At 38.4% G+C, this 211,792-nt stretch overlaps 4 protein-coding genes, 1 long non-coding RNA gene, 1 other non-coding gene and 1 pseudogene across 8 annotated transcripts; 1 reads left to right on the forward strand and 6 right to left on the reverse strand.

Moving 5' to 3' along the window:
- Positions 1-21: 21 nt before the first annotated feature.
- On the reverse strand, positions 22-12,950 carry LOC149006158 (uncharacterized). 3 transcript variants are annotated; one of them, XR_016175026.1, is made up of 6 exons: positions 12,575-12,950; positions 11,417-11,502; positions 8,520-8,627; positions 3,502-3,586; positions 3,243-3,334; positions 22-448 (listed from the first exon to the last, which is right to left on the reverse strand). It is a non-coding gene; the product is annotated as an uncharacterized LOC149006158 (long non-coding RNA). The 3 variants fall into 3 exon arrangements; XR_016175028.1 differs by lacking the exon at positions 8,520-8,627; XR_016175027.1 differs by lacking the exon at positions 3,502-3,586.
- A 9,762-nt stretch (positions 12,951-22,712) lies between these two features.
- LOC149006159 (cytochrome P450 89A2 pseudogene) lies at positions 22,713-23,701 on the forward strand (annotated as a pseudogene).
- A 5,393-nt stretch (positions 23,702-29,094) lies between these two features.
- On the reverse strand, positions 29,095-83,154 carry UBP24 (ubiquitin-specific protease 24). Its single transcript, XM_089165025.1, has 8 exons — positions 82,797-83,154; positions 82,557-82,694; positions 48,939-49,631; positions 48,587-48,774; positions 43,151-43,395; positions 42,045-42,190; positions 36,191-36,367; positions 29,095-29,525 (listed from the first exon to the last, which is right to left on the reverse strand). The coding sequence occupies exons 1-8, from the start codon at positions 82,797-82,799 to the stop codon at positions 29,325-29,327; spliced, it is 1,791 nt and encodes a 596-aa protein (XP_089021151.1). The 5' UTR covers positions 82,800-83,154; the 3' UTR covers positions 29,095-29,324.
- Positions 83,155-90,553: 7,399 nt separating this feature from the next.
- On the reverse strand, positions 90,554-155,288 carry LOC149006161 (classical AGP protein). The gene is made up of 5 exons (XM_089164646.1): positions 155,073-155,288; positions 122,461-122,572; positions 91,398-91,469; positions 91,094-91,314; positions 90,554-91,022 (listed from the first exon to the last, which is right to left on the reverse strand). Exons 1-5 carry the CDS (start codon positions 155,180-155,182, stop codon positions 90,914-90,916), a joined length of 624 nt encoding a protein of 207 aa, XP_089020772.1. The 5' UTR covers positions 155,183-155,288; the 3' UTR covers positions 90,554-90,913.
- Positions 139,145-139,251, reverse strand: LOC149006162 (small nucleolar RNA R71). The gene has a single exon (XR_016175360.1). It is a non-coding gene; the product is annotated as a small nucleolar RNA R71 (small nucleolar RNA).
- Positions 155,289-160,271: 4,983 nt separating the features above from the next.
- On the reverse strand, positions 160,272-210,901 carry FRI (FRIGIDA-like protein). Its single transcript, XM_089164551.1, has 3 exons — positions 209,736-210,901; positions 161,502-161,674; positions 160,272-161,402 (listed from the first exon to the last, which is right to left on the reverse strand). Exons 1-3 carry the CDS (start codon positions 210,673-210,675, stop codon positions 160,524-160,526), a joined length of 1,992 nt encoding a protein of 663 aa, XP_089020677.1. The 5' UTR covers positions 210,676-210,901; the 3' UTR covers positions 160,272-160,523.
- LOC149006164 (uncharacterized) lies at positions 191,161-193,482 on the reverse strand. The gene is made up of 2 exons (XM_089167456.1): positions 193,350-193,482; positions 191,161-193,257 (listed from the first exon to the last, which is right to left on the reverse strand). Exon 2 carries the CDS (start codon positions 193,093-193,095, stop codon positions 192,733-192,735), a length of 363 nt encoding a protein of 120 aa, XP_089023582.1. The 5' UTR covers positions 193,096-193,257; positions 193,350-193,482; the 3' UTR covers positions 191,161-192,732.
- Positions 210,902-211,792: the final 891 nt, after the last annotated feature.

Here is a 211,792-nt window from a genome sequence, read left to right on the forward strand (position 1 = left end):
TACTCTTTGTGTAAAATTGCAGAGTTCACCACTAAAAATCAAAACATGTTAATTAATTAACAAGAAAAAAAAGAGCATTTCATCCGCTACCCATTTCCTGATCATGATCTCTCTCTTTTTTCTCTCCACAGTAACACCCCTGCTCCTCCATTCCAATTAGCAAAACCAACGATTTAACACTCAAAAGGACATCCACTGTTTAAAATCAGAACCAAATTGAGAAAATTCGTAGAGGAATAATGGCCATTAAAATATATAGATTATTGAAAATGCTTCTAAACACTCATATTTGCAACATAAATTATAATGATAAATCCCAGTAAAAGAACCTACCTTTTGTCTCGCTTTTCCTCAAAGAAAGAAAGATTGGCAGCATTGGAGTAGAGTCGCACTAAACAACCTAAACGTTACTGTAGGTGCAGCAAATCCTTGGCAGCATCTCATTACTCTGCCTCAGATTTGGCATAAAAAAAATAGGAACACTTGAATTTATTATTTTATCAAGTAAAAACCGCAGTTAAATATTAGATAGAACGCAATGCCCATTAGCAAAAAAAAAATAATAATAATAATAATAGAAGTGTAAGGAAAATGAAAGAAGATAAGAAAGGGGGATATGACCATGGAATCACAACCAATCAACTAATGGATCACCACAATAAGGGCTGGAATGTTGTGAATCACCCAAGAACTAGAAGCCAAAAAGCCAAATCTTATTCACCATAAATCATGGACTGATAAAGAACTTTATGACTATTTAAAGAAAATTATAACTTCAATCATAATCAGTTCAAAAAATCTGGAGGTAGAAATCCTAAATCACAACCTAGGGTACTTCTACAAAGCCGGAAAACTCGTAGTATGGTGTAACTTTGAACCATAGTTCATTCAATGTTGAACCCACTTCCGTGGCTATGCTTATAACCCTCCTTGTTCTCGCACCTAATTATTTTCATGGCTTCCCAACATTCAGAGCATTAAGGCATAGTCAGAAAGTCATTTACATGGCCCACATAGGAAGGACTTCTTCTTCCATCTTTTGCCATGTCACAATTCCAACACTTGTATAGGTAGGGCACACCACAGCCTAGAACCTTTTAAATTACAGAAGCATATTCAAATATGTCAGTAATCTCCCTTCCATTTTCAGCTATCCAATTGTGTTTAACAAACTTTTTCTTGAGTATATCATTTTGAACCCCTTTTTTTCGGAAACAACAAAAAGATAGAACCCAATATCATGCCATGAGGCCCATGATCTATTCTGTTTTCCCTAAACTAGACATGTGAGCAGGGGACTACTTGCACACAAAATTTAGGCTCTTGATTGCAGCCCATAAGAGAGGGGAGGAAATTCCATTTAGGACTCCTGAGGTAGCCACATTTAGTAAATCTCAAAAAAAATTCATTACCAATTACAGTTGGAAAGTGAATCAGGCTCATCGACCAAAAGATATCCCCATCTGAAGTTTACAACAAAAAGATCACATTTAGGACTCCCTGAGGTAGCCACATCTCTTTTTTTTTTTTTTTTTTTTTTTTTTTAAACTTAACGGGACATATTGATTATCAAGATGCCACCCCTTCCCTTTAATGTTTTTCCCCCATTTACAGAAAAAACTGTTTTGTCCATACCACCATTTTTATACTCTTATTCCTAACTTCCTCCAAGAATTACATCCGTGTCACTCTCTTCAGTATTACCTTTACTTCTCCGTACTAAAAACCCCCTCTTTGATAATCAAGTGAGAACACCAAAAATACCCTCCCTTTTCCTTTATTCTTCTTTTCCTTACCAAATCTCATCCCCTCTCTTTTTTCCTTCCACTGTCTAGCTACCAACTGCATCTCCTTCCCCCTTTTTCCTCCTACTTTCTAGCTACTCCACTCCTTCCTTACCACTTCGCCTACATACACCCAACTCCTCCCACTTCTAAAGAGATTCTCTGTTGAGTTGGGCCCCTGCCTCTTTAGTTCCTCCTCTCCTTGTTGCTCCCCTCTCTTCACTTGCCTCCTATCTTTACTTTTCACTTTATTTAATTTTAAAAAACAAGACCTCGCCTCCTCATTTCCTCTCCTCTCTTTCTCTCCAACCAAAACCCTCTCTTCACATCCTCCCTAGTCCCTACCCACATATTTCCCTTCCCAATCTCACTAACTCATCCTCTCAAATCCATATCACCACCAAACCCCTCACTCTTTCTTCTTCCTAAGGAAAGTGTGGAGAGGAACAACTAAAAAGGAAGAAAGAAGAGGAAAACAACTAGCAAAGAGATAAGGTGTTCCCAACCGCTTATTTTTCATGTTTTTATCCATTTCCTCCATACCCTCAATTCCTCAGACCTCTTTAACTGCCCCAACTCAGATGCACACACACCCCACTGGTCCCAGATAGATATTTGGCACTCTTCGTTTCCATTTTTATTCCATTTTATTATATGCCTTGCCAATTAGTTGGTAATTATTATCAAAACTTTAGTATGTCTATATTAATTACTTTGAAGTGGTCTAGTAGTAATTTAAAAATTCTGGGATGGCTAACACTTTAATCCTGCAAAGAGGAGCATCATTTGTGATCCAATACCCTGATCCTATTCACAAGGCAAGGATAAGACGAAGATGATGAAATGGGTACAAATCTTCACAGGCACATCTACAGTGAAGCTTTATGAAAAGTATACCACGTTTCTCAAATGGAATAACAGTCAACAAAAGATATTCATGCTGGAACTTATCCAATAATGTAAATAGCTAGCACTATTTGTTTGATTCTGATTGCTCCATAGGTTATGTACCCTAGTGTCATACTAGTTTCATCTTTCTCTACTGACAAGACAAGATTAGCCATTGCATTGCTCCGTTCCCTACAGTAAACATGGATTGTTCTATGGAAAAATAGTCGGAAGGCCGTATTCTGCTTCTGACAGCAGTTTTGAGGAAAACTGAATGCTGATGTGGATTGTGGGTGAATTGGGTTTGTTCATTGTTTCTGCTTTCTCTTTCTCCTTTTTCCTGTGTCTCTGTCTAATCCAATAATTATAATTCATGCAACTTTTTCTTGTTGTTTACTGGTAAATAATGTTATTAGAAACCCTAAGATGTGGGAATAAATAATATTAATAGGACATTCAAGCAATAAATGGAAACACTGATTTCTTTTTTCTGTCACAGTAACTAGTAAGGCATTACCTAAAAATTTGTCACTTCATATTACAAAATAATAGGAACAGATTCGGTCATACCTAGATGACACTCCATGCTTTTCCCTTAGACCATAAGGCATTCCAATACATTTATGTAAGTAGCGAAGTTGCAAACAAGCATCTTGATCCAACTGTATTTAACCAATGTAACATGAGCGATAGCATTAAATGAATCCAATCAATAGCATGTAGAATGTTGTCCATGATGGAAAAAAGTTAGATATCACCTACACACTTATCACGAGATCTTACAGGATTTGATTCATCAGATAATTAACAAAAGATGTACCCCACTTACCTGAGGACTCATAATGAGACAGCAAGAAGCATCATTCCAACCACAAAAATTTGTTTAGTTTGACAGGACCCGTCTGCTCTAGTTTCTGTGTAGCCATAGCAGGGGTGTCAGGAGTATCCTTGGCATCAAGAGGACAGAGCTTATATGGGATAAATGGGGTAACTCAAAAGTGCAAACAAAGCAGGCAAATTAGCAGCCTTGAACCAGGTAAACCACGGGCTTGCAATTTGACCCAAGTTCCTAAGCTAACATGAGACAAAGCAGATTTTAAGCTGCAGCAGTTACGAAAAGCACACTTGAGTTTGCAGAGAAATGTGATGCATCAGACAAGAGCGATGGATAAGTAAATGAGATAATGACAGGTGATAAAATTAATATTAGGAGAACAATGACATATTTTCAGTTTCTAAAATATGATATGGATCTACTGAAATATTCAGCAACTGAAGGATTTAGATAGAGCACCCTTGACCACACTCTAGAACAGATTAAAATCACAGACAAAATGAAAAACGAGTAAGAAGGACTTTATGTTGAAGAATGCAGGAATCTTCATTAGAAACACATAAATCTAAATTTAATTTTTTATCTGAAACATGTAGGAAAGAGATGAACGAAAACGATCGTTATACCTGAAACTGGGACAGAACCAGATAGAAGCCAAGCTTCTTCAACGACGGATCACCAGATCGCTACTAGAAGAAAGGGTTAGCGACTTGATAATAAGTAAGAAGTGTCTCCAGCTCTCACCGCCGTATTTGGCATAGTCAAGGCAATAAGAGAATCGCTAGTGGTCCACCCCTAAGACAACCCCCAAAGTACGTTTCCCCAGCCACTTCACAAAATAAGACGCAATTCGATCCCCAAGCTCCGTTGTCACGAAAAGCAAAGAAAAACGATACAACAATCAGCCAGATCACCTTGCTCGTGAAAGCCGAAAACACTATCGTCCCTATAGATAATCGAGGGGAGAGACGGAAGACGACGAAGAAGAAAAAAACAAAGGAAGATCTGAAACCTTCGGATTTCCTGTTTCTGGAGATTTATATTAGGAGAAGCGATATCTTTTGGGAAAGAGAGATACACGAAGGCTATGAAGAGTGGCGAAACTAGCCATGGTGGATAGAACGAGAAAACCCTAAATGCTAAATCAGTCTATCGAACTTCGGAAAGAATAATCGAACAATGACAAGAATGGCGAAAAATACGAGAAGAAGAATAAGAGACGAAGGTGACGGATGAACCAGGAAGAGCAAAGTGAATAAAAAAAAAATAGAAAACCGCTCACTCCATCTGAAGTTCTTCGAAAACCTAGAATGGTGAATCATAAATACTGAAAACGGAAGATCATATCGGCCGGGTTTGGATCTTTCTTAAGCTTCTCAAGAATTCGAATCGTTTCAACACAGGGAAATGAAGCGGGAAAAATAACTGTTGGAATGAGGTCAAAATTGACAGACACTTATTATTTATACCCAAAAGAATACGAATCGACCGACGCGCTTATAAACCCTTGACGCTTTAATGCCGGTTGAATATATAAATAAATAAATAAATATATATATATATATATATATATATATATATATATATATATATATATATATATATATATATATCTCATATCATACTATTTTTATTATAAAAACACGAACTCAAAACTCATGCTACATTTTTACTTCCCAAAATAGTCTTCTTCACTAACTACATTGATACAATTAATTACGTCAAATTCATGGCTACATTTTTACTTCCCAAAATAGCCTTCTTCCCTAACTACATTGATAATAATTAGCAACAACTAGCGTAAGAATAAGAAGAGTTTCTCCTAAAAACTATAAAATATTAATTGAAGAAGAAGAAACTAATCAAAATCAACCAAGCATCGTTTGAATACATAAATGTAATAATGATAAAACATTAACAATTTATTCTTAATTAATATATTGAAAAAATATCTTATTCGAAATTCGAAAAAATTTATGGGGGCTATCAATCTTTTCGAGAAAAGATAATAAATAAATAACTGTTTATGGTCATCTACCTGCTATCAATTCTCTTAATCGTTTTTTCTTCAGAAAAACCTCAAGATCTTGCAATGTGGAGGAATCCAGTTATGCACACTAGAATTTCAACATCTAGGAAGGTGTTCAAATTCTGCATTAGAAGGAAAAACAAATCTTATGACTAATATAAAAACAATTACTAATAATCAAAGTACACTTAATGGTAATATAAATTGATCAGTCTATCGAACTTCGGAAAGAATAATCGAACAATGACAAGAATGGCGAAAAATACGAGAAGAAGAATAAGAGACGAAGGTGACGGATGAACCAGGAAGAGCAAAGTGAATAAAAAAAAAATAGAAAACCGCTCACTCCATCTGAAGTTCTTCGAAAACCTAGAATGGTGAATCATAAATACTGAAAACGGAAGATCATATCGGCCGGGTTTGGATCTTTCTTAAGCTTCTCAAGAATTCGAATCGTTTCAACACAGGGAAATGAAGCGGGAAAAATAACTGTTGGAATGAGGGGTCAAAAATTGTGGGACACTTATTATTTATACCCAAAAGAATACGAATCGACCGACGCGCTTATAAACCCTTGACGCTTTAATGCCGGTTGAATATATAAATAAATAAATATATATATATATATATATATATATATATATATATATATATATATATATATATATATATATATATATATCTCATATCATACTATTTTTATTATAAAAACACGAACTCAAAACTCATGCTACATTTTTACTTCCCAAAATAGTCTTCTTCACTAACTACATTGATACAATTAATTACGTCAAATTCATGGCTACATTTTTACTTCCCAAAATAGCCTTCTTCCCTAACTACATTGATAATAATTAGCAACAACTAGCGTAAGAATAAGAAGAGTTTCTCCTAAAAACTATAAAATATTAATTGAAGAAGAAGAAACTAATCAAAATCAACCAAGCATCGTTTGAATACATAAATGTAATAATGATAAAACATTAACAATTTATTCTTAATTAATATATTGAAAAAATATCTTATTCGAAATTCAAAAAAATTTATGGGGGCTATCAATCTTTTCGAGAAAAGATAATAAATAAATAACTGTTTATGGTCATCTACCTGCTATCAATTCTCTTAATCGTTTTTTCTTCAGAAAAACCTCAAGATCTTGCAATGTGGAGGAATCCAGTTATGCACACTAGAATTTCAACATCTAGGAAGGTGTTCAAATTCTGCATTAGAAGGAAAAACAAATCTTATGACTAATATAAAAACAATTACTAATAATCAAAGTACACTTAATGGTAATATAAATTGATCCTTAAAAACATTAAGCTCATTCAAATTCAACTTTGAAAATATGTTTAAAGTAAATTTTGCATAGTTCATTATATAAAATTAATATTCAAATAGATATCACCACCTGCATTTGCACGTGTAACCTTACTAGTATATATATATAAGCGGCTACATTTTTGTTCCCTTAAATACCCTTGTTCATTCAATCAATTAGACTTTTAAGTAACTATTAAATGATAAACAAACTTGTATTTTTCTCTTAAATTCATAAGTCATTAATAAATGATATATAAAACTGTAATTTTCTATTTATATGTATTAATTATTAATAGATAACATGTAATACTCATATTGTGGTTACATTTTAGTTTTCTAGAATACCCTCGAATCTTCACTAAAAGATGTGATTAATTAAGTCTAAAATTGTAATTGTAATCTATCAATTAACTTTAATTAATTATCACTGCCTTTTCTCTCCTTCTAGGGTTCATTTGAGCTCTGGTTTTCTTCAATTCGAATTCCATTCACTTGCTCGTCAAAGATGAATCGCCAATCAAGTTGATCTTCTTCGTTTCTAACATTATTCTTTAGAATCAGTTGCAAGTAAGCAGAACATAAAACAAGCACAAAGAAATCAATCCAGTTCGAAACATAACAAATCGTTTGGTTAGATCTAACTTTGAGGCAGAATTGACACCAACACTTGACTTCATGAACACCACACTAATTTTAAAATCATTTATCATTCTTTTGAATCTCAAAATCTAAAAAATCATTTGTCATTTAACTCTTTAAATCCATAATATACATTGTTCATTCCATATCGGATGGTACATGCGTATGAGAAAGGAATAATTTTCAATTCAACTCGCTGCAACTTTTAAAATTCAAAACCTAATAAAAAAAGATTAAATCTTTTTTTTTTAATTTTAGACCTACAAAAAGAATAATGAGTGAGTGTGTGTGTGCATACATACCGATTAACTGGCAACATCGCTAACACAACTGTTATCAACTGATACTCTAGAAACCTAATAGTAGTCGTCATAACGATCCCGAGGAATCAAGGAGTCAATTATTTCTGATTTCCGAACCCATTTTGACTTGAATTTTTGTATGAGTATTTCACAAGGAGCTAGTGATGTTCTCTCAGTAATCAATTAGGGAACTTACGATATACACTCTGCAACTAGCAGATGAACACTCTACGACCAAGCAATCCATCCTTCAACCAATTACAAACACATTAATGCGTCACAATACTGAATTAATTCAATATAGATGGAAAACTGAAGCATATTCAGATAAGAATTAATGGGGGTAACGAGTTCTGTTTCCAGAAGTGGGTGGCAAGAGGAAAACGATAGCGAGTAAAACGGCAGGATCTCTTCTGTTCTCATCAGTCATCATATCGTAAATAGTACCATGATAAAAAAAAATTTTAGGGGGGGTGAAGAGAACAGAAAGCGGGCGGAACCTGGAACTTAAATGCGCAGATATTGAAGAGTTGTATTTCGTGGTTGCAACTATCAAATTAAGAAACCAACGCAGAGTATAATCCACTCAAACATCACAACTAAAATAAACTCAACATCGCAACCTAGACCTACGACTTCAACCCTCGTCCTTGAATATAATTATAATTCAACGGAAGGAAAAAATATGACTGCCATTACAGAGATTTTACTCCACTAACCTCACGTACTCAGCAAACTGAGAAATGCCAAACTCAGTGGATTATGCACCAGTATGCAGCAATTATAGTTATGCAAGTACCTAGCCCTTCCAAAATTCTCATCAGTATCTGTTGTTATACAAATAAAACTCCTATAAGAACCATTTGTACTGAAACTTCCCATAGTTTAAAGCAGATGACAAGCAGTTCCATTATGAAAATAATATTTATGAACAAAAATAAGATGATTTGCTTGATAAAGCAGCTGGAGATTAATGGATGTCTTTTAACTGGCATTTAACATTTTCAGTTGATCATCTTTGCTGAAATTTATTAGTGGATTGGTGATCCTAAAATATCCAAATTTTGTGGGAACTTGGATGACAAGCATTTGGTAATGACTGTTGACATTATTTGATTTTAGATTTTTACAGATATGATTGGTATCTCTGTTCAAAACTATGTAAATATTCATTTCGACGGTTCTATTTTGTTGTTAATCATAGGTTACAAGCTGAATACATCTACGGTTCCATCCGTTGCTACTGGGTACATATTATTGTCAATAGTATATGTCATCAATTCTTTTTGATACATATGTTTTGGGATGCAAGATATATTGAACTCATTCTTGAAGTGTTATCTTGTTTTTCTCCTCTCCCCTCGACAGGACATTTTTTGTTGAAGAATTGAGCTTGTGGGTGCAAGATTGTAATTTGAAAGCAATTCACACCATTCTTGGGCAGGAGTTGAACTCTTGATTCATTAGTTAAAATCACAAGTCTTGAAAAAAAAAAAAAGAAGCAATTTCAAGGCAACACAACCAATGCTTAAGAAGGAAACCTTACAGGGATCATTGCTCGTGGTTCATGATTCATTACTTGCTGACTGAAGCATAGTTTAGAAAATGGGAAATAAGAAGATTTTGCTTGTGGCTTGGAGGAAAATCCTATACTCATTGTTTTTTTTAAATTACGGTGGTAGAGTCGTCAAGTCGATTATGGAAAATGGGGTCCCCTCACCTGGGGGAAGAATCAAATTTATCCCTCAGCCCCCCCCCCCACAGCTGGCCAATTATGAGTGCAGGTGTATTTGTGGTTGTTGCACTTGTGTTGTCCGTATTTCTTATTTTTTAGCATATATAGCTGCCTACAATCAGCCCGAGGTTCGTTCTTGAATCCCTTTTCATTTATTTGATGTTTGCAGATCCTGATTCAATTTCTTTTAGCTGTGTGGACATGTGTGCAAGCTCAGTGATCTTTGACTCTTATCAATCAGTGACTCAGCTTGGCCCCCTTTGAAGTCCAGCAACATGTTTGCACTCAAACAGGGGCAAATCTCAAAAGTCATGAATGGAGCACCTTTATATATTTGGCTGATGTGAAATCTATAAGGCTCATAGTCAAAAACCTGCAGCAGACTAGAACATCTGAGAAATCTGCAAATCTTCATATTCATTTTTACTCATGTAGCCATATGGTTACATTAACAAGCCAACCAATAGGCTGACTTGCTTTTCTTAGTTCATTTGTATTGCAACTGTTTAATTTGAATTTTTTTTCCTCTTTCACTCTGATGTAGAGTTAAGCAAACAACATTATCTGCCTTGCTATCCACCTATAGGTATTATGAATTGGTCATTGAAAAAGCAGTCTTCATTTAATGGCGTCTAGTGGCCGAGTTGAAGCTGCAAATTTTTAGATGACTTCAGAAATATTGCTTTCCCAGTTTGACATTTCTCAGATATGCTTATTTTTCTGATTCCTAAGTACCTACACCATCCCTTAGTTGCACTCAACCCTAAAAGTGACCTCAATTTAATATGATTGTGCAGTTCCCTCTATTGTACCAAGAAGGTGTGCAGAATGTCCTCTTCAGCTAGCTTCAAATATTGGGTTGGATTTTGAATGCATTTTCAAGCATTGTAATCATCTTCTTCTTTGGCAGAAAAGCTTTGGAACTCCAGGCCTTCTGTGTAGGAGGTGAGGTCGTTGGGTTAGAGATCATGAGGGGCAACCATGTACTCCCATATATAATGAGATTATTCAAAGGATCAGAAAAGAAGGGCAATATGAAGAAGATCCGGAGTACTTCCATATGGTGCAACAGAGTTTAGTCCGAAGTATAGTTGGTTTCACAACAAAAGCAGAAGCTAAAGCAAGACTCTTAAGAGCCAAGCTTCGTCACAAGATCTAATTACCCATACGATGACTTTGAACCTGTAAATATAGATTCTTTGTAATTGTTACAGGTAGCTTAGGAACTATAAATTCGGAGGATTTGTTGTTGTCTTATTCCATTCATCTGTAAGTTTCCCTTAGTAAATTTCAACTGTCCCTCCATCCTTTTTGTAGTATATTTGTACGTGACACATGAGATTAGATTATGTTTTCTCAATTCTCTGAGACTGTTGAAATTTAGAAGGCATTCAAACAATACAAAGATAAGACATGTAGCTGGAACATCTCAATGCTAAGACATTGAAAAGACAATAACATGAACATCTCAACAAATTATGCTGCTAACATTGTATGTACATGTTATCATGCACTTACGTTTATCGATTAGTTTAGTTGCGTTTGAAATACACTTCCAATTTAATCAAATTTGAAGCAATTTAGTAAAGCATTCGATGGAGGTACCTTGCCGCTCACGAATCCAATGGTATTTTTTAAACCAACGCACACCAAATGAACAAAAAAATAATTAACAAATTAAAACAGCATGGTGCCGTTTCACATGTGCACAGAAAGGCACCATGCCATTTCTTTTGTAGGTTTGTGAAACGGCATCATGCATTTTTAAATTCTAAAGGGGTCTCAAATATTTAGTGAAACGGCATCATGCCGTTTTAATTTGAGGAATCATTCCCCCAAAGAAAAAAAATATATGAGAGGAATCAGACAGAGAGATCTTACTGTTATGATGTATAGTTTATAATTCCCAAGTAGAGTTTCATTGTGAGTGCTAGCCCGCATTTGTGCTCAAGCACTCATATAATGCCCTTCAAAATTGCAAACAGGAAGCAGATTTTAAATTAAGAATGCATATCAAACATTCAAAAACTAGAATTAAGAAAGGAAATTGATGAATTTGGAACACAATATTGACTAAGGGAAGTCATAGGAGCAAAGGATGCAGCTTGGGTAGGCCTATGTCAAGAAATTAATGAATTGTGTACCATTTGAGCACTTGTCCGGCAAAGCTCAGTGCAGTTTGTTTTGAAGTAAAGCCCAAATTAAACACATATTACACAGGCCCAAAGTTAACGCTGCTAAACATACTAGTTCAATGCAAATTTCTGACACGAGAAACAGATTGAACTACCAACCACATGTATAAGACACAACAAATGAAGGGGCTGATATTGCATAAATAAATGTATTGATACCAATGTCTAATATGCCCAAAGTTACCGCTGCAGAGCATACTAGTTCAATGCAAATTTCTGACATGCGAAACAGATTGAACTACCAACCAAACATGTATAAGCCACAACAAATGAAGGGCTGATATTGCATAAATAAATGCATTGGTACCAATGTATTGGATCATTCTACCAGACAAATCAAAATTTCTTTTTTAACAAAAGAAATCAATTACAGGGTCCAGGAGGATTAATTGGTTTCATAAGTTGTTCTGAAATACACAAGAAATTCAATCTGCACAACAAGGGATAAATTTCCCATTCCACTACATTTTGTTATGCTTAGAAAAAATACCAACTTCTGAATGGTACGTTGACTGCAAGAAAAATAAATGAAAATTCGTCTTTCAAGGATTAAAAACAGGGCTGGCTTGATGGAGTTCTCTTAAGGCCAAAGAACTATGCTTAGTTAAAAAGAACTATTGGGTTTATCTTTCAGTAACTATTGCTTAGTTTTCCTACCAGTATGCTTCTCCAGTTCATATTCGATATATTCAATGTACATGAAGAAACCCAATAAGTGTAACAAGCAACAATTGCCTCCCTCCTAAAACGAGGAAATAAAGCAAACTAAACAAGAAGAGGTTTATGTTGGAAATGAAACAAGGCGAAAAAATAATTAAGGAAAGATGAACAAACAGAAACCCACAAAATGATCCGGAATCTCAGTTTTTGGGTCCTCCCATCTTCCATAAGGCGTTCCAGGAGTTGGAACTTTGATGAGATGAAGACCTTCGTTAGAACAAATCGTTGAACTCTGTGTTCGTCCTTATAGTTGCAAGAGATTCTTCTCTTCTCCTTCACGCAGCTCTCACTCTTTCGTTCGCAGATTTGAGAACCAAACACTCACCGTTCGCAGCTCTCTCTCGTTCGCTCGCAGGACGAAGCTTTGCAGAATGAAGAAGAAGAACGAAAAAGCCGGAACCGTAACCTCTCTCTTCGCAGAATGAAGAAGAACCCTAACCTCTCTCTCTCGTTCGCAAGCTGGAATGGAGAAGGGGAACGAAAATCTACCTTTCCCTCGATTTGACAATTCAAATGCCTGGTTCGGTCCACAATTTTACTTCACTTAACAACGAAAAGTTCACATGTTCGAAATCAACGGTTGTTATAATATAGGATGACGTGGCATGATCTGGGACGTACGCAGCTCAGTGCTGCGCATTTAATGCGCTCAGGTTTGACTTTGTCGTCACCGTGATAGCGAGAGTGAGAAACGGAACATGGGGGTTCCGGGTTGGATTTTAGCACCCGGTTTAGACCAGTGCTAGGAAATACGGGCACTGAGGGCCCGGTTTTTCCGCTCAGCCTTTTCACTTTTTCCATTTTGATTTTGTTTTTTTACTAATTTGCTTTACAAATTACGAGCGAAATTAAATCTGAAACCAAACACATGAAATTGGACAAACTAGGCTTCTTTCACAGGAAAGTGACTCATATGTGAAAATAACCAATTAAGGACCCGTTCGATAATAATCTAAACTTTTTTCACTTCAATCCAGTCCATCCCACCCTTTGCTTCGAGAAACAAACATAATATAGAATTACTATTTGATCAAAATTGTTTCTTGAAATATAAATTTTCATAAAATTCAACTCTTCAAAAGTCACTTAAACAAAATATTTGTATCAAATAATTTTCTAATTTCTCGAGCAATAAACATCAGAAATTGTTTTCCAATAAGTTATCAACATGATTCCATGTTGACCAAAAAAAAAAAATCAACATGATTCTATGAGATAGCTGCAATGCTGTGTGGTCACATTAGCCTTGAACTCTTTCATAGATTGTGTGGCTCGTGCACATAATTATGATATGGTGAAGAGGTAATGGCGGGCATCTCTTAATGAGAAGGTCACGAATTCAACACTCGTGATGGTATAATCCTTACCCATAATATACCATTTATAATCTTCAAAAAAAAAAAAAAGGTAGAGTATGATCTGCGTTACATAACATTGTTTTATTTAGCATAGTTTGTTTGTTGAATATGAAATGAGGTGAAAAAAATATATAAATTTTTTCATGAAATTCTATAAGAAGCTCATCTATTGATGTGATATGTTAATTTTCTCACTCTTTTCATTTTTAAAATTCTGCTAAATAAGTGAAATTGTGTAAAAAAATATAAAAAATAATAAAATAAAATCAATATTTCAATTTTTTTCACAAATTTATTTTATCATATTACATATAGATCTCATACGTGTTTTCATGTTACTTTCACAACCAAACATACCTTAAGGATAATGGAATCTCCCCCCCCCCCCTTTTTTTTTAGTTTGAAGTTAAGGTGATGGAGTAGAGTTCAGTTTTTTTTTAAGGAGGATTTTGGAGGTACCTAAGATTTGCAGGAAAGCAAACGGCTGCAAGTGTCCTTTTCTGGAAACAAAAAGCACGGCCATATATGTCTTTTTCCGGAAATAGAAAGCACGAGAGAGATAAAAATCCATATGTATATTATATTTCGATCTCACACGGAATTTAGGGTTTTGGAGTGTAGCAAAGAAATGAAAAAGCGCTATAGTCAATAACCTCAGGTCCTCTCCTCAGCTGTTTGTGTTAGATTTGCATGTAGCAGCAGCAGCAAATGCGCAAAGAGCATAAAACAACAGAGCTAAGCTGCTACGCACACACTCACCTCAGCTACAGTTGAAGATTACTTAACTTGTTTAGTGGAAATTTTGGGTGCACCAAACACTTTGCCCCTTATTGTTCGCCAGAGCTGCTCGGTGACTTGTGACGCAGGACAGACATCTGAGATAGGGATTGATGTTTACTGGGATTTAGCATCTATGTTCTATCTCTATCGTAGACTCCACTAGCTCAACTCAGCTCAACTGGGTTTCTCTTATTGAATATATGCATGCACGTGTCACCATCACTACTGTCTCTCTATTTGCTTCCACTTACAGGATGAAAATGCCGGCTTCTACAAGAACTTGCAGGTCCTTTTTTTGCTTAAATCTGTCACTTTTTTATCCGATTGACAATGAATTTTGGCTTAGATTTGGATCTTGCCATTTGCTATTTTCATGTAAAAATAAAGTCCAGTCTAGTTTATGCACATGAAGCACAAGCGAGCAAAATTTGAAGTGAGAAATATGGCATGAACCAGAGTTTTTAGATAATTAGTAGCAAATATTTGGAGTATGCAATAAATTTTTCAGTTGGGTAATTGAAGAAACCATTAAGAACCCTCAAACAAAAAGACAGAAGTTGTAAGTCCAGAAGTTTATTATATATAGATTTTTACCAAAAAAAATTCTTATATATAGATCATTCTAAGCTAATGCTAATGGTTTTCTCAATGTATGTCAAGCAAGGGGATGCAATATTGACATGCAAAACTCCAAATTTTTTTTTTTGGAGGGGGGGGGGGGGGGAAGAACATGCAAAACTCAACCTTGAGTTTTCCAACCTTTGGTCAAGGATTCAAATTTTTTAGATCAAATCAAACTTAAATTCAAAATTGGTGATCAAGTATGACTGTATGGTATGTTTTCACTCATTTATTGTTGAGTGTTTTCTCAACTATTTAACTCTGTTAGTTTTTCGTGTAAAATTTGCCATTTATCCCCACCCCAAAAAAAAAAAAAATAAATAAATAAATAAATAAAACTCAATTAATTTTATAATTTAAGCTAGATAAAAAATATACAATTTTATTTTTGCCATTTTATTTTTGGTAAACTATTTTTGCCATATCAAGGCTAGAGAAAGCTAAGGATGGTGATTTCTTTCTTTGAACTAGGACTAACTAAACCTATGAATCTATGATATCCTAGTCTCCTAGATTGAACTTAAACTGTATTGCGGATGAGTTGAGCAAAATGAACTTATGGTTAATTGGGTTTTTTAATTATTTTAATTAGTAAAAATTTCATTGAAAGAAAGGCCAAGGATTACAAGAACCTTCTATAGAGCATAACTCGAGAAAGCCATTAAGTGGCAAAGTGCCAATCTGTACTGTTTACCACAGTTATAGCCCGCCTAGCTAAAGCATGAATAACAACCATGGAAAGAAATTTCTGAATTTTCACGAAATTTCAATGCTCATGATTTCGCCCCTGGCGAAACGAAACCAGGGGCGAAACCGATATTACCAGATATCGCCGAGAAATCGGCGATATCTGGCGATATATCGCTAAATATCGCGAGATATCGCGATATTTCGCGATATTTCGGAAAAAAATATATTTTTAACTTTTTTGTGTGTGAATTTTATACTATTTCTTGCACTTTTTAGGCAATTTCTCTCGCGATTCTATCACAATCTTACCAATTTTATCACAATGATTCAAAACTCAAAAGTTAATATGCTAAATGTAATTAGGAGGAGAATCTACATAGAATAACTTATAAATAGTAAAACTTTTTATAGCAAAATCTTCACGATTAATGAGCAATTTTACCAACTATATTCTAGTGATCTAATCCTCAAAAGTCAACATGCCAAATATGGTTAGGGAAGTGTATATACATGAAATAATTTATGGAAACAATTTAAATTATGAAGAGATTTTGTAATAGAATCGTCTGTTAATCATTCCAACTATGTCCTAATGATTTAAGCCTTAGAAGGTAACACGTTAAATGTGACTAGGCAGGAGGTTTAAATGGAAATATTTATTAAGAAATAATTTAAATTATCAAAGTCAACATGCCAAATGTGATTAGGGAAGATGTATACATGAAATAATTTATGGAAACAATTTAAATTATTCATGAATCTTATAAAAGAATCTTCAGAGTGATTTGATAATCGTTCCAATTATGTTCTAATGATGTAGGCCTCATAAGGTAACATATTAAATATGACTAGGTAAGAGAATTTAAATGGAATAATTTTTAGGAAATAATTCAAATTTACCACATTTGTATAAGATTAGGATAGGCATCAAATTATCAAAATTATTGAGTAAAAAACACAAAAAAATTAAGGCGAAATTTTCTATATGGGGGGCGAAATATCGCCGAGATATCGGCGATATTTCGCCAGTTCGACCGGTTCGCTGGGTAGCGAACCGGGCGAAACTTCCGGAACTTCGTTCCTTGATAACAACATTTGCTGTTCTAATCGAAACAAAATTATTCCAAGCCAAATAAAACCTCTGATCATTCACCATACTTGCAACATTCAATAAAAAAGGACCTGTGGGTTGAGCACCCCTAAGGTGACAAGACTTTGAGCAATTGGATATGCATTGGTTAAAAAGCAATTCTTGACCCCCTTTCTGCAAGTGAGATAGGGAGTTCAACTTTAGTTTACAATATCAAATATTTCTTGAGTTTCTAACAAACACTTTATCCAATAAAATTGTATATCATTTTTTATTATGCATTGGTATCGATCAAAAAAAATATGATATCACCTAACTGTAATGTCCTATTAGGTTGGACGGGAAGAATTGAAGTGGAAACTTCTTAAAAATTACATCAATATGTATCAACATTATTCCAGGGTGGATCTTTGAGATAAAGGTAAGGGTGTCAATCTGGTTTCAAATGGGAACACCATCTCAAATAAATCACAGAAATATAAGATTATTGTCATTATTATGCTGATTATATATTGGATAAGATCTAGTTAGGGAGAGAAAGACCAGGATAGCATTCTATTGTGGGGTTGAAGCTTCCAGAGCCTCCCTAGTGTCACACATGAAACTTGAAAGGTGGACAATGTAAAACTATTGCTACAGATTAGGAGATTCAAACATTGAATAATAATCATCATGACTATCATTCTTAAATACTCATTTGGAACCAAACAAGAAAACCTTGATGATGATTTCCTCCCTTTGTGTTTACGGATCATGGTCAGCACCGCAGATTTGAGGCCGGTGTGTTCTTATCTTCCTTTGCTGCATCTGCAACCACGCGTTGCTTTTCTCTTCGGCATTTGACCGAACACCACGTGTGCCTACAACTTTTGACTCATATTACGGAAACTTTTTCCTGTTCTCGCACGTGCAGTTCATCTTTTTAAATGCAGAACTCAAATCCTTTCTCACCGGTCCGATTTTGCTTCAGGACTGTCCAGCGAACCGTCCGATTTACTACAAATAAATCGTAGCCGTTGGTCTACACATGTGTGATTTTAAGTGAGTTAAGTGATTTACCCGACCGGTTTGCTGTTTACGAACCGAATCCATTCACCGGACCAAGCAAACCAACCCATATGATTTTCAAAATCATTTGAAAACACCAAAACACAGGTGTGAACAAGATTTCTGACATCGTCTTCTTCCCTGATTTCAGAACCTCTGAAGAAGCAGTCTTGTGAAATGTAGATTCATTTCTTCGCTGTGGTCGTTTGCTTTCCTTTTCCTTATTCTTTTTTCTAGTCTTTGATGATCGGGCCTTAAGGAAGAAGGAAAATGAACTAAACTGATTTTCTGGTTTTTCTTTCTTTTCTATTTGACTATTTGAGTCTCCTCCAGATTCGCCAAGTCTCTATGTTCTCTACAAATATTTCACCTTTGAATTGTTAATTTTATTTGCCCTTGTGGTTTTCCTTATCATTTGTTCATTTTTATTTAGATAAATTGTGAAGCTGCCAGTGGAAGTCATACATATTTCTTTACTCTTCTCTGTCTTCCTCTGTATTCTGTTTCCATCTTCAAATTGCTCCTTTCAGGTTGTGTGACTGTAGATCAGAAAGGCATTCTTTGGATTTATCCTTGACCAGAAAATTCCGTCTTTCCTTTTCTTTTCTTTCTGGTTTAATATTTTGTCTGAGGCATTTAAGATCTCTTTTCGAATTTGGGAAGTGGATTTTTTTTAGATTCTCATGTCATGCTCATATGAAAAGGTATTCGGATTCCTTGCAAATGCCTGTCAGTTTGAGTCTCCTCTTATTATCAATCTCCATCTCTCTGCATTTCCTCTCAGGATTCCCTTTCCCCCTGCAACTCTGTCCTCTATATATCAACCTAATTTGGCTTAACTCATAACCTCCCCCGTTTGAATGAACGGGAGGTTGAAGAAGACAGGACGAAACTAGAAATAGAGAAAGAATCCAGTTGGGTTCCCATTGATATGTTCTGTGTTTGTCAATGATGAAGTGGGGGATGGAAATATTTTCACCGCAATCCAATTTCACTAGCTCGAATTGGCAGCTTCAAGAGAACAAGAGCACCAAATGGACACACGAAGAGAACAAGATGTTTGAGAATGCCCTGATCGATGCTATAGAGTTGCAGAGATGACCCTATCTATGAGAACATATCTTGTTTGACATATAGTTGAACATGCAAGATTCTCCTGGACATATAGCTGAAAGATTTTTGAATCTCTATGAGAATAGTCAACAAGCAACAGAAGTCAACTCTTGGAATGAAATCTCAAGAAGGGAAAATCTGTTCTAGTAGTGGACAAATTACACCACCAGAAGCTTATTCAAACTGAATGACTGTCAAAGCTGTGGATGCAACACAATGGGTCCAGGCTGCATTGGATACCGATTTATCTAGATGCTCTCTGTTTGTCAAGCAGGATAGAAAGAAGCTCTACATGATGAGAAAATTTATTGTATTGTCTTGAAAAAATCCTATTCAACCTCAAGTAAAGATGTCAATTCTAAGAGCCCTTCTTCTCAGAACAAAGCAAACCCCAGAATTCCCAGAAGCATGTCTGATTTGAACACCAAGAAGGCTTCTTCGGGAAAGCAGGTTGTGGTTCCTGGGCCAAAGAAGACAAATACAGAGAAGGGTAAATGGTCAAAAGGAAGTGACTTGAATGAGACAGCATCAATGCCAAAACAGCTGTTCTTGTATTGTGGATAGTTCCTGAAATACTTGGAAGATTCACTATGCATTGGTTTTGGACTAAAACGAGGGGAAGAAGACGATGGGATTGCGGTCCTCGTTGGACAGATTAAAAGGTTGGAACCCTAAACCCTAAACCCTAAAAACCAACCCCCAAACCCAATACCCGAAACTAGCCTAAATGAGCAAAGTACCCATTATGCCCACAAAAGACCAAAATCCCTTACAGACCAAATTACCAAAAATCCCCTCTACAACCAAAATAATCTCTGTAAACAATAAACAACAGGGATACTGAAACAACAAAACATGTAATTTATGTAGATTTCCCTAACCCAGTGCTCCAATTGTGTTTTGAGAACCTTGCTTATACTGCAGCCACACAGCTGGATAATTGCAGTAGTACATTACGTACAATATGTAAGTGCCGATAGCACTAAATTTCCTTTAATTAAAGTTTTTCTATTCACCAAAAAAAAAAAAAAAAAGGGATAATTAATATTCTTCCCCTTTACTTTGGTTTGGTTACTAGTACAAGAGATAAAGTAGTGGGTAACAATAATTATCCTAAAACAAAATATCCAAATTGTCCCTTATGACCAAACTACCCTAAATGACCAAATGCCCTATAATAAGAGTGAGGTTATTGTCCTGAGGAAACATATTGGATATCTCACCGGTACTGACACCTGAGTAGCAGAGCTCCTCAAGCCCAAAATAGAGAGCCGAAACCAAGAGTCCCAAATAACTAATAAAAGGGACCTCTCCCATGTAATCCCCATTAGGGCCACTACATACAACACCAAGACACAAGCTCAGTTCTTAGTTCTTCCCGTGATTGATCGCCACAATGGACCAACCAAAAGGAATCTTACACATTAAGGCCTCAGGTTGGGGAATTACCTTAGTGAACACCACCTGATTCCTCATGTCCCAAAGAAAATAACATGTACTAATGAAGATGAATTATCCTATTGAAAAACTTTCCTATATCATTGGAGATAAAGGGGAGAAGAGACCGAGAAAGTCTCCATGCGACAAGGCCCTTGAAGCTTAGCATGGATATACATAATCGGAAAAGAGGACAAAAATCAGGGAATAGCATTAAAAACCTGAAGATGTGAGCAAGAAAGTACAGATTTTTTCTTCCAGATAAATCAACGAACTTCAACCAGAAATCCAAACAATGGAAAGGGGATAGGGAAGAAAAAGAGAACCCAAGATATCCAAGCCTACCATACGCAACAACAAAAAAGTTGACAGACTTTTGCAGGCAGCTAAGGTCTGAAATAGGCAAAAATAACCAAGCCACCTCAAACCAACACATCGAAATAGAATACTTCATCTACAAAACCATCAACATACTCCAATCAGCCTTCTTTTCCAGGAAGGCTCAAAACAGAGATAAAGACTCAGTCAGAAATGTAATAACCTGCCACAAGTCAGTTGCTCATGTAAGAAGTTATGTAGAAGTTATGAGACACCCAGAATTGTTAGCGCACCCAGAATCCCACCAACTACTCTCTTATTCTATTAATTTTCTTCTCTTTAGAGAGTGATTTTTCTTACAAATCTTTGATGAAGGAAGATTGAAAATGATAAATAATTATTTTCTTTCATTTTCGATCAAATCACGCTGGAAAATAAATCGATCACATATCTATTTTAATGATAGATACTTTCAGAAAGAGATATAAATTCCTAGATCCATGTTGTAGTTAGTTTTTCGTTTCATCTTGGTTGGAGAGGCTTGTGTGGTGTCTCAATAATGTGCTTTAGACCTAGAATCCCCAAAAATTGAAGATGGGTGATCTAACGTCTGAATTTTGGACATGGAATTCTGCCAGAAGACGTGGCAGTTGCTTAAGGAGGTCACTTGAACCAACCGGCTCAAGCAATTGACCCAAGCGACCAGTTGGTTCACAAAGCCTATTTTGAGGTTGTTTCTGCTCAGTTTGATTCTTGAATCTAAATGTAACTTTAGAATTTACTGAGATCTACTAGAATATTTGATTGTGAGAATCTTAATCATTTATCAGTATTTTTTGGCGAAGTCAAGTAAAGACATAATTACATATTATGTTGGATTGTTTGATGTGCTAATCTGTTCATTATCCTAAGCATGTCTATAATCCTTTAATGGTGTAATTATTGTTTATGCATGCTTAATTATTTGTTGCGTCTAGAACTTCTTCGAGAGCCGGATATTGAGATGACCACCTTAAGAGCTCTCCAACCAAGTTGGAATAATTGGGATGCCTGCACACACAAAGAAAGCAAGAACGGTCCAGCCTAGTTTTGGCCGGGGAACCGCCTCCGACGCTCAAGTCAGCCTAGGCAACAATAATGGTTCTTGAGAGAGTTCTCAAGAACGTAATGAGTAAGTACTCAGATGAAAGTTCTCGTACCTTTCTCCATGTAGGAGGTGGGTTTATATAGAGGTTACCTGAAGGCGGCGATTCCTTAAGTTTCGGATCCATAGTTGAGGAGTGAGTGGAGTCTCTTTGGAATAACGGCTCCTTCTTTGTCGGACTAGATAGAGCCGTTATCTGATGACTCATCTCCCCAATTCTCGGAACGGCTCTTACTGAGTAGTTATCTGTAACTAACTCTCTTGACCTAGCCGTCTTCTTCAACGTCTCTCTTGGACTTAGTCCAAATGGGCTTCTTGAGCTTATTCCGTGCATGTTCCCTGAAGGGGTGAATATGCTTCCTCTCGAGGGGGTTTTCTGTGCTTCTCAAGGGAGAACACTATTCCTCCCGAGTCTTTAGAATAATCATGGCCCGAGGGGGTTTTCTATGCCTCTCAAGGGAGAACATTATTCCTCCCGAGTCTAGAGAATAATCATGGCCCGAGGGGGTTTTCTGTGCCTCTCAAGGGAGAACACTATTCCTCCCGAGTCTTCAGAATAATCAAGTCCCGAGTGGGTATGCGTTCGTCCCGAGGGGGGGTCCTCGAGATATATGTTCTCCACAACATTATTTATTGTGAAAAATGATAATTATTGTGATTTACTTTACTGGTTTTCATATGCATTGGGGATAAACTTGATGAGAAGGTCATTAGTGAGATCGAAGACGTAGGGAGAAAACTATTTGATCTATTTCACACCATCAATGTTCTTGAATTCTTCCCTTCATTTGGGAAATATTCTACAGAAATCGTTGGCAGCAATTGCTTGAAATGCGAAAAAGAGAGGAGTCCATCATAATCCCTCTAATAAGAGCCTGGAAAGAAGGAAAGAATCAGAACCCAGATAATGAATTCTTCGTCTCTTATGTTGATACGATGTTCAATCTTGAAATCCCAGATGATGATGATGATGGAGGAAGAGGGAAGCTTACAGAGCAAGAAATGGTGACTCTTTGCTCAGAATTTCTTAATGCAGGCACTGACACAACATCTACTGCTCTGCAATGGATCATGGCTAACCTTGTGAAGAACCAAGAAGCCCAGGAGAAGTTGTATTCTGAAATCAAAGGAGTAATTGAAGAAGCAAGAGAGATTAAAGAAGAGGATTTGATGAAGATGCCATATTTGAAGGTAGTGGTGTTGGAAGGGCTAAGGCTTCACCCACCAGTCCATATCGTGGTGCCACATTCTGTCACGGAAGATATTGTGTTTGATGGCCATATCATACCAAAAAATGCTACGGTTAATTTCATGGTAGCACAGATGGGGCGGGACCTAAAGGCTTGGAAAGATCCTATGGAGTTTAAACCTGAAAGATTCTTATTGGGTGGTCATGATCATGATGATCAACGGGTAGTGTACGATATGACAGGGAGTAGGGAGATTAAGATGATGCCGTTTGGTGTAGGGAGGAGGATTTGCCCTGGACTTTCATTAGGTGTGCTACATCTGGAATATTTTGTTGCAAATATGATTAGAGATTTCAAATGGACGGCTGTTGAGGGAGTTGGTGTTGACTTGTCAGAGAAGCAAGAATTCACGGTTCTCATGAAAAAACCATTGCAAGCTTATATATCTTCAAAGATGAATTAAGAAGATTCTCGTCGCTGTAGATTGTACATATTGCATATATTTACATATACGGAAGAAGCTTCAATCTTAAGTATTTGTTTTTGTCAACTGAGTCACTCCTGTAAGGTTCATTTATAAGTTATGTAATGTAAAACTTGTTGCTGAAGATGTGAAGTCGTTTTCAAGTTCTTTGAGCCTCTTAATATTCATGCTTATATCCCAATTCTTCTTTGTCTTGAAATAATACTATGTTAGTAAAATGCCTCGAACAAGTCAACTACGTATTTTGATCAACCCATCTAGATAGACGAGGTGAGTAGGTAACAAAAGTTTTTATTTTTTCAAGGGGAATTTCTCCTTTGAGATAATAAATGTGTGTTATTAAGTTTAGCAACACATTTGATTGATTATTCCACAATTGATGATGATTTCCTCCCCCCCCCCTCTTAAAAACCAGTAGTTTTATATATGGAGATAACTATTTATATATACAAAGGTTTCTCCTTGGTCTTGAAAAGATTTTAGCTCTTTACCTCATGCTTTATGAAGAGTAGTTCTCCTTCCTCACTAATTGAAGCAACTCCTTGGAGTTGGAATGATGATTTTCGCTATGTAACATAAAATTATTTTTTCCTTTGCTCATACCGATTTGGCATCGATCCATCTTTATTTTCTACAATGAACTTCTATTAGAGGCATAAACAATTATATTAAACAAAATAGAAATCAAGTGCTTGAAAAATATGTGCTAATATGGGAACTCTACCCATCAGAATCAAAATCCCCACCGAATTTTACAGTTTGTATCACCTTAATGCTCATTGAAAACCTAATCTACCTCCGATCTTGAAAATAATACATGCATATATTTCTGAATTTTCACAATTTTTCTGGAGTTCTCCTCCCATTTCTTCAAATGTATTTCCATCTAAATATGATAAATTATTATCACAAAAACCATGATAATTAACATCATTTCAGACATGGATGGTATTACTAAGCTTAATTTGCGAGACACTGCATGCTCAATCTCAAGACACAAATTTTGAGTTCTAAGTACTCTCTAATTCCTTGATTGTCATATGCAGCTTTAGATTTGAAAGCTCCATATGTGCATAGCATGAAATTCAACCATGGAAGTTAATTTGACTCAATTGTTTTTCCTTTTTTGTTTGAGCTTAATTAGTATTATTGCATCTCCTAGCATGTTGCATTGAGTTTCATTCCAAAACTGCACTAGACTCAAGAGTTAGTATTGGCGAGAATTTTTCTCCCAAAGGTCTTCACCCTTGTGCTGAAAATAAAGAGAGAGCCACATGGACGAATCAATCGAAACGAAAGAACTGCTTAAATTCTTACATGGAAAAAACATTCTCCGTTATTAAACATCTGAGCAATTTTGTGAATAATTAGTCTATCATATATCAAACGCTCACACTGCGTCTCTTTTTCATCTGCTCCATCGTTTTTCTGGGACTTGGATCTTTATCTCTACATGCAGTGCAGGTGGGTTTAAGCCTTCAAGAACATCAGTGTTTGTACAAACCGTGTTAACCCAGTTGGAAATTTTCAAGTCTGATGATTCCAGCACAACTTTCCATTGTATCTCTGAAACACCCAAAAGCCAATACTTCGAAATCTCCCAAGAATTGGGGATTTTAATTTGCGGCAGCCGCTGCTGCCAGCTGCCGAGGGGTAAGGATTTTGTGAACAATCTCCGGGGGTCACCGTTGAGTAGTTTCTCATGATCCCATTCGGCTGATGATTGATGAATTCCGCTACACGAATGGAAGAAGTACATTTGGAAATTCACATCTACATGAATTTTCATAATAAGCGCTCCCAAACACACCCTTATCCGAATACGTGGCTTTAACTAGCTAGAATTTGGCAGCATCCTCACCCTCCTAAGGGTGTCAATCGGTACGGTTTCGGTGCGGTACCAACTTTGAATACCGAAAATCAGAACCGTACCGTACCAAATTTAAACGGTACGGTACGGTTTCGGTATTAAATCGGTACAGAAAAACAGTTTAAACACGGTATCTAGTGTGGTACAATTTTGGTACGAATGAACTTATGCCACTTTTGTTATTAGTTCATTAAGATCCTAATGAAATTGCGATCAACCAATCGATATAATTTGAAATTAACATAGATAAAGCAAATAAATCTAATTAATAGAGACAAAACAAGTAAATCTAAGAAGAGAAGTAAATGATGAAACGAAAAATTGAAATAGCGAATTAGGGATAGGGAAAATGTTAAGTGTTTTAATTGTAAAATTACAATTTATATCTCTTAATTTGGTACGGTTTAGGTACGTACCGACGGGATGAGTACCTAAAACCGGAACCATATCGAAGAAATTCGGTTTCGGTACGGTAAGGTGCAGTTTTAGACAGCGCGATTCGGTACGGTTAAACGGTTTTAATACGCAATTGACACCCTTACCCTCCACGTACATTGCATTTCCTTTGGAAAGCCATCCAGGATAAACTACATACTATTGATCATCTAACTCAACACGGTTGTCACATACCAAATAATTGTCTATTTTGCACATCAACTTCTTCATCAATGCAACATTTTTTCATACTTTGTCCTATCATGACCTACATTTTAGATCAGCTGTGCCAAAGTGGAATACCAATTAACCTATCCACTTTCATTAAGACAAGTGTTAATCAATCTCTATTCCATCACACAACAAAATGTTCAAGTTTATCAAATTCTCATTTCTCTTTGGGCACTCTGGAGCCTCCATACTTCCAGAATTGCTCGTTACAGGATGCTACTCAATACATACGCATATCATTGCTCGAGAGTTTCATCCTCCACCCTTTACATCAAGACCTTCAAAAACACAACGTTTGATCCGCAAGGAACCACCTCAACAAGGATGGGTGAAGATCAATGTTGATGGCTCTTCTTATGTTGATTGCTACCTCTCTAGCATAGGTGGTTTAGCTCAAAACTAGGACCATCAGGTTCTTTTTCCTTTTGGGCAAGGTCAACGCACACAGGTTCTTCTGATAGCTGAAGCACTGCAATTCGCACGGCTCTCCAATGTACACAACAACTTTATCTCTCACATCATTGTAGAAACAAACAATCAAGCTCTGACGACATTTTAACTTCACGAACTCATCCTCCTTGAATGGTCACTCCTCTTGTACAAGACATTTTTCATCTTGCTGACACCTTCTCTGACTGTTAGTTTCGCCATATACTTTGTGAAGCTAATTTTGTTGTTGATGTCCTTGCTAAAATAACCTCTAAACCACATGATAGGTTCTATTATGTTAATTCTCCCTCCCCCCCCCCCCCCCCTTCCTCTCCTTTCTTGGGCCTTGCTTTTTGATAATCTCAGATGTAAAATACCTAGAGAATTAAATATTACTAAATAAATTAATATTATTTCTGACAAAAAATACAACTTCAAAGACAAGCAGCTGTCCTCAGAAAAGGGAATAAAAATACAGTTTTAAGCAGGGAACCATTTTTCGCGAAATATAGTCAAAATTCAGTGATTTCGCCCCCTGGCGAACCAAAACCAAGGGGCGAAACGAGATTGGCAAGATATCGCTGTTTTCTGTTATTTTTCGCTGTTTATTGCCGAAATCGGCGATAAACACTAAACTTCGCTGCCAACGGCGGTCTCCGACGGCGTCACCATGCTCGCAGCAACCATCTATGCATATTCCTAGAGAGAGAAAGAGAAAAGGAGAGAGAAAGCTTGCTATTGAGATACTTGAGAAAAAATATTTAGCAGTTGCAGAGAGAGAGGTTAGGGACGAAGGACGAAGAGTGGGAGAGAGAGAGTTAGAAAGGCAAAGAGTTTGATTTGAATATTATTTATTATTGCTTTTACACTGACAATTGATGTTATGTTTTGTACTTTTGTAAAAATATTTTATATTATTTCTATTACCTTTTTAAGTTTTACATTTATCATACATAGATACTCGCACCGATATTTTGCTTTTACATTAAAGTGGAAACTGCAGACATTTATGAATGTCTTTTCAGATGTTAATAATAATTTACTTTGAATAAAGCTTTTAAGGCAGCGAAATCTCACAGAAAAATCGGCGAGATTTCGCCATCTCGCCCGGTTCGCTGGGTAGCGAACTAGGCGAGATGAACGATACTTCGTTCTTTGGTTTTAAGACAAAACGTACCAATGTTCTAATTCTTAAAATCTATCCAAAATAGAAAAGTTATTAGGAAACTAATTCCATTATGTTTCATACTGTATCACTTTAGTCCTGTTCTTTGTCCATCTCGACAGCCTCATCATCATTATATGTACTATAGTCAATCATGACAATTCTATAAAATTCTTCTTTTAAGTTTTAAATGAATAAACCAATCAGCTTAATACACAAAAGTCCAAACACATCTATGCGGACGTCCGTCTAAAGTTAATTTTGTTACCCAATAATTATAATTGTGAAACATCATTTTCCCAATTATTCTATAAAATTGTTCTTTAAGTTTTAAATGGATAAACCAATCGGATTATTACACAAAACTCCAAACACATCTCATTTTGAATTCTGTTACCCTTTTTTTTGGGTAGGATTAATTATGTTACCCAATAAGTAATAAATCTTATCTCATAATCTGTGACACATCATTTTCTGAAGTAACTAAAGTTTATCGAAAAATTTTTGATGAACTACTAAAATATTAATACAGCTTGCATATATATGTGAGATCATATATGGCTTTACTTTCAAGTAAAAAGACTGTTGTCAAGCTAAAAACTATAAAGGCCAAAACCTCACCTGCCGTAGCTGCAATCACTCCCAGCACTACAGTGTTCTTTTCCAAGCTCCCCAGAAGCAGCCATCTGCCCGTGTAATCCAAGACAGTGGTGCATGAAGCAAAATCAGTGCATGAAGCAAAATCAGACCTTTTTTTTATTTCGGTAACCAAAGCAAAATGAGACCTATTCCCCTCTCTTGTTAACATCCAATATAGCTTGGTGTCACTGCTTCTCCATAACGATACATACCCAAAAGAACTGTTTTACAACATGCAATAATTCAGAAACAAAAGGTAACTCAATTACGAATCAAAAGAAAGTTCACTTACTTTTAAGGACACAAAAGCAAACAGCTGCAATATTGTCATCTCAAAGCAATTATCAATACATTGTAATGCCCACAATCCATTCTTGACAGCAACTCCACTTCCAAAACGAATCATAACCATAAAATTGTGAACGAATTTTACAGAACGACACTCGAAAATTAGAACTAGGTAAAAATTGAGCAACTTCAAGCAAAAATTTGCTCATAGTAATAATCCCATAACATGATTTGCTCAGGAAGTCGACAAAAGGTAAAAATAAAAAAATAAAATCCAGACTTCTGGGAACTATCTAAAAATATGACCAAAAAAAATAAAATAAATTAAATCTCCTCGTTGACAAGGTGGAATAATTGTTACATTTATCTATAGACTACACCCAAAGGAGCCTCGCAAGCCACTGTCCAATTTTTGTTAGCACGGTTGATGACATACAACAGCATGGACAGCATCCTGACCAAATACAGCCAACCACTCCCACCCATTTGACAACTTCACAAATATGATTACTATTCTTTACAAGGTTGGATTCAGGCTAAACCTCCTACCTACGTACATCTACTTGTTTGTAGAAGAGAACATAAGCCTGGTCGTGCAGCACCTTGCTTGTGCTCACCGCAGTGACAGATGCATCATCATACCTAAGCCATTTGCCATCAGAGTATCGGGTATCAGCAGTGTAATGCCCTTTCGAGGGCTCCCTCCCATGATGAGTGATAGTGGCAACTAGCTCATATTTTCGACCCTAGAAACACCACAATGAGATAAAGAGTAAGATGGAACTTCATTTTCCATGTGAAGTCATTAGAGTGATTAGGTGTTCACAAACATGGAAAATCATTTAAGGCAACCAAAGCGATTGGGGCTCCGCCTAGGCAATTAGACGACAAAGCGGCACCCAAAGCGGTCAAGTCAAATTTTTTCAATGCTACTAATTTTAAATTGACACATTCCTATTCATGGGGGAAATAAAAAAGCAAGTACTCAAGAATCATAATTATGAACAATTACCCAAAAAAGAACACAAAGAAAGTAGTAATTTTACATTTTACTTACCTCTATGATAGTGTGATGCCAAATAAGTGCCTTGTGCATAGTCCCTATGAAGAATTTGACCCGATTTGTTTGAAATAAACGAATAATTTTTGAATCCGAATCGAAATTGATGTCAGTTTTTTACCACTTTTCTAACCAAACACGATAAATTAATAGATGACATCATTCCAATTTCCAAATCATTATCCATTTAATGATATTCACTGCAACAAAGCAGTAACGTTTAGGTGAAAAAGCGGCTAAAAATAGCATGTCAACACAGCGCTGACAAATAAGGCAGTTTTTCAACCACCTTACAGCCTAGGCCAATGCTTTAAAGACCATGGACAAGAATAAATAAATTTGGTGACGGGCCTTCAGGCAATCAACTACAAAGAGTCAAAATATTCAACAAGAATTGTGCCTTCATGCCAATCCCATGAATGTGGTTCCTGTAGAAAGGTAGCTACTAGTTGAGCTACATGATAAATATGAACAATTTATGGTGTCAATTTTCAGGACCTAACAATGTGATTCTTTGTACACAAAAATCAACATTTGGATCTATAGTACGAAGTAAATATTTCTTCGAATCTTCAATGTATGAAAACATTAGGTTTGTGCGCTTTGCATGATCCTCCCTCTACCATGTCATCCGTTCACCCTCCCATCTCCCCATTCATGCTACTGGTGGTTCTGATCTTATGGACTTACACCTCAATCAACTCTGCAAATCTCCATCTAATGTCGCCCTTCCACATCTCTCGATGGTGTCTCTGTCTCTAATCGGTTACCTTCTCAGACCTCTGACCCTCGAGCAACCCTTTTGCGTTGCCTTCAACCTGATAACCGAGTTGGACCATCATCCGATGGTAGCTTGCATCTTTCCCCTTCTTCCCAACCTTTGACCCCCTACATTGATACCTCTTGGAACCCCACACATCCACTGCCTGCACCCATTTCATCTTTATCCCAACCCCAATTAGCCTCCTCTGGATCAAACCCTAGGTTACCTAACAACTGAGTCATGGTGGGGCCCACACCCATTTTGAAACCTAACATCTTACAACCAGCTACTTGTATTAGGCCCTGCCACCCCTCCCCCATTCCATCTAATGGGCCTCAACCTCCTTTTGGGCTAAGCCCCAATTCATTTATTCAACCCCTAGCCCATATCAGGCTCGCCTTTTTTGCGACCCACTAAGGACTTTGAATCATTTGGCTCGAACCTCCTTTTGATGCAACCCACTTGGACTGACTACCCCTTGCTCAAGCTTTTCCATTGATCCCAACATATTTGAAACTCCCTCCCCCTTGTGTGAGACTTCCCCTTTGTGATGATCGGTTGGATACTTTTGTCCCCTTTATTGCTGCCCCCACCCCTAGTAGTAGCTATAATGATGCCCCCTCCCCCAATAGCTATAATGTCAAACATTCTTATTTCAAATGTTAGGGGGCTCAACTCCCTCGCTAAACGAGCTGATGTAAAAAATACCCTTCGTGAGTCGAAGGCCTCTTTTTGTGCCCTTCTTAATAAGAACCAACACTAAGGAGGGTTTATGAAGGCTTTGGCTAAGGGTTTTAGGGTTTATAAGGCTGCTGGATTTGTTATTTCAGATCTGAAATTTTATAGGATTTCGAATTTCAGATTTGAAACTCAAATCCTAGGTTAACTAGAATTCGGCTAGACTTAAGGTTTGGAGTGGGGAAGGTATCCTGCAGTTCAGAGTTGGTTATATCTTTGTTCTGTAGTTTAGGGACTGTTTAGAGGAGGTAGGGGGACTGAGGTATGAAGGTTAGAGAATTTTCTGGAGTATATATATTCTGCAACTTCTCAAGGAACAAGATGAAGTGCAGAAAGTTTCAAAACTCAAGAAAGAAGGCTGAATGGGCAAACTAAGATTAGGACTCTGTTCTTGGCTCAAGGGCGACCAAAAGGGAAGAAATAAGGGTTCAATTGGCGTTGGGAATGTGGGTTTCCTCTTAGGGTTAGGACTGTAAACGTGGGGAAGAGGATGGGAGATGACTTCTAGGAATTAGGAAAGGGCTGGAATTTTCAGAGAACTGAATGGGAAGGGTACAAGGGTATTTGCAATGGGTACCTAAAGGGGAGGGGTTGGGATGGCTGCAGGCAGCAAGGGAAGAAGGCTGGGGTTGGGGATGGGGTTACACTTGAAAGAACTGCAAAATGCTCTCTGTAGAATGCTTGAATCACAGTTTTTCTGAAGCTTGAATGAGAAGGAGAAGAATTGAAGTTGCAGCAATTTCCAGCTGCAGGTCACCCTCCTAGGGATCCCACAATTATACTGGTCTATTCTTCACAACTCAATTCATTCAATTAATCCAATCTGAAAATAACTTACACTAGAAAGGCTATTTAGAGCCTGAAACAAAGGATTCAGACTCATATTGGATTATCCTGACTGTTAGGGTCCCATCACAACTTAACTTGGACCCCGAAAAAGGTACACAATTATTACCCAATCTCAGGCGGATCTCACGTAAGTCACCTAATGCTAATTAGACAACAAACAAACTGGACCCAAAAAGGAAAAACTCTTTTCTAATTTAAGTTATCCTTAAAGTAGGGACTTCTAAATAAGACACAATGCTTTCCTAAATTAACACAACTCTGTAAGTCTTTCCAATTGCAACTTCAAAACAAATAACATGACTCTCAAGACTTCAAAATAAACTAAATTTACTGGATTTTGGTCTTCATTATAGTTCAATCTAGGAGTAGGAATTGACCATTCTACACCTGGGATGGATTCGGCCTCCCCGACTCACAGTTGGGCTTGGGCCCTTTTCTTTCTTTTTTTTTTTTTTTTGGGGGGAGGGGGGTCCAACCCTGGATACATCAGCCCTACTTCAGACCTATGTCCGAAGTGATAATGTCCATTGGATTGCCCAATCTATTGCCCCCTTTTGGTCCTTTCTTTTTTACCCCAATGGTCAAATGGGCTCTTTGGGACCCAACAAAATTGCACGTCTCCCTCCTGGCTTCCTCCCCCCAATACATGCATTTATGCTTCTCCCCTCCCAACTTAGCTTCTCCCTTTTTCCTCACCATTGTTTACAGTTTCAACCGTGCTTCTAATCGCACCCCCCTCCCTCTCCATTGTTGGTCACATCTAGTGTATTTTTGTCCGATTCTTGCATAAGCGGGTTGGTGGGCATCCCCCGGACCCTATGGTGGTCGACGCATACAACTCTTCCGTCAACGATGCTGGTCTTACTAATCCCAGTTGGTTTAGCCACCTTCTTACGTGGTAAAACCATAGGATAGGATCTGCCCCTATTGCGTCCAAGCTCGACCGCTTATTGGCATATGACACTTGACTTTCTTGCTTTCCAGCTTCCGATGCTTCCTTCTCCCCCCACCAAGTCACTCAGACCACTCCCCTATCTTCTCCACGTCCCACACCTCTCTTCCTTTGGCCCTAAACCCTTCAAATTCTTTGACATGTGGACTGCCAACCCTCCCTTCCTTCTCACTATTAGAGAAGCATAGGATAAACTTGTCCATTGTCACTCCCGCCCTCTCATTGGCCTCGCCCAAAAGCTTCAAGCCCACCATTCCTGGAACTCCTCGTTTGGCAATATCACCACTAGGGTTTCCTCTTTTCATTTTGATCTATCGAGGGTCCAGATTTTCTCCAAGGGGATCCCCTTAACCCTTCCCTAGCGGAAAACGAGAAAGCCCTCGCCTTGAAGCTCTCCTCCCTTTTCTCCAAAGAGGAAAGTTCCCTCTGCCAAAAAGCGAGGATCAAGCTTAAGGACTCTAATATTGCCAACTTCCATCGCTCCTTAAAAGCTCGCCCTAACTTCCAACTCCATGCCCCTCCTCTTGGCCAGTAATGGCTATTGGATCTCCGACCAACCTAGCATCAAGGAGGAAGTTGCTTTCTTCTTCTCTAACCTCCTCTCTCCCCCTTCGCTCCCCCCCCCCCCCCCAAACACACCCTCAACAAATTTGTTGACCCCTCCTCCCTAGCTTCCCTCTATGCCATCCCCTATTCTGAGGAGATCCTCTTCGCCATCTGCTCCACAAGGTCAATCCTGCCCCAAGCCCCGACGGCTTTAGTATGGGTTTCTTCCTTGCCACTTGGGACTTCATTGAGGATGACCTTGTTCAAGCTATCCGAAGCTACCCCAATTCCCTTTGTAACCTCCTCTATAAATTCATCTCTAAGGCCCTAGCAAACCAGCTCAAAAAGGTCATCCCTTGTGAGTGTAACCAGTTGGCCTTCATCTAAGGTCGTAGTATTGCAGATAATATCCTCCTCTATGTAGAGATTGTAGAGGATTTGATAAAGCCACTCATGGAGGATGCCACTTTTGAAGGTGGACTTTATCAGTGAAGTTCTCTCAGCCACGGGTTTTTTGCCCTCCGTTGTCTAGTGGATCAAAATCTGCACCTCCACTCCCCACTTTTTCATTATCACTAAAGGTTACCCCGGGGGTCACTTACCTTCCCATGTTGGCATCCACCAAGGTTGACCCCCCTCCCCCTACCTTTTTTAGACTTGGCTTTGGAGGTCCTTTCCTGCATCCTTCCAATCCAAAACTGATCAGCTCCTTATTTCCCCTATCCCTAAGTGCCAATCCCTCAAGCTCACTCATCTTACCTTTGAAGATGACCTCATGATCATCTCCAAAGCCGATCACTCTTCTATCTCCTCTATCCTCTCCGCTCTCTCCCTCTTTGAATCACTTTCCGAACTTCAGGTTAACCTCGACAAGTCTACTCTCTATCTCTCGGGAGTCTCCAGGTTAGTTCGAGCTAACCTCCTACATTTCACTAGGTTTAAGCTAGGCCCCTCCCTATACACTATCTTGGCCTCCCTCTTACTCCTAATAGGCTCACTAGGCACCATTGTCTGATGCTTGACCACATCCGCAAAAAACTTCAACTTTGGGAAGGTAAGCTCCTTTTATTCATAGGTAGAGTGGTGCTCATCTAGTCGGTCCTCTAGTCTTCCTACCTCTATTGGTGTGGCATCTTCTCTATTCCCAAAGCTATCGTCCGTGCTATGGAATCCCTCTTTTACGCCTTCCTCTGGAAGGGCCAGGAGTCCTCTTGCTTCCTTCATCCCATCAGTTGGTCGAATATATGCTACCCAAAATCTGAAGGGGGCTTAGGGATTCGCCGCATCCAAGATGTCAATGTACCTTGTCTCTTGATACTCATTTGGACATGACTTTTTGGGTTAATTGGGTTTACTCTTACCTTCTCAAATCTAACTCAATATGGACCACTCTTTTACCTCCAACCCTTCCTAGGTCTAGAGGAAGCTCCTGCTTCTAAGATCACGTGCCCTTTCCGCCATCTCCATCCAAATCTATTCTAGCTCTTCCACCTCTTTTTGGCTTGATCTGTGCATTCAATGGGTATACTTTTCACTCTCCTTGGCCCCCGCACAGTTTATGAGACCTACATCCCTTAGCCCCCCTCTCCTCTTTCGTCACTAGTGGCTCCTGAGCCCCCATCCTCCACCTTAGTCTCACACAAGTCTGGGATTCCCTTCCCCCTTTTTAGATTCCCCTTGTGACCTCACTATTTGGATCCCCCTCCCTCCAAATCTTTCACCACATCCTCAGCCTGAAACCTCCTTCGTTCCCGTTCCCCTTGTCCCTTGGACCCACTTGGTCTGGTTCAACGGTCACCTCTCTCACCACTCACTCACCCTCCGTAGAGCCTTTAACCATGCTTTCCCCCCCCCACCACCGAGTCTCCTCTCATTAGCCACCATATCCCAGTTAACTCTAACTGCATCCTTTACTGGAACGATTCAAAGGACCTTGATCACCTTTTCTTCACCTGCCCCTTTTCTTAGTTCCCTTTGGGAAAAGCCCTAACCTCCATATAGCCATATTCGATACTACTTTTGGCTTTGCTCAATATTGGTCTTGGTTTTTGAGAATTTTTTTAAGATTCTCCATTTATGACCAGATTGATAAGCTAGTTTTCAGTGCCACTATCCACCACCTATGGTGGGTGTGCAACCTTAGGAGATGGACTTCCAAATCTTGATCTCTTGACATGATTTGGAACGTCATCTACTTCGATGTTTTTTTAAGGCTCATTTCCATTCCCCACCCCCCCACCCCCCGATTCTTGATACCCCAAGGAATAGGCTCATTGTTGTCTCCAAGGGTCTTCCTTCGTTGGTTCTCCCCTCTTATTTCCCCCTCTTGTACATTCTTTGCTATGTTGGTTTAATATAGTTATTTACTCATCCCAAAAAAAGATTTCTTATATACTAATTAACAACACAACCAACTTAAATGGAAGAGAACTTTTATAAAGGTTAAAAATGTCATACACATCACGAAGAACTGAAATAGCCAACAATGTAGTTAAAGACACACCTCAGAAGTTGGAGAGACAAGTAATTCACGGCCCAGGATCAGTTCAAGAGGAAAGTGCACAGGCTTATGTAGTTTGGTGCTTCCCTGGCTTCCATAGCCAAAACGCATAAGGTGCAATATCATAATCTTTGAAAGAGTCTGTATCTTCACAGATTTGCTAGCACTTACAACTCCAGCCTGCAAGTTTCGATTTGCAGATCATCAATTCATCATAAAGCCTGAGCTTACTTTTTTGTACTAACAGTTCAATAAGTGAAGAAATATTAAACGCACACATGCAAGAGTAAAAGCTGACCAAAAACATAAGAAGAATGCAGTGACTAACTTATAGCAAACGACCCCAAAGCATTCCTAAACCCTTGTTTTGTTTCGGGGCAGGCGCGGCAGGGAGGGGATCTTGGGAAAAGATTTTCAGTTGCAACTAGTGAAGTTTGTTCATGTAAAAGCCTATTTGTCTTCCCAAGAGTTAGAAACAACTTCTAACCAAACAAGTTTCAATTAGACCATGGGGGAAAAGAGAGCAAAAAAGCAGGACCATGATGACCAATTTGGTAAAGGGCAATGTTGGGACCAACACAGTCAGCCATCTAGCAAAGCGCTCAATGTACTTGCATCTTATACACAATAACCCTTCTTATGTAAAAACAAGATCTCCCCCTGGCCAAAACCCTGAATTGGGCCCCAAGGCCAAACCCCAGGTGGCACACTGGGTTGGCCGAAACCCCCTAGGGGCAATTTGGTAATTTCCCCACTTAATTAGTTAATTATTTGTATTCCAGAATTTTAATTTTTGTAAGTCCAAATCAAATTTTGTTTCCTTGTTTGAGTTGGTCAAGTAATCCTAATTAGATTTGGAGTGCCAATATGAATTTATTTTAAATTAAGGTTCCTTTTGGATAATTAGGTATTCTGTGAGGCTGTTACTTAATTAGTTGCAAGAGGGGTCCTAGTCTAGAAAGTATTCCCCAATCGAGTCAGTCTTTTTTTTGCTAATTAGAGTCTCAAGTCTTTCCCTCCACTTGTAAGGCTATAATAGCCCACCCTACTCATTGTAAGGGTACGTTGATGAGAACAAGGTTAACCCCCGCTACAATGGGGTCCAAAAACCCAGGTCAAATTGGCACATCAAAGGGCTGGCTGACCCTTATAAGGGTATTTTGGTCACTTTGACATAATTTCAGTATTATAGGTCTAGGTCCATTGAGTCTAAGATTTATTTTTATTTTATTTTATTTTTCTGTCTGTTATTTTGCAAATTATTTGAGAGTATTTGCGTACGTGAGATTCACAATAACGTTGGGATCCCACAACTCGAGTCCAGTATAATCTCATTATTTTTAGGACTCCATATATACTCTTAGAATTTGGATTGGGGCCCTCTAGAGTTAGTTATTGAGTTTTATATGTGAAAACAAAGACCCCCTGACCAAAACCCTAAGCAGGCCCCCATGCTAGCTCCAAGAAACCTCCATGAGCTTGTCGAACCCTTTATGAGGAGTATTTAAGGCATTTTAGCCCTTAATTTACCTCTGAAATTAATTTTGGAATTTTTCAGAATTTCACTGAGTCAGGTTTGGATTTGTTTGGAGAATTTTATAGTGAGTTGAACTTGTTTATGAAACAGTCTTAAGTTAGTTGTGATAAAATCAGGTTTCTTTTCTTATCTGTTAGGAGTTTTGGATGAGAGTCCAGTCCAATATGTAATGGGATCCTATCAGTAAGCAAATCTGAGGTGGAGTCAAGAGTATGTTATTTTAGGCTATAAATAGCCTCTTCTTGCATTGTGAATTTTAGTTTTGATGATTAATTGAATTGATTGAATTGAGGAACAAGGTCTCCTTATTGGGTAGGCCTTGGTTAAGTGTTTTTGTTTAAGATTTCTCATCTTCTTCAACAATCTAGCAACTTCAAGCCTTCATTAAAGCCTTCAAGACATCTTGAAGCACTCAAGGGAGCACCCCCACCCCATTCCCAGCCCTTCCTCTCTTGTCTATAACCCTCCCCCGCCTGCGCAACCTTCCCCAATCCCCTGTCCTGCTGCCGCATCCTTTCAGCAGCCTTCCCGAAGTTCCACAACTCCCTTAAACCCTTCTCCTAGCCCCCAACAACCTCCCCAACCCCTTCCCCCCACTTACCCTAGCACCCACAAGCTTCCCTCCACATCCTTCCATGCAACTTCCCTAGAATTCCCCCACCTGCAGATCCTAAACCCCAGCCCCTTAAGCCTCCCTTCCCACTACAACTAGGTCGCAATTACTCTTTGGGTATAACCTCACAGCTCCCTCTTAGTTAAACTTGTCTTTTCTTAAGTTCTAAAAAACCTGCAATTCATCTTCTTTGTGAAGAATTCTACGGAATTTTATGAGCTTCTGAAACCTGAGTTTAGGCAATTCAGATCCTCTGAAACCTCTAAACCTTTGAACCCTAGATCTGAATCACAGAAGCAGCATAGATAGGACCCAATTCTACCCCGGCCAAACCTTCCTCAACCCTAACTCAAGAATTCTGCCATTATCCCAAACCATGTTCACACTATACTGAATCTGAAAGCGTGAAAATTACTCTCTGAAACCCTAAAAATTTCATCTCTTTTTGCTGGAATTTCCTGGGCAGCCACAAATCTAAGGAGATTACAGCTTCACCTTTAACCCTTGATCTGTGGTTAAATCAGTTTTTGGGGGGGTCAAAATTAGAGTTAAAGATGAAGTCCCAATTGGAATCTATTTTAAAATAAGATTCCTTTTGGATAATTAGGTGTTACTTTCCAAGATGATTTCTTTTTATTTGTCATTGTTATTGAGTTGTAAAGGGAATCCTAGTCTATAAGGGATTCCCTAGTTGAATCAAGTTAGGCTTCCTTATTAGAGTCCTGGTCTTTTCCCTCCACCTGTTAGGCTATAAATAAGCCCACCCTACTTCACTGTAAGACGGGTTGAATTTGATGAATAAAATTATGAGTTTGGAGGCAAGATAATTCGGGGTCTTCTTGGGAGGGCAACTGAGGATTTATTGAGTGTTCTTCAATTTCAGCAATCAAACTTCAAAGAATCAAAGTCCAGCAGCACTCCTAGTCTATAAGGGATTCCCTAGTTGAATCAAGTTAGGCTTCCTTATTAGAGTCCTAGTCTTTTCCCTCCACCTGTTAGGCTATAAATAAGCCCACCCTACTTCACTGTAAGACGGGTTGAATTTGATGAATAAAATCATGAGTTTGGAGGCAAGATAATTCAGGGTCTTCTGGGGAGCGCAACTGAGGATTTATTGAGTGTTCTTCAATTTCAGCAATCAAACTTCAAAGAATCAAAGTCCAGCAGCACTCCAACCCTAACAGCAGCCTACCTTCAACTCCAAGTACACAACAACCCCAGCCCTTCCCTAGCCTTAGCCACCCTCCCAAACCCTAAAACCAAGACCATAATGACCTTGTGACCCCCCTTTCTAATTTTTCTGCAGTTTTCGGACTTCTTCCTAGACCTAAAATTCAAGGTCAGATCTACAGCAATCTAACCGTTAGATCTGTCCCAAACTTTAGGAACATCATCCCCCTACTCCTAGTGATCTTCCCTCCCAGTTTCAGCCTGATTGGACCAATCCAAACCCTAGTCCAACCATAACCTTCGTTCCACCGCAACTCCCAAACCACTCAACCAAACTCTAAACCCCTTTACAATTAGCATACCGACTCCTCCTATTCTCAATCTCAGTCCCAATCAGATCTGACAATCCCAAACCCTTTAGGACTCTTCAAACACATCCTAATCCATCTAGGACTGACCTGAACTTATTAGACTTACCCTGAAATTACACAGCCCCCTCATATGCCGAACCGAACCCAATAACAGCATCCCTTAAAGCCCTAGCCTGGAATTTCAATTATTGGATTAAACTACAGAAACCACCGAAACCATAAGACCCTCCTATTCAACCTTAAAAAACAGAAACCAAATCCTATGTTTAATTCCCAGCTCTGAAACCCAATTACAGCATACTGTTAACCCCTAAACCATAATTCCTTCAACCGTCCAGCCAGCGGAAACCTCCAAGACCAAATCCTAACCTTTGCCAACCTCAAGAGCTCTTCAATTAAGCTTCTAAAACCCTAGAAGACTGCTGGTTCACAGAAATAGATCCTGGAGTACAACCCAATTCTAGGGCAATAATCCTACAAGTCAAACTTTAGAATTGTGTTTATATCACAAGTTGAATTGAATAAAGAATCTGAATTTGAGGGAATTAGATCTTGGTCTTTGCAGGAAGGCTACAGTTGGGTTGTGTAAGTACTCTTTAACTACAGCAGCCCTACTCCCTTCCCTTTCCTCTTCTCTCACTCACAGCCATCTCTCACCCTTCCCCTTCTTGTGCAACCTCCCCAACCCTGCGACAGCTCCACCAGCCCCCTCCCACCCCCACAGTCTCCCTGCAGCAACCCTAGCCAGCACCCCCATCCTCCCCTCGACCTTGCAGCACCCCCTCCCCCTTCTTTCTCCCATTTGGCCCCCCTTCTTTCTTGCAGCAGATCTGAAACCAGAAAAAGAAAATAAAATAAAGAAAGAGGAAAGTAGAGAGAAAGATCAAGAAAGATTACCCAAGAATTCTTCAGGATCCCAAGAAACCCTCCCATACCCAATCACAGACTTCCTTGATTACCCTAGGGTAAGAATAGGTATCTCAAACCACCCTGTAGGGAATTGTTACTCCTTTGATCCATCTCAAAACCATCCCATAGGGATTTGTTAAAACCTTAAACATCCCAAAACCTACCCACAAAAAAATTTGCCCATCTCTAGCTATCTCAAACCATACCCATATAGAGCCAAATTCACCCCATCCCTTCCCTTTTCCTATCAATCTTAGGGCATCCCATACCTCTCAAAAAAACCTTAATTCTGTCCCACATTTCTCTGTTAACCAAATTCTACAACCCAGTAGGTTTTGTTAATTCCCATTCTTACCCAAAACCCAAATTTAACAATTTATCCATCCCACTCCCATACTTATTAATTACTTAAGCTGGTTCACAAGAGGATTGACTCTAGCTAACCCTATCACAAAACCCTAACCCTGGAATCTTGGTTACATCACCTTCTTATTTCATTGCTTTCTTTCAAGAGCTTTGATTCCATCAATGGGGCGACTAAAGGTTCCCCTAGAAATTCACTATTACCAAACTCCAAAATCTGGAATCCATGACACCTGGATCAGGTACAATTTGAGCCAAATTGACCTAAACTGAAGTTTTGATTCAATCAAGATCCGGAGAGTCTAACCTATTCAAGACCAAGGTTGTATTAGGCTTGGGTGTTGGCATATGAAATGGCCCATAACGGACCACCAAGAAACCTTTTATAGCAGAATGAACTGATGACGAAAACTACCTCAATAATAGATCCTATTGCTGGAGGTCATGCATTAAATGTGTGTACAAAGTTCATATAGAATTTCTCTCAGCTCTCACCCAACCCCCAATTCATGACCCAGGGACCTAGGTAATCTTTGTGTTGAGAACTAAGAAGTGTACGTCAGCTTTTCAAGCTGGCTTAGGTTGGCAATAACATCAAAGCATCCAACAAGTCAGCCAGTCCAAGCCCACTAAAAAAGGAGAATGAATGGAATGCCCATATGGCAACCGAATTTGCTTGCAGAAAGCCTGTCTAGATCATCACTCGATACAATTTACTGTATCCATATATGGAGTTTCCACCAGTCTGACTCTTGGTACCACCCAGAAGCCATAGAAACCCTTGTTTGCAGGTTAGAGTCAATTTCAAAATCAAACCATTGTTATGGTCCTATGGAACGAGCCAATATGAATGATAGACCCAGACCTAGACATAGAGGCACCAATCAGAAATACCTTTCCAGCTCCAGATGTTCGATACCCCTCAAGTGTTTCCGGGGTAGAAAACAGACGTAGTGCATCTTCTATAGTATGAACAGCTTCTGGAAAAATATCAAGATGGAGCAACAGGAATGGCTGAACAGTGGCAGAAGCCTTGTTACCTACACCAGAAACATCCCCCCCCCCCCCCCCAAAAAAAAAAAAAATGTTAGTAAGATTAAAAATATATATCACTCTATGCTCCATTTTCCTTCAGCAGTGTTCCTGATAATTAGGCTATCAATCCCAAGAATTAGGACAAATGCTTTATAGTTTTTTCTTTTTTCTGAGGGGTCGTTAGAGAATGCTTAATGAAGTGAGATTATTCCATAAACTGCCGAATAGTGGACTTTAAAGTTTATTTCCTGATCACGGAGATCTCAATTTCTATAACCATGGGGGGTTGGATCTCTATTTTTTTTTTTCTTCAAATCAAACGGGAAAATGGGGGGGAGGGAGCCCCAAATCCATGATGCTGACACAGTTCCCGAATTTCACGGTAAAACTACCTGGTTCCAGGCAGCTAGGATTCTATTTATTCAGATTGAGCTTAAATTCTTGTTTCAAATTCACTATTACATTAGATATTTTTCAATCCTCACCCCCCCCCAAAAAAAAAAAAAAAAAAAAAAGATATTTTTCAAGAGGGGACTCGTGCCAAAATCAACTAGACTAAAAGGGTCAGCCAGATTGATTCACAATTTGTAGTTAATGAGAAGGGTAAAAGGGTCATTTCATAATGCCCCTCAACAGATCTTTAATAGCACTAGCTTTGGAGGCCCTATAACTACGGTCTGGTTTTTGAGGGGGTGCCTTTTGATAACTGTGGTTTTCAAGGTGATGCATGTAAAAGACTACGTAAAGTTTACTTTTAGGCTATGAAGCATAGATTTAGATGATCATAATATCACCACCATCATTTTTTGTTAGGGAAGTCGAGACATTATTACAGTTGAGAATTGTTCAAGTTCCATGGAATGGTTAATGTTGTACAGAGAACATACTCAGGAAAGTCAGCTGAAGGAACACAAAAGATACTATTGATGATGCAGTGATGCACCTAGAAATATAAATTGGCCTACCTCTTGCTTTCACAACACTTCTCAACTGTCCCCCAAAAACAGCACTCAGTTCAGACGGAATGAAGCTCTGTGTTCTTGTAACTGCAGATTTGTTCTTTGGTCCAACAGTCTCCCAGTCATCATCTTCCGCAGCTGAAACAAATGATGATTTACCACCATTTATGTATGAAACTCCTTCAAGCTTGAGTAACTCATCATGCATTTGATCCATGACAAAACTCAGAAACTCTTGGGCATCTTCTTGTCTGGGTGTACAGAAGGATAAGAATCAATAACCAATTCTAAAATACCCGAGTACAAATTTACAATAAATTATTCTGACACAAACCAATCACAATATGTCGGATAATTTATGAACCTCCTTTCAACTGTCTAGGTGTGCAAGTGTGTTATGGTAAGTAGATGTGATAAGCCCCTTGTATCACGAGTCTACACTCGTAAGCGTGGCAAGGGGATCCACAAGATATAATCAAGAAGGGAAGGAAATGGTTGTGAGATCTTCAGATTCAGATTGCATTCAGATTGCCTTATAGGCTGAGATTTGGGGTGATTCTATTAGATTTGGGGAGATTCTATGGTGGGATATTGTAGGCAAGAAATTACTATTAATATTGGGAAGGTAGAGTACGTTTGCAAGCTTTTGAGTTATTAGGGAAATAAGGGAGAGGGTGATTGCTCTCGGGTAGCCGTAGGTACGCCTACTGCTGGTAGTGTGTTCTGTTTTGCTTCAGCATTTAATCAAAGTTCATTATTATTATTACTTCTTTGTGTCGTTCTTCCATTGATTAAGTCACTCCATTCAGGTACTTAACAAATTGGCATCAGAGCCAAACGACTCCAGGGTAATGGTAAAAAGCAGAATGGAACAAAGGGTAGAGGAATTAGAAACCATTGTTAAAGAGATTCAAGGTCAGATAGGAGCCTTAGCATATCAGATTGAAAAAGGGAACGGACCAATGACAAATTCAGAGATGAATTGAGACTCATGCTCTCCAAAGGAAAATCAGCCGATGTCCTAACAGCGGAGTTGACTGAAGAAACACCAGACCATGGTGAGAGAATGGGAGAAACCGATAAATCAAAGGAATTCTTTCCTAGGCATCTTGACATGCCAATTTTTATGGGAGACGATCCCATGGGATGGATCGCACGGGCAGAAAGATATTTTGACCTGCACAAATTAAGCGATGGAGCGAAACTTCGTACCCCAACCTTGTGCTTTGAAGGAGTTCCATTAGGGTGGATACGTTTTCGCGAGTTGCACCAACCATTACTATCTTGGAGGAGTTTGAAAGAAGCGATGATACAGCGTTTTAGTTCGGCACAGATGAAGACCCCTCAAGAAGTGTTGATCACCCACAAACAAGATGGGTTGTTCGCAGCTTACAGAGACAGATTCGAGGCGCTTACAGTGGCTGCCGACGCTGTAGAAGAAGAATGGTTAAAAGGCGTGTTTTTGGCAGGGTTAAATGAGGATGTGAGAGCTGAAGTGAGGATATTTGGACCCACTACATTGGGCCAAATAATGGATCTGGCCCAAGCAGTAGAGGCCAAGAACTTGGCTGGAAATTTTAATAAGAAGTCTACGTGGGCCCAGCCCACTCCAACAGCCCATAACTCAGCCCAACGTTATATTAACTTGGGTCCAACCAACTCAAATTCTAAAGCAACCAGCTTGAACCAAGGACTCTCCACCCCGGTTCGACCAACCCAAAAGCTTGACCTGTCATCTTCTTCCTCTCTAAATCGATCTGCAACTTCATCAACGACAGGAGCAGTCGGTCGTTCACGGGGGCTCTCCCAAGACGAAATCAATGACAAAATGGACAAGGGTGTTTGTTTTCGATGCGATGCACCTTATACCAGAGGTCATCGATGTTCTCTAAAGCAACTGAGGTTGCTGCTACTTCACGATTCCGAGGAACAAGATGTCGCAGGTATGGCAGAAATGACCGACGGGTGCAATGGAGTTGACGAAATCGACCCTGTGATCGAGACAGAGCTTTCCCACACCTCTCTGGTAGGAATCGACTCACCACACACGTTGAAGTTGAAAGGGTAGATTCACAGCTACGACGTCGTCGTGTTGGTTGACTGTGGTGCAACGCATAATTTCGTTGCGCAGGAGCTTGTAGAGCCTTTAGGGCTGGAAGTACACAAGAAGGACTTTCAGGTAACTTTGGGAGATGGAAAGGGACGGGAATGTGTCGAAATCTTTCGATCAACATGGGCGGTGAGATTTTTGTACAAAACTTTTACCCATTCCATTTGGGTAGTATTGACACTATCCTAGGTGTCGAATGGCTACAGACATTAGGGGAGGTGAGAAGCAATTGGCGGTCACGAACCATGAATTTTGAGAGGCAAGGATGACCGGTAAAATTGTGTGGAGATCCAACTTTATTGAGACTGGAGACAACAATGAAAAATGTGTTGCAGTATGTACGGGCAGGTGGCGATGGATACTGGCTGCAACCTCAAACCACAGAGAAGGAAGCTAGGGAAGGACAGGCAAATGCGGCTGTATCGCATCTGTTAGAAGAGTTTGTACAATTATTTGAAGAACCCACGGGGTTGCCACCTCAGAGACCACAGGACCACAGGATACGGTTAGCCAACGGAAGTAGACCGCCTAACATTTGGCCTTATCGCTACCCGCACTCACAGAAGAACGAGATTGAGAGGTTAGTACAGGAAATGTTGACTGCGGGAATAATACGGCCTAGTGTGAGTCCCTACTCTAGTCCGATTTTGCTCGTAAGGAAAAAGGATGGAGGATGGAGATTCTGTGAGGATTATCGGGCCTTAAATACCCTTACCATCCCTGACAAATTCCCTATTCCAGCAATCGACGAGTTGTTGGATGAGTTGGGAGGGGCCACGATATTCACCAAGCTTGATTTTAAATCCGGATATCATCAGATCAGAATGGCGGAGGAGGATGAAGAAAAGACAGCTTTTCGGACCCATAATGGGCATTATGAGTTCCTCGTAATGCCATTCGGGCTTTTGAATGCTCCAACCACGTTCCAATCACTTATGAATGAGGTATTTCGTGAACATTTACGAAAATTTATTCTAGTGTTTTTTGATGATATTCTGGTGTATAGCAGGACCATGAGGGAGCATGTGGGTCACTTACGAACTACTTTTGCGTTGCTCACACAACACAACCTTGTAGTGAACAAAAAAAAATGCATGTTTGGAGTTGCTACACTGGAGTATTTAGCGCACATTATCTCCAAAGACGGAGTCGCAGTAGATCCCTGAAAAATCAAAAGTATGGAGGAGTGGCCCCAGTCAAAGAACCTACAAGGATTTCTAGGGTTAACCGGATACTACCGCAGATATGTGAAGGATTATGGAAAGATCGCTGCCCCACTCACTAACCTGTTGAAGAAAGACGCCTTCTAGTGGAGTGAAGCAACCGCAAAGGCGTTTTAACGCTTTGAAGACAGCCATGATTACAGTTCCTGTGTTAGTTATGCCTGATTTCACAAAGGAGTTTGTTGTAGAAACTGATGCTTCCAGATTTGGGTTAGGCGCGGTTCTAATGCAAGACGGCCACCCGATTGCTTACTGGAGTCGGGTGTTATCTTCTCGCGCACAAACCAAGTCCGTGTATGAGAAAGAATTAATGGAAATAGTGCTGGCTGTCCAGAAATGGCGACACTACTTGATGGGGAGATACGGTGCTTGTCGTAGTTGACCGTCTTTCCAAGTACGCTCATTTTATTGCTCTTTCACACCCTTACTCCGCCAAGGATGTGGCTACCTTGTTCAGTAAGGAGGTTATCCGATTGCATGGGTTCCCTCGATCCATTGTCTCTGATTGGGATCGCGTTTTCCTTAGTAATTTTTGGATGGAGCTCTTCAAGTTGGCAGGCACCAACCTGAAGTTCAGTAGTGCCTACCATCCTCAAACGGATGGTCAAACGGAGGTGGTAAATCGCAGCCTTGAGGTTTACCTACGATGCTTCTGTGCTCGCCAACTAAAGGATTGGATTAATTGGCTATCGTGGGCGGAGTATTGGTACAACACGACATTTCATTCAGCCACTAAAATGACTCCTTTCCAGGTTGTGTACGGCCGTGCCCCACCTTCCCTTTTACGATGGGATGATGGTCGTTCTAAAGTTGATGAGGTTGATGTGTTCCTTCAAGAGCGGAATCGAGTGTTGGATGACCTCAAATCAAACCTACGCGTGGCCCAAGATCGAATGTGCGCTTCAGAGGATTCCAAGCACAAGGAGGTGCATTATCGAGTGCGGGATGAGGTTTTCCTTAAGCTCCAGCCTTATCGCTTCCAAAAACTTGCCGAACGGCCCAATGAAAAACTTAGCCATCGCTTCTACGGGCCATACCAGATCATTGAGCAAGCCATCGCTTCTACGGGCCGTACCAGATCATTGAGCAAGTAGGACCAGCCGCCTATCGACTACGATTACCTGCTGATTCAAGGATCCATCCGGTGTTTCACGTTTCACAATTGAAGCAAGCACTTGGGCCGCATATTACTCCACAGCCACTTCCATCATGTTTGCAGGGAAACGGAGAGTTGCAGCTCACATCAGAATCCTTGATCAGCATTCGTTTCTCTAGTCACGGGGTTTTGGAGGTTCTGATTCAGTGGAAAGGACTGCCTCCTTGTGAAAATACTTGGGAAACTTTTGATGAGATGCAGTACCAATTTCCCGACTTTCACCTCGAGGACAAGGTGAAACTGTTGGAGGGGAGTATTGATAAGCCCCTTGTATCACGAGTCTACACTCGTAAGCGTGGCAAGGGGATCCACAAGATATAATCAAGAAGGGAAGGAAATGGTTGTGAGATCTTCAGATTCAGATTGCATTCAGATTGCCTTATAGGCTGAGATTTGGGGTGATTCTAGTAGATTTGGGGAGATTCTATGGTGGGATATGGTAGGCAAGAAATTACTATTAATATTGGGAAGGTAGAGTGCGTTTGCAAGCTTTTGAGTTATCAAGGAAATAAGGGAGAGGGCGATTGCTCTCGGGTAGCAGTAGGTACGCCTACTGCTGGTAGTGTGTTCTGTTTTGCTTCAGCATTTAATCAAAGTTCATTATTATTATTATTTCTTTGTGTCGTTCTTCCATTGATTAAGTCACTCCATTTGGGTACTTAACAAGATGCTACAATTTTTTTATTCGCATCATCTACAATGTACATCCAGAAGAAAAAATGGCGAAAAAAGAGAAAGGTAGGATCTTCTCACAACAAAGATCTAAGCCCATTACTTCTTTAATGAGTGAAGGATCTAAATATCAAATTAATTAAAAAACGGAAGAATTGACCCCTCAAAGATCCGAGATACTTAAAATCCCAGAAACCAAGAAAATTATAAAAACTAATTTATTTAGCAATGAATCAGAAAAACTGAGGAATAAAAGTTAAACATGCCAGTCAAGCACAAACCTTGGCCTTCCTGATACACCATCTGGCACATCTGGTGTAAAATTTTTAAGAATGGGTTCAAACATCAAAGGACAGAAAGGTCTTCCAGTCTCAATAACAACCATATCTTTCTTCTTCAAGCTTGTATCAGAGGGCATGTCAAAGTCAGAGATGAACTCAACAAATGCACGTAATGTTGGGAAGCCCATCTGAAAGGGGATTGGATTAAGGTACATAATGAGAAACTTAGAAGCATATAAAACCACAAAAATTCTTCTGGAGCAAATAACAAATAATCATATACTTGAGTTGCATGCCTTAACAAGCACACTACAACAAATAATGGAGATTGAATAATGTATATAACAAAAACCTTAGGGATATCACGAGTTCTTAATTCCTGCAAAAGCTGAACAAAGGGCGAACAGGACAGAAGAGCCTGAAGTGTTGCATTGAGAAAGCATAGATTCCCAGAATTGATCAAACCCCGTGGCAACAAATTTCTAACAAGTGCAGTTGACCCATTAATTGCCTTCTGGACAACCTCTTTTGTAGCCAAAACTGCAGATGTGTCAACAACTGTTGTATTTGAAGTAGAGTTTGCTATGACAGGTATTTTTATATCTATTGATTTTTCACTATCAGGGCAGCAGAATATTGAACTGCTTGGCTGCTTTGGAGGCAAAAGTTCATCTTGAGATAAGTTTACACTGATTCTTTCAAGTTCTTCTATTCCATTACTCGTGGGAAAGCTACTGGAGGAACTTTGGGCACTTCCATCTTCTTTCACAATTCCTGAAACTCCTTGCGAAGCAGTATTTGTTGTCTTCAGAATGTTCACTGAATTGTCATCCATAGAAGGCTTGGATGGCTGGGAATTTGTTGACTCTTTTGCAGAAACAACCTCTCTGGGCCTACCATTGATACTACCTAAGGATTTTACAGTTTCAAAATCCAACGAACCGAATTGCAAGCCCTTATTCTCCAAAGATGCTACAGTCTTCTCTGCTGGCTGCCTTTGGAATGAGCGGACCTCATCTTCTGTGAATGAACCAAATACCAGTACCTGTTTGAAAGACAAAACAGTTAAAACACATACACCCATGCAACAGTTGTTGTGTGCCATAAACAGAGTATAGAAGAAGTGTATAATAAGACTAGTAAAATGATTTATTACCGTAGCCCATCGTGCCTCAAGAAATTCTGAGTAAAAATAACTAAATTTTCTAAAGTAATGCCTCTACGGCAATGACATGAGTGAAAACATTACTGTACGAAAGTAACCTCCCCAACAGATTTTACAGTCAGCTAGATACTAAGTCTGACACAATCATCCCAAAGAAATGGTCTTTATAAAAATAAAATCAAGACTATTGCTTGACGCAGTTGCTCTAGGCTGGCATGAGAAACATGAACTGCTTTGAATGCCTAAACTAAGAGTCTAAGACACAGTCTTAAACCAGCTTTCTGCTTTGGCAAAAGCTGGTAGCATACACAGAAAATGAAAGATTGTGCTTTTTTCTATTCCTATCGGTGGTTAGATTACAAGTGATTACTTTGGTAGTTTTCTTTTCTTAGTCTCATCTTAATTTGTTAATTTCTTCCTTACACTTGCTTCCATTCTTAGTTTGGCTTCCACTTCTACGTAAGCAGTTCTCTTTAACAAAAATAAGCTGTGATATGCTTGAAATCAGCCACTGTGACCTTGTGTGACCTTCCTTCCCTCCCTCTCATCTTCTTCTCCCAGTGATACTCTTCTTCTTTTTCCTCCTTTCACATTCTCTGAAACCTTCCCTGATCTGCTGCAAGAAACCTGTAACAGATAGATTCAAACTTTACCTGTTCCCTCTGAATTTCTAACCTTTTTCTGCTTCTACTTCCTTATTCATATTTTCATTTTGCTGAATTTTCATATATAAAGGCTGCTGGATGGTTTATTCCAATCCTTCTGCTGTTTCTACTCCTTTTTCATACTTTTTCATACACAAAAGCTGCTGGATTGGTATTGCCAGTCCGAGAATAAGAGTGACCAAACCCTCATACCACGTTTACTTGAACCTGAGACTTCAGACAACGGTAGACACACTTTTGGACACCCAGACGTAGGGAGTATCATTTCCAGGTTCTTTTCCTCCCAACAGAACCAAAACACACTTTCAAATGTGATTCTTGCTCTACATGAAGCTCTGTTACACGGTCGCCATTGAGCTCGCAGCTTTTGCTCTCAGATTGTGACTCTACAACTGAAATTTCAGATACGTCTGAACCCTTTGGAGTAAACTTCCATACCTACAACCTGGCTGCAGGACCTCCCCTGGGTTTGTTGATGACTCATGGTTGAAGACAACCTTCCTAAGGTGAGTTATTTATTCTCTTTTATTCTAGTTTCCAAATTTACAAATTGCTCTTCTCCATGCCTATCATTCCCTTTTTCCTGTACATACTTTGACTCCAAGCTTACTCTTGGACATAAAATTAAAACCCTTTCATGTCCTTTATCCTTTTATTCCTTTTTATCCTCTTAGATTCTGTCTGATTACAAGATTGCCATCTTTCCTTAAAACTTGAGAACATTTACTATTTTCCCAGTCAACTTTAAATGAGTGTTTTTTTCGCATGAATGGGCCTTTAAACAACCCTCATCAAGTTTTGGAACCCTAGATCTACATCAGATTAGTATCAGAGCCGAATTTCTGGAAATACTAGCGCAATAACAGGAGGTCATGCCCAGAACACCAAGTTGCACAAGTTATATCAGGTTTTGGCTGAGAATCAAAACAAAAATGAGGCCAAGCTTGAGGGCAAGACTTGAGAGAAATGAGGTTACACTAGAAAATTTGTGGAAGAATATCTTTCTTTTTAGAAGAGAACCAAAAAAACAAGTTGAAGCAGGATCTTCTATTTATCCCCATATTTTCATACCTTAAATGCGTCGAAGATATACCCAACGGCATGAACCAGATACAGTTATGCCTCAAACATCACAAGGCAATATTTTGATAAGGACTATCATGTTGATACCAGCACACTGAAGTTCGATAAACTATCTTCGAGGTGCTGACTTCAGGAGACAGATTAACCGCAAGTTATGAGATATATTTACAAGGCTAAAGATTGAGATTCAATTAAGTAGGCTAACACGAATTTCAGTTCCATTGACGGGGCACCAACTTATGCCAAACCACCAAAGAATATGCTTAAGGCTCCTACAATTTATACGCCTCTATTACAGATAGAAGAAAGAAGCCTCAAAGCCATAGGATGAACGATAATAAGCAAAACTCAGCAATGGCAATGACTGGTCGACGAATACTATCTGGCGAAAGGGGTAATTCAGGCAATACATATCCCAATAAGTATTTAATCAACAGAGAAGGATGCTCTTGGTGAAATTTATACCCTTGTCCCTAAGAGGATGATGAAGATAATGAAATTGAAGCTAACATTAAGTCATACACTCATACATCATTCTTAAATAGACTAGTTGATAAGCTCCCCTCTTCAGCCAAAAGAGTATTCTTTTGTACAGTGTCAGATCTACAAAAGTTCGTACAACTGTCATCTCAGGGAAATATCCATCTCATCTCTGCTGATTTTATTAGATACATTACCTCAACAAAATATAGCTTCCTCCTCCTCCCCCACCCCCAAAAAAAAAAAACGGAAGAGGAAAGGTTATGCAAGGATTTGGCCCTGTAGTTCAAGAGGACACTTCATTAGTTTGAGTGTGCTCGCAATTTGACTGTTATGGTACCAAATTAGCAGTTCGCAACATTCTTCTAAGGCGACCTAGGGAACGACAAGTCAGCACTCTCTAAGATGGTGCACAAAACACCATCAAAGTAAAGAGTATGTTTCTAATGCTGCTTCAAGCAATGAAGCATATGCTGTGGAGACAATAGTTTTCCCCTATTCCGATACAGATCACTCTCTTCTCTACTTATGGAGTTGCAGTTCAATGTCTAACTCGAGATATGTACCACCTTGTTGTTGAAATAATTAGAGACAAATCTTGTGTTCATGACATTATACGACGGAGTAAGATTCTTTAAGAAAGAAGAGCTTTGTAGTTGCTATACCTTGGCTTGATGAACGTGAACCTCTTTGGAGGCCTAAACTAAGAACCAGCCTTGAACCAGTTTCCTGGTCTGGCTAGGGATGATAGCTTTTAGAAAAAGCGGAAGATTTTATTTTATTTTATTCTATTCTTATGGTGAGCAGATTACGTAGGATTACTTTCCTAGCATCCTTTTCTTAGTCTTTGCTTAATTTGTTAATTTCTTCTTTAAACCTGTTACCATCCTTGGTGGTTTTTCAAAAAAAAAAATTTAAGAAGGGGGGGGGGAGACAAGGAGGTGGATTGTTCTCTAAATTCAATGTAACTCAATAATGAAATCAGAATGAGAAAATTGAATGAAAAAATGCTCTGTTTTGCTGGAAATGAGCCTGCATGACCTTTTGGGACACCCCCCCCCCCCCTCTCATCTTCTTCTTTCTCCTGCCACATGCTCTGACCTTCCTGTTTTGCTGCAAATAAACCAGTTACAGGCAGGCTCAGACCTTCCCATCCTTTTACTGTTTCTATTTCTCTCTTGATAATTTCCTTTTGCTGATAACCCATATGCCATATCTGTCTTTGCTGGCAGTTATTGCATGGCTGAGAAGAAAAGTGACCAAAACCATCATACCAGGTTACTTGAACCTGCAAATTCAGGTAAAAGTTGACAATCTACCAGGCACCCAAACCTTGGAGCATCACTCCAAGATTCTCTTCTTACTGGAAGAATCACAACAGACTCTGCTAGGAACCCGACTAACCTTCCCAATCACCTCCCTCCCCTACGCCAAAGCCCCCCAGATTAGCAGCTCATGGCAGCACCCTGTAGTTCTCTTCATACACCACATCAACCACTCTCTGTCACACACACATTGCAATTGGGAAGCGTAGACAGGAAATAAAATTGGAAGTTCTATAATTAATTCACTATTAAAATTGACACAACCACCCCCGATTGATGATACCCCAAGGAACAGGCTTATTGTTGTCTCCTAGGGTTTAAGCTCTTCTTTCCGGTCTTCCTCTTAAAGACCGTTTTTCTTGTTCCTCTTTCGTTAATTAAATTATTTATTCCAAAAAAAAAAAAAAAATTGACACAAGCAACTGCCATACAAGAACCACAAACGCACCCCTGAATACCCTCTCCCAGCAGCCCTAAACAAGGGCCTTCCCCTCCCGCAAAGCTAAGCTTGCCCTACACAAAAACAAAAACACTAATTCAATCACCCCACTTCTCTATTCCCCCTATTTCCCCTAATATACACCAAAAGATCCACAACCACCACCCCAAAACAAGTCCTAACCAACCCCTTTCCACCTCAGCCATACCCTCTGAGAAGATTCCCAGCAAGCAATTAGCTGCTCCCCAATGACTCCTGCATTTATGTCCCTCAGATGGTTGGGAGGAAGCAATCCCCTACAACTTGCCTCTGGGTACTCCTCCACTTTAGTGTCTTTTACAGACCTTCCCCTCGCTAACCACAAAGCTCAGTTGCAGGATCCCTGATTCAGCCACCAGCTTGCTGGCCGTAAGAACAGCTACCTGTGTTTAATAAGGCCTATTGTAACTCTACATCTGAAATTTCAGATTCATCTGAGAACTATAGAGGGAACCTGCTGGAGCTCTACTGGCCCTTAACAGAAGGTCGAAGACAGCCTTCCTAACAATACTTTATTCTCCTTTATTCTGGTTCTGATACTGTCCTCCAGCAACATAATTCTCTTTTATCCTCTAATTACTTTTAATTCCAAGTTTACCCTTAATTATTAAATCAAAACCATCTCATGCCTTCTGTTACTTTCTTCTTTTATTCCTCTTGTAAAAAATCTTTTATTCCTTTTTTCCTTTTAGATTCTGCTTGATTAACAGAAAAGCCAAGGTGAGCGAGGTTCTGCAACGACGGAGCGACTGCGAGCGAGGTTCTGCGACAGAGCGACTATGACGGAGCGTCTGCAGCAGATCTGGTCCTCCTCCATTGACGGCCTTGAGTAAGTCGAATCAGGTGATCTATAAGCGAAAGCGTCTGCGACTGCGTCAGAGTGACTGCGACGGCGACGGAGTGACTGTGTCAGAGCGACTGCAATAGATCTGGTCCTCCTCCTCTTCAGATCTCCATAGGTCTTCTTCTCCGTTTTGTAGCTCCTTTGAATCGTTGCTGCAGCTGCTGCTTCTTGGCCTGCTCCTCGTCTCTACCGTCGAAGGCTCTTTGATTCCTGAATCTCAAGCAAGCCAGAGCTCTAAAAAGTAGAAGAAGTACAAGCCGGCTGTTGATTTCTAGTTCCCGTTCAGCGTTTCTAGAGGCGGAGAGATGCCGGCGGTCCTCCTCCGTGCATCTCTCTGCCTCCTTCCCCTCTCTCTTCCTCTCTTTCTTCTCACGATTTCTCCTTGTCTGGCCTATCTGGAGGAGCGACGCTAGCAGTACTCCGCCATGCGTCTTTCAGTCTCCTCTTACTCTTCTCTCTCTTCTCTTGCTCTTCTCTTCCCTCACCTCCTCTCCACGTCTTCTCTCTTTCTCTACAGATTATGGTCGACTTCTCTAATCTGGGCTAGAAGCTCGGAGCTCCTCCCTTTTTCCTGTTTGCAGAGGTTAGGTTGAGCTTGATCTCAGATTTGAGATTAGCTCTACTCCCTCTACTTCTCCTCCTCCCTTTGCTTCTCCTCCTCTCTCTACTCTCTCATGAGGTTGGATGAACTTGTTCTCCCATCTGATTCTCCTCTTCTTCTCCTTCCGTTTCTGAAATCCAATCTCCCTCTCCACCTCCTCTCTTCCCTTCCTCTGGTGGGCTCTGTCCCCTTTTCCAAAAAAAAAAAGCGTTACTGAGTCCATTTCAGGTTCATCAGTGTTTGTTGAAGGTTCCAGTCTCTTTGGCTCCTTGGGCTTCGGGGGAAAGTCTTGAGGTGTATCTTCGCTGTTCTCTCCAAATCGGATTCAATCTATTATTCGAACTCATTTCCGCTCTCTATTTCTTCTCCTCTCCCTTTCTGTTTGAGCTCGGCTTAACATCGTTGAGGGTTTTCCTCTATGGCCTCTCCAGTGTTGGGGCCTGGGGCATATGCTTGAGAGCCTCAGTTGTTGATCTCTCCATATCAAGTTCAACCTCAATTTCAGATTCTTCATCTCTCTTGGTTTCACCATCTCTTCCCTCCCTGTTTCAGGGGTTCGCTCCAATTTGACAAGGGTTCCATTGATGGCTTCTTTGGCTTTAGGGGAAAGCCATGTGAGCTATCGTTTTTTAACACTCCAATTGGTTTCGAGTCTTAATGACTCTCTTCGTTCTTTATCTCTACCTTGTGTTGCTTAATTCCCTTGCTTCCCTTGCCGCTATGGTGCTGCTGTGTAGGTCCATGTGCGTTGTTACTTCCTATAGCTCCGTTGGATCGGGAGATTGCATCGGTTCCGCTGGGCCCCTTTTGGTCCACTTCCATGTTATTTTCTTGTCTAAGTGTATGGTTATGGATCTCTTGTGTTGTGTAACAAGCTGCTATTATTGTTGCCCTTAAATCCTTGCTTGGTTCTTTGTCTTTGTTCGACCTTGGGCCTCTTATGATTGTGCATCTAGTTTGCTTCAATTGTTGCTCTTACTAGTTGCTAGGCTCCATGCCTCCTAGGTTGCTTGTTAGTTGAGGGTTTTTTTTCTCCCTTTGTCCGGGCTTGTCACTTGCTTGTCACTTGTGCTCTTGTAAAATTTTCTCTTTGGTAATGAATTATAATCATCCAAAAAAAATAAACAGAAAAGCCATCCTAGAAGGTAGCCAAAATCACACATGCACAATACAAAGACCTTGATTACAGGAATGCCACCCCCAAAGACTTTGGTTATGTTCACGGAGAAAGTAACTCTACTAAACTTTAACTCGACATGTCCACCCGACATAATGCAAGGCTGAATACCTATATCTGCAGGAAGAAGCCAACATATGGCACAAAGGCTGGGCAGTAGCAGAAGTATTACCATATGTCTCCCCTTTTTGTAAGTCCTTAATTTTTGGTTAGGCTTGGTTCCGTGGCTTTGGCCTTGGTTCAAGTCGTCCAAATTTAAGTTATACAGGCAGAAAGTCCTCTGTTGTTATTTAATCAGTTTTTCTCCTTAAAGGCCTCCACGATTTAGCAATTTTGCTTTATGTTCAAGTCAAAAGCAGTTTTGAAGGTCTTGGTGGCTGAAGTCTAAGATCCTTGCCATGGCTATGGATTCAGCCTGCATATCCATCAAATCCACATGCTGTTTGCAAAGCCTCACAACCAAAAAGTGAAACTAACGAAAACCATACATGCCCAAAGCAGGGAATTTTTCACAGTTTACTCTAACCCAACGTCCACGGCCCAGCAGCAAGATGGTCTCTCTATGAAGATGACATACAGAGAGTAAAGCACTAACTTATTTTATACACCTTGACAAGCACATTTATGAGTGAAACCTAAGGGCATAAAGCATGCATTTTACACACCTAGAATAGAGCTACCTGAGGTTTTTTTGTTGTAGATTGCAGGTTTTGGGATCTTTTAGGGCCTAGAGGAAATCCTAGATCATCAAGTGCAGTATGTGAATTACACGTAAAGTGGTCCAATTTCTTCTTGCAATTCTGAAGAAGTCTCAATTCTAAGCAAGGTGGGCCAAAATGCAACCCTAGGCAAATCAAATCTTTCCACGAAGATCTTTGACATCAAAAGAAGTTATTATGATCAAGGGCTTAGATTCATTTGTATTTTTATTTTTGTGAGCAAGAGGAAGTGCCAAGTGTACAGGGGACCCACAAGCAGTCAAGGATTGAGATTCTCTCTCCTCATATTAGTCAATTTCCTTCCAATTCTTCCATATTATCCTAAGATTCTGTGGATCCTTTTATTTTATATCATTCTAATTAATGTATCATATTATATTAGAGTTTTCTTTCTTCCCTAAGTTCTCTTTTCTTTCTATCCATCTTCTATTTTTCCCTGATTATTATTATTATTTCAAACCCACATTGACCATTCTTTCATCCCCAACTCTCTTATCTATCACAAATCCAACACCACATCCTTATATATTTTCTTACAGTCTATCTTCCAATTATTTGCTCTCTCTTTCCTTACACTTCCTCTCACTCGTCTCTCTCTTCTCCCCAACATATTCTTTTCTTTTTTTATTTTCTTCTTCTCTTGCTAATTCTCCTCCCATTTTTTGGGCTATATTCTCTCTCTTCCTACCAGTCCTCTATGAACACCTTACCCATCTCTCACTTTAAAAAAAAGGGACTTCTCTTCAGTTTTTTCTTTGGTCTTTTGTTTCTCTACTACAATCAGCCTTTCAGTTAATTAGACATGCTATTAGGATTTAACTTGAATGTAAATTTTTTATGCAACTAATTTTGGAGTTATTTATTTTTCATTCAAGCATGTGTATTCCTTAAGATTTTGTTAGTGCAAGCTCGAAATTTCTTTCAAGTGCAGGATGTTCTTCATATAATGTCCTTCTTTGGGTCTAGCAATTTCATATCTGGTATTGTCCAGATCTGTTTTCTTGGGTTGGTAGAATTTCAATCAACCAAGTTTCTGTTATTCAAGATTAAGTAAGTAACCTTTGTTAGTCATCTTCTTCCCCACCCACCCAACCCCCACCCCCTTCTCCAAATCCCGCTTCTATTACCTATCATTCTTAACTTAGGACTGTTACTTTCAGTATTATATTATATTATATTATATTATATTATTGTTTCCCTTCCCCCTAGGGATCCTTGATTAGAGATGCCTACAGTCGTGTCACTCTTTAGTTAAGGCTATTTTATTTACTGTTCTTTTTATTATTAATTTCTTTCTGTTCTATTCATTTTATTGTTTCCCCTCCCCTAATGGATCTTAGTTAGAGATGTTAGAGATGCCTATGGTTGTGCCTCTCTCAAATTAGCGATTTATTTTATTTATTCCTGCTTCTATTTACTTTTGCATTATTTCTTTATTAAATGATGAATGGTTAGGTTAGTTTTGTTCCCAACTCCAAATTCGTTAGATGCAGCCTTCTAATATATCAGCTAGTTTTTTCCATTTAATTTTTCTCCTTTATACCCCTTCCCCCTATCTGTAGATTGTAAGCTACAGTAGAAAAGGGTCCACAATCAACTCCTTTGTTACAGTCTCCTTCCCTCGATCCTAAGTTGAAACTCTAAATCATTTTTCTTTTTCTTTTTTTTTTTTTTTTTTTTTGGGGGGGGGGGGGGGGGAAGAAGATGAATGTGTTAGCACCATTAATTTAGTCTAATTAAGTTGTATATCTCCTGAGTTCGACCCAATAGTTACACGATATCATGCGCTTGTAGTTATTTTTAAATCTCACAATCACCCCTCTTAAATATATGAGAGACTATTTATCGTAAAATAGGTAAAAACTCTACTTTAATAAAAAGACCACAACAGCCAAGCCCCAAAATATGCCCAACAAGAAAAGAAGTACCTCCAAACAGAATTGGGCATACAACCAGTCATCTCAAAAGAGCTTGAAATTCTAAATACAACCTACTGCTTACTCGGCAGTGCATTTTTCATTAATCGAAGTGGTTTAGGATCATAAAAGGGCCCCAGAACATTCTAATGGTGAATAATGTCTCACCACAACACATCCACCATTGAGTAACAGGTTCTGCAGCAGGTTAGTCGAAGGCCTCCCCTTCTTTCTCCTTTCTTGAGCCTTAAACCCTCCATCAAGCTACCCAAACCCTAAACCCAAGAAACCCTAGATCTCCTGATTTAACCATCCAGACCAGACCGGACTTCATAGACATCACAATCACATACCCAAACCCCTTGACCTTAATCCAGGATCCCTTAACATTCCAACCCTAAAATCCAGCAAGTTATTGAAATTTAAGAATCCTGAAACCCCAAAATCAATAAACATTATATATCCCAAACTACCCATCCAAACATGACCTAACTTGGAGGACATTAACTAAACCTACAGCCCTACACTCAATCCAAATTACAGCTCCATCCCATCTCTAAATATCCAATTTCCCATTTAAAGGATTTACCCAATATCACTCTAACCCATCGAAGAAGTCACTCCACAGGCCCTTTCTTGGATTAGCTCCTAACCAATTTCAACCATTGGATCCCTAAGGCTAAATCCGAACCCGACCCTGTCAAGGCTCACTATTTTGTTATTCAAGACCGACCTTGACGTTGAAAAAATTGGGTTGGGCTCAAGATGGGTTTGGGCCCGGCAAGGGCAACAAGGTTTTCTTGACACCCCTATCATGCTTCAAGTTGTAATTTGTGATGGTAATTTAAAATTTTTGTAATAGAAATATATTTTCTAGAACAAGTTTGTCAAACACCAACTTGTTCTAGAAATATTTCTAGAATACGTTCATCAAACACCCATTTGCAAACGAAGACATGGTCTTTCAACACCAAAACATATAAAAAATAGTTTTACAAAAGAATTGGTCACTCAAAACGGAAACATTACTAAATGCATACTAATAAAATGGGCAAATACATTTCATTGCACATATTTGGGAACATCTTACCCTAAAAAAACTACTAAAACAAAAAGATAGATTTTTAAATAAAGTAAAATACCCTTGATGAAAAATAAATTTTAAAAATTAAAAGATGATCGTTAATTTTTCTCTATCTTCACTTTCAAAAGACAGGTAATGTCGTCAAACTTCACATCCTCAACTTTAATAGTGTGGCCGAAGAATGGATCTTGATGTCTCCCTCTCCTCCTCCCTTCCTCCTCCTCTGGTGTTCCCTCTGCCGCTGGCATTCTCTCTGCTTCTCCTCCTCCACTGCCTCCTTCTCTACCCTAGAAATCGCTCTTCTCCTAGCCTTCTCCTCCTTCACCTGACTACTCACTATCCTTCATCCCTCCTTCTCCTTCGCTCCTTACCCCCTAGCCCATTGCCCCTCCTCTACTACAACCCTAGGCACCCTTCCCTGGAAGCTCGTCGTCATCAGCCAATTTCTTGGCCCTTGTCCTCCTACTAGTGTCATATGTGCATCCCTCTCAAAGCAATGGCATGCTCAAGGCTCTCTTGAAATTTTTGCCAGACTCTGGCATTTTCTTGTTCAAGCTCCCCTCTCCCTCCTGCAAAGCCAAGGCTCCCCCTAGTTCGTCGGTAAGACCCCTGTCTTCACCAAACCCTGGAAACCTTCAATGCCTTTTCGCAAGGATTCCTTCTGCTCCCTTCCCTTGTGGATTAACCTCCCCGGCCTCCCCCTAAAATTCTGAAGTTCCGAATGTCTTAGCCGTATTGGCTCTACCATCGGTAGTCCCCTTCGCGCTGATCCCAGACCCTCAACCTGCAAAGGCTCTCTTATGCACGTCATTGTGTGGATTTCCTTGCCGATAAGCCACTTCCCCCTTGCATCTCCATTGAGGACGACTTTGGCCTCCGCTATGATCAAATTATAGTTTATGACTGGGTTCCCATTAGATGTTCTATATGTGCCTCTTTTGGCCACGACGAAGCAAGTTGTGCTGCTGTCCCGCATATTCCGGCAAATACTTGCCCAAAATCATCTCTTCCTCTGCCGATTCTTGAAGAACATGTGTCCTCTGTTCAGCTGGGTTCTTCGCTTTCTCGTTTGGCGCCGCCGATGGAGGATTTGATGCTGCCTCCTGCAAATCCTATTGCCTCATCTAGCCTAATCATCGATAGGCTTGAAAAATGCTCGATTGATGTTGTTGCAGCTCCCTCAATTTCGTCTTCTCCATCTCAGGCTAGAAAAATTCTCCGGAGTCGCAGACGGTTGCCGAAATCGATGCTGCCTGGAGATTCACCCCTGATGTGGTCACCGCTACCCCCTAAAGACTCTTCTCTCTTGCCATTGACGTCGTCTAAATCACCTCTGCTTCCTGACTTGACTTCCTTGCTGCCTAAAAATTCTCCATTGCTCAAACTCTCTCTTCCTAATCTGGCCTCTGTTCACCCTTGCTCATCTCTCACTGCTACTGCCTCCCACCTCCATGAAAGCCCTCTCGTTTCACCACCTAAATCTCTTGGCCTCTCTCACGTTAAGACCTCAGTAAATCCATCTCCTTTTGATTCCCCAATCAATGCCAGCTTCTTTCAACCTGCAACTTCTGCTCCAACCGAAACTTCGACTAGCTCCCGCTTGCCGCCGGTGACCCATACCTATCGGAGAGGCAAATCCCAACCTAAAACTGCTTGTACAGTGACTGATCCTTGCACAGTTCAATTTGTTGAACCGTCCTCTGCAGATCTCAGCCTTCAACCTGCTGCTATATACCCTGCTGCCTCTGACGAAGCCGGGAGGCCTAACCCTTCCATTGTTGCTGAAGACCATCCTTCCATTTTCGGAAACTTCTAAGCGACGTCGCCCCTCTCCCCTGCCCCAAGACCTGCTCCCTTCCCCTTCCATGAAACCCCTTCTGCTGAAAATACTGCTTCCACAGCTCCGCCTCTCTCTCTGATCTTGCCAATCAATTCCCATAAAGTGAATAATGCTTTCCCCGATTCCCATTTTAACACCTCTTTGACCATTTTGCCCCTCCCTATTCCACCCCTATTAAACTCCACGGCCCATGGGCCTTTGCCCTTCCCCTTTGAGCTCACCTAACCACTCCTTTTTGGGCTCTATGGCACTCAGAGCTATGCCCTCCTCCCCTCATTCCACTCAGGAATCTTCCTCTTCCGAGTTTGCTTCGGATCCTCATAGTGCTGAATGCACGAGAAGTTTTTGTTCTGCTAAGAGTTTCAATCCATATAGAGATGACTTCTTAATCAACGTCAAGTCTTCTAAGGAAAAGAAAAAGAAGAACAAGAAATAATCCGCTTTCTAGTCTTTTTGGCCCATCCTTTTTGGGTCCTGCCCTTTCGCTTTTTAGTGCTATGTAATCTTGTTTTTTCCTGCCTTGTTGTAAGCGTGTCGTTTTTTAATTCAATTATATATTCATCCAAAAAAAAAAAAAGATGAACACTTTCTTTTTCATTGTTTTCATCGTCAAAGATGATAGGATAGTTTTGGGAACCGATTTCGACCACCACAAGATGATCATCATCATCATCAATGATGATGTACTTCTCCTTTGATATTCCATCATCATCTTCAAAGATGTTAATAGGATTCTTATAAGATCCCTCCTGCGTGTTGAAGCTTGAACGATGGACATCTAGCTATTAGGGACTCCTGCGCTCTACATGCTTGGCTCCTTGGTTGCTTCCTTGCTTCTTCTTAGCCATGGCAAGAAGAAAAAAATATTGCCTAACTCAAGACTTTTGAACACCAAAAAAAAAATCACAAATTTGCCTCCTTGATTGTTTAGCAAGACGTCTTTAAATCTCCATTTATAGGGAAGACTACTGATTATTATTGTGATATATATATATATATATATAAGCAAGTAGCATAGGAGTCCCCAATAGCTAGACGTCCATCATTTAAGCTTCAACGCGCATGAGATCTACTACAATCTAGTGGATCTTATAAGAATATCATTAACATCTTTGAAGATGATGATGGAATATCAAAGGAGAAGGCCATCATCATTGATGATGATGATGATCTTGTGGTCGTTGAAATCGGTTCCCAAAACAATCCTGTCATCTTTGACGATGACAACGATGAAAAATAAAGTGTTCATCTTCACACTATTAAAGTTGAGGATGTGAAGTTTGACGACATTGCTTATCCTTTGAAAGTGAAGATAGAGAAAGATTAACGATCATCTTTTAATTTTTAATATTTTTTTTTCATCATGGATTTTTTTTATTTAAAAATCTACCTTTTTGTTTTAGTAGTTTTTTTAGGGTTAGATGTTCCAAAATATCTGCAATGAAATGTACTCACCCATTTATTAGTATGCATTTAATAATGTTTACATTTTGAGTGACCAATTCTTCTGTAAAACTGTTTTTTATATGTTTTGATGTTGAAAGACCAGGTCTTTGTTTGCAAATGGGTGTTTGAAGAACTTATTCTAGAACAATATTAAAACTTGGTGTTTGACAAACTTTTTCTATAAAATATGTTTCTATTACAAAAATTTTAAATTACCATCACGAATTACAACTTAAAGCATGACTCACACAAAGATATATGAATATAAAATCATAAACACCCATGACATAAATAAAAAATTTGAATTAGAATACCATGAACAAGAAAGAATAATGATAAGGGTGTCAGGAAAACCTTGTTGCCCTAACCGGGCCTAAACCCTCCCTGAGCCCAGCCAGATCCCAACCTGATTTTTTCAACTTCAAGGGCGGTATTGGGTTACAAAATAGTGAGCCCTTACAGGGGTCAGGTTCGAATTTAGCCCTCAAGGATCCTTATGCCTAAAACAAAAATGTCAAAGCATGGCTGGTCAGTTGGTAAGATTAATAACTTTCAATGAATGGATCTGGGGTTCAATTATGCTTAGTGGAGACATTGTCATTCATTTTGTTTCTTAGGGTCAAGGTCAAGTTAATCATAAAGGGGCTCAAACTAATTAAACATCTTATATTCAATTTAATGAAGTAGATCATTAACATCCAAACGTACAATCCCATTAATCTTTATTCACCACAAACCTTGGAGCTGAGCATCTTTTAACCAGCCTAGTGGGTGAGTGTTCAATGGAAGCTGCAAGGTAGTTGGTAATGTGGGAGGTACTGACAAATGAGCAGTTGAAGAAAGTTGCAAGAGTGAAAATGAAAGATGTAGAAGGCCAGCTATCTGGGAGGGGTGTTGCACTAACAACATCAGATGCTGCTCTTGACCGATTTTGCTTCAGTCATTTCATAACCGTCCAATGCGTTCAAATAAATCATGTCCGTTGATTCCTCTATATGCACTTTAAGGGAGTTAAGTGCGGGAACTGGGCGGTTTTGCTATCGGACAAACCGAACCCAGACGAACCAACCCATACCTTTTCAAAATCGTTTGAAAACACCAAAAACAGAGAGCTTGAACGAGAACCCTCGTTTTGAAAAGTCTTCTACACTGATTTCAGAAGCTCTCATCTCAGCGTTCCTGATTTCTCTTCTATGCTGATTCCCCTAGTCGTTTCTTCCATTTGAGCTTCACAATATCAGTGCAAGTGAACCCTAATGGAGGCGGTCTTCCATTTGAGCTTTAGAACCAAAATCAGAGCTTTCATGATGGGAAGTTCTTAACTTTACAAATTGATTAGTGTTTAAGTTTGATGGTTGACAAGGAATGCCAACATTTGCCCACGGATGATTATTTGAAGAGATTACGTAGTGGGGAGTTGGATTTCGAGACTAGAAGAGAGTCGTCGATTGGATTTGAAAGGTGGGTTAGTGGGTCTCTATGAAATTATATTTCTAGCATTTATCTTCACTTTGTCTGATCGAGTTTCAAAAATGAGTGCTTTGCATTTTCCCCAGTTAAATTAGTTAGTAAGATATCTTGGGACGTTGTGTATCAATATTCCTTTCTATTTCAGTGAATGGTGATTTTTCTTTCATTTTGGCGTTTTTCTCATTCATCTCTGCTTCAAGTTTTGATTTTGATATGTCACAGCGTATTTCAAGTGCTACCCACACTAGGTTTTTAAAAAAAAATCTTGCTTGTCTTCATGCTTCTGTATGTTTTCATCTCTAACTTGTGTATCAAGCTCTTTTTTGGATTTACAATCTGGCGTATCGGTATATGAGAATCTGCATGCTTAACAGCGTGTAAGCTGAAATTTCATTGGAGAAACGTTGCTGATTTTCGTTCCTCCTTAAATAAAACCATGTCTTTTTCTAAGCATGCGATGGCTCATCCAGTTACCATTTTGAAAGGCATCCGTATCATGGGCATCTGCATGAAAAATTCTCCCTTCAAAAACAGCATAGATATCACAAGAATGTGAAGACCGAAGCTGTCACTGTTATCACAAAATTGATGTTAAGGACAATACATTTAACTTCTATTGGCTACTTACATCTATGGCTCATTATAAAGTTATAGACATGTATAGTTGTGATAAAAGTTCTTGGTCCTTCGACAATTTACTGGGAACAAATGTTCAATGTCATATATTATGGGTTGTATTTTGCATAACAGAATTGGTAGAACTCCAACCATTTCTGCAGAACAGCTGGGCTTGAACTTATTTACTTCTAATCTCATGTATCTGGTGCATTACTAATCTTCCTGTGATGAATTATAGCTGGGGAAACTAATTTATGAACTACGGAGTCTCATACAAGAGTTTGATACTAATATTCAACGAAGAATAGAACAGGGATTATTCCTCCCCCCTATTATATCCAGAAAACAATTAAGTTATCTGTTTAGCTTCTCTGTGTCTGGGTGTGCTTCATTCAGAGTCTCTAAACCATACCAAGGGGTAGTTCATTCGTTTTGTTAGAATGTCATCCAAGAATACTTAAGTTCAATGTTGATAAGAATAAGGCTTTTCTCATTGAATTTAACTTGAGCAACAATCTCTGGAACTTGAACATACAACATGCAACTTGGGCAGTCTCTAATGTGAATGAAGAGTAGAACAGGTCATCTGTGTTAAGGGGCTAAACAAGAGTCAAGGTCCAGAAAGTTTGCATTTGGTATCTGCCAACTCAGCCCTTGGTCCAACTTTAGTGTACCCTGATTTTGTTTGTTCTGGAAGCTATTATTGCGGATTTTAATGTTCCTTCTAAATCTATTTTCTGTAAATGATCACCTTCCTCATGTTCAGTTTCTTAAACAAGTCTGGGTTCCATAGGTAGATGTAATGGTGACATCTAGTACAAAGGACAGATAATCAACTGAATGATTTCTTGAACAAAAATGATAATTTCTTCTCCTTCCACTTGCATTTAAAAAGGTCACTACTTATGATATAGTGGATAATAGGTTCCTTACTGATGTGGGATGGTAAATAGTTGAATAGGATTAGAGTGGTGGATCTCAAATATCTGGGATAAGCTGTTACTCCTTTTAATAATAGCTACTCTCATAGTTTCATTCTAATGCTCTATTATTGAACTAGAGGCAAATGATTTAGGGCCATAATCTAGACTTATTTGTGTGGAAAAGACTTACTAGCTTAAGCCTCATATAGTGTGAAGTGATTTTATTAATCCTTTCCCTTCCATTTACATCCTAAAATAATAGGTATATTATCTGGTCATCTGTTGTTCGTCTTCTTTAATCTTTTTTTATTTTCGGTCAATGAGTGATCAATGTACATGGTTCCATTTGGGTTAATTGGGTCTATTCCTTCCTTCTCCGTTCAGATTCCTTTTGGGCGACCCCCATGCCCCCCAACCCTTCTTGGATCTGGAGGAAAATTCTTTTGCTTCGTCCCCGTGCTCTCTCTACTATTTCTACTTCAGTCTCCACTAGCTCCTACCTCCTTTTGGTTAGACCCATGGCATCTGATGGGCATTCTCTTTTCCCTTTTTGGCCCCCGCACAGTTTATGATACCCGTATCCCAAATCCACCCCCTCGTCTACTTTCATTTCTGATGGCTCCTAGACCCCCTCCCTATTCTCACACAGGTTTGGGATTCCCTTCCCACAATTTCTAACTCCCCCAGTGACACTACCATTTGACTTCCTTCCCCTACCAAAACCTTTACCACCTCTTCAGCCTGGAACCTTCTTCGTGCCCATAACCCAAAGCCCCCCTGGCCTCCCCTGGTTTGGTTTAAAAGACACATCCCCCGGCACTCCCTTACCCTTTGGAGAGCCCTTAACCTTGCCCTCCCCACTCAATCCTTCCTTATTGGCCGTCATATCCCTGTTAACCCAAACTGCATCCTTTGTTGGAATGACACAGAGGACCTTGACCACCTATTCTTTGTTTGCCCTTTTTCCAGATCTAGCTGGGAAAAAGCCCTATCCTATATTTGGCCCCATTCGAGGCGATCATTTGGTTTTGCTAGTGAGTGGTCTTGGATTATGAGAAACTTTCAAGGTTCTTCCATTTGCGATCAGGTTGGTAAACTCGTGTTTAGTGCCACTATCCATCATCTTTGATGGGAGCATAGTCTTCGAAGATGGACTTCCAAATCCCGCTCGAAAAATATGATTTGGAATGCCATCTATTTTGATGTTTCTTCTAGGCTTGTAACCTCCCCCATCCCCTGATTGTTGATGCCCCAAGGAACAGACTTATTGTTGTCTCCTAGGGTCTTAGCCTTTCATTCCGGTCTTCCTCTTAAAAGACCACCTTTTGTTTATTCCTCCTTTGTTAATTCAATTATTTATTCATCCAAAAAAAATATACATGGTAATTTATTTTAACTTCATTTTATGAGTCGATCATCTGTTGTTTATCTTTTTTTCCCTTTCTCTCAATGAGTGATCGTACATGGCAATTTATTCTAAGTTCATTTTGATGAGTTTCAAACCATCACTTGTAGTTGATAATTGACTCATTTTTGTGCTTGACAGGCTATTACTGTCGAGAATGGCTTGTGCTTGACAGGCTATTACTTTGATATAACTTATAGATATGATTCATCTTTTGGAATTTGAAGAACCATTTAGGAGGGAACTCAATTTAGCTTTCTAGGCTTGGCTGGTCTGGACTCGACTTTTTTAATTAGTAATCTCTTTTTACTCATATTAGATTTCCTTTTAATTGACCATTGAATCGTTTTGGTATTTAGAAGACCACTAGTTAGTTGGTCTTACTGTATTCAATTAAACATATTAAGGAGATCAATATGTGAGAATGAAATCGATTATTCTAATAACTCTTTTACTAATAGATCTGTTGCCTCTTTTAGAAGGCAAAATTACCAAAAGACGGTAGTGAGGAGTACTAGGGGTTAGGGAAGTGACCCTAAGCCCTATGGAGCCCAAAACCGTTTACATTAATTTCCCCCTTCTTGAGCATTCGTCTCCTAATGAATGTAGCTGACATGTGATTAAAATCACTCCTCAAAAGATCTTGGTATGAACTCGTCCTCGAATTTTGCAGTCATATCGGGGGAGAAACACTAGTCTTGCCGCTTGCACTATCCCAAGCGAAACTCCAGTACTATAACAATGCTAGAAAGGAAGTCTTCAAGCTTTCCCTTCAAAGAACCAAGGGGTATATTGAACTTGATATGCTCATTCTCTAAGTCGGAAGAAAATAATCAACCTCGAATTTAGCAGTGCAGTGGATGAAACATCTTTTGTGCAACAACATGAACCATTCCTAGAAAGATTTTTGGCGAACTGAGAATATGAAGAATGTAGTCTTCTCGTCTAGGGGTCTTCTCATCAAAGAAACACGGAAGCAAGTTAAGGTAAATATGCTCGAAATAAGTCATCACGCTATAATAGACATCTCTAGTGCCATCTCCAACCTTGAGATTCTTCTTGTCAAGGGTGGGTGGTACGTACTCTAGGGCTTCGAGAGCTTGTAGGGCAATGCTCTCAAAGTTTTCCTTACCTTGCATCTAATTAGGGATAGGGACCAGGATGATGTTCACTTACTTTTAGATGGTTGAGGGCAGCTGCACTTGTAGAAGATTGCTGAAATTCAAGAAGATGAACTCTTAAATCATCCATTCCCTCCCAAGGAAGCCACGACTTTGATTTTGCCAAACTTTGAAATTTTGTTCAATTCAACTCTCAATTACAGTGATTAAAGGCTTTATTTATAGCCTCCAAATAAGAAAACAGAATAGGACTAAAACTAGGAAACCTAATTAACTTCAAACTGACTTTCTAATTCTAATTAGGATTCGAACTTGACTAACAATTGCTCACATAAAAAAGGACTCCATCATAATTTACGCTAAGGCTGCGTTTGTTTGCAAAGGTGGGGTGGGGAAAAAAAACATGTGGGCCCCATGTGTACTGGGGTGAGGGAGAAGGAAAGGAAAGGAAGGGATTTTGTGGAAAAGTGTTAATTGTTTGTCCCAATTTTTACTTTTCCACAAAGTCCCACACGTTTTGTGGGGTTTTGAAAAGACTTGGGGTGGGAAAGTTGGCTTGCCACCTCACCAGACAAGTTTCCTTAAATTAAGGAAACTTGTCTCTAACTTTCCTACCCCAAGCAACCAAACAAACTACACTTTTAGGATTTGAAGGAAAAGTTTGCTTTTTTCAAGAATTTCCCCACCCCTTTTTTCCCACCCCACCTTTATTCCAGCAAACAAACGCAGCCTGAAGAAATCTATCTAGGCTTCTAAGAGATAAACGAGTCCTAACTAAATATCGACTCAAAGTAGGGGACCCAACACAACTAGAAATCACACCTAGGCAAGGACTTGACAATAACTTAAATCATACTAATCAAATGAAAAAATAAAAATAGATCTAAGGTCCAGCCAACGAACTACAATCAACGGGACCCAGACCTAGGACACCCCAAAACATGCAAAATTACCAAAACATGCTAGAGAGGGGTCCTAAGGTTTGGGGAAGTAACCTTAAGCCCTATAGGGCACCAAGACACCGATTACAATAATTTCGCCCTTCTTGAAGCATTTGTCTCCTTATGATTGTAGTTGTCATGTGATTTTACTCACTCCTCTCGTGATCTTCGGAATGAATTCATCCTCAAATTTTGAAGTCATATAGAAACACGAGTGTTTCTGCCTGCACCATCCCAAGCAAAACACCAGTAGTATAAGAATGCTAGAAAATTAGCCTTCAAGCTTTCTCTTCAAAAAAACCTACGGGTATGTTGATGTTAATATGCTCATGCTCAAAGTCGTTAGAAAAGATTTAACCTCGAATTTTGAAGTGTAGTGGAGGAAACATCTTTTGTGCAAAGGCATGAACCATTGTTAGGCAGATTTCTCGAAAAGTGAGAATGTGAAGAATAGAATCTTCAAGTTTAGGGTCTTCTCTTCAAAGAAACACGGAGGCAAGACATGGTCAATGTGCACGAAATCAGTTAGTCATGCTATCATGGACATCTCTAGTGTCATCTCCCACTTTGTGATTCTTCCTAACAAAGGTTGGTGGTACATACTCCAAGGCTTTGAGAGCTTGTAAGGCAATGCCCTCAAAGTATTCCTTACCTTGCATCTAATCAGGGATGGGGTTCTGGATGATGTTCACTTACTTCGTGATGGTTGAGGGCTTCTGCACTTGTAGAAGTACGCTGAAATTAAAGATGATGAACTCTAAATCATCCATTCCCCTTCCAAGGAAGCCACAACTTTGATTCCTCCAAACATAAAAATTTTATTCAATTCAACTTGCAATTAAAATGGTTGGAGGCTTTATTTATAGCCTCAAAATAAGAAACAAATAGGACTAAAACTAAGAAACCTAACTAACTTCAAATTAGGACTCTAACTAGACTAACAACTGCTCACATAAAAAGAACTTCATCATAACTTACTCTAAAGAAATCCATTTAGGCTTCTGAGAGTACAAATGTGTCCTAATTAAAAATTGAACCAAACTAGGAGATCCCAACACAACTAGAAATCACACCTAGATGGGCCTCAACAATAACCAACAACATATACTAATCAAATGAAAAAATAAAAATAAACCTAGGGTCCAAACAATGAACTAGCATCAATGGGACCAAGATCTAGGACACAACAAAACAGCCAAAATTTCCAAAATACGAGCTATTGAGAGGTCTGAGGGCTGGGAGATGTAACCTATACCCTGCAGAGCCCCAGGAAACAATGTAGCTTTATGTGATTTTAATCAATCCTCTAGAGATCCTCAATGTGACCTCATACTCAATTTTTTAAGTCATGTGGGTGGAGAAACACAAGAAATAACCTTAAGAGAAGTGGTGAGAAAGGATATGCATAGCTTAGATCTTTTATCTAGCATGGTGACACAGCCCAATTTATCATAGGCCCAATGGTATAATATTCATGGGCCACACATGGACTAGCCCAACTTAGAAATAACACTAATGGGCTACACTTAGCCCACATTCTAGAAGGGAGGGAGATTCTAGAGGAATCTACATCTATAAAGTATCTTGTCTCTAGAAATATCCCTAGAAATATCTAGACCCACTAGAATATTCCTAACCATTAGATTCTAGACACTTGTACAAATCACAACCATTCATTGTATCCTACCTCACCTATAAATAGGGGAGGGACTCATTTGTACAAAGCATCAAACAAGTGAGCAATACAAGTTCTCTCAAGGTTCTCTTTGAGCTCTAAGCTTTCTTCTACTCTCTCTAGCTGGGTTTTAGGCTGACTTAGTGCAAGAAAGTGCTAAGTGCCGGCACGGTTGGCTTAGTCAATAACTAAGGCCGTGACAATGGCCTCGAATAAAGCTGATTTGAAGGCACAAATCCATGAAGCCGACCCTATTAGTTGGGACAAGGCTTCTTCTTCTTGTTGTTGGGTGGAAAACACAAGTGTTGCAGTCTACACCATCCCAGGCAAAACTCCAATATTATAAGAAAGCTAGAAATGAAGTATTTAAGGTTTCTCTTCAAAGAACCCTGAGGGTATGTTGAACTTGATAAGCTCATGCTCATAGTCACTAGAAAAGATTAACCCTCGAATTTTCTAATGTAGTGGACGAAACACCATCCTATCATGGACATCTCTAATCCCGTCTCCCACCTTGAGATTCTTTTTGTCAAGGGTTGGTGGTACGTACTCTAGGGCTTCGAGAGCTTATGGGGCAATGCTTTCAAAATCTTCCTTACCTTGCATCTAATCAGGGATAGGGACTGAGATGACATTCACTTACTTTTAGATGATTGAGGGTTGCTGCAATTGTAGAAGATTGCTAAAATTGAAGAAGATGTACTCTTAAATCATTCATTCCCTTCTAAGGAAGCCAAAACTTTGATTCCACCACACACTGAAATTTTATTTAATATTCAACTTGCAATTACATCATAGTTGTCAAGGTGTCGCCTTGGCATCATGGTGGTGATAAAGGGTCTGAGGCAAGAAACGCCTTAGGTGGAGTCCATAAGGCGGTTGCCTCGGGCTCTGTGGCGTCTCTGATGCATTGCCTCGGACACACCGGACGCATTGGACCCCTAGGCGACCGCCTTTGTGGATTTTAAAAACCACCATTTTTTCATATTCCAAATCAAAGGCCAAAAATAAATTGGAAACTAGATTCTAATTGGGAATCATCTAATGGTTGAATGCTTATATAAGTGTTACATGGGATACATGGGATACATGGGATCATTTGTAACATTAAGTCATTAACCAAAAAGAAAGGGAAAAACCAAGAATTTCACTCGACTTAGTCAAGTGAAATCCCCAATTTCGAGCTCTAATCTCTCTTCCTCTCTGTGTCTCCCTCTGCTACTCTCTTCCAGACTTCCACTCGATCGACAACGACCACCAGTGACACCGGCAACAGCCAGAAACATCACCGACAACAGCCAGCGACGCTGGCAACAGCAACTTCAACATTTTACTTCTGCTTCTGCTATCGACACTTGCTACTCTCTTACTTTTGCTTCTTCTTTTTTTCCCTCATACAAAAGCCACTGTAGTTGCAGGCTTGCAGCGGCAACAACTTTCGGCAGCAGCAACCTCCAGTGGCAGCACTGACCTTCAGTACTTGTCGCTCACTTTCTTTCTCTTTCTTCTGCTTTTTTTTTCCCTAAAAAGTTTGGCAATTACAAATCCCTTTTGCGGTTGCGGGCTTGCAGCGGCTTCCGGTGATTTTGTTCACTATCTCAGGCGACGGTATGTCGCCGGCATGCTTTTTTCTTTTTTTCTTCTGTGTTTTAACAATGCTATAAGTTGCTACTCGTTGTTTAATTTCTGTTTGGAGATTATTAACTGATTAATTACTTCTCTGTGACTTGCAAATTGCAATTAAAGTTTCTGTTGTGGTTCCTGTGACATAGCTACTTCTCTGTGACTTTCACGTGGTTGGTATTCATGTACTGTTCTGTGACTTGCAAATTGCAATTAATCTCTCTCTCTCCCTTAGATTGTTCTCTTATTGGGGACTTAAAACTAGTTAGTACAATCGAGACCAGCTAATATTAGCTTAAAGCTTCTAGCCTACTGATTATTGTTGTTTATTAGCTTCAATGTATTTTTTCTATAATTTTTTCTGATTTTTCAGAATAGAAGCTTGATTATCAATTTATCATGAAGTGAGATGATTAGATGAATGCATAGGATTTTTATTATAGTGTGGTATGGTGCAAAATTAAAATTATATGGTATCATTATCAATTTTATTATTGTTTTTAATTTTGGCTGGTTATATGTGTATGTTTCATGTTTTTTATTGTAGATATTTACTAGTTATTTACAATGACCTCAAGGCCCTCAATTGATAATCCAGCGCTGCTGGCTAGTCAGCCTATTCCTAGTGGGGGTGAAGGTAATTATGATCCCTCGAAAGATCCGAAGAGAAAGGCCAAATCAAATGATCCAGGGTGGAAATATGAGTATTGGCCGGATGTTGCTGATAGGAATACAGTCAGGTGCACTTTGTGCAACAGAAACTTTAAAGGAGAAATTAGAAGATTGAAGCAACATTTAGTGGGTGGATATGGGGATGTTGTGAAGTGCACTAAGACCACTGCAGAAATTGCCCAAGAGATGAATGCAATGTTGTTACTGATTTGGATGATGAGTATGAAGACATTCAACAAGTAATTGGAGAAGAACATCATATTCCTGCCTCTACTAAAGGTGGTACATTAGATGCACTCCTGAAGAAGTTGTTGAAGAAAGGAGGGCTAAGGGTGCTACTCAAACAACAATCTTGAATAGAATGAGATCCGCCAACGAAAAGAAGCGAGTGGATAACCACATCACTGATTGGATGTATGTGTGGCATTCCATTCAATGCAGTTAAAGTTAAAAGCTTTGAGGTGATGGTCAAGTCTATTGCACAATATGGTTATGGGTATAAGCCCCCAACTTACCATGAAGTCAGGGTGCCTTTATTGAAGAGTGCAAAAGAAAGAACGACGGAGGATGTATGGATGCACACTCATGTATGATGGGTGGACTAACAAAAAGGGTAGGCACCTCATCAATTTTCTTGTCAATTGTCCAGAGGGAACATTCTTCCTTGGTTCTGTGGATGCATCTAGCCATGTGCCAAATGCAAAAATGCTCTTTCAGTTATTGGATAACAAAGTTGAAGAAATTGGGGAAGAGCATGTAATTCAAGTGGTGACTAATAATGCCTCAAATTACAAAGCAGCAGAGGCATTATTAATGGAAAAGAGGACTACATTATATTGGACTCCCTGTGCAGCCCACTGTCTTGATTTGATGCTAGAGGACATTGGGAATTTGAAACAATATAAGAAGGTGATAATTCAAGGGAAGAGAATAACCACTTTCATTTATAGGCACACAAGATTGTTGGAGGCCTTGAGACAGAAGACAAATGGCAAGGATCTTGTGAGGGCTGCAGTGACTAGGTTTGCCACTTCATTCTTGACATTGCAAAGCTTATTGAAACACAAGGATGACTTAAGCCACTTATTCATTTATGAGTGGACAAAATCCAATTTGTCCAAGATAGAAGCAGGGAAGAAAGTAGTTGAAACAACTTTTTCTACAGCATTTTAGCATGGTGTGGAGGATTGTATTAGAGCATCACAACCTCTTAAGATTGTATTGAGGATTCTGGATGCTGATGAAAGACCCGCATTGCCTGAAGTGTTTGTAGCCATGCAAGAGGCTAAGAGAAGAATAAAGGACAATTTTGGAGGCAAAGAACGACTCTGGAAGAAAGTCATACAAATAATTGATAGGCGATGGGAGTGTTAGATGGAGAGGCCTCTATATGGTGCAGCCTTATTTTTAAATCCTGGGAAGTTCTACAATTTAAATATTGTAGATGATTGTGAGTTGATCAGTTCTCTCCAAACTTCTTTCAATGAAATTGTTGGAAGACTAGTGCCTGATGCACATCTACAAGATAAGGTATTGTCCTGGGCAAGTGAATACAAGCAAGGTAGAGGTCCTTTCTCCACAGCTATGGCTATCAGATAGCGTACAACTGAGTCCTCATAAGCTTTTACTTGTATGTTTTTTTAATTTTTAGTTATACTTATTTGGTTTATAACTCTAGCTTTTATGTTAATCTATTTTTTCTTATACTATAATTACATGGTGGGACACAAATTGAGGAAATGCTTTTGAGCTTACAAGGATTGCACGGAGGATACTAGGCCTTTGTTGTTCTTCCTTTGGTTGTGAACGGAATTGGAGCACATTTGAGATTGTAAGTATTAAGTGATTCAAGTATTTAAAACACTTTTAAATTTAAATTTAGAAGAATGACTTGGGATTCTTTTCAATTGCTTATGAATTCAGATTCACACCAAGAAGAGGAATAGGCTGGAACATGAGAGGTTGAATGATCTAGTTTTTATTTACAATCGCCGTCTTCAAGAAAGGTTCAATGAAAGGCGATTAAAGAGTAGAAATTATGATCCACTACTCCTTGATGAGCTTGACTGGAGCAATAAGAGGATGGTTAATCAACATGATGATTTAGTCCATCCTAAGGGTGATATTACTTGGAGCACTGCTGATAGAGCTATAGGGGCATCTACATCATTTGAGGGCCAAAACAGACCGAGGAGATGTCAACCAAGCGAATCAACATCTGCTGGAGTTAATATATGTTACTCACGTCGCAAGTCTTTGGAGAAGGTGGTTGAGGAACATGACTCTGAGTCTGATGAAGACATGGAAGAAGTGGAAGATTTGCATGATAATGAGAACATTGTAGATGATTTTGGTTTGAGGTCTACCTCTTTGGAGCAACAACAACTTCGAGAAGATCTCCCACTTGCTACCAATTTGCTTGATGATGATTATAACTAGCTGACTTATACTTTCCTATTGGGAATTTTGGATATGGATTGTGGATTTTGTTGGGAATCTTGGATATGGATGTGCTGTTATATTTGGGATTTGGACTTTAGATTTTAGATATAAGTGGGATTGTTTGCTTAAATATTTAAAACTTTCTATTCAGATATTTGGCTATATGTTTTGTTTCATTTTCTTCTTTTACTTGTGGGGATATTTGGCTACAGCTCAACAATGTAGAAGAGGTGGAGTTGTAAATGCTGGTGGAGGTGGGGCCGGGGAGTTGTAGGTGGTGCTAGTGCTGGTGGCATTTAATGAAGGTATGTTGTCTAGTGTCTATTTGTTTTGCTCATGCATCTATGTGTTTACTATTTAGTCACATTTTATCGTATCTTGATTCTTGTTAATGATAGTATGATACTAGGAATTTATTTAGGACCTACTATGTGTGGTTGATTGATGAGACTCAAGTGGGGATTAATACAAAATTAGAATCATGGAGAGTAGCTTTGGAATCAAAAGGCTAGACAAAATATCTAGTTTGTAACCTTAGTCATAATCGGGCAGACGATGAGGTGGTGATACTTGACAATAAGGAGATTCCTCAGAGTGATTGTTTTAGGTACCTAGGTTCAATCATAAATAAAAGAGGTGATTTAGAGGATGATGTTTCCCAAAGAATTAAAATATGGTGGATGAAGTGGAGAGGTGCGTCTGAGGTCTTATGTGATTGGTGTATTCCATTAAAGCTTAAAGGAAATTTTTATAGGACCGTTGTTCGACCAGCTATGATGTACGGTGCAGAGTGTTGGGCTGTTAAAAAGAATCATATAGATAAACTAAGTGTAGTAGAAATGAGGATGCTAAGATGGATGAGTGGCAAAACGAGGATGGATAAGATAAGGAATGATCATATTAGAGTTGGTTTGGGAGTTGCTCCCATAAAGGATAAGCTTCAAGAAAGTCATTTAAGGTGGCACTGCCACGTTTAACGGAGACCTATAAATGCTCTTGTACGGAGAAGTGATATAATCCAGATTGAAGGAACTAGAAGAGCTAGGGGTAGACCTAAGATAACCTTAAGAGAAGTGGTAAGAAAGGATATGCATAGCTTAGTGCCTTGTATATAGCATGGCCTCAAACAAAACTGATTGGAAGGCAAGAATCCATGTATCCGACCCCATTTAGTTGGGACAAGGCTTGTTGTTGTTGTTATTTTTATTGTATTCAACTTGCAATTACAGTGATTGGAGGCTTTATTTATAGCCTCTAAATAAAAAATAAAATAAAAAAATAGGACTAAAACTAAGAAACTAATTAACTTTTCTAATTCTAATTAGGACTCTAACTTGACTAACAACTGCTCACAGGAAAAAAACTCCATCATAACTTGCTCTAAAGAAATCTATTTAGGCTTCTAAGAGCATAAATGAGTCCTACCTAAAGATTGACTCAAACTAGGGGATCCCAACACAACAATTAATCATTTAAATAGACATTTCACAACAATTAATCATGATGTGTTGTCTTACATTTGGACCAACTCAAATGAAATTAAAATATATTAATCATTTGGTTAGAATATTATGTATTTTCTACTTTATTTACTAGCGAAACTAACTTAACAAAGCATAAGAATTACTAGTGAAACTTGTTAGATATTGATACACAATCCATCTTCGAAATGAATTGAAAAATGTAACAAAAAATTAAAAAATGTTTTTGATAGATTTTATTCGTAAACAGGCATGTATGATATAGTCGTACTTTGAAATATTAGATGGTCATAATTGGAGTTGGGATCTTCTACCCCTCTTCAAGGTGCAAAATTTCGGGGAGTTTCGGTTAAATTTTGCCCCCCCCCCCCAAAAAACAATTTTGGGTAAAAATTTGGTGCCTAGCCTAAGCTGCTTAACTAGTAAATTATTATTATTGTAAATTCATAACTAGTAGGAGTAGATTAGGAAACATTCAAGAATGCAAGAAATATTCTACATTTCTACCATGATTCTCCATATCACCACCCTCATTACATCTTCACACCTCATCCTCCCATATCTACCGAGATTCACCAATCACCGTCCTTATCACATTATCCTTCCCCTTCATCTTTCCACATCTATCAAGATCCTCCAATCACCATCCTCATCACATAATTATCCTTTCTATTCACCATTCCTATCTTGTATTATTTTGTAATATTGTGTAAATCATAATGATTGTACATTCCTAATTAGTAGGAGTATATTAGGAAACATTCAAGAATGCAAGAAAATAGGAGAGAGAAACTCCGCGCAAAAACCTGAATAATCGCACCGAAATTCGATTATAAATAGCGATATTTCGCCGAATTTATCGCGATAAAATGAATAATCCACAATATATCGCCGATTTTTCAGCGATATTTTGCAATTCTCATTTCGGTCTCCATTTTGTTTCACTACCTACCGAACCAGCAAAATATCACCATGTTTTGACGTCATTTCGCCGATATTTCTTTCCATGGCCCTATGGGTGAGGATTGTACTCCCTAATACCTCTCCACCACAAGTTTAGGAGGACGGCCCACCTCTGAGCACTGATAAAATGAACCGTAAGTGGGCAAAAGTGGGCGCCTTCCAAAAATGAGGTGGAGGGAAGCACAATCCTCTACCTATTTGGGTTGAAGATCCGGACTATGTACTCAATAGTCGCGTATAGTACATGACTTCTCATCTTTATCTAATCGGGGAAAAACACAATTGTTTATGCCCAAAGAAAAACAAAATTGTTTATAGAAAATGTTTTACATCATCTTTCCTAATTATATCATATAATTCCAAACAGAACCTACCAGTTCGTTTGTTTGCAAGATAAAAATGGGTGGAAATAAAAAATAAGTGGGAACCACTAGTAGTTGAGTGGGGAACAGAAAAATAAAGGAAAGGATTTTGTTGAAAATTTGGTTCCCACTTTTATCATTTCCCTCCCTTCCCAACAAAGTCCCACTAAAAATGTGGAACTTTTAAAAGAGATGGGGTGGGAATAGTGGAGTGCCTCAACGATAGACAACTGCTCATTATCCCACCGCATTGAACCAAACAAATCATGTTTTGAGATTTTATTGGAAATGGTGTACTTCGCCCACCCATTTTTTTCCACCTCATTTTATCCCGTCAAGATGCATTTGTTAGACAAAATAAAATGGGGAGGGCAAAAAGGAATAGGAGAAATACAATGTTTCCAATGGAATCCCAAAATATGGTTTATTTGATTTAATGGGCTGGAAAAATGAACAGACAAGCTTCCTTAATTTTGTCTGGTGACATGGCATCCCATTTTCCTCACCCCATCTCATATACAACTTTGTCAGAAATAGAGAAAAATGATAAAAGTGGAACCCACATTTTCAATTTTTCACAAAACTCATATTTTTGTTTTCCTATTTCCCACGCCAGTACCAGTGGGTCCCACCTGTTTATTTTTTCACCCCTTTCTATCTTGCAAAAAAAATAATTGTCAAACAAACACATCCTAAGGGATATTTCAAAGGCTCAAATAAAAATCAATTATACCTTTCACTAGAATTTTTATTTTCTTTTTCTTTTCTTGGTAAATACCTTTCACAAGGATGCAGTAACAAATATAAATTCCCAAATATTTCCCAAAAAGAAAGGGAAAAGGGTTTTCTTCTTTTTGTTGTCTCTCTCCCCCCATGGCTTCCTTTCATATATCATTTTCTATCAATGCACCGTTCGCCTAGGAGGCCCCCTTCTCAACTACTACAAGGCAAAAGGGAGGATTCCTTTATTGAAAGAGTTGTAGCTTCTTTCCAAACTCGTTTCTTCTTATTTCATGTCTTATGTCGATCTCCCTCTCTTTTATCTTAATGTCAAAACTAGCTTACCAACCCTAGTTGTTCGTAGTTCCTCTAAAGGATGGCTCTTTCTCATGCTCAATCGCTAGAAAATCGAGTTTAGTTCAAAATTGATGCATTCATTGCTTTCACTATCTATACAAGATGATTCATAAGGTAATTTACTACATTCCCCTCAATGTCCTTTTTTTGCTTCCTTGAATAAGGATGTTTTCTTTTGCTTTTCTCCCTTTGGTCTTTCTTTGGGATGAATTTGAAAGTTTTGATGTCTTTATATTTGATAAATATTTTAACCATACTTCGTGTTTTTTACGTTAAACTGTTTGGCGATTCTTACTCTAAATGCTGATTAGAAAATAAATTAAAATATTCAGTTTTCTATGCTGAGTTCCTAAAGTTGATCTTGTGTCATCGAAGTTCAAGTGATTTTTGTAGACTAGAACTGGGTTTGTTTGGATTAAAAATTGATGCTAGGAAACAAATTATATTACAATAAGAGTTTTAAGTCACAACCATGTGGGCAAGCCAACAAGATAAAGCAATTAAAGATGGGGGAGTCATTGGCACTTTTAGCTGTTGCTATAAATAAGAGTTGAGATCCTTTATGAAACTTGTATGTTTCAAGATTGTGCTTATTCATTTGTTGTTCATTTGGTGAGCATCATTCTCTATACATGCTAAGTGGTTAAAAGAGGTGGAGGAGTAAACTTGGTATCCTAGAGTATTGAGCTGCATGGTTAAATATTGATATGCTACTACAAAATTGAGTTGAGTTCATTTTTTCATATCCTTCAATGACTAGATTTTTTATTTAGTGGGCATGCATTTGGAGACATTTAGAACAGAAGTTAAATACACATCCGTTATCTGGTGTCTTATTCCAATTGCATCCTAACTCAACAAGCGATTGATCGGGTCTGTTTGTTTAGCGTTTTAGTTGATTTGATGGTGATATTTGTAGTCCATTATAACCCTCCATAGACCCCGTTGTGGAGGGAACCGGTATACCAGGTACTTACTTTTTCTTAAGGATTTTAAAATTGTTTTTATGCAACCAGGATTAGCAAGTATAGGACACTCTATATTTTGGACCCAAGACAGCCCCCAAACCATGCAGCACCTAGAGCTGGCCAAAAGCCATAAGGAATATTTGGCCATTTCACCACCCCTTGTTGGGTCTAGTAGTTTTCGCATGCCGTTAGGAGTTAGAATCTGCTTTTATTTTATTAATAGAGTCAGTTGTGAGAGTCTTAATGTAATCAAGGGTCCAAGTGGAATCCAATTTCAAGTAAGATTTCTTGTTATAGTTGCTCTCTTATTTTGAAAGTTGTATTTGTTTAGGAACTTTAACTTAAGAGTCCTCCTCCTAGTTTATAAGTTATGTCTAGCTGTAATTCTAATCCAAATAGGATTTCTTTGAAGTGTACAAATAGGATTCACAAGTTAAGCCCTAGTGGGTTTCTTTGTCGAGTCCTAGTTAATTTCCTTCAATAATAAGACTATAGATAGCCCCTCATACCTTGTAACGATTCAGACTTGATTAACAAAATTTGAAACAAAGAAATTGAAGGAAGAATAGAGTCGTCGGCTCCCAAGAGGAACCCCACGGCTGAGAGTGAGTGAATGCAGTTGTCTTGATCAATCTCATATCTTCAAGCTCATGGCAACATCCCTCCATCAAGTATTCAGGTATCTCAAGTTTCCCACAAGAAGTGCAACCCCAGCCCTTCCCCTGCCCCCTTCCCCAACCCTAATACCCCTCCCTATCCCTTGCACAATTCATCCCCATTCCTCCTTCCCTACAGCAGCAACAGTACCCTCCCTTCTAAAACCCAAGATTCACAACCCTATTCAACCCTCCTTCCCCCTGTAGGATTGCACCGTTACCACAACTCGATTCCTACTTTTAGTTTCATCATTATTCCTCCATTCCATTAGTTAATAGTTTTTCAGCAATTAATCTTTTTCTTCTAGAAACCCTAAACTCTAATTTCACTTCAAAACTCGTATCTTCATAATCCGTTGACTAAACGCTAAACCCCTTCAGAAATACCTTCTCTTACAATTCCTCTACCCTCCACTTCATTCCCTAACCCTAGCCAACACCTCAAGAGTCCTAAACCAACTAGAATACCTGTTTTCTAAACCTAACCTGTTAGGATATATTCTTCAATTACAAATTACAAAATACATGAGGGGAAAAAAAAACGAATTAACTTCATTAGTTTTGTCCGACGTCTTTTTTGTTAAGTAATTTTTGAACAATTAAAACCCATGATAATCCACATAACCAAGATGTAGTGATAGAGAGAGAATCATTTCAAGATACTATGTGGAAATCCATAAACACCTAGATAAACAAAATTTGTAAATCTATAAAAGGAAAAAAGTAACACATCGGAAAAAGATCAAAAACCTCTTGTTCATGTCCATGTTGGCCTTCTTGCAGACAATGTTGGCCAATAGCCTCGCAATACCTTTGATGGACCTCAGAGCGAACAGGGCCTTGTGCTTTACGTCGACATTGGTGTCTAGGGTTTAGGGTTTTGGAAATCTTCGACAGGAGAAGAGAACATATCAGTTATCAATTGCAAACAAAAAACTTATGCATAATTCAAAGAGATAAATAAACAAATAAGATTGAATGCGTGGATACCATTTTGATGGATGAGGACTTGCAGATCAGTGGAGCAGTAGTAAGCGACTCGCGAAAAAACACAGAGAGCCAACGACCTAAACTGCTTGAAAATTGCAACTAGGGTTTTGGCGTACTTATAAGTGCAGATAAAGAGAAACTCCATTAAAAGATCCACAGATCTGCAGATGAACCATCACCAATCCAAGAATAGTAAAGAGAAATCGAAAACCAGGCGACAAGAAAGAGACAACCGCAACGAAGAACAAATGAGCTGCAAAGGTTCGATCGCCATGCCTCGAACAGAACAGAAAAGGGAAAACCGAGAAACATGACTTCAACGTCGTCGTTTTTTTCTTTTTTTTCTTTATTATTTACCGAAAAGACTGACGTCCCCCTTCTTCTTCTTTCTTCTTTTTTCTTCTTTTTTTTTTTTTTTTTTTTTTCAAATGATGCTTTATATTAACTTAAGGGGAAGATTATTACATATAGTCCAACTCCAACTCTAACCTCCCCACTACAAAACATTGGTCACTCCTAGTGCCAAGTGAATGTCAAAATAAAAATGGTTAGAAAATTATAGTGAACAAATGAGAAAAAATAAAAAATATATAATTTTTTATAAAAGAATGTGTATTGACTATTTTACCCTCATCTTACCTATAAAATTTTATATAAATATTTAGAGCCTTTTTGGTTATATGAATCCAGAGATTTAAAATCTCTGGATTCATGAATATGATAATTATACCCGTTTGGTTGTAAAAATCTCTAGATTCATGAAATCTAGAGATTCACCTTTTTACACTAAAAACGTGAATCTGTAGATTTTTGAGTAAAGGGTGAAATCCATCAATTTCAAAAAAGCTATACATTTGCCCATTCATAAAAATCACGTCGATCAAATAATTTTTTACGATGAATCAATAGATTTCATTCCACAACCAAACATCTAATTTTATAAATTATAACTCCATAGATTTGAAATCTCTAGATATTTGAAATCTCCAGACTCATGTAACCAAACAGGCCCTTACAAAATGTCAAAATTGAAGAGAATGAAATTTAACCATCCATAATAGACAAAAAATCTATTATGGATTTTGAAGGTTTTTCTATTATTCTACATAAAAACAAAATTGATAATTGATGTCAAATAATTTAAAATAATTAAAGTTCTCAAAATTGAGAATGATAATTGATACCAAAAATAGCATGATGGTGACCAAATTAAAATAAAATGAAACACTCCTGAATTAACTTAAATTTGAATAAATTTAGCTCTCCCTATTACGGGCCAAATCTGTATTGAAATGCATTCCAAATTCACTTTACATGAGAATTAAAATTGTAAATTATGGCTGAGGATGGAAACCGGTCAGATAGTCAAAAAGGTAGGTGAAGATCACTAGTTAAATAAACATTTCAACCCCCCTTTGATGATTTGAGAGCTATACATGGTCCAAGCGAGGACTAGATGAGTCGGTATTATCCAAATGCATTTTCTAGATGATTATATTGTATTAAAACCACAGTGACATCTACAAATAAGATATGTGTTTCTTGCATACGAATGGATTCCAGACACTTATCAAATACATTAATTGTGGTGTATTTTTTTTTTTTAAGGTGATTTTATTTAATATCATATCATTTCATACTATTATACCAAAGTATGTACTTCGATTTGTGACAACTTTTTTATTAGACAAAATGTTCATATTTCTTATCTATAAAAACTACCCAATAAGTTATAAATAAATAATTGAGTTTTTGTATTATCAACGATAATTCACATTAGAAGTTTGCTTAGCTACTAACTTTAACTTTTTCACCCAGTGAATCAAACAAGTTACGCTTTGGAATTTCATGAGAAAATTTACCTCTTCAAACTTTTAAGATAATTTTTTTAACATAAACAAAATTTTATACTAGTTATCATAAATAAAGAATTGAGTTTTTTGTTTAATTATCAAAGATAATTTTCTCCTTCCCTTAATTCTTTCGCTCATACCGTTATTTTCTACTTCCCACTAACCATTATTTGCAGAGCACTATAAAAAATGTCAAATTCCTTTATTTCAAAATCCGAAAAATCTAAACCCTATTTGTAAATTACTTTCTAATAATGAAATAATTATATCGAACCGGGTCTACCGTTGGTTCTGTCGTTAACTCCGGTTGACTGTGGTCTAACCAGGGTCAGGTCTATAGATCCGATCGGGATCGGTCTGGAGTTCGAATCGCATAGTTACGTAAGAAGGAAGGAACCCAGCAGGTCCGAAGATAAACGTGATCCAAAGAATTCGGGATACGTGATTGAGTCATAATTGGTAACTACCTCTAATACAAAGTGAAAGATCGTGCCAAGGAAGGTAACTGCCTTCATCTTTGAAAGAAGGGTAAAACCTAAGATCGAACAGCCACCAAGACAAAGCACAAACAAATCTAATGGTCAGGGAATAAAAGGTAAATCTCTACGAACAAAGGTGAAGGTATCTGAATCATTTCCCTTCGTGATTATATTCAATTCAAGCTCTACAGCTCACTAGAGCAGTGTGATCAGTTCCATTACTGATTTAGCCTTTGGAGGTGGCCTCTCGACACTACGATCAGGCCACATGTAACATTATTTTGTAGTTCATTCCCCAATGATGCAAGGCTGAGCAGATTTTGGACTCATGACTCTCCTATAAATCTAACTTTTTATTTTTATTTTTGTGGTAAATTCCTAAAAATCTAATTGTCTTTATAAATTATAAATACTATATTCTCCTTCCCTTGATTCTCTCCCTCATACCGTTAATAGAAAACCCCAAATTCCCTTTATTCTCTTCCTAGTACCTAAAGCTTTGATTCTAGCTCATCTTTAAGATATAACTGGTGACTTAAGATTCTTATTAGTCTCATTTAAGGACTAATCAAGAGAGATTTACCGGTGTTTCTAAACCATTTGTTGGGTAATTGTATTACAAAAAACACAATAATGGAATTGTAATACAATTGAAAGATGAAGATCAATTAGCCAATCCGGAGAGCTTGATGTTGCAATCGAACGAACCACCAACGAATGAGGTTGAGTCACACCTTGAGTGCTGTCTTTAAGGTAATTTGATGCACCATACTACCAAGGGTTCTTTACACCACCACCTCCAAGATAAAACAACCCCCAACTAGAAGACGAGATAGTTCTTCTAGTCCCTTTAAGGAGCCAGAAAAGCTACAGCATAACACCTAGACAAACTCAAATGAATAAACTTTGTAAAACAAATAATGCAAGTGTGAGAAGTGTCTCTATTACACACCACATGCAAGTAAGGGATTGGGTTTATATAGGCCTAAACCATACCTTACTCCCCTTGAGATCTTAAGGCAATGAATTGGGTCATCGAATCACAATGACTCACATCCTCACAAGGGGGGAAATCAATTATTTACTAACAGAAAATCAATGGGCTTGTCCCTTCTCCTCTTTTATATGAATTGGATTTAATCCATTCAATAATCTTAACCCCACCCATGGTAATGTAATGGCTATGAATGGGCATAAGATTTAAATAAGTATTGAAGGTCAATAGTTATAATTTGAGTAAATTTCACCTTGCAAGTAAGCCCGCTTCATCACCATGATTACGATCTTTAAGACCCATGATCAATGTCATGAAGAGCCTCATAACCAAGGTCATGAAGGACTTTCTTTACTCATGGGTGCCTCATTACCACCCTTACCTCATGGGTCACACACACTAACAAAACAATTAAAATAAAAGAAAGGGTAATTTTCATTTGGACCCCCTAAGGTCTAGTCCAGGTCACTTTTAGTCCAAAAAAAGTCTTTCTTTGCATATGGCTCCCCTGAGGTTTATAAAAATGATTAATTTTATTTTATTTTCAAGGATCTTAAGAATTTAAATTTACTAACTTATACCCCTTGATTGAAAACAATAAAATCCCATTCCCAGTACAAAAAGCATGAGAGGGACAATTAGGGTTTTAATGAAAATACCACCGGGAAATTGCTAGGTTGGGCGGCTGATGTGTTGTACTAGCGTTGGCTGAACGCTAGGTGAATTCCAATAAATTTAATATTTTGTTGGTTTTTCCTTCATATGAACCAAACCATTCTTCTTGGGTTTTGCCGATTGATCATAGGTACCGGCGGAAGGATTTAGGATTCGAGTTCCGATCATTTGCTCCTTCATTCTTCATTGCGAAACTGAATATTTCTACACCAATGGCATTCTCGTACACGCTCATCTTTACTCTCGTCTATCTATTTTTGGGACTAGGTAAGCTATGTAGATGCTTTCGCTATTTATGTTTTGAATGAATTTGTAGGTGTTCGGATATTCCCTTTCTTTTACTTGACTGGGAAGGTGAAAAAATATTCCATGTGCACTTCACGGGTTCAAACCATCTTATTCGATGCTACAACAGCTTCGCCGGAGCTAGTCTCAGATGAAGGTTATACAGTATCAACTGTTCTTGACGGCCACAAATTAAATATCAATCCATATTCAGTTTTGCCTCGACCTAGTACCAATGATCTCGTCGTCCTCGACTCCTCCGAGAATATCTTTTACACAGTCTCTTTCCCTATCTCTCAAGGTATTAAGTTGCCCCGAGCTCATAACTCAAAACCCTAATTGTCCCTCACATGCTTTCTGTAATGGGAATGAGATTTTATTGATTTTCAATCAAGGGTATAAGTTTGTAAATTTGAATTCTTAAGATGCTTGAAAATAAAATTAAAAAAATAAAATTGTAATTAAATTTTCCTTTTTAATATAAACCATTATGGCATATATGATACAATCTTGACCATTGCACCATAAGGGTATTTTGATCATCAAATTATGATTTATCCTTAAATAGTTCTTTTTAGAAACCTCAGGGGAGCCATATACAAAGGAAGATTTTTTTTGGACTAAAAGTGACCTGGACCAACTCTTAGGGGGTCCAGACGAAAATTACCCAAAAAGAAATGCAAAAACTAATTTTGAAACTTAATATAGGTTTTAAAAAAAAACCTAACACCTTTTGTAATCTATCGTTTTTGTTTTTTGAAGTTTGAGATACTGTTGTATGATCCTTTCCTTCATAGCTTTCAGTTGAAGGATGATTCCTTAGATTGAACGCTTTTTCCGTCTTTTGTTTGGATATGATGAAGTTAATCATTAATATTCTGATTTCGAAGATTAACCCTTTAACCTTGATCCTAACTTTTAGTGGGAAACAAAATGGGTAATAATAATGACTTCAAGTAGAATACCAAAAGTCATTATATATTCTGGACCTTTTTTTATTCTTCCAAATAAAAATAAGTATGAAAATAAATGCCAAACACAAAAAAAAAAAAAAGAATAAGTAAATTTATATTTGGAAACAAAATGGATAATAATAATGCCTCCAAGTAGAATCGAACCCAGCACCAAAAGTTTATTGTGAAATTTGGACTTTTATTTTACTCTTTTAAATAAAAATAAGAATGAAAATAAATACCAAATACAATGAATAAGTATGTAAAATTGAGAATGAAACGCCAAATAAGCTCTAAGACTTTTTTTTCTGTAATTCTTCTCCCTAGGCCTTTCCCCACCCTAGTATGTGTAAATTTCCTGAAGGTTTAAATTCAAATAAATGCATATTTTACCCTAAAAAATTCCCCCGTTACTAATAAAAAAATAAAATGAAAATCATACCAAAGACTAGATCACGATGCACGATAACCAATTACATTTCACATGAGTTCTCGGATTTTTAACAATTTCGTCAAAATCCGAAGTGAATGATTTTAATTGGAGCGATGATGAAACAAAAAGCATTTAGCCTAGGGTAGAACCCAATCAGGTATCTATCCATCGTTTCTTCTATTTTCTGCATTCACACCTCTAGAGTTGCAAGAGACGACAAACGCCCGCACAAGAAATCCAAGGCAGGCCATGAACCGCCCAAGAAATTCAAAGCAGGCCGTGAAGATAGAGCTCCACCAATCTCAAGGGATCTATTATTGTAAATACTAAACATATAATTCTAAAAAAGTAAAATCAAGATTTTCAATTTACACTCAAGTCCCTGTGTTTTGATTTACAACCATTGGATTCACTACTATACACGTGGCAAAATCACAGCGGCTAGCTGCAGGCAGCAGCCGCTGCTGCAAACGCGAAGCTAACATTTAAGAAGTGGAAATGGAAAGAAGACCAAGCTGGCCCTGAAAAAGTGCTATAAATGGCCATTAATATTTACTTAATGGCTAAGCAAGCAGTCACTGTTTGCATATACATATACTAAGCAGAATGGTGGATACAGTAACTAAGGCTCTTTTTGGTATCAATTATCATTGTCAATTATGAGAAATTTTCATTATTTTAAATTGTTTGGCATCTATTCTGAATTTTATTTTTATTTAAAATAATAGAAAAACCTCCCAAATCTATAATGAACTTTTTGTCCATTATGGATTATGATGAGAATTTCATTATCTTCATTTATGTAAGTTTACTTAAAGTTCTATAAGTAAGATGAGGGTAAAAAAGTCAATACACATTCTTTTATAACAACAATACTTTTTCCTTCTTTTCTCACTTGTTTACTATCATTTTTAACAATTTTTTATCTTGACACCAAACTTATTTTCCATTTCATAATTTATTTTTGATAAAATTCACCAAACCATTTTTCATTCTTGACCAAAAATGAATTCTTGTACTTATTTATTTTAAATAGGCATAATAGAGAATGAGAATTGATACCAAAAAGAGCCTAAGAAGGCTTAGATTCATTCTAAGGTGACTTTTCAGTGCTGTCAAGAATCAAAGATCAGGAGCAGTGGGTTTTTTATCAATCGTTTTTCCTCTCTCTCTCTCGCTCTCTTTGTCTTCCCCCTTGTGTTCGCTTCTCTGATGGTCTAGGAGACGACATGAAATGCCCATCCAAGAAATCCAAAGCAGACCGGGAAGCTCGAGCTCCACCGATCGCTAGGGTAGAAATATAACTTAAGATTGAATCATGCGCAATCAAATTACTCTTCAAGGAAAAACAACCAACTACAGTTCATTTTGAAGCATTGGTCTGTAGAGGAGGAAGATGTATATTAGAGAAGGTAGTTCCTCTGAAATTCCTAATTTCAGAAAAACCGATTCGAAACCCTAATAGCAAAGACCTAGGGTATGCAGCGATGATGGTGGATGGTTCCCAAAGTTAGTGGGGGCTGGTTATAGAGCTGGAAGGGGTTTGACGGCTATGGGAAAGAAATTGACATAGAAAACTGAATCGAGTTCTGGTGAATCTAAAGAATTTTTGTAAATTTGAAAAGATTAAGTAGGAATTGATCAAATAAAAAATTTTAATTTACATTCAAGTCCCCGTGTTTTGTTTTGATTTTCCATCGTTGGATTCATAGTTGGAGGTGTGGCTAAATCGCAACCGCTAACTGCAGCTGCAAATAAAAATCCCGTTCTCTCAAGTGCCTAGATGGTTGCATGACACGACTCCGTAGTGGTTTACCCAAAAAAAGTAAAAGACACAACTCCAGTCCTTGCATCCTGAATTTATCGGCCCTGCTTTTAGTTTTTTTTGTTTAACCTATCAGCTCCTTTCGGCATGTTACAATTTGCTTACCATGTTTCACTACATTCACATTGACTATTTTAAAGCCAATTCAACTATTCAAATTTGAAATAAGAAATTAGCAGGGCTATATGAATTCAGCCTTCAACCATGAATGCCCACAGTAACTTCAAACCCACCCCCACCCCCCCCCAAAAAAAAAAAAAAAAAAAAAAAAAAAAAAAAAAGAAAACAAGGACCTCCCCTTTTATATCATGTGCATAAAATATTAATGTAGTGTCCTAATGTGATGCGACCCAATCAGGAGGACAATTCGACGGGAAAGAGGGTTCTTACTACATCCCAAACAAAAAACAACCTTTGACCTCTTAGAACCAAAACAGTCCCTCCAAAACATGCAGACTGAAATCATTAGATGTGGGTAGTAGTAGTAAGCATCAATATTAACAATCACAGACAGGTCTACCACATACAGGTACGTCGCAGGATGAAATGCTCGGAAAACACAAGTTGTTCATTGTACACAGCATCCAAACACTAAACGCCATCCATCTAATACCCAATGATCATGCAAAACCTTCCGCTGGCTGAGAGTGGTATGTACGCCGCCTCAGTTGAGATTCTCGATTAGGCTGTTGCAGGAATATTCTTGTAGGATCGTTTGGATCAACATACCTGCACAGTTCAACAAGTTAACTTTTCCTTTTAACTATAATGAACAAGAAGAATACAGGCATGCAACTCACGCATGTCTCATCATTTCGTCAACTGGTGTTTGAGTTGCTTGTAAAGGATCCACTCGAGGAACTGTCTCATGACCAGACTGAGAAATGTGTTGATTATATTGTCGCACAGAAGCAATCAAATTGAAAAACAGTGGAACAAAGGTTCCACAGCCCCCTTCCTTGAAATAGATCTTGAAAGAATGAGTGGAATAGAGGGCTCTATGCTGGTCCTCTGGCACAACCTGGAATTATTGCAATTGGGACTAATATCATCAGGATTTCCAAATTATAATTAATGTTCAACTTCTCCTTCTCACATACTTACCGGCTCCACAAGTCCCGATATATTGTTGCAGAAGAATATTGGCTGGTTAAATTTTTCAGCATGCACATAAAGCTGCAAAGAAAGGCGTAATGAATCAAGAGAGCTGCTTATATAATTGAAGTTAAATGTACTCATTGACCTTCCAAATACTTACCACCAGACATTATAAGGTGTTGAGAGCTAGATCTATATTAAAAGAGACAAGCAATGCAAATGTAAAGGAAGGTGTGCCAATGCAGATCTGTTCTAGTGGTTAAAACCAACACCTTTTAGTGAAGAGGTCGTGGGTTCGAATCTCAATGCGGCATAATAATAGCCCCATCCCCCAGCTTAATAAAGCCCCCTTGTACCAAAAACAGAAAAGAAAAAAGGGTAAGGTGTAAAGGATCAACAGAGCTCTGCTTATATAGTTGGAGTTAAATGGACTCATTAACCTTCCAAATACTTACAGCCAGACATTATAAGGTGTTGAGAGCTAGGTCTAATTAGCAGATACGAGCACTGCAAATGTAAGGCTAAAAAGGACAACCACATAAACTGCTTTAAATGATTTAAGTGAAAGGCAACTTTAGAGCCTTACCCTAACTAAACAGGGTTGGCTACATCTCTCCTTGGGCCCGCAATCAATTGTATTCTCCGTCATACTTGATACAAGGCCTAAGTTATGCATGTCTTCTCACCTAATGTCATATGCCTTGCTGTTGGTTCTTTTAGTTCCTTCAATATGAATCAGATTACACTTCCATACTGGAGCATCCAAAGGCTTCCATTGAACATGGTCATGACACGTTAAACAACTTTCTCATAGCTTATCATGTATAATAGCTATTTTCAAACCAGCTCCAATATGATTGATTCTTAACTTGTTTTTTTTTCTACTTTTGCCACTCATCCATCTCAACATCCTCATCTCCACTACATTGAGTTTATCAATGGGATGATTCTTAACTGCCTAACATCATCACCAGTCATATTACTGTTCTAGATTAGCTTCTTATAATTTTTAGAGGATTATTCTCTGTGAAATATCATCTTCTATGTCACCCTTATTTATGATTGAACTAACATATCTAAAATATTCACCTTACAGAATAAAGCATCTTGCTGTTGTTATCAAGGAGTTATGGGATTTCCTGACTTTAGGTTAATAAATCCGGGTTTCTAGCAAGGAGTGGTGGAATCATTGTGATATAAAACTCAGATCATGCTAGGGTTTGGATCAAGTGTTCTAGGTGTAGGCTGTGGTGTATGAAGTTAGGGCCAATTTAATCGACACTGATGAGATATAAGGCTTCTCGACAGAAAGAAGGATCAGAACAGGGGATTGGGGATCAGGGATCAAAATAGAAAATAAAATAGAGGAGGGGAATGGGGAACTGGACTCAAGCTTACCTCAAAGGAGGGGCCCTGTATTCAATTGTGGAGGAGCTGGAATGTAATTCAAAGGCTGAATGCTCAACCATAGCAGGATCAAGGCTTTTCTCACCAAGAACCCTAATAATCCCTTTGGATGAACTCATCGAAGCAAACAACTAATCTGTACCTTGATCAGTTAATTCTCTAAGAGAGTAGAAACAGCTGATATTTGATTCCGACTCAGTGTGTATTCTTCCCTCTCGAAGAGGGAGATATATATAAGATTACAACTTAAGTCCTAAAGAAATTAGGATTTAAAAAACTTAATTAACTCAGGACAAATACTAGGGTTCAATTAGGACTCCAAACACACTGATCAGCCTAATCATAGTCTGCTACACCACTGAATAAAACTGTAATAAAGGACTTCCATAAAAAAAATGAGAAAAGACCTAAAGGGCAATTATGCCCAGGAATTAAGGTTGGGTAGAATTACACAATTGCCACTATCCAACTGGAATTACAAGAATGCTCTAAAGAAAAAGAAAAAAGAAAAAAAAAACCAAGTATAAAATACGATTAGACTAACAAGGTACTGCTGGGCAGCAACTTGGGCTTCCTCTTGGAGATGCAGGTCCATCAACTACAAAAATCAACAGTGTCATATATAAGGGTAGACTTGTAAATGGATAACTGAAATCCGCCTCTGAATCCGGTTTTTTCCTTGACGGAAAATATCCGTATCTGTCCAATAACCAAATGGATTTGGATTCGGATATTTAATGGATCGGATAATATTTTATCCAGTTAGAATAAAATATCTCAAGCCTCATCTACCAGCAGCAGAAAAACCAAACTCTTGGCTAAACAGGTTATGCTCAAAGCCCAAATTGCGGCTCTTGATGAAGAAGACAAAGAAAGAAGAATATGACCAATCCATCAGTGATTCTTTGATGCACCATTGCCACATTGGACAACATGCTCAGGATCCACTGGATGAAGATGAAGATGATCTTCTCGCCGAGTCTGTCGCTTTGTCCCCCTTTGTTTGTGTTATTAGCAAACGCGGGCGAGGACGCGGACGTCCTAAGAATACTACCAATGTCACCGGCAAAGGCAAAAGGTCTTCTGCCAATTAGCCAATCCTTCTAGTTCCCAGGATGCGAAGTTGGGAAACCGTTAGCCATAACGGCATCAAAGAATGGTCCTTAAGCCGTGACGGTAATATCGGCACCCTTTTACCCAGGGTAAAATATGGGTTACCGTTACTATTCCGGCCCTGAATAGTCTGATGTGTCCTGTCAGTAAAAGGGCAACCGGTTCATCATTTTGGTTTAAGAATGGTCCAGCCAATATACGGCTTGGTCAAATATGATAAAAAAAACCAGCCAAAACCCGACTCAGCCAAATTGGGTTAATCATTTTGAACCGGACCAATAGGGAAAACAGTGTCTATGACACATGGAATGCCCTGGAATGGTTCATCATCTATCATTTCTACATCCAACGATGCAAGATAAAGATCTACATCCAATAGTGCAAAGCAAATCATCAAATCAAGGCAACATCAAGGGTCAAGAGTCAAGCTTCCAATCGGACGGACAAGGTTAAAAGGAATCTTATCCCCACCAACCTTATCTTATCCTTATCCTTGAAGATTGCTACCAAATCTCAAAGAAATAATCATAGCCATCAATCAAGATTTCGGGGAATCCAACGGATGTCCTTCTTCTTTAAGGACCCTCCTTCTATAAATTGAAGAGTGTTCTCAAAGGAGAGGAGGTTGGTTTCTTTGCAAGAATAGAGAGCTCAGAGGAGTGCTCCTCTAGGATTAGGTGATTTCATCCCTTCCCCTCTCTGTATCATCTTGTATTATGTTTGTAACAATGCTGTCTTGCATCTCCGATGCTTTGTAACAACGTCTTTCACCACGAAAGATCCTATTCTTACCCTGGTATTTTTTTTTCTTTTTTAAATATAATATATTAGCCCTGGTTAATAGGTTTAACCACCATTTAATTAATCCCTTGATGGATTATTTACTTAAAAAAAAAATCTCAATCGATCTTTCTTCTTGTTTAGGTAATTGAGTTGAATATTGGGTTTACGGTTTACAACAAAACCTTATCCTTCTTCAACTGTGGGAAAAACTGAAGCCGTACTTCAGTATTTCCCCTCGACCAACGGCAAGCAACAATTAGTCTTTTTGTTTTCTTCTATCTATTTATTCTAGATTCAACACTTGAAGTCATGGCAAAAGATCTTGACGATTTTTTTTCTTCTAGGTTATTCTTGGCAACTATTATGTGGTTGCTTGGGACGTAGTGGAAGAACTTGAAATCAAAGAGTCAAAAGGTGTAGTGTACTTGAATCCCCAATTCCATTTCAAAAGGTGTTGTGTACTTTTATATTTAGTTTGAAAGTTGAAACCCCATTTCAAGACTTTTCCTTGGAGTCCCCACCAGATATCATAGGTGGGTAGATTTCCATAAAAACCCATTTAAGACAAAGTTTACTTCGAGAGAGCCATTTGCTTGTTTTATTTATTTATTTCTTGCTGTTCGAGGCACTTTTTTTTTCTTTTCTTTTTCCCCCCCTTTTTCTTCTTCTCTTACTGTACGAGACACACAGTAAAATATGTTTCACTCTAGAAGAAAATTACCACATCAGACCCATTTGCTCTTAGACTGTCTGCAACTAGAACCTAGTCTTCTAGAAGACCTTACCAGGGTTTTTCCATATTAAGCAAACTAACCATTCGATAATTCCAAATTCTCACCATATATTCCCAAAGCTCCAATTTCGGCCTAGTCTGATGGCTAGATTTTATAATATATGTTTGCCCTCTTCATTCAATCTCACTCTCCATTAAAGCCGTGACCTGCAAAACTGTAAACCTGATTTTGTTTCTTGATCTGATTAACATACTGAAACCAAATTATGGTTTAGGTAAAACTGGTGACTTATGACCATTTTCTAAACCCTAACCAATCCCTGAAATTATTGTATTATCTTCAATCCTATTTCTACAAAAGCTACTTCATTACTAATTTACTACACAAGTAACCACCTGATTGGACTGAGATTTTCAGTATGGTTTCCTACTTTCCTCCCCCCAAGATCCACACTCAATGTTAACTCTAGACCCATCTATCCTACTGTCCATTATTACAAATCACCCTAATCTGATCCTATCATTTAAATACTGATTTTGGTTTTGTAACTGATTTAAATTCACAAACCAGTGCCCTACTGTCCATTATTACAAATCACCCTAATCTGATCCTATCATTTAAATACTGATTTTGGTTTTGTAACTGATTTAAATTCACAAACCAGTGCTGCATTAGAGACAAAATGAAAATATGACGTATAAAAAAAAATTCTGTCCTACTGAAGTAATGCAACTGTTCCAGCCAACGAGAACAAAAACCACATGGAAAATGACCTTGGACCAGTGCTGCATTAGAGACAATGAAAAGATGACGTATAAAAAAAAATTCTGTCCTACTGGAGTAATGCAACTGTTCCAGCCAACAAGAACAAAAGCCACATGGAAAATGACCAAATCCAAGGTTCATGCAATTTCAGTACCACTTTTGAGAGATTAAAAAGTTGTATATATCATAAGCAATTCTTTGTGATTGAAAATTATGATCCTCTTACAGGCAACATGAACAGAAAGCACACAGAAAATGATGATTCAAGATTCATCTGATATCAAGAACCACTATCTGCAGCTAATATCAACTGTTATGTCTTTAGTTTATTTCTACTTGTTAGTTTGTAGGTCAGCTAGTTTCTAGTAGTTCTCTACTTTTATTTTTAATGGACCTCTAATATTGTGGCACTGTAATTGATTATCATAGAAGGCAAGGTAGGGGAAGGACAATCACATGGACTGTTTCTCTAACTAGCAAAAAGTCTCTTCAAGTTTTCTTCTTTTCTTCTTGATCCCTATAATTTGGCCTTACTCTGAAAATGTTTAATTTTCTGTTATATTTTCGTTATCTTGGGATCTTTCGTGGGAGACTAATGTTTTGAATCCTTCCGCATTACCCAATGTAAAGTGTAGAGATAGATGACCTTTGGTGGATTATCCAGAACAAGCATCAAGATCTGAAAAAATTGGCCATATTTGAAATATAATAATGTTCATTTCCATTTTTATTCCCATATGAACATCATCATTTCCATTGTCATGAATTTCACCAATATGTAGAATTGCTTAAAAAGATTTTGCTATGTGTCTGATTTCATTGGACGTTTCTTGCAAAAATCTACTTGCAGAGGCTTGTTATTTTTTCTTCCTGTTTTTGGTGGAATCCAAGGTTGATTTGCATTCAATCCTATGTGGCTTGATTTAATACTCAAACCATAACCATAATCTTTAGAATGTTAATGCTTCCTTGTTTGAGAGTTCCGCTTTTTATTTATTGATTTCGTTTTATAATTGATTCACCATTTCAAAAACTCTAACTAAGATGATTGACAAAGATAAATTCTTCTTTTCTAATTATATTGTACCTACTCTCTTTAACTTCAAATTGCTCTTTACATTTTATTTATTTATTGTTTAGAAATTTATCTATTTACACGCATATAAATCTACAGTAACATGTATTTTTTTTAGTTCCACGTATTTATGAATGCAAACATATTTTTTAGCACATTAGCACTTATACATGAAATTTTTTATGTGTGTTTTATATATTTGTGAATGTAGATTGTTAATTGTTAATTGTACACTAGACATGGCCGATCTTCACTATAGTTCAGTTGCTGCATCAACTAGTACTCCTAGCAATGTTATAGCTGCCTCTAATACTAATGATAAGGAGATTGAAGATGTGAGTACACAAAAAGATAGTGAAGAAGGGAATATTGGTAGTTGAGTGGATATACCCAAACCTAAACGTCGCAAAACTACATCTCTAGTTTGGAATGACTTTGATAAGGTTATCCATGATGACAACAAGGTGACAACCACATGCAAACATTATGGAAGAGTCTTCCATGGTGCAAGTGCCTTGAGGACACCACACTTAAGTAGCCATAAGAAGACTTGTAGTAAGAAGTTCACTACTCCTATTGGTCAACAACTTCTCTCGATCACAAAAAATAGTATTAAGCCTTGTAAGGTGGGAAACTACAAGTATGATGTTGATCATACACAATTTTTTTTTGCTAAGATGGCTGTCAAGCATGCTTATACATTCACCATGGTTAGTTTGTATTATATTCAAAAAGTTTAAGAAAGATGTGTTGGCTCTCTATGATGGAGAAAGAGAAAAGTTATATAAGGAGTTAGATAAGTTGGCTTGTAATGTTAGTTTCACCACTAATTTGTGGACATCAGTACATTGGCTATTGTATTTTAACACGTCATTAAATAGATGATGTGTGAAACTTGCACAAGAAGATCATTTATTACCAGATGCTTCTAGCACCCCATACTAGTGAAGTTATTAGTAAGCATGTAAAAGCTCAATTACTAAATTGGAATCTTGACAAGAAAATATATTCAATTGCAGTGGACAATGCTTCATCAAATCATGCCATGATAAACCATCTAAGGGCCAGTTTGGTTATCTGGATCCAGAGATTTCAAATCTTTGGATTCATGAATCGGAGATTTATATCTGTTTGGTTGTAAAACATCCTTGGATTCATGAAATCCAGGGATTTAATTTTTTTGCCTAAAAATGTGAATTAAGCATTGGTGAAATTCATGGATTCCACCATAACTCCATAAGTATAAAATTGATTAAATTTATGGATTCATGTGGAGTAACCAATGAAACTCTATGAACTTTGATAGATTTGAGGCTAACCAAATAGTTAATTTTTTGAACCATAAATTCGTATATTTGAAATCCCATTTTATTTCAAATCTCTGGATTCATGTAACCAATCAGGCCCTAAAAGAATGGCTTAGTCAAAAAGGAGCATTGATGAGAAATCAAGAGATTTTCCATGCGTGGTGTTATGTGCATATAATAAATTTCATTATTCAAAATGGATTGGTGGAGCTTAGAGATGAGTTGGTAAAGATCCGACACATGGTCAAATGGATAAATGCAGCACTGTCGAGATCTCAAAAATGAAAATATGCTTTGTCCTAGTGCAAGTTGGTTGACAAAAAGAGTGTCTCTTTGAATGTCCCAACAAGGTGGAATTCCACCTATGAAATGCTCCATAATGCTTTAGTGGTGAAACTAACATTTGAACGTCTGGTAGAATTAGATAACAACTTCAAATGTTTGCTAATTAAGGAAGAGTGGGAGAAATGTCAAAGAATTAAGACATGTCTAGAAGTTTTCTATGATGTAACTCTACATATGTCAGCTTGCAAATATCCTACAACCAAATTTTACTTTAAAGATGTATGTAATGTTTTTTCAAGGATACATGAATGGGAAAAAAAAGAAGAAAATGATTGCATTAGGTCTATGGCAATTGCTACGAAAATCAAGTTGAAAAGTATTGGAAAAATACTATATTGTTTATGGCATTTGAAGCTATTTTTAATCTTCATTAGTAGATGAAATTAATTAGGTTTTGGATGTGTAAAGTTTGTGGGAATGTTGATGCTGAAAATTATGTCTCATAGCTTAGATTTGATGTGGCTGATCTTTATGCTGAGTATGCAAGCGAGTACGATAGTTCAAGTGAACACACTATTGAGGATGTCTTTGAAAATTATATTAGAAAAGAATCCGATGGAAGTTTTAGGATTGAAAAAAAGAATTACAATGATGATTTCCATTTTTTTAGTACAAAAGAAAGATGATTTCATCCAGTCCTCGAAATTTGATTCAAATCAATATTTGGATGATGATTTATTTTCTTATGTTGAGGATGATTCTTGTTTTTGATATTTTGCATTGGTGGAAAGTCAATGGCCTCAAGTTTTCGACCCTCTCTAGAATGTCTCATAATATCTTAGCAGTTCCAGCTTCAAGCCTTTAACAGTTGCTTTTGAATCTACCTTTAGTATTGGAGGTAGATACATCACTAAAGCTCGCTCACTCTTACTCCCTGATGTTATTGAAGCTTTGAATGCTTGAGAGATTGGTAGCCTAAAGTTAACTTTGGTAAGTAATTATAAAGATATAACTTTAGATAATCTCTTTTTTATAATGTTCATGGTGTAACTTGCAAATATTATTATTTCTTACTAATTTGGATATTTCTATTATGTTGTATGGATCATATTCAATTGTGGATGAATGAACATAATTGTCAAATGCTAATGACATGGATAGTTGGATATTTATAAGGTAGACATTTTCTATGTTAATTTTTATTAATTGTAATTCCATTCAATAATTGCTATGGTCTCTCATCAATTTTCATTCTAGTTCTTATATTTCAATTTTTTTTTTTAAATGTTTCCTTATAGGATATTCTCAATATTCAAATGGCTATGGGTACTTGCAACAGGTTATGGTTTGCGGGACTAAAGTATGTGTACTACAATGCTAATACAAAACCTCCGACCATCCCTGATAACCAAGCTTAAAGCGCCACTTATTAATCAACCCCTGGTCGTTGACCACCCATGTTGTTTTCTTCGCTTGGTTGGTGTTCCATTTTGTTGTTTGAGACTATGCCGCTGGGTCGTGAACAAGAGCTGAAACACGTTCAAGCTCAAAGCTTCATCAAACTTTTCTAAAATGCTAAAATATTGGAACCAAAACTCTTCAACAAAATATTACTTTTTTTTTTACCATTATTATTATGAATAAACATACACTCTAGTTAAATAAAGTGAAATTTGTAATGGTCTAAAGAAAAGAAAGGATTATGCTGATTTTTCTTTAACAGACTTGATGTAGCTTTATCTTACTCGTGGGCTCTCCCTCTTCTTCTTGATTTTCATTCCCGTTCCCCTTCTTTTCCTTTGTAAGATATTATTCTTATATACCCCACTCTCCATCTTTATTGCTTTTCTTTCTTTAACATAACAATAAACATGATGGAAATTCTTAAGCATTTTGCATCCTCCAAAACTGGTTCCTTCCACCTATTGTATGTTGTAGTTATTTTTTTGTTGGATGTCACTGTTCAGCATGAATGTTGGCTCCTTTTACTACCGTTGCTTAATCTTGCAATTTTCAGATTATTGAAACTTCTTACATAACACTTTTAAAACTGCTTGCTATGTTACTTAACTAGTTACATATAAACATGTCCAACCTTGAATTTATGCTGTTCATTGTCTTAGAAGTCTTCTTTTATCATGTATTTTTGTTATGGAATTGTGGATTTGATTGCACCATTGAATTAAATGCTTGAAACTGCTGGTTGTGTTAAGCTGATGCAACAATATCATTTTGGTTTAGTCAAAATTCTGATTTGTACAACTAAGGAACCTAAACATACTAGGACTAAATAGGTTCTCTCTAATTACTTTACCTTGGATAAGATATCTATCTCTTTGGACATCTTACCTAACTCTTCACTGGTTGTGGTACGTATCCAAAACATGGAGAATTACAAGGCAGGTGGGCTTTTTTGCTTTTCCAGAATGGGACAAGCCGTGGCCATTTCACTTGATCCCTAGTCTTTTTTGGATTTGATCTAACTTTTATGACATGTCATGATCTAGTTCTATATGTTTTGTATCAACTTAAAATAGCATTGGATAGTTGTTTATACCTTTTGTTTCTATCATCAGAAAAAAAATCACCCATCATAATACAAAAAATTACAATATGTGATTTTGTAACAGGTTATGACTTTTATGGATGATATTGTAATTGTAATGGATTGGATTTAAACGATCAAGGGTGGTTTTGTGGCAGGTTATGGATGATACAGTTTATTGGTTTGAACTTTTTTGAATTATGAAGGGTGATTTTTGTAATAGGTTATGGTTTTTATGGATGATAATGTGATTGTAATAGATATATCAATCTATGGCTGATTTGTGATAGGTTTTTATGATGCATATAGATGATATAGTGTCAAGTTACTTTGGAATAAGATTATTGGTTGTGGTCAGAGGGTGTATTGATTTGAATTTTTTAAACTAAGGAAAAAATAATTTGTTAGAGTATACCCACCAAGGTCAATTTATGAAAAAACCATTAGAATCATGGTGGAAGATCTCGCGAGATATCTTGTTTTTTCAAATAGGCGAGACAAGATGGAGGTCGAGAACAGAGTTGGGATATCTCGCCGTATCTCACCCTGAATCTCATTGGAACTCTCAATTTTTGTTTTTTTTGTGTGGATTTCAACTGGATTTTCACTTGTAACTACTCTTAGCACATCAACATCGAAGGAAGATCAAACATTCTTTGATTGCCTAATGAACTTATGACTTAATGACTTATTTAGAACTTCTAATGGTTGTATAATTTCATTATTCTATTCTTGAAAATTGAGATTGTGATACTCATATAGATGGAATTTTGATAACATTTAGGTTACTTGATGCATTTGATACACTTGCTTTTCATTTATATGCCTTAAAGGTTCTATATTACATGTTGTATAACCTTTGCATTCCCTAATCCTACAGCATTTTGATTTCACACTATGGGTAGACTTAGAAATCATACTTAGGGTTGTTTTCTAACAAATCCAAGGCCACCAATGTGTTTAAAAGGCTTTAAATAGGCTAAATACCAAGTTTCAACCCAATTGAGACCCTAAAACCCACCCAGATGAGCCATCGAGTTGACACAAAAAAATTTTATATTTCGATTGAGATCTTGCCGAGATGGTCGAGATCTTAGTTTTTGAAGGTGGCGAGATCTCGCTCGAGAGCGAGATCTTCTACCATGATTAGAATAAACATTTTTTTCTTGTAAAACAGGCTGATAATTGGATTTGGAAACCGGAAATTGGAAATCGGATAATGACAATTGGCAACCAATAATCGGATAGTTTATTGGATCAGATAATTATTGGATATCCGATAGAGCTTCGGATTCAAATTTGGATACCTTATGAAAATATCAGCCGGATATCGGATCGAATTCAGATAAGGCCAACTACATCAGCTTCTAGGGATAGTAGGTTTTTTTTAATCCAACCATTCTAGTGGACTGGTCGAGGCCAGCAGCTATGAATACCCTGTGCTGGTTGTGCGAAGGCAGCAGATCGGGATCGAAGAGCGGTTGTTTAGCAGAGGTATGAGCCCGACATCCCAAACTCTTCCTTTCGGAGTCCAGCATACAAATTTTCTTATTGGATTTGGATAGTGGTGTATTTAAGCTGAATGCGATCCGTTTACATGTCTATATAAGGGTGTGGTGGCTTTGGAAGAAAAACCATTAAGCACTTACACCGTAGGTATGAATGAGTTGTATCAATTCTAAGATAACCATGTGGGGGACAAGGACAAGTGGCAGCGCCCTATTTGGGAGCTACCACTCCCATGTTGTGCATAGGGATTAGGCAAAAGGGGCGGGGGAGAAGTTCGTAGGGCAAAGGGACAAGTGGTGCTTGTAGGGGAGAGAAGAGCTCTCAGTCGGGGCAATTAGAGTTTGTATTCAGGTTGGGAGAAGCCTTGTAACTGCATTTTCTGGTTATCAATTGCAGTGTTTAAGTTATTGAGCCATTTGCAGTCTTCTTAAGCTTGTTTTACCTTTCAATTGCGGACTGAGTGTGATTGTGTGATGTGGTGACATCGTGTGCTCCAGGAATCTATCATTGAGAATACAGGTCTGCCAAGAGCTGATTTAGGGTCCAAGCAAGGAACGTGCTGGGTTCTTATCAACTGGTATGAGCACTGGTATCGATTCCAGGGAATGGTCAGGAGTAGATTAGAGAATTAAGTATAGGATCTTGACTTGAACTAAGACAGCTCCAAGGACAGGTACTGGCTCTGCATTCCAAGCTGGGCTTGTTGATTCAACACATGGAGAAAGAAAAGAAAAACAACCATGAGTATAGGGAGGAAATATGAACATTACCTTTTGTGTGGCAAGGCTGTGGATTCGCAAGGATGGAGCAATACGTCCACCTTTACAGAATCGTTGGTGAGGAGATGCTCAGAGTAGTGGCAATTTGCTTTGATGGACCAGCGTTGGGGTGGTTGAGGTTTAAGGAGTTGTAAGAACAAATACCATCGTGAGAGGGTTAACCATGGTGCTATAGGTTTGCTCTTCACAGTTAAAGATGCCCAAGAAGCCCTCATCAGTCTTAGGCAAACTAGCACACTAGCAAAATACCGTAAGCAACTTTACACCCTTGTTCCTATCACCGAACTCTAGAAGCTTGGTTTAGAGAAGCTTTCATGTCAAGTCTCATTGAGGATGTGATGGCTGAAATACAGCTCTTTGCACCAAAGGGTCTGCCCAGGACATGGATCTAGCCCAATCTATTGAAGCGAAAAATTGGGCCTTTTGCGGCACCCAAAAGCTCATAGGTACCCATCCCATAGCAATCAGACCAAGTGGAGCCCAACGTCACTTTACTATAGGGATGACCAGCCCAAATGGGCCAAAAACAAATACCAAAATAATGGCCCAGCTCCTGGAACCGGGTCCATCCCAACTGATACGGGCCAGGTGAACCAACCTACTGCGAACCCCCCAGTTCCGTTGTGGTCGCTTGGCGGGAATGGTGGTGGTTGTCGCTCTTATTGGCTCATGACAAATCAAATTAGAAGCCAAGATGGGGGCTTATGTTTCTTTTGCAATGCACCATATTCCAAGACACATCAGTGTCCGTACAAGCAACTTAAGGTCCTGTTGTCACATGAGGAGGAGGATCCAACAGCTATGGTGGGGGATGGGAGGTTCATAACATTGGCTATGCTGGCTGAATGATCGACTTCACCTTGAGGGCAAGGTGAAACAAAAGGAGGTAAGTGTTAGGACAATAGTTCGTTGGTGGGGGGGGGGGGGGGTACACATGGATGACTTGTAGGGAATCAATCCCCAAATAATGAGCGAGGACAAGGATAGGTGGCTGCATCCTATTGGGGAGCAGCCACTCCATGTTGGCCTATTAGGATTTGTTGGGGATTATAGGGGCTATATTAGTGTGTTTAGGAACCGACAAAGAGGGGAAGAATCTTGGATCAAGATGCAATTATGAGGCCAACTTAAAAAATATCTTAGAAATAAAAGAAGCCAATTTTGATCAACAGCTGAGGTTAGTTAGAATTTTATTTTATTATATTTTTGTTGAAAAAAAAAATAGTGTATGTATGGGATCCACAAGTAGTCAAAGATTAGGATCCACCATTACCGCTTCTGTCTCCCCCTCTATATTCTTAACTTGGGATTTTTTTTTCAGCATTTATTTATTGTTTCCTTTCCTCTTGGGTCCTTATCAAAGATGAGTACAATTGTGCCTCTCTTTGGTCAAGGTTTCCTTTTTATTTGTTCTGTTATTTACTTTTTGCATTTTTTTTAATATCCGTTCCCCTAATCATTGGACTATAAGCTACGACAAGGGGTCCACAATCAATGTCTCCTTAGTTGCACTCCCCTTCCCTCGATCCAAGAGTGACACTTGTATCACCTCCCTTTTCTTTATTTATTTTTCTATTGTGATCACTTTTATTCTTGCCTTTATTTATTTATGCATTTTCTTTTATTAGATGATGAATGGTTATGTTATGTCTATTTTTATTTTTATTCTTCTCAATTCGACTGCGTTAAATGCATGTGCTAGGACCGTTAATTTAGTTTAAGTAATTAAATAAAAAGTTTAAATATTCTCATTCTTGCACTACCATTAAGAGAATTAAAATTAAGTGGTATATCTACTTGAGACCAACATGTTTGCCATACGATATCGTGCACTAGTGGTTACTTTTATTTCACGAACAAGTTTTTGGTGTCGTTGCTGGGGAGGTATTAATCCATATATATAATCCAAAGATATTATTCTTAACTAGAGTATAAACAAAAATGAAATAGACCCCACTTTGTTGTAGAATCCTTATGATTCGATTGTAGGTGGCTCTAAAGACTATATGGATTCCCTTGCCCTCAACCTATTCGGCGCTAAGCTATACGGCAACTTTACTGCTTAGGAATCATTGTTTTAATCTTTGTGGTGGGGAAATTTAATACTTACTCTCGTTTTGTTTTTATTTTCCCCTTTCTTCTTTAGTTACTTCATTCGAGAATAAAATTAAAATTTGAAAAAATGCAAATCATTGTAAGAGCCTTAAATTGCATTAGGTGATTAGTGTATACAAGTCTGAACTCGTGATTCCACCAATCGACTTGTCAGAGTATCTACCTCAACCATGGGTGGCACACCTTCATCTAGGACTTTAAGGATAGGTTCTACCTTGCTAGGACAGCACAACCCTCGTGCATAAGCTTACCTGCAGCCTAGGGGAATAACTATGAACTTAAATATCAATTCAATATTGTGTTACCCCACTTTCATGGGTTGTCCTCAGAAGATGCATATTTGTTCTTGAAAGAATTTGAAGGGGGTATGTATATTCGTCAAGATACAACAACTCAATGATGATGCCGTTAAACTTAGACGTATTCCTTTCTCACTCAAGGATGGAGCAAAGAAGTGGCTATATGGACTACCAACCAATTCTATCACCACTTGGAGCTGGTTTACAGTAGCATTCCTTCAGAAGTTTTTTCCATTGCATAAAACAAGTAAAATTAGAAGGATATTATGTAGTTTAGACAACAGCCAAGGTCATTTTTTAAACTCATGGAGAGGTTTCAAGGTCTATTCCAAGGATTTACCCATCACAGAATCAAAAAATGACAGCTTGGCCAAATAATTTATGAGAGGATTGATTCCACACCAAACAAATGTTAAATGTGTGTTTTAGGTTTTACTGCTTATGAGGATGAAAATGAAGCTTGGGATTTTTCAGTTGACCTAGCTAAAAAGACAAGGGAGTGGGAGTCCACTCGAGAATGAAAGCGCAATAGGAGGTAGAGTTTACTATGTTGATCGAATTATAGCTAAAGAAGCTTTGATAGCCTCATTAAGAGGATGGAATCCATTATTCTTAAAACACCAAACCTAGTCCACCAAGTCAATCATCAAGTTGCTATGCACAATAGGTGTCACTCACTTGGTCACATTATGGAGGAACGCCCCAACACTTTAGCGAGCAACACCACAAATGAAAATGTAAGTGCACTTTATTAGAATAATCCATATAATGATACTTACAATCCAGGCTGGAGAAATCATCCTAATTTTTCTTAGAACCAAGGGAACCATAGAAGCCTCTTCAATTTCCAAAATCAAGGGCAACCTAGCACCCAAAGGCCTAAATTTGCACCTATTTTTCCTAGGCCTAATTTAGGTCCTCAAGCCAATTTTGCTAGGTCACCTCTCTAAGCACCTTACCAACAATATCCTGCTTTTATAAATACCGGAGAAGCAGCTAGAATTAGTGAGCTAGAAAAGAGTATGGCCCTTCTCATGACAAGTTAAAATAACGTAGAAAGACAACTCATCCAGCTTGTCAAAATTTTGCATGAAAAGGAAAAAGGAAAAAGGAAAATTGCCTAGTCAATCGGAGCCTAATCCTGGACATCAAATGTTGGCTCAACAAAGACTTCCTACCCCTTAACTTAATGTTGTGCAAAGTCAACAACCACAAGGGCCTTCCAAAGAGTGCAAAGCAGTGTATGCTTTACGTAATGGCAAAGAGTATCTTCAGGTTAGTACTCCTAAACTTTCACCATCTGACTCTCCCACTGTTGAGGCAACTATTGTGCCTCCCATTCAAGGTTCGTTTGATGGATCTAAAGTAAATCTAGATGATTTAGATGAAGAGACCCAAACTGATTCTCTTGAAAAAGAAAAGACTACTGATAGAGTTTATATTCCACCTGCCCTTTATCCAAACTGTCTGGTTAATAAGAAGAATGTTTCTATGGAGCAAATTTTAGATGTCTTCAAAAAGGCAGAAGTGAACATCTCTCTTTTGAATGCCATATACCGGACCCCTGCCTAAGCAAAAGTTTTGAAAGATTTATGCACTTGTAGAAGAATCACTAGTGATCCCAAAAAGGCGCTCTTGGTAGGTAACATCAGTTACATAATTACTCAACTTGTAACAACCAAGTAAAAGGATCTAGGGAGCCCTACCATAGCCTGTGTTATAGGCACTACCTACTGTTGGTTGAGTTCTACTAGGAGTTCAACTCTATTAGAGTTTTTGTTTATGTAATTTTCTGTTCTTGCTACCCAAGTAAGGGCATTTATGCGATAGTGTTCTTTCCACTTTATTATAAATAGAGGGCTTAAGATCACACTAGGTCTTGCCCTTACTATACACCTCTCGAGGGGGAGAGTCCTAGAGGAGAGGTATTCTTTCCAACTCTACATCTTCCAATCACACACAAAGACTCCCACACACCACCACAACACAACTTAAGAGTCCAAGAAGAGTTTTTTAACTGGGGGATACTTCGGCAAGTATACCTGAGGACTCTAATTCTCCCCCTTTGTTTTCTAAACCATCTGAAGAACCTGGTCAGAGGGAGACCACTCCAATGAGGCACACTATTGAGGTCTTTCTAAATAGATTGACTAGAATAAGGAGGTGTAGATTTACCATAGGAAGAATTACAACTGCCCAAAGCAGTGGAGAAAGGTGACACATTACCACTTCAGTCTCCTGCTTTAGAATCAGATCTACTCTTCCCACTAAGGTATCTTCTTCTGATCTTCCTCTTACCGTGCTTTTATATCCTCTCTATCATTTATATCTGTTCTTAAAAGTTGGCAAGAAACCTATGCTGATAAGAGATGGAAGGCAACTATGCTAGAGGAAATGAAGAAAAATGATACTTGGGAGATGGTTACACTTCTTACAAAAAAAAACTTGTGGGCTACAAATAGGTGTTTGTGGTTAAATAGAATATGGATGGATCAGTCAACAGGTTGAAGGCTAAACTAGTTGCAAAGGGGTTTACCTAGACCTATGGGATTGATTATCATGAAACTTTGCTTTGTTGCGAAATTGAACACTGTCAGAGTTCTGTTGTTTGTAGCTGTGAACAAAAACTAGAACTTGCACCAACTAGACGTAAAGAATGTCTTCTTACATGGAAAGTTAGAGAAATAAGTCTATATGGAAATCCACATGATTTCTTCGATGACAATATTTTAGGGAAAGTTTGTCGGTTAAAGAGGTCAATTTATGGGTTAAAACAATCTCTTAGATGCTGGTTAGGATGCTTCCTAAAGGCAATAACTTCTATTGGGTACAAGCAAAGCAATGTTGATCATACACTGTTTGTCAAGAAGTCAGGTACTAATATCACACTTCTCATTGTTTATGTGGACGATATTGTCACCATAAGGAATGATGGTGAGGAAATTTAAAGGTTGAAGGACTTTCTTGGCAGAAAGTTTGAGATAAAAGATTTAGGGAAGTTATAGTACTTCTGAGGGATTGAGGTGGCTCAATCAAAAAAGGGTATATTCCTATTCCAAAGAAAGTATGTCCTAGATTTATTATCAGAAGTGGGAATGTAAGGGTGTAAAGCAGTTGATACCCCTATTGAAGCTGGAGCTAAACTTAAGGAAAAAGAGGGAGAATCAATAAACAAAGGAAGATATCAAAGGCTGGTAGGGAAGCTTATTTACTTGTCCCATACTAGGCCAAACATCGCTTATGCTGTGGGGATAGTGAGCCAGTTCATGCATGATCCATATTTAGCTCATATGAAGGTTGTTATCAGAATACTGCAATATTTGAAGAGGACTCCTGGAAAAGGAATACTTTTGTCTCCCATTGATAATCTAAGAGTAGAAGCATACATTGTTGCAGACTAGGTTGGATCTCCTGACAGGAAGTCAATTTCAGGTTACTGTACTTTTGTTGGAGGTAATCTAGTTACTTGGAGAAGTAAGAAACAAAATGTGGTAGCTTTATCCAGTACCGAAGTTGAATATAGAGCTATGGCTCGTGGAGTTTGTGAGCTACTATGATTGAAAGGCTTGCTAGAAAATATTGGAGTTCAAATTCCAAACCCTATGATGCTATATTGTAACAAGGTTGCCATTAGTATTGCCAATAAACCTGTGCAATGTGATTGAACTAAACACATTGAAATTGACAAGTTTTTTGTCAAAGGAAAGCTTGAACAAGGGCTGATCTACATGCCTTTTGTGAGGTATGTCGACCAAGTGGCAGATATTTTCACTACGGGTTTAAAGGAAGGAGATTCCCTTCCTATTATAGGCAAGTTGGGCATGACTAATATCTATGCCTCAACTTGAGGGGGAGTATTGTGGTTGAGTTTTACTAAAAGTTCAACTCTATTAGAGTTTTTGTTCATATGATTTTCTATTTATTATTGCCCAAGTAAGGGTATTTATGTAATAATGTTCTTTCCACTTTATTATAAATAGAGGGCTTAAGATCACATTGATCAATTCAAGCCGTCCTACCATAATCGATAGTCTCAACACCTACATTGAGTGTGCTTTACTTGATTTTGGTGAAGGATGAATCTTTTGCCTTACCATGTCTATAAGCAACTAGGTTTGGGAGAATTGAAAAAACTAGAAATACTCTTCAATTGGCAGATAGGTTAATTAAGATTCCTAGAGGGATGGTTGAGGATGTTTTACTTAAGGTGAGAGAATTTATTTTCCAGTTGATTTCATGATGTTAAATACTAAAGTTTTCTCAATTGAGTATGAAACCCTAATAATTCTAAGAAGACCATTCTCGACTACCAGTAATTCATTAATCAATTGTCGAAATGGCCTCTTACGATTATCTTTAGGAAATCAAAATGTGGAGTTTAACATGAGCAACCACACATGGAAGAAGAGATCAATATGTTTGAGGATTTTATTTTTTATTTTTCACATGATTTAGTTACTAATTTTGATATTGATTTTGATTCGGGATGCCAAAAATTTATGGATATGTTGGATGATGATAGTGAAACTTTCTTTTCTGAAGTCTTAAGTCTTCACACTCCTTTAGAGCCTATTGAACCCCTATCCATCTCCATTCCTAAGGCATCAATCATTGAATCCCCTAAGCTAGAATTGAAGGAGTTGCCTTTTAATTTGAATTATGCTTTCTTAGGACAAGATATTACTCTTCCTGTCATTATTGCCTCTGATTTAAATTTTGATCAAGAGGAAGAGTTGATCACACTGTTGAAAGAGAATAAAGAAGCATTAAGTTGGTCTATATCAAAGGTATAAGACCTTCCATTGTACAACTTCATATTCACCTTATGGAAGATGCCAAACCTTTTAGAGAACCTCAATGCAAGGCTAATCCTATGATGCAAAAACAATTTAGAAAGAGATCATTAAGTGTTTGGATTATGGTATCATTTATCTATCTTTGATAGCCAATGGGTAAGTCATGTTCAAGTAGTTCCAAAGAAGTCTGGGGTTACTGTAGTCCAAAATTCTGCTAATGAGTTGGTTCCTAGCCATGTTCAAACTGAATGGCAAGTATGCATTGATTATAGGAAATTGAATGCCACAACTCGGAAGGACCATTCACTTTACCTTTTATTGACTAAATGCTTAAGAGGTTAGCTCGCTGTGAATGCTATTGGTTTTTTTTTTTTTTTTTTTTTTTTTTTTTTTTTTTTTAAATAAATTTTTTTTAGTTATTCTGGTTATAATTAAATCCCTATTGCATTAGAGGACTAGCACAAAACAACCTTCATATGCCTCTATGGAACTTTTGCTTTTCATCATATGCCTTTTGGTTTATGTAATGCACCTGCAGCATTTCAAAGGTGTCTGATGAGTATTTTCTCAGATATAGTGGAAGTTTTCATCGAGGTCTTTATGGATAATTTTTTTGTTCATAAGTTTTTCTAATTCTGACTGCCTTCATTGAGGTACTTTATGAATTGTGGAGATGTAGAGAAAAGAATTTGGCTCTTAATTGGGAGAAACGTCATTTTATGGTGAAAGAAAATTGTTCTTGGTCATGTGATTTCTAAAGATGGGATTAAAGTAGATAAAGCCAAGGGGTGGACCTTATTGCTAATTTACCACCACCTGCCCCCCCCCCCCAAAAAAAAAAAGAAACTGTTAAAGGTGTTAAAAGTTTTCTTAGGTCATGCTGGCCATTACCGCTGTTTCATTAAGGGTTTTAGTCAAATTGCAAGACCTCTCACCCAATTATTATCGGAAGACCAAACTTTTGTCTTCTCTAAAGAGTGTTTGGAGAGTTTTGAACATTTGAAAAGAGCATTGACTAATGCTCCTGTCATTCAAGCCCCTGTTTGGACTGAACATTTTGAATTGATGTGTGATTTTGCCATTGGGGTTGTTTGAGGGCAAAGAATACAAGTAGTTACCCCATCTCATATATTATGCAAGTAGGACTCTAAATGATGCACAGCTTAATTACACTACCCACTAAAAAGGAAATCTTAACTATTGTTTTTGCTCTAGAGAAGTTCCAGTCCTAATTGGTTGGATCTCATGTGATTGTCTATATAGATCATTCGGCCATTCAGTATCTTGTTCAACAAAAAGATGCCAAAGCTTGTCTCATTAGATGGGTTTTACCTTTGTAAGAATTTGATCTTGAAATTAGGGATAAAAAAGGAAGTGAAAATCTTATTGCTGACCACTTGTCTAGGCTTTCTAATTCAACAATTGATTTATCCCCACTGAATGAGAATTTTCCTGATGAGCAATTATTGGCAGTGAATAGTGGTTTGCTGATATTGTGAACTACATGGTTACAGATGCAACTCCTGCCCATTGGTCCACCCAAGATAAGTATAAATTCCATTCACAAGTGAAATATTTCTTTTGGGATGACCTTTAGCTATTCAAAATCTCTCCTGACCAAATCATACAATGATGTGTGCCAGATCTTAAACAACACTCTATTCTTTCCTTTGCCATGATCAAGCTTATGGAGGCCATTTAGGACCCACCAAGCTGCAGCCAAAGTTTTGCAATGTGGATTTTATTGGCCTAACTTGTTCAAAGACGCTTTAATTAATAAGGCATGCTCTTCTTGTCAATCTCTTGGGAAACTAAATAAAAGAAATATGATGATTCTTAATCCAATTCTAGTGGTTGAGATTTTTGATGTTTGGGGAATAGATTTCATGGGCCCTTCCTAAAGTCTTTTGGAAATGAGTACATTCTGTTAGTGGTGGATTATGTGTCTAGATGGATTGAAGCCCGTGTTTGTAAGACCAATGACCATAAGGTGGTCATCCAATTTTTAAGAGAGAATATCTTCTCCCAATTTGGTATGCCTAGGGTTATCATTAGCGATAGGGGAAAACATTTTTGCAATCGACCTTTTGAGGCCTTAGTAAAAAAGTATGACATCTACCATAAGTTAGCTACCCCTTACCACCTGATAACTCTATGAAATAGAGTTAAGATTGGTAACTTTATACTTGAGATGGCTTGACTTAGGAGTATTTTATCTTTGTTTTAGTGTTAGTATTCATTAGATGTTGTTTTATTGAGTCTTAACATGTTGGATCTTGTATAGGTCATTATTGTCACTCTTACATGAACTTCCCTTCAGTTTAATGGATGAATTTGATTAATACTCTTTCTCTTGAAAAATGTAGGTGAAGATCCATAATAGAAGAAGAATCTGCATGTCCTCTAACTTTACTGTAGAGTTTGCTACAGCAATACGGAGCAGAATATTCTTAGATCCAATTCAAGTGGAAATGGCAAAAAATGGCTAACTTAATGGACTTTCTTCTTGTCATTCCATGAAAGATCTCAGCCGTTAATATCAAAAGAAAATGTTCTAATCCTACAAGCCACTTTTAACCTAGCACTTTTGGAGGAAAAGAGGAAAAGAGGAAAAGAGGAAAGGAGGAGGCAAAGAGAGAGGGGAGATTGTAAGACACGGCTAAGGAAAGAGCAACACACGGCTAAGGGAATAGAGGAACGGCTGAAGCAAGGAGAAGAAGAACTAGAGCTGGAATCATTGCGGAAGCAAGGAAAGCTGCTGGAGAAGAAGGCTGGAGCTCTTGTGGAAGCATTGAAGCTTTAATTTCTTTTCATTTTTATAAACTTATTTTCTCATCTTCTAGCTTAATGTTAACTATAACTACCACTGTGTTTTTAATGTCTGTTATGGGCTAAACTTGTGTTGTGTTGGGATGATAGTAGTACCTAAACCTGAATTTTGAGATGTAACTATCATGTGTTCTTTAGTTTTACTACAATACAACCTTTTGTCAATGAATTCAACATGATATATATTGATTAATTTCGGTTCTTGAATGATCTTTCATGAACGAATGCTATGATTGAGTTAATTGGAAAGTTAATGCAGCCTAGATGCTTGTTGAATTGTGTGAGTTAGCATAATCTTTAATTAGTTTGTGTTAATTAGTAGGTTGGGTAGGAATACCCAATTACCTCACATGGCCATGATTGGGATTGGGTTTAAATTGCATTCATATTTCAATTCTTCATAGGAATATGCAGATGTTGATTTAGGATGCTAGCTTATGTGTATTGGAAAATACCATATTGCCATTCATTCCAGGTTCTTGATATATTTTGGGGTTGTAGTATTACTTTAATATTTGCATTATACAATTCAGGGGAGGGGAAACTTGATTCCCAACACTATTTTCACTCACTAAGTTCCCTCTATTTGCTTAATCTCCATTTTAGTTCTTTAGTTTAATTACCTGTTATTTGATATTTTGATTATTTAGTTAGTCAATTACAAATCAATCTTGTTAATCTTGTTTAATTCAGTTTTACTTTTACATTGAAAGTTAAAGATAGAATTCTCCGTGGGATCGATACTCTACTTATCATTTATTACTTGATTGCGACATGTGCACTTGCGTAACATCTTGGTACACAAGCAACACCACTCAAGCTAGTGGACAAGTAACAGTTTTTAATACACAAAGTCACAAACCAAGCAGAATTTAGGGAAAACTTTGAATCCCAATCGCAAGGATTGGTCCAATAATTTGATAGATGCATTTTGAGCTTACCGGACTGCATATAAGATCATATTTAGTTAATCTCCTTATTGTTCCGCGTATGATAAAGCTTGTCATCTTCTAGTTGAGATGGAACACTGTGCTTTTTGGGCCGTAAGAAAGCTTAACTTTGATTTGTCTAAAGCTCAAACTCATAGAGAACTCCAACTATCTGAGGTGGAAGAATTAAGGAATGATGCTTATGACAATGCTAAATTTTCTAAAGAAAAGACTAAGGCTTTCCATGATAAGCACACCTTTGGGAAATCTTTCACACCCTGGGAAAAAGTTCTGCTTCGCAATTATACATTGCATTTGTTTCCAGGAAAGCTTCGCTCCGCTTGGGAGGGTCCTTATATTGTGCATGTTGAATACCCCTATGGTGCTGTGGAGATTATGAATCCTTCCACTATAGTAACTTTAAGGTAAATGAGCATAGATTGAAGCCATTCCTTGATATGCCAAGTGTTGATAATATAGAGGTCATGGATCTCCATGAGCCTATTTACATTGATGACTGAAAGGTATAACCCTCCTTCGCCTTGTCCTTGTTTTCTTTTCTTTTCACGCATACATTGAGGACACTGCATTAATCAATTGTGTGTGTGTGTGGAGGGGGGGGAATCAAGCTCCTTTGTAGATTTTGATTTTGGCTTTTGGCTAGTGTATATACCCTTTCTATTGCTATGATGTCTAATAATGGAAGTGATTTTGGTAGCCATTGAGAACACATAAAAACCCTGTTGAGAGGAAGGTAACTGGTATGTATCTTGAGATGGGACTTCCCTTAGAAAAATAAGAGGCACTTAAAGTGTTGGACCATCTATGGGTCTTGTGGGTCCTTGCTCCTTTGGTTAGGAGTTGAGACCATTTTTTGTATAGCATGACACACAAAAAAATATAAAAATAATAAAAATAAAAAAGACAGTAAAAAGTAAAAATTGAATTCCTTGGAACTAGACAAGGCACTTCGACTCAGGAATCGAGGTGACTTGATCAAAACTCTTAGGAAGGAGATTATTGAAAAGAACTCTAGCGTCATTGTCTATGTAGGCATATGCACAAAAGCAAAGTTACAAAGTAACTAGGGTTTCTGATGTTTGAACCACCATGTCATTCAAGCTAACCGTAGTGGAGTAGAGCGGAGTTCACTCTCAAAAAGGAGAGAAAAATAAATAAATAAATAAATGTGAGTGTCACCAGTGCCTCGATGAGAATGGTTAGTTAAAAATACTTCAAAACCTTAGTACTTGGTCCCTTACTCTATAAGTGGTTTTGCCTAAAGGAGATATGTACTTGAAAGATATAAGGTGAGTCACTGATTAAGAAGTGTGCTTAGTCTCAATAGTCAATGTGGAATTATAAAGTTCAAGTGTGGGGGACTTAAATCAATGGTGAGGAGAATTGTTACAACTATTGATTGTGTATATATGCTTCCCAATTGTTAGAGTTAGAATTTGCATTATTTTTATTTTGAACTGAACTAGAATTTTGGTTGTATATTCACTATAAACACCCACGAGACAGATCTCGTCCTCTAGGGATAACCTAGTGGTTTAAAGGCTGTTACACATGCTAAGTGTAACCATGACTCCTACGAAAACAAATTAGCATTTTATTTTGTTAAATTAGTTTCATTCTAGCATTTGTCTTTTTCTTTATTTTCGCTTGAGGACAAGCTTAGAATAAGTGTGAGGGAATTCCTAGGGCATAAAGCATGAATTTTACACACTTAAAAGTGCAGCATTTGGTTTTTTGTTGATTCCGTAGATTTTAGAATGTTTTAGGAGCTAAGCAAATATTTGGAGTTTTGGGTATGAAACATGCAATTCTACACTTAACGAGGTCATATTCAAATTCTCAAGTGCAAAAAGGGCCCGATTTGGAGCATAATGAGCCACGAGTGAATTGAGATGTGATTATGGGTCAACTCCAAGAATATCTTAGAAATAAAAGAAGCCGATTTTGATCTATGGCTGAGATTACTTAGAATTTTATTTTTGTTGAAAAAGAAAAATATTAGTATATGTATGGGACTCACAAGTAGTCAATGATTAGGGATCTTCCAATTTTTTCATATATTTTCTAGAATATTTTATTTTATTAGATTTTATTTCCTTCCTTAATTATTTTTCTCTCTCCCCACCCACTTTCTATTTTTTCCCCTTTTTTTTAATCTCACACTAACACATATATTTTCATTAATGGAAGAAACAAGTGTTTCCACGACTCTACCACCTCGTCAATTCTGTTCCACTTAATCCCCCTTTCATGACCTTATATCTTTCCGGGCTAAGGAATGGGAAATCTTTCTCCTGTTACATGAATCAAATGTCTCATTATCAAACAATCACTTATTCACAAACCTCGTGTGGGGCTAATAGTTTTCATTTCCCATCTCATGGAAAACCCTTTTCGCTCTGCTTAGCCCTGTACCCCTATAGGGGTATTTTAATGATAGGTTCTATAGGAACTGGACGATCCTATTTGGTCAAATACCTAGCGATACTTTTTCTCTCTCTCTCTCTCTTTCCTCACTCTTCTTCTCCAGGTTTCTACAATACTATATTTTTTATTGTTTTTTCTCTCTATATTCCCACTTTTTTTAATTACCTTTTTTTGTTTCCTTTTTTATCTCACACTAACTCATTCTTTCCTTTTATATATATATATAATTTTTTTTCTCTTTCCTCCCTCTTTCTTCTCCACATTCCTACAATACTATCTTCTCTCTCTCTCTCTCTCTCTCTCTCTCTCTCTCTCTCTTATATATATATATATATATATATATATATATATATATTCCATTCTCAAACGATTTCTTTCTCTTTATTTATTTATTTTTTCTATTCTTTCTATTCCCCCTTTTTCTTTCTCTATTTAGTTACTCTATTTTCTATTCTTTCATTTAACTTTAAACAATTATTATTATTATTTTCTTTCCTTATTTATAATCCCTTCACCAACTTCCATAATTACTCCTCTCTTTCTAGAGTTAGGTTACGCTTTCTTTTCTCTTTAATTTATTTAGGCTTTTGTGGTTCTTTGAATGCTTGGTGGGTTCTACTTTTTTTATTCAATGTTTACGTCTAATTTTTTTAATGTAATGCAATAGTTATTCAAGTTGTTTAGTTTCCTTTCTGCAAGTGTATTCTCTTTATTTCAATCAATGTAAATTCAAGTTCAAATTCAGGTTCAAGTTCAAGTTTCAAAAATCTCTGGGTTTGACAATTGCAAATTTGGATTGCCCAAGATCTGGTTGAATTTTGAATCGATCAAGGATTCTTTTTTGTTATTCAAGATTCAAAGATGCAAGTAACTTTCGTCATCAATCTTCTCCCACCTCCATTCCTGCTTCTGTCTCCCCTTCTATATTCTTAACTTAGGATTTATTTTCAGCATTTATTTACTGTTTCCCTTTCCTGGTGGGTCCTTATCAAAGATGCGTAAAGTCGTGCCCTCTCTTTGGTTAAGGTTCTCTTTTTATTTATTACTCTTTTATTTGTTCTATTATTTACTTTCTGCATTTTTTTCTTTTACATCCGTTCCCCGATCAGTGGACTATAAGCTACGGCACAACAAAGTCACCTTAGTTGCACTCCCCTTCCCTCGATCCAGAGCTGACACTCGAATCACCTTCCTTTTCTTTATTTATTTTTCTATTCTAATCAATTTTTATTCCTGTCATTATTTATTTATGCATTTTCTTCTATTAGATGATGAATGGTCAGATAATGTCTATTTTTATTCTTCTAACTCACGTTACCGTTAAGAGGATTAAAATTAAGTGGAATATCACCTTGAGATCGACCCATTAGCTACACAATATCATGCGCTTGTGGTTACTTTTATTTCATGAACAAGCTATTTGCAATTTTCTTCAAGCTTTGTTTACCTTCCTGTTGTAGTGTGTGTGTGGCGTGATGATATCGTGTGTTGCACAGATTTATCATCGAGAATATAGGGCTGCGAAGAGCTGATTCAGCGATGTAAATAGGACTCTCCCCCTTGCCGAAACTCTAATTTGGACCCAAAACCTAACCCAAGTGGCACAATTAGTGGGCTCGCCGAACCCTAGTAGGGGCATAATGGTCATTTTCCACTTATTTTGTTAATTATTTTATTCCAGTAATTTTTGTGATCCAAATCTGATTTTGCTTCTTTATTTGAGTTAGTTTAATGAGTCCTAGTTAGAGTTGGAGTGGCATTTGGAATCTATTTTAAATTGAGATTCCTTTTGGATAATTAGCTACTTTTATGCAAGTTAGTTTCTCTTATTTGCAGTTGTTATTAAATTGGTTTGTAAAACATATCCTAGTGTATAAAGGATTCCCTAGTAAAGTTTTATTTCCTAGTTAGTCTTAGTCTTACCTTCCAAATGTAAGGTTATATATAGCCCATCATTCTCATTGTAAAGATAAGTTAAATTGAATACAAGAATCTGGATTTGAGGAAATTGAGTCATGGCCTTTCTTGGAAGGGTCACAGCAGGTTTATAGATCATTTTCTTCGAGTCCTTGCAGCAGTACAACAACAGATAGCAGCCCACAACCATAACCAGTAAGTCCAGCCCCCATCCCCTCCTTCCTCACCTGCAACCCTCCCCTCACCGTCCTTTCTTGCATAAGCTTCCCCAGCCCACCCCCATCCCTGTGACAGCCCCAAAACCTGTCCCCCACTCCTGCGGCAACCCCTAGGACGCGCCCCCACCCTTCCCATACCCTACAGGATTCCTTCCCCTCCTTTTTCTACCTTTTAGTCCCCTATTTCCCCCTCTTAGTTCTTGCGGCAGATCTGAAAAAGAAAGAAAGAAGAAAAGAGAGATCAAGAAAGAGCCCAAGAGCTTACCGAGATCCGTAAAAACCTTCCCAAGAACCATTCCTACACCTAAAGAATCAACCTATAACATCCCCAAACCCTTCCAAACCGCTATCCGCCACCTTTCTTTCAGCCCCATGGTGATTTTGGGTATCTCAAAACCATCCCATAGGAATTTAAAAAAAAAAAAAAAAAACCCTAATTCATCTCAAAACCAACCCATATCAACTTAGTTAAATCCTAAGTTGTTTCTAGGATCTTCCCAGACCCAAACCATTCCATATCTTCTCAACAAAACCTTAAACCCATCCCACTCTTTACTCAAAAACTTCCCAATCTTAACCATCCCATCTAGGTTTATTAAAGTCTCCCATTCCCCGGTTTGATAATTACTTCGCTGCTTTACAAAAGGAAAGGATTCTGGGCTAATCCTAATTCTAGGGAAACAATCACAAAACCTAACCCTAGATCATTCAGGGTTCGATCTAGGAAGGTGCTGGGTTCTAATCAGAATCAAGTGGATGGAGGAAAGGCATTGAGACAGTATACCATTCCAGCAAGGTCATTGATGCAAAGTATTTCATTCCACATTTGAGAATAGTGTCTGAAAAATGTTAACTAAACTTAGGGACATTTTAAGGAAACCAGTTAAGAGGGAAAAGGCATAACAATGCGAATCAAGTGAGAACACCAAGGGATTGCTTGTACTAATTGGACCAGTTACAAGAGCACGGGCCAAGACATGTAAATAAACAATTAATGGGTTCATTTAGAAAATCAAATCCGATTCAAGTTGAAGATGTTGGGCCCAACAATTACCAAACATACTTAATTTAATTCAAGTCAATGATGGGGCTCCTCAAGAATAATGTTGAAGATTAAGATAAGTTGTTGTAGAGGACATGAATAAAGTCAAGTCATCACTGTTTTGGTCAGGACAAGTCGCTCCTTTCTGTTTAAAATTTGGCCATTATTCAACCGTTATTTTTTTTATCACTATTATTATTATTATGGGTAATTTTCATCTGCACCCCCTGAGGTTCGATCCCTGTCATTTTTAGTCCAAACATATGGACATTTTGCATCTGCCTCCCTTGAGGTTTCCAAAAGATAAATTAAGGACAAATTATGATTTTTATGACCAAAATACCCTTACATCTATTCTACCACAAGATTTGCATCATGTACTTACAATTAAATCCAACGGTGAAAATCAAAAGAGGGAAATATTTCAGTATAAAAAAAAAAAGAAACGAGAGATTTTCTACTTGGACGAAGCAATCGTGAAAGAAGAGACGGAGAGTTGCAGGAATTGATTCTAGGTTTGGCACGCCTATGTCATCCAGATGCAGTTGCGTTCGACCAGAAAGGAACATCTGCGGATGAATTCATGAAGATCCACGCTGCCTATTCAACACTCGCCGATCCTCAGAAGCACAACAATTACGACCGAGATCTCGATCTAATCAGCCGGCGACGATTTTATAGATCTTCTTCATCTACGGCATCTGATTATGCGGCATCAGCAGCGTGTTCGATGTCTGGATATTCTTGTTGTACTTGCCGGAATTGGGAAACCGATCAGTGCTGGTAAAAAGGGTTTTGGTTCCTATAATAGCCGTTGTGCTGGTAAGAGAAAACAGAGTATCCACGCCAAGAAAAAGCATGTACATAGGGTGATATTCCCTTCAAAGGCAAATTGGGATTTTGAATGTGGCGCCTTGGTTTGGAAAATTGGAGGCCGGAACGGCAATTAGGGTTCAGAATTCAGGCATGGCTATTCAACATCAAGGACGCCAACGAGAATACCCTTTTTCTGTCAAAGCAATGCAAAGATTATTAGAAATTTGAAGTTCCTGACAACTCAAATAAAAATTCATTGTTATCAACCCTGGGTTTCGACAACTCAAATAGTGGCGAATGTCTGGTTTATCTTCGTGATCACCACTTCCCTCACAACTGATTCCAGGTTTGGGCAACTGAAGGAGTAGAAGTTCTACAGCAGCTGTGCTTCTCCCTTCCCCATCATCACCACCACCAGCCGCCATCCTCCTCTTCCTACCCTCGCCCTCTCCATCATTATTCATAAATTTTCAAGATGCAAATACCCACGCTTTTGATTTTCACCGTTAAATTTAATTGTGAAAGACATATGATACAAATCTTATGGCAGAATAGAGTTGAGGGTATTTTGGTCATGAAAATCACAATTTGTCCTTAATTAAACTTATTAAATACCTCAGGGGAGGCAGATGCAAAGTGTCCATTTATTTGGACTAAAAATGACATAGATCAAACCTCAGGGGGTCCAGATGAAAATTTATTTATTTTTTTGTGACAATTTAGTCTACGAATAGAGGCCTTAAGCTCACTATTGTAAAACAAGTATGATGATAATAAATGGTGAAATGTTTCCTCTGAAGTTCTTTTAAAAGAATTTCTTTCTATGAACTTATCAAGTCTTTGACTTGTGGTGTCCTCTCCCCATGCCCTTGATTCATGACCCTTTATAGTCACTGGGTTAAGGCTCCCTCTTGTTATACTGTTGGTTCATGTTTCTTATAAACATCGGGTCACAGTCCATTGATTTTAAATTTGTATCTTTAACTTTCCTAGACAATATTCCAAATTATTGTTGTGGGGTCTCAACAATATTCCATATAATAATATCAAGTTCTAGTGTAACGACTGTTGCACTAAACCTGAATGAAGAATTCTCAAAGTCTATCTAAAGAACACTGGATATGAGATTATGGATAATATTGAATACCTCTTTGTTATCCAAATAAGAGATATTAATATATGTACAGTAGATTAGATGTGTACACAACTAAACAGCCACATTAAGAAATGTCACAGAAGCAGTAAAGGAAACATTCTTACCATCGGGCAACTTTGCAGGAACTACTACGTTACCAGGAAGAAAAGGGAGGCGCGGGGAGGATTGAAGTTGCAGACAAAAGTCAGAGAAATTTACATACCAGTGGCATATCAAAAGCAGTGAAGCCTCCAACAGGTTTATTTGAAACAAAGACCATGCGCACATTTGACAAATAGATTGTCCCCTTGGCATTCACTTTACCCCCGTGAGTTCTGAAGACAACACAAATACAAGGACAACTTGGTGTTACACAAAGGAGGGTAGTAAAATATACCACAAGCACCCCCCCCAAAAAAAAAACCACAAAAAAAAGAAAAAAGAGAGGATAAAACACTGTACTTTGACATAATCAAGCTACATATAAAAGCATGGTCTGAGAAAATTTTCAAGGAAACCATCAGCTAGAAAATGATACTAAATTATTTGTTCTGGTAGTTCCTTCCAAACATAATGCAACATAAATTAGGCTTTTTCCCCACTAGATGAGGTCTGCTATGTTCAACTCCTTATTAACTTATTATTACGACAACAACATGCCTTTTCCCATCTAAACAGGGTCAGCTACATGAATCCTGGTCTTCCAATCAGCTCTATTTGAGGCCATACTAGATGTAAGACCTAAGCTATACATATCCTCTCTAACCACTTTGCTTAAGGTTATCTTAGGTCTGCCCCTAATTCCTTCGATCTAGATTAAATTGCTTCTCCACACAAGGGCATATAAAGGCCTCCCTTGAATGTGCCTTTGCCACCTTAAGCAACTTTATCGTAGCTTATCATTTATTGAAGCTCCTCCTAATCCAGATCTAATATCATCATTTCTTATCCTTCCTAGTTTCAAACCCACTGGGGAATGAATCTTTTTAATGGGCATCCATAGCAGATCAAGCAGACGAAGAAAGCCTTTCTTTTAGGCTAGGGTAGGGGAAAAGAAGTTCCATAAGGCCCTTCTGTTGACCATCTTCCAAAGTGAAAAAGAATCTAAAGATAAAGGCTGTAGGAGCGGACTGCTCTACATTCAGCCACACCATAGTGACCCCCGAAGCGCTATGGACGGGACGAAATCCGTTTGCCACTCATCCATCTTAGCATCTTCATTTATATGTTACACTGAGTCTATATAATGCTTCTTAACAGCCCAACACTCCACACCATACATCATAGCTGGTCATACGACAGTCCTATAGAATTTTCCTTTGAGCCATAAATGAATACATCAATCACCTAAGAACCTGGGCACACCTGTCCAATTCACCCATCCTATTTTAATTCTTTGGGAAACATCATCCTCTATATCACATTTTAATTTATGATTAAACCAAGGTATCTAAAATGATCGCTCATGTGGAATCTCCTTCTCATTAAGTCTCACCACTTGATCATCTGTCCGATCACGATCAAAGTTACACACTAGATATTTTGTCTTTGTTCTACTTAGTTTAAAGCCTTTCCATTCCAAAGTTGTTCTCCATGATTCTAATTTGGTATTAATTCCTACCTGTCTCATCCACCAAAACAACATCAATAAAAAGCATATAAATGGCAACATTTCATTAGTTGGATGAGGGAGGGACCAAAACAACAACCCAGGCTTGTATCACCTTGACACCACTCGACTCAACTCAATCTCATCCAAATGGCATCCATACACGGATCCTTTTGTCCAGATAGCTCTATCCAAATTCATAGTTGTTGCTAGTCCTAAGTAATCTATGTATTTCCTCACCACCTCTAGACATTTTAGGCCTATCCAATGGAGGGTCAGTTAGAAGGAGGTCCAGACGAAATCTTAATCATGGTGGCGGATCTTGCGAGATATCTCGCTATTTTGAGATAGTGAGACGAGATCTAAGAGATGGGAGATCTCGCCATATCTCGCCGAGATCTCGCCTCTCTCTTGCTGCAACCAACAAAACTTGCTAGAATCTTGATTTTTGGCCGGAATTTGTTGGGGATTCAATTTCTAAGCATCTTTAAGACATCTACAACATCAGATTATCATCATTCAAACCTATTTCAACTAGATCTTCAACAAAAGTAAGATTTTCCCCCAAATTTGAATTTTTTCAAATAGAATGTTCTACAATGGATGTGTGAGTCTAGTGTAAATATATGTTGATCCACAAGCTTTGATCTACACTTTCATGGAAACCAATTTAATGTGACATTTAAACCAATATGACATACTACAGTGATGAGTTGACTTAGGAGTCATATGTGGCTACCGTTCAAGAATCGGTTGATGCGAACGTTGAGTGATACTCTTGCTATCTTGTAGTCTTGTAATCTTATTACTCACATACTCTTGTGATTGTGAACTTATGGATTATGATTTATGACTTACTAGAATTCGAAAACTCCTTATGGTTGTAAAATTTTGAAGATGAGTAAGTTCTTTGATAGTATGATGTGTAATGTATTTGATACTTTATAGTTGATAACATGAATTACATGATATCTCTACATTACATGTTGTCTAACCTTGCATTTCATAGCATTTCGGTTTTACACATAGGGTCGACTTAGAAGACATACTTAGGGTTATTTTCTCACAAATCTAAGGCCACCAATGTGTTCAAAAGGCCTTAAATAGGCTAAATACCAAATTTCAGCCCAACCGAGGCCCTAAAACCCACCGAGATTACGCCAAAATTTTGGTAGATCTCAACCGAGATCTCGCCATCTCGGTCGAGATCTCTCTATTTTGGAGTGGCAAGATCTCGCTCGAGAGCGAGATCTCCCACCATGATCTTAATTGCTGGGAAAGGATATCACATAAGAGGCAAGGAAGAAGAAGAAGATGGTTACAACCACTTCCTAGTAAACCAGTTGAGCACTGCAAGCAGTCTCCTTGAGGAAGAATGTACCAGACCAGCTCTCATGTACCTGTTTTCTTTACAAATTTACTTAAACTGAACTCCCTTACTCTTCCCACAATGAGGGTCCAAATAAATGGATAAATGGCATACAGATCATAAAAGAAAAAGGAATTAAAGACTCCTAATAAATTAGATTTGTCTTATCTTATGAAAATGAACAACTAACATGACCTCCAAATCGAGGGCCAGTCTTCAGGATCACTTCTAGTGAACCAGCAGCAAAATTGGGGTTCTACAAACCCTACAGTTATGGTGTAGGGCTGCCAGGATTGGGTCCAGGGCTTAGGATTAGGGTAAACAGGGTCCAGGTGTGCCTTAGGAGCCAGGGTTTATTGAATTTCAAATCCGAACTTTTCTGTAATATAAATTCAGAATTGGAACTTCAAGTTCAGGGTTTGGGAGAAACTAGGGTTTGTAGTTTTTAGGGTTTCCAGGTGGTGGCTAGGGTTGGGGGACTGAAGGTAAAGCAAGAGGCGGGGGTGATGATTCCAAGAGGAAATTGGATTCTGGTAAAGGGTTGGAAAGATCTAAGTGAAAGAAGGCTAGGGTTTCTAGGGTTGGGAAGAAGGTAAAATGCAGAATTTTAGGGTTTTGGGTGGAAGGAATGGCACTAAGGTTTGGGTCGAAGGAAAAGGGAGGGAAGAGCGTATTGAATCCTAGATGGGATGGAATGCGGATGAGTGGTTGGTTCAATCTAAGGTTTAGGTTTTGGGGCAAAAAGATATGGCTTCCGCAAGAGAGGAAAAAGAGGGAAAGGGGAAAAAAGGGGGCTGGGATGGGGCTTGGGTTTGGGGGATAGGAGGGGAAATGGAGGAATTAGGGTTATGGGGAGGAGTAGGGCTGCCACAGGATAGGGAAGGAGAGAACAGGGCTGCAGTGGGGCAGGGGATTGGGGATTACAAGAACGAGGGCTAGGGGAGGGGTGAGGGGTTGCCGTGCTTGTAGTGGGAAGAGAGATTGAAGAAGAGGGCTGCAAAGGAGGAGAAAGAATAGAAAGAGAAGGGGTAGGGGTAGGGGCTTTAAGTACTTGTAGGGGGAAGAGAGATTGAAGAACTTCAGCAAACCAGAAATCACAAGCAGCCGAGGCTTCCTCCTTGGAAACCCTGCGACTCCAGTCAATTCTCCTTCACCAAAAACTTTATTCAATTAATCATAGGGTAATTTTCATTTGGACCCCCTAAGGTTTGATCCAAGTCAATTTTAAACCAAAAAAAAATTCACAACTTGCATCTGCTTCCCAAAAAAAAAACCAATTGAAGACAAATAGTCACTATTTAACTCCCTGGTTTTCATTCACAACCGTTGGCTTAGTTTTTGCACACATGTCATGATCCTGATGACTGTGGTAAAAGGGTATTTTGGTCCTAAAACTGACTATTTGTCCTCAAATGGTTTTTTGAAAACCACAGAGTAGGCAGATGCAAGTTGTCATTTTTTTGGGGTTAAAAATGACTTGAATCAAACCTCAGGGGGTCCAAGTGAAATAACCCTTAATCATAATCTGCATGTTTACAAGTAGAGGGCTATATTTATAGCCTTATGAGGGAACAACAATAGGACTAAATTAGGACTCAACATAAGAAAGCAAATGAAACTAGGACTTCGACTTGACTTATAATCTGATATTACTAAGGACTCTTACTTATCATACAATGATTCAAATTATATAACATAAGTAGGACTCATTTCCTAGTAGAACTTGGACTACAACTAAAGGAATCCATCTCTAAGTAGAACTTCTAACTTGACAAGGACTCTTTCATATCTTTATCAAAACTAAATCAAATACTGAAACAAAACTAGAGTTGGACTCCTACTACGGTCGAGTCATTCTCATCCGCTCTGTTCTACAGTCTACCTATCTTTATTGGTGTGGAATCTTCTCCATTCCCAAATCCACACAATGGAATCCTTATTTTGTGCCTTCCTTTGTTCATCCACCCGGTCAATTGGTCTTCCATCTGTCGCCCTACCTCCGAGGATGGCCCGAGAATCTGCCAGATCTCTGATGTTAACTTGGCTTGCCTTCTCAAACTTATCTGAAAAATTGCCTTAAAGCATGACTCTATTTGGGTTATGTGGGCCTATTCTTCCCTTCTCCGGTCGGATTCCTTCTGGACTGTTCCTATGCCTACCAACCCATCTTGGGTCTGGAGGAAAATCCTATTACTCCGTCCTCATGCCATCTCCGCCATCTCTATCTCCATCTATACTGGCTCCTCCACCTCCTTTTCGCTAGACCCATGGCATCCAATGGGCAGTCTCTATAACCACTTTGGTCCCACATTGTCTATGATACTCGCATTTCCAAATCCACCCCCTTTGTCAGCCTTCATCTCATATGGATCTTGGATCCCTTCCCCCCGCCCATTCTCTCACAGGTTTGGGAATCTCTCCCCCCCTCTTTCTAACTCCTCTTGTGACCTTACCATTTGGCTCCCCTCCCACATCAAACCCTTCACCACCTCATCCAGGGGGCGGACCTATGAAGGGGCCGGAGGGGGCCATGGCCCCCCCCGGATTTTTTAAAATTTTATCCATATTCCCCTAATTCCTTTAATTTTTTTTGGTTTTTTCTCTTCTCACATGTGAAATGTCACTATTTGGCCCCCCCCCAATATTGTGAACAATTTTAAAAAGTAAAATGATGGGTATAAATGTCATTCCTAATAAAAAACTAATCTATCAATCCCTATTTATTCTCCCCTCTCTTCTCTCTCATTTTTTATTCCTATTTATTCTCTTCTCTATAAACGTGGGTTAAAGGAAATTTTTGAAAAAATAAATCTTATTAGGTATTTAAAATTCAAAATGTTATTTCTAATTAAAAACTAACTCTTCAATCCCTATTTATTCTCTTATCTCCTCTCCTCTATCCTCTTTTTTTCCTATTTATTCTCTTCCCCTTCTATAAGCGTGGCTTAAGAAAATTTGAAAAAAAATCTACTCCACAATTAAGTTTCTTTCTCTTTCTCAATTTATTCATTGTTTATTTTTTTTCTCTTTTCTTTTGTTATTCTTTTTAATTTGATTTTATGTTCTATGTTTATTTATTTCTTCTGCAATTTTTGTTATTTGATTTTGTATTGTGAATAAAATGTCTATACTTAGTAGGTAACTAACTACCATTGATTTGCATTTCTTACCTAAAAATTTTTTTGATTTGCATTTAACTTTTTAGGGTTGAAGTCATGTGTATATTTTTTTATATTGTTGCTTTAATTTTACCTATATTTTGTCGAAAAAAAAAATATCATTATTAATAATTTATCATTTTTTTTTCAAATGTGTGGGCCCCACAAAATATATGTGGGTCTATTCTTTAATTTAATAAAATAATTTAGCGGTGGGACTCCAAATAGGAAGGTTACTGGCTTTCATTCTTCGGCCCCCCCCACTATTGCATCCTGGGTCCGCCACTGACCTCATCGGCTTGGAACCTCCTCAGATCCCACAACCCCAAACCCCCTGGACCCCATTGGTTTGGTTCAAAGGCTACATTTCCCGCCACTCCCTTGGAGAGCCCTAAACCTTGCCCTCCCCACCCAATCTTTCCTTTCTGACCGCCACATCCCTATTAACCCAAATTCCATCCTCTGCTGGTCCGGTGTGGAAAACCTTGAGCACCTATTCTTTTCTTGTCCTTTCTCCAGATCCATCTAGGGAAAAGCCCTTACCTCCATATGGCCCCATTCGAGGCATTCATACGGTTTTGATTGAGATTGGTCTTGGATTTTGAGGAACTTTGTAGGTTCTTCCATCTGCAATCGGATTGGTAAGCTAGTGTTTTGTGCCTTGGTCCAACACCTTTGGTGGGAGCGCAATCTTCGAAGATGGACTTCCAAATCTCACTCTATAGACAGGATTTGGAATGCTATCTATTTTGATGTTTCTTCGAGACTATTAGCTATTCCCCACCCTCTGTTGATGATACCCCAAGGAACAGGCTTATTATTGTCTCTTGGGGTCTTAGTTCCTCTTTCCGGTGTTCTCCTTAAAGACCTTGTTCTCTTGTTCCCTTTTCTTTAATATAATTATTTATTCAGTCAAAAAAAAACATGCTGAATCCAACTAACCCTAGTTAGACTTAACTAGAACAGTCCAAATTTACCAAATTGCCCTTTATGCAAAATTTCCTTGAGAGCTGTAGGGCATTGGGGTGCCACCCTAGGCCTTGTTTCAGCCCTTGGAGTGGCCCTAGGTCTGGTTCACATCAACAAGAAAAGACAACTCTCCCTTCCATTCATGCAATGTGGACCCTCATACAATCTAATTGCTAAAAGAGTTGAAGAAATCCTGATTTAAGTTTGAAGGACACAACATTAGTTTTATTTATACTAATACCTTAACAAATCAAATCTTTCCAGTGTGAGAATCTTACAAGAAAATATAAAATATCCTAGCACACCTACCCTTAATAAGGAAACCCAAAAAAAGAAAAGTAAATCTACTAATACCCATATCTAACACCTAATTCTCTCATACAACACACCCCCTCAAGTTGGAGCATAAATATTTATCATGCCCAACTTGCCAACGATATAACCGAATATCTTCGCTAAGCTCTTTAACTTGTAAGCACATCAGCCTGCTGATTGTCTCAGGTAACAAAGGTACTATGAATCAATCTAGCCTCGATCTTTTCTTTGATAAAATGTCTGTCAGTCTCCACATGTTTGGTCCTGTCACGCTATACTAGATTGTGAGCTATGTTGATTGTTGACTTAGTATCTGAGTACAACTGTATAGGAACACCTCTGAAATCTGACCCAATCTCCTGAAGCAGCCCCTTCAACCATTGTACGTCATAAATGCCTTGAGAAATTGCCCTAAATTCAGCCTCAGCACTAGATCTGCAACCACAGCCGGTTTCTTGCTCCGCTAAGTCACCAAGTGACCTCATACATACCAACAATACCCAGAGGTAGATCTTATATCATTCGGACCAATCTACATATGTATATGCCTCAATCTTCAAATGTCCACGAGTTGAAATCAATTCCTTTTCCTGGAGTGGCCTTCAAGTACCTCAAGATACGATATACTCCAAGTGTGAGTAGTAGGGATCATACATACACTAGCTAACAAGACTGACTGCAAATGTGATGCCTGGTCTGGTATGAGATAGATAGATCAACTTCTCCACCACCTTTTGATACCTCATCTTGTGAACCAGTTTTGTGTAAGTTAGGTTCAACAGGAGTTTTAGCAGGCTTACATCGTAACATCCTAGTTTCCTCAAGTAGATCCAGAGTATACTTCCTCTGAGAGAGGGACACCACTAGCTGAATATATCAACTCCAGACCTAGGAAATATCTAAGCTTTCCCATATCTTTAATCTCAAATTCAGTTCCCAAAAAGGTCTCGAAAGCTAAAATTTCATCCTCACTGCTGCATATGATCACAATATCATCCAGATTCATGTAACTAACACTAATTAGAGCAAGAATGGAAGCAGAACTTTAGGGTTTCAGGATCTGGGACCTTTTAACTAAGTTTAGGAACTTCTGATTTCTGTTCTGGTTCCCTATTTACTGCCAGAGCTGAGAACTGAATGGGGTGGGAGGGGTTCCTAAAGGTCTGAAACAGCAAAGGGAGGGGTTACCAGGGCTTGCAGGGATGAGGGGGTATGGTGCTACTGTTATGCGCAGAAGCTGGGAGGAGCTAGAGTAGGGGTGCCATGGCCTAGGGAAGGTGGGAAAGGGGTGGGGGACACTTCTGTACTTACATGTAAACAATAACAGCTTGTTAGACTATGTTTGAATGCTTTGAGGAGAAAAAGAAAGTTAAAATTGCAGAAAACTGTCTCAAACCCAGCCACAGGCTACCCATCCCGGGATCCCACGACTTCTCTCAAGTCCATTCTTCAAGTCATAACTTTATTCATCAAATCAATCTGAAAAAATACAACCGTTGACTAGGCAATATATAGCACAAACTGACTCAACTTAAGGATTCCTAACTAATAGGGATCGAACCACCTCATAACTTGGACTTTAAGCTAACAAATACTTGCTAAATAAGGACTCAACTACTAATTTCAGAATATAACCAACTCTAAGAGATAAAGTCCCTTAGATAAAGACCTTATCCCAACCAACAAACAACTATATCATAACCATCCAACCGACTGACTGACTTCATCTAAAACTCTTGAATAAAAATTGAAAAAAAGAGAGCAGATCCCTGACCCTGGGATCGTTGGTGGGGGGGGGGAATGAGACCCATATTCAGCACCAAAAGGGCAGGGGGAAATTACCAAAATACCCTGACTTCATCTAAAACTCTCAAATAACAATTGAAAAAAAGAGAGTAGATCCCTGACCCTGGGATCGTGGGGGGGGGGGGGGAACGAGACCCATATTCAGCACCAAAAGGGAAGAGGAAAATTACCAAAGTACCCCCAGCGTAGTTTGGCCAATTTTAGGAAGCTTCTTGGGTCTGGATTTTTGCGCCCAATTTTTGGGGTTTCCTGAAAACATTCATCTCTTGATGAATGTGCTTATCATGTGATATAGAATAAAATTACCAAAGTACCCCTAGGGTAGTTCAGCCACCTTTAGGAAGCTTTTTTGTGACACCCAGCCCAAATCTAGCCCGAAAACCCGATCTGTTTTGGGTGAAGTCGGGTTTTGTTTAATGTTGACTTTGAAGTTTGACCGTGATTTCAGTTTTACTATCTTTGAAAATCTTAGGAAGATGTCTTTGTGGGCCATCTCAGTAGAGGATATGGTGTTTGACCCAAAACCCACGGATATTGATGATGGTGTTTCCTTATGGGAATCTTATTTGATTTGGTGTTGAACTATTTATTTGTTAAGAAGAACTTGGTTGATGGACCTAAAGCTTAGTTGGACCTAGTTTGAAGACATCCCTCCATACTAGGTAAGTAGTATGATGTGTTGAAAGAAGCCCATCCAAAAATATTGAAGTTAGGCCCATTAAATCCCTATTTTTGAACAAGTTGTCCAGGCAGTGGCATTTTGGTAAATATCTGTTTTGAAGGTTTTCAAAAGCTTTATTTCTTTTAATTTCGTGGTAAACTATTCCCATTATGTTTCTAAACCTCTAGATAGTGTGGGATCGATCTTTGAACTTCCTCTTTGGCAACCAATCAACCAACAGGGTCAGTTTGGTCAGTTTGGTGAAACCCTAGTAACTCTTGAACTCTTTGTGCTATTTAAAAGGGGGAACTCCATGTATTTCACTCTCAATCTGTTTCTAAGCCTTGGGAGAACGTGGGAAGATCCCTAGAACCTCTCCTTCGAAGCCAAGGAAGATCCTCAAGTATCTGTTCAGGTTTCTTCAGCGGTTTCTCTTCTAAAAGGTTGGTATTCAATTCGCTTCTTCTTTAATTCATTCTTTCTTCTCTACTTCTGATTTTCTGATCATGAGAAGGGTATTACACTACTGTAATGACCTCTTCTTTAATTCTTTTAGCCCTAAAGTGAATTCCACAATTCACTCTATGTTCTTGAAAGCCATATAGCGATGATCCTTGAATTTGATTCCACCAAAGCTCTTGATGATACTTTCCCTGAATTTTCTACCCATGTTTATTATTGTGGGGAAGGTCTCATATTATTACCATGACCTTCCCTTGTGTCCTCATGATTGAGGAGTTGATCCCTGATATTCCCTTGGACCTTTGGAAACCAAAAGGGAGAGATTTTGAGGGGAAATTCTTGGGTAACTCTCATGAGAGGGTAACCAATTGGCAACCCTTTTATTTTCTATTAATTCTTTGGACTCTCCCCAAAACCTTTCTTGATTGTAAATTCTTTGCCCTAAGGGTGAATCTTTATTCTCCCTAGTCTTTTCGTGGGATACACGGATTCTTGTTAGTAAATCCCTAATTGTATGATTTGAATTTATTTCCCTTCACTTTAATTGAGAACCTTATTTTCTCTCATTAGTAGACCCTTCCTAATTCCATTCTTTATTTTGAAATACTAATGAGATATGCCTTTATCTATCTTGGGTTGTTTTTGTGAGAATTATTTATGGGTAACTCTCAGGGGAGGTAACCAACTCTCATGAGAGCTAACCATATCTGAGACCCTATTGTTCTTTTATTTGTTGGAAACTCCCCAACACTTTTTCAGATTGTGCATTCTTTGTTTCTCTTTCCCATGGGTGAATCTTGATTCTTTGTTTCTCTTTCCCTTGGGTGATATTTGTGTTAATCTAAACTTGATCATCTATGTTTTCTTGTTTTATTGGCTATCAATTTATTTCCCTTCATCCGGTGCTCTCAACCTTTTCATTGGGAGCCAAAAAAGGGTGAAATCCTAACCTCTTGGATCAAACCAAGAACCCTTAGTTTGATCTTGTTAACAGCCAATCAATGTGTTTTCTTTACTAAAATTGTAACCTATCATTCTCTAATTCTTTATCCTTGACACACTATATTTTCTTCATGATCCATGTTTAACCTAATTAGGATTTCTAATTATTCTTTCTTCGTTCTTGTTCTTGTTTGAGATCAGGAAAAAGATGATGCATTCTTGCAACCATCTATTCCATGATCTAATTCTATTCTTTGAGATCTTAATCATCATCATGATCTTAACCCTAGCTAATAGATTCTTGAAACCTTAACCCTAACCCTTGAATGATCTTTCTGGAAACCTCTTGTAACCTTCCATGTGAGGGAAACCTCATGGGTAATGTTTCTGTTAACATAAACTAGATTTCCTATGATTTCTTGTTATTTTCTTGATAACAATCATTCCCTCTCTTTTCGTGATCATAACCTTTTCATGAGCCATATGTTATGATGAAACCCTAACCTCTTTGTTACAAACCTATTATGATTGATTTTTCGGACTATGATCTCCCCCATGTCTTCATTTGGGTTAGGTTGTACTTGGTCTTCAACCCCATGAGCAAAGCACCCTTGTATAGCAATATACATGGGGGCGGTTGCTAGTGGCGGTTGATTAAACCAAGCGACTGCCTTAAGCGACCGCCCGGTTCTGTTTGCGGGAAAATGCCCTCTTTTGCCCCCTGTTCGTTATAAATAGCATCCCTCGCCCTATTAACGCATTATTATGTTCGGGATTGCTATTTTGGGCGATTAGGCGGCAGTGGAATCGTGCAGGATTCAGGTCTGAAGTGTTGTTAATGATATGAAACCTTTTCTCTTCTATTCTTGGTGATTCTGATTAAGGTAATGAATCTCCATCTGCAATTCTCTTCTTTTTAACCTCTAATTGATATGAACCCATCTCCTTTTTGTTAGTGGTTACCCAATTGATTTGTTGTACTCCCTTTCCAATGTTCTTGATGAGATCCTGTCCATAAACGAATCCCTGCATTTGTTAATGGATAGATCCAGTCAAGGGAAGAGTTTCTGGGTAATCCATTTATGATGTTTGTTAGTTTTCCCTTCACCTATTGTCTCTAGGAGTGTTAGATTCGAGACTTTGGCCATGATCACTCGAAATCCGGATTGAAAACGGATGATCAGAAGCCTGAGTTTCGGATTGAAACTCTCTATTTTTGGGGCGGTCACTAGTGGCGGTCGCTCAACCTAAGCGACCGGCTCAAGCGACCGGCCGGTTTCCAGTGTCTGTGTAAGTTTGATTTTGGATTTGTTTTGACTCTTGACTCTTATATATTCTTGTAACCCTATGCCTAGGTGTTCTCTGTTTCAAGTAAAAGTCTTATAATAGTTTCTGGAATTCAAGTTAGAGGAATTTTACATAATTACAAGTAAGGACATGCATTCTTATTTATATGCAATTACATATACATAATGATTCTGTTGTTCTATTTACTATTCTTTGATCATGTAACATGCTGTAATTGTATAAAGCATGTGAATCTTATTGTACACTTGCTGTTTGTGGTATTCCTTGATGTACTTCATCTTTCATGATATTGCACAACTGTTCATGGTATGATAAAGAGTGATTGTAGTGTAGTTGTGATGGAAGGGGTATTCCATTGGGATATCTTGGCTTGGGATATCAGAAGGCTGTGGAATGGGACACATGCCTGCTGATGTCTCCAGCACTATCATGAATACTTGATGACATACTTAGGGAGTCTAGAATTGCATGGCTAGGTACCCCACATGCTATTACCCTTTCGGCAGGGGAATTGAAGCCGGGTGACCCGTGACAATGGTGACGTGACTATGTTTCATCCAACAGCGGTAACCAGTCCGTGCGGAGACTCAGTGGTCCACTATTGGTCATGTAATGGTAGGGTTGCATATGTTAGGGTTGGGCTCATGGACGTCCTAGGAACGGACCGGGTGTCGTGAGGAGTCATGAGAGCATCCGCCCCAATAATATGTGGATGACCATAGGGTTAAGGAGTGGAGTCCAACAGAGGTAGCCAGTCCGTGAGGATTCTTACTCCTAGGTTGCGAAGGATACTGAACCGAGTTGGTTGGTGCCATAGGGGAAGTATCTGGACTTCATATAGTATGTTACCATTATGACCTTGCATTGGATTAGAAACCCCGACATGCGCCAAGTACTCATTGCCAATGGTCGTGGTGAGAGAGTGTTGACTTAACCCCCAGCCATGGTTTGAGAGCCAGGTGTGGACTTACCCCTTTGCCCAGGATCCCTACAGAGGTAACCAGTCCTTGCCGGATCAGAGTGATGAGACTTACCTAGAGGAGGGCTGGTGTATATCTTAAAGCATGTCAGCCATTAGAGACTTGCATAGTTAAATCTTAGTAGCATTCATATTTCTGCATATCATCCATATCATTTCATATGTGCATTCGTGGATTGTATTGACATATATCTGAGAATTGCTTGTTCCTTACTGAGTTCGTTGGAACTCATTCCTTTCATTGTATGTATTATATAAACTGTACAGATGGTTGCACAATGTCGGAATTGGAGATGATTCATATGAAAGAGCCTTCTCGTATGAAGCTGATGTGAGACAGACAGTGGTACATGAACTTGCAGAGCATGAAGCCTCTTGAAGATGCGTGTGCGCACTTTTAGCACCATTGATGGCCGACGAAGGCAGATTCCCAGGATTTTGATGATCGTGTGGAGAAAGATTGGAGGACATCTTTATTTGCTAAGTTAGAAATCTAGTTTTTAGATTTATAAAAGAAAACCAGAAAGAAGATTATTTAGTTATTTATTTTGCTTCCGCTGAACTCGATATTTCTTTTGATTCTTGATTTTCCCTCTTTCGTTCGTTTTTGGTTATTTATTGGAGTATTTGGACTCTTGTAACCTTTTTATTGATTATTGCACTATTCTTGCTCTTGATTATCTGTATTTGTATTTATTATTATTGATAGACTAAAACCATGGATCCTGTGACGGTTCGCACCCACGGGTTGTCGGGCGGTTAACCGGGCCCGGCGGGCGGGGTGTGACATTTTTGGCTCTGGATTTTTGTGCCCAATTTTTAGGGTTTTTTGAAAACATTCATCTCCTAATGAATGTGCATGTCATATGCTTCAGGGTCAATCCTCTAGAGAGCTTACATGTGGACCCGTCCTCCCATCTTGTAGTGGAAAGTAGTAGGTTTGTTGTTGCTTGCACCTTTCTTTGATAGAACCTTGGTGAAATTGGATTGGTGGTAATGTAATCCTTAATCATAAGTGCTAGGATCCCTCCGAGGGAGGATGGAATCGATACCCTTCCCTTTCGGGTCATCATGTGTCACCACCTTTATCATGACTATAGTTATCACCCTTAGAATGTCTATAGTATCTTCTCCCAGAAAGAAATTGAGACCCAAAGGAGGGCCAGCTTAGCATGGAATTGGTGCTGAAACAAACATGATGTTTGTGGGCAGCAGTTTGGGAAACTCTGGTGTAGTGGTGCCTCATCGATGGGAACTTCTTCTCCTAGGATAGTCATATCAATATCTTCTAGCACCTTTCCGGAGGAAGCTTTTGGATTGGTGAAGAGGGTTCACCATTGATAAACATGCATCTATCATTATTTATTTGATTTAATTTCTCATAATTAATTAATTAGAAGAGAGTTAATTGAGTATCTTTGTGTCTTTTTCAAGAATAAAGTGATTTTGGTTATTATAGATAATATGGAGCAAAGTTGACAAATATATTAGATATTGGAGGATTTTAATCAAAATAAAATCATAGGATTCAATCTTGCTGCCCAAGAAATCATGAATGTTGAGATCCAATTTAATTAATGCAAGGAGAGCACGAATCTTAGCCAAATTGCAAACAAGTGGAGGTCCAAGGAACAAAATTGGTAACAAGATCTAAAATTCGTGCAAACAGACCCACCTTGAGTATTTGGGCAAAACTCTCTGGTCAAAACTCGGATTGAGGTGATTCAAGATGCTATAGAAAACGAAAAAATCTCCAACTTTCTAGTTTTGAGTTACCCTAGAATCCGAACAAATAAGGGTCGAATTAATGGGTAAAGAAGATGAGTTCATAGTGTGGGATATATAAAAAAGAGGAGTCCACCACATATAGAGAAGAAGACGGCGAAGACGGATCTTGGCTTTCATCTCTCTCTCTCTCTCTCTCTCTCTCTCTCTCTCTCTTGTGCAAGAAGAAGACCACAACCGTCTCTCTAAATTCCATTATTATTTGTTTTATGAGATTTGTTATAACAAGTAACTAGTTCTTTTTCTTTGGGATGTAGATGAACCATTCCTTATTTCATTAATTTGAAAGTTCTATGCCTTCTAGTTGATGCTTTTAATTGTGTTTGAGTATGGTTAAATTCTATAGCTAAACAAACTAAGCATGCCAAGCTTCAGCAAAGGACGATAGTCTTGCAAAGATAGGGCATATCTAGGAAAGACCATCTTTTGTTTTGAAGCGTAAAGTTATATTGGTTACTGAAAAGCATTGGGGATTCGAAATCCCAAAGATCCTCACTTATTCATAGTTAATTCCTTTGTCCTTTTTTTTAAGCAAAATAAAAACAATTCAGATTTACCTTAAATTAGGTTTTGTTGAATTCAATCTTAGTAACTTAGCTTTTAGTTCCCTATAGTTCGACCCCATACTTTCTGCTAGCTAGATTAGTATAGGGTTTCATTTTTGATTGGTTACCGACAAAATCAAATTTTGGTGCCGTTGCCGAGTAACCGAAGCACGGTTGCTAGGATTGATTTTTGTCAATTAGGCATAATTTTTAGAGTAACTTTAGTGTTTTTAATTTCAATTTTTTTTTACTTATTTAACTTATATCTTTTTCCTTTGTTTTGTAGGTAATTGCAATAGTAGAGATGTGATAATTAGTTTAGGTTGTTATCTTTTATTTCTTAGATATAATTTTGCATTTGATTTGGTTGTTCAGGTTAATTTTTAAAAATCCCCATCCCTCCGATCCCAAATGTGTAATTTTTGTTCGGAAGATAACGTGGATTGCACTTCATGTACGTCCTAAACTCTCTTTGCTGTAGTTATTTTCTTCTATTTTATTTATTTAACTTTTTTTTTTCTGTGTGTACATGGTCGTCGATCCCTAAACCCTAAGTTGACCTCTCTTGACTTAAAGAGTTAGAACGGACCTTGGCCAACCTTAGAAGGCAAAGAACCATGGCAAACAATGAGCCTCCACTGAGGCCCTTGAGTGACGATTTCATTCCTACGACATATACTCCAATTTCTTGTATTTAGTTGCCTGACATAAAGGCAGCTCAATATGAGATCAAGTCTAAGGTGATTCAAATGCTACCATCTATTTATAGACTTCCAAATGAAGAGCCTTATAAGCACTTAGATGAGTTTTTAGAGGTGTCCTCCACGGTTAAAATTCTAAATCTCTCAATCGATGCTTTAAGGCTACTTATTTTCCCATTCTCCCTAAAAAAATAAAGCTAAGCATTGGCTTCATTCCTTGGGCAATGTTAAAATTTCTAGTTGGACAGAAATGCAACAAGAGTTCCTTAAAAAATTATTTCCCATTAGTCATACCAATAACCTTAGGAGAGCAATAACAAGTTTTTCCCAACAAGAAGGAGAACAATTTCATGAAGCATGCGAAAGACTTGAAGAATTACTTACGAAGTGCCCCCACCATGCAATTCCTAAACGGCAACTGGTTTAGTGCTTTAATGATGGTCTTAGGGACCAACATAGGCAAATGGTTGATTCTTCTTGTGGTGGGACTTTCATGCACAAGAATGAGGATGAGACATGGGAACTTTTTGAGACCCTTAGTGAAAACTCTCAACACCATACTTTAACAACTAAAACTGAGATTCCATCCACCGGTCAACCAAAGAGGAGCAGTCTTTATGAGATCAATCCTACCATTGAGAAGAGCACTAAGGTTGACTTGTTATCTAAGAAATTAGACTATCTCTTGTTATTAGGACAACAAACCCCATCTCTGGTTCCTATAAGTTTCTCTCCACCTAATCAAACTAAAGCTTGTGCGTTATATTCTAGCCTTTCCCACAATGTCATTGATTGCTATTTGGTTGCACAATACCCAGAATTTGTTTAGAAGCATGCACATTTGGCTCAAGTAGCCTCTAGACTAGGCAATAACCATATTCCAATACCCACAACCTAGGATAGAAAAACCACCCTAATTTTACATGGCGAAACTCAATGCCCAATCTCTCTAATCCACTACCTTTTAGGCCACCTCCATTTAATGCACAACCTAATGCCTACAAGAGTGGGCAACTATCAGCTCACCAACCCTCACATAATTCATCATTTGAAGATAAGGTACTAAAGGCACTTAGTGTACTAAAGTAAAACACTCAATTGTTACATTCTCATTCTCAGTCCATTAACAAATTGGAAACCCAACTTGGTCAACTAGCTGATGTCATTAGTAGGAGGGAGACTGGCCAGTTACCTAGTTAGCCAATAAGTAACCTTAATACTCAAATTGGGTATGGGAAGGAACAAGTCCAAGCAGTTTCTGTTGTGACACGTAGTGGGAAGGAATATTATTCACCTTTGCCCATTCCTAAGCCACTGCCCGTTGATATTGAGAGTTGAGAAGAGGTTGATTCGACCCACAAGAATGGTGAAGATGCACACAAGCCTAGTAAAGAGACACTACATGTGAGTGTTCCTTATCAACTTCCTCATAAGGGGTTGCACATCCTGATTATGGAGGGTCCTACTCCTCATTCTTACACTCCAAAAGCCCCCTTCCCTGAAGCTCTTGAATCCCCAATTCCAAATTCTAGAAAGAATGCTAAGATGCAAGAGATGATTGACTTATTCTAACAAATTCATATCAATCTCCCACTATTAAATGCTATCAAGCAAGTTCCAGCTTATGTTAAGTTCATAAAAGATTTATGCACCCAAAAGTGTAAGTTAAGAACTCAAGACTCCTAAAAATGTGCACCTAACTAAATAGGTCAGCTCGGTAATTTCCAACCAACTGCCCCTAAACTCAAAGATCCAGGTACACATTTAATTCATGCGTCATTGGAGATCTATCCATAAGTAAAGTATTACTTGATTTGGGAGCCAGTGGGGTTCAGTTTACAATAGATTTGGTCTAGGAGATTTGAAGCCCACTAATGTGATTCTACAATTAGTAGACCGTTCAATTAAATGACCCCGTGGGCTACTTGAAGATGTTTTGGTAAAGGTTGAGGATCTATATTTTCTTGTAGATTTTCTAATCCTAGATATGGACAATCCAGCTACCAATAAGTTACCACCAACTATTCTTGGATAGCCCTTTTTAGCCACTGCGAATGCTTGCATCAATTGTAAATCGAGTTTCATGGACATATCATTTGGCAATAAGAAACTTATAGTCAACATCTTCAATGCATCCTTAAGGCTAAATAGGGATGAAGAGTGCTTTGCGATTAACCTTATTAATGAGGTGGTGGTTGATTATACTTCAAACATGCTTATTGATGATCCCTTACAACATTACTTGACATTTGGGAATTTGACATGGATATTGAGGAAGTCAACACATTGTTGGATTCTTCCACTCCTTTGGAGCAGCCATCATTTACAATTAGATTTGAGCCTCTACCTCCATTGGTTGCATCTCCCCAACCCTCATCCCTCATATTTACCCCTAAGTTGGACCTTAAACCTCTCCCTTCCAACATAAAGTATGCATTCTTAGGGAAAAATGAATCCTCGCCTGTTATTATTTCTTTTGATCTATCACCTAGGCAAGAAGACCACTTTTAGGATCGCCTTTTGAATTCAAGGCAGCCATTGGCTGGTCCTTAGCTGATCTTGAGGGCATAAACCCTTCTATATGTATGCATAGGATATATTGTGAGGATGCAGCGAAATCCCGTAGGGATCCTCAACATTGTTTGAATCCTAACATGAGAGAGGTAGTAAAAAATTAGGTGATTAAGTGGTTAGATGCCACAATTATCTACCCAATCTCTGATAATGAATGGGTCAGTCCTACCTAGGTTGTCCCTAAGAAATCTGGCATTACTGTGGTTCCAAATGACAACGGTGGCCTCGTCCTAACTCATACCATTATAGGTTGGCGTGTCTACATCGATTACCGGAAGTTGAACAAAGTCACCAAAAAGGATAACTTCCCCTTGCCATTTGTTGATAAGATTCTACAGAGAGTAGCAAGGCAAAACCACTATTGTTTTCTCGACAGCTACTCTGGTTAAAACCAAGTTCCCATATGCCCTAGTGACCAAGAGAAAACAACCTTGCCACTTTGGTACATTTGCATTTAGACGCATGCCTTTTGGATGATGTAATGCTCCAACCACCTTTCAAGGCACATGATGGCCATCTTTTCTAATATGGTTAGCCACTCCTTAGAGGTTTTTGGATCATCCTTTGATGAGTGTTTCAGCCGCTTATCACAAGTTCTTAAAAGATGTGTGGAGACCAACCTTGTTTTAAGTTGGGAGAAGAGCCATTTTATAGTTCAGGAATGAATTGTCCTTGGTCACGTCTGCACGTGGTATTGAGGTTGATCCGGCCCAGGTTGATGTTGTTGTCAAACTACCCCATCCCACTTCTGTTGGGCAGGTCCGATCATTCTTAGGCCATGCTGGATTCTATAGGCGTCTCATTAAGAACTTCAGCTTGATTTCTAGACCCTTATGCAATTTACTTGCAAAGGATGCCCTTTTTATCTTTGATGAGAAATGCCTTCATGCTTTCCATACCCTTCAAGATTTATTGTCTAAAGCACGTATCTTGAAATCATCTAACTGGTATCTCCCTTCCGAGATTATGTGAGATGCTTCTGATTTTGCTCTTGGTGCTATTTTGGGTCAAAAGGTAGATGAGAAGCTGATTGTTATTTACTATGCTAGTAAGACCCTCTCAGATGCTCAGATGCATTATACAACTACTGAGAAGGAATTACTAGCAGTGGTTTTTGCCCTCGATAAGTTACATTCATATCTTTTGGGCTCGAAGGTGATTATCTATTCAAATCATACAGCCCTTCGGCACCTTCTCTCTAAGCCTGATGCCAAGCCTAGGCTCATCCACGGGATTCTACTCCTTTAGGCGTTTGACCTGGAGATTAGAGATAAGAAAGGCTCAAAGAATGTTGTAGCAGACTATTTATCTCAGATTCCTGTTGATTTTATTCCCTTTAAGTTAATTAGTGAGACATTTCCTGATGAGCAATTATTAGTTATATCCTCTATGTCCACTCCTTGGTATGCTCATATTGTTAATTATTTTGTTATGGGGAGGATTCCTTTTGATTGGGATAAGGCTGCTAGGGACCGCTTCTTCTCCTCACTTAAGTACTATTATAGGGAAGATCCTGAGCTCTTTTGTTATTGTTCAGACCACGTCATTCGTCATTGTGTCCCTGAGAGTGAAATTCAGAATATTTTATCCTTTTGTCATACTCTCGCCTGTGGGGAAAACTCTACTGGTAATAAGATTGCAAGCAAAGGTGTAGGGTTTGGTTTTTTTTTTTTTTTGTTGCCTACATTGGTCAAAGATGCCCATTCTTTTTGTAGAGTGCGTCTTAGATGCCAACAGGTTGGCAATATTTCCTGCAGAGACATAATGCCCCTTAGCCCTATTATTGTTGTTGAAATTTTTTATGTATAGGGTATTAATTTCATGGGACCTTTTCCTAAATCATTTGGTAATGAATACATATTTGTAGTAGTTGACTATGTCTCTAAATGGGTAAAAGCTAAAGCTACTAGGTGGGTTGGAGCTTTGTTGAAAAAAATACTCCATTACCCATAAGATTGCCACTTCCTACCATCCTCACACATCTAGTCAATTGGAGGTTCTAATCGTGAGATCAAGTGCATCTTAGAAAAGACCATTAGACTCGACCACAAGGATTGGTCTATTAGATTAGAGGATGCATTATCGGCTTATTGGACTGCTTATAAAATTCATATTGGTATATCACCATACCGTTTAGTCTTCGGTAAAGCTTGTCATCTTCCTGTTGAGTTAGAGCATAGGGCATTTTAGGCGATTAAGACATTTAATTTTGATATGTCTAACGCTAGTTCTACTCACTGTCTTCAATTATCTGAATTAGAAGAATTGCGTAATGATGCTTAGGATAATTCGTGCATTTATAAGGACCGAGCCAAAGCTTTTCATGACAAACATATTGCTCAAAACTCCTTTATGCCTAATCAGCAATTGTGGTTGCTTAATTAAATTGCGCTTATTTCCTAGTAAGCTTCAATCTCAATGGGATGGTCCTCATGTGGTTGTTAAAGTATTTCCCCATGGCGCAGTAGAGATCCGTAACCCACTAAATGGGCAAATCTTTAAGGTTAATGGCCAACGACTAAAGCCCTATATTGATGGCCTTGTTGATGGCTAACTAATTGAGGAGTTGGACCTAGAAGACTTGCCTCAACACTCTTCCTGAATCTCTCACTGAGTCTGGCCAAAGACTCTAAACTTAACGCTTTATGGGGGGCAACCCATTTGTTTAGATGTTATTTCTTGTTCTTTTTCTTTTGTAAGGTTTTAATGTTGCGTGCTCTATCACGATTTCAAACATCGAGTACACTATTTCCTCTATTTTCCTATCTTATGTTATTCTTTTCTTTGATGTGTTGCATACACTAAGGTCACTGCATAATTTAGGTGTGGGGGTGTCAACTTGAGTAAAACTCGTTAATAGTTGGTAGCCCTGGTAGACCATCACAAAGATAAAAAGTGCCCAATTTTTTCTGGCTTTGGTAAGATAAATGTTTTAATTCCTTCCTTGGATACGAAATGAGAGTTTACGGGTTTTAGAAATCCCATCTGATGTGATGAGCACCCTCTTGAGAAAATAGTAATGGGTCTTACATTTTGTGACTGAGGTTGAATCGGAATATAGAAACTCCAGGTATTCCGAAATGTTTGACCATCTAGTTGTCTCGTATTGCCTTATGCTTATGGTGACAAGTTGAGACTGACTTTAGACTGCTAAATATGAACTGAATTGAAGTATAATGTGGGGAAAAAAACTGCTAAAGTTTAAAGTTTAGACCTCCTTCTGAGTAATAGGGTCTTAGTGTCATCAACATCATGCCTCACGTCAAACAGTTAGGGTGTCTTTGGTCCAATCTTGCCTGTAGCCTAGTTGGCTTGAGTAAGTAAGTTCGAGGGGTGTTCTACACCTAGTCCCTTAAGGCCATCTGGATTGAGAGCAGCTGACCCAACACTCACTACATGAGCCATCTAGAAAGCTTAAGAGGCAAGCCATTGCACAGACTAGAAATGTGTGCATTAAAGAAATAAGTGAATTAATATGCTTATAAATGTGAAACGTCTAAGAAGGTTAATATTGCTTAAATCCTGAGTTCTTGGTATTGCTTGATACCTAGATTAGTCTTATTTGAGGGTGAACTGGTGGTCTAAGATAAGAGGAGACTTCTTAATTGAATTGTTTACCTAGAGCTAGACTCAAGAGGGGGAGTAAAGAGCTTAAGTGTGGGGGTGCCTATATTCCCTTCAATTTTTAATGGAGTGTCTTTGTCTTAGAATCTATCTTTTTACTCTTACTATTGCCAAAACGATTAGAAAAGCACTTAAGAATTTTGTGAATATTCTCTGCAAACACTCATAAGACACAACTCGTCCACTAAGGTAACCTAGGGATTTAAAGGCTTGTTGCACATGCTAAGTGCAACCGTGATTCCTACGAAAGTGAGTTAGGCTTTTATTTATTTATTTATTTTTAGTATTGCTTTTATTGTTTGATTTGTTTCATTTTGCTCAAGGACTAGCAAACATTTAAGTGAGAGGGTATTTGATAAACATGCATTTATCGCTATTTATTTGATTTAATTTATCATAATTAATTAATTAGAAGAGTTTCAATTGAGTATCTTTGTGTCTTTCTCAAGAATAAGGTGATTTTGGTTAATACAGATAATATGGAGCAAAGTTGACATATATATTAGATATTTAAGGATTTTAATCAAAATAAAATCATAGGATTCAATCTTGCTGCCCAAGAAATCATGAATGTTGAGATCAATTTAATTAATGCAAGGAGAGCGCGAATCTTAGCCAAATTGCAAACAAGTGGAGGTCCAAGGAACAAAATTGGTAACAAGATCTGAAAATCATGCAAATAGACCCACCTTGAGTATTTTGGGTAAAACTCTCTGGTCTAAACTCGAATTGAGGTGATTCAAGATGCCATATAAAGATAACGAGAAAATCTACAACTTTCTAGTTTTGAGTTTTCCCATAATCTGAACGAATAAGGGTCAAATTAATGGGTAAAGAGGATGAATTCATAGTGTGCGAAATATATAAAAAGGAGGAGTCAGCCACAAATAGAGGAGAAGACGAAGAACACAGATCTTGGCTTTCATCTCTCTCTCTCATTGCATAAGAAAAAGACCACAACCCACTCTCTAAATTCCATTATTATTTGTTTAATGAGCTTTGTTATAATGAGTAACTAGTTCCTTTTTCTGTGGGATGTAAATGAATCATTGCTTATTTCATTAATTTGATATTTCTATGCCTTCTAGTTGATGCTTTTAATTGCGTTTTGAGTCTCGCAGAAGATGTTCTATAGCTAAGCAAACTAAGCGTGCCAAACTTCGGAGAAGGACGATAGTCTTGCAAAGATCATGGTAGGAGATCTCGCTCTCGAGAGAGATCTCGCCACCTTGAAAAAGAGAGATCTCGACCATCTCGGTGAGATCTCGGTCGAGATATACAATTTTTTGGCGTCAACTCGGTGGCCCATCTCGGTGGGTTTTAGGGTCCCAATTGGGTTGAAACTTGGTATTTAGCTTATTTAAGGCCTTTTGAACACGTTGGTGGCCTTGGATTTGTCAAAAACAACTCTATGTATGATTTCTAAGTCTAACCCTAGTGTGAAACCGAAATGTAGTAGGATTAGGGAATGCAATGTTATACAACATGTAATATAGAACCTTTAAAGCATATAAATGAAAAGCAAGAATATCAAATGCATCAACTAACTTAAATGTTATTAAAATTCCATCCATATGAGTATCACAATCTCAATTTTCAAGAATAAAATAATTATACAACCATTAGAAGTTCTATATAAGTCATTAAATCATAAATTCATAAGACAAGTAGAGAATGATTGATCTTCCTTGTTGTAGATGTGCTAAGAGTAGTTGCAAGTGAAAATTCAGCCAAAATCCACAAAAAAAGGCAAAAATTAAGAGTTCCAGCGAGATCCAGGGCGAGATATAGCGAGATATGGCGAGATATAGCGAGATATGGCGAGATATGGCGAGATATGGCGAGATCTCGAGCGAGATATCCCAACTCGCAGATCTCGACCTCCATCTCGTCTCGCCAATGTGAAAAAACGAGATATCTCGCGAGATCTCGGCGAGATCTCGCGAGATCTCCCACCATGGCAAAGATAAGGCATATCTAGGAAAGACTATCTTTTGTTTTGAAACGTAGAGTTATATCGGTTGGTGAAAAGCATTGGGGATTCAAAATCCCAAAGATCCTCACTTATTCATAGTTAAAGTTTTTGCATTAATTAATAGTTTAATTTCGAATAAAAACAAATCAGATTTACTTTAAATTAGGTTTTGTTGAATTCAATCATAGTAACTTAGCCTTTTAGTTCCTGTAGCTCGATCCCATACTTTCTGCTAGCTAGATTAGTATAGGATTTTACTTTTGATTGGTTAGCAACACGATCAACCATCTAGTTGTGGGGCCTTGGCCTTGAAGCTAGCGGTGGTGTCTTGGTTGTTCTCTTGACTGGGTCCTTCAGATTCAGGATCTGATCCACCAAGTGTAGTGTTTTGGTATTGGAGTCCTCCTGACTTGTTTTGAGGGCCTGCTTCTTCCTAATTACTGCTAGGTCCAAGGGTAAGAATACAATTCTCAAGCCTTTGTGTAGAACTTACACTTGTTTTCTCTCCCTATGATAATTACATTGTTATCATACAACCAGCATCTCCCTAAAATAATGTTAAAATCCCATGGGTACTACATCACACCATATCTCCTCTGAGTAAGAATGGAGACTGATGGGAACTTGGCACCTATGAGTGACTTCTAATGCTTCACTGTTTACAAGGGAGACTCTGGGGGGTTGGGGATGCCTCTCAATTTTAAAATCAGCCCTCTTTTCAAATTCTTCAAACACCAAAGCTTTCTGCTCACCTGTTTCGACTCTACTGTAGAAGGGGTAACTTCTATTCCAATCTTCTTCTTCTTAGTCTGCTTCAAAGACTTTTAAGATGGCATTGATGGAGGGGCTACCACAGGATTCTTCGAATTCAGTTTCTTCCTTGCAGCAATACATTGAATCTCCCATGGTGCTGACTGCTGCTGGTTCATGTAGCTCTGATACCACTTATGTAACCCTGGGCCTGGATCAGATTTCCAGGATCTTCTTAGATGGGAACCAGCACCAATTAGGGCCTGACTGGTAGTGTTATTTTAGGGTTTCAGGATTTGGGATCTTTCAATTAAGTGCAGGAACTTCTGATTTTTGTTCTGGTTCCCTATTTACTGCCAGAACTGAGAACTGAATGGGGTGTGAGGGGTTCCTACAGGTCAGAAACAGCAAGGGGAGGGGTTACTAGGGCTTGCGGGGGTGATGGGATGGTGCTACTGTTATGCGCAGAAGCTGGGGATGGGCTGTGGTTGGGGTGCGATGGCTTACGGAAGGTGGGAAAGGGGTGGGAACAGAAGTTCTGTACTTGTAAATTGTAACAGCTTGTTAGACTGTGCTTGAATGCTTGGAGGAGAAGGAAGTAAAGTTAAAATTGCAGAAAACTATCTCGAACCTAGCCGCAGGTCACCCATCTCAGGATCCTATGACTTCTCTCAAGTCCAATCTTCAAATCATAACTTTATTCAACAAATTAATATGAAAACTACAACCATTAAATAACCTTTGAAACCCAAACTGACTCAACTAAGGATTCTCTAACTGTAGAGATCCAACTACTACATAACTTGGACTTTAAGCTAACAAATACTTGCTAAATAAGGACTCAATTACTAATTTCAGAATAAAACTAATTTTAAGCAATAAAGTCCATTAGATAAGGACCCTTATTCCAACCAACTAACAACCTTATCGTAGCCAACAACCAACTAACCGACTTCAGCTAAAACTCTTAAATAACTCACAATTGCAACCCCCCCCCACAAATAGATCCCTCAGGGGTAGGTCAGCCAGCTCTAGGAAGCTTCTTGGGTCTAGACTTTTGGGCCCACTTTTTTTTTTTTTTTTTTTTTTTTTTGGGGGGGGGGGGTTCCAACCCAGGTTACATCACACATACACTAGAAGTACAGTAGTGTAGGAACCATCTCTTTTAATGAACAAAATGTGGTCTACATTAATCTGTTTGTAGCCTTTTGAGATCATAGCCTTATGAAACCTCCCAAACCACACTCTCAAAGATTGCTTCAGCCCATATAATGCCCTCTTCAACTTGCATACTTCCCTAAGTCTCAACAGTAGAATATCCAGGTGGCACATCCGTGTACACCTACTCTTGGATTTCTCCATGTAGAAAAGCATTATTAACATCTAACTGTTGGAGGAGCCACCACAAGCCGAACTATGTTCATTTTCGCAATAGGGGCAAATGTCTCTTGGTAGTCAATCCCATTATCTAAGTAAATCCTTTGGCCACCAATCTTACCTTGTAGTTCTCAACAGTCCCATCTACCTTGTGTTTGATAACGAACATCCATTTGCACCCAACAGTCCGCTTTCCTATAGGTACAGTCACCAATTTCCACGTTTTGTTTTTTCTCCAAAGCTCGCATATCCTCATCCATTGCTTCCTTCCAATTTTAATGAGATACTGCTTTACGCCAACTGTTAGGAACATAAGACAAAGGGTAAGCAAAATTTGAAACTCTAGGGATAGAGACTGATATATAACATAATTGAAAATAGGATGTTGGGTGCAAGTTTGTGGCTGCTTTCTCAATGCAATGGATAGGTACAAAGTGTGGTCAAAAAAAGGATCAGAAGCTCACCCTCAACGATAGGCTCATCTGGAACTTGTACTTCAAGACTAGAAGTTGAAGCTTCGAATTGGCTTGAGATAGAAGGGGGTTCTCACTGCTTTCTTTAATAAGTCTTCAAAAGTCTTTGCTTACCCCGCATATCATCGACCATTTGTTCTTGTCCGGTCATTCCATCTTACAAAGCAGGACCATCAGTAGGAATCTTGGGAGAAATATCCAAAGGAGGAACAAGAACCGGAACCTCTTCATTAATACTCTCCCCTTGAAGAGGTGTAAGGGAAAAGGAAGGAACTTGTTTGTAGAACGCAACATCCATAAAGACAAAGAAACAACGAGAACCAGGATACTAACACTTATAACCCTTTTGTATATGAGGATAAGCTAGGATGCACTGTAACCCACATGGATCCAACTTACCATGAACATGGTGGTTTCGGGCAAAGAAAACACAACCAAAAACCTTCGGTGGGACGGTAAAGGCTATTATCTCTAAAAGAACCTCAAGGAACAACGCTGGTCCAAGACTTGGGAAGGCATTTGGTTAATCAAATAAGCTACAGTAAGATCTGCATCACCCCAAAACCGAGGCACATGCATAGTAAACATTAGGGAATAGGCCACCTCAAGTAAATGTCTATTCTTGCGCCTCACAACTCCATTTTGAGGTACAGTGTCAATGCAACAAGGTTGGTTTATAATGCCATGGTTAACTAGGTAAATTGGGAATGCACTACCCAAGTAATAAGTCTTATTATCCGTACGAAGGATTTTGACTGTGGCCCCAAATTGTGTCCTAACCATCTTTTGGAAAATTTGGAAGCATTGAAAAACATCACTTCTCTGGTGAAGTAAGTAGACCCATGTGGTCCTAGTGCAAGAACCAATGAATGTTACAGACCATCTACGACCAGACAAAGATACAGTACGAGAAGGAACAATACTACGACGATCTGAAACAAGGTAAACATGTCTAGTATGTTCAGCTAAAATGCAAGCCTCACAATAGAAGTCATTTAAATATATCATTTAACTAAACTAGGAAACAATTTAGACAAAATAAATAAATGAATGTGGCCCAAACGATGATAAGACTACAATAAGGTAAGAAGTGCGGCAAAAGTGGAACTAGAGGCTAAAAAAAAAGCTGATGGAGACCCATTTAACATGTAGAGCCCCCCTTTTTGTCTACCACTACCAATCGTACGCCCCATTTTCAAATCCTTAAACACACAATGAGAAAGAAAAATTTTATTTTGCAATTCATGTCACAAGCAAGGCTACTGATTGACAAAAAGTTAGTCGAAAACTTAGGAACACACAAAACAAAAGATCAGGTAAGAGACAGGGAACAGGTAATAAATCCCTTCCCAAAGATAGGAGATAGATATCCATTAACCGTTCGAATAACATGGGTCAAAGGAACAGATGAATAAGTGTGAAACAAGGAAGATGAACCAGTTATGGGATAAATAAAATTAACACTAAGACAACCAAAAATTCTTACAGAAGACCGTGATCAGCAAAGGAAACAATGGCAAAGGCCACACTAAGAAGCAAGTAAAGTATGGCCATCAATTGACAAGGGTGTTGGAGCTTGTTCGAGGAAAGAGGCGTTAAGTACTCCAGTGTCAAAATTGGCTTGGTGTGCAGATGCTTGATTGCTACCCGTATTTCTATTCCTACCTCCACAGGAATTTGTGAGATGTACATGCAACTTCTAACACTTGTCTTTGTATGAAACTCTTTTCCATAGTACTCGCACTTTAATAGGGTACAAGAATCACCAGAATTGACTTATTGTTGCCAGAGCCAGCCACTGAAGCAGACCTATCAGATGTCAGAATATGTACCATAGTTGTCAAACGGTTGTCCTTAGTGTCAACCATAGCTTGCTCCAAAGAACAAAAAGGTCCTCAGAAAGAATATGTGCTCAAATCTGATCATACTCAATAGCCCTCCCAAAAAATCATACACTCAAAGCTAGTCTTCCGGTCTTCCCACTTCGAAAGGCCAGTAACATCCGCAGCAGAGGACAAAAATGGCCATAGAAGTCAAGATTTGATAATAGCCTCAAAGAGTGTTGTACACCTGAGATAAGGTAAGCTCCTTCTGTTGCAACTGAAGAATTTTCCTTCTGATCTCAAAGCACTGTGCACCATTCCCAACCTTAGAATAAGTCTTTTTAGCAACCTTCCACTTCTAGCAGCATCAGGAGGAGAAGGTAACTTTCTGCAATACTTGGTTTAATGGAATTAAGGAAAAATACCATAAACACACATTCATCAGTCTCCACTTGTCTTGAGCAAAATCAAGAGAAGAAGGTTTGTCAGAAACTCCATGAAGATGGCAAGTCAGATCATGAGCACCCATCGCAAGGGAAACAGATCAAGACCCACGAATATACTTGGTCCCGTTAAGCTTCACAATGGTCATCTGGAAGGGGGGGAAATCACGATCCCGAGAAACAGATGAAACAGGAGGATCCTCAATACTAGAAGAGGCAAGGGTAACTGGATCAGCCATCACAAGAATAAAAAAGAGGCTTATGAACTAAAGAAAAATGGGTTAGGTAAGAGAAAAGTGTTCACTACCACAAACAAGGAATAAAAGGTTGTTTTAGGTTAAAAAAAAATTGGAAGGTCATGGAAGGGTGGCGATATCCTTGGGAAGAATCACAAGGCCTACTTATAAGCCTAGGACCAATCGCGTGGGGTTAGGTTGGTTGGATAGGACTCGCAACAACGCTAGGAGAGTCGCAGGAGGGAGGCAACACTCCTAAAGGCTGCTGTCATGATCTTAAGTGTTTGTTACGAACGCAATAGTCCTGGTGAGGTCACGGAGTTGTAGCGATGCTCCAAGGGTCTCTTGCTAGGTTTGAGAAGAATTTTTGGAGCTGCGATGGTCAAAAAAGGGTTGTTAGGCCAGGGCAATAGTGATAAGGAGGTCTCAAGTCGCAGGCGATGGTTTTTCTCAGTTACAACTGTTGTTGATGATGATTGTTGTAACTTGTAATGGAGGAAGAAGAAACAAGGTAGCAGCAGCATCATTGGAGGGTTTTTCAGGTTTCAGATTTCTTATCATGGGAAAGAAGAAAAAAAAGAGAGAAAAAAATGTTTGATGGTGGCAAAAGGGTGTTGTGATGCTGGCGGAAGGGTGGTAGTAAGGTTCAGAGAAGCCTTGTGATGGTGGTTTTTTTTTCCCCTTCTCTCTCTCTCTCTCTCTTCCCTCTATGGTTAAAACAAGCAGGAAGGTGGGTGGTGCTCTGCGATTGAGAGAAAAGATGAGAAAAAGGAGGCGGTGGTGATGGTGCTCAATGATGGATCAAAGTTGGCTCTGCCACTATGTCGAAAGAGTTGAAGAAATGTTGACTTGTGTCTAAAGGACACAACAGGAACTTTATTTAATTATACTAATACCTTACCCATAGTTGTCAAAGTGTCCGCCTAGGCGACCCCCGTGCCCGTCAACAACAGAATGTGAAGCATGAGCAATATTCAACATCAAGAATCAATGAATCAGTAAATGCCTAGGTGAATGCTTTGACAACTATGGTTTGATGAGATAAACTTATGTTTATATATTTTTTTTAATAAATTTTCATAATTATGATTCTCGAATGCTTGTTTTTTTGGGATGAATGTGACTATTCAACATTCGTTTAGCTAATTATGGAAAGTAATTGTATTGAAAAGTAGTTGAATTGAAATTTTGTTGACCCAACCGCTTTGATCGCCTTATTGTTGCCTAGGCACCGTTTTATTGCCTACTCGCCTAGGCGGAGCCCCAATCGTTTTGATCGCCTTGACAACCATGACCTTACCAAATACAAAACAAATCAAATCTTCCCAATGTGGGAATTTCCTAAGCAAATATAAAAGATCCTAACAAGATCTTGGCATATCTAGCCACAATAAGGAAACCCAAAAAAGGAAAGTAAATCTACTAACACCCGAATCTGTCTTACAACACTAATTCTAAACAAAGACACAAAATGTCCCAAGTACCATAATTCATGTATGGGACAACTAAGTACGGGAAATTTCGTACTCAACTCGTGTAGCCATGTTTAAGTGCACTAAGTTAGTGGACTGCAAGGGAACGCACCCAGCCAAGTCCCAACCATACATATAAACCCTAGGTTGTTTACTCCCGTCACAGCCTAACAGCTTGCTGAAAAATTGATCATGACATCCCAAAACAAAATGGGCTGATAAAAGACACCAAAACTACCCTAAGTGTTCTATTTAACAGACAAAAACTATACCTGAATTTGAATAACTCAATGGCATTAGGACAAACTCTATAATCTCCAACAGTAGACCTTAAGTATGACCCAACAGCTCCTTCTTCTTTACCATACAGTTTCTTGGCTTCAGCCTTTACCCTTTTAGCTCTCTAGCATAAGTTCGCTTGGCTTAACAGCCACCTTCCCCCACCACAGCTATACAGCTTGGAGAGCTCTCTTATATTGTCCCCCTATAGTCGTTCCTTCTCCATAGACAAGCACCAGTGTGCCCCACCAGTTTGAACCAGCTACAAAAGTCGCCAACTCATTTTTTAAATCTCTCAGAGAGTATTGCTGAAGAATTGTCATTTGTTTTATGAAGACCGTAAGATTGCATCTCTACTCATCCCTTTACCAAATCCTTAAAAGCTCCCTTACGTCTATTATCAATCTCTTTGTGCACATTTCCAAAATTTTTGGTCCTAGAATGTTTCAAATGGGTTTAAATGCCTAAGAAGGTGCAACGCAAGCATTGTTTCAAATTGGTCTAAATACCTAAGAAGGTGCAATGCAAGCATAAAGAAGCAAAATCCTTCAGAAATATAAGTAAGAAAAGAAAATAATGTGCTGGTGTGACTACTCTCACAATGAGGAGAAAAGCTTTCAACTCCAATTTTAACAAGTTTTAGAAGTTGCTAACTAATCTTGCCTACATAGAGTGCGTAGTGTAATTATGATTATTAATTCACGAAAATTTTTAATATTGCATCAACCTTCTAATGTTTCTAACAAATCCTCATGCTCTATAGACTGCAAATGCCCCTGCATATCAGTTATCTTCACTCTATTCTCATTTTCTGATAACGATTCATCTAAATCCTGTATAGGTGCAATATGAACTACGGTTCGTCTATTATTTATCAAATGCAACGTAGATAGTGTCTTACTCCACTAAAATCATGCCAACTACCAGTTCAAAATTTGCTCGACAGCAGAAATATTCCAGATAAACGAACCATCCTTTTTTTATGGAGTCACGACCTAGCACCGTGCTTGATGCCCATATCAAGCACCAAGAAGCTTATTATTTTTATTATTATTATTATCATTATTATTATTATTATGAAGCATTTCAAATCAATAAAATTTCGAAAGGTTATAGGCCATGTGTGGAAGCCATTGGTTGTAATCAACATAAGCCATTGACGAAATTTATAAACACAGAGAAGGGAATAGGAGCGCTAACCCGGAGATCTTATCGATTTCAAATTCAACCCCGTCTCGAGCCAAAACAAATATCTCGTTAACGAAAGGAACCGGCATCCCGTTTGGGAAAAGCTGGGGATTGACCGCCATGAGTGATTAACCTGCAACACCGGAGAAAGAGATTTTCTTTTGAAAAACTTAGGGTTTATTTCTTTTTCCGCGATAAGACAAACCAAATTTTAATCACGTCTAAATGTCTAATAAACACTATATATATTTCCTCGATTTTTTTTTTCTTTTTTCTGTGGTTAAAATATTTCTTCCAAATGAAGTTTCGAGTACAGCTTAGAGTTAGACAGTTAGACTGCCGATTAGCTTCTCGAATATTCAACTTCCCGTGTCTCTTTCTCAGTTCAAGGCTTGAAGCAAGCATTATAAATAATTCGAGGGTTAAAAATAAATAAGGGACACGTGGAGCATTCAAATCATTTTGGTTGTATTTATCCCTTCACTCCCTAAAAAAATAAATAAATATTTATGGTTGTTTGGCCTTATGTTTTTTGGAGAAAATTTTAAGAGACATCCGAACGTAAACATTAGAAGATATTTGACAATTGGTAGAGACACCTAAAAATATGTCTTAAATTTGCACAACCATATACTCTATTGGCAAACTAGTTAAATTAACTCATCAACTCACCGTGTCAAATGATTTTGAAGGAAAATAAATCTCATGCTAAATGGCATAAAGACCGAGACATAAAATTTTCGAGTTTTTTTCCCATTTTATTGAAATCCGAAGAGTGAGAAATTGAGTCTCCACTATTAAAAATTAAGTGGGCAAATAGATCACCAATTAAGAATGTACTTGTAAATGCATTCAACGACAATCACAAGCAAGCTAAGTTTTTTTTTGTTTTTTTTCCTTTGTTTCTTTTTTGGGTGGTGGGTGGTTTTTTGTGGTGGGTAATTCCTGGTAATGTGACGAAAAAAGATGGGTGAAGATATTATTTTTTCACACACCTAAATAGCTATTTAAGAATAGGATATGGGGTAAAAATCTAATGGGTTATTATAGTCATTTCATGTCTGACTTTGATACAATGTAACTTTAATGACTAAAGGGACCCACTTAATTTTAGGCCCTACTAACACAATGTAAAATTTTCAATTCTCTATTAAACGAAGAAAAGGGCATTTTGGTCACAAAATTAATTATTTGTCTTTAATTAGGCTTTTTGGATACCACATGAGAGGCAAATGCAAGATGTCAATCTTCTTGTGTTAAAAATGACTTGAATACTCTTAATAAAGTCAAGGTACATTTTCTCAAAAAACAGGATCATTGCCTATGATTATTTTGGCAATTTTATGCGTTAACGGGTAATTTTGTCATACTATGAGTTTCATTTTAAGTTTTACTAATTATGCACTAATGGGGACCAAAATCCTAATTTTAGCCTTAACATGAGGACTGGAAGGTAAAATTTTCTTCACTTTTTTTTCCAGGGATAATAAATGTAATTGATTATAAACCCAGGGTCTATATGTAATTTATATATGAAATCATCTGTGTTGGAAAAATAGTGACATGAAGTAATAATTGAGAGATTCAATACTATGGGTCAGAACACCTCAAAAGGCATAACATAGGGTTAACAGCACGGTTTAGGGGTGTCAATTTGCAGCCCGAACCGTTAAAACCAAACCGAACCGACCCGTTATAGCCCGAATCGGCCCGAATAGAACCTTAATGGGCTGTGTTTGGGCTGAGGGTGGCAGAGCCCGCACCAACCCGACCCAAACCGCAACCCATTTTAACCCGTTTTACAACCCATTATATAATGTAATATTAAATATTGTTTGAATCATTATATTATCACTAAGTAGTTGGCATAAACTATCTGAAAAATTGAATATTAATTCAAATATCAAATAGTCATTCTATTACTTATAAGAGATAATTAGAAGGATTAAACATGAATGTCCAATTGAATGCACAAAGTTTGTTTAAATTAAATAAATATTTATCAAGTATGAGAATGTTGATTAAGTATGATTATATTTATCAAGAGGTATTTCTTTTGCATATCAACTAAATATCAACCCAAAAAAGAGACATATTTCATAGGAGGGGGAAAAAATTAACATTCTCACAAAACAAGAACCCAATTTCAAGACAATCAATTATAGCACAAATTAGAGTTTAAAATGGTTTTTTGTTTGAAGATTTGTTTCAAGACTATTCGGTGGAGCCTAAGGAATGAGCTTGCAGTTTTTATGTTACTACTTATTATTTGAGGTATTGATTTCTATAAGGTGGGTGGTATTTTTATAACATGGAATGACTTTTCATTTTAATAAAATTGATCAATAGCAATTTTGTTTTCCATAGAATTTTGGCTCTTGTTATAGGATGCTTGACTATTTATTTTTATTCTTTTTCTTGCATATCATAAATTATTAGCTCAAACCGTTAATCAACCTGAGTATAGACCGTTAGTCCAAACTGTTAGTTAGCCCGAACCCAAACCGCACCAAATCGAAACCAGTCCGAAACCATTATTTTGCTAACAGCCGTGTTTGAGAGAGCATTTTTGAGCCCGAAACCGCCCAAACCACACCGTTGACATCCCTACCATGGTTCGAGGACTTGTGAGATCTCACAAAGATCATTTCAGCTGAGATCTTGTTTGTGCAAAACAAGATGATCCTAGAAAAATACAAAATCTCGATTCAGGATCTTCTATCTCGAAAGATCTTGTTTCAACCTAGTTCGAAAAATATCACATCTCGATCGAGATCTCAGCTTGTCTCGATTTGTCTCAACATTCATTTTGCCTTCGCTAGTTGTAATGTTTTGGCCAAAGTTTTTGCCAAAATTTTCATCAATTCTCTAACTAGGCTACGCTAAAAAACTATTTAGCCTTCTTACAACAATCATCTACAATTTTTGAAGCCAATCTTGAAGCAAGGAGAGTGTTTTTCCCAAACTTCAATTTTTTCAAACCTATGATCTACACTAGTGAGAGTGGCGTTGGTGGCGTTGGTGCTATTGCTAGTGCTGGTGGAGGGGTTGCTTAGTCAATGATTTTACTCATATACTCTAGCAATGTAACTTATGTACTCCAATGTTGTAATGTGAAATTGTGAACATTTGAACATATTTAATATATTATTCAACTCTAGACCTTTATGTTTTCATTAATATCAAGTAATGGTTATCTATTTCATGTTTTATAAGACTCCATGTTCACTTCTTTAACATATAGATTTCAAAGTCAGGGTTGTATTGAAACTTATATATATACACTTGTTTTTTCACAAATCTAAAACCACTACCATGTTTAGAAGAGCTAAAATAGGTTAAATATCAATTTCCAACCCAAACTGAATCCTAATACCCACCAAGATGGGCCTTTGATTTGGGTTGAGTTGACTGAAAGTGTTTACCAAATCTCAGCAGAGATCTCACAAGATCTGCGATTTTTGAGCGACCAAGATCCTTGTCAAGATTGAGAACTCAAACCTTGGTCAACACTTAACCAACAACAATATGATACTGCAATTACCTCATAAAATATTAAGCTGAACAGTCATGAAGTTGTCAGCTTAAACCCTAGGGTAGGGGTGTCAACGGTGCGGTTTGGAGCGGTTTCGGGCTGAAAAACCCCCAGCCCAAACCAGCCCATTTAAAAGATAACGGTTTCGGTGCGGTTTTGGTTCGGGTTGACTAATGGTTTGGTCTAATGGTTTGGATTCGATTAGGTTAACAGTTTGGATTCGGTTAGGCTAACGGTTTGGACTAAATTAAAAATTAATATTGAAATTTATTTTTATTTTTTCCTCAACTCCAAATCCTAATTTCTCACACACAAAACTACAAAAGATAGAGGATGAAGACTCCAAGTAGATCCAACAAAAAATGACGGCATTAGCTTGATCCAAACCACCCTCCACCCTCCAAAAATAAAGAATTTAAATTTTTAAATCATGTGTAGACGGTGAAACAGCGTTAACGATTAAGATTAAAACTTAAGAGTTATCAATTAAGACTTTTAAATTTTAAAATTTTAAAATAATAAAACTAAATGAAATTTGAAAATTAAAAAGTTAACGATTAAGATTAAGACTTAAGAGTTATCAATTAAGACTTTTAAATTTTAAAATAATAAAACTAAATGAAATTTGAAAATTAAAAAGTTAACGATTAAGATTAAGACTTAAGAGTTATCAATTAAGACTTTTAAATTTTAAAATAATAAAAACTAAATGAAATTTGAAAATAAAGAAGTTAAAACTTAAAACTTAAACCGTTAAACTGGTAACACTCAACTCTCAACTACTCAAACTCGAGTCTCAACATCTCAAACACCGAAATTCATGGATCATTAATTACATTTAAACAATACCAAAAAAAAAAAATTAATTACATATAATATTTTAATTTTATTTATGTAAAAAAATAACGGGCTGACGGGCCCGCATACGGGCTGGGCTGGGCCAGCCCGAAACCGTTCGGGCTGAGGACCCTCAGCCCAATTACGGCTCATTAAGGATCAGTTCGGGCCGGTTCGCTATAATGGGTTGGTTCAGTCCGGTTTTAACGGTATGGGTTGAAAATTGACACCCCTACCCGAGGGATAGGGTTCACGTAAATGGGATATACCCCCCTCCCTGAAGGGCCTGAACCCTAAAACCAGATACGTTAAGGAGTACCACTTCAGTATGAAGAGCACTAAGGCGACGGGTGCAGCATTGATCTATCAGCGTTTGGTGAAGTAAGCCGAAGAGTACTGATAAAGGATGCAGCAATGGATCTATCGGCAAAGTACGCTGAAGAGTATCAATAACGGATGCAGCAATGGATCTATCTGGGTTTAGTGAAGTAAGCTGGTAGAGGAACGTCATTCAGTTACAATGGCTAAACCAAAGCCAATTTGAAGGGATGGCCTCATCTATTTTCCAAAGTCCTTGTGTGATCAATTGGCAGATCATGCAGCATTCCATCTTGGAAACAGACGTTCATCTAGTCTAGTCTGTAGACTAAACTTTTCTCTGTTGAGTCTCATCACTTCACAAAAATAATTATTCAGTGTTGTAACCCGAGGTTTCAAAAACAAACTAATAAATGTAGGCAGCCATAGCAACCCCATATTAACTATAAATCCAACGATTTACTGCTGCTCCCCCCCCCCCCCCCCAAAAAAAAAAAAAAAAAAAAAGAAAAAAAAGAAGAAGAAAAGAAAAAGAGAAGAAGAAAAAAGAAAAAAAAGAAAAAAGAAAAAAAGGGGCAGGTGTAAGTTAATGTCTTTTATCCTAACAATTACATCCATAGATTTAAAAGCATGGACCTTCAGTGTTGAGACCGAACCTTGGCTCAATTAGTAGCCTAAAGCATTTGATTTCTAAGTCCTTGCTTCCGCTACCAACAAATAAAGCAGAGAAAACATAAGAGGACCCATCAAACATATTAGAGATGTGAATTCCATCAATGCGGGAATGATGGGTGATGAACATGCATGGAAGAAGGTAAGGTGTTACCCGTGTAAGAGCCACCATGATAATACGTATCACCTTCCAAAACTGTATCTGCAAATCGATAAAGATTTGATCCTGTATTCTGCCTCATGACAGTAGGGTTTTGGGTAGTTGGCAGCCCTAGAAAACCTTGTTCCAGATAAGGCTGCAGCCCAAAGGAGCCATTCCCACTAGAAGCTGGATCATGAATACTGTTCTTGAAGGCTTCATCCCCATACCATCCAGACGGCCCAACATCATTAGCTGTCATTTGCCCAACTCCATCTCCCCCAACTAGAGCATTACCAATTCCAGAAAATGACCTGGACGACCAAACACCACTCCTTCCTGTTGCCCCAGTTCCATTAGCTGTTACAGTAGCAAGTCCACTGCCAGTTCCTGACATAGTGCTGAGATCATTTCCTGTTGTATCTTGTACTGCAGAAGTAGCCACTAACGAGACGCCTGAGTATCCACGGAGCAGACTGGGGAATCCACTGGCAAAAATGTTCTTAATAGACAATCCATCATTTGAGCTGCTTCCCACAATCCTTTGATCTTGTGGTGCCAAGATAGCAGGAATTTCCTGAGGCAAAATACTGGTGCTAGGCCAAGGAAGTTTCACTTCATGGGTTCTCATCTTTTTAGAAGATTCAATCTCACCAGCTTTCCTCTTCAAACTTGCTTTTTCTTCTATTTTCTTTTCTAAATCTGCAATCTCTTTCTCCAGGTTGGTTATTTTGTCATTAACATGCCATCCTGCAAGAACCTTCAAAGGATCCATCTTGTGTTCCTCCAGACACTTAATTAACGATTTCATGGCAGCAAGTTTCCTTTCATTAGCTTCCTTCTGTGACAGAATGTCAGCATTACTAGATCAACCATACAAACCCATGTAGACATGTTGTGTGTGTCGGTGTGTATGTGAGAGTGAGAGTGAGAGAGATACCAGTGGAGCAGGGGAACCTTGTGCTTCTCTCCTCGTTCTTTTCCAGATTTCTTTGATTTCACGCAAAAATGATGCAATAATTTTTTGAGTTAACTTATCCTCAACCAGAAAAGTACAAGCAACATCAATGGCTTCAATATGCTTTCTGTTCTTCTCCATTCCTTGAATGATATCTGTGACAGTACGGAAAGTTTGAGATGAGATTCACTAAGACACTTCAGTTAGAAATGTCCATGTTCCAGTTTTCTAATAACACTGAAAGTAATATGAACTAGATGTGACATCAACATATGCTAATACCATAAGTTCATGGATTCTTAAATAGCATAACCATGAACAAAGCAAACCTGGAAATATAGCTTCAGTAAACTTTACCTACGTGAACAGTGAGGGGGTACAAGACACCAAGGGGCAGGAAATATATTTACTCAAGGTGGCTTGATTTTGCATAAAGGGGTACAAGACACCAAGGGGCAGGAAATATTTTTACTCAAGGTGGCTTGATTTTGCATAAATTGAAATCAAAATGACATCTAAAATTTCAGTGTAGTTAAATAAACATACACTGAAAATTTTAGATGTAAGACTGTAACATCTATGAATAAACTCCATCAATAACTCATCAACCTGTCTATTCAATTCTCCATGCTGGTAGGACTAAGCCAATAAGCAGGCAGATTAGGTAGAACCAAAATAGGAACTAAATCAATAGTGTCATTTTATCAGGCAACGTCTCCAGTACCACATCTGCCAAATTGGACAGAACTATTTAATGGGCTATGGAAGCTGCACTTCTAGCCTTGGAACTTCTTCTCTAGTGACTAAGGCAAAAATCAGAAGTGTTTCATTGCTGGATTTCTCGAATTTCTTATAAGGCCAGCACCACTCATAGCTAGTCCCATTTACATTTATTCACAATGAATGTCGTTGGCACTTGGCACATTTCAGTAGTAAATGGAAACACAAGTCTGTTCTGTATAATGCTCCACTCTTACAAAATCTGGGCCCCAAAAATACCGAACCTGAATTTTGTTCACCGGTGAAGGATCTGAGCTGAACCTTCCAACTGCAGAGGACAATGAGGCTGCTTCTTTGGAGCGAAAGGTCGAGGGTGAAACTCAACCTGAGAGTGACCATCCTCTTGAGGTTTGTAGGATAGCACTGCAGAAGAGCTATGCATTTGCTGAGAACAGTGACCATCCTCTTGAGGTTTGTAGGATGGCACTGCAGAAGAGCTATGCATTTGCTGAGAATAGTGACTACATTTTCAAGCAGTTGATTAAATGTAACCAATGATATTTTGGTCCTAAATAGTGAATTTTAGATTTCCCTGTTATCTAATCGTGAAAACTAATGAACTTCATCTATGTGAAATGCTGATTCTAAGGTTCAGGATGTAAAAGCAATTGTCTGAAACACAAGGTATTATCATTGGATTGTTAGATAACACAGGTGGTGGCTAAGTATTTACTCTTAATTAAACTATTTAGCACTTACACTATACACTACTTTACAACATCTTTTGGGCTCCATAGAATATGACCACATAATCCAAGAGGCAAGAGGACCAACACTGAGATGTCTATCAATCCTATATATCATTTAAAAGGGAAATAGTCCAATATGATACTGGATCTGCATCAATTGATCTCTTTTTTCTCTGTACATGTACATCGTCTTTTCAACCCGCGTGTCTATGATTAAAGCGTTGGACTTGAGGCTGAATTTGGTACATGTCATCTTCAGTAGGGATACTGCCCCCATACCAAGTGACTTGACGCTCTTCCACTGGCTGCAACCACTACTGATAGTTCGTTGGCCGTTGCTCAGCAAGCATAGCTTTCCACAAAGCAGTTAAAGTATTCAAATTAGTCTGTGTAGCTTCCTGCTCAGCTTGTAGTTGCTGAAGAATCTAAATAACTCGTCCCACAAAAATATGGTTGCTACTGGCAAAGGATCTAAATATTGGTTAGTGGGATAGAAATTTCGACCATCCAGGTCAAAACCTGGGAAGTTCCCTAGGTAATCTCAACCCTTTGTTTAGTTGTTGTTTTCATGGTTTTTATTTTATTTTAATTTGGTTTTTTGCACACGTATTTAAAGTATAAAGAACACAATGGCGTAGGTATTTTGCTTTTAAAAAAAAAATGAAGAGCTAGCATTCAAGTGGTAGTATACTTGATAGGTTCTCACAAATACAAAGACTTGTAAAATTGAGCAAATTGTATTGCAAACTTAAAATGTTTAATACAAAATTACAAATAAAAGAAATTCCCAACTGATATCTTTCACTCAACTCCAAGTTAACTTCCTCGGTGGATCCATCACTTGAGATGCGTGGTACTGGTAAAAGAGATCTAATCACTGCTCTGTATACCAGACAAAAACATCCCATCTCAGTTTTAATTACGGGCTCTTGCCCTGCCCAATAGCGAGGACTTTCGTGAAAATCCCAATTATGCAGCAAGCCAGACAAGCTGCCTCCGCCATGAACGCAACTAGAGCCTTTCCAAAACCCAAAACATTATATAATGGTTAATGCTTTGCAGAAGAAAGAATTCATGATTTATTTTTGAATCAGTCCTTTACACCAATGTACATTCAACTCACCCTATTGTGATAGTCTTGGAATACTTGCTTAGGTAGTCCAACACTGTCCTTCTAAAGATGGCATCACCAGCATAATCCCAGCCTAGGGAATGAGCCATCGAGGAATGGACTGTAACCCAATGATGATAGTTGAACTGGCCCAATCAGGTTTGATGGATTTTCAAATATAGAGTCCACAAATGATGCACCTGATCCATCCCCATACCCATATGCAGACATACTACTGGAATCAACAGATGACCCCCCCCCCCACACCCATATCCAGCAAATCCACCATATGCTCCACCATATCCATAACCCCCATATGGTGTGGATTGTAGCTCTCCATGCCATTGTCCTGGGATTAGGAATCGATGAATGATGATGGTCTCCAGTATCCAGCAGCCACTACCTCTAGGCTCATCCAACCTCATGGATCCCATTGAGCCTGCATAGTTCCATATTCATCTGAGGCTGAGACCCATATGACATGTCATCCTTTGTCCATGGTTTTGTATCCGATGGATGTAGGTACGTGCCCATTAACTCTATCTTGCGTCGCATGCTTGACTGAGACTTCCTGACTAACCTCATCGCAGCTAGTACTTCCTCACATTGAGAACTCAACCCACTTCTGGGCTCAGCTGATGCTTAACCACCACTAACACCATCATCATGATCATCATCACCACCACCACCACCACCACCACCATCACCCATGTCCCCAGTAGGTGGCCAAGTGGAATCATCATCTGTGTCAAACCATTGTAACTCATCTTCAATATTTAGATGCACCGGGGTGTGGCACAAATGGATGGGCAGGCCGTGTATGCATTCTCCCCTACGGCCAAAAAGTATCCACATTAAGGCCCATCTCTACAATAAACCTATTGGGCCAATCTCCTTCCTCGCTCACCTCTGTCCCTCACCCACTCAAATAAGGGAGTCGACTTCCACCTCAAAGATGGCAGCCAACTCGATCTCGGCATTATCACGTTCCATCCCTCGTTTAATTTGCTCCTCTCTCAGTCTCATATTGTAGTGCACATAAACAAGGTTATAGTTGCTTGACGCAAGCAATTCTACCAACAAAAGTGAATGAGATTGAAAGCACTCCAGCTACATTCACACCCAGTGGCAGAACACATCCGTGAGAGCACTTTACGTGCAATCACTGCCAAGTTGGGTGAGTCAGCCCCATATGGCAGCCAACACTTAACTGCAACAAACATATAGAATGCAATCAGTAGGGTTATACATAATTATAAGAGTAAAACTAAAAAAAAAAGTATATCTAGTGATTTGGATGAACCCGCACTAGTGGTTTCACAGGCCAATATTGCCATTAAGCGACCGAAACTCCCAATGGCATCCCTAAACGATTTCATGTACAATAAATCACAAATAGGTTAGAAGTAATTGACCTAAGTTAGTGAGAACTAGTGTTCGCACAATCTCACCTTCGAATTGATGATTGTTTATTGATAAGGATCTAGTTCAAACCTCTCCACTATAGTATGGAGTGCATTTATGAGATCTTTACTCATCCTAAGTTGATGCTTACAGTGGTACTTAGGATTTAGAAAATATGCTAACAAGCAAGCCGCGCGTGACACGCCCTATAGTTTTTCAGCTGGCTTAAAAAAGCCATAGCGCGCTAGCAGAGGCTGAAAAGCTGAAGTGCGCTCAAGCAACGAAAACGGAAGCCAGACGTCTATAGATGTCACACCCTTTCGACTACAGCCCTGTAAGAGAGCCTAAGACCCGTAATAACCCAAAGGTTGACCAGCCACAAAACTCACCAGGCAACAGCGCCTTACCAAAGGCTTCCATACCCAGAATGAGTTGAGACCCAAGGTACTATTACCAACACACGAGGCAAACGTTGAGCCAAATCTCTATTTGAATGTATATAAGGAATAAGAAGAAATAATGAGAAACACAAGAAGATAATAATACCAAGTATAAACTCCCTAGCCATAAATAGTGGATGCTACAACTGCCTCTCCCATCTTTCTTGAATAATGCCGAGAAAATTTCTTATTACCTTTTGGGTAGACCGTTTGAACCTGATGCTTCACTATATCAACTCCAATCCATATGTGCGGTAAAGTTGGCTTTCATTGTTGATTTACCAACCTTAGAACAGTTACCATAGGGTCAAGAACCTATACTACTGTCCTCAAACTATCTAGCCGCCTCACTAGATATGTTGGATTGTGTTGCTCTTCCTTTTGAAGAACCCTCCCAGTTGAACCACTCTTCTGATGCAAACATAGACTTGAGGCCTGCCTTCTTGATTTAGTTGGTTGGGAACCTTGTAATCCCTGGCCTAACCAAGTCACTACCACACCTTGTTCTCATCATGTTCAATGCAAAACCATGGTTGTAGATGAAGGCGCTAACTTGTCGTGCCTAGTCCATAATTCCTTTCACAATCCTTAGTTGACCTATGACCTTTAGCATCAGGTTAATGCAATGTGTAGCACAACGAGTTCAAAAGGGCTCATACTTGGGAGTTTTCATCATCTTCATCCTAGCCTTCTTGAAGTTGGACCTATTATCAATAACAATCTATGCCAAATTATCTACCCCAACCTCTCACACCACATCCTTTAGCAGCATTTAGATGTATTTTGCATCATTTTACGCCTTAGATGCATCCGCTGATTTAACGAATGCTGTCCTCTCATCACAATTTAACCCAATGTTGATGATGGACTATCTAGTGGAACCAATCAAACCATCACATATCACTCTCATCCCATAATGCCTCCACAAGCTTAAGATTGTTATTATATGTCTTCAAGTCTTCCTTTTGTCATGGCAAGTATACACTAGATTTTATATAGGGTTGGCCCCTGCTCTCCACTCCCAACTTTGCTAATCTTGTCAAATATGGCATTATAGTAGGACCCTTGGGCTGCATTTGCTGGAATGTTGTGGTAGAATGCTCATTTGAGAAAGCAAGCCCCAGTTCCTCCTTCACATTGGTCCATATATGTTTCAGCTACTTCTTATCGTTCTTCATCCTCTTAAAAAATGCAAGATTTGTGTGGAGAATCTATATATATGGATCGATGGGTGTTACAAATGAAGCTTGGGACCATAGGGGGCCAAGGGACTAGGATGGGATTTGACTCTCCCTTGACACTCTGGCTCCTCCTCATAGGAAGGCATTTGCCTTCCTAAAACTCCCGCTCTCTAGAGGACCCTTCTTGTTTGGCCCTTTGTTTCCTCCCGATCTCGTCAAGCCTCTGTTGCTCTCTACTCATCGTCATGGCTCTTCTCATTTGTGTTTCCTCTCCTAACTCAAAGCCCATACTCTCCTGGCTCCTTCGGATTGAAATCCTGTTCTTATGGATCTGGAAGTCATTTAGGCAAACATCCCTCCTGCTATCTCCGCTTCTCCTTCCCCTTTTCTTTTCCACCCCACATATGTTGCGTCATTGCCGCTTTAATCTCAATAGTAACTTTGTGGCATTCAGTCAAGCATAACTGCCAAGGTGTTGCCTAGGCATCCTGGCCCTTATTTGGGTCAAGGCAACGTGGTCTCGCGTTGTTGCCTAAGCGACACTTAGGAATCTTGCTTGGTGTCACCTTGGTTTTCATTGTCCTCTTTGCCTCACCTTGCCTTGTCACCTTCAAAACTGTGATCAAATGATGTTCCAATCCCTTCCAACTAGAAGCCACTTTAATCTAGTTGCTCCACCTCCTCTAATCTGTCTCTTGTAATAGTTACATTTAGACCTTCTTCCTATCTGCGGTCAATGGCCTCTGTGCAACCAAGCAATGTCTCCCATCTTTCAAATACAACAACCAATGTGCCTGACCCAAGTAAAAGACATTAAGTATCTTCAAAAGCATTACAAAGACTCTAACAATAAGCCTTAAACAAAAATAAAACATATACTGAATTACTCCAGAAGATTAGAAAATTTTGGCTTTTTAAAGATATTTATAATTATTATATTCTTTAGTAATTACATTATTTGTAAGTTTAGTTACATATGATAATCATCATTATAAAAACTTTTCCAACAATACTTGTAATAATATTCTCTTGCTTTTACGTATGAAAAAAAGAAATAATTAGTACTTTTTATATTTTAAATAATTTTATAATATATTTAATAGTTATTAAACAATTAAAATAAATAATCATCAAACAAAATACCATCACAACGTAAATTTAGTGATGGTGTCCCACACATCATGTATGCATACTAATTCTTCTCAAAATACTAATTGTGTATTAATCTCAAAGCAATCCAACATCATGTAATCCATCAATGAAGAAAAAATCTAAAATTTGGGAGTTTGTTCAAAACCTTGCTTTGAATATTCAAAAATCTCCAAAGGAACAAAAATGGAGGTGATGGAATCCAAAGGAGTTGTAGATTTTGAGTGAAAATGAGGTTTAAAGAGCTAAAAATTACAAAAGAATTTATAAAAAAAAAATGGCAAGTAAGGGTCAAAATCTCATTGGTGGTATTAGCAAAACTCGAATGACATTGGGGATTTAAAGGGTGGGTGGACCGGTCTGGTCAAAATTTCAATCGAGACAGGTCAGAAGGAAAAAAAAATCGCCTTAAGAGTTTCTTCCCGAGTCACTCAAAGACTGAAATTTCAACGAAATTTTGGACTATGCTACTGGCAACAACGACCTCTATGTTCATCCATGTTTTGATACCGATTGATGTAGTCCTCAGTTGACAAGAGATTGACTAGGAGCCAATAACCAGGATCTAATCTTAACGAGGTAGTTTGAGTCGTAAAATTAGGGTTATAGGTAAAAATCAGGTTTTAAAATATTGGTTATGATAGGCAAGTGTGGGGTAGTTTATTAATAAAGATGCAACTCCTCCTCTAGTTTTCTTTTGTTTCGGCCATTAGTATTTTGGTCACGACTTTCATGGGAAAGCTTGGTCAATATACTCTTCTTCACTGGGGTACGTGAGTTCTTCTCAATATTTGTCTTTGGATTCATCCATAGCTTTGGCTACAACTCATCCGTAGCTTTGATACCACTTGATGTAAACCCCAAATTGATGGCCAGTCTTTAGGATCACTTGGATTGAATTCGGTAGTGATTATGGTTGCTAAAAGTCAATTGTTAGGGCTTCTTAGGGCAATTCACAGATGAACGACAGCTAATTAGGGTTGATATACGCTTAAGCTATATAGGAAAGAAACTCCTAAACCCTGTGACTAGGGTTTCTAAGGTTTAGGGGTGGTGTTTATTCGATTGGTTCTCCAATCCTCTTTCCTCGGAGAAAGACGATCAAACAACTCCCAATCATGGTCCTTGCGGATCGGATCATCCATATAGGATACAAAAAGAAACTCCAGATATTTGATATCTTTCTCTTTGAATGAGATCTCAATTCCAAGTTTCATTTACCTGTTTTCATCAGGCTTCCTACTTCACGATCGTATCTCCCCTATCTGCTAGGAAGTACGGGTCCCGGTCCCCCTTAGACGTAAAGGGCATCTCTACTAGTGTGAAATTTTCTCTCTTCCTAAATCCTCTATCCATTCCATGGAATCCCTCTTCTGGGCATTCCTCTGGAAAGGCCAAGAGTCCACCCATTTCCTCCACCCTATCAGCTGGTCTGATACCTGCCGTCCGACCTTTGAAGGAGGCCTTGGCATCTGCCGCATCATGGATGTCAACATAGCCTACCTTTTGAAACTCATCTAGAAAATTGCTCCAAAACAAGACTCCATCTAAGTTTCCTAGGTCTACTTCTACCTTCCTAAATAGGACTCCATCTGGACTTCTCCTACCCCCTCTAACCCCTCATAGATCGGGAGAAAGCTCATCCTTCTCCGTCCTAGGGCCTTGCCGGCTCTCTCTGTCCTAGTATCTTTAGGATCCTCCACCTCTTTCTGGCTTGATCTGTGGCATCCGATGGGCATTTTGTATTGTCTTCTCGGTCCCCACTCAATCTATGATACCCGCATCCCTAGAGCCGCCCTCCTTCCTTCACTCATCTCCCATGGTTCTTGGTCCCCCTCCCCCCACCCAAACTTCATACATGTCTGGGATTCCCTCCCTCCCCTCTCGCCCTTTACTTCTGACCTCACCATTTCTTTAGCCATCTCCTCTATTTGGCCTTGGTCAAGGTATCCTCTTGGTTTTGCTAGTGATTGGAATTGGATCTTGAGAATCTTTTCGGATTCCTCTATTTGCGACCAAGTAGGTAAGGTAGTCTTTGGAGCTACCATCCACGACTTGTGTTGGGAGCACAACCTCAAGAGATGTACCTCCAAATCTCACCCCTTAGACTTGATTTGGAAGGCCATCTGTTTTGATGTTTCTTCTAGGTTCTCGTCTCTTCCCCACCCCCCAATGACTGATTCCCCAAGGACTAGGCTTATTTTTAGATCCTAGGGGCTCTCTGCTACATTTGTATCATCTTCTTGATCGGCTTCCCCCCATTTCCTATTTTTGTATCCTTTTGTCGTTGTTTAATATATTATTTATTCACTCAAAAAAAGAGGTTAAGGGGTGAATATAGGGTTGAGGGGAATGTTGTTTAGGTTCGGCCAGAGGTTTTTAGTAAGGTATTTGATTGAAAATTGATTCTGAATTTATTGTTTATCAATTTCAGATTCACTATAGGGTTTGGGTTTTGAGGGAAACAAAGGAGATGAGGATCTAGGGTTCAGATTAGGGTTGGGGCTGCTATTAGGGTTGAAGGTTAAGGATGGAATGGGGTGATGTCTTGGGATCGGATTTGGAGAGGGAATAGGGAGATACAGGTTTTTGGGGGATTGGGGGAGCGTTTCAAGGTGCTGCAAGAAAAGAGCGGAAGAATGGGAGAGAAGAGGGGATAGGAGATAGAGGGACGGGGTGATGGCTTACTTGGTTGTTAGTGCTGTAAATCGACAATTGCTGAAGAACGCTCAAACAAGGTGCCATAGGGTTTCATCCAACTTGAAAAGCCTACATGACTCCATCACACTCTGTTGGATGCAAACTCTCGTCTCAATTTTTATTAATCATCAATACGTGAATTGTTTACAAGCCTAGGCCTCGAATTTACAGACTGAGATACGGAAACCTGCTTCGACTCAACAAAAAGAGAGAGTCCTAACTGAAATAAACTAACAATTAAAAGGAGTTTCTATTTAAGATAGGAGTCTTGCTTAGACAGGGACTGTTACCTGGTTAGTCATGAAATGACTCAAAAACATAAACAAAAATAGATATGGACTCCCCAGAATTATTCTTTATTCACCAGACTCACTAGGACTCAAAAAGGCAAGGCTAGATTCAGCCTTCCTGGGGGACCGCAGGAAAAAGGCCGCTGCCCTAGGTCTTCTTTTGGCCTTTCTTGGGATGATCCTGGCTGGTTAAATAACTTCCGCTCACATGATAGGTAAGTCGTTATTATTTACTTCTTTTTCTGCATCCCAATGGTTCTTCCACTACCATCTTAGGAACTGGTAAAGTATCCCCACTCCTCTTACCCTCTCCTCTGTTTTGCATCTTGATCAGTTTCTAAACAATCTGTTATCCTGTTAGCCAACTAACCAAATACTTAAAACTATTCAGTAATCAAATATTGCCTCTGCATGCTCCCCTTTTCAGTGGCATTCTAGATTAGGACATTTATCTCTTCTTCATTTGCAGTTGTTATTTCCTTTAAAATCTGTCTAGACCTGTCCGTGAGGCATGTCAGTCAGGAAAACACTATTGTGTTCCTTATCCTGCTCATTCTGTTAATCATACTTTTTTCTTTATTTGAGTTAATTCATTCAAATATTTGTGGCCCTTGTCCTGTCACTAATAGGCATAGTTTTCAGTATTTTGTTAACTTCATTGATGATTGCTCTCACATTTCACATGGCTGTATTTGTTGAAGGACAACTGAACTTTTGCTTAATTTCATAGATTTATTTATTATAAATTTATTAGTGAAATAAAAACTCAATTTTCTTTGCCTATTAAAGTGTTTTGATCTGACAATTCATTGCAATGTGTTCAACATGATAATTCTAAATTTTATAATAAAAAGGGAATAATCATCAAACTAGCTGTACCTGTACTCAATAACAAAATGGAGTTGTTGAACAGAAAAACCACCACTTTTGTTGAAGTAAACCCGGGCTGTACTGTTCAACTGCATGGTTTTCTAACCGCCTGATATCTCCTTAATAGGAAGCCCTCAACTGTACTCTCCAATAAAACCCTTTTTCCATTGTTTGTACTGCCTTATTGCCATTCCTTTACAGCCTTTAGCTTTCAGTAGTGTGTTTTGCCAATAATTTACATCTAGTGCCTGACAAACTTTCTCTATGTTCCACAGTGTGTTCTTAACTCTTGAACTCAAGGATTACTGATTTAATCATTCTATCACCCACGAAAAACTTATCAGTGTTGATGTAATGTTCTTTGAGGACATAGCCTATTTTCTTCCATCACAGTATTCTCCTGATCCCCTTCTGCCCCCAAACCCCCAATCCAGTCTTTAATCCATATTCCATACCCCATACCCTCTATAGGTATATGTGCGACGACATGCAATAGACACAACTACTACTCCAATTACAGCTCCTCCGCCACCACCCTCTGACCAATCGCCCTCAACTGAAGCTCCTGCCTTGATGCCTCAGGATGACTTACCTGTAGCTCTTCATAAAGGTACACGTTCCTGCACATTGCGCTCTAATGTGTTTAACCTACTTATTTCTTTAACTCTCCTTCCCAAACAAGTGCATAATCTTGCAACCTCCCTTTCCACAACTACTATCCCTCACCATCACTTTGTGGCTCTTTGACACCTTGACTGCAAGGCTGCCCCGGATATGGAAATGGAAATTTTAAGCTCAGACATCACATGGAGTTTAGTTGATTTACCCCCTGATAAATATGTGGTTAAGCATTGTTGGGTGCTTAATATCAAGTATCATTCTAAAGGATCCATTCAGCAGCTCAAAGCCCGATTGGTTGCCCAGTGATCTACTCAGACTCATAGAGTTGATTATTTTGAGATTTCTCTACTATGAACATGCTGAACTCTTTTATCTCATCATCTCTGTTGCAGTTAACTTAGTTTGGCCTTTAACTTGATACTGAAGTGCTTTTCTATATGATGACCTTCATGAGGAGGTCTACAAGGAGCAACCTCCAGCATATGTTGATCAGGGGGAGAATCAACACCGGTTATGCAAACTGCATAAAGCTTTATGTGACCTCAAACATTCTCCAAAGGCATGGTTTGAGAAATTCAGTACTACTGCCACTACTTACGGAGTTATGGTTCCATCAGTGTGTTACTCTTAACCACTCAAAATTTATCCTTCCTAAAGGGGACAATGTGGTTATCATGGTTGTGTACGTGGATGACATAATTATTTCTGGAAATGACAAGGCTGGGATTGAAGGGGTGAAAGCTAAACTACAGACACATGTCAAACTAAGGACCTAGTGGATCTTCAATATTTTCTTGGCTAGGTGGTTTGCAGCCAAAAAAGAATTAATCAATCTCTATAGAAGTATATGTTTTGGATCTTCTAATAGATACAGGAATGCTTGGGGCAAAACTAGTGGATATTCCATTTGATCCATTTAAAAAAATCTAGGGTTAAGGATGGTGATTTAATTTATAATGTTCATCAGTATAGGAGTTCAATTGGGAAGCTAATCTACAGACCGAGTATCACTTTTATCGTAAGCCAATTTTTTAGTCCCCTAGAAAGGCTCATTTGGATGTTTGCAATTCATGTTCTTAGATATCTCAAGGGTGCTCCAAGCAATGGACTAATTTATCGTCTCGATATGCATATAGATCTAGTGGCTTTTCCTCATGCAGATTGGGCAGGCTCTGCAAATGATCAATGATCTATTACAAGGTATTACATCTTTGTCGGAGGAAGCCTAGTCACATGCCGGAGAAAAAAGCAGACTACCATTGCAAGGTCTAATGTTAAAGCTGAGTACAGATTCATGGCCCAAACTGCTACTAAACTCATGTGACTTAAATCATTACTTCCTGAGTTGGGATTTTATATAGATTCTCAAATGAAAATGTGCACTGCCACTTCATCACAGATGTTGTGATTAAAATGCTAACTGTCACTCCCGATGTGTCATCTGACCAGCTAGCATATATGTTTACCAAGAGGCTGTTTGCTCCAAGTTTTTTGTTCTAATTGTACCAAACTAAGCATGGGTGATGAAAATGATAGTTGTCACTCCCTATGTGTCCTCATCTGACCACCTAGCATGTATGTTTACCAAGTAGCTGGTTGCTCCAAGTTTTTATTCTAAATGTAACAAGCTAAGAACGGGTGATTTACATGCTCAAGCTTGAGGGGGAGTGATAAAGCTATTAATGACACTAGGGGCATCAATGATTTTCTCCTGCATTTTTCTTGCAATACTGCGCAAGCTTATTAGGGCTGAGCTATGCTTCTATTCAGTTCGAAGCATAATAAATTAGAGGTCCTGCAATAAGGAGAATAATCACCCTAAGCGCAACCTCTCTCTTCTGGCTGCAATACTGCTCTGTTCTTCTTCTTAGATTCTCCCTTATCCTGCCAGTTATGGGTGAGTGATATCTAACAGTAAATATTGGGAATAAAAGAAGGGATAATTATTGTTGCCCCCTTGTACAGTTGTACCATAGCCTAATTAATACTTTATCCCTTACACTTTTTGAAAATACTAATACAACCTTAGACTTTGCCTGTAATTACTAATGTCCCCCTACTGTTAAGTTCCGCTAGTTTAGTGATGACAAAGCATCTATGATTTATCTAAAAATCCAAATATAACCCTAAGGTTTTATATTACTTACTTACACTTTATATTAAATTACATGATTACCCTTAATAATTATGAAAAAATTAACCCTAATTAAACAATCTTCTTCTCTAATCAAAATAAAGAGGGGGGGGGGGGCGGGGAGAGAAATTCTGATTTCTTCTTTAACCTGCCAAAACAGAAAAAAATGAAACCCATAGTTCTTCCTCTTCCTCTCAATGACATTGAACCCAATTCCTTCCCTTCCCTCTTCCTAGACGAAACTCAAAAACGAGATTATAAATATAAGGTAATTAAAAATTACCATTTTTCTTATTTTTAGCGTTTATCATTTACTTTTCAACTTGCTGCTTCTTCTTCTTTTTTTTTTCCTTTTCTTTTGGTATTATTTACTTTCCAATTTGACATTCAATATTAGGAAGTTTCTACTTCAAATAGATTTTATTTGCTTACTTTATAATTTGACATTATCAATTTTAGGGAGTTCCTATATCGATCATTTTTTTTAGGGAATCCAAAGTGACATGAATACAAGTGTAAAATTGGTATTTCATATAGTTTTTTTATAAATGAGGATAATATTGTTTTTGGGTTTCTTAATTCTACAAGGGAAAAATAGACATTAAACATCCAATTGTAACGGTCTCTTAACACCATTAGAGCTAAGGGGGGCAATAGAAATTTCATAAAGATAGGGTCCCTTAGCAACTAAGCTATAGTATGGGGGCAATAGTAATTATCCCATTATTAAAATTAAAAAAAAATAACAAAAAATAAAAAAAAGGAAAGCAAGATTTCTGCTCTTTCCTTCGTATACGAAGCAGGATTGAGAGGCCAGCCAGGTTGATCAGGGAATGGAAAGGGGGGAGGGGGGAAGATTATGTGCATGGTTGCGCAAGTTTGATAATAAGTGGAAAAAATACAACCATGGAAGAGAGGGTTTTAGAAAACCAAACAAATGGAAAGGGATGTTATCATCTCTATTACCAAACAGTCAAGCCAGCAGTTTATTGGGCTCCTAGGCAATGGGTTGTGTTGAGTAACTTGGACCACAAGTCTGGAATGCTCTCCCTCCTATCCACAATCTTCCCCGTGACACTACCATTTGGACCCCATCGCCCTCAAAATCTTTTACCACCTCTTCCGCCTGGAACTTCATCCGCTCCCCTCATCCCCCTGTCCCCTGATCCCGCTTGGTTTGGTTCAAAGGTCTCATTCCCCGTCATCCCTCACCCTCTGGAGAGCCCTCAACCTTGCTCTCCCCACCCAAGCTTTCCTCATTAGCCGCCACATTGCCGCCAACCCCAGTTGTGCCCTATATGGGAATGGTTCAGAGGACATTGACCATCTGTTTTTCACCTGCCCTTTTTCCCGTCCCCTTTGGGACAGAGCCTTTGCTTCCATTTGGCCCCGCTCGAGGCGCTCACATGGGTTTGCTAGGTCTTGGACCTTGAGGAATTTTGCTGGAAATTCTATTTGCAATCGCATTAGCAAGCTTGTCTTTGGTGCCTCCATCCATCACATTTGGTGGGAGCGTAACCTTAGAAGATGGACTCCCAAATCTCGATCCCTTGACTTGATTTGGAAAGCCATCTACTCTAATGTTTCCTCTAGATTGCATTCTCTTCCCCACCCGCCGATCGTTGACAGCCCCAGAAATAGGTTGATTGTTAGTTTCTGGGATCTTAGCTGCTCTCTCTCTTGAGCTTGTGCTCCTTCTCCTCACCCCCCCCCCTCTCTCCTTCTTCTCTCTTGTATTTTCCCTTGTTGGTCGTTTGCTGTTCCTTTAATATATTATTTATTCATCCAAAAAAAAATATATTTACTTTCCTAGACAACTTAGGACTATAAACTACAATATAAATAAGCATTACAAGTGAAGGAGAGAACACGTCTTCTCTCTTCTTCGCCCCCCCTCTCTCTCTCTACCCCCCCTCTCTCCTCTCTCTCGTTTCTAGTTAGGGTTCCTCCTTTAAGGCCACAACATGGTATCCAGGGATTCTCCTCATCTTCATCTTCTGACCAACCCTAGTTCACAAATGTTCATCTTAGTCGCAACACCACAAAGCTGCCTACCCCGACCTATGCCTACTTGATGTGATTAAGAACACTAAAATAATGTTGGGTATATCTATGCGACATTAAAATCTTTTTTTTTACTACTGTGATTGGATCTCAACTCCATGGTTGAATCTAGGAAGGTTGAATCGCTTCGGATTCAGATCACCACCAACAAGCTTAATGGTGTTGGTAATTACTTAATCTAATCTCAATCAATTCTTGCATTTAGCCACGCCAAAGGAAAAGAAAATCAACTTACAAAGGATCCTCCAAAATTAGATTCAGTGAATGCTACATCTACTTCTAATTTCAAAACATGGAGTAGAGACGACTCTACCATTAAGATTTGGATCTAGAATAGGGGGAGCCACAAATCACCAAAATATCTTTTAGTCCATCCTACCACCAAAAATATCAAGGATGATCTGAAAGAAACCTACTTTGATGAGAGGAATATCTCTCTTATTTATTATCTCTATGTAAAGTGGTTCAACCTTAAATAAGGGAATCAATCTCTAGTTGATTACTACAGTGCATATAAGGGAATACTTGAGGAATTGGTTGTTTATCAGCCCTTTACTACCGATGTTGACAAGATACGAGAACAAAGGCCCGAAATCCAAGTGGCAAAACTTTTAGTTGGTCTTGACTTAGATTATTCAGGCTGTTTGGCCATATATTGACAAGCGAAAAAGTACCGTCTGACTGAAAGTTTCTTTCGATTACGACATATGGCACTTTTAGGGAATATAGTTGCCCACCAAAGAAGAACTCAACCATGGGAGCTGGTTGTGGGTGAGGGTTTCCATCTCACAATAGAGGAGCCTCGGTCCGTGGATGAGGTATAAGAAGAGGTTCAACCTACTCTGAAAAACCACCAAGGTTATGCACTCATTGCACCAAACAGAACCACACTCAAGAAACATGGCAGGCTAGAATGGGCAGATAATCTCAACAACCAGTATCGATCCGAAGCCCCAAACACTACTAAAGCACATTCAAATTCCAAGTAGTTCGGCCACTAAAGATGAGTTATATCAAATCCTTTGGCGCCTTCAACAACTAGAAACCTCTGTTCTACCCACTTCAACGGCGACATTGGCACACTTAGGTAACTTTGTGTTTCTTTCCTCTAGTCCTAATTCATGGATAATCGACTCTGGCGCCTCCTCTCACATGATAGCAAAATTTTGCACTTCTCTCAAATTTCAGAAAATTTCCTCACCTATCATATTGGCCAACAGTAACACTATCCCAGCCACACGAATTGGAAATGTAACTCATCCCAATTTTACCCTAAAAGTGTACTTTTCATACCTAATTTTCCCGTCAAACTTTCGTCTGTCAGTAAACATTCCCGACGCTATTAACTTTAACCAAGCTTTTCATGAGTTTCAGGACAATAGGACAGGGAGAACGATTGGTTTAAGATAACAGGATGGTCTTCATTACCTAAAGTCATCTGCCTTAACTCCTATCATTGCTAATTCTGTTACAGAACCGAGTGCCTTACAATGGCATCAGCATTTAGGTCACCAATCTCTATCAAAACTTGGGATAGTGGTTCCCTCTTGTAAGGATGTTGCATCTCTTGAATGTGAAGCTTGTGAGTTAGGGAAAAACCATAGAACACCTTTTCCTACTTCTGACTTTACTAGTTTAGAAACTTTTGATTTGGTGTATCCGAACATATGGGGTCCTTGTAAGGTTCAAACCAATTCAGTCATGAGTATTTTGTGACTTTTGTCGATGATCATTCTCGCATGAAATGGTTATATCTACTAAAATCCAGATATGAATTTATGACAAATTTTCAACTATTTCTTACCAAAATTCAAACCCAATTTGGCAAATGAATTAAAGTTTTTCGTCAGATAATGCCCTGGAATACACAAAGAACGAGATTTCTACATTCTATACTTCAAAAGAGACCATACATCAAACTAACTACTCCAATTCTCCAAAACAAAACGGAGTCACAGAGTGGAAAATAGACATCTCCTAGAGGTTACACGGTCTCTATTGCTGCATATGAACGTTTCAAAAATATTTTGGTGTGAATCGTGTGATATTGTTTTAACTGCATGTACTCTGATTAATTGAATGCCTTCATCAGTTCTTCAAAATAAAATTCCCTTTCACGTTGTATATCTAGATCATCCCCTGTTTAACCTCTCTCCGAGAATTTTGGTTGTATTCATTGCTCATGTGTTCCATACATCAAATAAATCAAGTCCTAGAGCTATTACATCAATATGTTTATGCGGATATCAGTTTTTTCAAAAATGCCACACATTCTGCTCTTCAAAATGTTTCTGAAAATTTTGATCCTCCTCTCCCCATAATACCTATTCATGTTGATCCACCTGCAGCACCACCTTCAGTTCTCCTGCAAACGTATCAAAGACGGAAGTGAACAGAAGATGATCCCAAGCCACAAGATCTACTTCCTGATTCTAAGTCAAAAGCAATCCCTGTTTCTGAACCTTCTGAGGACTTACCAATTGCTCGCCAAAAGCCCAGAAGGTCTTGTACTCGAAAAAATAAAGCCAATGTCGTTTATCCTATAGCCAATTTCACAACCATCTCCCATCTACCTTTGGCTTATCAAGCACTCGATAAATCCCTCAATGATCACCCCTTACCTACTACTATAACTGAGGCCCTACATGGCCCTACATGACCCTACCTAGAAGGTTGCAATGGATACTGAGATGAATGTTATACATTCTCGTAATACTTGAACATTAGTTGACATACCTCCCGAAAAAGAAATTGTGGGTTGTCGATGGGTGTATGTGATTAAATACCACGCTGATAGGGCAACTGAGCACTTACAAGTGCATCTTGTGGCCAAGGGATATACCCAGACAAACCTTCTCTCTAGTGGTGAGACTTAATGCAGTTTGGATTCTCCTCTCCCTAGCTGCCAACCTCAATTGGCCCTTGTACCAATAAGATGTCAAAACCGTGTTCCTCTATGGTGATCTTATAGAAGAAGTGTACATGGAGCAACCTCTTGGGTATGTTGCTTGAGGGGCAATTCCACCAAGGTATGTAAACTCCATCGTTCCATTTATGGGTTAAAACAGTCAACAAGAGCGTGGTATGATAAACTTGTTTCAATGGATTCAAAATTTGGTTTCCGAACTTGCTATTCAGACCATTCAATGATGGTAAAAAAGAAAGGTGATAAAATTGTGGTCTTAATTGTTTATGTGGACCACATTACTGTATCTGGGAATGATATGGAAGGCATTGATGAAGTAAAAAAATATTTACATCAACAATTTCAGGTTACTGATTTTGGCCACCTAACCTATTTCTTGGGAATTGAGGTAGTGAGAAGCCAAAAAGGAATAAGCCTCTCCTAGAGGAAATATGTACGTGATTTGTTGGCTGAAACTAGCAAACTTGAATGTAAACTAGCTGAAACCCCAATGGACAAAAAATTTAGCCTTAATGATGACAATGATGAAAAGTATGAAGACCCCCACAGATATAGACAACTTGTAGGGAAGTTGAGCTACACTAACAGTCACACGACCAAACATTTCATATGCAATTGGGGTGGTAAGTATGTATATGAAAATACCCAAAAAGAACCATTGGGAAGCCATGTTCATGATCTCACATTACTTAAAGGGTGCTCTACGAAAAGAATTGATTTACAAGCCCAATGCTAGTATTGCAATACAAGCATATTTAGATGCCAATTGGGAAGGTTTGGCAGATGATTGAAAATCTACCACAAGCTATTGTAGTTTTCTTGGTGGGAATCTTATCACTTGGCGTAGCAAGAAGCAAACCACGATGGCACTATCTAGTGCCAAAGCTAAATACAGAGCAATGGCCCATACGGTGTCAAAACTATTATTGATTAAAGGATTTTTGCAAGAGCCTATGAAGATATTTTGTGACAAAAAAACAACTTATATAGCCAGTAATCCCATCTTCAGGGAACGCACAAAGCATATCGAGGTGGACCTCCACTCTGATCGAAATGAGGCATTGAAAGGCACCATGTTACTTTATTGGTTCAATCACATGATCAATTGGAAGACCTATTTACTAAAGCCGTATTTGGACTCACTTTCAAGTCATACTATGTTCGACTTGGTCTTGGTATTGTGTACGCTCCGATTTGAGGGGGGTGTTGAAGTAACTTGGATCACCAGTTAGAGCTTGAATGTGCACCACAAGTCAGAGATTTTGTCAGAAATTTTTGGTTGATTCATTATCTTTTATTTTCGGTTATTATGAGTTGTAATCCTTATCATTATTTACTTTCCTAGACAGCTTAGGATTGTAAACTACAATATAAATAAAGCATTATAGTGGAAGGAGAGAACACGTCTTCTCTCTTCTACGCCCCCTCTTCTCTCTCATTCCTGGTTAGGGTTCCTCCTCTAAGGATGCAACAAGTTGCCTTCTATGCATGCAAAAACTCACGCTTTATTGCAATGCCTTGTGCATCATATTTCTTCTTTTTATAGGGATTTTAAAACCATCAAAATGAATTCCATACAACCATATATGATTGGTTTTATGCATGCCAATACCACACAACGAGAAACATGGGGATTATATATAGTGATTAAAGGATAAAAAGCAAAAAAATAAGCAAATCTGGTGTCAAAGGCTTATGCACAAGCAGAGTCCAGGGCAGTTTTACTATGCAGCCACAATTTTTTGTTGAGAAGCTATTCAATGCATTGAACTCAAGTTACAAATGTGGTCCACCAACCACTACACCAAGGCTTGCCCTTAAAGGATTAAAAAAATAGAAGAAAGAAGAAACCCTTATTGCCGAAGGGGAAACACACCAAATCAAGTCTTATTACACTAAACAAAGTGGACTTGTGGAGAGCAACCCAATCTAGTGGACCCCAAGTCCACGACACTTAGGTGTGGTCTTCCTCTCCAGAGGTCCTAAAAGTGGTGTTCTCCAAATCACAACAAGTCTTATCCAAAACTCATGATAACAGCAAGCCACAGTAGCATACTATCACTTCCCCATGTTGCATTAGTACAAACCCCTAGCCATTTCTAGATGCATCACTATAGATGACAAATCCTTCAATTCCAGATGGCAAACTCAAAACATGCACGGTTACCAACCTCTGTTTCAATTCCTAAAAAAAACTTTTCACACTCATCAGTCCACATACATCTGACTCCCTTCCTAGTGAGTCTTGTCAATGGGAGAGCTATTTTAGAAAAGCCTAAGTAATCTCTTATAATAGCAAGCCAACCCAAGGAAACTTCTTATTTCAGTTACATTTGTTAGTCTAGGCCAATCCATCACTGCTTGTACCCTGCTAAGGTCTAACATTATACCCTTTGCATAAATCACATGACCTAAGAATACCACCTTGTCAAGCCAAAATTCACATTTCTTGGACTTGGAAAACAATTTCTCCTTTCACAATATCTGTAAAACTGCCCTTTAAGTGTTTTTCATGTTCTTCATAGTTGGAGTAACTAGTATGTACTATATCATCAATGAAGACAATCACAGGCTGGTCCAACAGTCCACGACATTACGGAATACCACGTTCATTAGGTCAATAAATGTTGTGGGTGCGGGTGCATCAGTCAATCCAAATGGCATGACTAAAAATTCAGAGTGCCGATATCTTAACTTGAAAGCAATCTGGTATATCTTCTTTCAATCTTAACTGGTGATAACCGGATCTCAATTCCATCTTTGGAAAAACTTTTGCCCCCTGCAATTGATCAAATAGGTCATCAATCTTGAGCAATTGGCACTTGTTCTTTATAGTTACTCGCAGTTCTGGATAGTCTGTGCACATCTTCATAAACCTAATCTTTCTTATTCACAAATAAGACAAGGACTCCCCATGGCAAAGCACTGGGTCAAATGAAACCCTTGTTTAACAAGTCTAGAAATTTCTCTTTTAATTCCTTCAATTCTTGTGGAGCCATTAGTTATGGTGCCTTAGATATTGAAGTCGTACTAGGAACAAGTTCAATGGCAAACTCGACATCCCTCATTGGAGGTAAAACCGAGAAGTCTTCCAGGAAGACATGGGGATAATCATTCACAACAAGTCTTATATAAGATAATTGAAAATAGAGATCTTGAGCACGATCCGGGATTCAAAAGAACCATGTGAAGGTCCATTAAACAGTTGGAAAAAGTCTGGGCCCACTCAAGAAAAGTAGAAAAAGTTGGGCTGCAACAAGGGCGAGCTAGGCTAGGCTTTTCCAAACGTAATCCTAACCATGAATGTTCTTAGCTAATCCCATTCCCGCCTTGACTCTCATTCGGGGATTAGGATTCTTATCCCTAACCCTAAACCCTGACGGGCCCAGCCAATCCCTCTTCCACCCTGATCCCTGATTGGTCGGGCCAAGACGGGTTGCCTTGCCTTGTAAGAAGGTGAAATGGCATCAATTATAAGAAAGTTATTAAAAGCATATGCACAAGGAGAAGGAATGGGAGAGTGGGAGACAACATTGGAACATGCATTTTAGAGAAAAATAAAATAAAAATTTTCGAACACAAATACACCAAAAAAGACTAACGAAACACTAATAACCAGAAATACTAAAATTTGTATTGTCCCAAAAGAGCAGCGATGCACTAGTTATAACAACAGTAAACAATTTACGAACTTAAATAAAGCTAAACACTAAATTCAAGCTTAGAAAAGATCTCCACTAAAAAAAGTTAGAAACAAAACAAAAGTAAAACACACATAAAATGAAAATTGCAGTACACATGAAAAAAAAATTATTCAAAGAACGGATACAAACCTTGAGATGATTTATCCCAAAAATTACCAGGTTGATTGTTTTCCAAGAAAAAGAATATAAAAAACCCCAAATTTTCTGAAATTGCATAGGCTATCTAGAAGAGAGTGAGAGTGAGAGAGATTATTATGAAAGTGAGTAACACAATGATAGAAAGAGAAGAGGGTAATCAAACACTAAGGAAAGCAAAAGAAGATGAGAGTTTGATCAATGCTTTAGAGAAGAGGGTGATTGAACACTGTAGATTAGAGAGAAATAAGAGGGAAAACAGAGTCATCGGAAGGAGATGATGAAAACTCGAGAAAGGCTAGGAGGCCTTCCTCATCGTGTAAGCCTCCTATAGCCAAAGATTTTATTTATAGATCACTCTAGTGATTACAACCAAAATGGAAACCATGTTTTTACATAAAAAAATAAGGTAAGGATTCTCGAGTTAGCACTATCGCTAACTCGAGATCCTCTCCAACTCTCTCCTAATATTTTTTTAACACTCCCCCTCAAGCTAGAGCATGGAGATCAAACATCCTCAGCTTGTTACATATGCAGTCAACCTAGCAGCCCCTAAGGACTTTGTCAATAAATCTGCCAACTATTCTCCCGTATGAACATGTTTTGGAGAAATCAAACCTTGTTGCAGCTTTTCACGAATGAAGTGGCAATCAACTTCAATATGTTTTGTACATTCATGGAACACGGATTAGTAGCAAAGTGAACAGCAGCCTAGTAATCACGCCACGCTATCCTAGAAAAATCATCCTCAAGGCCTAGCTTTTTCAACTTGTGTTTGGTCCACATCAATTCACAAGTCACTTGTGACATGGCTCTATACTCAAGACTCTGCGCTTGACTTAGCCATAACAGTCTTCTTTTTACTATTCCAAGATACAAGATTACCACCAATCAGTGTGCAATAGCCTGTCGTTGCCCTTCTATCAACCAGTGATCTAATCCAATCTGCATCAGAAAACCCTTCAACTCTTCTGTGACCATAATCTTTGTATAGTAGTCCACAACTAGGAGCCTTTTTAGGGTACATCAATAGTCGCAGAACTGCATCCCAATGGGATGTCCTAGGGGCAAACAAAACTTGATTCAGGTCGAGTCACGATGAGATGATTCAGTTTTCCAACTAGCCTTCAATAAATTTCTGAATCATCGAGAACATCTCCATCTTCTGACATAAGCTTCACACTAGAATTTATAGGAGTATCCAGATGCTTAGCGCTAAGCAACCCAATCTCTGTCAACAAATCAAGTACATACTTTCGTTGTGACAACAAAATCCTTTAAGTAACTTCTATACCCAAAAAATATTTCAATCTTCCCAAGTCCTTGGTCTGAATTGTTATTGTAAATATAACTTCAACTCAGCAATCCCTGATTCCCTGTGGAATCATCTCCAATGATAATAATTTCATCAACATAAACAAGGAACAAACTTCCTAGCCTAGATTGATGCTAAAATATTGAATGGCCACTGTTACAGTGAGTAAGTCCAAAATCTAACACCATGGAAGTGAACCGACCAAACCTTACTCGAGGCGATTGTTCCAACTTATACAAAGACTTCTTAAGGTGACACCATACCACTCTCCCCCTGAGAAACAAACCCTTGAGGTTGCTCCATATAAACTTCCTCATGGTGATCCCCATTGAGGAAATCATTCTTAGCATCAAGCTAAAATAGACGCATGTGACACATGGCAGCCAACGAGGTCAAAATCCGAACGAACATCTTCTAAGCATTAAGAGAAAATGTCTCCAACTAATCCACATTGTACACCTTCACATATCCTCTTGAGACGCAGTCAAATGAGTAAGGCTTCCATCAGGGTTAACTTTCATGGCAAACACCCATTGACATTCGATGGCTTTCTTCCCAAGAGGCAAAGGCATCAAATCCTAAGTATAATTGTCATAGAAAGCGGACAATTCTTCCTTCATAAGAAATGTCCATCCTCTACTCAAAAAGGCTTCTACAATAGACTTAGGGAGAGGATAATTTTCAATGGTAGACAAAGAACTGTGGAATGTAAAGGATATACCAGCATAACAAACGAAATTAAGACCAACTACTGAACACAACTTTGAGTGCCTTTATGAAAGGCAATTGGAACATCAAGGTGAAGGGGGAAGATTTACCACCGAATATGGAGAAGAATATCGCACTGGCAGAGGAGGGGCAAGAGTAGGATGGGCAACATCATTGGAACACTAATGAGCCATCCGTTTGATCAACTGGAATCCAAGGATGAACAATATCTGGTGCCACAGTAGTCAAAATATTGGTAATCGAGACACGATCATCAAAAGTGGAATCAAAAACATCTGTAGAATAAGGTGTTAACTCAAATGAAACATCAGCAAAGACAAAATACTTCTTTAAGTCAAACGAATAACATTGAAACCCTATATGAGTGCGAGAGCAACCAACAAACATACACTTTCCAGCTCGAGGATCTACTTTAAATGTGCCAGGACGAAGATCACGAACAAAGCAAACATTCCCGAAAACCCACAGTGTAAGGCAAATTGAGGAACAAAATTAAACAAAGTAGAATATGGAATTCCCCTTATCAAAATAGAAGATGGCATAAGATTAATAAGACACCAAGCAGTCATTACTGCATCAGCCCAGATAGTTGTAGGTACCTTCATCTCAAACAACAAAGAGCGTGCCACTTCCATAAGATGACGATTCTTTCTCTCAACAACACCATTTTGTTGTGGGGTGTAAGCAACAAAGGACTGATGAAGTATGCCATTAGAATTCATATAGGATGGTGAAAGGATTCAAAAAGTACTTTCCAATTGTCACTACAAAGACTCTTAACCATAATTCCAAGCTAAGTGTGAACTTCTGCAATAAAACTACAAAGTATATGAAATAATTCAAAACAGGTTTTCATTAAATAAAGCCAGGTAATTCTACAAATGTTTTCCACGAAAGTAACGAAAAATCTAAAACTTAAAAGTAGAAACAATAGGACACAAACCCCATATATCAGAATGAACTAAAACAAAAGGGTAGGAAGACCAGTTAACAACCCAAGGTGGAAAGCTCACACAGTGAAGCTTCCCAAACTGACACAACTCACACTGTAACTCGGAAATATGCTGAAAACTATCTAGTAATTTTAAACTTTGCAAAGAAGGATGACCCAGTCAACAATGAATCTGATGTCGTAGACAGACTGAAAAGGCAACTGACGTGTTAAATAGATACAGCCCCCCAGACTCACAACCTTTACCAAGAGTCTTCTTCATCGTAAGATCCTGAAAGAAACACTAGGAAAAAAGGTAAACAAGACAATACCACTCAATGGTAAGCCTACGAACAGAGAATAAATTAAATGGAAATTATGGTAAATACAAGACAGAGGATAAGGTTAGGGATGGGGTGAGATATTGTTTCAATGCCTTCAATTGTGGCATGGGAACCATTCGCAAGGGTGACCATAGAAGCGGATGAACAAAATGAACCAAGGGTGCTAGTCATGTGATCAATGGAACCAAAATGAATGACCCAAGACCTAAAAGAGGATGAGACGCAAGTTGTTGCATTACCTGTTTGTACAAATGTAGCAGCAGATGGTCGAGATTGGGCTGCTGAAATTGGGTAAAGTGAATAAAGTCTTCTGCAAACATCTTCACAGTTTTATCATCACACTATGGGGGTGTAGATGTGGTCATGTTGGCAACCTGAGGGGGTTTGCCATGCAATTTCCAACAACTTCAAAACAATAGAAACTTAATCGATTCTCATAAAGGAGTTTGGCATAACAGCAGAGAGATTCAAACTTCCTTCGATCGTGCACAACTCCAAGTTAAGGATTGTAGCAAGTTAATCGCACTACTTAGAGCAATCAATAGACACTCCACCTAACAACGATGATGCTTCCAACAAAAGTCATTCAAATCCTCGAGAAAAGTGCCGTAACCAACAGAAATCTAGGGCTAAGCATGTCAATCGGAACAGTACCAACTTTGGATACCGAAAACCAGAACCATACCAAATTCACACGGTACAGTTTCAGTATTTGCAAAATCAGTTGGTACGGTTTCGATATTAAATTGGTGCGGGAGAAAGGTTTAAATATCATATCTAATGCGGTACAATTTTGGTACGAACGATGCCACTTTTGTTATTAGTTCAATAAGATCCTAATGAAATTGCGATCAAACAATCAATAGAATATGATATTAACAGCGACAAAGCAAGTAAATCTAATTAACAGAGATAAAACAAGTAAATCTAAGAAGAGGAAGGGAAGGACAAAACGAAAGACTGAAACAGGGAATTAGGAATAGGGTAAAGATAAAGTGTTTTAATTGTAAAATTATATTTATATCCCTTAATTTGGTACGATATCAATTCGGTACTGTTTCAATAAATACCGACAGTACGAGGACCTAAAACCGGTACCGTACCACATTAAATTTTAAAATTCAGTTTTGGTACGTACTATGCCAAATTTTGAACGGTGTAGTACAGTGCGGTTTTAGATTGTTCGATACGGTTAAACGGTTTCGCAACGCAATTGACACCCTTATCTAGGGCTTACCTCTCAAAAAGAGGACCCAACATTGTGCAGTCACTCCTCCATCGAAAATCAAAGCTTTATGTGCTTCTTTACTCCATCAATTTTTCAAAGAGCAGACATTGTAGCTTCAAGTGCTACTGCCCTTGTAATCGATGCCTTACAGACCTCCAACCTGCAATAATGAGTCTCCAAGGGTTGCAGGCATGTTTTGTGAATTTTAATCATTCCAAAACGAAGGTAATCTAGACACTTGCTACTTTGATACCATGTAGATTAAAGAGAAATATGGGGGAAAACAGAATCGTGGGAAGGAGAAGATGAAAACCAGAGAGAGGCTAGGAAGCCTTACTTGTTGTGTTAGCCTCCTACAGCCAAAGATTTTATTTAAAAACCACTCTAGGGGTTACAACCAAAATGGAAACCATGTTTTACCTAAAAAAGGAACGTACGGATTGTCGAGTTAGCAATTCTCACCAACTCTTTCCTAATATTCTTCCAACAAACACTAAGGAAAGCAAAAGAGACTAATGCTTGCTACGGGTGATTGAACACTAAGTTGAGAAAATGAACACAAGGAGGGCATAAGACCTAGAGTCAAGAAAACAAACAGGAAGCACTTTAGACCTTAAGTTGAGAAAATGAACATAGGGAGAGCTTGAGACCTTAAGTAGAGATTTGAGAAGGAGAACACAGGTGACTGTTCTTCTCATTTATTGTTAAAGACCCCATATTCTTTTGTAGGGTGATTTGACTTTGACAAGTGAAAGTGAATTTATTTTGACAGAAGCAAGAGAGGTAATAAAGCAGGCATTTTTGGAATTTGAATACCTTTAAAAAAAGATTGTTTATAATTTAATATGTTATATAGCAAGTCTTGGTTTTTTTTCCCTATTTCCTAGGTCAATATGCTTTTTTGCTTTTTTTCCCCCTCAAAGTCTTCAAATAATCTAATGCATTGTTCCTTTGAAAACCTCAAATTTAGGAGACAAAATATTACTAAAAAAACCCAAGAGAAAAATGTAATTCTTGAGAAACGAGGGCAAATTTAAAATTTAGCTTAGGATATAGATTCGAGAATTATCCATTCACTAAAAAAATGGGTAAAATATTTGGTAGTTTAATTGAGCAAAAATTGTATATCGACCACCGTATTATGGATATCTTTTCCAAAGACAACAAAAAATGTTTTCCCCTAAATGTACAAGGTAAATTCCTTTCATATTTTTTACTACAAAGATTTTTCAACATTCTAAAATCCTTTATTAGGCTAATTAGTCTTTTATCTAAAATAAAAAAACTCAGTTAAATAATTCAAAGATGATTCTTAGTACTTGTGATGTAATACCTGTTTAGTACGATCAATCATTAGATATACTAGAATAAGATATAAACAACATAAAACTCAAAATATGTGTACCTTTCTATCCATCTGATTCCATCATTGTTCCATATGCATATTAGATAGTACACAATGAGTTTAAAAGAATTAATTGAACACGTAAGAATAATTCAGATATAATTCTGTTAGGCTGAATAATTCCTGAAATTTAAAATAAATCAAAGACTTCGTAGTAAATAACTATGAATTACTTCTAGCAATAATTCATTTCTCAATCTTTTGCAAGTTGATTTCATGTCCCTTCAATTGATTCATTAATAAAAAAAAAAATATAATAGATATAAGACACTTCACATCATTGGAGGTTGAGAAATCATACTTCACCATCAATTAATATGGTTAAAAATATATTTTAATACATTACATCATATTACAAAATTTAATCTATAGATCATGAAATTTAAGTCTCCCTTTGACCTTCTATTTTGAAATTTCACTTAGATCTTCTAAATTAGGGTTGTACACCTACAAAAGTATGCTCAGGTATAACAATGGCTTTAATTGGTTTTCAATTATTGTTTAGGGTATGAAGCAAGTATACATATTCACACTCCTAAGAAGATCGATTAAACTTGTTTTGTGCTTTAATCATTAAAAATCACCTGAAAGAGTTTGCTTGGAATTTTGATCATAAAATACCCTAGCTTAAGGGTAACGATTTGAGACCTTAAACTTCTTGCCTTTAAAATATACCCCAGTTTAATTAGAATTTTGATTCTAAACACCTTAATTTAATTGGATTAGAATTTTGACTGCAAGTCAAAAATTAATTACATACACGTTTTTTATACAATATAGGATATAGCAAACAACTAAGTTTGATTTTATAGTAACATATCAATAATATAAAAAAGTAAATCATTTATTTTTACTAAGTACCAAACAAAGAAATAATAAATAATAAAGAAAGAAGTAGCCTCATGGATCAAAATAACTCGGGTCAAATAAGGGCATAGATCAAGATGAATAAGAGGGTCAATATTAAGATAAAATCCATAGTTAAAATTGGGGCCACAAACAAGGCCAGTATCAAGGGCAAAATCAGGGCTAATTTAGGGCCAAGGTTAAGGTAAGGGCCAAGGACAAGTCAGGATAGGTCAAGCAAGAGTGTGACAAACATTAATCCCATGCCTTCCCTTGGCCCTAATTTATAGCCAGGGTATTTTGGCCATGACAATACCCTCAAGGACAAAATCTTAAGCCCAAGACTTGTTTGGGCTTAGGGCAGGAAATGCGAGTCAGTGCCAACCAAGGCCAAGCTTGCACCTCTGAGAAATGGAACCAAATGAGTATCAAGTGAATGGGTACTCTGAGATCAAACAAGAAAATAGAATTTGATTAATTTCACTTATTAAGAATTTGGAACGATTAGATAATTACAAAAAATGAAACTATTAAGTTTGAACAATAAATAACCATATAACCTCAGCTCTCTTTATTGTTCTAAACAAGATAAGACTTACTTAAATTTAACTAACAGAACAATTGATAAACAAACATTAAGGGGGGGGGGGGGAAGGGGAGGACTTTCGCAAGATTCCACGTATTATGTAGCTCCTCTCTAGTTGATTGCCAACATTTAGTCATTAAGATTCATAGGTGGTCTGGATTAATATTTATGGATAAATATTACCCATCTCCTTCCCCTTTCAAACTAAACTCAAATAAATAGAAACGATTGAAGTTTTTCCTATTTGGAACCGTGTTAAAAAAGTCTTCAGAATGGAAGGCACATGGTCACGTTCTTCTCTTTTTCGTTTTTTCTCTATTCTTTCCTTTTCTCCTCCAAGACTTCACGTTCTCTTTTACGGCATACTCCATATCAACATGAAAACACAACCACCATTCTCTAAATCTTCAATGGAGCATCAACTCTCCCTTAAATGGAAGGTGGATGAGATTGTATCCTTGAATCTCCCCTTCTCTTTCTCTCTTTTCTTATCTTTGTCTTCTAGAAGAATTGCTGAAAACTAAGCCTAGGTTCCACTAAAGCCTCAAAAAAAAAATTGCACATGGTTTAACTACTCAAAAAGGACCAGAAAAACAATGGAAGATTGACCTGTGCTCAGTCCAACCAGCATTATTTTCTCTTAGATATGCAAATAAAGCAATTCTGCTTGCATTGGAAAGATGATCAGAAAAACAAATTTTCCAGTAATAATAGCCCTCTTTAGATTGCTTTCAGATCATGCTCAAATTTGATCCAAATATGGGTGATCCACAACATCTTTCTGGATACATGTTTCTGCTTGCGCATTTTGACCTCTATCCACTTAAATAGTCATATCTTCCCAGTCCAAACTCCAATTACCTAAAATCAAAGCCGTTTGTTTGACAACCTGAAGAGCTACATTTTATATGGAGATAACAACAGCTCAGATGAAATACATGGTTCCCAAGAAATGGATTAAACCTGACTGACATGCAACCATAGTTGTCACGGCGACGAGGCGATGCGAGGCGGTTTTAGCTAGTTGGGGCAATGAGTCAATGAGGCGCTCTCCGAGGCGCTTTTGAGGCGGTCGAGGCGTTTTAGCGTACATCTCATACACTAATTCATTATAAACATATCTTATATATAATAAAAAAACTAATATTAGCCATTTAGCCTACTTCAAGTCATCCAACATACTACAAACCACACATAGTAGGTCCTAAATAAACTTCAAGTATTATACTATCATTAAAAAGAATCAAGATACGATAAAATGTAACTAAATAGTAAACACATACATGCATGAGCAAAACAAATAAACACTAGACAAGTAGACAACATACCTTCATTAAATGTCACCAACACTAGCACCACCTACAACTCCATGGCTCCACCTCCACCATCACCTACAACTCCACCTCTTCTACATTGTTGAGCTGTAGCCAAATATCCTCACAAGTAAAAGAAGAAAATGAAACAAAGCATATTATATCTAAATAGAAATTTTAAATATTTAAGCAAACAGTCCCACTTATATCTAAAATCTAAAATCCAAATCCCAAATATACCAACACACCCATATCCAAAATTCCCAATAAAAATCCACAATCCATATCCAAAATTCCCAATAGAAAAGTATAAGTCAACTAGTCATAATCATCATCAAGTAAATTGGTAGCAAGTGGGAGATCTTCTCGAACTTGTTGTTGCTCCAAAGAGGTAGACCTCAAACCAAAATCATCTGCAATGTTCTCATCATCAAGCAAATCTTCCTCTTCTTCCATGTCTCCATCAGACTCAGAGTCATGTTCCTCTTCCTCAACCACCCTCTCCAAAGACCTACGACGTGAGTAACATATATTAACTCCACCAGATGTTGATCCACTTGGTTGACATCTCCTCGGTCTATTTTTGCCCTCAAGTGATGAAGATGCCCCTATAGCTCTATCAACAGTGCTCCAAGTAAGATCACCCTCAGGATGGACTAAATCATCAGGCTGATTAACCATCAACTCACTGCTCCAGTCAAGCTCATCAAGGAGTAGTGGATCATAATTTCTAATCTTTAATAGCCTTTCATCGAACCTTTCTTGAAGACGGCGATTGTACTGAACAAAAGCTAGATCATTCAACCTTTCATGTTCCAGCCTATTCCTCTTCTTGGTGTGAATCTGAATTCATAAGCAATTGAAAAGAATCCCAAGTCATTCTTCTAAATTTAAATTTAAAAGTGTTTTAAATACTTGAATCATTTAATACTTACAAACTCAAATGTGCTCCAATTCCGTTCACAACCAGAGGAAGAACAACAAAGGCTTAGTATCCTCCGTGCAATCTTTGTAAGCTCAAAAACAATTCCTCCGTGTGTATCCCACCATGTAACTATAGTATTAAAAAAAAAAAAAAAAAAAAAAAAAAAAAAGATTAACATAATAGGTAGAGTTACAAACCAAATAAGTATAACTAAAAATAAAATATACAAGTAAAAACTTACGAGGACTCATAGTTGTACGTTTGTCGATAGCCATATTTGTGGAGAAAGGACCTCTAGCTTCCTTGTAGTCATTTACCTGGGACAATATCTTATCTTGTTGATGTGCATCAGGCACTAGTCTTCCAACAACTTCATTGAAAGAAGTTTGGAGAAAAGTGATCAACTAATAATCATCTACATCATCTAAGTTGTAGAACTTCCCAGGATTCAAGAAATAGGCTGCACCATATAGAGGTCTCTCCATCTGGCACTCCCATCGCCTATCAATGATTTGTATGACTTTCTTCCAGAGTCGTTCTTTGCCTCCAAAATTGTCCTTTATTTTTTTCTTGGCCTCTTGCATGGCTACAAACACTTCAGGCAATGCGGGTCTTTCATCAGCATCCACAATCCTCAATACAATCATAAGAGGTTGTGATGCTCTAATACAATCCACCACACCATGCCAAAATACTGTAGAAAAAGTTGTTTCAGCTACTTTCTTCCCTACTTCTGTCTTGGACAAATTCCAATTTGTCCACTCCTCAGAAATGAATAAGTGCCTTAAATCATCCTTGTGTTTCAACAAGCTTTGCAATGTCAAGAATGAAGTGGCAAACCTAGTCACTGCAGCCCTCACAAGATCTCTGCCATTTGTCTTCTGTCTCAAGGCCTCCAGCAATCTTCTGTGCCTATAAATGAAAGTGGTAATTCTCTTCCCCTGAATTATCACTTTCTTATATTGTTTCAAATTCCCAATGTCCTCTAGCATCAAATCAAGACAATGGGCTGCACAAGGAGTCCAATATAATCTAGTCCCCTGTTGCATTGTAATTTGAGGCATTATCAGTCACCACTTGAAGTACATGTTTTTCCCCAATTTCTTCAAATTTGCTATCCAATAACTGAATGAGCATGTTTGCATCTTGCACCTGGCTAGATGCATCCACAGAACCAAGGAAGAATGTTCCCTCTGGACAATTGACAAGAAAATTGATGAGATGCCTACCCTTTTTGTCAGTCCACCCATCAGACATGAGTGTGCATCCATACTTCCTCCAACACTTTTCATACTTTTTCCTTATCTCCATTGTTCTTTCTTTTGCACTCTTCAACAAAGGCACCCTGACTTCATGGTAACTTGGGGGCTTATACCCAGAACCATATTGTGCAATAGACTCAACCATCACCTCAAAGCTTTTAGCTTTAACTGCATTGAATGGAATGCCACACTGATACATCCAATCAGCAATGTGGTTATCCACTCGCTTCTTTTCTTCAGGGGATCTCATTCTATTGAAGATGGTTGTTTGAGTAGCACCCTTAGCCCTCCTTTCTTCAACAAGTTCTTCAGGATTGCGTCTAACATGCATATCCATGGGACCCCTTACTGGTGCCTTATTAAGGGCACTTTTCAGTCTTTTTGATGCAGTCCCAGAGCTTGGTATCTTGGAGCACACCTCAACCTCAGACCCCACACTAGGTAATGTAGTTCCTCCACTAGAGGGCCTAGAGGCAGGAATAGGATGTTCTTCTCCAATTTGAATGTCATCATACTCCTCATTATCCAAATCAGTAACAACAACCCTCTTTTTATTTTTCACCAACACTGCATTCATCTCTTGGGCAATTGCTGCAGTGGTCTTGGTGCACTTCACAACATCCCCATATCCACCCACTAGATGTTGCTTCAATCTTTTAATTCCTCCTTTAAAGTTTTTGTTGTACAAACTACATCTGACTGTATTCCTGTCAGCAACATCTGGCCAATACCCATATTTCCACCCTGGGTCATTTGACTTGGCCTTTCTCTTTGGGTCTTTAGAGGGATCATAGGCTTCACCCCCACTAGGAATAGGCTGACTAGGAGCAGCCACTTGATTATCACTTGAGGGCCTTGAGGTCATTTTAAATAACTAGTAAAATCTACAACAAATAAACATGATACACATATAATTAGCCAAAATTAAAAACAATAATGAAATTGATAATGATACCAAGCTTCTATTCTGAAAAATCAGAAAATATAAGATGAAGATGATGACTAAAAAAATTAATGTACATGGTGATGAAGCTGATCAGCCGATGCAGTTGTTAATAGAAGGATCCATCACAAGCAAATCAGAAATTTAGAATACAGGAACAGGATATTGAGTGAACCAGGGGAGCCTGTTGCAAAGGTTAGTTTCTATTGTGATCATCAAATTATAAATGTTTAGAAATGTTGGTATGAAATAATCTGAAAGTTAATTTGTGTTTTTGTTTTGGGTTTCAGGTAAAGCAGAAGCAATCATGCAAGGGTGAACCAGGGGAGCCTGTAAAGAAGAAGGTTTACTGATCGAAGCAAAGCTGATGGAAACAAAGCATCAATCTCAAATTCTCAACTGTTTGATGCTGAAAACAAATAGTTTGCACATGGTGCATCAACCAAGCTTCTGAAAAATTCATGCTTGGGAGCAAATCACAGGAAAAAAGAAAGAAAAAAACATCATACAGTGATAATACAGTCAATCAGTCATACACCAAGCAGTATGCAACAACCAAACCAAAAAAAAAAAAGAAGAAAAAAAGCAAGTTGTAACAATCTTACAATCGCAGGAAAAAGAAAAAAAAATCCGGCGACATACCGTCGCCTGAGATGGTGACCGATGCCGCTGCAATTTGATCGCTGCAACTAAAGTGGCCTTCGTATGAGCCTATGAGGGGGGGAAAAAGAAAAAAAAAGAAGCAGAAGTAAGAGTAGAGTGACCAGAAGTAAGGAAAAAAAAGTATTCAGCGACTTACCGTCGCCTGAGATGGAGACCAAAGTGACCGCTGCAAGCCTGCAACCGCCGGAGGAGTTGCAGAAGAAAGAAGAAGGCTGATATACGGTGGAGTTGCAGAAGAAAGAAGAAGAAACAGAGTCGCACGAGTCCAAGAGTCCAAATCCTCTTCAAAGGCTGTCGCCGGTAACGTTGGCTGTCGCCGGTGATGACACTAGTTGTTGCCGGTGTCACTGGTGTCGCCAGTGGTCGCTGTCAGAGTCGGAGATGAAGAGAGTTGCAGAGGGAGAGTAGCAGAGAGCGAGAGAGAGATTGAGAGAGAAAGTGAGAGGTTAGGGTTGAGAGTCTTGAGACGGTTTCGATTGATTTCAATAATCTCATTTTTCCTTTTTTTTTTTTTAATTAATTTAATGTTACAAATGATAATATGTAATAATACGTAACACCTATATAACAACTCACCCATTAGATTCTTTCCGATCAGAATCTACGTTTCAAATTAAATTTCACCTTTGATTTGGAATCAAATAATTTACAATTTTAAAACCCAATAAGGCGATCGCCCAGTGCAATATGGCGTCCGAGTCGTCTAAGGCGACGACTCAGAGACGCCTCATCTCTGAGGCGCCCGCCTTATGAACATTGCCTGAGGCGACCATCGCCTCAGGCCTTATAAACCCGCCAGGACGCCTTGACAACTATGCATGCAACCACTGTTATATTCCACCATCACACCACGCTTGAGGATCATGCCATCACTTCCCATTCTGATATCAGTTTGACCTGATTCGAATTTTTCTGGAAAGTTGTCTAAAATATCTTCAATTTTCACATTTTAAGCTCACCCATATTCTAACTATAAGTGTGCTAAAAATCCACGAAGCTGCACCACCACCACCACCAAATGACCCAGCTGTCATGGTTATGATGCAACCAGGCCCAGCTCCCTCCAAGAACAAGCAAAAGACGACCCAGGAACCAAGCCCAATTGACGCACCAAAGGATTGGCTGAGCCTTCCCAAGGGTATTTTGGTTATTTTGACAAAATTCAAGTGTCTTAGGTTTAGGTCCCATTGAGTCCAGTATGTTGTCTGGACCCTAGATCTACTTCTATTTTAATTTTCTGATTATTATTTTGCAAGATATTTGAGAATCCATATTTAGGTGAGATTCCCAATTAGGTTGGGATTCCACAATTTAAGTCTGAGTTAGTTATAGTGTTTTTTTATGTGAAAGTAGTTGAGTAGTAGTCGAATTTGTTGGATAAGCCAATTAGAGTTCTAGTTGGTTTTCAAAACTTTGAGTCCATTTATTTCTTATTTGAGGCTATAAATGAGGCCCTCTAGACATGTAATTCTCTAGTTGAATTGAATAAAAACAGAATTTGGAGGAAATCCTGGTCTTGGTCTTCTTGGGAGGGCCACGGCTGATTTGAGAGTTATCTTCTTCAAGTACTCTTCAAACTACAAAGTCATTCAACACAAACAGCAGCCTTCTTCCCATCAGGTAAGTGAAGCCCCAGCCCCCTCCCTACCCCATCGCAAGCCCCCTCCACCTGTCTTTCCCTAGTGGTAGCAGCAACCCAACCTTCCCCCTTCTTCTCTGGCACCCGCAGACCTTCCCCTCCCCTTTTAGTCCTGGCAGTAACCTTCCCCCTTTCTCCTACACCTAAAACCCAACCAGCCCTTTTCTTTGAAATTGGAGAATTTCTACAATTAATCTTCTTCTTTAACCAGAGTGCAGAATTTTAGAAAGAAAAGAGAAGAAGTCATGCGTAAGGACGGTTCAAATTGTTGCACACAAGTATTTCCTCCACCATATAACAGGATTCAGAGTCAATTATTTCTACTGACTTTGGGCCAGAGCCTGTCAAATTTAACATGCCCCCAGAACTCTTGAAAAGGAAGGCTACCAGACTTGAAGATTTTATCCCACTGCTATTCCTTACCAAAGTTTTGCCTGGGATTGGTGCTATCAGCAAGACACATGCTCCTACCCCCCCCCCCTCCACCAAAAAAATAAGTGCAAGATGCAAGTACGAATTCACACTGAAAATTTCCAAAGGATCGATCTAGAATCAAATGATAAACACATTCATTAAGAGATGAATGCTTTCAAAAAAGGGAAGACTGATATAACAAGGCCCAGCACCCTCCAAGAACCAGAAAATATGCCCAGGAACCAAGCCCAATTGGTGCATCAAGGGGCTAGCCGAACCTTCCCAAGGGTATTTGGTCATTTTGACAATTTTTGGGGGTCTTGGGCATGGTTTGAGATCTCGCAATTTTGAGATAGGGAGTTGAGATCTCCTTTGTAGTAAATCTCGAACGAGATCTCGGTCCACTTAGCCACTTCAAAATGCCATCTCTCAAGTTAGACAAGTCAATCTTGACCTGTCTCTCTCTCTTTCTCACCTCCCCGCTCGCCGAGACCTTACAATCTTTCATTTTTGGCTATTTTTTGTCAAATTGACGCCGGATCTTGACCTACAACAAGGTTTAGCACATCTACATCAAGAAAGGAAGATCAAATAAGATCATTTGAAGAAGTTCTTCAACCAAGGCCACAACAGCTATTCATGGACCCAAGCCCAAACTGCAAAGGAAATCCTAGGGCCCAAAATCATACAAGGCCTTTACAGGCCCCGGGGAGCTAACCCCTGCAAACCCCACACGCGGCAGCCCCCCCCCGGAGTTGTGTGCGTCTAGGTAAGGTCATCGGCAACAATGTGAAGTATGAGCTTATGCTTGTTGTATTATGTACTCTCAAAAGTCAAGAATGTGATGTTGTATCGTACTCATTCTATTGGTATTTAAGTTATTTAATGTATCTTATCACTTGCTTTTCATTTACATGTCCTAATGGTTCTATATTTCATGTTTCATAACCTTGCATGTTCACCTGCAGCATTTGGATTCCAAACTTAGGGTCGAGTTAGAACTCATACTTAGGGTTGTCTTCTCACAAATCTAAGACCACCAATGTTTTTAGAAGGCCTAAAATAGGCTAAAGACCAACTTTGAGCCTACCTGACCCTTAAAACCCCCTGAGATGGGCACTTAAGTTCACTTAAGTTGGCTAGGAAAAACTCTAGTGAGATCTCTCTTTTTTGAGTGGGCAAGAAGTGGGTTGAGAGCAAGATCTTGAACCATGGTCTTTGGTGTGTCCAGTTTGTTATCTGGACCCTAGATCTATTTTTATCTTAATTTTCTGATTGTTAGTTTGCAAGATATTTGAGGTCCTTGTTTAGGTGAGATTGCTAGATTGGTTGGGATCCCACAACTTGAGTCCACCTTAATCTCATAATTTTTAGGCCTCCATATCGACTCTTGGAATTTGGATTAGAGTCCTCCAGAGTTAGTTATAGAGTTTTTTGATGTCAAACCATTTGAGTAGTACTTGAGTTTGTTGGATAAGCCAATTAAAGTTCTGTTGCTTCTCCAACTTAGAGTCCTTTTCTAATTCTTAGCTGAGGCTATAGATAAAGCCCTCTAATTCTCAAGTTGAATTGAATGCAAAACTGAGTTTGGAGGAAATCCAGGTTGTTGTCTTCTTAGGAGGGCCATGGTGGAATTTGAGAGCTATCTTCTTCAAGTATTTTTCAAGCTACAGCAGTCAAACAACACCAACATCAACCTTCTACCCATTAAGTGAGTGACGCCCCAGCCACTCCCTACCCCATCACAAGCCCCCTCTCTTTTCCTTGCACCAACAGCACCCCACCCACAAACCTTCCTCCCTCCTTTCTGTACTAAGGCAGTAACCTTCCCGCTTCCTTTTCTTCTGCCCCAAAACCCAACCAGCCATTTCTTAGAAATTGCGGAGTTTCTGCAATCATCTTCTTCTTGAACCAAAGTGCAGAACTCCAGAATGAAAGAAAGAAAGATTAAGAAAAGCAGGAAGAAAGGTTCAAGAATCTTACGACAGCCACCCATTCATCCCTAAACCTTCCCAAGACCCAACCACAAGTCCCAAGAGCCCCTTCCCTTGCCGCAAACCCTAACAACTCCATTCCAAGCCTGAATGGATCCTATGTACTAGTTTCTCAAATCCATCCATCCCATATTGGATATTGTTGAGTAGTTAAAACCCAATTTTTTCCAATTCAATCCCAAAACCCTAACCCTCCATGATCCCATCCCATCTTGGGTATTGTTAAAATCCTAAGTCTCCTAAATCAATCCCAAAACCCTAAACCTCCACAATCCCATTCCATCTTGATTATTGCTAAAAAATTTCCCAAATCCATCCAACACGATCCTCAAACTGCTATGTGTTATACTATTTGAACCAAGCTTCCCAAGGATTAGTTATTCGATTGCTGGCTCACAAGGAAAGGATCCTGGAGGAACCCAATTTTAGGGTTTGATATCTAAGTCCTTCAACCCTAGAACCTGAGTTATATCAGCTTACGTAGTTTCTTATGCTTTGCCTGTAATCCAGCCAAACTTGCCAGTCCTACCTTGTCCCTTGCAACATAAAACCATACAAATATACAATGCCAATGCATCGCCACAAGACAGCATAGTTATAGCTATCAAAACAGCACGCAACCACGGGAAGTGCCATCATGATTTGGCAGCCGTATGGCATAGCCTTTGCAAACAGAGCATTCCAGTGTACAATTTTTTAATACAACCACTTTATGTGGCATAAAAAGTACATTCGATAGATATTAAAGAGTCATTGTGATGCAAGATTATCACTAAAAAAATGAACATATATCAGCAAAATACAATAGCACATAGCATAATAAGTAATGTTAAAGATTTAAATAAATAAGTACTCCTCAGCCTTCTTTTGTCCCTGTTTCTTTCATCTTAAAATGATCCCATGCTTCTCATTTCATGGTAACAAAGTGAACCACCAATAGTCCAACAGTTATGTACAGTTGTGGAATAAACTTTGATCATTTTAAAAACCACAAAAAAAATGAAATCTAAATACAAGATGCCGTCCAAGCTACCATTCAGCTCATAAGGCAACATGGCATACAAGGCGTTTCCTTGGTGTCACCTAGAGAAATAAAGAAAACAACTTTCGCATACACAAAAAGTGAGCCATTGCCTTGGACCTCCTAAACGACCTTTTGATAAATATGGAACACAGTAACACCTACATTACTCCATTTGCCATTTGCCATTTGTGAGCAATGATACAGTAACCTCCATAGCTTTAAAACTTACAACAGATGATTCCAAATGCATCAGAAAGAGGAATTAGAGCACTGTAGCTCTTCAGTATGTTTCCTCTTCCAGTTTATTTACTTGGCATACCCAAGTTGGCTCAAAGGCTGTCTCCTCGAACTGAACCAATCTAGTCACTGTCAGTGGTTGCATGAAAGCTACTTCAAGTGCTGCAACATGCTGTCAACCCCTAAATAACACCAAGAAGCACAGCCAATAACTTCATAACCTGCCATAGTGCCATATGAATTCAAACCCCTTGAAACTCAGTTCTTCTGCCAGCTATTCTAAGCACCTACAATTATGTTATCACTTGTGATGCTCTGCCACACCAATACTATTATACCTCTGTACTCAGTTGCCATCTGTAATTACTGCAGCTATTCTAAACATCTACAATTATGTCATCACTTGTGATGCTCTGCCACACCAGTACCATTGTTATGTATCTTTTTACTCAGCTGCCATCTGTAACTACTCTGCTAATTGTCCTATACGTCTATACCAAGATGCACTGTGTTTACAATAAGCAACACATATGAACTGTGTTTACAACAACCCACACCAGGACTATTTCTTCTTCTTCTTGCAGACATAGGACTTCAGTTCTGCAACACTCATCAGCAATTTGTCGGTGCTGAAATCACCTTTTACAGAGTATGAACCTAGACCTACTCTTCATGCTTATTGTAATTATGCTCCACTTAATCTCATTCTTGTACCCTCAAACAATATTTCAGTAGTTTTGTCTCTACCACCAGTGTAAGAATACCGACAGCATAAGAAGACAGTGCTATCTACTACTACACAACCCACCACCTAGTTTGCTCACCTAACTGAAGCTCCCACTAACTTACCATTGGCTTTACACAAAGATACCCATACACGCAGTCAGAAATCTTCAGTGAGAGGCAGCCTTCATATCTTGAGGGAGCTCCAAGGAAGGGTCCGATTAATCAATCTCAACAAAATATTAATCTAACACAGGAGGTTCACCATGTATTAGTGCACATCCAATAGTGGGAATCTAATTACATGGAGATGCAGCCAACAACCACGGCTATGTCCACTGGAGCTGAGTCTGGAGCCACAGAGCCAAGTTGATGTGATTAAAAGTCAAGAGTTGGTGTTTCCAGTTACTCAACCTAAGAAGATGTTCTATGGTGACCAAATTATTATCTCCATAGCCAGCAACCTGCAGAACTAAAAAAATTGAAGTTTACTTCCAGTCTACCACTCTGGGCAACATGCTGTTACGAGGAAGTCAATTGTTACTCTGTTTGTTTCTTCTACCAACCACCTTAGTAATCTGTTTACTAACCCTCTGTTCAGTGATGCTTTCAAGATGGGTATGAGTGACTTTTATGCTCTAGTTTGAGGGGGAATGTTGAAATTTGTAGAATGGGGGAACAAACCTTCATGTACCATGGAAGTACATTGTCATATACTTATATGTATAGGTGTCCACGACAGGGATATATCATGTTTGCTTTATGTCATGGTTGGTTGTCAGTATTTTCTCAGTAGGATTTAAGTATAGGTGTCCACGACAGGGACATGTCATGTTTGCTTTATGTCATAGTTGGTTGTCAGCATTTTCTCAGTAGGTTTCCTGTTTATACTACGACTATATTCTGTTCGATAGGAAATAAATAAAGACAGCGCATAATAGATATCCAAGTTGAGTCCATCATGGTTCAGCAATCTTACCATTTTTTCCTTCTTCTTGCTCTCTGGTACCAAAGCTTCTTATCTACTGGTTATTGAACTATACTCAGTTACATACCTATTCAAACATAATGTGGTGCTAGAAAACACATCCTTCAATTTTTAACCTATTCAAACATAATGTAATACTAGAAAACACACATACAGTCAAAGCAACTAAACTATGTATTAGGTAATTTAAGACTGTAAACCCAAGGTTAACAGTCCCAATGTGTTGTTGAAGCTCCAAATAGCTCCAGTAGGGAAACTCAAGTTCAGGTCTAGTAAAGTCCAAAAGTATAAAGTAATGGATGAGTAGCAATCCAACCAATGGAATGGGCTCAATTGGGATCAAGTGTTGGTGCAAATAGCAATAGAAAAAACTCCAAATCTCAATCAATTTTGACCGAGGGCTATTGAGTTATAATCTTTGCAAGCTCCAGCAACAAGACTAAAACACAGGAACAACAACAGCCTTCAATAATGGTTAACAATGGTAGCAGCCAATGGAATCAACTGAAGGTGGATTCTGGCCTTCAGTTTGAGAACTTAATGAATTGTTGCAGAACAAATAGTAACAGCAGCAAAGGAAAGATAGGGAGAAGGGAATAAGAAGATAGAAAAGAAGGGGGGCAGGGGGATGGGGTATCTTCGCTGTGGATCTCTGACCAACAGCTATCTCAACTGTCGAACATGGATTCCATAAGCAAGGCAACATGGCCCGTAAATTTGATTTCTCTAAACTCTAGAGTCCAATTTTAAATTGCAATTAAAGGACCTATGTATAGGATGGCTAAAGCTTTACAACGAAGAGAAGCTTAGTAGACTGAAAAGAGAAACTAATAACTTAGTAACTAGTGACAATAGAATTTTCGAAAAATAGAAACTAACTTCTAACTCTCCCAAGAATAAGTCTTCATGTAATCTCATATTGGGCCCCACAAATCCTCTACGGATATTCCAACTATGCCAAATAACGGGCCATGACACTGTTCACATGAACAGTTCAGTGTTTTGGCTTCCTCTCTTCCTGTTATATCCTACTGCAACAATCCAAGTTGACTGGTCAAAAATTGTGGAGCAAAGAGACCTTCTAGCTGGACCAGCTGGTCTCCATGGTGGCTCAAATTGGTCGTATCCGGTTCATTCCTTGGCTGGTTCAAACAGGTCCTGGTTCTACATTAGTAGGAATAAAGAAAAACTACTTAATAGTACATTAAAGTCAAAAAGTGTCATCAGAAACAATAAAGATTTGAGATTTCTATTTAAACAGTTTACCTATTTTTGGAGCATTAGGTTGGAAAAAAGAACACCAAATTCTATTACATATGGTGGCCATGATCATACTCCTTCTAGAGAATCCCTCGAGGTCTATCACAACAACCATACAGGGCGGATTCGAAATCGGAGGAAATTTGGCCACATGATACTTTAATATTAAAAAAAAATTTAACCAATTGTTGAAGTAAATGCTCCTAATTGAGCATCATGTCTTGATTCAGTAGCAAAATGAAGCTTCACAGGAAAATATAAGGTTTTGTAGTGAACATAGAGTTCTCAAGCAAGAGGAGGTGAAAAGGGATCAAAATCTCAAAATTGTTTCCAAGTATGTTGAAATTTCCCAAAATTCAGCTGAAATGCCCAAATTTTGAACAAAATCTGGTACTCCAAAAGAACCAACCCAATTTCAATTCAATGCCTCTTGAATCGAAAATATTTTGCAATCTTTGATTGCATTATAAAAATTCCTTCAAATTTTGTTTGCTCTACTCATAAATCCAAGATGGATATAGATATTCACGCTCCAACTTGAGGAGAAGTCTTAGTATATGCAGTTCAATCATATTTTACCAATCCAACTATAGGAGTCAGTCAATCCTCAAATGGAAGCATGTTTTGCAAGATATATCTTGCGAGGGAATCATGTAATTTGTTTGTATATATTCCCCTATAAATCTTGTATATTTTCTTTGTATGTTCTCTATCTAAGTGTAGTTGTTATTATCCCAAAAATAAATAATTTTTGTATGGTTTTGTTAAGTCTACATTACTTGGAAAGTCTATTCAAACTCTTAACCCTGGGAACATTCTGCTCTACTGCTTTCCTCCGAAACTCTGCTTTGGTTCTCTGAATTTTCGAACTGCAATTATTGATCAGTTTTTACCAATCTTAGTGACAGTAGGGTTCTTCAGAAAACTAATGTTCTTTATTAGATTACATTCATATTCTGCAGGTCAGTTCTGCCAGCAGGAGCAAACCCATCAACCAGAGTTTAAAATTCATTAAATCTGTTGAACTGTAGACATTTTCCTTGATTATGTTTTTGCTTTGCCTACACTGCAATCCTGCTATTCCAGTCTTCTGTTAGAAGTTAGATCTATTCGGTCTTTTGAAGATTAGATTACATTACCTTTTCATCTTCAAGAAGCTCAATAGAAAGTTCAAGAAAAGACTCAGAAAACCAGAGTAAGCAGTAACAGAGATCTAACAGCAGAAAATAGGAGCAACCATGGCTTTAAATAACAACTGCTGTAGTTTAGGTTCAATACTTAAAATCTCAAAAAATTACTACTGTCTTTCAATAACTCATATAATCTGCAAATATGATATTAAATATTTATCTTATCAAAAACTAATACATACCAAGGACATATGGATAAGTAATGCACACCCCTAGGACTTGTTAACCCAATACACCCAAAGACCCCATACAGAACAAAACTAATTAGACACTTTAGATAACACTTATCATTTTCTAAACGAACTAATACACTCCTTGAGATTAGGAAAATTATGAGTAATACAACAAATTTTTCCACGTGTCAGTATAACTTGATGGAAATGCTTCAGTGTCATAAGGAACTTATGGCAATTTACTATAGTGTATCAAGTCCCAACAGGACAGATTAGGAACATTCAGTTTGATTAGCAATTTAATCCAGACAGATTTCTACATCACAATCTATCTGTATAAGAAAGCACTAGATACCCATTCGAGTTCTGATTGTCATCATTTTCGCAACTGTAAGCCTAAGACTTGGAATAAAAAATAATATTCAGAAGGATTCAGCCGGAAAAAGAAGAAGAAGAAGCAAGCAAGCTAAGGCAAAATCAAAAGCATGTTAATAAGAAATATGCTTACAACAATGACAACAGCAAGCCTTGTCCCAACTAACTTCGGTCGGCTAGATGGATCCTTGCCTTCCAAGCTCTAATTGAAGCCGTACTAGATATAAGGCCTAAGGCATGCATATCCTTAGGTCTATAACAAGCGCTTTTAATTCCTTCGACTAGATTAAATCAATCCTCCATACAAGGTAATTTAAAGGCCTATGATGGATGTGGCCATGCTACCTTAAACGACTTTTTCGTACCGTATCATTTATTGAAGTTACTCTCAAACCAGCTCTAATATGATCATTTTTTACTTTACCCTTCCAAGTTTTGCCATTCATCCATCTTGGCATCTTCATTTCAGTTACACTGAGTTTATCTATATGATGTTTTTTAACAGTCCAATACTATGCACCAAACATCATAGTTGGTCATACGAGTATCCTATAGAATTTTCCTTTAGAGCTTTAAAGGAATACATTGTTCATACAAAACCCTAGACGCACCTCTCCATTCATCCACCCTATAAATAGATCTTCCTTAGTTTAAAACCTATTGGCTCCAAATATTCTCTCCATAGCTTTAAGTTGGTATCAATCCCTCCTTGTGTTTTGTCTACCAAAACAATATCATCAGCGAAAAGCATACACCAAGTAACCTCATCTTAAATATAATTAATTCAATCATCTATTATAATTGCAAATAACCAAGGTTTAAAGTATCCCACGATACCATATGATACTAGCCAATACGTATCCATGTTTGACCCAGCCGATACGATACATCTCGATACGTCTCTCCATTGAATTACACTAAAATACATTAGCCAGAGCGATACAATACTCGATACAGGACGATACGTCTCTTAAAATCACCTGACTGATACGATACTCGATACCGATACTTTAAACCTTGCAAATAACTATAGGCTTAAAGTTGATCCTTGGTGTATGTTAAGACCCCTTTTTTAGTCTGCAGAATTAAATTTCAGTAGAACAACAGTAATGCTACGCTTTGAATCATTCCATTGAAATCTGATTGCCATTAACAAAGCTTACATTAACACCAAATTGTAATACTGCTGCTCCCTACTCAAAACAGAACAACTACAAGAAAATAACTCTCAAAATCCTACCCGAGAGACCCTGCTCTCCCTAGCAAGCTCAGCTTGCTTTCCACTCCATCTTTTTTCTCCCCCCCCCTGCACTTTCCACATTCCCTATCTTATGTACCCACAATCCTAACAAACTCTTACAACTTTCACCAATCATTCCTTGCCGCGGGGTGTATCTTCTGCATTCCTCTATCTCAACATGGTTGTGGTTGCTCCATACTAATCTGCCACCTGTCATTTGTTGGTTCGGTTGGCCCTGATATTTGCTGGTGATGATCCTATGCTTCCCCTCCTATTCCTCCTTTTGTATACTCGAGTTACCAGGGCTTATCAGTGTAACCAATTGTAATTGAGAATTCACAAGCTTGTCCGCATCACTGAACCATCATACATATCATTTAACTATGAACACATATTTACCTGAAACTATGGTTGTCAAGGTGACAAGGTGAGGCGAGGCGAGGCGAGGAGGGGCAATAGATGGCAACGAACACCAAGGTGACACCTAGCAAGGCGACAAGGCGGCCGCCTAGAAGCGCCCAAGCGGACGCTTTGACAACCTTACTTGAAACATTTTTCTTCTCTCATACTTGCCAAATTAACTCTTTATGGACTCTAAAATGGATTTTTTCTGGTTTAATAAATACCATATGAAGGTCTTTCTTACACTCTCTATACCTTTTGATAAGCCGCCTAATAAGGTAAATAGTTCCCATTATCGATCATTCTAGCATAAAGCCAAATTGGTTCTCTGTAATAGTGGTTTGTAATCTCAAATGGGTTTCAATTACTCTCTCCCATAATCTCATAGTATGACTCATTAATTTTACTCCTCTAAAGTTGTTATAGCTCAGTTACTATTTTTATCTCCCTATTCATTTAACATTTTTCTTATGCTCATAATCATATAAAACAACTTGGCTATCCAAGCTAGCATATAGGTTCCAAAGCTCTTCCATACAATTAGGATTTCATCGGGACTTTGTGCCTTGCCTACTTTCATCCTTCCCACTGCTTCTTTTACTTCGGCAATTGTAATTTCTCATATATATGTGTGAAATTGATAAAATGGTGAATAGTCTTATCTTCGAAGACACAAGTACCTGGAGTATGTTTGGAGTAGGCTAGAGAAATAAACTTCTCGCCTCTTCTTGATGTCCACATGATGTACTAATACCTTACCATTTTCGTTTTTAATACATCTAACGCAGTTGAAATCTCTAATCTTCCCATCCCTTATTTTAGCTATCTTATAAATAGCTTTTTCCCTTCCTTTGTGCACAACTTATTACATAAATCTTCTTCTTCTTTTTTTTTCTTCCCTCCTTTACCATTCCCACAATTTTCTTAGCTTCATTCTTAGGCAACTTACACTTCTGTAAGTCATCTACATCTTTAGTCATTTGTCATGTCTTAAAGCTAGCTTTCTTATTCTTAATGGCTACTTGAACCTCACAATCCCATCACCAAGTCTCTCCATACGAATGGTGTTTTCCTTTCAATTCACATTTGGCACCTTTAACCTCCTTTTTGATACACATAGCCATCTCTTTCCACACCATATTAGTGTCCCCCTAAAATTTCCACTTTCCTTGTTTGACTACTTCATAAGTGAAGAGTTTCAAGCAATCTCCTTTTAAGCACCACCACCTTATCCTAGATTTTAACAATACAAACCTCGAGTATTACTCATCCTTTTCCTACTTGGATAGATAGCATCTGTTTTGAGTTGTTCCAGCCGAATGACTGAAAATTCAAGGATGTGCAAGGTAATGTTCTTGAACAACTATTGTGGAGTTCTTCTGTTCTCGGATAGGTGTTGTCAAAACAGTTCATTCTTTTGTTCTGTAAGAACAAACTGGTGAGAGAAGTGATTTGAAGAACAATTTTTACAGAGCATGTAATGTTCTGTTAGGAAAATAGAAACTTGATAAAATGGTCCCAACAGTGAAAGTCAATCATGACCACCCCTATTAGCCAACCCCTTTACCTTGCTCTCCTACCCTTGCTTGAAAACTATATTTTCTAAAATGCAGGCCATACTTCAAGAACGGTTTTATCAAATGCCCATTTCCAAACAAAGAACTATCTCTTGCACAGAAACATGTAAAAGTTGTTTTACACAAGATACATTCTCCCAAAACAAGAACATTACCAAAAGCATACCAAGATTCTTTATTGTTGAAGGATAGCAACAAATATTCTTTAATGTTAATAGATAGCCAAACCTGAAGCATATTTTATATTTTACAACGCAAAAGATCAACAGAGACCCATATCAGAAACCAATACCTGGAACTCTTTCAAGGAGGAAACGCGACCTTCTAAGGGCATCAGCAATCTCCCTTGGACTACTAAGCCGAATAAGATCACTGAGATCTTGGTATCCAAAGACGGATGGGATGCCATAGCAACCAATGAAGAGAAGTAGCCCTCTAGCATCCACACTGTGGGCTTTGGAGACACCACCTTCACTGATCAACCTTTTCCTCCAAGCAACTGCTGCGACCTCAGCTTCTTCCTTTATCAGGGGATCAATCCCACTCTCAACGCAGTCCGCGAGGAGATAGAGTTCCAACATGAGAACGGAAGCCTGCCTAGCGGGAATCATCGGAGAATCCTTGGTATAGGCTTTGCTACCCTGGAGATAAAACCGACCAATGCAGTCCAATACAAGCTTAGCTGGGTTGGGGGCACGCTTTAGAGCTATAGGAGCTTCTTGACGGAGTTTTGCAATGTCAGACAGATGAGAAGCCATATATTTGCGTAAGCCACGGCTACCCATTGTCTCACATAGCCATTCAAGCTCGGAACGGCATGAATTCTTCGCCGTTTCGCCACCCAGGGACGAGACTTGCTTAAAACTTTCGGTAGAAAATCCGGCTGAATCCGGAAGTGCTGAGCGAGCAGAACCAGAGGCGGTGGCATCGGATGCAAGTATCTCTGGCGGTACTGGCGCCGACAGCTGCAACGCGGTCACGTGCTCCGTACTACTAGACCGCTTAATCTTCCCTTCAATAACATTTTGTATGAAAGAAATATGCCGCTGTAACTCATCCCAACGGCAACTAAACGTAGACAGAGCAGAAGACAGACTACGCAGCTCATCCACCTTTTTGAGAAAAGAGAACTCCCTTTCCTCGACGAATCGTGCAGCTGCGCTATCCATCGGCTCTCCGCCTTCCTGCTTCTCAACTACTGCTGCTGCTGAGTCTGAAGACGTTGCTGCCATGGCGACGGGACTCGTCGTCAAACTTCACCGGGACTCGTCGTCCAACTTCACCGCTACACGAGGAAGACGGGTAAAGTCGCGTCGGAATTTCGTGATGGGCTTGAGCCTCCAGTTCCTAATGTAAGGAGCGGGCCGACGCGTACGGGAACTGAACGTTCTCAAATCTCCAAGTCATCGCTTCCTAGTTCTTAGCCATGGCATGTCCAAACAAACCCTAGCCCTAGAGGGTTTTTTTTTATTTTACTTTTTGGGTGAGGGTGTAAACAAGGAATCCGGATTCTGTGCTACCCCGACGGGTTCCTGACCACACAAACAGTGGGGCCCACGGATGAAATAAAATTTTTATTTTTTTATTTTGTTCCAAAAAGTGTTTTTTACCTAGGCCCCATTGTTTTGTGTGGTCAGGAACCCGTTGGGGACTCCCCGTCGGGGGAGCTGATCCGGACTCGTAAACAAGAAGGTTGGCATCGTAAAAGCCTCATTTACCAAAAAAATATATATCTTGAAAGCCTGAAGTTTGGTGAGGCAAGCAAGATTTTTTTTTTTTTTTTTGAATATGAGGTTCATCCGGCCAGCTTGGACGCAGCACGATTAGGCAAGCAAGTCTTTCTTACAACTAAATTATGTGGGACCTACAAATAAAAGTAACAAAACATTCAAAAATAAATCTCATCACCCTAACCCGTGTGGGGCCCTGTAATTTGTGGTCAAAAGCCATCTGGAGCACAAGGTGCTCTCCCATCAGCGAAGACGATTTGGACTCAGAGGGGTTGGGCAATCCAAGAATTATTTTTTCCAAAGAGTTGTTATGTAGGGAGAAATAGTACTTATATATGTCGTAGGTGATGTTTGAATCCCCCGATCTCCCAAGGAGGTGACATTCTTAAGCATTCCCCTAGCCCTCCATTAGATAAGTAGATTCAGATTCCAACGATTGATCTGATTTTTTTTTCTTTTCCTTTTTTCGGTGTCAAGGTCCGGATGAAGTCCCTAAAGCATGAGTAAAGTTGTGTACATGAAAACCAAAAAAAAAAAAAAAAAAAATGAGTAAAGTTGTGTACATGAAAACCAAAAAAAAAAAAGAAAAAAAGAATGCAAGAATTTGATGATAAGTCAA

This window comes from Hakea prostrata, chromosome 8 (assembly GCF_041222555.1).
Source record: "Hakea prostrata isolate BN-2017 chromosome 8, UWA_Hpros_2, whole genome shotgun sequence".
NCBI classification, from domain to species: Eukaryota; Viridiplantae; Streptophyta; class Magnoliopsida; order Proteales; family Proteaceae; genus Hakea; species Hakea prostrata.

What these genes read in the sequence shown, in the direction of transcription:
- UBP24 (XM_089165025.1), bottom strand. An exon ending in GGTGTATCAGGAAGGCCAAG is followed by an intron (nt 43,396 to 48,586) that starts GTTTGTGCTTGA and finishes CTGTACACCCAG; the next exon opens with ACAAGAAGATGCCCAAGAGT. An exon ending in GAACATCTGGAGCTGGAAAG is followed by an intron (nt 36,368 to 42,044) that starts GTATTTCTGATT and finishes CGAAACTTGCAG; the next exon opens with GCTGGAGTTGTAAGTGCTAG.
- LOC149006161 (XM_089164646.1), bottom strand. Translation starts at nt 155,182, where the DNA reads ATGGCGGTCAATCCCCAGCTTTTCCCAAACGGGATGCCGGTTCCTTTC. An exon ending in GAAATCGATAAGATCTCCGG is followed by an intron (nt 122,573 to 155,072) that starts GTTAGCGCTCCT and finishes TGTTGTCTTCAG; the next exon opens with AACTCACGGGGGTAAAGTGA. An exon ending in GACGAAATGATGAGACATGC is followed by an intron (nt 91,023 to 91,093) that starts GTGAGTTGCATG and finishes TGAACTGTGCAG; the next exon opens with GTATGTTGATCCAAACGATC.
- LOC149006164 (XM_089167456.1), bottom strand. Translation starts at nt 193,095, where the DNA reads ATGGTTAATCAGCCTGATGATTTAGTCCATCCTGAGGGTGATCTTACT.
- FRI (XM_089164551.1), bottom strand. Translation starts at nt 210,675, where the DNA reads ATGGCAGCAACGTCTTCAGACTCAGCAGCAGCAGTAGTTGAGAAGCAG. An exon ending in CCTCCTTGAAAGAGTTCCAG is followed by an intron (nt 161,675 to 209,735) that starts GTATTGGTTTCT and finishes GTACTGTCACAG; the next exon opens with ATATCATTCAAGGAATGGAG. An exon ending in AAGGTTCCCCTGCTCCACTG is followed by an intron (nt 161,403 to 161,501) that starts GTATCTCTCTCA and finishes ATTCTGTCACAG; the next exon opens with AAGGAAGCTAATGAAAGGAA.